A 288,358-nucleotide genomic window follows, 5' to 3' on the forward strand; every position below is an offset into this window, starting at 1 on the left:
GTGATGAAGGCTCATAATATATTATTTGGAAACTTGGGTTCTAGGTTGCAGGAAAATAGATTTAAGTTTTCCGTTCTGTGAAGGCTTCATCTTTTCAAAGGATTAGAATGTAATTTAACAGTTGAATGTAGCAGAGTTAAATTCAGCATTTCTAATAAATCATCAGAGTTTAGCTAAATGGCTAGCTGCCTCCCTGTACCTAGGAAGATTATTGCTGAGGTGTTTGTTGTCTTGAGGTTTACTTCCCAGAGACGTGCCTAGACAGCAGAGGTGCTGTCAACTTAGCAGGCTTTAAAATAGGGCAGAGGCAGAGAAGTTTTGCATTTCTTGAAAGGAAACTTCAGAAGCAGCATTCTGTGGCGAAATCAAAGAGGACGATATCCTATAAGGCTGTTATGTCTTAAGGAACCCATGTTCAGCAGTAACAGTGAGCTAAGTTAGCAAGTTTTTAAAGATCTCTGGGAAAGGCATTGAGTAAATGCACAGAACTTTATCAAAATCTACTTACAGCTCTAGAACTAAACAAGAAACTTTAGCAAAGAGATTGGGTGACTCTCCTTATGAACTACCCAAAGTAGTAGTTGCGTAAAAGGGTTGAATCTATCTGATATTAGTAATGAGTTCATCCCAATAGCTCTTGTGTAGTAGTGCAATAAAGTTTGTTTCTTTTCGTTTAATAAACTGTTAAAAGTACATTGACAGCTGTTTGAGAGTTTCTTCACCTCAGTCAACAGAAACAGAGAAAACTTGATCTATCAAGCCAGATCTCATTGGGATCTGAAAAAGGTCAAAAATTGCTGGAGAAACTCTGGTTGGGCAGCATAAGTGCAGAGAAAGCAGAATTAACACTTTGAGTCTGATGACCTGAAGGGTCACTGGACCCGAAATATTAACTTTTTTTTAAGATTAGATTCCCTACAGTGCGGAAACAGGCCCACACCAACCTTTTGAAGAGTAACCCACTGACTAATGCACCTAGCACTATGGGCACTTTAGCATAGCCAATTCACCTAGCTCGCATCATCTTTGGACTGTGGGAGGAAACCCACACAGACACGGGGAGAACATGTAAACTCCACACAGACAGTCGCCCAAGGCTGGAATTGAACCTAGAACCCTGGTGCTATGAGGCAGCAGTGCTAACCACTAAGCCCCCATTTTCTCTCCACAGGTAATGCTAAACCTGCTGAGTTTCTGTTTTTTTTTGTTTTGGTTAAGATTTCCAGCATCTGCAATTCTTTGCTATATCTCACTCTGGGATCTACCTTGGCCAGTAAGTAATCATAATGTTGGCCTTTAAAAAGTTGGGCTACGATGTTTCTTTCCAGATCTTCTACCTGAGCCAGGGAGAGAGGTCATTATAAAATTAAAATTAAACCTAGCATTGGGTTCTTATTTTAATGAGAGAACCTGCATTTATATGACCCCTTTCGCAGCCTCCGGGTGGCCCAGAGTGCATCACAGCTGAGTGAAAACTTTTGGGAAGTATTGTCGCAAGCGCTGATAATTTATTCACAGCAGACTCCCACAAATGGTAACCTGTACAGTAATGTTGGTCATAGACTTGAGTACTGCCCAGTGTGCACTCTTAACAGTTTCAGCCAAGGGACTAGCGGATTCATTCAGGCTCCAGAAAATTTAGTCAAAGGTACCAGTAGACTGGTTTCTCATTCCTATCTTCATCAGCCCAGACACTGGATTGAGCGACCACATGAGCAGATCAAAGGTCCGTCTCACTAACCTTCCTGCAGTTCTCCAGCCAATTACCAGTGAGGCTGGCCTTTAACATGATCCGGCCTTCCCATCAACAGTGTGTTGCAACGGCTGTCAGATTGGAGTTTATGAGGGAGTAAATCTACCTTATCCTAATGCTAGGCCAATTCTCTCAGGAGTTTAGAAGAATGAGAGGAGATCTATTTGAGGTACGTAAGATGCGAAAGGGGATTGACAAAGTAGGCAATGGAGTGGGTGTTTCCCCATGTGGGACAATCTGGAATGAGAGGTCACAGTTTTAGAATAAGGGCTAGCAAATTTTAAACAGAGAGGAGGAGAAATTGCTTTCTTCAAAAGGCCATGAATGTGTGGAATTCACTACCCCAGATTGTGATACCCCAGATGCTGGGATGTTGAGTAAATTTAACAAGACAATAGACAGATTTTTAATGAGTAATGGGTTGAATGGTACAGCAAGCAGGCAGGAAAATGGGGGAGTTGAGGCTATGATGAGATCAACCATGATTGTGTTAAATGGTGGATCAGTCTCGAGGGGCTGAATTGCCGACTCCTGCTCCTAGTTTTCATGTTCGATATTTTAGATGCATCTATCAAATCAGTTACATCATCTTGCCACTGGAAGTGCAATTTTGCACCATTTTGGTCGCAGGTTGTAACCAATCTGAAAGCTCCTCTGTTCTAATAAGTCGCCCACTGTGAGATGTTGGCTAAGAATGTTTAGCCAAGTGCAAGAACATCTTTTTGTCAAAATCAATGATTTAAATTTACATAATGCCTTCTGTGACCTCAAGATGAAACCTGATGTGCTTTGGTAATGTAGTCACTGCAGTCATCTGGGAAACATGTCAACCAACCAGCACAGCAAGCTCCCGCAAGCAGTAATGTGATAATGACCAGGTCATCTATCTGCAGGTATGAGTTGATGGGAGAAAGATTGGCCAGTTTACAAGACATCCCTTACCCATGGACAAACCCATGGCGTTTAAAATCAAGGAACCAATCTCACTGCGTGCCTCCAAGTGAAAACCAGAGGCTCAATACATTCCTCTGTTGCTGGCACAAACTCAACTAGCGCCATGAAGTCCCCTGTTGGTAAGGAGGTTCTGCTAAAGTATATGCCATAAAATTAACGATAGCAGCCTCCAAACCTAAATCCTGTACCATGCAATAACCCATGTTAAAAAGTGGATTGTGAACGGATTAGGTGAGTTGCTTCCTTGCAGTTAGCAGGAGTAAATGTTACGGTGAAAGAAGAAATTTGCAAAAGAAATACCCTGTATATTGCGATGAAACGCAAACTTGGGTACTCTGCAAGATAGGTTAGCTGCCATCTCCTTCCAGGTATAGAATTGCCTCAGTGCACTGACCACCAGGATTCTGCATTTTGGAGCCTTCAATATAAAATAACTGGAAAATAAATAAGAACAAAGAGTGCTTTAAACTACATTTTTATCTTGCAGACAGTAAGGAGTCATAGAGATGTACAGCATGGAAACAGATCCTTCGGTCCAACCTGTCCATGCCGACCAGATATCCCAACCCAATCTAGTCCCACCTACCAGCACCTGGCCCACATCCCTCCAAACCCTTCCTATTCATATACCCATCCAGATGCCTTTTAAATGTTGCAATTGTACCAGCCTCCACCACTTCCTCTGGTAGCTTATTCCATACACGTACCACCCTCTGTGTGCAAAAGTTGCCCCTTGGGTCTCTTTTATATCTTTCCCCTCTCACCCTAAACCTATGCCCTCTAGTTCTGGACTCCCCAACCCCAGGGAAAAGACTTTGCTTATTTACCCTATCCATGCCCCTCATAATTTTGTAAACCTCTATAAGGTCACCTCTCAGACTCTGACGCTCCAGGGAAACAGCCCCAGCCTGTTCAACCTCTCCCTGTAGCTCAAATCCTCCAACGCTGGCAACATCCTTGTAAGTCTTTTCTGAACCCTTTCAAGTTTCACAACACCTTTCCGATAGGAAGGAGACCAGAATTGCACGCAATAATCCAATAGTGGCCTAACCAATGTCCTGTACAGCCGCAACATGACATCCCAACTCCTGTACTCAATACTCTGACCAATAAAGGAAAGCATACCAAACGCCTTCTTCACTATCCTATCTTCCTGCGACTCTACTTTCAAGGAGCTATGAACCTGCACTCCAAGGTCTCTTTGTTCAGCAACACTTCCTAGGACCTCCCATTAAGTGTATAAGTCCTGCTAAGATTTGCTTTCCTGAAATGCAGCACCTCGCATTTATCTGAATTAAACTCCATCTGCCACTTCTCAGCCCATTGACCCAGATGCAGATGCTGGAAGCAAGAGTTAATAGCAGAGTCATTAGGGACATTTAAGCGACTGTTGGGCATGCACATGGACAGCAGTGAATTGAGGGATGCATAGGTTAGGTTATTTTATTTTAGATTAAGAATAATCCTCAGCACAACATGGTGGGCTGAAGGGCCTGATCTGTGCTGTACTTTTTTACATTCTATGGTCTAGATGTGAAGCTGGAAAAGCACAGCAGGTCAGCGGGTATCTGAGGAGCAGGAAGGTGTCAGCGTTACAGGCCTGGAGACAGCTATCTGACCCACTGTGCTTTTCCAGCTACATTTTTATCTCCTCACCTTTGGTCCTGTGAATGCTTCAATCCCTTTCAAATAACGTTGATGTGGTTTTGATGAGCTGACATGCAGGTGTCGAGACAGATAAGATCAGAGACGTTATGACCAGTGTTTTAGATTAGATTAGATTCCCTACAGTGTGGAAACAGACCCTTCGGCCCAACCAGCCCACACTGACCCTCCGAAGAGTAACCCACCCAGACCCACTACCCTCTGACTAATGCATCGAACCTATGGAGCAATTTAGCATGGCCAATTCATCTAACCTACACATCTTTGGACTGTGGGAGGAAACCGGAGCACCCAGAGGAAACCCACACAAACACGGGGAGAATGTGCAAACTCCACACAGACAGTCACCCGAGGCTGGAATCGAACCTGGGACCCAGGTGCTGTGAGGCAGCAGTGCTAACCACTGAGCCACCGTGTTTTGAAATGCAAGTTTTTGTTAGTTATCTCCCATCGGCAGGTTGCAGTTGTTCTTGAAGTTGAACCAGATGGTTCACAAATTCGGTGTCGTATTTGACCGTGGGATGAGCTTGTGACTACCATGACAGCACCATCTCTAAGATGGCCTGTTTTCACCTCCATAATTTTCTGGGACAGCCCATTGTCACACTTCAGTTCCTCGGTTGTTAGAAGCCTCTTGTCATTTCTTTGTTAACTCTGGAGGTGTCTTGGCTGGGGGGATCGTTGCTTATGTGGGTGATCATAGAAGGTCAGGGTCACCCTTTTCAGACAGAGAGGAGGAGAAACGATTTGCTCTCTAAGTATCAAAAGTCTTGGAACTCTCTTCCTCAAAAATTGGTTGAGGTAGAATCTTTAAGGCAGTGGTCGATAGATTTTGGATAAACAAGTGAGTGAAGGTTCTCACCGGTAGGCAGGAAGTTATCAGGTCAGCTATCTCCTTATTAAATGGTGGATAGGCTTGAGAGACCAAGTGTCGTACACCTGTTTTTTATTTGTATATTCATTTGTAGACACTCCAATGCCAGTCTCCCATGTTCTACACCTCTTGAACCTGGTGCGAGGTGGTACTGTAGTGGTAATGTCACTGGGCTAGTCATCCAGAACCCAGACAAATGTTCTGGGAACATGGGTTCAAATCCTACCATGACAGGCAGTGGAGGTTGACTCCAATAAGGCAAAAGCATGTCAACTTTGTCCTTTGCTGTTTAAAAATAAACTTATCTGCTTCACTAATGTCCTTTCGGAAAGGAAATCTGCCATCCTTACCTGGTCTGGCCTACGTGTGACTCTAGACCCACAGTAATGTGGTTGACTCTTAACTGCCCTCTGTGCAATGAATGCTGACCCAGCCAGCTCTGTCCACATCCATTGAGCAAATGAAGAACAATCTAAAATTCTGATTTCCATATCCTAACTCGCACCAAGTCCTGTGTACCTATCAACCCTGTGTTGCTGAGCTACACTGGCTGCTAAATGTTAAAGTTTTCCAAATCCCTACCCAGCATCAGTAGTCCCGATCTCTGTAATACCCTCTCGCTAGAAAGCCTGTGATATCTATGCAAAATACTCGCACTCATTCGATGCTGGCCTTCTGAACCTCTCAGGTTTTAATTGACCCTACAGGGCCTAAAATCTGAATTCCCTCTCTAACCACTGCGCGCTCTCTCTGATTCTTCTCCCAATTTTAGTGCGCTCCACAACACCTACCTTTTGGACCAAGCTTTAGATCATTTGTCCTCATATCTCCTCATGAGGATCTGTGCCAAATGTTTTGAATGTAGGCACCCAAGCAAGTTTCCTCTTCCAGAATTAAGAATGTAAATATTTACAGAATGTGAGTCAAAGTTTAGATTAGATTCCCTACAGTGTGGAAACAGGCCCTTCGGCCCAACAAGTCCACACCGACCCTCCAAAGAGCAACCCACCCAGACTCATTCCCCTACATTTAACACTACGGGCAATTTAGCATGGCCAATTCACCTAACCTGCACATCTTTGGACTGTGGGAGGAAACCAGAGCACCTGGAAGAAACCCACACAGACAAGGGGAGAATGTGCAAACTGCACACAATCAGTTGCCCGAGGCGGGAATTGAACCCGGGTCCCTGGCGCTGTGAGGCAGCAGTGCTAACTTTTCTAGATACTAATAACTTTGAGGGATATGGAGATGGGCCTGAGAAAATGGCAGATGCTCAGCCACAAAATAGATCTAGAATGGCAGGGTAAGATTGAGGGGCTGAATGGCCTACTCCCATGTTTCTATATGAATAATAGGCAACCATCCTTTGAACTTGTTTCTATGTTACATCTTTAATTCCTTCTCTTGCACAGAATAGCGTTAATGTGTTGGCTCCCTGCAGCGTGGGAAGTTCCAACAGGACGTTCATTGTGAGATAGACACGGTTTGACACCGCGTTGGTGTTGAACTGAAAAAGGGGCAAACAAAACAGCCCAGCAATGAACTCCTCATCCCACTCACAAACACTGCATTGCCTCAATGGAAACTTTACAAATAAAGTTTGGCTAATTTTACTGATTCTGACACAGAACCACAGCTTGCATAGAGGGCACTAGTCATGCATCATGTAGCATATGATGTAGTATAATGTAGTTAATCCCACTCTGTACTTAACACAGTCCAAAATGTGCAGTACTTCTTAGCCAGGAGACCCGATTTCAAGTCTCACCTGCACTAGAGGTGTATAAAGACATATCTGAGCAGGTTGATTAGAAAATGTCTAACATCTCCTTTATCAGGTTCCTTAAGTAACACATCTTTAGAATTTTCATACTTTCATTTCTTTGATAGCCATCCAGCAATTTATCCTGTATGTTTAAATCCCGAGATTGATGCTAAGTCAATCTATCATCATTTCTGGTAAAATATTTCAGATTCTGATAAAACAATGCGTGTAAAGAAAATTGTTCTCATTTTAACTAGGTCATAAGATGGAAATAGAAAATATCTTATTTGGACGACTCATGCTCCCATTTTCAATACCATATGTAAACGTTCAGCAATATTTAAATAAAGGAACAAAATCGGGCCATTCAGCCCATTGAGCCTGATCTGCCATTTGATCATGGTTACTTTGTTTCCTAACCCCAATCTCCTGCCTTCTCCCACTAAACTCTTGATCCTGTTACCAATCAAGAACCTACCTATCTCTGTCTCAAATACACTCAATGACTTGGCTTCCACAGCCCTCTGCGCCAATGCATTCCACAGGTTAACCACCCTCTGACTGAAGAAATTCCTCTTCATCTCTGTTCTAAAGGGTTGTCCCTTGATTCTGAGACTCTGCCCTCGGGTCCTATATATCTCTCCACGTCCACTGTATCCCGGCCTCTCAGTATTCTATAAGTTTCAATGAGATGTCCTGTCATTCTTCTAAACTCCATTGAGTACAGACCCAGAGGTCCTCAACCACTCCTCATTTGACAAGCCCTTCATCCCTGCGATCATTCTTGTAAACCCCTGGACCCCCTCCAGTGCCAGCACATCCTTCCTTAGATATGGCGCCCAAAATTGCTCACAATATTACAAATGTGATCTGACCAGAGCCTTACACAGTCATAGAGCTGTACAACATAGAAATAGACTGTTCAGTACAACTTGTCCATGCCAACCAGATATCCTAATTTAATCTAGTCCCATTTGCCAGCACTTGACCCATACCCCTCTGAACTGTTCCTATTCATATACCTATTCAGATGCTTTTAAATGTTGTAGTTGTACCAGCCTCCACCACTTCCTCTGGCAGCTCATTCCATACACGCTCCACTCTCTGCGTGAAAAAGTTGTCCCCTCTTCCCCCTCTCACCTTAAACCTATGCCCTTTAGTTTGAACACCCCTATTCTGAGGAAAAGATTTTGACTATCCACCTTATCCATGCCCCTCATGATTTTATCAGTCTCTATAAGGTCACCCCTCAGCCTCCAATGCTCCAGGGAAAACAGCCCCAGCCTATTCAGCCTCTCCCTATAGCTCAAATCCTCCAACCCTGGCAATACCCTTGCAAATCTTTTCAGAAACCTTTCAAGTTCACAGGGAGAATAGCAGAGAGACCAGAAATGAATTCAGTATTCCAAAAGTGACCTAACCAATGTCCTGTACAGCTGCAACATGACTTTCAAACTCCTATTGTCAATACTCTGACCAATAAAAGAAAGCATACCAAACACATTCTTCACTATCCTATCTACCTGCGATTCCACTTTCAAGGAACTATGAACCTGCACTTCCAGGTCTCTTTGTTCAGCAACACTCCCTAGAACCTTACTATTAAATGTATAAGTCTTGCCCTGATTTGCCTCACATTTATCTAAATTAAACTTGACCTGCCCACTCCTCAGTGACTCCACTGAAATATCACCACCAATGCCTCCACAATCCCCTTAGCTATCTCCTTCAGAACTGGCCTGGGTGACTTATCCATCTTCAGAGCTGTCAGCTTCCTCAGCACCTTCTCCTTAGGCCACTACACTCCCCTCTGCCCAACTCTCTTGAAGTTATGGTATGCTGCTGGTGTTTTCCACAGTGAAAAATCATGCAAAGTCCCTATTCAGTTCATCCGCCATTTCCTTGTTCCCAATACGACTTCTCCAGCCTCAGTTTCCAGTGGTCCAATGTCCACTCTTGCCTCTCTCTCATCGTTAGATATCTAAAAAATACTCTTGCAATCTTCTTTGTATTACTAGCTAGCTCACTCTGATATTTCACTTCCTCCGCCTCATTGCTTTCATAGTTACCCTTTGCTGGTTTTCCCACTAATATTCAGCACTGTTCATGCATTTTATCTCTCTCTTCCCCTCTCTTTACTCTGAGACTCCATGGCAACCATCGTCCTCTTTCTCAAGGACTGGCGAGAATGATTAAGATAAAAATAAATCGACATGAGAGAGCCACTTCTGGGAACGCAATCAATGTACAAAATGCTGCCACAAAGCTAGTCCTTTATTTCTTGAAAAGCTGTTCCTTGGCTCAAGGAGACTCTGTCCTTGATATTTTTCAGAGGGGATATGGCCGGGCCGGGCTCCGATCAGTCTGGTTTGGTACAGAGATGAAAAGGATTTTGAGAGGCCTTTTGTTTATATGTAAACAGATGAGATTTCAGGCCTAAGTGGTCATGTTTTAGAAGTGACCTGTATAATGAAAGGGGAGTGGTCAGCTCTCTAGCTGAGCAGTTTTAGTTCAGTCTTGAACTGGATGTTCACCAGGGAGCTGCGTGGAAACTCTCTCTCTCTTTTCTCGCCTTCAATATCAACCTCATAAAGTCATAGAGATGTACAGCACGGAAACAGACCCTTCGGTCCAACCCGTCCAAGCCGACCAGATATCCCAACTCTATCTAGTCCCCCCTGCCAGCACCTGGTCCATATCCCTGAACCCTTTCAAGTTTCACAACATCCTTCCAATAGGAAGGAGACCAAAATTGCATGCAATATTCCAAAAGTGGCCTAACCAATGTCCTGTACAGCCGCAACACGACCTCCCAACTCCTGTACTCAATACTTTGACCAATAAAGGAAAGCATGCCAAACGCCGCCTTCACTATCCTATCTTCCTGCGACTCCACTTTCAAGGAGCTATGAACCTGCACTCCAAGGTCTCTTTGTTCAGCAACACTCCCTAGGACCTTACCATTAAGTGTATAAGTCCTGCTAAGATTTGCTTTCCCAAAATGCAGCACCTCGCATTTATCTGAATTAAACTCCATTTGCCACTTCTCAGCCCATTGGCCCATCTGGTCAAGATCCTGTTGTAATCTGAGGGAACCTTTTTCACTGTCCATTACACCTCCAATTTTGGTTCATCTGAAAACTTAGTAACTGTACCTCTGTGCTCACATCCAAATCATTTATATAAATGATAAAAAACAGTGGCCCAGCACTGATCCTTGTGGCACTCCACTGGTCACAGGCCTCCAGTCTGAAAAACAACCCTCCACCACCACACTGACCTCTACCTTTGAGCCTGTTCTGTATCTAAATGGCTGTTTCTCCCTGTGTTCCATGAGATCTAACCTTGCTAATCAGTCTCCCATGGGGAACCTTGTCAAACGCCTTACTGAAGACTATATAGATCACATCTACTGTAAGCATGTGTTCCATTTATACCGGGTTTTAAAGGGAGTTTGCTTATTGGGACTGTTGTGTATATTCGGTACAGTATAGTTAATTCTATTTTGGATAGTCTGAGTTCTGTAGGGTTTCCTTATTCTGTCCTTTGCGTTTCATTGTGTAATTTTGTGAATACATTTTTTTCTGTTTTAAAACATGGAAGTCAACCTAGCTAACTTACTCTGGGTAATTTTCACTGTACACTTACCGAAACAAATTGCAAAGTTATGGTCTGGGCAGCCTGCTTAAGAATGTTTTGAGTGGTCTGGCCTATCCATAACAATGCAAAGGACTATGGGACATGTTCGAAGGTGGAGTTGAGGTTTAAAACAACTAATCATTTTATTGAAAGGTGAAGCAGGCTAGAGGGACTGGCCTAGTCCTGCTCCTATTTCTCACCTTCTTATGTTTCAGAGGGAAGGACATGGGAAACAGTGATGTCTAATTGCCTGATCTGGGCTGAAATAGTCTGTCCCAATGTAAAGGAATTTCCTCATTGTTTTAATTGGCAGGAACATCAAGCCTTCATTTGTGCAGCGCATGAGCTCAAGACTGGCACAAAGATGTTCGGATTTAATAACATGTCGGAGCATGTTCCAGCACAGCCAGAGACTACTTCCAGGTACACAATGTTAACTCACAAAAGTCCTCCTCCCTTACCTTAAACCCAAGTGATCACATCCTTGCACTACTGAAACTTTTCAGTTTGTAGACAATACAGTCACATGTTTAAAACTGGCTGTGTGGCAATATTCTAATGAAAGGAGCTGGTACACAATATAAATCCTCCAGAATAAACCTCTCCAAAGACTTTGGTCCTCATTTAAACTGACACAGTTTTCCCAAATATTAAATAGAATTGAATTGGCTTTATTGTCACATGTACTCAGATGAGTACAGTGAAACGTTTACTAGTCACCACTGACAGTGCCATCTAAGGGACAAAGGGAGAGATTCTTGAGTACAGATTATTCTGGAAAAAAAGAAGAGCAAAGAAATAAAAGGTCGTGCATTACAGATCTTCAAAAGTACAAAATTGTAGTAATTAATTAGAAAATTAAAAAAAGGAACAGTTCAGAATAACAGTCCTTCTGTGATCGAATAACAAAAAAAAGACATTAAAAAAAAAAGAAATTAGACCATTTCACGGTTCTGGGCTTGACAACTCTGGGTGGTATGGTGGCTCAGTGGTTAGCACTGCTGTCTCACAGCACCAGGGGCACAGGTTTGATTCCAGCCACAGGCAACTGGCTGTGTGGAATTTGTACATTCTCCCCGTGTCTGCGTGGATTTCCTCTGGATGCTCTGGTTTCCTCCCACAATCCAAAGATGTGCAGGTTAGGTGAAGTGGCCATGCTAAATTGCCCGTAGTGTTCAGGGATGTGTAGGTTAGGTGCATTAGTCAGGGATAGATATAGAAGTAATGGGATAGGGGAATGGGTCTGGGTGGGTTACTCTCCCGAGTGTTGGCATGGACCTGTTGGGCCGAAGGGCCTGCTTTCATACTGTAGGGATTCCATGACTCTACTCCATTGGAAGTGCCGAAGAGGCGCCACATGGAGTTACAGACAAATACCGTTGCTGAAAGGTGTTCCAGACCACTCACTGGATCCAAAAGCAAAATGCCTGGGTCCTGGAAATCTAATCAAAATACTCAGCAGGTCAGGTAGCATCTGCAGAGAGAGAAACAGAGTTAGTGTTTCATTTCAAGGTGAGCTATCCTTAATTCTTAAACATCAACTCAGTTTCTCTCATAGAGTTGTACAGCACAGAACCAAACCCTTCAGTCCAACTCGTCCATGCTGACCAGATATCCTAAATTAATCTAGTCCTATTTGCCAGCATTTGGCCCATATCCCTCCAAACCCTTCCTATTCATATACCCATCCAGATGCCTTTTAAATGTTGTAACTGTACCAGCCTCCACCACTCCCTCTGGCGGCTCATTCCATACATGCACCACCCTCTGTGTGAAAACTTTGCCCCTCTCACCTTAAACCTATGCCTTCTAGCTTTGGACTCCCCTACCCTAAGGAAAAGACTTTGACTATCTATCCTATCCACGTCCCCCATGATTTTATAAACTTCAATAAGGTCACCCCTCAGCCTCCGACGCACTAGGGAAAACAGCCCCAGCCTATTCAGCCTCTCCCTGGAGCTCAAATCCTCCAACCCTGGGAACATCCTTGTAAATCTTTTCTGAACCCTTTCAAGTTTCACAACATCTTTCCTACAGCAGGGAGACCAAAACTGAATCTTAAATCTCAGTTTCTCCCCACAGATGTAGGTGTACAAATCTTTTCTTGTTTTAATTGCCCAGATGATGTTTGATAAACCAGATTGGCATTGACAAAAAACCTCAGTAAAAATATTACAGTGTTCTTGAAACCTGTTTAAAAAAACAAAATAAAAATTCACTGTGGCTCAGGAAGAAGTTTATTTTCATTTACTCACAGGCTGTGGGTCTCACTGGCTAGACTAGTATGTAGTGCCCATCCCTAATTGCCCAGAGGGTAGGTAAGAGTCAACCATATGGCCGTGGGTCTGGAGTCACAAATCAGCCAGATCAGGTAAAGATGGCTGTTTTCTTCCCTAAAGGACATTAGTGGACCAGATGGGTTTTCCCAAATAATCAACAATCACGTCCAGAAACCCTAGCCACTCTCCCCTACATCAAAGACCTCTTGGAAATGACTACCGGACTACTCAGACCCCTTGGCATCATGGTAACCCACAAACTCACCAACACACTAAAACAGCAGCTAATGAACTTGGAAGACTCTATACAGACAACAAGCAAAACTAATGTCCTTTACAAAATACCGTGCAAGGACTGTAACAAACACTACATTAGACAGACAGGCAGAACATTAGCCACCAGGATACATGAACACCAACTAGCCACAAAACGACATGACCCTCTCTCACGAGTATCTTTACATACAAGTAAGGAAGGACATCACTTCGACTGGGACAACACATCCATCCTAGGACAAGCCAAACAGAGACACACATGAGAATTCCTAGAAGCATGGCATTCCAACCGGAACTCTGTCAACAAATACATCGAGTTAGACTCCATTTACCGCCCCCTGAGAAAAAGAACAGGAAATGACATCACCACAGGAAATGACATCATCAACCCAAAGAAACCCAAACATATAAATAGAAAGCAGGAATTATCAGCAGTGCTTCACCTGGAGGCCCACTGAAGATGTTACCTAGTAGGATGACAAAACAAACCTTCCAACTCAGCGAGCAAACCTACATCCAGAACCTCAACCTGAGCTACAAATCTTCTCAAAGCTCACTAACAATAGCTTCATGGCCATCATTTTATTCTTAATTCCAAATTCACTAAGAGGGTTTGAACCAAGGCCCCCAGAGGGTTTGTTGAGTTTCTGGATCAATGGGCTTGCGATAATACCACTAGGCCATTGCCTCCCCAGCTCAAGGGATTAATAATATCCAAACATATCTCTAAACGTAGAAATCCCAAACCTACTCCAGTCCAAAATTACACATCGAGCAATATCCAATGTAGAAAGAAAAGTTAAGAAAATTTTGTCAGTAGGAAGAGTTAACTGTCTGCTAATCTGAGAAGGTGTGGAGTCCAAGTCTCTGGGTGACATCATGTCATCATTTTGCATATTTTGTTTTAAGAAAATCTTATGATAATTTCAAGATTACTTTTTTCAATTTTTATTGTCTTAAAGAAAACCTCTTTCATTTCTTTTTTCACACTGCCTTCGAGTGTATGGGCAAAATGTTGCTCATTCCAAATTCTATGTTCAAATTGATTGTCTTCCAAAATGTATCTTCTCTGTATGTTTTGGTAACATATAGAACATAGAGTCATAGAGATGTACAGCATGGAAACAGACCCTTCGGTCCAACCGATCCATGCTGGCCAGATATCCCAACCCAATCTAGTCCCATTTGCCAGCACCCGGTCCATATCCCTCCAAACCCTTCCTATTCATATACCCATCCAGATGCCTCTTAAATGTTGCAATTGTACCAGCCTCCACCACTTCCTCTGGCAGCTCATTCCAAACACGTATCACCCTGTGCGTGAAAAGCTTGTCCCTTAGGTCTCTTTTATATCTTTCCCCTCTCACCCTAAACCTATGCCCTCTAGTTCTGGACTCCCCGACCCCAGGGAAAAGACTTTGCCTATTTATCCTATCCATGCACCTCATAATTTTGTGAACATCTATAAGTTCATCCCTCAGTCTCCGACGCTCCAGGGAAAACAACCCCAGCCTGTTCAGCCTCTCCCTATAGCTCAAATCCTCCAACTCTGGCAACATCCTTGCAAATCTTTTCTGAACCCTTTCAAATTTCACAATATCTTTCCGATAGGAAGGAGACCAGAATTGCATGCAATATTCCAACAGTGGCCTAACCAATGCCCTGTACAGCCGCAACATGACCTCCCAACTCCTGTACTCAATACTCTGACCAATACAGGAAAACATACCAAACGCCTTCTTCACTATCTTATCTACCTGCAACTCCACTTTCAAGGAGGTATGAACCTGCACTCCAAGGTCTCTTTGTTCAGCAACACTCCCTAGGACCTTACCATTAAGTCCTGCTAAGATTTGCTTTCTCAAAATGCAGCACCTCGCACTTATCTGAATTAAACTCCATCTGCCACTTCTCAGCCCATTAGCCCATTATTGATTCAAGATTACCTCGTAGTCACGGTGCAGACTGAGACCATTTGACTCATTGTGTCTGCACTGGGATCTCTGAGCATTTTGTGGCAAACGTCTGCCTTTCTCCCATAACCCTGCTCATTGCCTCCTGTTTAGGAAAAAAAATTCAATGGCCTCATGAATGCCTCAATTGATCCTGCCTCCATTACGCTTCCAGGTGGTGCAGTCCATATCCTAACTACTCGCTGAGCGACAGGACATTGGTTAGGCCACTGTTGGAATATTGTGTGCAATTCTGGTCTCCCTCCCATCAGAAGGACATTGTGAAACTTGAAAGGGTTCGGAAAAGATTTACAAGGATGTTGCCAGGGTTGGAGGATTTGAGCTATAGGGAGAGGTTGACCAGGCTGTGGCTGTTTTCCCTGGGGCATCGGAGGCTGAGGGGTGACCTTATAGAGGTTTACAAAATTATGAGGGGCATGGATAGGATAAATAGACAAAGTCTTTTACCTGGGGTGGGAGAGTCCAGAACTAGAGGGCATAGGGTTAAGGTGAGAGGGGAGAGATTTAAAAGAGACCTAAGGGGCAACTTTTTCACACAGAGGGTGATGCAATTATGGAGTGAGCTGCCAGAGGAATTGGTACAATTACAACCTTTAATAGGCATCTGGATGGGTATATGAATAGGAAAGGTTTAGAGGGATATGGACCGGGTGCTGGCAAATGGGACAACATTAGGTTAGGATATCTGGTCGGCATGGATGAGTTGGACCGAAGGGTCTGTTTCCGTGCTATACAGCTTTATGACTCTATGGCTATGATGGGCCAAAGGGCCTCTGCCATGTATGATTCTATGAATTTTTTCTATCATCCTGGGGTTTACATCTTTTGCAACAGCCTTTGAAGATTTCCCCACCTTCGTTCAGAATCTGTTGAGGAGTGGGAATCTGTATGAATGTTGGAAATCTGAAACAGAAACAGGAATTGCTGGAGAAACTCATCAGGTCTGCCAGCATGTGTGGCGAGAGAAGCAGAATTAACATTTCCAGTCCAGTATGTCGAGTGTGTATATTAGAGTTATTCAAAGCATTTCCAATCTTGTTGAAAGCATTCTGAGCAGACCCTCCAATGCATGTCAGCCTGACTTTTCCAGACACTGAGAACCAACTTTTAGCCTCCACATCTTTTATTAATTTTTTTAAAAATGTTAATTAAACACACCCCTTGTCGCATGATTAAGATGTGAAATAACGCACAGTGACTTCCTTGAGTGGGGACAGACTGCAGAGTGCAACAGTGAAATCTGATCTCATCTGTCACTGGGTGTAACGCGCCTGGTCTGGACACTGGGCTCTCTCTCTCTCACTGTCTCTGTCCAAACCGTGTGTTGTTGGGGGATCAGAACAAAGAGTCAAAACAAAACATTTCAGAGGTCAAAGAAGCAAAGGGAAGAGAGAGAGAGAGAAGGAAGGAAATGAAAGGTTTGAAAGTGTCCAGGAACGGGCTGGGTATTCCTGCACAACATCCGCTCTCCAACGGTAAGAGCATCAAGAGGGAGCCGCGGCTCAGGGCGCCTCGCCGGGATGGCAAGGAGGAACACAGCCCCCTGGGCAAGGGACGGAAGAGATACCGACCTCCCGACGTGAGGACCATCTTCCGCGACGTTGAGGAGCCCAGGCTGAGGGAGGAGAGAGGGCAAGACCATCACTTCACCCCCCTGGTGTCTGACAATGTCTGGTGTGACCGCTGCTGCCACTTTGTGTGTGGTCAGTTTCTGAGGTGTACAGGTGAGTGAGTGGTCAGTTTCTGAGGTGTACAGGTGAATGAGTGGTCAGTTTCTGAGGTGTACAGGTGAGTGAGTGGTCAGTTTCTGAGGTGTACAGGTGAGTGAGTGGTCAGTTTGTGATGGGGCTTATCATTGCCAGTGGTTAAGTGAGAACTCAAATATCAATTCCTAATGAACAATTTAGGCTCTATTCAGTTTCTGTTCAGTTAAAGGCAGACAAACAAAACATCAGTTCGCTTTACAACCAAACTTTTGGGGAATCAGAATGAAAACAATCTGGGGATCTCCTCAGTTGGGTGGTTGTTTATTGCTGATCCCTAATTCAGAGAATCACTGAATCCCTATAATGCAGAAAGAGGCCATTTGGCCCATCAAGTGTGCACTAAGCCTCTAAAGAATACCCCACTCACACCTACCCCATTCCCATTACTCCACATGGAGTATTTTTTTACCACGGCTAATTCCCTTAACCTGCACATCCCTGGACACGACATGGCGTGTTTTAGCATGGGCCAATCCACCTAAGTTACATATCCTTTTGGATTTTGGAAGCAAACTGGAGCACCCAGAGGAGACACATGCAGACACGGGGAAAATGTGTCCTTGAGAAGGTGGTGGTGAGCTGCCTTCTTGAACTGCTGCAGTCCCTGTGCTCTGGGTTGACCCACCATCTCCTTCGGTGGGGGGGTTGTGTTTTGGGAATTTTGACCCCGCCGCAGTAAAGAAAACGCAACATATTTTCACGCTCAGGATGTGGAGTGGTTTGGAAGGGAAATTGCAGGTTGTGGTGCTCTTATGTGCCTGCAGCTCTGTTCAAGGAGGCCTGACAAGAGTGTGTCCTTTCCTTGCTGGTTATTAACTCGATAAATGCTGGAGAGTTTTCTGGGACTATTATCACTGGACCCAAGGAATGTTCTGGGGGCCTGAGTTCGAATCCTGCCACGGCAGATGGTGGAATTTGAATTCAATAAACATCTGGAATTAAGAATCTACTGACTACTATAGATCAATTGTTGGAAAAATTAATCAACTTCCTTTTGGGAAGGAAACTGCTATCCTTATCTGGTCTGGTCTACTTGTGACTCCAGACCCACAGCAATGTGGTTGACTCTCAACTGCCCTCTGGGCAATTAGGGATGGGCAATAAATGCTGGCATCGCCCTGTTACAGGATCTCCTAATTCTGTGTTGTGCACTTACTGAAATTTCGATTCACTAATTGGCTTGTAGGTAAGAAATGCCCACCATGCTACCAAACCCAACTCACCATGGGAATTTGGGGTACTGTTAGAATTTTGGGTTTCTGGTACAGTTTTGAGGTTCTCCCTCGAATTTAATTTCTTCGCTCAGTCTATACAGAAGTGACCCTTTGTTCATCTTTGACCGTTTCAGTCATCTGACCTCAAAACAGCAATTGTAGTCTAGTCATGTCGTCTGAAGATTTCAGGGAACATTTTATGGGGCATCACATACTGGGTCATTTTTAGAAAGAAATCATTAAATCAGCACAGAAGGAGGCAATGCAGTCTATTGTGCTGTGACTGACTCCTAGTTGTCTGCAGCCCAGTAAGTTGCTCATGCTCAATCATTGGTCCAACTCCCTTCTTAACATTAATCACCATTTCAGGTAGGATGTTCCAGGTTCTCTCCCCAAAAGAATGATAGAAAAGTCTCTTAATCTTAATCTGCTGTTGGAGCTATCCCAAATGATCTAAAATCTGTTCAACCAGTCACCTGAGGGAATAGCGCTTTCCTATCTATTTTTATCAAGTATTTGTTCTTGGGGTAACAGCATTAGCAAGACAATAGTGTGTAATTATTCAGGGTCATGAAGACATAACCCCAGAGTATAACAAAACAAGAAATATGGGGTGGAAGTCGACCGTTGGATCCATCAAACTCATTTCCTTCAGGACAATTATGGCTGAACTCAAGAGGCGAAACATCTGTCCATCTCAGCTTTAAATATATTCAATGATGGAGCATTTACAATTCTCTGAGATAGATAATTCCAAAAGTTTGCAAACCCTTTGAGTGAAGTAATTTCTTCACATCTGACTGTCAATGTAATACCTTTATTTAGAAAGGGAAGGAGACAACAAACAGGCAACTGTAGGTCACTGAGCTTATCGTCTGTTATTTGGAGTCTATTATAAAGGATGTAACACAGAGCTTTTATAAATACAGTAGCGCCTCGACTTACGAACTTAATCTGTTCTGGGACCCGATCAGTTCGCGAACTGAATCAATTTTCCCATTGTTCGGATATTCAAAGCACACGTAGCAAAGCAGAACAATGACAATGAAACCACAGGCGTTTTGCTTTCATACCTTGAATTTCGTACGTACGTTGAAGCAAAATTTTATGTACAATCCTGTTCGTAAACCGATTTGTTTGTGAATGGGGTCGTTCATATGTCGAGGCACTATATATAATATAGTGAATAGCAGAGTCAGTGCATGAAGGGTGAATCATACCACAAATTTGCTAGAATTCTTTGAAGATGTAACAAACAGGTTAGACAAAGGGGAAGGAGTAGATGTAATATATGTGGGTTTTCAGAAGGTGTTTGATAAGATGCCACACATTAGGCTATTTCCTAAGATAAGACCCCATGGTGTTGGAGTTGGATGTTAATATGGACAGAGGATTAACTAACTAATAGCAGCCAGAAAGTTGGAATAAGGATGGCATTTTCACCATGGCAATCTGTAACTAATGGAGAGCCACAGGGATCAGCACTGGGGCCACAACCATTTACATATATTTCAATGATTTGGATACGATCACTAAGTTAGTAGATGACAGAGCAATAAATGGGAAGGCAAGTCATGAGGGTGACACAAAGAGACTTCAGATGAATATAGACAAATTGAGTGAGTGAGCAAAATCTTGTCACATGAAATGCCATGTCATAAAAAGTGAGGTGCTGCACTTTGGCGGGAAGAATAGAGGAGCTGGATTTTATTGAAATGGAGAAAGACTGCAGAAAACTGCAGAACGGAGAGGTTTGGGAATCTTTTTGCACGTATCTCAAAAAAACTAGCATCTAAACTCGGCGGGTATTAGGGAAGGCAAATGGAATGTTGGTTTTTATTTAAAAGGGAGTTGAGTATAAATGTAGGGAGGTTAGAGTTCTCAAGGGCAACTAGGGATGGATCATAACTGCTTGCCCAGCCAACACTGCCCATGTTATATGAATTAAATTTAAAAGTGTAGGAAGCTGTGTTGGTGGCCCTTGAAGACAGAATCCTTGTATTGCAAGGAAAACTCTTTGAACCTGTGTCTTGTGCCAAATCCCAACTTTTCATCCATTAGAATTCACCTCCATTTATTTTGGTCAGCATCTTTGACAGAAATTAACCTTGTCGTTTGCCTTCTGCTATTTTAACTAGTATTTCTATTAATCAAAGCACACAACTGCCCAATTTACCTGTCTATTGGAATCAAATCAACAGAGAACACTGACTACATTCTTGTACCTAACAAGAACTAATTTTTGCTACAAATAAATCAATTCTACTCACGATTCTATTCAATTCCAATCAATTCTCAACAGTTATGAGCTAACAATGTGTAGCTTTACTGGTTAAAACTCTAATCCACCTTTAACATCCTTACTCAGACACACACACCGTGGGCAGCATGGTGGCACAGTGGTTAGCACTGCTGTCCCACAGTGCCAGAGACCTGGGTTCAATTCCTGCCTTAGGCGACTGACTATGTGGAGTTTGCACATTCTCCCTGTGTCTGTGCGGGTTTCCTCCCACAGTCCAAAGATGTGCAGGCCAGGCAAATTGGCTATGCTAAGTTCCCTGTAGTATTAGGTGACGGGGTAAATGTATGGGTGGGTTGCGCTTCGGCAGGTTGGTGTGGACTTGTTGGGCCGAAGGGCCTGTTTCCACACTGTAAGTAATCTAAATTAAAAGCAAATTTTATTGGTGGGGGGAGAATTTCTGAAGAAGCACAGTTCAGTAGCACCAATCCTTTGGGTTTGCTGATATGATCTTTATGCATCCCAAGAGCTTCTGTTTTTCAATCTCCTTTCGCCAGGAAGCACAGGACAATTGGTATGCTAATTACAAGGTTTCATAGTTACTGGATAAAGCAGCAGATTGCAGCAACTGGTGGGAGAAAATAGCGAGGTTGTTTCGGGTACTTTCTCTGAAGAGACGTGCATCGCACACTTCCAGCGGTTTGAAGGCATCTCCCACTGTATCGTTCACACCCCCTAACTGTTCAACTGCCCAGAAACCAATCAGAGAGTTGTCAGAGTTGATGACCTTTGGCATCGACCAGCAGCAGGTACCTGATTGGTTTGTGCAACAGTGATAGGTGCACAAACCAATCAGGTACCTGTTGCTGGTTGAATTTCACTCTGCACCCCCCGTGCCATGCCACCTTATCTCATCTTCCCCCACTCTTACAAAGCAGCAATGTAAACACGACTTACAATGAGTTCCAGCAACTTGATTTTTAGGAAGTGCAGTAAAAACTCTACTGTCCTTTTTTTTGTAAAGTATTTTTGTCCACAATCCAAAATAAAGAAAAATAAAAGAAATGTGGTCTTTACGCAAGTATCTGCTGCCTTCTGGGTGGTGGGGCTCGCAGGTTTGAAAGATGCTGTTGGAGCACCTTGGGCTAGTTACTGCAGTAGCATCTTGTGGATGGTACGCACTCATGCCACTGTGCATTGCTGGTGGAGGGAGTGAATTGGAGAGGATGGATGTGGTGCCAATCAATTTGGTTGCATTGTCTTGGATGATGTTGACATTCTTGAGTGTTGTTGGAGCTGTACTCATCCAAGCAAGTGGGGAGTATTCCATTGCACTCCTGCCTTGTGGCTTGTGGTTGGTGAATGGGTGAGTTACTCACCGCAGGAATCCCAGCCTCTGACCTGCTCTTGTCAGCCATTGATTCCAGCGAAATGGTCAATGCATAAACCCTCATGAATTCAATTGGAATTTTATTCTGATTGACAAGTCTCAATCTGCACCTCTGCCCTCTGTTACACCATGCCCTGCTCATGTGAACGACTTTGTGAATCTGATTTATTACAAGTTTAATTTCACAATAGCAGAGCATTGTGCTCTATATTTATGCCATACAAACATACCTGCAGTTTCTGGAATGCCATCATTGCAACTGTTGCATTCCTATTCAGTTGTTAAGTATGTCTTCATTGCAAATGGCAAGAATTGGTTGCTGCGCTAATTGATGAGATGCTCCTCCCTCCTGGCTATTTACTCATCTGAAGGCTCAACCTTACTTCCCTTGGGCTAGTGTGTGAACCACAACTTCCTGGCAATGATGAGGCTGACATAGTGCCTACTTTTGGAGCCTGATTGCGTTGTAGGACAATTACCTGTATTCTATTTCAAGGAGTTATCCCTTGGAGGAGTGAATTTGCCCCCATTTGTCTGAAAATAGCCTGGATTCTCTTCAAGGTAATCTATTCTGTATAGATTTAATTCATTTATTTTGTATGCTATTTTATATTTGTTCTCTAGTCAAAAATGTAGAATTGAAAGGGTGCAAATGCAACAGCTGTGTCTGTGCAGAGACAGAGTAGGCCACTTTCTAGACTAGGGTTACATAATCTTTATGTTTAGAGATGCTCTCTGTAAGTAACTGCAATTATACATTCTAGGCCTTGCTAATCCTTTAGCCTCAGTTTTCTAGCCTTATGACCACACACTTCAGAGAGAAAGTCTTGTGTGGGTCGTGCTTGGTATTATTAAATAAAGGATGAGATTTCAAACAGGATGAAGGAGCAAAATGACCTGCCAGTATTTGTGCACAAAATGCTACAATATGTCACAGTGAACCAATAGCTTCTCTTTTTTTAAAAAAAGATTTCAAACTTTCAGTTATTGGCTGAAAGAATGACAGGAAAGTTTCATCACATTTTAACTTTTATTGTGACAAATGATAAACTTTTGACTAATTGCTTTATTGACAAAAACATACATTAAACTACAGGAAATATGCACTTATCTCACTCTGCAGAATTCCAGAGTTTCCTTTTAATAAATAGTTAACAGTTGCTGCCAGCTTCCAATAGCTTTCCATTTCCCTGTTTTACTGAGTAATAACCTTCAGTGACAGTCTCTCAGTTTTTGAATTGTTTCTCAAAGCCATCAGCAACTGTAAAAGCCTGTTTCAATTAATTTTATTTTCCCTGAACCAGGCAAGGGCACATCTCTCCAATTCTGTCAAAGACTGCAAGGTGTGTCCTTCACCTGTAATCCATCTCCCTCCCATCTCTGTGGTAACTTGCAAAGCTACAAAGCCTTTCCCTTGACTGTCCACACAAAACTGCTGTTTGTCTGTCTGTGACATCCATTAAACTGTAAAGAAGCCCATGACCTGATGACCAAAAATGGCCTTTTCTGCTCTAATCCCATTCCAATACGAAAGATCCCAGTGCAAAAGGTGATTAGCTATCCTTGATCCCAATTCACTTTCTCTCAGAAGTTAATGGATAATTTACAGCACAATTTTGGGTGGCACAGTGGTTAGCACTGCTGCCTCACAGTGCCAGAGACCCGGGTTCAATTCCCGCCTCAGACCACTGACTGGGTGTGGAGTTTGCACATTCTCCCCGTGTCTGTGTTGGTTTCCTCCGGGTGCTCTGGTTTCCTCCCACAGTCCAAAAATGTGCAGGTTAGGTGAACTGGCCATGCTAAATTGCCCGTAGTGTTAGGTGAAGGGGTAAATGTAGGGGAATGGGTCTGGATGGGTTGGTCTTCAGAGGGTCGGTGTGGACTTGGTGGGCCGAGGGCATGTTTCCACACTGTAAGTAATCTAATCAAATTGTGTACAATTCATATCTATTGAGACAATAACCATGATCTTATTGAATGCTGGATCAGGCTTTTTCATATTCGGGGAAGAGTCGAGATAGGACTGTGATAGAAAATGAGCAAATGTATCCGACCGGTTTCTCATTCACTCACTTTATCTGCTTGACCATAATCAGTGCCTGTGCACAACATGGGATGTCACATTCCATGGAGCAAATGCTTAAGAGAAGACGAAGCATTGGAATTAAACTGAATTAAAGCATTAAAATCACCAGATATGTAGCAACATCCAAATTTCAAGAGGATTGTTTTATAATTTTGACCACTGTTGTAATAAAAGCTGGGTGGGGGGTTGGTTAGCTCAGTTAGCTGGACAGCTGGTTTGTGGTGCAGAGTGGTGCCAAAAGCATGCGTTTATTTTCTGCACCAGCCATGGTTACCATACTCCTTATCAACCTCTTCCCCTCACCTGAGTACTGGTGACCTTCCAGTTAAAACACCACCAGGTTTCCATTTCTCTGATGTGGGAACAGCCCTCTGGGACTAGGGTGACTTCACTTTTTCATGTAATGTAGGATACGTGCACAAATTCCCTGTCACTCAGAGTTAACATTTCGAGTCCAGTCATCAGTTGTTGTGAAGGGTCACCAGACTTGAAGCGTTAACTTTGTTCACTCTCTACACAGATGCTCCTGATTTGCTCAGTTTCTCCAGCAACTCCTGTTTCTGTATGTTGTGTGTTATTGGTTGAAGGATAAATATAGAGCAGGATAGCAGGAAAAACACCTCGGTTTGTCCTCAAACTAGGGTTGTCTGAGAGATTTTCTCCCTACCTCTGACAGTGCAGCACTCCCTCAGTACCGCACTGAAATGTCAACCTCATGCTATCGCTCAGTTCCATACAGTGGAAGTGGGCCTTGATGGCTGAGTTAATGTTTATTGCCCATGCTTGATTGCCCTGGAAAAGATGGTGGTGAGCTGCCTTCTTGAACCACTGCAGTCCTTGCGGTGTGGATGCACTGATAACACTATTTGAGAGGGAGTCCCAGGATCTTGATCCAACGACTGAGGGAATAGTGACGTGAGTTTGGTAAGTGGTTTGGAGGGGAACGTGCTGACAGTGGTGTTCCCATGCTGTCTGCTGCCCTTATCCTTCTTGATCAAGGCCCTTGACCCAGTGAGCTACTGACTTGAAGTTCGAGTGCACTTCTTGAACAGTTAGAATAAAATTAATAATACAATATTGGCTGATTTGTGAAATTTTTTATGGTCTTTGCTTGCCTTGTAATAAGAAGTGATTTGTGTATATTTTAAAAAAAAGAGAGAACTGCAGATGATAAAAATCAGGAACAAAATCAGAAATTGCTGGAAAAGCTCAGCAGGTCTACCAGCCACTGTATAGGGAGATCAGAGTTAATGGTTTGGGTCCAGTGACCCTTCCTCGGAAATGATTTATACAAATGATCTGTGTCTGACTTCATCTGTGCAACTCAATAATTTTTCTTTCTTAATCTGCTAATGAAGTCAGGATGTGGAGGTGCTGGTGTTGGACTGGGCTGAACAAAGGTAAAAATCTCAACGCCAGGTTATAGTCCAACAGGTTCATTTGGAAGCACTAGCTTTTGGAGCACTGCTCCTTCACCCGGTGGCAGTGGAACAGGATCATAAGACACAGAATTTATCACAAAAGATTACAGTGTCATGCAACTGAAATGATATATTGAACAAACCTAGATTGCTGTTAAGTCTTTTAATCTTTTGGAATGGTTGCAGGTTTTGTTTCATTAATGTATAAATCCTTTTAAGTCACATTCTTGAGATAACTTAAGTTTTATAATAAAAACTTAAAGCAGTTTTACAAATTAAAATGATATCTCAGCTCAGACAATGCATTAAAGATAGGAGGTTAGAGTCTGTCTGTATTTGAACCTTGAGTCAGACTGGGTCTATTTCCAAAGTAGGAATTTATAAAATATGGCTTGCCTGTCTGCAGTTTGTGCGGGATTTCAAAGAATTGTTTAACCTCTGCTCTGCAACGAGGTTTAATAACAAATGAATGGTTGATTTTTTTTTCACTGAGTAGGCCATGGTGTAGAATAAGAATTATTGGGGTGTGTTTTTTCTTATTCTCTCATGGAATGTGGACATCTTTGGCCAAGTCAGCATTAGTTGTTCATGTTCAATTGCTACTGGACTGAGTGGCTTGCAAGGCCATTTCAGGGAACAGTGAAGAGTCAACCACATCTCTGTTGTGATTAAAGTCATTAGATTTAGATGAATTAAAGGTGATCTCATTGAAACATGTCAGAGTCTCGGGAGCTGTGGGGGAGTTTCTCCTCCTGTTGAACTCGGGCACAGTTTCAGAATGAGGCATCTCCCAGTTAAGATGGAGATAAGGAGCAGCTTTTCTTTTTCTCAGAGAGAGTCATTAGATCTCAGAGCAAAGTGGATGCAGGTCATTTTAATATATGAATAACAAGGGAGTCAAAGATTATGGTGACAGCCAGGAGATGGAATTAAAACCAGAAACTGGTCACAAAAGATTTACCAGGATATTGCTGGGGTCGGAGGGTTTGAGTTATAAGGAGAGGCTGAACAAACTGGGACTTTTTGTTTTCCCCAGAATGTTGAGGGGTGACCTTAGAGTTTTATAAAATCACAAGGGACATATATAAGGTGTATTGCAAAGGTCTTTTCCCTAGACTGGAGAGTTCAAACTAGGGGGCATATTTTTAAGGTGAGCAGGGAAAGATTTAAAAGGGATCTGAGGGACACCATTTTCACACACGGGGTGGGGGGGTGGGGGGTGGTTTGTATGCAGAATGAACTTCCAGAGGAAGTACTAGATGCAGGTACAGTTACAACATTTTAGACCCATTTGGACAGGTACATGAATAGGAAAGGTTTAGTGGGATATGGGCCAAATGGAGGCAAATGGAATTATTAAATTTGGGAAGATTGGTCAACATGGATGAGTTGGACTGAAGGTCCAACTTGGACTGATCCAATGCTCTATGACTCAAAATCATGATCTCATTGAGTGGTGAAGTAGACTGGAGACTGGTTAAGTGGCCTACTCTAGCTCCTATAGAAGTCAAGTGGGTTCAATGGCACATAGGCGATTGGCTCAAATAGACCAGGATCCAAGAAGGTGAGAAGGACAATAAATGATGGCATAACTGGAAGATCAAAAAGTGTGGTGACAGGAAATTTGGAACAGACGTGTACTTATACAATAGATTGGTTACCAGTTAATAGCTTTCTTGCTCCAAATCTGAGGGCTGTGTGCTCAGGTCCCACTGAAGAGCCTTGAGTACATAGTACGTTGATACCAGTGAATATTGAGGGTGGGCTGCACAGGTGGAGCTGCCACCTTTTGGACCAGATATTCAATCCAGCTTTCTCTCTATTCTCGGGGATGTGAAAGGTGTTGGGGCATATTTTGAAGAGGACCAGGCTAGCTAGCCCTAGTGTTCTGACCAATATTTATCCCTCAGCTAACAACACTAACAGAAAAGAGAGGAATTGGTCGTCATCACATGACTTTGTTTGTTTGTGGGAATTTGCTGTGCCATAATGCCCACACTGAAACGGCAACTGAACTTCCAAAACCCGTCATTGGCTGTAAAGCCAATGAGTGAAAGGAGGACAAGGAATACATCCAAGTGTTGAAGGTGTAGTGATAATGTCGCTGAGCCAGTTACTCTGGGTTCAAATCTCACCATGGTATTACATAAGCTTGATTAATAAGGTTGGAAAAGCAGTAGCATTCATTTAGAATTATGAAATGGTTTGGCCCACAATGTCTCATTCATCAGTTTTTCCATCTGGGAAGTTAGTCTCTGTAATAGACATTGTAAAACTGATTATTGTAAAAATCCCATCTGGTTCACTGTCCTTCAGGGAAGGAAATCTGCCATCCTTACCTGATCTGGCCTACATGAGACTCCAGACTCTCAGCAATGCAGTTGACTCTTAATTGCCCTCTGAAATGGCCCCACAAACTACTCAGATCACAGGCAGTTAGGGATGGCCAATCAATATTGGCTTCTCCTGTGATAATCATATCCTGTGAAACAATATTTATATATGAACGGGCTTTACTGCATTTTGTTAAATTGTTAAACATGTAATATTATTGGTAGAGGGATTGAGTTTCGGAGTCATGAGGTCATACTGCAACTGTACAAAACTCTGGTGCGGCTGCACTTGGAGTATTGCGTACAGTTCTGGTCACATCACTATAGGAAGGATGTGGAAGCTTTAGGAAGAGTTTTGAGGAGGTTTACTAGGGTGTTGCCTGGAATGGAAGGAAGGTCTTATGATGAAAGGCAGAGGAACTTGAAGCTGTTTTTGTTAGAGAAGGTGGTTGAGAGGTGACTTAATTGAGACATATAAGATAATCAGAGGGTTAGATAGGGTGGACAGAGCCTTTTTCCTTGGATGGTGATGACTAGCATGAGGGGACATAGTTTTAAATTGAGGGGTGATAGAGATAGGTCAGAGGTAGTTTCTTTACTCAGAGTAGTAGGGGCATGGAACACACTGCCTGCAAAAGTAGGTGATTTGCCAACTTTAAGGGCATTTAAATGGTCATTGGATAAACATATGGATGAGAATGGAATAGTGTAGGTTGGATAGGCTTCAGATTGGTTCCACAGATCGGTGCAGCATTGAGGGCAGAAAGGCCTGTACTGCGCTGTAATGTTCTATGTTCTAAAGTGCAAGGTATTGGGGTTAACATATTGAAATGGATAAAAAAAATTGGTAAGCAGTTAGGATCCAGAGAATAGGAATGAATGGGCCTCTTTCTGAGCAGTGGGCAGTGACTGATGGGGAACTGCAGGGATTGGGTACTTGGATTCCAGCTATTCACAATATATATGTTAGTGATTTAGTTGAGGGAACTAAATGTAATATCTCAAGATTTGCAGATGAAACAAAGCTGGGTGGAAGGGTGAGCTATGAGGAGGATGCAGAGATGTTGCAGTGTGATTTGAACAGGCTGAGTGAGTGGGCCAATGTATGGCAGATGCAGTATAATGTGGATGAAAGTGAGATATTTGATAGTAAGAACAGAAAGGCAGATTATTATTTGGCTGTAAATTGAGAGAGGGGATTGCTAAATGAGCCCTGGGTGTCGCCATGCACCAGTTGCTGAAGGTAAGCATGTGGGTGCAGCAGGTAGTAAAGAGGGCAAACTGCATGTTGGCCTGCAAAGCGAGAGGATACAAGAGCAGGAACAAGCCTGTCTTACTGCACTTATACACTGCTTTGGTGTGTCAACACCTGGAGCATTGCATGTAGTTTTGGTCCCATTATCTAAGGAAAGATGTTCATGCTCTAGAGAATGGCAGTAAGGCTCGAGGGGCCAAATGGCCTACTCCTGCTCCTATCTTCTATGTTTTTATGTTAAAAATAAACTTGGCTAATCATACACGTAGTTGTGGTAAGATCTGCCTCTAAAACAAAAGTAAACACTTGAAATGGAATGTATTGTCAAACTGGTATGACCAGTTCAAACTCCATGAGGGCTGTCAAGGGAGAGTAGGATCAGACTCACCGTCAGGTTGAGTATCAAATTGGGCAGTATTGGAGCGGGGGGATCAGGGAGTCTAGTGAGAGACAGGCTCTTAAGGCTAAACCTGGTGGGATTTTAACTCCTATCACTTCAGGCCCAAGTGGGAGCAGGAATTCCAGGCGAATTGAGGTTTATGTGCTGGAATGGAAATGTCAATTCTCCTGCTCCTCAGATGCTGCCTGACCTGCTGTGCTTTTCCAGCACCACACTCTTGACTCTGATCTCCTGGATCTGCAGTCCTCACTTTCTCTACTATAGGCAATTTAGCATGGCCAATTCACCTAACCTGCACATCTTTGGACTGTGGAAGGAAACCGGAGCACCCAGAGGAAACCCACGCAGACACTGGGAGAACGTGCAAACTCTACACACAGTCGTCCGAGGCTGGAATTGAACCCAGATTCCTGGCACTGAGGCAGCAGTGCTAACCACTGAACCACCGTGTCAACAGGAAACAACTGAGATAAGCCTGTGGTTGGGGAGGATTGAAAGCGAGTGAGCTCTGTCTGCCGTGTGAGTTAAAGGTTGGGACCTAATGCTCTAGTTCCCTTTTCTAATCAAGGAAGGATCAATGACAGATCTGTTACACCCTGCAAGTCGTTATTTTTTTTTTACAGCCCAGTATTAGGAATGCTCTTGTGACCGTAGTTGGTTGTGACCCTACCTCTCAGCTAGATACCTGGGCGAAGTTTGACTTGCTCTAGCCCTGTTTAATAACATTGGTTGATTAGAAAATCTCTCCATAGCATGGTATCATTGGGAGATTTGGAACCCTGCCTAATCCACGGATAGCCACAGTATTTTGGGATGGGCAGTCTTGGGAGGATTGCTGAACAAAGGCATAGTTAAAAGCTTGGGAAAATAAAAACAATCAAGTTCATGTGGAGGCCAGTCCTGAATCATAGAACTCTTTTGTCCAATAATGCTATTTTCCTATTTGAATGACCTTTTAAAAAGTTGAACATTAAGCCATTAGTTTGGCCGATGGTTTAATTTTCCCCGTGAGAGCAATTCGCAGTTGCTGTCAGGACGGGCTGCAGTGTTCAGGCCAAGTGGGATTAAAGGAATAAAGGATTTAGGAAGTGGAGAAGTGGGCTATCCCAGCTTTAAAGCCAGTTCCTCCAGTCAGTGAGAATTTCATTAGTCTGTGGAAAATTTGTCAAGAATGTGAAGGATACCATCATTCCCCCGACTGGAGTCAGGAAGAAACCTAAGCAGAGGTGACAGTGAGACCTGCAGCCTTTATACTGTGGTGGCACCGTTGGACTAGTATTACAGGGATTGGCTACTTTTTTTATTTCAAAAATATACTTTATTCATAAAATAATTTGGTCTGTACAATTGGTCATGCCGTACATATGTAAACATGTACATACAGAGATCAAAACTTATCATTTTTTTATACAGGTCTGTACATTTTTTGATCATATGCCCATATAATTAGCTGAGGCGTCAGCAGAGCCCAAATGACTGCATGGGCCCCCTGTTCTTTGTTAGGCAGGCAGACTTTACACAGTGGTCTTTCCCCACCGTGCCTTGGCGGCAGCTGCCCCAAGCTTCAGCGCGTCCCTCAACACGTAGTCCTGGACCATGGAATGTGCCAGTCTGCAACACTCAGTCGGGGTCAACTCCTTCAGCTGGAAGATCAGCAGGTTTCGGACCACCCAGAGAGCGTCCTTCACCGAGTTGATGATCCTCCAGGCACAGTTGATGTTCGTCTCGGTGTGCGTCCCGGAGAACAGACCGTAGAGCACGGAGTCCCGCGTCACAGCGCTGCTCGGGACGAACCTCGACAAACACCACTGCATTCCTCTCCAGACTTCCTCTGCGTAGGCACATTCCAGAAGGAGGTGTGTGACAGTCTCGTCCCCCCCGCAGCCGCTTCGAGGGCAGCGTGCGGTGCGGCTGAGAGTCTGGGCGTGCATAAAGGATCTCACAGGCAGAGCCCTTCTCACCACCAGCCAAGCCATGTCTTGGTGCTTGTTGGAAAGTTCTGGCGATGAGGCATTCTGCCAAATGGCTTTGACAGTCTGCCCAGGGAACCGCTCGATAGGATCCGCCCTCTCCTTTTCCCGAAGGGTCTCAAGGACACTACGTGCTGACCACTTCCTGATGGACTTGTGGTCAAAGGTGTTTTTCTTGATAAACTTCTCCACGAAGGACAGGTGATACGGAACGGTCCAACTACTCGGAGCGTTCCGCGGCAGCGAGGCCAGGCCCATCCTTCGCAACACCGGGGACAGGTAGAACCTCAGTACGTAGTGACACTTGGTGTTTGCGTACCGGGGATCCATGCACAGCTTGATGCAGCCACACACAAAGGTGGCCATCAGGGTGAGGGTGGCATTGGGTGTATTTTTTCCCCCGTTGCCCAGATCTTTATACAGTGAGTCCCTTTGGACCCGGTCCATCTTTGACCTCCATATAAACTGGAAGATGGCCCGGGTGACTGCAGCGGCACAGGTTCTGGGAATAGGCCAGACCTGTGCAACGTATAACAGCAATGACAGTGCCTCACACCTGATGACCAGGTTTTTTCCCGCGATGGAGAGCGACCATAGCTTCCATCTGCCCAGTTTCTGCCTCACTTTGCTGATACGCTCCTCCCAAGACTTGGCGCACGCCCCAGCCCCTCCGAACCAAATACCCAGCACCTTCAGGTGGTCGGTCCTGATGGTGAAGGGGATCGAGGATTGGTCGGCCCAGTTCCCGAAGAGCATGGCCTCGCTCTTGCCTCGGTTTACCTTGGCCCCTGAGGCCCGTTCGAACTGGTCACAAATGCACATGAGTCTGCACACGGACAGCGGATCCGAGCAGAAAACGGCAACATCATCCATGTACAGGGAGGCCTTAACCTGCAGGCCCCCGCTGCCAGGAATAGTCACCCCTCTCAGGCTCGCATCCTTCCTGATGGACTCGGCAAATGACTCTATGCAGCACACAAACAAGGCAGGAGAGAGGGGGCAGCCCTGCCTGACTCCAGATCTGACTGGGAAGCTATGATTCCCACACATTGATTGAGACTGCACTGACAATGTTGGTGTAGAGCAGTCTGATCCAATTGCAGATTCCCTCCCCAAAGCCCATTTTGGAGAGAACATCTCTCATATACGTGTGTGATATCCTGTCAAAGGCTTTCTCCTGGTCCAGGCTGATCAGGCAGGTGTCCAACCCTCTGTCCTGCACGTAGGCGATTGTATCCCTGAGGAGTGCGAGACTCTCAGCGATCTTCCTGCCCGGCACAGCACAGGTTTGGTCAGGGTGAATCACTGACCCTAGAGCAGACCTGACCCGGTTGGCGATTACCTTTGACAGAATTTTGTAATCTGCATTCAACAGTGAGATTGGTCTCCAATTTTTGAGTTCCTCCCTCTCCCCCTTCCGCTTGTAGATGAGGGTGATGATGCCTTTCCTCATGGATTCACTCATGGTACCTGCCCGAAGCATACTGACATACACCTCCAGCAGGTCCTGGCCAATCAAGTCCCACAGAGCAGAATAGAGCTCGACCGGTAAGCCGTCGCTTCCGGGAGTTTTATTCTTTTCGAAGGACTCTAGGGCCTTGGTCAGCTCATCCAGAGATAGCGGCTGGTCCAGCCTCTCCCGTGTTCTGTCGTCTAAGACCTCCGTGATAGAGGACAGGAACGACTGGTAGCCGCGCTGTCGGTCGGCTTCGCGTCATACAGACTGGCATAGAAGGATTTACTGATCCTCATGACATCAGCCTGAGATGACGTTAGCGAGCCATCTTCTTCCTTCAGGCTGCTGAGCACAGAGCTCTCTTTGTGCACCTTCTGGAAGAAGAAACGTGAGCACGTCTCGTCCTGTTCCACCGAGCGGACCCTGGACCGGAAGATTATCTTGGAGGCCTCCGAAGCAAAGAGCGAGGCTTGCTGGCCCTTCACCTCCTTGAGGTCCTCCGTGACATCCACCCCCATCGTCTGCAGCAGGAGCAGGTTCTGCATACTTTCCTGGAGCTGGGACAGTTTTCCCCGTCTCTCTCTCTCTCTCTCTCTCTCGCCTCCTGAACACCTTTTGAGGATGAAGAACCTCTTGATGTTCCCTTTTACTGTTTCCCACCAGTCCGCTGGGGACTCCAAGAGGGGCTTCACGGTTCTCCAACCTGCGTAGTCCCTTTTGAGCTCCTCAATGTTTCCCGGGGTCAACAGCTTGGTGTTCAGCTTCCACGTTCCCTTACCAGCCCGCTGCTCGTCCTGTAGGTGACAGTCGGCCAGCAGGAGGCAGTGGTCGGAGAAGAACACCGGCTTGACGTCGGTGGATCTGACTGAGAGCGTTCGGGACACAAACAGGTAATCTATCCTTGAGCGGATAGACCCGTCTGCCCGTGACCAGGTGTATCTACGCTGCGCTCCGTCTGCAGGGGCGCTGAAGACATCGTGCAGCTTGGCATCTTTTACCGTGTCCATCAGGGCTCTGGACGTGGTGTCCAGTTTACTGTTCCCCCCCCCCGCCAGATCGTCCATCTGCATCAATGATACAGTTGAAGTCTCCGGCCAGAATGACCGGCCTGGACGTAACCAGCAACAGTGGAAGCTGCTGCAGGACGGCCAACCGTTCACTCTTACCCGCTGGGGCGTACACATTAATCAGTCTCAGGGGAGCATTCCTGTACATGATGTCGGCGACGAGGAGGCGCCCGCCCACCACCTCCTTAACCTCGGAGATGGTGAAGTTGCCTCCTCTCAACAGGATACCCAGGCCAGAGGCGCGGCTATCATTGCCCCCCGACCAAACTGACGGCCCATGGGCCCATAAGCTCGACCATCTCCTGTAGCTGCTGAGGTGCGGTATCCCACACTCCTGCAGGAACAGGATGTCGGCTTTAACGTTGGCCAGGAAGGCCAGCGTAGAAACACATCGTGTAGCCGATTTGATGCTACGCACATTGATGCTGGCAACTCTTAGCCCCATTTTAACAGTTTACAAGGTTAACAGTTTCCATTTGCTGCTGGTCTTGCCCCTCTGGGGTAGCTGTGTGCATTCCTGTGGTGACGGCAAACTGCTGGACCATCCCAGGGCTGAGGTAGCTGTCCGGCTCCACGCTGGAGCCATTTCCCCGCTCTGGTGTCTTCGGGTCAGGCCCAGGGTCCGCATAGTTCAGTTCTCCATCTGACAGCGGGGCTGTCACAGGACTGCTGCTCCCAGTTACCTGGAGCTGTGGGCCGGTGGGTACCTCTTGGTTCTCACCGGGTGGCGGGAGGCCTTTACCCATTGCCTCAGAGGGATCGTCTTTTCCTGCTTGGGCGGTGCTGCCCTCCTTTTTCCCCACGGCGCTCTGTCTCTTCCTCTGGTGACGACCCGCCTTGCGCCCGTCCTCACCGTCGGAAGAGCTGCCTGTATCCTCACCCTGTAGGTGTCACTTCCCCCCTCGCTGGGTGGCTTTGGGAGGTTTCCTCTTCCTGCTTTTCACGGTAATCCAATCCTCTGCTTCCTTTAGTCCCTTCTCTTCCATTTCCTCCGTTTGTCTTGCAGGAGCTTGGATCGGCTGCTGCACCTCCCCGCTGTCTGCCGTCTGCTCCGCTACAGCCCGCCCTTCCTTCTGGTTGCCTTGAGACCCCGTTCCCGTGCTGTTTTGTGGTACCTTGCTGGACTTGGGCGGTCCACGGCTCGTGTTGCCACCTCCGGCCATCTGTGCGTAGGTGGCGGCCCCTCGTCTTGGACAGGCCTTGTACATGTGGCCCGCCTCTCCGCACAGATTACAGTTCTTGGCCTCCTTACATTCCTTGGTCGGGTGGCCTTCCTGCTTGCAATTTCGGCAGACGGTCGCCTTGCAATCCGCCGCCATGTGGCCTGACCTCCCGCAGGTTCGGCACACTTTTGGCTGCCCTGCGTATGTCAGGTAACCTCTGCTTCCTCCGATGGCAAAGCTGGAGGGTGGGTGGAGGATGTTCCTACTGGCATCGACCCTCAGGGTTACCCTGACCTGTCATTTGCTGGTCCAGATCCCGAAAGGATCGACCACATCGGTACTCTCTCCCTCGACCTGGACGTATCTCCTCAAGAAGGTCAGGACATCTGCTGCTGGGACGTGGGGGTTGTACATCTGGATTGTTACAACCTGACTCCTCTGCGCAGGAAGCACATACAACGGGACCGCCGACAAGATGGAGAACAGAGGTTCCCCTTCCTTCTCCTTGAAGACCTTCAGGAGCTGCTCGCAATTCTTCACGCTCCTGAAGGTCACGTTGAAATAGCCTGCCGCAGGGAAATCCTGCAGGCAGTACACGTCCGCTGCTTCGAACCCACAGCACTCCAGCAAAATTTTCTTCACAAACACCGTCCGATCGACCTGTGTGTGCTCCTCCACCTTTTTCACAGTCACCCTGACTGTGTTGCGAATGCCCTGGCCAGGGCTGCGAGCGGCTGCTGAGGCCATAGCTCAGAGGTTGGCTGGTACCTGAATTGGCGTTAGGCCGAAGCCAGCATAAAGATCCACCAAGAGCAGGTCAGCACAACCAAACGATCCTCCAACGTCCAATCACGATCCAGCGATGGTCTCCAGCAGCTCTGACGACTCGCAGCACGATCCCTGCGGTTTCTCCCCCGCCAGCACTTGAGCAGAATCTCTTCCTCTGGTCCTCAGGAACTACACATATTCCGAGCCAAAAGGCCGAGAATTGGCTACTGCTTTAGGAAGGTGGGTTCAAATCCCACTGTGGCTGCTGGTGGAATTTGAATTGAATTTATAGAAGCTGCAATCGAAAGCTGGTCTCAGTAATGCTGACTGTGGTAAATATCATCTGTTGTTGTGTCGTCGTAGTCTTTTAGAACATAGTCTTATCAGAGAGAAGCGACTGGTGGTGAGTTAACCTGAGGGCCACCAGACCACAGGTGAGGGAAGATATTGAGAAGGAGAGTCCTTCATTGGTAACCTCAAATCAGTGATGGGTATTGAACCCACACTGTTGACATCGTACTGATCTGTAAACTAACAGTCCAGCCAACTGAGCTAAACCGATTTCCCGTCAATTACTGTAAAACACACTAGGCTCACTAATGTCCTTTTTATGGAAGGAAATCTGCCATCTTCAGTAGCAGCAGTGTGCACTATCTACAAGATGTGCTGCAGACATTCACTAATGGTCCTCAGACAGTACCTTCCAAACCCTCAACCACTTCCATCTAGAAGGACAAGAACAGCAGATACATGGGTAAGGACTTTTAACATTTATTGATGGGATGTGTTGAGAAGAGGTGGGGAGGAATAAGGGTACAGCTGTCTGGGCCAGTATTTACTGCCCATCCCCAGTTGCCACTTGAGAAGGTGGTGATGAGCTGCTTCCTTGAACCATCACCTGCAAGTTGCCCTTCAAACCACTCACCATCCTGACTTGGAAATATATCGGCATTCCTTCAGTGCCACTGGGCCAAAATTCTGGAATTCCCTCCCTAATGACATTGCGGGTCAACCCACAGCAGGGTGGACTGCAAGAAAGCAGCTCATTACCACCTTCTCAAGGGGCAACAAGGGACGGGCAGTAAATGCTGGCCCAGCCAGCTCTCCCCTCATTACCCCCACCTCTTTGCAACACATCCCATGAATTTAAAAAAAACCTTTACCCAGTCTGACCTACATAAGACTTTGAAAACGCAACAGTGCCCTTTGAAATTGTCTCGCAAGCTGTTCATTTCAAGAGCTCTTAGGATTGGGTAACAAATGTTGGCTTTGCTGGTAATATCTGCAGCATGTCAGAGTAAAAAGGTTCCAGTGCTATGGTTTGAGGAAGAATTAGGAAGTTTGTCACAGCTATTATTATCCCTTAGCATTATATAAAGAGACAATGTCAGCATTATTCATTTGTGATTCTTGGTGGTTGATGGTTATCACTAGTTATGAGGCAGTGGGTTATTGTGCCCATAGTTATTGTCCATGTCCCAAAATGTAACTGAGACCTTCATCAATCAGGGGGAGGGACATCAAGTTGAGCTACAGTCTGAACAGTCGTCTATATACAACATAATTTCCCAAGAAACTCTACAAACATCAAGCAGACAAGTGCCAATTTATAAGCTGGATTTGAGTGAGGAATAGGACCACTGGGATTTGTACAGTGTCTTGCTTAATCTTGGGAGACTCTGTGGAAGAGTCTGTGCTTCTAGAACTAGAGCCCTGGGTTTGAATCTCACACCAAGGACTTGGGAGGGTTTTACAAACTGACAATCAACCTGTATGTTACCAACATAGAAAGTATGGCTAACAGTTTATAAAGCCGCTCCGTATAACCCACATTAGGCTGTAAGCATGCAGGATTGTGGTCATTACTGAACTGCTGTTTGTGGATACGTGCTGTGCACAAACTGATTGCTGTGTTCCTGGCATTACAACAGTGTCTACACTCCCAAAAGTATTTAATTGGCTATAATGCATTTTGACAAGTCTGATGATTGTGCAAAGAGCTATATAAGTGCAGATCTAATGGACTACTTTATTTTCCCCCTCCAATTCTATTTTGATTTACTCCCTACCCTTCCCTTCACCTTTTTTCTCTTGTAAGCATTGCTCGCTCTGGGCTTTGCTTGTCACTGGTTCATTGGTGGGATGTTTAAAGAGTTGTTTTCACTTGGTGTTTTTCACTGTATCTTGCATCTGTACACACATGCTCACACTCACAGGCGCTGAGGAATATAAGCGCTGCTGCTGTATGGCAGTAGTATGGGGGAATTTTAAAAAGAAAATACAGGAGATGAGAATCTCCTGTACAAAAATAATATAAATGCAGATCTTTGTTCTTCAAAATTTTATTGAAATCTGGCCCTGAAGTAAAACTGCAAACTCTGTACTCGAGTGAGAATGTTTAACAACTAAATAAATCTGTTACAAAGGCATGTAGGAGCTTTACCTTTAAATCAACAAGTGTACAAAATAAAGGAAGCTACTTTAAACATTTATATAATAATTCGTTATAACTCAATTAAAACACACTCTGGTAAACCTGCATTTCAGTCCCTCCATAACCAGACCACCCTTCCTCAGGTAAGGAGACGAAAGCTGCACACAGTACTCCAGGTGTGGCCTCACCAATGCCCTGTATAACTGCAACAACACATCCCTGCTCCTGTATTCGAACCCCCTCGCTATGAAGTCAAGATTAGAGTGGTGCTGGAAAAGCATAGCCGGTCAGGCAGCATCCCAGGAGCAGGAAAATCGACATCTCGGCCAAAAGCAACTCTTCCAGTACCACTCTAATCTCCAGCATCTGCAGTACCCACTTTCGCTTCTCGCTATGAAGGCCAACATACCATTTGCCACCTTCACCACTTGCTGCACCCGCCCACTTCCTTTCAGTGGTTACTGTCCAAGGAGATTCCACTTTCCCGATCCATCATCATTCAGACAATAACTTCCTTTCCTGTTTTTTGTTACCAATGTGGACAAACTCACATGTATCCACATCATGTCACGTCTGTCTCACGTTTTCCCACTCTTCAACTTGTCCAGTTTGTGAGTGTGTCCAGTTCAGGGTCAGCTGAGGAGGGTTTCACTCCTTCACCCAGGCCATTGAGTTGAACCATGAGGTGGGGGTCTACTGGAGCTGCCACTTCACACATTCATTGCTCTGACGTTATTCTCAGTTGACACAATGACACATTTCAGTGGAATTTGATTACAAGACTCAGCCCTATGTCAAGAACAGGGCTTGGCACATGCCTTTCAACAAAACAATGCCTCCTTTCAAATGCAGGCATGGTGGGTGGGGCCAATCAGACATTCAACACTGATTAGGGTCAGCACCTGCACACATTTAACAAGACTGCTGAACCCCTGAGGACATGCAGCACATGGGCTTTACATCAGCTTGGTTTAAGAAGGACAACTAAAGGGAAGGAAGTCATGACCGAGATTGTCTCGCAGGATTCATAATGGCCCTTGGCACCCCATGGTGTGATGGCTCAGTGGTTAGCACTTCTGCCTCATTGCGCCAATGACCTGGGTTCGAGTCCAGCCTCTGGCAACTATCTGAATGGAGTTTGCACATTCTCCCTATGTCTGCGTGAATTTCCTCTGGGTGCTTCGACTTCCTCCCACACTCTGAAGATGTGCAGTTTAGGTTAGGCTGGCCATACTAAATTGCCCACAATGTGCAGGCTAGGTGGGTGATCAGTCCTGGGAAATGTAGGGTTACAGCTACAGGGTATGGGGTGTGGGTCTGGGTGAGATGCTCTTTGGGGGTGTTAGCGTGGACTCCATAGGCTGAACCCACCCTCCCCATTTGACCCATTGGTGTCATTCCATTTGTCAATTGTACCTCAGCTTAGTTCACATGAAAACTGCATGAAGAGTTCAGGTCAATCAAAACCATTCCCACTTCACTGATTTGTGCTGTCTTTGTGGGATGGTCCATTTGATGGCAAAATTCACTCCAATGGAAGTTCTTTCCAAATCCAACAACAGTATGTGTTAATCGATGACTCTGTAATGGCTTGTCCTTTCTGTTAACAAACCCTAAGCTCTGTTCCTTACCTCTCCTGTGAAATGAATTAATATATTGTGTCAAACATATAGATAGACATCCTTGCATCATTTTAAAAAAAGACATCCTCCCAGTGAGCTTTGAGTGATTGCCCTTGATATCAAAGTTAGGAATCCTACAGCTCCTAACTCACCTCCCTGCAGGGAGTAACTCCCTTCTTGACTCTCCAAAGCCTGTCCTGCCCCCTGCAAAAACGCCATCCCATTCTCCCAATTCCTTCGACTCCGCCGCATCTGCTCCCAGGAGGACCAGTTCCAAAAACGCACATCCCAGTTGGCCTCCTTCTTCAAGGACCGCAATTTCCCCCCCCGATGTGATCGACGATGCCCTCCACCGCATTTCTTCCACTTCCCGATCCTCCGCCCTTGAACCCCGCCCCTCCAACCGCCACCAGGACAGAACCCCATTGGTCCTCACCTACCACCCCACTAACCTCCATGTACAGCGCATCATCCGCCGTCATTTCCGCCACCTCCAAACGGACCCCACCACCAAGGATATATTTCCCTCCCCTCCCCTATCAGCATTCCGTAAAGACCACTCCCTCCGTGACTCCCTCGTCAGATCCACACCCCCCACCAACCCAACCTCCACTCCCGGCACCTTCCCCTGCAACCGCAGGAGGTGCAAGACTTGCGCCCACACCTCCCCTCTCACCTCCCTCCAAGGCCCCAAAGGAAACTTCCATATCCGCCACAGATTCACCTGTACCTCCACACATATCATCTATTGCATCCTCTGTACCCGATGTGGCCTCCTCTATATTGGGGAGACAGGCCGCCTACTTGCGGAGCGTTTCAGAGAACACCTCTGGGACACCCGGACCAACCAACCCAACCACCCTGTAGCTCAACATTTCAATTCCCCCTCCCACTCCACCAAGGATATGCAGGTCTTTGGACTCCTCCATCGTCAGACCACAGCGAAACGACGGTTGGAGGAAGAACGCCTCATCTTCCGGCTAGGAACCCACCAACCACAAGGGATGAACTCGGATTTCACCAGTTTCCTCATTTCCCCTCCCCCCAGCCTGTCTCAGTCAAATCCATCAAATTCAGCACCGCCTCCCTAACCTGCAATCTTCTTCCCGACCTCTCCGCCCCCACCCCAATCTGTCCTATCACCCTCACCTTGACCTTTTTCCACCTATCACATTTCCGACGCCCCTCCCCCAAGTCCCTCCTCCCTATCTTTTATCTTAGCCTGCTGGACAAACTTTCCTCATTCCTGAAGAAGGGCTAATGCCCAAAACGTCGATTCTCCTGTTCCCTAGATGCTGCCTGACCTGCTGCGCTTCTCCAGCAACACATTTCCATCTCATCATCCACAAAGCACAAGTAAGGAGTGTGATGGAATCATTTTTGAATGCTTGAATAATGCAACTCCAACAACACAGAAGAAGCTTGATACCGTCCAGGACAAAGCAAACCACTCAACTGGCACCAGATCCACCATTTTCAACATTCAGGAACAACCCTGTGTACCACCTACAAGATGCACTGCAACAACTCACTCAGGCTCCTTAGACAACATCTTTTAAACCTCATAACCTCTACCCTCTGAAAGACAAGGGCAGCAGATACATGGGAACACCAGTAGTTTCAATACCCCCTGCCACCTCTTATCTCTCCAAACCCCCCCCCCCCCCACACACACACAACTCCCCAAGCCACTCATCATTCCTTCACTGTTAGGTCAAAATCTTGGAATTCACTCTCTAAGGGCATTGTGGGTCAACCCACAGTAGATAGATAGCAGCAGTTCAAGAAGGCAGCTCACCCCCACCATCTGAAGAACAATTAGGGACAGGCAATAAACACAGGCCCAGCCAGCAACACCCACATCCCATGCGAGAATAATTAGAAAAAAGAGGGACATGCTTCTCAAACTGGCCTATTTTAACTGCTGCAATTGACCGTGAGCCATATTTTCCACACGATCATCACTGGAAGGTTATAACACACTTTAACATGTTCTGATGTTATGCACTGCAGGACATAAATACAAGATTCATTCCTGCTAACTGAGGAATGGGAAAGGAGGTGTACATCGTAGAGATGAAAAATGTGTTGCTAGAAAAGCGCAGCAGGTCAGGCAGCATCCAAGGAGCAGGAGAATCGACGTTTCGGGTATAAGCCCTTCTTCAGGCAATGCCCAAAATGTCGCTTTCCCCTGCTCCTTGGATGCTGCCTGACCTGTTGTGCTTTTCCAGCAACACATTTTTCAGCTCTGATCTCCAGCATCTGCAGTCCTCACTTTCTCCTACATCGTAGAGATGTACAGTATGGAAACAGACCCTTCGGTCCATTCTGTCCATGCTGACCAGATATCCCAACCCAATCTAGCCCCACCTGCCAGCACCCGGTCCATATCCCTCCAAACCCTTCCTATTCATATACCCATCCAGATGCCTTTTAAATGTTGCAATTGTACCAGCTTCCACCACTTCCTCTGGCAGCTCATTCCGTACACGTACCACCCTCTGTGTGATAAATTGCCTCTTGGGTCTCTTTTATATCTTTCCCCTCTCACCCTAAACCTATGCCCTCTAGTTCTGGACTCCCCGACCCCAGGGAAAAGACTTTGTCTATTTATTCTATCCATGTCCCTCATGATTTTGTAAACCTCTATAAGGTCACCCCTCAGCCTCCGACACTCCAGGGAAAACAGCCCCAGCCTGTTCAACCTCTCCCTATAGCTCAAATCCTCCAACCCTAGCAACATCCTTGCAAATCTTTTCTGAACCCTTTCAAGTTTCACAACATCTTTCCGATAGGAAGGAGACCAGAACTGCATGCAATATTCCAACAGTGGGCTAACCAATGTCCTGTACAGCTGCAACATGACCTCCCAACTCCTGTACTCAATACTCTGACCAATAAAGGAAAGCATACCAAACGCCTTCTTCACTATCCTATCTACCTGCAACTCCACTTTCAAGGAGCTATGAACCTGCACTCCAAGGTCTCTTTGTTCAGCAACACTCCCTAGGACCTTACCATTAAGTGTATAAGTCCTGCTAAGATTTGCTTTCCCAAAATGCAGCATCTCGCATTTATCTGAATTAAACTCCATCTGTCACTTCTCAGCCCATTGGCCAATTTGATCAAGATCCTGTTGTAATCTGAGGGAACCTTCTTAGCTGTCCACTATACCTCCAATTTTGGTGTCATCAGCAAACTTACTAACTATGCCTCTTAAGCTCACATCCAAATAATTTATATCAATGATTAATAGTAGTGGACCCAACACCAATTCTTGTGGCACTCCACTGGTCACAGTCCTCCTGTCTGAAAAACAACCCTTCACCAGCACCTTCTGTCTTCTATCTTTGACCCAGTTCTGTATCCAAATGGTGAGTTCTCCCTGTATTCCATGAGATCTAACCTTGCTTACAGTCTCCCATGGGAACCCTTGTTGAATGTCTTACTGAAGTCATATAGATCACATCTACTGCTCTGCCCTCATCAATCCTCTTTGTTATTTCTTCAAAAAACTCAATCAAGTCTGTGAGACATGATTTCTCACGCCTAAAGCCATGTTGACTATCCCTAATCAGTCCTTGCCTTTCCAAATACATGTACATCCTGTCCCTCAGGATTCCCTCCAACAACTTGCCCACCACCAACGTCAGGCTCACCGGTCTATAGTACCCTGACTTGTCCTCACCACCTTTCTTAAATGGTTTTGTTTTGCTCGATGCTCTTTACCCTTGTTTGAGGCTAGTGAATCTTGCAGCTGTCCCTGCTAGTCCTGTGCTCTTTGTTGAAGGTCATTGTTTGGAACGATACATGTACCTAGTGTCATTGTGTGAAAGATGGCATCCTTTTGCCCATGACATATACACGAGCTTGATCATTGTGCCAATCAACACCAAGTCATATTAGGAGAAAGTGAGGTCTGCAGATGCTGGAGATCAGAGCTGAAAATGTGTTGCTGGAACAGCGCAGCAGGTCAGGCAGCATCCAAGGAACAGGAGAATCGACGTTTCGGGCATAAGCCCTTCTTCAGGAATGAAGGGCTTATGCCAGAAATGTCGATTCTCCTGTTCCCTGGATGCTGCCTGACCTGCTGCGCTGTTCCAGACCAAGTCATATTAACCATCCATGTCCATTGAGCTCCATGGGAACAGCACAATCATGGCCATTTGGGGCATGATGACTTCAAAGATATAGCAGTAACAGGATGGATTTGTGGATGAACTCTGACCAGAGAAACTGGATAGGAAATCGGCAGTCCATTTTACATCGTGCCAATCCTATATCTCTACTCTAGAAAGTGGGCTGTAAAATAGTCTGGTGATCCTTCTCAGGATGGCAGCCGGTGACTAGTGGTGTTCCACAAGGCTCAGTGTTGGAACCACAACTTTTCACTTTGTACATTAACGATCCTAGTTGAAGGAACTGAGGGCATTGTGACTAAATTTGCAGATGATAAAAAGATAGTGGGGCAGTTAGCATTGAGGAGGTGGGGGGGAGGCTGCAGAAGGATTTCAGTAGGTTAGGAGAGTGGGCAAAGAAGTGGCAGATGGAGTACAATGTGGGAAAATGTGAGGTCATGCACTTTGGTAGGAAGAATAGAGGCATGGACTATTTTCTAAATAGGGAGAAAATTCAGAAGTCTGAAGTGCAAAGAGACGTGGGAGTTCTAGTCCAAGATTCTCTCAAGGTAAACTTGCAGGTTGAGTCAGTAGTTAGGAAGACAAATGTAATGATGGCCATTTAGTTTTAGAGGACTTGAATATAAAAGCAGGGATGTATTTCTGATGCTGTCCAAGGCTGTGGTCAGAACACATCTGGAATATTGTGCACAGTTTTGGACCCCATATCTCAGGAAGGAGTTACTGGCCCTGGAAGGTGATCAGAGGAGGTTCACAAGAATGCTCCCAGGAATGATAAGCTTAACATATGAGGAACGTTTGAGGACTCTGGGTCTAAATTTGATGGAGTTTAGAAGGATGAGGGGGAATCTAATTGAAACATATAGAATACTGAAAGGCCTGGACAGAGTAGATGTTGGGAAATGTTTCCATTGGCAGGAAAGCCGAGGGCACAGCTTTCGAGTAAAGGGAAGACCTTTTAGAATGGATTCAGCCAGAGTGGTGAATCGATGGAAATCATTGCCATGGAAGGCTGAGGAGGCCAGGTCATTGAGTATCTTTAAGATTAAGATAGATAGGTTCATGAGTATCAAGGGTTACGGGAGAAAGTGGGAGAATGGGGTTGAGACACTTATCAGCCATGATTGAATGACAGAGCAGACTCGATGGGCTGAATGGCCTAATTTCTGCTCCTATGTCTTATGCTCTGGTCTTGTATTAGTTGTCATGGTCACCAGGACTTCAGACCCACATAAACATGGATGACTCCTCTGAAATGGCCTGGTAATGCATGTAGTTCAAGGGACAGACAGCGAATGCTGGCTTTGTCAGCAATCCCTTTGTAGCCGAGAAATTTAAAAAACTAATTTGAAAAAAGTTTTTTTTGGCAAAGTACCAATTGTGTTGTATTTCTCAAAGGGTTATTCGCCATGAGACCCAGTGAGTTTTCTCACAGGATCGTACTGAACTAGTGTTATTAACTCCCTGTCCCTTTTCAATGGTGACCCCCTTGCCTGATTTGAGCCTCATTTCCGTGGAAAACCCTGCCACTGCCAGGCCAGCCCGGAATTTATTGACACCCCTCCAGTCTCTACCATCTTTGAAAATCGTATTGCACACCCAGACAAGGCTGTCAGTCTGGAGTTGCATTGAACACTTCCTGACATTAGCTCCAGACATGGCAGACAGAGAATATGTGTGCCCCGCTATGAGGGCACTCACCTGGAGCCCCGCTGGATAGGGTGGTACAGAGGAGGAGCTCTTTCTTCCCCCAGGTACAGCAATGGAAGCCCCACACCAGAGCAAGATCTCAGTGACTGGAGGGATTGACAGCACTGCAGGGAGGTCAATGACCTTCTCCACTCCATGAAGGTTGGGGCTGCATCGTCTCGAACCGATACCTCACAGTCACTCTCTCTGCCACCGTACCTACCTCCCACCAAGGCTCCTGTTTACTGCTCTTGCTTGCAACACTCGCTATCATCCATCCCAGCTCCCTACACCACTAACCGTCCATCCTCTCTGCACTGGCTACTCCTCCCCACCTGCACCAACAGTAACAGCTGCACCACCCACTCCAATCTCCCTGAATACCTGCCTCACTCTCACTCCAAGCTTCCTGGCTTGGTGACTGCACTAAACATTGAGGGGGGACAGCAGTATTATGAGCTTGGCATCTCTGACTGAGGGGACACATAGGTAATGTGAGGCTGTGAGTAGGCTCCGAGTGAGTGAGCGCTGTGACAGTGAGTAAAGAGCCTGGAGATACAGCGTGGTGCGTTCCCTGAGTTGGGTGTGTCACCCTGAGCACACCGTCTCCTTGCTGCAGCGTTACAATGAGAGTTATTGGGGCAGCATTGTCCTGCAGAGGTGTCCTGTAAGTGGATTGGAGTTGGGTGTTCTTAGAAGCTTGGCACATGTTGGATACCAATGTCCCTGGACATGGTGTGGGGATGTGGCTGGTGCCCATGGAGCATGTCCTGAGATGTTGGTGCCCAGTGTCCAAGATCCTTCTGAGCAAACAGCGAGCTGAAGTCACCGGGTACCTGCTCTGAATTTTCAGCGTCGAGAACTCTGGATGAGCTTGTTTAATGCATTTGGTAAGGTAGGGAGCTGACTATTAATGAGGTACTTTAATAGGTCATTTAACAAGCAATAATCCCCCTTCACTGACCACTGAGTGAGAAATTTGCCTCACTGCTTGGCAAGTGCGTAAAGGATGCAGTGAATGGTTTCCAGCGTTGAGATTCTGCCTCACATCTCACCCTTGCCTACATCTTTCAGACCTCAATAAAATTATACCCTGTTGAGGAATCTTTACCTGGTAATGTCATCTGTAGTTTTCTTAGAAATTTCAGCCCTTTGAGGGTTCTTGTGAAACTATGTGCAGGAACAGGTATGTGTACTGAAATGGTGAAGTCAGATGGCTTTTATTGAGCGCCTGCTGAATGAGATGGGTTACATTTGAATGATCTTTTAAAGATTAGAGTGGTGCTGGAAAAGCACAGCAGTTCAGGCAGCATCCGAGGAGCAGTAAAATCGATGTTTCGGGCAAAAGCCCTTCATCAGGAAGGACCATCATCTCTGTAAACATTTACCATTTCCTTTTACAAGAGAACTAACCAGAGGAGGCGACGATAGTGACTGCATGTTGCATTACTGTGCGATTTGCATCATCACCTCTGTCATTAAGCGACGTTTGAATTTTAACTGAAGTTTGTTTTCTTCCCTCCCCCCTCCCCCCTTGCCCCTGGCAGTTTCCTCGGTCAGAAATCCTGCTTTGTTCTTGCTCTTGAGAAATAGTCCACCGCATCTGACCGAAACAAAAATAGACCCAGTCAGATGCACACAGCCAAAGTTTCTGGTGACATTTCCTGCCTCAGTGATTAGTTGGTAAGGTCAGTGCTTGATTTGATTGGATTTATTATTGTCACATGTACCTGGGCCCAGTGAAAAGGCTTGTTTTGTGTGTAGTACGGGCAGATCATACCGTCCAAAGTGCATTAGGGTAATAGAACAGAGTGAGGAATACAATGTTAAAGCTGCATGCAGCGAGATCAATGTTAAATTTAAAAGTTGAGCGATCCGATCAGAATAACAGCAGGGACAAGGCTGTTCTCGAACCTATTTGTACGTGTCAAGGTCTGTTATAATCCCGGTGTTGACTTCTGTTCCACTGGGATTTTATCAGCCCTGGTGGTGCTCAAACACCTTTGGGAGCTTCCCACCAACCATTACCTCAGGGTGGGAGTAAGGTGGGGAATAACAGCTGCAGGCCGTGAGCAACTCATTCCATGAAATGTCCGTTAATGGGCATTTGAAACAACCTGTGCACTTTGCCATTGTCGGAATGGCCCCTGCTTCCTGGGAGGACCGTCGCCTACCTTGAGGTAGCCTCCCTCCTAAGACCATGGGAGTAGAAGTAGGCCATTCAGCCCATCAAATCCACCTCACCTTTCAATGAGATCATGGCTGATCTGATAATCCTCAACTCTACTTTCCTGCCTTTTACCCATAACCCTTGATTCCATTACTGCATAAAAATGTCTATCTCAACTTGAATATAATTAGCAATTCAACAGCCCTCTGCATTAAAGATTTCCATAGGTTCGTTACTTTCTGGCCGAGAGAATGCCTCCTCTTCTCTGCCTTAAATAGGTGACCCCTTAGTCTGAGATTATTTCCTCTGGTCCTAGACTCTCCCACAAGGGGAAACATCTTTGGCACGGGCGCTCTGGTTTCCTCCCACAGTCCAAAGATGTGCAGGTTAGGTGAATTGGCCATGCTAAATTGCCTGTAGCATTAGGTGGATTAGTCAGGGGTAAGTGTAGGGGAATGGGTCTGGGTGGGCTGCACTTCGGAGGGTCGGTGTGGACTTGTTGGGCTGAAGGGCTTGTTTCCACACTGTAGGGAATCTAATCTAATCATTCTGTGATGTACTTATATGCGGTATGATCTATCCAATTATGATTTGGAGATGCCAGTATTAGAGTGTACAAAGTTTAAAAATCGCACAACACCAGATTATAGTCCAACAGGTTTAATTGGAAACACTTTCGGAGCGCTGCTCCTTCATCAGGTGGTTGTGATTTGGTGTTGGAAGCTAGTGTTTCCAATTAAACCTGTTGGACTATAACATGGTGTTGTGTGATTTGTAACTCTATCCGGTTAGCGCACAAAACAATACTTTTCACTGTATCTCAGTACATGTGACAAGAATAAGTCAAATCAAATTCTGTCAAGGGCAAAAGAATCTTTTATTTCAATGAGATCTCCTCTCATTCTTCTAAACTCCAATGGAAGATTTACAAGGATGTTGCCAGGGTTGGAGGGTTTGAGTTATAGGGAGAGACTGACTCGGCTGAGACTGTTTTCCCTGGAGGGTCGGAAACTGAGGGGTGATCTTGTAGAGGTTTACAAAGACATGAGGGGCATGGATAAGGTAAATAGACAAGGTCTTTTCCCTGGAGTGGGGGAGTCCAGAACTAGAGGACATAGGTTTAGGGTGAGAGGGGAAAGATATAAATGGAACCTAAGGGACCACCTTTTCACGCTGAGGGTGGTGCATGTATGGAATGAGCTGCCAGAGGAAGTGGTGAAGGCTAGTACAATTACAGCATTTACAAGGCATCTGGATGAGTAGGAAGGGTTTAGAGAGATATGGGCCAAGTGCTGGTAGGTGGGACTAGATTGGGTTGGGGCATCTGGTTGGCATGGGCGAGTTGCACCGTGCTGTACATTTCTATGACTGAGTACAAGTGCAACCTTCTCAACACGCCTCAGAAGACAATCCCTCCATACCTAGATCAACCTAGTGAACATTCTCTGCAAGGCCTCCAATGCTGTACACCTTCCCAAATAGCAGACTAAAACTGATTACAGTATTCTGTTTGTAATCTGATCGGTTAAGTGAGACCCCTCTATTTTCACCCATTCCTTTTGAAATGAAAGCCAACAGTCAATTTGCCTTCCCTATTAGCTGTTGATCTTCTACAGTAGCTTTTTCTGATTCATTCACATGGACACCCAGGTCCCATTGTTCCATAGCTTCCTGCAGTCTTTCTCCATTTAAATAATTTTCAGCACCTCTATTCTTCCTGTCAAAGTGCACAACCTCCTGCTTTCCCACACTGCATTCTGCCTGGTGTTTGCCTAGTCATGTAACCAGTCTGTATCTGCCTGTTATCTCAGCATGTGCCTTCCCACCTCTTTGTGTGCCAGCTGGAAACTTGGCAATAGTACGGGGTTCGCTTTCTCTGTCCAAGTCATCAACCTCTGTTGTCAGGGGTGACCCGTCCTCTCTGCAGTGGGGGGGGGGAATCAGGAACATGCTGCTTATCTGCGTCTGACCCAGTCCCCACAAGGGCCTGGTAAAATTCCTAAATGTGTACTTTACACAAATCACTAAAGAGCATAGTGACAAGTTATTGCACTGAGTAATATTCATAAATAATTTATTTCTCATCCTAATGGAGATTCTATAACATTCATTTCAAATGGACCAATGTTCTACCAATGTAGGAGCAAATTATTGTAGAGGCTGGAATCTGCACTGAAAACACCAAATACTGGAGTGGGTCAGGCAGCATCCATGGAGAGAGAGCAAGCTAACTCTTCAGCCAGACTCAAAACGTTAACTTGCTCTCTCTCCATGAATGCTGGCTGACCCGCTGTGATCTCCAGCATTTGGTGTTTTTGGGAATGTTCTACCAAACATGGGAGAGGAGTTTTAGATGAATACTTGTACTAAGTAGTACCGGACTCCTGTTTACTGTTAGTCATAGAAATCCCTACAGTTTGGAGACCGGACATTTGGCCCAACAAGTCCACATCGACCCTCTGAAGAGTAACCCACCCATTCCCCTACTCTATTACTCTACATTTGCCCTTAACTAATGCACCAAATCTACACATCCGTGAACACGATGGGCAATTTAGCATGTCCAATTCACTTAAATTGCACATCTTTGGATTGTGGGTGGAAAACCACACAGACACTGGGAAAACGTACAAACTCCCCATAGTCACCCGAGGCTGGAATCGAACCCAAGTCCCTGGTGCTGTGAGGCAGCAGTGCTAACCACTGAGCCACCGTACCACCCCAGTCGTGTAACATTTGCTTATAAGCAAATTTCTGAGGTTAACAGCAGTACTGTTTGTTAGTCTGGAGGAGGTTAGAACATGATGATAATCTGCTGAACTCCAGCCAGTTTGAGTGGATTGCACTAGAATATTGGATATTGTCTCTTCCTGCTATTGGTCATGTTGCTCTCAAACCCATTGTATGCTGTTGCTTTGCGTGATTTTGCATACAGTTTCTTTCCTCCTGTTTGTCAGTAACTTGGAAAAGTACAGCAAATTCTGGTCTCCCTGCTTTCAGAAAGATGTTGTGAAACTTGAAAGGGTTCAGAAAAGATTTACAAGGATGTTGCCAGGGTTGGAGGATTTGAGCTATAGGGAGAGGTTGAACAGGCTGAGGCTGTTTTCCCTGGAGCGTCGGAGGCTGAGGAGTGACCTTATAGAGGTTTATAAAACTGTGAGGGGCATCGATAGGGTAAATAGACAAGGTCTTTTCCCTGGGGTGGGGGAGTCCAGAACTAGAGGGCACATGTTTAGGGTGAGAGGGGAAAGATATAAAAGGGACCTTTTTCACAGAGGGTGGTACGTGTATGTAATGAGCTGCTAGAGGAAATGGTGGAGGCTGGTACAATTACAGCATTTAAAAGGCATCTGGATGGGTATATGAATAGGAAGAGTTTAGAGGAATATGGGCCAGGTGCTGGAAAATGAGACTAGATTAATTTAGGATATCTGGTTGGCACAGACAAATTGGACCGAAGGGTCTGTTTCTGTGCTGTACATCTGTTTCTATTACGAAGGTAGGGTGTGACGAGAGGCCCAGTCGGACTGGGAGCCAGTGTAAGTCAGCAAACATGGGGAAAGGTGTGGAGCAGGTTAATGAGATGTTGAGATGGTGTCCATTGGGAAAAGGGAAGCGGAAGTTTGTGATGAGTTGAGGATTTGGAGGAAATAGAGGCCTCAATGAAACTTTTAGTGCCAGATGGATCTTTATACAAGTCACAGTATCTCTCTCGGAGACATCAGTGTAAAGAGCAGCTCTGTGCTTCCAGTTCCTGTTGTAAAATGGGGCCATCATATTCTCTTCAGAGGGTTTTAATGAGGTAAATGTGAAGCTTTGCAAGGATGAATCCCCTTGTTTCACCGAAGAGGAACATCACTGTTTCCCAGTTACTGTGAGCTAGCCTTCACCTGAGGGCTAGCTCACCTTTGAGGACAAACTCCTTTGATGACAAAACCCACTTTTTCGTTTCATTCCTCATCACATTGACTCAGGGAGAAAGGGAAGTCAGATGGTTGGCATGTTGTCTCTGATTGGCTGAGGCGTTGCCATGGAGAAAGCATTATGGAACTCCCCTAGTTTGAGGATAATTCTAAAAAGGGACTGGCTTGAACATATTCCTTTTGCTTGCAGTGAACATGTCCTTGGATACGTATTTATATTGCTTATAGCAAGGATTACTAAGCCATGTTATAGAACTCAACTGATTGCATTAAGTGGACCGTCAGTGTATCAATTATTCAGTCAGAGCCATCCACTCTCAGAATCCTTTTCCCTGATCATGTAAGTTGTTGTAAGCATTTGAAATTTGGCATTCTTACATGGATCCTCATCAGAAAGGCAGAAAGCTTTGGCAGTATTTCCAAAACATTTCACTCGTATTTGTTACTTAGGTAATTTTGTTGGTAAAATTGAAAAACTCTAATTGCCATTCCAGTCTCCCTGTATAATTATTGATGTTCGGGGAAATAGTTTGGTTATATAAAACCAATAATACTTAAATCTGCACGTCCCTGATCTGTACAGGTACCAGATATTTCGCTCGAATCTCATTCGCTGAATTGTCACTAACTTCCTTCCATGAGCAGTTTCAATTGCTGTGGTAAACAAATACAGCATCAATCACAAAGCCAGGTTAAAGATCAAACAGTACAATTCTATCTGATGTTTGTACCAAATAAGGTATTCTATGAGGGCAGCATGATGGCTCAGTGATTAGCACTGCTGCCTCATAGCACCAGGGACTGGGGTTTGATTCCACTCTCGGGTGACTGTCTGTGGAGTTTGCACGTTCTCCCCGTGTCTGCGTGGGTTTCCTCCGGGTGCTCCGATTTCCTCCCACAGTCCAAAGATGTGCAGGTCAGGTGAATTAGCCGTACTAAATTGCCCATAGTTGTCCAGGGATGTGCAGGCTAGGTGGATTAGCCATGGGATACCATGGGTTACAGATATAGGGAGGGTCTGGATGGGATGCTCTTTGGAGGTACAGACATGACGGGCCGAATGGCCTGCTTCCGCACTGTAGGGATTGCACAATCTTGGAAATGAACTGAGTACTGTTATGATGGCTGAAGAAAACAGTTTATGGGATGTGTGACAATTGTAGAGGCCACCAACAATTTAAAGATATTCAGTAGAGTGAGGAAGAAGGTTAAGAGTTGATCAGGATAAACTCAAGCTTTCCAAATTCTATGCTGCCTTTATCCCAACTCTTAACTCCTGTTCACCCATCAGCCCTATATCTCTGACCCACTATGGCTTCCATATTCTGGATTAGTGGTGCTGGAAGAGCACAGCAGTTCAGGCAGTATCCGAGGAGCAGTAAAATTGATGTTTCGGGCAAAAGCCCTTCATCAGGAATAGAGGCAGAGAGCCTGAAGTGTGGAGAGATAAGCTAGAGGAGGGTGGGGGTGGGGAGAAAGTAGCACATAGTGCAATAGGTGAGTGGGGGAGGGGGAAGGGTGGAGTGGATAGGTGGAAAAGAAGATAGGCAGGTAGGACAAGTCATGGGGACAGTGCTGAGCTGGAAGTTTGGATCTAGGGTGAGGTGGGGGAAGGGGAAATGAGGAAACTGTTGAAGTCCACATTGATGCCCTGGGGTTGAAGTGTTCCGAGGCGGAAGATGAGGCGTTCTTCCTCCAGGCGTCTGGTGGTGAGGGAGCAGCGGTGAAGGAGGCCCAGGACCTCCATGTCCTTGGCAGAGTAGGAGGGGTGAGTTGAAATGTTGGGCCACAGGGCAGTGTGGTTGATTGGTGCGGGTGTCCTGGATATGTTCCCTAAAGTGCTCTGCTAGGAGGCGTCCAGTCTCCCCAATGTAGAGGAGACTACATCGGGAACAACGGACACAATAAATGATATTGGTGGATGTGCAGGTAAAACTTTGGATGTGGAAGGCTCCTTTAGTGCCTTGGATGGAGGTGAGGGAGGAGGTGTGGGCGCAGGTTTTGCAGTTCCTGCGGTGGCAGGGGAGGGTGCCAGGATGGGAGGGTGGGTTGTAAGGGGGGCGTGGACCTGACCAGGTAGTCACGGAGGGAGCGGTCTTTGCGGAAGGCGGAAAGGAGTGGGGAGGGGAAATATATCCTTGGTGGTGGGGTCCGTTTGGAGGTGGCGGAAATGTCGGCGGATGATTTGGTTTATGCGAAGGTTGGTAGGGTGGAAGGTGAGCACCAGGGGCATTCTGTCCTTGTTACGGTTGGAGGGGTGGGGTCTGAGGGCGGAGGTGCGCCTATAGCTTCCATTCTGGTAATATCTCAGTTTGAATTGTGACATCCTTGTTTTCTGTAATAATACCATAAATCATAGGATTAGAATTAGGCCATTCAGTCCATCAAGTCTGCTCCACCTTTCAATGAGATCATGGCTGATAGACTCATAGAGATGTACAGCACGGAAACAGACCCTTCGGTCCAACCTGGCCATGCCGACCAGATATCCCAACCCTACCTAGTCCCACCCGCCAGCATCCGGCCCACATCCCTCCAAACGCCCTCCATTCACACACCCATCCAAATGTTGCAATCGCACCAGCCTCCACCACACCCCCTGGCAGCTCATTCCACACACGTACCACCCTCCGTGTGAAAACATTGCCCCCTAGATCTCCTTCATATCTTTCCCCTCTCACCCTAAACCTATGCCCTCTAGTTCGGGACTCCCCGACCCCAGGGAATAGACCCCGTCCACCCATCCCATCCATGCCCCTCATAATTTTGTAAACCTCTATAAGGTCACCCCCCAGACCCCGATGCTCCAGGGAAAACAGCCCCAGCCCGTCCAACCTCCACCCACAGTCCAGTCATTGAGTCATACAGCATGGAAACAGACTCTTTGATCCATCTAATCCACACTGACCATAATCCTAAACTAGTCCCACTGCCTGAACTGGCCCTATATCTCTCCTTCTTCTCCTTTTATCTAAGTGTTTTAAACATTGTAGCTCTACCCACATCCATCATAACAAGGAATTTCCTTCCACAACACAAACCACTCTCTTATAACCCTCAATTCCACTTTTCTGCCTTTTATTCCCTTACTAATTATACTATGTCTATCTCCGTCTTGAATATACTTAATGACCCAGGACATTGTTAAACTTGAGAGGGTTCAAAAAGGATTTGCAAGGATGTTGCTAAGATTGGAGGGTTTGAGCTACAGTGGGGCTGAATAGAGTTATTTTCTCTGGAGCATCAGAGAGTGAGGGGTGACCTTATAGAGGTTTGTAACATCATGAAGGGCATGGGATAGGGTGAATAGGCAAGGTCTACTTCCTAGGGTGGGGTAGTTCAAAACTAGAGGGCATAGGTTTAGGGTGAGAGGGAAAAGATTTAAAAGGGACCTAAGAGGCAACTTTTTCACAGAGGGTGGTGCATGTGTGGAATGAGCTGCCAGAGGAAGTGGTGGAGGCTGATACAATTACAGCATTTAAAAGGCATCTGGATGGGTATATGAATAGGAAGGGTTCAGAGGGATATGGGCCAAGTGCTGGCAGATGGGACTAGGTCAGATTGGGATGTCTGGTTGACATGGACGAGTTGGACCAAAGGGTCTGTTTCTGCGCTGTATGACTCCTTGGAGGTTTCAATAAGGTCACCCTCTCATCCTTCCACCAGCCTACTCTGTGGCCTCATACCTGTTCATTGTGTAACCACCTCCAGGCCGACATCCCTCAGTGATCTCTGCACTCCTATAATTCTCACCTCTTATGGCCCTCCTGGTTTGTATCACCCCAAGCCTCCTGCTGTCAATTTTTGGGGTTTCAAGCTCCGCTGCAGGGTCCTGGATTCATTACTACGCAGTCAGACTAGCTCCATGCTCAGGGGTACCAAGTTCATAAGACCATAAGATCAAAAGAAGTAGGAACAGGTAGGCCATTTGGCACCTTGAGTCTACTCCACCATTCTATACGATCATGGCTGATCTGATATTCCTCACATCCACTTTCCTGCCCTGTCCCCGTAACCCTTGATTCCCCGACTGATCAAGAATCGATCTATCTCAGCCTTAATTGTACACAAAAACTCTGCCCCCACAGCTCTCTGTGGCAAGGAGTTCCAAAGACACTCAACCCTCTGGAAAAAGAAATTCTTCCTTATCTCAGTCTTAAATTGGTGCTCCTTAGTTCTGAGACTGTGCCCTCTGGTCCTAGAGTCTTTCATGAGGTGGCAATATCCTCTCAGCATTTACCCTGTCAAGCCTCTTCATAAGATTCCTTTGTTTCAATGAGATCACCTCCAAACTCCAGTGAGTAGAGTCCCAACCTTTGCTGATTAGACAATCCCTCCCATTACTGGCGAGCATTCTAGTGAACCTTCTCTGACCTGTCTCCAATGAAATTATATTGTCCCTTCAATAAGGGGACCAAAAATGCTCACTGTCCTCCAGATGTGTTCTCACCAGCACCTTGTACAGTTACAGTCCCCACTCTTAGACTCCATCCTCCATGAAGTACTGGCCAACAACCCATGCACTTTCCTGATTCCCTGCTAGCTCTCTGTGGTTTCTGCACAAAAACCTCCAAGTCCCTTTGTGTTGCAGCTTTCTGCAGTTTTTCTGCATTTAAATAATACCTGTCCTTTTGTTCTTCTTTCCAACTTCACCTTTTCCAAATTTATACTCCATTTGCTAATTTTTTTTTCCCTACTTACTTAATCTATCACTGTTTCTCTGTGAACTGTACCCCTCCTCCTTGGATGTTGCCTGACCGGCTGTGCTTTTCCAGCACCACACTTTGTATCCCCCTCTCAACCTGCCTTTCCACCGACTTTTGTGTCGTCTGTAAATTCACTTCCTTCCTCCAAGTCATTCAAATATATTGTGAGTAATTGCAATCTCAGTGCTGATCCCTGTGGAACCGCACGGTTGCAGATCAACAACCTGACAAAGAGCCCATTATTTCCACTTGCTGATTCCTGCCAATTTTCAATCCTTGCCAATGTACTACTACCAACACCATGGGCTCTAATCTTAAGACTTAATCTTTTTTGAGCTACCTGGTCAAACTCCTCTAAGTCCAAATTAGCACATCTTCTGGTTCCCCTCTGTCTACTCTGGTTGAGACTTCTTTGTAAGTAATCTAATTTATCAGAGTTTTTCAGTGTGGCCCATCAAGTCCACACCGACCTTCTGAAGAGCAACCCACCCAGACCCATTCCCCTACATTCACCCCTTCACCTAACACTACAGACAATTTAGCATGGCCAGTTCACCTAACCTGCACGTTTTTGGATTGTGGGAGGAAACCCACGCAAACACTGGGAGAATGGGCAAACTCCACACAGACAGATGCCCGAAGTGGGAATTGAATCCGGGTCTCTGGCGCTGTGAGGCAGCAGTGCAAGCCACTGTGCCACCGTGCCATCCTAAATTAGTCGGACATGATTTCCTTTTAACTGCATGTGCTGGAAATCGGAAACAAGAACTAGCAGAGTTCAAATTCTGATTTCTCTCCACAGAACTGCTGAGTTTTTCCAGCAATTTTGATTAGATTATGATTTTGCCAAGTGTGCGTCTATAACATCCTTAGTAATTGCTTCCAGCATTTTTCCAACAGTAGATGTTTGGCCAGTCGGTCTATAGTAGTCCACTTTTTGCCTCTCTCCCTTTTTGCATAATGGCGTCGTATTATTGATTTTCAATTCCACTGGGACCCACCCAGAATCTAACAGTTTTAGGAAAATTACGATCAATGAATCCATTTGCTATTTCATTTCGGATCCTGGTATGGAACCCATCAAAGCCAGGGGATTTACATGCCTTTACGCTGACTAGTTTGTCTAATACTACTTGCCTAATGATAGAGATGGTACTTAGTTTCTCCCCTGTATTCTTTAGTATTAATGGGATACCTGTCCTATCCTCTCAGGGATGTGGAAGATCCCACAATACTACTCAGAGAAGGGAAGGGCAGCATTCCCTGGATCCCTGGTCAATATATATCCCTCAAAGAGCATCACTATTAGCTGGTACTGATTTCATTGCTGTTCATGCAAGTTTACATGGATATAGTGATCACTCTTCAAAAGTACCACATTGGTTGCAGTGTCAGAGGTCACAAAAGGCACTATATAAATGTAGGTCTTGCTTTTCTTCAAATATCTCTGTAGAGATGACAGTCAACAGACAGCTCAGGAGAGTTAAAAGGCTATTTCCCCTTTTTTTTAGTGTTGCTCAAAGGAGCTTTCCATGTGCAATTTGGCGATTGGGATTCCCTCCCTTAGAACTGTGACCACACAACAATGATTTTTATTTATATAGCCACCTTTGTTGTAGTAACATTTTTTTCAAGGCGCTTCATAGAGTCATGGAGATTTACATCATGGAAACAGACCCTTCGGTCCAACCCGTCCATGCCGACCAGATATCCCAACCCAACCTAGTCTCACCTGCCAGCACCCGGCCCATATCCCTCCAAACCCTTTCTATTCATATACCCATCCAGGTGCCTTATAAATGTTGTAATTGTACCAGCCTCCATCAGCTCTGGCAGCTCATTCTATACACATACCTCTTTTATATCTTTCCCCTCTCACCCTAGACCTATGCCCTCTAGTTCTGGACTCCCCTACCCCAGGGGAAAGACCTTGTCTACTTATCCTATCCATGCCCCTCATGATTTTATAAACCTCTATAAGGTCACCCCCTCAGCCTCCGACGCTCCAGAGAAAACATCCCCATCCTATTCAGACTCTCCCTATAGCTCAAATTCTCCAACCCTGGCAACATCCTTGTAAATCTTTTCTGAACCCTTTCAAATTTCACAGCATCTTTCCGTTAGGAAGGAGACCAGAATTGCATGTAATATTCCAACAGTGGCCTAACTAATGTCCTGTACAGCCGCAACATGACCTCCCAACTCCTGTACTCAATACTCTGACCAATAAAGAAAAGCATACCAAACGCTGCCTTCACTATCCTATCTACCTGCGACTCTACACAGCAGCATTGTGAGTATTTGACACCACGGCACATCAGGAGCTATTAGGCCAGAGGGGAGGCTTTAAGGATTTTATTGTGCAAAGGGTAAAGGTGGGGTAGGGGGAGAGACAGAAAGGTTTGGTGGGGAGTGGGGGAGACTTTTGAGATGGGGCCTTGCAGCTAAAGGTGGAGAGATGAAAGTTGTTGATACTCTAGAAGACAGAATTGAAGTGAAGAATAATCATATTGGAAAGAATGGGATGGTGTCTCGGGTACAGAGCTGTTGGCTGGGACCAAAGACAATGCTTTTGAAACTTGACCAATAATTTCAAAATCCTTCAAAAATATATTATATCTTTCCAGCAAAGTGCTCTTAAATAGAAGCTACCTTGTTGATTTGTGTTGTGTGTATGTGATTAATTTCATAAACGAGATGAGATGCCTTTACTTGCAATTAGAGGATGTGGAAATCTCATTATAAAGGACACAAGGGGGCGCCACTTGTCTGTTCATGGGGAAATCTCATTGCAAAACCATGAGAGGGTTTGTCTGGAAGTATCATTTTACATGTGGAGTGAGGGACCATTCTGAAGCAGTTTTCTTGAATGTGTCTCTCTGCACAGATGCTGCCAGACCTACTGAATTTCTCTAGTGTTCTGTGTTTTAGTTGACAAGGGGGAATCTGTTGCGAACACAATTCCCAGTGGCTTGTGCTCACAATTTATTTGTGGTTTTGTAAAGTCAGCCTCTAATTCCGCAGTTGCCTGACTGTAATAACACAAGGAGAAAGTGAGGACTGCAGCTTCTGGAGAGACAGAGCCGAAAGGTGTGGTGCTGGAAAAGTACAGCAGGTCAGGCAGCATCTGAGGAGGAGGAGGGTCAATGGTTTGGTGGACAAATGTGATATTCCTGATGGAGAGCTTATGCCCAAAATGCCAACTTTCCTGCTCCTCGGATGCAGTGCTTTTCCAGCACCACACTTTTCATCTCTTTTACAACATAGTACAGCACAGGAACAGGCCTTTCGGCCCACCAAGCCTACACTGATTCTCAGTCCTTACTTAGACCTGCTCTTATTCTCCATGTGCAATTTCTATCACTGATCACCTCCTGCGATCAAAATATGTCTTAAATGTTGCTAATGTGCCTGCTTCCACCACTTCCACTGGCAGTGCATTCCAGGCTCCTACCACCCACTGTGTGAAAACCTTTCCCTGCACACCTCCCCTAAACCTTTCTCTCTCACCCTGAACCCTGTGTCCCCTTGGAGTTGACTATTCCAACCTGACTATCCACTCTATCTATGCCTCTATCAGGTCACACTCCCCTCACCCCCCTCAGCTTTCGCCTTTCAAGTGAAAGGCGACACGGTGAAAGGCGGCACAGTGGTTAGCACTGCTGCCTCACAGCGCCAGAGACCCTGGTTCAATTCCCGCCTCAGGCGACTGACTGTGGAGTTTGCACATTCTCCCCGTGTCTGCGTGGGTTTCCTCCGGGTGCTCTGGTTTCCTCCCACAGTCACAAAGATGTGCAGGGTCAGGTGAATTGGCCATGCTAAATTGCCCGTAGTGTTAGGTAAGGGGCAAATGTAGGGGTATGGGTGGGTTTTGCTTCGGCGGGTCGGTGTGGACTTGTTGGGCCGAAGGGCCTGTTTCCACACTGTAATCTAATCTAATCTAATCTAATCTAATCTAATCTAATCCGAGTTTATCCAATCTCTCCTCATAAGTAAAACCCTCCAGACCAGACAGCATCCTGGTAAACCTTTCCTGCACCCTCTCCAAAGCATCCACTTCCTTCTGGTAGTGTGGTGACCAGAACTGCACACTAACTTCCAAATGTGGCTTAATGAACATTTTGTACATAACTTGACAACTTTTATATTCACTGCCCCAGCCAAGGAAGGAAAGTGTGCTGTATGCCTTCTTGACCACCTTAGCTACCCTGAAAAGGAGTTAAAGAAGTTTGAAAAGGAATTTTAATAAAACATCTTGTGCAAGACAATTAATGACAGGAGCATAGAGTCATAGAGATGTACAGCATGGAAACAGACCCTTCGGTCCAACCCATCCATGCCGACCAGATATCCTAACCCAATCTAGTCCCACCTGCCAGCACCCAGCCCATATCCCTCCAAACCCTTCCTATTCATATACCCATCCAAATGCCTCTTAAATGTTGCAATTGTACCAGCTTCCACCACATCCTCTGGCAGCTCATTCCATACATGTATCACCCTCTGTGTGAAAAAGTTGCCCCTTAGATTTCTCTTATATCTTTCCCCTCTCACCTGAAACCTACACCCTCTAGTTCTGGACTCCCTGACCGCAGGGAATAAACTTTGTCTATTTACCCTATCCATGCCCCTCATAATTTTGTAAACCTCTATAAGGTCACCCCTCAGCCTCCAGGGAAAACAGTCCTAGCTTATTCAACCTCTCCCTATAGCTCAAATCCTCCAACCCTGGCAACATCCTTGTAAATCTTTTCTGAACCGTTTCAAGTTTCACACCAGCTTTCCCATAGGATGGAGACCAGAACGGCATGCAATATTCCAACATTGGCCTAACCAATGTCCTGTACAGCTGCAACATGACCTCCCAACTCCTGTATTCAGTGCTCTGATCAATAAAGGAAAGCGTACCAAATGCCGCCTTCACTATCCTATGTACCTGTGACTCCACTTTCACGGAGCTATGAACCTGCACTCCAAGGTCTCTTTGTTCAGCAACACTCCCTAGGACCTTACCATTAAGTGTATAAGTCCTGCTAAGATTTGCTTTCACAAAATGCAGCACCTCGCATTTATCTGAATTAAACTCCATCTGCCACTTCTCAGCCCATTGGCCCATCTGATTAAAATCCTGTTGTAATCTGAGAATAACCTTCCTCGCTGTCCACTACGCGTCCAATTTTGGTGTCATCTGCAAACTTAGTAACTATATCTCTTATGCTCGCATCCAAATCATTTATATAAATGATGAAAAGTAGTGGACCCAGCACCGATCCTCGTGACACTCCATTGGTCACAGGCCTCCAGTCTTGTTTTTATGGGATATTCATGCACAGGATAAGGGCATCACTGGCTGGGCCAGCATTTATTGCCCATTCCCAAAGGGCAGTTAACAGTCAACCATATTTGCTGTAGGTCTGGAGTCATGTATAGGCCAGACCAGGTAAGGATAGCCGTTTCCTTCCCTATTATTGAACCAGGTAGGTTTTTCCTGACAATCAACAGTGGATTCATGGTCATCATTAGATTCTTAATCCCAAAATTTTAATTGAATTCAAATTCAACCATCTGCCATGGTGGGGTTTGAACTCACGTCTCCAGAACATTACCTGGAGCTCCGGATTAATAGTCTAGCGATGATACCACTAGCAGAAAGTGAGGATGGCAGATGCTGGAGATTCAGAATCGAAATGTGGCACTGGGAAAGCTCAGCAGGTCGGGCAGCATCCGAGGAGCAGGAGAATCTACATTTCGGGCATAAGCCCTTCATCAGGAATGTGAAGGGGGATGAGAAATAGCAGGTCAGGGGTGGGAACTTGGGCAGCTGAGAAGGTAGAGGTTAATAGGTGGGGGGTAATAGTGTCAGGCTGGCGGGGCCGTCACCTTCCTTGTTGTTCCCATGCTCTGGAATGCATGATGTGAAAAGGTGGTGGGAGCAGATTTCCAGACAATGGGGACTCTGCTGGGAGTGGGCAGGGACCCCACAGCCTTCCTGTCCAAAGCCCCCTGACCCCTTTGAGCTCAGGTAAAACATTCATGACATCTTGGCAGGTTGAGTGGAGAACCGGGCAATATTGGAGGCATTTCAGCTAAATGTGGAGGTGAATTTGAGATACAGATACTGGGTAAAGTTTCAATCTCTCACCCCACTGGCACATCCCAGGGAGAAACCTGGATTAGGACAGGGTCAGTCTTGGTCAAGGAGGCTTGAACTTCCTCTCCCGGGCAGGTTCAGAAAATCTGGGAGACAGTGCCCTGCATGTTACACGTTTCATAGTGGGTGATGCATCGGGCAGCTAGATGTGGGCAATGCTGGAGGAATGGCCCACACTTGTGTTTGAAAAAAAATTAGCCCCCCTGGTCCTCACACCCATGCCCCAACCTGGCTCCTCAAACCTTCCAGGCCAGCGCATCTCCCCCACTTCCTCTTACTCTTATCATTCCAGTTGACGTTACTGCTGGACAGGTCAGACTGAAAGCTGGACTGATACCTTATTTTTATTTTAAATTGAACATGGTGATCTTTCACTAAAACATAAGATGGTTTTAACAATAAATTAGAAATAGTAGGAAGTCACTCAGGAGATTCTAAACAGGCTGCAGCAGTTCGAGGAGCTGGCTCTCTGCTACATCCTCCAGGGCAGCTCAGCTACCATGATCCCCTCCTCCACCCCCAATTCCTGCTGAAGGACATATAATTATTAAAGCCAGGTCGCAATAATATTGCTGTATCTGGGATCTTGCTGGGTTCACCCACAGTTTGAGCAGCAGCGGCTACACTTGAGAGGTACTGAACCTCATTACTGTACCAAACTGGTTTCTGATTGGGCCTGTTTTCACGACAGTTGAGGAGAAAGTGAGGGCTGGAGAGTCAGAGTCAGAAAGCGTGGTGCTGGAAAAGCGCAGGCAGCATCCGAGGAGCAGGAGCGTTGACGTTTCGGGCAGGAGCCCTTCTCTACAATTTAGAAAGTTAAGGGGTGATCTAATCAAAGTCTTCAAGATATTAACAGGAAAAGTCAGGATAGATAAAAATAAACCATTAATGTATATGTAATTAGTGATCATTAGGCCATGGGATCTCAGTAGCCCACTGACACTAACTGCTAAGGTGGCCAATTTGAGGAGTTGGCCCATTCAAACACACTCTGGTTTTGGGAGGACTCTCTGCATAAGAGGGCGTTCAGGTAAGAGGAGAAACTCAATCTAGTAATAGAAAATAGGGGCACGAGTAGGCCATTTGGCCCCCTTTAAGCCTACTCCACCATTCAATGGCTGATCATCCTCCTCGATCGCTGTTCCTGCATTCTCCCCCATACCCTCTGATCCGTTAGAAGTGAATCTAACTCCTTCTTGAAAACATTCATTGTTTTGGCCGCAACTCCTTTCTGTGGCATAGATTCCAAAGCCTCACCACTCTCTGGGTGAAGAAATTTCTCCTCAACTTCAATCATAAATAGCTCACCCCGTACCATTGGACTGTGATCCCTGCTTCTGGACTCCATATGAACATCTTTCCTGCATTTAGCTTGTTAGAATCTTGTAGGTTTCTTTGAGATTCCCCCCCCCACAATTCTTCTCAACTCCAGTGAACATTGTCCTAATCAATCGAGTCTTTTTGTACATCAGTTTTGCCATCCTAGAAATCAGTATGGGAAACCTTTAATGCCCTCCCTCTTTAGCAAGACCATCCTTCCTCAGATGAAGTGATTAAATACTCCAGGTAAGGGCTCTCCAAGGCCCTGTACAATCGCAGCGAGATGTTCCTGCTCCTGTATCTGAATGTTCTTGCTGTGAAGGCCAACAAACCTTTTGCCTGCTCCATCGTCTGCTGCACCTGCAATGCTTACTTTCAGTGACCAGTGCACAATGACACCCAGGTCTCGTTGTACCTCCTCTCCAGCCCCCCCCCCCCCCCCTTCCCCAAATCCAACACAACTCAGATAATTTGCTATCACGATTTTTGCTCCCCAAGTGGATAACCTCCCATTAAGGCAGCATCTGCCATGCATTTAGCCACTCTCTCTCAGCTCGTGCAGATCACACTGAAGCACCTCTGCATCCTCCTCCCAGCTCACCCACTGCCCAGCTCTGTGTGTCATCTAGTCATACCCCACTACCTTCACAACTGGGGAAAATGCCAGGGAGCAGACTCGATGGGCTGAATGGTCTATCTCTGTACTTGAGGGGTTTCTATATTTCTGCTTTTTGAAATGTGGCTACTTTGTAAAGCAGGAAAGAGAGCAGCCCATTTGAGCCCAGCAAGCTCCCATAAAGACCAGTGGGTTAAGAAGCTAATCAACTAATTGATATAAATTGGAGGATGAACATTTGACCAGGGACCAATGGGAAACTCTTCTGTTTATCATTCAAACTGTGCCATGGCATGTTTGATGTCCACTTGATTTGACAGGAAGGCCCACTGTTGTCTGAAAAGTGACATTCCTGACCATGCAGCAGAGATTATGTGCTCAAGACTCGAACCCTCCATTCTTGCTACCCAAAGGTAATTTTACATGCACTGTCTCCAATGTATGTGCATCCAGCAGCGAGCTACCATGTCAGTGGTAGCTTCCTTTTGGTTGAGACGGTAAGACTCAGCCCTACATTTCAGTTCAGACAGAAGCACAAATCACCCAGAACTTTGTCAGGCTGAATGTCCGTGTGCAATGATCGAAAATGATGCACCAGGGCTGAACTCCAGAATAAGACCCATCCAGAAATGACCTTCCCCGGAAAGGCAAAGTGCAACTAATTCCCGAGTGCTTGTAACCGCAACTTTGAAAAGCTTTAAGACTGATAAAAGCTTTACTTGAGCCTTTCAGTGGTTACCTAGCAACCATTTATCATATAATTTGAGCACTAATGTAGGCCTGCCATGAACTGATTACTTATTTAGCCTCTTCCTCTCATTTTCAAATTAGTTAATTTTCCACAGAAGCATCTGGATGTTGTCCAAGAAAGTAAAGTACAGATAATGTGATTCAGGCCTATTTTATCGCATGTCTTTGGAAAGCCTGACTGGGGGCAGTTCTGACTCGGTGAGATTCCCAGCTCTGTTCTCCGGTCCAGGGGCATGTCTGCAGGCCCACATCTACACAAAATGCTTCCAACAGGTGGCATAATGGCTCAGCGATTAGCACTGCTGCCTCACAACACCAGAGATCTGGGTTCAATTCCAGCTTTGGGTGACTGTGTGGAGCTTGCACAATCTCCCCGTGTCTCTGTGGGTTTCCACTGGGTGTTCTAGTTTCCTCCCACAGTCCAAAGATATACAGGTTAGATGGATTGGCTATGCTAATGTGACCATATTGTGCTGGCTATGTGAGTTCAATGCAGGGTTACAAGGGTAGAGGGTGGAATAGTCTTTGAAGGGTCGGTGTGGACTCAATGGGCCGAATATTTCACAGTGTAGGGATTCTATGATTCAACAGCAAATACCTGTTGGCAAAGGGATTTTCAGGATAAATTATGCTCTCCTCCCATTTATCCTATTTCCCAAAGCCCACCTACTACAGCAACTTGCTTCCCATTTGAGAAAATGTTCCAAGGTGCTTTACGGGAATGTTATCAAACAAATCATGGTAGCAAGACACAAAAAGAGATGTTAGTTCAGATGACCAAAAACCTGGAAACAGCGTAGATTTTAAAGAGCACCTGAAAGGGGAAGAGAGGCAGAGAATCAGAGGTGTGAAGAGAGATTTGCAGAGTTCAGGGTCTGGATAGAGCATAGAACATTACAGCACAGTACAGGCTCTTCGGCCCTCAATGTGGCGCCGACCTGTGCAACCAATCTGAAGCCCATCTATCCTACACTATTCCATTTTCATCCATGTGTCTATCTAATGACCATTTAAATGCCCTTTAAAGTTGACAAGTCCACTACTGTTGCAGAGCATTTCCATGCCTCTACTACTCTGAATAATGGAGAGCTGAAGGCCTAGCCATGGGAGGTGAAATGTTTGAAGTTATGGCCTCCTTTTGAGCTGTGGTCATTCTGTTCTTTTCTATGACTCACTTTGTCAATTTAATCCTTGATTAGATCACTCCTCTGTCGTCTAAACTCAACAGAAGGTGAGACAGGCTTTTGCAATCTGTTTGCATCATTAATGCGAAGACTAAGTTGGTGAAGTTGTTCATGGAGTTATGCTGTGACAAGGAAGACAGATACATTTCTCATTGCTGTGTACAGAATTTAATATTTGGGTGCTGATAGGAATCATAGAATCCTTGCAGTGTGGAAGCTGGCCATTCAGCCCGTCAAGTCCATGCTGACCCTCTAAAGACTGTAAGTAATGTTTCTGCTCATATTTTGTTCACCACCTACGTTTTTGTGGGTGTTACGTTTTGTTCAATCAAGGAATAGCTGTGAACTCCCAACAAAGTCGCATCTCCAACTTGCCAGCTGAGTATCAACTTTAGAACAATACCTACAACTTGAAAGAAAAACAAAACAGTACAATGACAAACACATATTACAAGCATTCCTCTTCGGTCTTGTAACATTGGAAAACTATGACATCACAATGGCAACAACTAAATTCTAAATTTAGTTCTGGTGGTTAGGCCCTAGGCCTCAGGCTTTCTAAAGTCAGTGCTTGAACTCTGTACCATTTCTTGCTTTTCAGGTTTTGCTTGATATTCATCAAGTAAAATCCAATTTAAAAATCTGCAGTTTGATTTATTTAGGGCAAGAGAAGCAAGTTTTGAAAGCTAGCTTCATCTTGAAGTTGATTTAAATTTAGTATTTTTGTGAAGTGAATGTTTAAGGTGGTGGATATGGTGCCTATCAAGTGGGTTGCTTTGTCCTGGATGGTGTCAAGCTTCTTGTGTTGTTGGAGCTGCACCCATCCAGGCAAGTGGGGAGTGTTCCACATGCTCCTGACTTGTGCCTAATACAGTTTGTTTCCCTTTCAAGTTGTAGGCATCATTCTATAATCGATACTTAGCGGGCAAGTTGGAGATGTGACTTTGTTTGACAGTAGACAGACATTGAGGACTCAGGACTCGCCGCAGAATTCCCAGATTCTGAACCACACCTGTAGCCGAATTACTTATGTGGTTGGTCCAGTTCAGTTTCTGGTTGGAAGCAATCCCCAAGATGATGATGAGAGGTACTCGGTGGTGATAATGTGGCTAAATATGAAGAGGCGCTGCTTAGTTTCTGTTGTTGGAGTTGGTCATTGCCTAACACTTGTGTGATGTGAATATAACTTGTCCATTATCAGCCCAATTCTGAATGTCATTCAGATCTTCAACAGCGAACAAAGTGCCTTATGAAGGGTAGTCACCATTGTACAGCTGGTTCTGTATAACGTGATCGTTCCATCCCCGTGTAATCTCGTGTTGTAAGAAAATTGTGCAATAGCTGCACCATTTAAACTAGTGGGGCAGGAATCGCACTATAGCCAGGTCAGGTAAGGAAAGTTTGTGTTCTACAAATAATTGCCTAAATTCTTCAATCGGGTTAAAACCAATTCATGTTGAAGAAAGGTTCGTTATAGCAGAACCGACTGTAATTGTGAGGGTCAATTTATACACAGAAGGCTCCTCCACATAAGTGTGTTAAAGACCAGATCATTAATTTTAATGAGGTTGGTTGAGAGAGAGATGTCAAAATACTGGAGAAGCCCCCTTTCAAACAGTATAAAAGGATCTGTTATCTCCAACTGAGAGGGTAGAGAGAGCCACGGGTCTCTGGAGTGGCAGGACAATTGGTCTCTTGATTTCAATTGGGCGGCATGGTAGCTCAGTGGTTAGCACTGCTGTCTCACAGCACCAGGGACCTGGGTTCAATTCCAGCCTTGGGTGACTGTCTGTCTGTGTGGAGTTTGCACATTTTCTTCGTGTCTGTATGGGTTTGCTTCGGTTTCCTCCCACAGTCCAAAGGCCAGGTGAATTGGCCATGCTAAATTTCCTACTGTGTTAGGCACATTAGTCAAGGGTAAATATAGGGCAGGGGAATGGGTCTGGGTGGGTTAATCTTCGGAGGGTTGGTGTGGACTTTTTGGGCCGAAGGGCCTGTTTCCATAATGTAGGGAATCTAATCTAATAAATGTGTTTGTCATTGTTCCAAGTCTACCAAATATGGAGCACTGTTCCACCCCCACTGGCTGTGAAATCGCACTGAGCCAAGTGAGCTTGCTTCAGAAAGATCTCATCCTTTTGCAGTGAATCAATGTTACAGCAGTTTCACTGAAATATCGCATTGATTTCCTCAGTCAAGATGAGATGAGCTGCAGTGCACCAGATAATGAAATAAGGAAGTAATTCATATCCTGGCTGTCATTGTGGGTTTGTCATGGTTCTGACCACACTGTCCATTCTGGCGTCTGTCCTTTAAGATAGACTGTGACGGAGGGGGGGGGGGGAACAGGCTGTAAGCAGCTTGGCAGAGTCTGACCAGCAGAGGCTCTAGAATCTCATCCTGTTACAGTCTTGACATACTTTTCGTGGGATTTCTATAAATCCATGCTAGATTACAAGCAATTTACATTTTAAAAACCTCACCATTCTGAAAGGAAACCTAGATGCCATGTTGGATAGTTGGAAGCTCCCAGCTTGTTTGCAATGCAGGGTTTATGCAGGATTATGTCCAAGGATATACACTTCTACCACGTTATAGTAGAGCTGCAGAGATAGGATCATGTGATGGCACTTCAAACAGCAGCAACTTGTCTTCAGATAGCACTGTAAACATAATTAAACGTCACAAGGTGCCTCACAGGAGTAATATCGAACAAAAAAATGGTGCCAAGCCACATGCTTGGGGGGGTGGTGACCAAAAGCTTTTGATATATTTTACAGATATCTTCAAGGAAGGAAGTCAAGAACAGTATCCAATGGCAGCCCAACTTGAGTTATTTTGATATAGACTTGTCAGCTATCTTAACTAGGGCGTTTGTTAACCAGGATAGTTAGGTTTGTTGAGCCCTGGGCCATGGAGGGGGGACTCCTGAGTTAATACGGGTACATATACAACGCTCCCATTCTTTTGTTTGGGAGCTTTGCTTATTTTTTTGTTTTCTTTTGCTTTTTTTTTGATCTATTAGTCACTTATTTATTGGTGTTGTTTTACACAATGTTAGGGTTTGTTTTGTATTATAGGGTAGGTTAGTAGTTAGTAGACGTTAGTTGTATTGTAATTTGTGGGTTTTTTTCTCTTTATTATACTGGTATTTGTTATTGGTTGTATTTTTAATAACTTTATTGTTTTAAAAAAAAAATTCACTCGTAAATATACAAAACAAAGGGAATCCAGAGATTAGGGTCTAGGCAACTGAATTCATGGCTGTCAGAGGTGGAATGATTGACGTCAGGATTGCATAAGCGGTCAGAATTGGAGGAACATATCTCAGAAGATGGTGGGACTGGAGCAGCTTACAGTATAAGGAAGGACAAAGGATTGGAAAAGAAATTTTCAACTTTTAAAATCCAGCTGTTGCTTGACTGTGCATCGCTGAAGGTCAGTGAAGACAGAGTGAGAGGGGAATGAGACACAATGTGAGGTAGGATGCTGAGGACACCAGACTTTCAGACCCTCCCAGGGAGAGTAGATTCACAGAAGCTGACAATCATACAGCCCTTCAGCCCATTGCATTCGTACTGCCTTCATGGGAGGCCAGACGGAAATGTATTTTCATACATGGTTCTAAAGGTAATACAGATGTGAAGGAAGGTTTCAGCTGCAGGTGAGCTGAGACGGGAGTGACATTTGATAATGTTACAGACGAGGAAACGGGTGGTCTTAGTGATGGTGCAAAAATGAATTTAGAAATGGCATATTAAATATTTAGTTGCAATGTTTAAATGCATCAGCATCATTCCAGCTTTCTTCACAGGGATTAGGTTTCCTTGGGAACCTCAACATCCAATAAATAAAAAATATCTCAATAATGGAATAATAATCCAGAGCTAATGCTTTGAAAAACTTTTAAGTGAATTGAATTTGATCTAATTTTGATTGCTGTATCTCCAGGAGCATCACGGTGTACTGTCCCAGTGTATAGAACAAAGTCTGCTCCAGAAATTGAGTGTTTAGCAGTTTCAGAATGGGATAGTACATTGACCTCCTGGTATTTGGTCAGGCAAATTCAGTTCAGATAAAAAGCACTTACTCCTTATTCAGTCATGAAATATAGGCATCAGTGGCAAGGCCAGTATGTATTATCCAGGAACTATGGTAGAATGCCTTGCTAACCTATTTCAGAGTCAGCTGCCCTGCTCTGGGTCTGTAGTCACATGTAGACCAGACCAGGTAAGGATGGTAGATTTCCTTCCCTAAAGTGAAACAAGATGAGTTTTTACAACAAGCAATGATAGTTTCGTAGCCACTGTGTAGCTGGCATGGTGGCTCAGTGATTAGCACTGTGGCCTCACAGCACTATGGACCTGGGTTCAATTCTACCTTAACTGTGTGGTGTTTGCATGTTGTTCTTGTGCCTGTGTGGTAATCTCTCGGAGTGCTCTGGTCTCCTCCCATTGTCCAACAATGTGTGTGTTAGGTGGATTGGCCATGCTAAATTGCCTGAGGTGTCCAGGGACATGTAGGTTAGGTGGATTGGCAATGGGAAATATAGGGTCAGTGTTTGGGTGGCATGCTCTTTGGAGGGCTGGTGTGGTCTTGATGGGCTGAATGGTCTATTTCTAGTTGTAGGGACTCCATCATCAGTGAGATTGGTTGGTCTCCCAAGTCTGGGTTTATTGATCAAATTTAAATGCTGCCAAAAGCTATGGTGGGATTTGAATCTGTGTTCCCAGGGCAATCAGCATCTGCATGTTTAGTCCAACATATTGCATGGTCTAACCTGTTGCTGCCATTTTAATTCTTTATTTTCACTGCACTGCCTCAACTCTCTGGCAGAGCTCTCTTTTCGCATAAAGAGAGGAATTGCAATTATCAGTCTACATTCCTCAATAACTAACTCCAGGGGATACAAACTAATGGGGAAAGAAACAAAAACAGTAATTGCTGGCAAAGCTCCAGTAATTTCCATTTTTATTTCTGATTTCCAGCATCTTTCTGTTTTTAATTTAGTAATGGAGGAAAGTGTAGCTGAAGTGGAAAATCAGTCGTGATCATACAGAATGGTGGAGCAGGTTTGAGGGGCTGAGTGGCCTACATCTGCCTCCCATTTCCTATTTTCCAGTTACATTTTGGTTTAAATTGGGATAATAATGGACTACAACCAGAGACAGTTAATGCCATTGGTACTTTCTCCTCTTCTTAACAACCACCACTACTGCTGTAACTACCTGGTTAGTAGGGGGTCAGCTCTGGCAATGTGTCTCTAATGATATTCACATCCATAGGGGATCTGGGACAGACCTGCCGGGGAATCTTTTCGCATTTGCAGAAAGGGCCTGGGTCCGGGTAGGATACCCTTCAGAGGCTCAGTGCAGATGTGACGGGCCGAATGGCGACTTTCTGCGCTATCGGAATTCTATGGTTCTACCATTCTAACTCAGGGGGCACCAACTTAAGGTGAATGAGAGGGATATCAAAAGCAACAGTGTGTGGAGAAACCTTTCTTTTTTTTATGCAGGATCTGGAATGCTCTGTCTGAGCAGGAGATGGAGGCAGGCGCAATCGTAATTTCATAAATTCATATACTCGATGGAGTTTAGAAGGATGAGGGGGGAAATCTAATTGAAACATACAGAATACCGAATGGACAGAGTAGATGTTGGGAAGATCTCTCCATTGGTAGGAGAGACTAGGACACAAGGGCACAGCCTTAGAGGAAAGGGAAGGCCTTTCTAGAACAGAGATAAGGGGAAACTTCAGCCAGAGAGTGGGAAATCTATGGAATTCATTGCCACAGGCTGTGGAGGCCAGGGCGTTGAGTGCAATTAAGACTGAAATGGGTTCTTGAGTATCAAGGGTTACAGGGAGAAAGTGGGAGAATGAGGTTGAGAAACTTGTCAGCCATGATTGAATGGCAGAGCAGACTTGATGGGCTGAATGGCCTAATTTCTGCTCCCATGTCTTCTGGTCTAAATTTTAAAAGCGAATTGCCTGAAGATGTAAAGAAATGAGGCAAAAATAGAGGGTATGAAAATGGGGCTAGCTGAGGAGTCTGGCAGAGAGCTGGTACAGACGTAACAGGCTGAATGATCTCCATCTGTACGAGTAACCTTATCCAATGGTAAGCAGAAGGAGAGAAGTCCAGTCAATTTTAGGACCTGTGAAGCATTAACAGCATGGAGCCTTGTCAGAGCGGGGCCTTCATTAATGATTAATATTGCTGGTGATTCAATGGCGATAATCTCTTTATTGCAGATCTTAAACATGAGGCATCACTTACAGGAAAGAGTGCTTCTTGCAGGAAACAGGATCATAAAGAATCCAATCCGCTGAAGCTCATGAATTACTGACTGTTGGTCAACAGAAGAATATTTATATGATTGGCTGTTGATGATCTCACAAGATAGTGGGATGTGACGGATATGAGCTACCTGCTCTTTTTGATGGAATGGTTTGGCACCTTTTGTGCAGGGTAGTGTCCTTGGCTCAGAGCGAGGAGCTTTGAGTTCAAGTCCCACTCTCTGGTTTGATGGCCAAGGGGATGTGTGTGGCCAACTGGTTTAGGATTAACCTGTCAATCCTTTGGACACAAGCCTCTGGCAGAGGGTAAGAGTGGGAAGATTGCCTGACTTGGCATCCCTGATTAGTCTGGTGCTGGAAAAGCACAACAAGCCAGGCAGCATCCCAGGAGCAGGAAAATCGACTTTTCGGGCAGGAGGCCTTCATCATTCCTGATGAAGGGCTCCTGCCCGAAAAGTCGATTTTCCTGCTCCTCGGATGCTGCCTGGCCTGCTGTGCTTTTCCAGCACCACTCTAATCTTGACTCTGATCTCCAGCATCTGTAGTCCTCACTTTCGCCTTGGCATCCCTGATGGCTAGGGGTCAAGTGCTGGATAGTTAAGAGGTGGTTTTCCACTGGTGCAGTCTCAATAGGCCAAAGGGCCTTTGACAGTGACTCTATGTAGACAGGCACCCTCCTGGCTTCATCAGGCAATCCATTCAGGAATATCTAGCCATGGACATATGGTTCTCCATATCGTTCCTCACTCGTCCTGTCTCCTTCCTTTTCTACTCCCCTCTCTCTATCAAGCAACAACAGCATGCATTTATATAGCTCTTTTAATATGCTAAAATAAAACAAAGCATTTCCCAGGAAGGTTATCGAGTGCAAGTTGACCCTGAGTCACATCAGAGGGTTAAAAAGGAAGATCGAGGAGAAATGTTTCCACCCAGAGGGTGGTGGGGGTCTGGAACTCATTGGCTGAAAGGGTGGTAGAGACAGAGACCCTCCGAGATCGTTCCAAAAAAAAACACTTGACATTGATATCCTCCAAGAATACAGACAGGAAGGCAGGATTAGGCTGTATTGCTCTTTATTAGCTGGAATGGACCTGATGGGCTGAGTATTCACCTGCTGTTCATAAATCTTACTGTGTTTCTTCCATTTCCTTTGCCCTGCACCATCCCTATTTAGATTAGATTACACACAGTGTGGAAACAGGCCCTTCGGCCCAACAAATCCATCACCGATCCGCTGAAGCGCAACCCATACCCCTACACTTACCCCTTCACCTCACACTATGGGCAATTTAGCATGGCCAATTTACCTAACCCACACATCTTTTGGACTGTGGGAGGAAACCAAAGCACCCGGAGGAAACCCACGCAGACACGGGGGTGAATGTGCAAACTCCACACAGTCAATCGCCTGAGGCGGGAATTGAACCCAGTCTCCAGCGCTGTGAGGCAGCAGTGCTAACCACTGTGCCGCCCACATTTCCCACCTCCGTCTGCTCGCTTTCACATCACTTCTCTCTGTCCACTTTCGCCTTTTTCTCTCGGGTCTTTCATCTCCTATATGGTAACTTCTGTAGCCAATCACCGGCCTCCAGCATCTTAAGTGGCTATATGGGCTTCCATTCCTCACCAAACCCTATAATAATAATGTCCTGTTCCTTTCTCCTTCATCTACTTACCTCACTTCTCTTTAGATCCCACAATATTCACTTCAACCATTCCCTGTGGTGGTGAGTTCCACATTCTAACCTCTGTCTCTCTGGGTAGAGACATTTCTCCTGTATTCCCATTGGGTTTACTGGTGACTGCCTTGTATTCATAGTTTTGGTCTCCCTCAAACCCAACCTTTGTCACAGTCTTAGTGTTTATTCTGTTTATTCAGTCTTTACGGATTGGGGATGTGAAGGAGCCAGTGTTGGACTGGGGTGGATAATGTTAAAAATCGCACACCACCAAGTTATAGTCTAATAGAATTATTTGTTGGCCAATGCTTCTAAATTGAAGGCTAATACTTCCAAATAGACCTGTTGGACTATAACCTGGTGTGTGATTTTTGACCTTATTGGTCAGTGCATTGAGTTGGGAAGTCATGTACAGGACATGGAGGCTGGTACAATTATAGCATTTAATAAGCATCTGGATGGGTATATGAACAAGAAGGGATATGGGCCAAATGCTGGTATTTGGGGCTAAATTTATATAGGATATCTGGTCGGCATGGACAAGTTGGACTGAAGGATCTGTTTCCATGCTGTACATCTTTATGCCTCGTGATGCTGGGGACCCAGGTTTGATTCCAGCCTCAGGTCCTGGGGAATATTGCTGAACAAAGGGACCTTAGAGTGCAGGTTCATTGCTCCATGAAAGTGGAGTCGCAGGTAGATAGGATGGTGAAGAAGGCGTTTGGTATGCTTTCCGTTAATAGTCAGAGCATTAATTACAGGAGTTGGGAGGTCATGTTGCAGCTGTACAGGACATTGATTAAGCCACTTTTGCAATTTTATGTGCAATTCTGGTCTCCTTCCTATCGGAAGGATTTTGTGAAACTTGAAAGGGTTCAGAAAAGATTTACGTTGCCAGGGGTGGAGGATTTGAGATATGCAGAGACGTTGAATATGCTGGGGCTGTTTTCCCTGTAGTGTCCGAGGCTGAGGGGTGACCTAATGGAGGTTTATAAAATCATGAGGGGTATGGATAGGATAAATAGACAAAGTCTTTTCCCTGGGGTGGGAGAGTCCAGAACGGGAGGGTATGGAATGAGCTGCCAGAGGAAGTGGTGGAGGCTGGTACAATTACAACTTTTAAAAGGGATCTGGATGGGTATATGAATAGGAAGGCTTTCGAGGTATATGGGCCAAGTGCTGGCAAATGGGACTAAATTTATACAGGATACCTGGTCAGCATGGACGAGTTGGACCAAAGAGTATGTTTCTGTGTTGTACATCTCTATGTCTCTATGACTCTAGCTATGTATCTAACTACAATCATAAACATCTTTTATCAGGTCACCCCTTGACCTTCGCTTTTCAAGAGAAAACAGCTCTTGTTTGGTCTACCTTTCTTTATAGCTGTAAATTCTCATTTCGGGTTTCAGGGCTCACAGTATAAGAACACGGAATAAACCATTTAGGACTGAGATGAGGAGAAATTACTGAATGGTGGAGCAGGCTAGAAGGACCAGATGGCCTATTTTCCTTGTTTCTATATTTCTATCATCCTTGCTCATGTCTTTGCCACCTCTGTGTAGTTTGTATGTTTAAAAACCCACTAGAGCTGTTCATAGTGTTCCAAGTGTGGTCCAGCCATACATCCTCATAGAATCCCTACAGTGTGGAAACAGGCCCTTCGGCCCAGCAAGTCCACATTGACCCTCTGAAGAGTGTCCCACCCAGAACAATTCCCCTATATTTATTCATGACTAATACACCTAATCCACCCACTCCTGAACAATTCACCTAACCCGCACATCTTTGGCAAGAATGTGCAAACTCCACATGACATTCACCTGTGACAGGAATCGAACCCAGATCCCTGGTGTTGTGAGGCAGCAGTGCTAACCACTGTGCCATCCCAAAAGTTTGTGGCGGAGTTAGTGAGAGGATTGCATTGGGCATATGGAGGCTGAGCGACCTAATGTAGGTCAGGATGGTTGTGGGGGACGCATGGAGCCTGAAATGAGCTGCTCCCTGGGTGAAGGAGACGGCAAGGAATGTGAAGGGGTTAGACATTCAGAGACAAGGGCACAGAGACCTTGAGACATTCAGAAGCTCTGAATAATTAAATGGTTGGTTTCTCCAGCAAAGCCGTCCTTTTGAAAGCACTGCATGCATCTAATGAGCGGACTAATGGGACATTGGATAATCGATTGTTTCTGAAGCAAGTGTGTAGCTTGTGTTTGCTTTGATACGTGTTGTGCTCTTTGATTCACACCTCACCTCCAGCGTGTAATAATGGGACTCCCTCAGCAGGGCTATTTTTGAACATTTAAAATAGCATCCCATTTGAAATTCAAATGCTACACTAACCGATTTAGACGGCCAAACCTATCAACGGACAGCCGTTCACTGTTCCTGGCTGGGAGGCAGGCAAATGAAGCAAGTAAAGAGGTTGGGTAACAAGGAGATGGGGTTTGGCCAGTGATCAGTCACAGACGTACACTATCCTGTGACAAGTTTGTTCGATGCAGAGTCTGCTGACATCAGAGTGACTTGCTTCACTGGGAAGCAGCTGTTTTCCTGGAATATCGTGATGGGAATAGCTATATGCAAACTGTCGGGTAAAATCAAGTTTCAGGTAACAAGGAGAAAATCTTCAGGTAGGGGTAGGTGCCTTTTCTCTTCTAATATGCTGTCTGATAACAGCAACATGTAAAAGTCTTTTCTGCTGCATCATTGATACCTGAAGCTTTAACTGTGCGGTGGTATAGTGATTGTGGATTTCCCTCTATTCCGAACTTCTGCTGATGTGAATCACTCTCAGATGCTCTGCTGTTAACCCTAGAAAGAGCAAACTTGTGGCTATAAAACTGCCGGCCTTATAAAACTACTCACTGCATCTAACCGATGGTAAAATCAACAAGTGCAATTGCAGCTCTTTAGTTCAGAGCAAGATCAGAAGCTAAGCCCTGTTTTAGTCACCTACGATTCAACATCCAGTACCCTGTTTGTCTGCCTCTCAGACTCCACCCAGCGTTCATTCCAGTTGATTCAAAACAAAGCTGTTGTAACCTGTGCAGACACTTAATTAGACTTGTATGTGTTTTTAGTTCAGTAGACTGTAAGTACAGATTTTATCCTTTTAAGAGGCAATGCTACACATCCCACTTGGACTTAGTCTGTCATTCTGTTCCCAGTTTATGGCATTATTGGAAGGTTTTGTGTTTCTTATCTTACCTTTTATTTGAGCTATCGGTTTTGGTGTAGTGGCTACACCAGGTCAGTAAAGCTGGGGTATAACACCCTGCAGTGGGGAGCTGCAGGACATAATTTAATTTGGTGACCCAGTCTAGTACTGACAGTGTGCTGCATTGCCAGAGGTACCTGGGCCCGGTCTGCCTTCACCAGGAGATGAAAAGGGCTGTTTGGCCCCCATTCGTAGGAGAATGGGGGAGTGTCAGTATCTCTTGAGCCAATGTCAATGATGTGCAGGTGCCGGTGCTGGACCAGGGTCGACAAGGTCAGAAGTCACACGACACTAGGTTATAGTCCATCAGGTTTATTTGAAATCATAAGATTTCAGAGCGCTGCTCCTTCATAAGAACGTCACCTGTTGGACTGTAACCTGGTGTTGTGCGACTTCTGACGATGTCGATGAAATAGATTAACTGGTGAGTTTTGAGAAGATTTGTAGCTCCGGTTGAGGTTCTGGATATAGATTTGCTCGCTGAGCTGGAAGGTTCATTTCCAGATGTTTCGTCACCCTCCTAAGTAACATCTTCAGTGGGCCTCCAGGTGAAGCACTATACATGATTCCTGCTTTCTATTTATATGCTTGGGTTTCTTTGGGTTGGTGATGTCATTTCCTGTTCTTTTTCTCAGGGGGTGGTAGATGGAGTCTAACTCCATGTGTTTGCTGATAGAGTTCCGGTTGGAATGCCATGCTTCGAGGAATTCTTGTGCGTGTCTCTGTTTGGCTTGTCCTAAGATGGATGTGTTGTCCCAGTCAAAGTGGTGCCCTTCCATATCGGTATGTTAAGGATACTCGTGAGAGGGTCATGTCATTTTGAGGCTAATTGGTGTTCATGCATCCTGATGGCTAGCTTTCTGCTTGTTTGTCCAATGTAGTGTTTGTTACAGTTCTTGCATGGTATTTTGTAAATGACATTAATTTTGCGTGTTGTCTGCATAGGGTCATAGAGATGTACAGCATGGAAACAGGGTCTTTCAAGTTCATTGGCTGCTGTTTTAGTGTGTTGGTGAGTTTGTGGGCTATGATGATGCCGAGGGGTCTGAGTAGTCTGGCAGTCATTTCCAAGATGTCTTTGATGTAGGGGAGAGTGGCTAGGGTTTCTGGACGTGTTTTGTCTGCTTGTTTGGGTTTGTTGCTGAGAATCGGCGGACTGTGTTCATTGGGTACCCATTCTTTTTGAATACACGGTATAGGTGATTTTCCTCTAAACCTTTCCTATCCATGTACCTGTTCAAATATCTTTTTAATAGTGTTAGTGTACCAAACTCCACCACTTGCCCTGACAGCTCATTCCATAAATGCACCAAAGTTACCTCTCAGGTCCATTGTAAATCTTTCTCTTCTCACCTTAAACCTATGCCCTCTAGCTTTGGACTTCCTACCCTGGGGAAAACGGCTTGACTATTCATCTTATCTATGCGTCTCGTGATATTATAAACCTCTATAAGGACAAACCAAGGCAGGATTTACACAGTTAATGGTGGGGCCCAGGGGACTGTTTCCAAACAAAGGGACCTTGGGGTGCAGGCACATAGTTCTTTGAAGGAGGAGTCACAGGAAAGGCAGGATAGTGAAGAAGGCGTTTGGTACGTTTGCCATTATTAGTCAGTGCATTAAGTACAGGAGTTGGGAGGTCATGTTGTGGCTGTACAGGACATTGGTTAGGCCACTTTTGGAATACAGCGTTCAATTCTGGTCTCCCTGCTATTGGAAGGATGTTGTTAAACTTGAAAGGGTTCAGAAGAGAATTTTCAAGGATGTTGCCAGGGTTGGAGGGTTTGAGCTCTCGGGAGAGGCTGAATAGGCTGGGGCTTTTTTTCCCTGGAGCATTGGAGGTTGAGGGGTGACCTTAGAGGTTTATGAAATCATGAAGGGCATGGATAGGATAAATAGACAAAATCTTTACCCAGAGTAGGGGAGTCCAAAAATAGAGGGCATAGGTTTAAGGTGAGAGGGGAAAGATATAAAAAGGATCTAAGGGGCAAATCTTTCTCACAGTGGGTGATATGTGTATGGAATGAGCTGCCAGAGGAAGTGGTGGAGGCTGGTACAATTACAGCATTTCAAAGGCATCTGGATGGGTCAACGAATATGAAGGGTTTACAGGGTTATGGGCCAAATGGGACTAGATTAATTTGAGGTATCTGGTTGGCGTGGACAGGTTGGACCGAAGGGTCTGTTTCCATGCTGTACATCTCTCTGATTCTATGCCTCTAACAAATTCCTGAAGACAAGAATTCCACAAACTCCAGTCTGTCTGAGAAGAAAAAGGCCTCATCTCTGTTTTAAAAGGGACACTTTTTAATAAGCTGTGTCCCCAATTCCCAGCCTTCCCCAACAAAATCGATGAGATGATATCCTCCTCAGAATCTTGTATGTTTCAATAGGATCACCTCTCATTTATCTAAACTCCAATGAGGAAAGGCACTACTTTGTGCTTTGTACTTTGCTATTCGTTGCTCTCGATGTGGTCTCTACATCAGGGAGACTGGATGCCAACTTGCAGATTGCTTCAGAGAGCGTCTCTGGGACACGCATTAAACAAACCCACCCCGTGGCTGAATACTTTAACCCCCTCCCACTCCACCAAAGACATGCAAGTCCTGGGCCTCCTCCATCGCCAAACCTTTACCATCCAGAAGAATGCCTCATCTTCCAACTTGATGCCCTGGGGTTGCAGGGTCCCAATGTAGATTTCACCAGTTTCCCCATTTCCAAGCCCCTACCTTATCCCAGTCCCAAGCCTCCAACTCTGCACTGCCCTCATGACCTGTCCATCACCTTTCCCACCTATCTGTTCCACCCTCCTCTCCGACCTATCACCTTTTCACCCACCTTCATCTACCTATAGCATTCCCAGTTACCTTCCACGCCCCCCCCAGCCCCACCCCCCTCCCACTTATCTCTCAGGCGCCCAGCCCACAAGCCTCATTCCTGATGGGCTTATGCCCAAAACATTGATTCTCCTGCTCTTCAGATGCTGCCTGACTTGCTGTGCTTTTCCAGCATCACATTCTCCACTCTGATCTCCAGCATCTGCAGTCCTCGCTTTCTCCTCCTTGACCATCTTCTATGCCTCAGTTAGGTCTCCTTTCAACCATCTAACCTCCACGGAGGCCCAAACTGCTCAATCTCTCTTCATAAGGCAATCCTTTCATCTCTGGATTTAATGTAGTGAGCCTCTGAGTGTCTACACTAATGCAGTCCTTTTTACTAACGGAGAACGATCACTCTGTTATTGCTTTGTTGTGGTCAGCATGGTGAACAAAAATGAGAGCAACTCCTTTTTCTCATTGGCTGTTACAGGACATGGGAAAGGGATAGGGAACATTTTGGGTTTGTAACAATGTCATCGCTGTGCTACCAGATCTCCTCAAAAACTTTGGCTTTTCTCTGTCCCACCAAACCCTTTCACCACCACTGGCCCTGTTTTTGACAGGCTGGAGGTGTTCAACAGTACACTGACATGACAGTCTCTGATGTTAGAGAATGAGCTGGTGACTAGCTCCGTGGATGTCTAATTCAGGATGCAGGAGACTGTACTTGCACGATGTAGTGAGAGTTGACGATGTAAGGGACTAGCAATGGAGGGTGTTGCACGGAGCTGTTCCCTGTCATCCTAAATTGTGGACTCCAAGCCCAACTGTTTGATTTGCAGTGCTTGAGTCCCTGGACCATGTGTATATTGGTTCTGGGTAGTTGCACCTCCTGTTTGATTATTTAATGTGCTGTGTTTTTGGTTGCACTTCAGCCCAATGCTCCTGGTGTGGGGGATGGAGGGGTAGATTAGATTAGATTAGATTGCTTACAGTGTGGAAACAGGCCCTTCGGCCCAACAAGTCCACACCGCCCCGCCAAAGCGCAACCCACCCATACCCCTACATTTACCCCTTACCTAACACTAAGGGCAATTTAGCATGGCCAATTCACCTGACTGTGGGAGGAAACCGGAGCACCCGGAGGAAACCCACACAGACACGGAGAACATGCAAACTACACACAGTCAGTCGCCTGAGTCGGAAATTGAACCCGGGTCTCTGGCGCTGTGAGGCAGCAGTGCTAACCACTGTGCCACTGTGCCACCGTGCCGCCCTGGGTAGCCAGCTCTGAAACTGGCCAAGTTTGCTATTAACAGCTCCACACAGTGGGCCCTGGAGTGGGTCATTGTTCCTGACTGCCTTCCTCTCTTCAGTGGCTACATTCATTCCTGAGCGTCTATGTAGAGGGAGTGCCAACACCCATGATGCCTTCAGAGAGCGGTGGGCACCACGGGGGTCTGGAGTGCATTATTTCTCCCCTTCACCCTATTTTAATTTAGTTCCCTCTTTCCCTAACTCAGTATTTATTGTTCTTCCTGGTGAGTAATGTTTGGTAATGTTCTTTTTAATTAGTAACACGGTGATTATGTGATTATAGGAAAAAAAAAGTGAGCAATGGTCAAACGTCGCTGAGGTTGGCAGGATTGGAAATAGAGAAGGCAGTGGCACTGGGTGCATGAAAATTCTGCCCCCAGGAGACTCTAGGGAATGAAGGTTAATTTTGAGGGCGTTGCTTTTCATGTCCACAGCCAGGGAAAGTAATCACTGCGGCATTTAAGAAACACTGTGGTCGAACTCTTCCGTTTGTCTGTCATCGGCGATGCAGATGACTAGACAGCTTGACAGAGAGTCAAGAATCAGCCATTGGAAATGAAGAGCTTGGCTGCTTCCCAGTGAAAGGTGAAGCCCCTCACAGCAGGACATGTCAAGTGACCAATGGTGGGAGGACCAGGATGGACTGGTCAGAGGCAGGAATCCATGTGGTAAAACCTTTCACCTTACATCTGCCAGAGAGTTGACAACTCCAGGCCTCAGTGAGGTACTTTGACAGCATACCTTTTAAATACGTACATTTATTTTGATGGCCGCAGTTTACATTTTTGTGCAATCCTGGGCTACATTTCCTGTTTCCAAGGTGGACAACCTAAACATACAAAAATCTTAGGGAACTTGACAAGATGGATGCAGAGAGGTTGTTTCCCCATGAGAGGGGTTAGGACCAAAGGGACATCATCTCAGACTATGGGCCGTCACACATTTCAGATGGAAATGAGGAGGAAATCCTTCTCTCAGAGGGTAGTGAATCTGTGGAATATTTTACCACAGAGGCCTGTGGGTCACTAAGTATATTTAAGGCCAAGATAAATCCTTCCTCAGTAAGGGGATAGTGGGTTATGCAGAAAAGGCAGGAAAGTGGAATAAAGGGTTATCAAATCAGCCATGATCGCACTGAATGGTGGAGCAGACTCAATGGGCCTACGTGTTCCTGCATTTTAAAGTCTTAAGGTGATAACAACTGTGAGCTACCCATGCTGCATTTGGTCACACTCCAGCCAAAAGGTCAAAGGTACAAGTGTCCAATTGTAGTGACTCCAACGCACAATCCATGCTTCAGCCCTGTACTGCTGGGGCTGCGGTTTCTCAAATGACAAATTGAATCAAGGACCTCATTATCTCCTTCAGATGAGAGTAAAAGATCCCTCGGCATTCTTAAACAAAGAAGAGTACAGATGTCCTGATTAATATTTATCTCAAGTCAGCATCACTAGCATGTAGAATCGTCAAATTGTTCTCTGTAAGTGTGATTCGGTAAGACCCAATCCCTGTAGCTTTATATTGATTTGCTCAGATAATTGTCTCATTTCTGTTCAAAAGCCACAATAGAATTTCCACTATCGCACTCCGAAGCAGTGCAATCCAGATCCCAACCCTCGAATGTGTGAAAAAAGGTCTCCCTTACCTCACATCTACTTCTTCTGCCAATGATTTTAAATGGGTGACCCCTTGGTTCTCAACCCTGCCACCAATGGGTACGACAACTCCTCATATACTCTGTCCAGACCCCCCCCCCCCCCCCATGATCCTGAGTTCCTCTCTCAAATCTTCTCTTTTCCCAGGGAAAAAGCTCCAGCTTTGTTCATTTATTGTTTATAAAATTATGAGGGGCATGGATAGGGTAAATAGACCAGGTCTTTTCCCTGGGGTGGAGGGAGTCCAGAACTAGAGGGCATAGGTTTAGGCTGAGAGGGGAAAGATGTAAAAGGGATCTAAGGGGCATCTTTTACATGCAGAGGGTGGTGCATGTCTGGAATGGGCTGTCCGAGGAAGTGGTGGAGGCTGGTACAATTACACCATTTAGATTATGAATAGGAAGTGTTTAGAGGGATATGGGTCAAGTGCTGCCAAATGGGACTAGATTAATTTAGGATATCTGCTCAGCATGGACGAGTTGGACCGAAGGGTCTGTTTCTCTGCTGTACATCTGTGACTCTATTTGTTTTTAAATAAATGGCCATCGTTATCAGTCAGTACCCCACCTTGAGATCAGTTTGATACTACCATTTAGTCAATGTAATGAGAATTGGTTGGATGCTTTCTGAGAGAAGTTAAAGAAATGAGGGTCCAATCTTCACTTGAGCCCAATATAAACCCATGGCAATGGAGTAGGACTATCCCTGAGACTGCGGTGTCTGGGAATCTTGCGTGATGTGGGGGGTGGTACTTCTAAATGGGGGGTAGGGGCTGAGAGGGAATGATCTGCTCCGGGAAAGGCAACTGAGTTTGAGCAAGATGAAAGCTGTGTTGAATATCTGCTTGGAGATTAATGCTAAAGCATATAGTTACCATTGACTTGCCAGGCCACTGTCTTATTAGAGAGAAGTGATTTAACCTGAAGGCCGCCGGACCTCGGGTGTGGGAAGAGGTTGAGAAAGAGAGTCTTTCATGGTAACCTCAAACCAGTGATGGGAATTGAACCCACACTGTTGGTATCACACTGCCCTGTAAACCAGCAATCCAGCCAACTGAACTAAACTGACTCCCATGGCTACTTTGTATTGGGATGTCAGTCACCATCATGTTTTGAAAACCTGATCCTAATGATGGTGGCCAAACACTTTTTTGACTTGCAATGTAATAACTGAGTTTAAAGCCCAGCATTGTGGGCTGGATTATATATTACTCAGTTGGGTTATCGCATCAAATTATTGCCAATAGTTGCTGAGTGAAGCCTTGCAGCAGACTGATACCAGCTATTCTCATCTGTTTTCTCCAGACTGCAGGTATACCTGTCACACGCACTGCCGAGAGTTGGTCCAGCTTGGCTGTCAACAGAATGGTCAATCAATAGACCCTACCTCCTGTTCCGCCAACATGGTACATCAACTCACAAAAAGCGAAGAGGTACGTTTTTCATTCATCTGATTACAGCCAAGATCAATATGTAAGGTTTTGGTACGTTGTAAAAGTATTTGAGGATCTCGCTTGTGTAATGGCCACAATTTGCCATAGACAATAACATCCATCCTGCATTCAGTTCTGATGCTCTACCAAACCATGCTTTCCTGCATCTGTTTTTTTTTGTTGGCCGTTATTCCCTCTTTCATCCCATCCCCGATCTTCATTTTCCTTACCGTGATCAGGAAGCCCCTAAACCTTCTCATTTCCAACTTCCCCATTCTGTCCACGCTGTAATCCCATGACCCCAACTACCTCCAGGTGACAGTGCTCCCTGTTCCCCAGGTTTCTAATTTTCAGATTCTCTGCCTTGTTTGCGAATGTTGCTGGAGCCTCACAGCTCTCTGTGTCACCTTCTCCCATTTTATATCCCTGCATGCTCCCTCAACCCCCTCACCCTGTGCTGTCCTCACCCCTTACACTTTCTGCTCCCCCATCATCAATCACTGTTTCATCACCTACCTATCTTCCTGTTATTGTTGTCGAACGATTTCTCAAAACTCTGCTCTTTGAGTATTCTCTTGATTTCTGGTGAAGCTCCTGGTTTTCTGAGTCTGTCACCCAACCTTTTGCATCCACATCAAAATACCATGTGATGTCAGCTTACGTATGAAGCGTGTGTTTTTGAGGAGGAATCCGTGGCAGCCATTGCGGTGCAAGGATTGGCTTCAAGTTGTACGACCTCACAACAGGGAGAATTAAAAATAGAGACCAGAGTCGCATTATAAGCGCTGCGGTGCTCATTGTATTGGAAAGGTCGTGCTGGTGTCTATCCAGTCAAGTTAGCTGGCCAGGTGTTCAATAACCAACAGGAAGATTCCCTCTCTCAAAGGTTGCAATCAAGCTACCTGTTGTTAGCTGGCAATAGTGTTCTTGAAGAGAATATTTTAAAATACTAGTTTGTCTTCTCTATATGTGTCAGAGTAACGCTGTTAACTTGCTTGGCAAATCCTAATGCATCTGAGCTTTTATAGAATGAAAGTTTTTGCACAGAAATGCTTACTGAGGTGAGTTTTTCATCTTAGTACATAGATGGTAACTTGATAAAGTGTATTGCCCATCTGTTATTAGATTCCACCAGAGCAGGAGAGAGGAGACAAGGAAGAACTGTTCCCATGAGTTAAAGGAAAAATGAAAGTGAGGGCATAAATTTAAATGATGTGCAAATGAAGCGAGACTAATGTGAGAAAAACATTCACTCTGCAAGTAGTTAGGGTCTGGAAAGCATGTGGTGGAGGGAGATTCCATTGAAGCATTCAAGAGGGCATTGGATGGTTATTTGGATAGAAACAGTGTACAGGGATAAGGGGAAAAGGCAGGAGGTTAGCACTAGGTCATGGAACTGGAGCAGGCATGATGGGCTAATGGTCTCCTTCCGCCCTATTCTAAAAATTCAATGATTCTGTGGAAGTTAGTGACCCCTTATTTTGAAATAATGACCCGTAGTTCCAGATTCTCCCACAAGAGGAAACATCTTTAATATGTTAAGCCTGTTAAGACTCCTCAGGATCTTATGTAACAATCTCAATTTATAGTTTATTTCTTCTGTGAACGTAGATAACATGTTGTACTCCATTTGCCAGATCTATGTCCACTCACATTACTTCTGTGTCCGTTGGTGGTCTCCTCTTCACAAGTTGCTTTTCTGTTTATCTTTGCTTCCCAAGCAAATTTACCAACCAACCTCCGGTCTCTTTATCAGATAAATTGTGAAAGTTGAGGCTGCAGTACCTCTCCCTGTGGCACACCACTCATTACATCTTGCTAACCAGAAAAAGACACACATACACCGACGCTCTGCTTCCTGTAGCTAGCCAAATTTCCTAAATCTGCCATATTGTTATCCTGCTGTATCGAGAGATTTTATTTACTGCAATAAACCTGGGAGCAGCACCGTCATAGAATCCATGCAGGACATTCAGCTCAGCAAGTCCATACCCACCCGCTAAAGAGCATTCCACTAAACCTGTAACCTTTCTTTCCCCATGGCCAATCCACCTAGCCTGCACATCCTGAGACACTGTGGGCAATTTAGCATGACCAAACTTTGCACAAGCTTGGACTGTGAACCAAGTCCCACCGACCCTCCGAAGAGCAACCCACCCAGACCCATTCCCATTTCTCTGCCGAATGCACCAAACCTACACATCCCTGAACACTGTAGGCAAATTTAGCATGGCCAATTCACCCTAACCTGCAAACCTTTGGACTGTGGGAGGAAACTAGAACATTTGGAGGAAATCTACACAGACACGGGGAGAATGTCCAAACTCCACCCAAACAGTCGTCGGAGGGTGGAATTGAACCCAGGTCCCTGGTGCTGTGAGGCAGCAGTGCTAACCACAGAGCCACCCTTATTGCTTTCTGCAAATCTGAAACAGTCCATACAGTTCTCATTTATCTGTAGCACAAATTCCTTTCTCAACGAGCTCCAATAGATTTCTTATGATTTCCCCACATGCCACATGAACTGGAACCCACTTCTATTGAACCAGACCTTGAGTAAGGCATTCACTTCTCTAATCCCATTTGCTGTACAGTAATTTGGACTTGGCTTTGGTAATTGTCCAGAAATTCAGAAGATTTACAAGGATGTTGCCAGGGTTGCAAGATTTGAGGTTGATTTGAGGAGAGGTTGAATAGGCTGGGGCTGTTTTCCTTGGAGCATCAGAGGCTGAGGGGTGACCTTATAGAGGTTTATAAAATCATGAGGGGCATGGATAGGGTAAATATTCAAGGGACTAGATTGGGTTGGGATATCTGGTCGGCACGGATGAGTTGGAGCAAGGGTCTGTTTCCGTGCTGTACATCTCTATGACACTATAAGTTCTCCTTCTTGATTTGATCCTCATACTAACGATACAGAATCTCTTTCCTTGTTCTGCCCAGGGTAACTACATGGGAAAATAACATTTGGTTCCTTCCTGTCTCACTGTCCATTCCTCTCCAGCCCTGAGCAGGTATCCAGTACTCTGGCACCAACCTCGATCTCAATAACCCAGAGCCAAAACTTCTCGAGTTGTAAACACTGCCTGCAGGCATGTTGTCCTGGATTACATTGGCATCTAGGAGCTCCCACATGTTTCCACATGACAAATCACTTTTTCCCTGGAGCGTTGGAGGCTGAGGGGTGGCCTTATAGAGGTTCATGAAATCATGAGGGGCATAGATAGGATAAATAGACAAGGTCTTCTCCCAGGATGGGGGGGGGGGAATCCAAAACTAGAGGGTTTAAGGTGAGAGGGGAAAGATTTAAAAGGGACCTCGGGGTTAACTTTTTCACACCGGATGGTGCAGAGGTATGGAATGAGCTGCTAGAGGAGGTGGTGGAGGCTGGAACAATTACCACATCCAAAAGGCATTTGGTTGGGTACACGAATAGGAAGGATTTAGAGGGATATGAACTATGTCTCTAAATGCTGCCAAATGGGGTAGATCAGATTGGGATGCTTAGTCGGCATGGGCGAGTTTGACCAAACAGCCTGTTTCTATGCTGTATGACTCTCTAACGATTTTGTTTTTCTTCTTTTATGATGTTTTATCAACAGTACCAGAGTTTCTGTACTATTTTAAACCTTAGGAATAGAATAAAGCTTTGCCCACCAGAAACCTATCAAACAGGAGAGGATGTACAAGCCTGAAAACGTAAATAAGTGCATTCTTTCTCCACTCTATCGAATTCACCAACTGTTAGCACTCTGTCCATAGTTTCACTCAGTGATTAAAAACTTGAAGATTGTTAATCATGTATGTTTATCCAAATTCTAGCATTTTAATATTTAACAAACTTTGCTTGTCCAAGTAAACTTTGCTTAAAAGATAATATTCACTACCTGCTCGTTTGTTACACTTTATAACTATCTAACATTTGAATAACTATCATGATTGAAAACCTGGTTTAGATAAGAGTGACATGGAAAATACCCACCAGTCAATCATTTGCCTGCTCCCCTCTGGTGTTACAGCTTGATTATTCTACCTGTCCGTGTGCTGTGCTGTGGGAGATATTAAAGGAGTCGATGACTTAGTGGTGTCATTGCTAGACTATTAGTCCAGAGATTCAACCAATGTTCTGGTGACGTTTGTTCGAATCCCACTGTAGCAGTTGGTGGAATTGGAATTGAATGAAAAATATCTGAAATTACAAACCTACTGATGACGGTGAAACTGTTGTTGATTAAAAATCATCTGGTTCACTAATGTCCTTCAAGGAAGGAAATCTGCCATCCTCACTTTTTTTGGCCTACGTTTGACTCCAGACCCACAGCAGTGTGGTTGGCTCTTAACTGCCCTGTGAAATGTGTTTAGCAAGTCACTCCGTTGTATCAATCACTCTGAAATCTGATGGCATTGTAGGTCAACCAACAACACATAGACTGCAGTGGTTCAAGGAGACATCTACTCCACCTTGTTGAAGGCAACTAGAGACGGGCAATAAATGCTGGCCAGTCAGTGACACCCATGTCCCACGCATGAATTTTAGGGAAAGGACATATAAATGGTCAGCATCACAATGATTGTTCCTCTCTGTTTAACCTCTGCTCTCCCAATATGCTCGGTTGCTGTCTCACTGTCTCTGGCTCCTGTTTGCTGCTAAACTCCTCTCAGCTTGCTGCTGTCCTCTGCAGGACAGCTGACCAGAAGACTCCTCTTCTCTTGCCACCTGTTATCAGGCGTATTGGAAGAATTACAAATGTGTGGCCAACAAGTCCTGAAATGGGTCTTGAACCCCCAGGCTTCTGGCCAAGGAGTAGGCCCACAACTGCTAAGTCACAAGATACTGGGTCCTATCACCACAGAACCCTTCAATAGCGAATGGTTGAGAAGGTGGATGAAAGGTTAGAGTTCTCGTCAACCTCAGTTATACACACTTGCCTGATCATGGTAACTGTACAATATCCCGCTGAGACAATGTGGGGCCTGAGATACCATTGGCCTTCCACTCTGAAAGACACTGTGCTCCAGCTGTCTTTTGGATATGGGATAATGCAACTTGTTTGATCTTAAGTTGAAACAGGACATTGTTTAGGCCACTGTTGGAATATTGTGTGCAATTCTGGTCTCCTTCCTATCAGAATGATGTTGTGAAACTTGAAAGGGTTCAGAAAAGATTTACAAGGATGTTGCCAGGATTGGAGGATCTGAGCTACAGGGAGAGGCTGAACAGGCTGGGGCTGTTTTCCCTGGAGCGTCGGAGGCTGAGGGGTGACCTTATAGAGGTTTATAAAATCATGAGGGGCATGGATAGGATAAATAGACAAAGTCCAGAACCAGAGGGCATAGGTTTAGGGTGAGAGGGGAAAGATATAAAAGAGACCTAAGGGGCAACTTTTTCATGCAGAGGGTGGTGTGTATAGAATGAGCTGCCAGAGGAAGTGGTGGAGGCTGGTACAATTGCAACATTTAAAAGGCATCTGGATGGGTAAATGAATAAGAAGGGTTTGGAGGGATATGGGCCGGGTGCTGGCTGGTGGGACTAGATTGGGTGAGGATATCTGGTCAGCATGGACGATTTGGACTGAAGGGTTTGTTTCCATACTGTACGTCTCTATGACTCTGACTCCATGTTACTCCGATCAATATAGATATTCACTGGTAAGGCCACATCGGCAACATACATGCAATTTTAACCTCTCTGCCTTCAATAAAGTTACTAAAAGCTAATGAAAATTCCAGGACTTGGGACTCCAAAGTAAAATCAAGTTATACACCTCATCATGCTTCCATCGGAGAAAAATAGATTGAAGAGAGAAAGGCTGTCATGAGCACAATAAATATCATTGAGTTTGGAATAAGATTGTTCGCAACCCTTTTTCAAATTACAAGTGTTTTGATTTTAACATAGTCAGCAGAGCAGCCTCATATCTCAAACATGATGAAAGGTTAGTTATTTACTTATTGTTGGAAATTATTTAAGCAAAAGGCATTAATGTTATTAGCTAAATACAGACACCGAGATTAAGTAAGTAAGGGGAAAAGTTACATTCAAAGATTAAATGAGACCAATCTCTATTTACACAGCAGGCCTGGCTTAATTGGAGATCCTGTTTCTGAGCAAAGACTTGAATTCCGATTCTGTCCTCTGTGGACGGACTGAAGGATACAGTCCTTTCTTCTGTTTTTGTGCAATTTTTGTCACAATAGTGAGCTGGAAATCCAGTTCCATTACTCTGCAAGTCGTCACAAATGAGAAAGTATCATAGAATCCTATTGAGTCCACACCAATCTTCCGAAGGGCATGCCTGGGTGGGATGATCTATCAACATAACCCTGCATTTCCCATGGCTAATCCACCTAGCCTGCATACAATGGGCAACTTAGCATGGCCAATGCACCTGACCTGCACATCTTTGGACTGAGAGGAAACCAGAGCACCCAGAGGAAACCAACACAGACATGGGGAAAACGTGCAAACTCCACACAGATTGTCACCCACGACTGGAATTGAACCCAGGTCCATGGTGTTTGGAGAGCAGTGCTAACCATTGAATCACTGATTAAATCGCTGGGATGGTTATGTCTGACTGTGACCACTGTCTATGACAAAAGGAAGTCATACCAGGTTTCATCAGTGAACAGGAAAATGAAAATGTATTTGTTATAACAAGTGTTTCCTCTAACATGGGACAAACACAGATCATTAGTTAGTAATATGTAAATTTAAACTATACCCCCCTTTAAGCCCAAACACCCACAGAAAGTAGAGATGAAACAAAGTCTTTTGAAGAATATAGTGGGTGGGAAGGCACAAAGTCTGATCACATTCTAATCTAAAAGGGAAAGTGATACAACTGCTTCACCGTTTTCTGTTTTGGCTTTTGTTGATGACTTCATTGATTCTCAGTTTGGTAACTGGTCAGTTGGACCTAGGTCTTGATTTAAATTATATTTGTCGAATCTTTGATTGTTGTACAGTTCTGGAATGCTTCAACCTGTGTGTGGAGCTAGTGAGTTAAGTCAAAGAGTCATAGAATCATACAGCATGGAGCAGGCCCTTATTCATCTCAGACAAGTACAGAAATAGTTCAAAATTCGAACAGTTAATTTACATGACTTCAAACTCCTAAGAACTTTCCACAACTTCCAGCATAAATATAATCTTTCTCAGTCTTCCAGAATTTGCTTGCGGTTACAGGAATCTGACTCAGTCACAAGGGTGTGAGTTATAGGGAGAGGTTGGACAAGCTAGAATGTTTTTCTTTAGAGCATCGAAGATTGAGCGGGGATCTTACAGAAGTGTGTAAGACCATGAGAGGCCTGGATAGGGTGAATGCACCCAGCCGTCCAAAATGGCCGTCCATTCTAACCCCATTTCCCTGCACTTGGCCCATACCTTTCCTATCCATGTATTTGTCCAAATACTTTTTAAATGTCATTAATGTACCTGCTCTGGATTAGTGGTGCTGGAAGAGCACAGCAGTTCAGGCAGCATCTGAGGAGCAGTAAAATCGCGTTTCGGGCAAAAGCCCTTCATCAGGAATAAAAGGACGCATTAATGTACCTGCATCAACCACTTCCACACGCAGCTCATTCCATATGCGTACACCCTCTGTCTAAAAAGGTTGCCCCTCAGGGTCCCTTCTATTCTTTCCCCTCTAACCTTAAACTGATGCCCTCTAGTCCTCGATTGCCCAACCCTCAGAAAAAGGCTGAGTGCATTCACCCTATCCAGGCCTCTCATGGTCTTACACACTTCTGTAAGATCCCCGCTCAATCTTCGATGCTCTAAAGAAAAACATTCTAGCTTGTCCAACCTCTCCCTATAACTCACACCCTTGTGACTGAGTCAGATTCCTGTAACCGCGAGCAAATTCTGGAAGACTGAGAAAGATTATATTTATGCTGGAAGTTGTGGAAAGTTCTTAGGAGTTTGAAGTCATGTAAATTAACTGTTCGAATTTCAAACTATTTCTGTACTTGTCTGAGATGAATAAGATATCTAGCAAGTCAATGTACCACCTAGTTTGATGCATTTTCCAAAAGGCAATATTCAGTGTCAGCACAGACCCTGGTCAGATCCTGGAGTGGGACTTCTTGCCAGTCACTTATGAAACTTTAGATTGTGAATGTAGAACAAAGGGGCTATTTATGAACAAGCCTCAATGATGTTTAGAAATTAAGCTTTTCACCCAATGACCACTGGAAATGTCATACGCACTTAGCAAAAAACAATTTGTTGATTAACTGCTTACTTGAACAGATACCTCTCTGCAATGGAAGGTTTCAGCAATTTACTGTGCACACTGTGATAATTGTGCTGTCTGAAGCATACGGCTGAATTTCCCCAGGCCTGGAATAATGTGGGCAATGCCGAGGCTATTGGGGAAAATACGGCAAGAATCGAAAAATTAGATTCTCGATGTCAAGATAGAAAAGTCTGATTTTATAAATAGGGTTTGAACAACTGTATGAGAATCTCGCTAGTGATCAGAAGAACATAAGAACGTAAACATAAGAACGCAAGAACTAGGAGCAGGAGGTGGCCATCTGGCCCTTCGAGCCTGCTTCGCCATTCAATAAGATCATGGACTCAGATCCACCTACCCGCCTGCTCACCATAACCCTTCATTACTGTTCAAAAATCTGTCCTTTGTCTGAAAAACATTCAACGAGGTAGCCTCAGCTGCTTCACTGGGCGGGGAATTCCACAGATTCACAACCCTTTAGGTGAAGTTCCTCCTCAGCTCCGACTGAAACCTGCTCCCTTTTATTTTGAGGCTATGACCTCTAGTTCTAGTTCTAGTGCAAACAACCTCCTTGTTTCTATCCTAACTATTCCCTTCATAGTTAAGATTCCTCTGCTTGTTATTCTAAATTCTAATGAGTGCCGTCTAGTCTACTCAATCTCTCCTCACAAGGCAAGCTTCCCAGTTCTGGAATCAACTGAGTGAACCTCCTCTGTACTGCTTCCAATGCCAGTACATCCCTTCTCAAATAAGTGAGCACTGAGAGTATGAACCTTGTATTAATACTTCATTTTGGCTCCTTTCTATGCAGCTTGCTAATCTCCCCGGTATTGGAGAGAAACTACAGGACTCTAACTCCAAGAAGGTCAGAATAGGTTCCTGGCACTGCAGCTGCCTGGCATCTTCTCCAGATATCAGTGGTGGCCTGCAAACCCCGAACATCAAAGGCCATGTTCCGTCGCTGGGCCATGTTCCATCACTGGAAATGTGCTGCAACAGCCTACATCCTCTGTTCATGGAGGTTGTCATCAAATTCACCTCCTTATAAACCAGTGTTAGGACTAAGCAAGCCTGCATTGTAGGTGAGAGTGGGAAAGTTCAAAGGAGATGTGAGGGACTGGGATTTTTACGCAGGGATTGATAGGAGTCTGGAACGCGCTGCCAGGGGTGGTGATGGAGGCAGGTAGGATAGGGGCCTTTAAGAAGGTTTGGATATGAATATACAGAAATGAAGGGATATGGACCGAGTGCAGGAAGAAGGGATTAGTTTAATTTGGCATCATGCTCAGCACAACATCATGGGCTGAAGGGCCTGTTCCTGTGCTGTACTGTTTTGTGTTTAATGTGATGTGGAGGAATCGGTGTTGGACTGGGGTGTATAAAGTTAAAAATCACATTGCACCAGGTTATAGTCTAACAGGTTTATTTGGAAGTTCAGGTACACAATCCTCTATCTGAATTCCGAAATCCCAAAAGCCCTGAAATCCAAAGCTTTTCTCATGAAGGTTTTTTCTGTATAACAAGATTGTTTTGCATGTGAACAGGTGACCCAACTCCACACCCACTCGACCCACATCACTCAGATGTGACCTGGTGGCATGGCCCAGCACTAGCAGGGGTCAGTTGTGTCTCAGCACTCCTACTATTCACATGTAACTCTGCTGTTCAGAAAGAGTTTTTTATTTCACTGTGAAAATGTCGTTTATTCTGAAATCTGAAAAATTCCGAAATCCGAAAAACAACTGGCCCCAAGGATTTCGGATAAAAGATTGTGCACCAGTACTAACTTTTGGAGCACTCCAATCTCCGGCCCTGGCAACGCACAGCCCTCTGCTCCAACCCCAACCTCACTATCAAAGCCGCAGACAAGGGGGGTGCAGTGGTAGTTTGGCACACCAACCTCTGTACAGCTGAAGCCAGGTGCCAACACATGATCACCTCCTCCTACTGCCCTCTCAACCACTACCTCACCTCCCATCACCAAACCATCATCTCCTAGACCATCCACAACCTCATCACCTCTGGGGATCTCCCATCTCATTGTCCGTGAACCCTGCACCACCCAACTCTACCTCCTACTGAAGATTCACAAACCCGACTTCCCCGATCGATCAATTGTCTCAGCCTGTTCCTGACCCACCGAACTCATTTCTCCCTACCTCGACACCACCCTGTCCCCCTTAGTCCAGGAACTCAACAGCTTCCTCATTTCCCCTGCCCCACATTATCCCAGTCCCAAGCCTCCAACTTAGCACTGCCCTCCTGATCTGTCCATCACCATTCCCATCTGTTCACTCCACCCTCCTCTCCGACCTATCAATTGCTCCCCCACCTTCATCTACCTAATCACATTCTCAGCTCCGTTTCCCCCACCCCCCCCAGCGCAGAATTTAAATTCAATAAAAATCTGGAATGAAGACTCTAGTGATGACCATGAATCCATTGTCAATTGACCCACAGAACCATAGCAATATGGTTGACTCTTAACAGCCCCAGTTAGGGCTGAGCAATAAGTGCAGGCCAGCGATGATCTTGTCCCATAAATAAATAAAAGAAATATGGGTGGCACATGGCTCAGTGGTTAGCACTGAAACGTCACAGTACCAAGGTCCCAGGTTTAATTCCAGCCTTGGGCGACTGTCTGTGTGGAGTTTGCACATTCCCCCTGTGTCTGTGTGGGTTTCCTCCCACAGTCCAAAGATGTGCAGGTCAGGTGAATTGGCCATGCCAAATTGCCCATAGTGTTAGGCATAGTCAGAGGGAAGTGGGACTGGGTGGGTTACTCTTCAGAGGGTCGGTGTGGACTTGTTGGGCCGAAGAGCCTGTTTCCACACTGTAGGGAATCTAATCAAAACTTGTGAGCTAGGAGACATTTCATTTCTGGTTTTCTTAATTTGGTTTTTGTGTGTTTGTTTTTTGGTATCTCTTTTTTTTTCTTTTGCTGGGCTGTAATTGAATGCACAAAAGAAAGAAATTCAAAGAAAACTTGTGGGATTTCTAACTTTGTCATTCAAACCTTGTTCAGCCAATTCCCCATCTTCATCTTGGCATCGAGAATCTCACTTCTGCTGATCTCACTCTATTTTGCTTTCCCAACTGACCCATGCCATCCAGAGGCTGGGGAAACCCTGCCCTGTGTGTTGCTGCAATGCAACTGAGTGTAATTGTGCAAGCATGGGCACTGTCTCAATGGTTAAACCATTGGCGAGAGTCCTTCATGTAATTAACAAACCCGTCAATGTGTTGATTAACTAGATCATTGGAAAGAGTTATTTTTATCTATCCAGAGGGGACGTAAATACAAGATGATTATTCCATTGACCTTCGCTCTGTATTGTGATGATGTGGAGGAGCCGGTATTGGACTGGGGTGGACAAAGTTAAAAATTACACATCACCAGGTTATAGTCCAACAGGAAGCACTAGCTTTCATAGTGCTGCTCCTTCATCAGGTAGCTATGGAGCAGGACTATAAGATACAAAAATTTTTAGCAAAAGATTACAATGTCATGCAACTGAAATGATATATTGAACAAGCTAGATTGCTGTTATGTTTTTCATCTTTTAGAGTGGCTGCAAGTTTTGGTTCATTAATATATAAATCCCAGAACTTCTTTTCAGTTACATTCTCGAGATAACTTAAGATTTTATATATAAAAAAAGTGACATCTCAGCTCAGACAATGCATTAAAGGTGTGAGGTCAGAGTCTGTCTGTATCCCAATCTTGAGTCAGACTGATTTTATTTCCAACGTAGGAATTTATAAAATGTCACATGGACTGACTGCCTACAGATTGTGTACTTTTTGAACAAAATAGAACATACCTGCACATACAATTCTGCGAATGCAAATTCACCCCATGCACGTGTGTGTGTGTGCGCGCACACGAGAGAGTGTGTGTGTGTGTGCATGGGAGTGCGTGAGAGTTGTGTTTGCGTGTGTGCGTGAATGTGATGGAGTATAAGCCTGTAAGAGGGTGAGAGTTTGGGGAGTGTTTGTGTGTGTCTGAGAGAGTGTGTGTTGCTATAAATTCTGTGTCTTATGGTCCTGCTCCACAACCACCTGATGAAGGAGCAGCGCTTTGAAAGCTAGTGCTTCCAAATAAACCTGTTTGGGAGTAAAACCTGGTGCTATGTGATTTTTAACTCTGTGAGCTAAAACCCAGCAAATAACCTTGGTAAGCTGAAGATAATTGCATAAAGAACCAGGAGGTGGCAGCACTATCTGAAGTTTTAACAGATCTTACCTCCAGTAGGGAGCTCAGAAATGCTACATAACTCTTTAATTCTTTTCGCTTCTAATCATTCTGTTCAGATAAAGATGAAGAAAATGATTATATTTTAGTATTAATTTTAGTTTCAGTCACTGCAAGGTCACATTCATAATTCCATGTACTTTGAAGATTTGAGACCTGTACAGTATTGGGCTGAAATTTGACAATTTCTGACATGTGGAATTAGCAGACCCACCTTGTTATCATAGTCTTTTTCAGTGGAGTGATGTTTAGGGCTAGATTATCTTTCACGGTGGTGGTCATTGTTGGAGATGCTGCAACCAATTTCCACACAGCAAGCTCCCACCCACCCCCGCCCCCCAAAAGCTGCAAAACCTCAATCAGATGTGTTTCCTCAAAAAATGTTTCTTAATGTGGTCCCATTTTAGTTCTTGAAAAATTAACGTGACTCACATGTCAACAATATTGCAGCTCCGTGACATTCCGTATATAATTGTGAAAGTGTGTGCTGTCAGATAAATATCAAAACCTGTCTTTCTAAAGTAACAGCAGCCTTTAAGTTATTGAACTGGTGCCAGTTTAACCTGAGGGTTACCATATCACAGTTGAGGGCAGTGGTTGAAGAGGGAGGGTCCTTCATGGTACCCTGGTGTAGGAATCGCAGCCACCCTATTGGTGTCCCTGCATTGCAAATCCAGCCATTCAAGCTAAGCTCGTGGTAACAATGGGATGTGGGAGGAGAGATTCGACCAGTATTCACAGGACATTAGAGTCGAGAGTGTGGTGCTGGAAAAGCACAGCAGGTCAGGCAGCATCCGAGGAGCAGGAGAATCGATGTTTCGGGCAAAAGCCCTTCATCAGGAATGAGGCTGGGAGCCTTGGGGATGGAGAGATAAATGGGAGAAAGGTGGAGCTGAGGGGAAGGTAACTGCGCAATAGGTGGATGGAGGTGGAGGTAATGGTGATGGGTCGGAGAGGTGGGAAGGGAGATTGACCGGTGGCACAGGTCATGAGGACAGTGCTGAGCTGGGAGGTTGGAACTGGGGTAAGGTGAGGGAGGGAAATTGAGGAAACGGGTGAAGTCCACATTGATGCCCTGGGGTTAGAGAGGCCTGAGGCGGAAAATGAGGCGTTCTTCCTCCAGGCATCGGTTGGTGAAGGAGCGGCGATGGAGGAGGCCCAGGACCTGCATGTCCTCGGCAGAGTGCGGGAGGGGGAACCTTCAGTGGAGGTTAACCGAATGAGGGAAGATCTCATTGAAACGTGTGATGCTCAGACAGGGCTGGCATGGGCTGGCATAGACTGGATGCAGGGATGGTGGCTTCCTTGGCTCAGTGGAACAAAGCGCCACAGTCTCAGGATACAACAGCCGCCCATTTCACACTGAGATGAGGAGAACTGTCTTCACTGGGAGGGTGGGGAACAACAGAAGGCCGTGGAGGCCAGGCCACTGAATCTGTTCAATAATTAAGTCAATTTCTGGAGGTTAAAGGCAACAAGGGGTGTGGGGGTTAGAGCCAAGAGTATGACGGTGAGATTGAGAATGAGTCGTGATCATGTTGAATAGTGGAGACCCCTCAAGTGGGTGGAATAGCCTGTCCCTGTCCCTATTTTCCATATTTTTGTGTTACTCCCCAGGTCCATCACTTCATCCGAGCAACTCCAACATGTCGACCAATTGGCCAGGGGACACAGGGCCCAGGGAAGGATTCTGGGATGGTTAATGTTTGAGTCCACAAGGCTGGAGGGATTGGGTCAGACAGGCTGCAGCTCGGCAACGATGGCATCACCCATGGGATGCAGGCCTGGGGTCAGGCTTCAAGCCTCAGAAAAACAAACACTTGCACTTGACTGCAGATCTGTCCAGAAAATAAAACCTGGAATTTCCCAGAAATCTCTTGCAATACTGTTTGCTCTTTCAGGACCTCTAACTAGAGGAGCCCTTTTTGGTAAAATAGAAACAAAATACTGTGGGTGCTGGAATTCTGAAATCAAAAGCAGCGAATGCTGGCGAAACTCGGCAGATCTGGCAATATCCACTGGGAGAGAAACAAGACTGGACGTCCAGAAAGGCTTTTATTCAATTTGACTCAAAATATTAGTTGTTTGGCACTGTAAAACATGATTATCACTAATAAAAGACATGTTTTGTCAAAAAACTCATCAGGACAATTTTCAAGGAAGCCAATTCAAGAGGAAAACTTATAATAATTTTTCATTTTTCTGTTTTTTTATGTATTACCCCCCCCCACACTCCCGCCTAACTGCGGTAATGCTTATTTTTTCCCCCAGCACCCATGTTGTGTGTGTGCAGACACAAGGTGCATGAATCTTTATTCAGTTTCCACCATCAGGAAGAAAAAGAAAACACCCAAGTGGCCAGTAAAACTAATATTAATTTTTTTTCTTTCTTTTTTTTTATATTTAACCCCCACACTACTGCCTAAGTGCGGTAGTGCTTATTTTTTCCCCAGCACCCATGGTGTGTGTGTGCAGGTGTGAGACACAGTGAAAGACACAAAGTGCACCAATCTTTATTCAATTTCCACCACCAGGAAGATAGGAAAACACCCGGGTGGCCAGTGACAAACACTGCCCTTCACATCAAAGGGGAGTGCTGTGTGATCAAAACAGTGAAGGGGAGGGTAGGGACTAAATCAAAATGGAGTTGGAGGGAGAAATAATGCACTCCACTCTCTGCGGCGCCCACCTCTCCCTGAACAACTCCAGGGTGTTGGTGGACACCGCGTGCTCCAAGGACACCCGGGCCCTAACGTAACCGCGGAAGAGGGGCAGGCAGTCGGCCCTAACGACTCCCTCCACAGCCCGCTGCCTCGACCTGTTGATGGCCAGTTTGGCCAGGCCCAGGAGCAGACCCACGAGGAGGTCTTCAGACCTGCCCTCCTTCCTCCGTACCGGGTGAAAACTAATATTAATATTGTAAGGGAGAAGAGTGCTGATTGGCTGCTCTGCTTCATTGAGGGATTGCTATGGAGAATGCACCCGTTGACAATTAAGTGTCAGGCATTTTAAACCAGACAGGTTACCTCTGATTGGTCAAGGCATTGCCCAGTGAATGATTCTCACCTATTCTGTTTATTATAGAATCCCTTCAGTGTGGAAACAGGTCATTTGGCCAGACAAGTCCATGCTAACTCTCCAAAGAGTAACCACCCAGACCCATTCCCCTACACTATTACTTTTACATTTTCCCTGACTAATGCACCTAATCTACACATCCCTGAACACTATGGGCAATTTAGCATGGCCAATTCACCTAACCTGTACATCTTTGGACTGTGGGAGGAAACCAGAGCACCTGGAGAAAACCCACACAGACACAGGGCGAATGTGCAAACTCCACACAGACAGTCACCAGAATTGAACCTGGGTCCCCAGCACTGTGAGGCAGCAGTTAAAAATGGGTGTGTGTGTGAGCGTGTGTGTAAAGAACAGGATCCTGTGCATTAATGTGAGACTGCTTGGCTGGTGGTGAGAAGGGCTCTGCCTGTGAAATCCTTTATGCACCCCCGGGCTCTCTGCCGCACCGCACGCTGCCCTCGAAGCGGCTGCGGGGGGGGGGGAACGAGACTGTCACACACCTCCTTCTGGAATGTGCCTACGCAGAGGAAGTCTGGAGAGGAATGCAGTGGTGTTTGTCGAGGTTCGTCCCGAGCAGCTCCGTGACGCGGGACTCCGTGCTCTACGGCCTGTTCCCCGGGACGCACACCGAGACGAACATCAACTGCGCCTGGAGGCTCATCAACTCGGTGAAGGACGCTCTCTGGGTGGTCCGAAACCTGCTGATCTTCCAGCTGAAGGAGTTGACCCCGACTGAATGTTGCAGACTGGCACATTCCAAGGTCCAGGAGTACGTACTGAGGGACGTGCTGAAGCTTGGGGCAGCAGCCGCCAAGGCGCGGTGGGGAAAGACCACCGTGTAACATCTGCCTGCCTAAGAAGAACAGAGGGCCCGCACAGTCATTTGGGCTCTGCTGGCGCCTCAGCTCAATGTAATCGCACCAACCTGTGAATAGGAATGATTACTCTGTTTCGATACACAAAGAAATGGAATGGTTTCATATGTATGGCATGTCCAGTTGTATAGATCAAAGTATTTATGAATAAAGTATATTTTTGAAATAAAAAAAATTAATGTGAGACTGCCAGTGCACCACACTGCAGGTCTGACTGACGATCCTAATTGGTTATTGGTGTAGTTCCTCACACACTCAGGATTATCCAGCAAGTGCTGTTCAATTGCTGAATCCAAGTGAATGCTGGTCACTGTGTTGCGGGTTTTGTAAGAGTGGACTGGTTGGGTATGGTCAGGACCGTGCTTGTTGTGAACAGCTGAAAGGTACGTGCTCTTTGAATGCGATCTGTTAGTCCTTGGGAAGGCCTTTTCCTGGCATCACTCTGGTACGGAGACTCATCGATCACACTTTCATTTGTGTGAAAAGCAGAATATCTTTTTGCCTTGACAGTTAGTGGTGAACATCACTCATGTTGCCACTGCACAGCAGCAGCGTGAAACAGCAAACTTCAATTAGATACCTCGTCCTTCCAGACCAATTGGAGGTAGACTGAGTACTTTTCAGACTGAGAATGGCTGCCTTTGGGCCTTCTATGAGTTTGTGAGATACACAATGAGAAATGATTGAACCAGAGTAACAATTATCCCACAAGCTTTGATGTGCCCTCTTTCAGCATCGAGTTTGTAGGTGATTAAAAGGCTTAAGCAATATTTATGAGATTCTCAGCAAGGTCAACCTTATAGGGTGGACATGTCAGAATCCCAATGTGCACATGGTGGCCCCTCAGGTTAACCACCAGCAGTCATCTCTCTCGCTCTGTCTCTCATACAGCAGGGAAACAGAGCCTTCGGTCCAACCCGTCCATGCTGAACAGATATCCCAACCCAATCTAGTCTCACCTGCGAGTACCCGGCCCATATCCCTCCAAACTCTTCCTCGTCTTATACCCATCCAAATGCCTTTTAAATGTTGCAATTATACTAGCCTCCGCCACTTCCTCTGGCAGCTCATTCCATGCACATACCACCCTCTGTGTGAAAAATTTGCCCCTTAGGTCTCTTTTATATCTTTCCCCTCTCACCCTAAACCTATGCCCTCTAGTTCTGGACTCCCCGACCCCAGGGAAAATACTTTGTCTATTTACCCTATACATGCCCCTCATAATTTTGTAAACCTCTATAAGGTCACCCCTCAACCTCCGACGCTCCAGGGAAAACAGCCCCAGCCTGTTCAGCCTCTCCCTATAGCTCAAATCCTCCAACCATGGCAACATCCTTGTAAATCTTTTCTGAACCCTTTCAAGTTTCGCAACATCTTTCCGATAGGAAGGAGACCAGAATTGCACGCAATATTCCAACAATTTGGTCGGACTATGGCAACTTTTCCTTTAGCCTTGGGGTAGACAGTGATAGAGAGTCCCGGCTGATCTCACGACTAGAACTTTGAGAAAATTTGACTTTTCCATTTCAAAAGCAAATTTAAAGCAGGGAGGAGCCCACTAAGACATTTAAGAAAGCTCTTATGACCAGTTACAGATTCAAAGTACACCAATTGTAACACAAACAGAGTGGAAATGTGTGAGGGATGGGAAGTTGGGTGACATTCCATCAAAAACATGGATCCCATGGAACTCAACAGGGATATTCGCAAGAGCTGGGTCTAGCAGAAGATTCTATGGCAGCAGCATCTATTTGGACATATGTGGTGTTTTTGAAGCTAAACTCAACCAGACCAGACATGGCCATAAGAGTTTAATGTCTGATTTGAGAGAGAGCACCGCTGGAAGTGCTGAACTGGGAGTGTCGGCCTAGATTTTATACATGAGATTAGATTAGATTAGATTATTTACAGTGTGGAAACAGGCCCTTCGGCCCAACAAGTCCACACCGACCCATCGAAGCGCAACCCACCCATACCCCTACATTTACCCCTTACCTAACACTACGGACAATTTAGCATGGCCAATTCACCTGACCTGCACATCTTTGGACTGTGGGAGGAAACCGGAGCACCCGGGGGAAACCCACGCAGACACGGGGAGAACGTGCAAACTCCACACAGTAAGTCGCCTGAGGCGGGAATTGAACCCGGGTCTCTGGCGCTGTGAGGCAGCAGTGCTAACCACTGTGCCACCGTGCCTCTGGAGTGGGCTTGAACCCACAAAAATCTGACTAGGAGCCACCAGTGGACACCCAGGGTGGGATGTTCTTAATGAGGACTGTCAATGGTTGTCTGGTCAAGAAAGAAGAGTCAAGTTAACTGGGTTTATCGGGTTTAATTTATTCACTTGGCCAGCTCCCTTGTTCAGAGTGCTTTATTCTGAATCCCTAATACAGACTGCAGACATCGTTCCAACTCGTTCTGCCAAGCTTAGTGGTCTTGTTGCAATAGTCAGAAGTAAGCTAACAGTTAGCATTCTTGATCGAATTACATTGATATTTTTTCACGGATTATCTATTTGTAATTATTTCTGAACTCCACTGGCCGGCCTACTTGGATTAATTGTATACCTGCCGAGCAGATATTCCAGATGGGCGGTGGAGGAATATTTGGTGTTAAGAGGATTGCTCTCTTCCAAATATGCATAATCCCAGCACAAAGAGATGGCCTTGTTCAGTCTCATCTGCTCATTCAGGCTGTTTTGTTTTAACTTGTTCTGTAATCACATAAGAACATACCAATTAAATTGCAGGCCATTCATCCCTTCAAGCCTGCTCCATCACATCATGACCAATCATATTATGGTCTCAACTCCTTATTCTTGCCTACCCCCCCATCCTCAATAATTTGGAATACTGAGTGCAATTTTGGCTACCCTGCTATAGGAAGGATGTCATTAAACTGGAAAGGGTGCAAAAAAGGATTTACAAGGGTGTTACCGAGACTGGGGTGTTTGAGCTGTAGGGAGAGGCTGGATCGGCTAGGGAGTATTTTCCCCGGAGTGTCGGAGGCTGAGGGGTGACCTTATATAGATGTTTATAAAATCACGAGGGTCATGGTTAGGATAACTAGACAAGGTCCTCTCCCCAGGGTAGGTGAGTCCAAAACTAAAGGACACAGGTTTAGGGTGAGATGGGAAAGATTTAAATGGGGCCTAAGGGGCAACTTTTTCACACAGAGGGTGGTACATGTATGGAATGAGCTGCCAGAGGATGTGGTGGAAAGGAATACAATTACAACAATAAAAGGCACCAGGACAGATACATGAAAAGGAAGGGTTTTGAGAGATATGGGCCAAATGCTGGCAAATGGGACTAGTTCAGTTTCGGAAACTTGGTCAGCTTGGATGAGTTGGGCCGAAGGGCCTGTTTCCATGCTGTATGACTCTATAACCATTGAGTCCAGAGTGTGGTGCTGGAAAAGCACAGTAGCATCCGAGGAGCAGGAAAATTGACGTTTCGGGCAAAAGCCCTTCATCAGGAATTCCTGAGGGGAAGGAACCCGGTTTGTCCTACTCCTCCAACTCAAAATCCTGAGGCACCCGATTTACTGCATACTCTTCCGGCCTCCTCCGTGGCCCACTGCTCAAACGTCCCCACTTAAACTAGCCATTTTTATCCAGCTGCCTCTCCACTCCTAGGTTTTTCTCAGAATTCCCGCAGCTTGCAGTTTAACTCAAAGACTTTCCTTTGAAACGCCATCAAATGTCTTGTAGAAGTTGCATTGTGGCATCGATTGCCACTTCCCCCAGACAGGACCCAGCGGCATGATCAGCAACTCCCGCATCCTCAGAATGAACACTAAAGAAAAACGTCCACATTTTATCCTTCTTTCCTTGTATTCTCGGTATGGGATTGTACTTCATGCCTCTGTTTGTGAACCCAATTATTGTCCAAATAACAGAAACAGCTTTTGACTTTACTCAATGACTGACCGTGGACATTCCTGGCCGGGCTGCACCTACTGTCCTTTCAGAAGCTGGTGGTGGGGCCTTGAGCCATTGCAATCCCTGTGCTGTACGTTGACCCACAAGGCCCTTAGGGATGGAATTCCAGAGTTCTGACCCAGCCACGTTGAAGGAATGGCGACTTATTTCCAAATCAGGATGGGGAGTGGCCTGGAGGGGAACTTGCAGGTTGTGGTGTCCCCACATTGTTCTCTGTCCTTGGTCTCCTAGATGTTGGAGGTCATGTGTTTAGAGGAGAGTTCAAAGACCACAGTGGGTGCTTTATATTTGGTGAATGTTCCACAAACATTATGTTTAGTCCTTGTTGATCTTTTCCTTTAATCTAAATAGAATTAGTGGGACAATGGCTGTATTGTTACTGTTATATCACCAGTTTGGAAAATGGGCATGGCAGTATGCTATTTGCAGTCTCATTGACTCGATATTAAAGCAAATACCTACTAAATCTCCCCCTTATCACCCCTCTGCATCCGAACCATCCAACCCTGGGGACTGATTGGTTTAAAATCCTTGCAGCTTGTAAGAGTTTTCACTTTTCTCGATTATCAAAGTCCTGAACTTTGATCTATTTCTGTTTTCTTTTGTAATGTCCTTGCATTTTCCAGATAATGCTTGAAGATTAATTTTATGAATTTATGAGTTGGTGGTGAGATGACAACATTATCTTATTTTAAACCGTGTTTCCTAGTTCTAGTCTCACCTATAAGGGACAACATGCTCTCAGCAGTCTGCGTCAAGTCCCCTCAATAAGATCACTTCTTGTTCTCTGAATCATGGAGGATATTTACCATTTTACACTTCTCCCTGGCAACACTCTTTTGTAACCTTGGTTGTCTGATTGATCCTGAATTTCCCACCCGGATGTAGCTGCTGTATCACTGAAACTATGTCCACCTCTGTAATGTTACCTTTCTCTGTCTCTGCCTCAGCTGCTTTGCTTCTGAAACTCTTATCCATGTTTTTGTTACCTCCGTATACTCATCCTAAACTCTCCTAGCCGACACTAAAACCAATTCACCCATCACACCCAGTGCTCACTGATCATTGATGCACATTCTGATAATGCCACAACTTTGAAATTTGCGCATTTGTTTTCCAAATCCCTCCCTGTGGCCTCATTTCCACCCTCTCTCTGTATTCTCTTGCAACTCCAGCATCCTCTGAAATGCTTGTGATGGTTTAACTCTAACCCCTTGCACATCACCAGGATTTACCAGGATGTTGCCTGGAATGGAGAATAGGTTGTACGAGGATAGGTTTAGAGTGCTAGGCCTTTTCTCATTGGAACAGCGAAGGATGAGGGGTGACTTGATAGAGGTTTATAAGATGATCAAGGGAATAGATAGAGTAGACAGAGACTTTTTCCCCGGGTACAACAGAGTGTTACAATGGGACATAAATTTAAGGGGAAAGGTGGAAGATAAAGGGGGATGTCAGGGGTAGGTGTTTTACCCAGAGAGTGGTGGGGACATGGAATGCGCTGCCTGTGGGAGTGGCAGAGTCAGAATCATTGGTGACCTTTAAGAGGTGGAAATGTGTTGCTGGAAAAGCGCAGCAGGTCAGGCAGCATCCAGGGAACAGGAGAATCGACGTTTCGGGCATAAGCCCTTCTTCAGGCAATTGGATAGGTACATGGATAGGTGCTTAAGCTAGGACAAATGTTCGGCACAACGTGGGCCGAATGGCCTGTTCTGTGCTGTATTGTTCTATGTTCTATCACCAGTTTTAATGCTTCAAGTATGAGCAGCTGGGCTGTCAGCTGGCAGGACATTCTGAGTTCTGGAATTCCTTCTGCAAGTATCTCAACCTCACTCTCAACCTTTAAGACATTCCTTGAGATTTTGTTGCTGAAATACCTGTGGAGAGCCTTTAATCATGTCAAAGTCACTGTATCAAAGCAATCATTGTCTGCGGTCTATTCAATTGGCTGGGCACCTGGTTTGTGACACAGAGTAACACCGACAGCATGGGTTCAATTCCTGCACTGGCTGAAGTTACCAGGAAGGTCTCATCTTCATAAAGCCTTCATAACAAGAGGAATTGAGTATAGAAGCAAAGAGGTTCTTCTGCAGCTGTACAGGGCCCTGGTGAGATCGTACCTGGAATATTGTGTGCAGATTTGGTCTCCAAATTTGAGGAAAGACATTCTGGCTATTGAGGAAGTGCAGCGTAGGTTCACGAGGTCAATTCCTGGAATACTGGGATTATCTTATGCTGAAAGATTGGAGCGACTGGGCTTGTACATGCTTGAGTTTAGAAGGCTGAGAGGAGATCTGATTGAGACGTATAAGATTATTAAAGGATTGGACACTCTGGAGGCAGGAAGCATGTTTCTGCTGATGGCTGAGTCTCGAACCAGAGGAGACAGTTTAAAAATAAGGGGTAGGCCACTTAGAACAGAGTTGAGGAGAAACCTCTTCACCCAGAGAGTGGTGGGTGTATGGAATGCTCTGCCCCAGAAGGCTGTGGAGGCCAAGTCTCTGGATACTTTCAAGAAAGAGTTGGATAGAGCTCTTAAGGATAGTAGAATCAAGGGTTATGGGGATAAGGCAGGAACAGGATAATGATTGAGGATGATCAGCCATGATCATAATGAATGGTGGTGCTGACTCGAAGGGCAGAATGGCCTACTCCTGCACCTATTGTCTATTATCTTCTCAACCTCTCCCTGTACCTGAGGTGTGGTGACCCACAGGTTAACTCACCACCAATCGTCTCTCTCTAAGGACAGAGCAGTCCGCTGGGACTATGGCAACTCTCATCATCGGCGGTCCCTCCCAGACCAGGAGGACTCTGTCCCACTCCCAGGATGAGTCTGCAGACAGATGGGGCTACCACAGGCTCTGCTACACGTGGATCACGAGAAGGAGTGGGTGGAGCGTTCGCGTGACAGCACGCTCCTTTCCCTGTTCCCGCTTGGCTTCCACCTTTTCCCAACGGCAAGTCTCGAGGTTCTCGACGCCTTCCCAGTTGCTCCTCCTCCACTTTGTACAGTCTTGGGCCAGCGACTCCCAGGTGTTGGTGGTGTCTTTACCTTGTCCCTGTTAATTCAAGACTTGAGGAGGAAATAAAGAGAGTTGAATTCTCCAGGAATTTCAATGAAGCTGCTTGTTTAAAATTGCACAGAAGAAATTGTCTCCCAGAACTATTTTTAAATTGGACGGGCCATTTAAATAAAACAATTGATTGAAGAAGAAACTAATAATGTAAAGTCATAATATCAACCATAATAAACCAACACAGTGCCATTTCTGGCCTTTAGGGGCACTTTTATTACTTGGCTGAGTTTCTTTCATTTCACAGCTTTCTTCATATATTGGCCTCAGTAAGAAACATTTCTTGTGAACTTCATTAAATATAGAAAAGTGTGTGTTACGTTGTAGCTGTACAAGGTGCTGGTGAGGCCTGTGTGCAGTTTTAGTCTCCTTACTCAAGAAAGACTGTCCTGGCACTGGAGGGGGTGCTGAGGAGGTTCACTTGGTTGATTCCGGAGTGGAGGGGGTTGGCTTTTGAGGAGAGGCTGGGAGTACACTCACTGGAATTTAGAATCTTATGGAAAGGTATAAAATTATGAAGGGAATAGATGCAGAAAAAGCAGGGAGGTTGTTTCCATTGGCAGGAGAAACCAAAACAAGAGGACGAGGCCTCAGAATAAGGGGGAGCAGATTTTGGACTGAGCTGAGGGGAAACTTCTTCACCCAGAAGGTTGTGAACCTGTGGAATTCCCCGCCCAGTTTAGGAGTTGAGGCTACCTCATTGAATGTTTTTAAAGCCAAGCTAGATAGATTTTTGAACAGTAAAGGAATTCAGGGTTATGGTGAGAGGGCGGGTAAGTGGGGCTGAGGCCAGGGAAAGATCAGCCATGTTTGGCATGGACAGGTTGGACCGAAGGGTCTGTTTTCATGCTGTACATCTCTATGACTCGAGGGGCCAGATGACTTACTCCTGCTCTTATGTTCTTATAACAGTTCAAATTCGACATTCATGAAGTGCAATTTCTTCCTCCACCTCACAGAAAGTGCCCCACCACACTGACAATTGCACATTTTATTTACAATAGGGATTAACACGTCATGTCACCATTCTAATGCACACAGCACAAGAAGGCAACTCACCATCACCTTGTCCAGAGCAACTAGGGTCGGGCAATAAATGCCGGCCCAGCCAGCGATGCCCATGTCCCATGAATGAATTTAAAAAAGGACTTAATTCCCAGCCCCTCTGTGTATTACAGCAGGACAGCCTTAGGTAGTGAGCTTCCCTTGTTTGACTTTGCTCCAAGCTTTAGTGCATTCATCAGCTTATTGCCCTGGACCACAGAATGTGTCAATCTGCAACACGCGATCAAGGATCGCAATCTGCACTTGGAGACCAACAGATTTCTCTGTAAAACAAAGGGCGCTTTTGGTTCTTTTATTTCCAAAAAAAAATTAATCATGAAATTTGCAAAAGTACATTCATAAAGATGTCAACTTAAAAGTGTAATGGAAGGCAGTGTCTATTGATAGCCCCAAGTGGTTGAGGTGGTGTGTGGAAAGTCCTGAGTGTGCACACTTGGAGAGACATCACACCATTTAAAACCACAGAGGTGCCCAAATAAACACAATCAACATGAGTGGATGGGACAGACTGGCACACGCATTTTGCACGTGACTGAGTGTGTTTTGGGAGAGACAGCAGTCATTTTCATAACAAAATTCAACTTGTCTGCACACATTGTCTTCCACTCTTGCGAATCTCAATACAATGCTCATACTGTTTCCCAATTTACTTGCCACGTTCGGCATACAGCCTGAGGGCAAAACAATTCAAATCAAAAATTGTAGTGAGTGATTTAGGAATAAACCTTATGGCACATGTTCCACTCTGAGATGCTTCAGTAGATGGGTTCAGTTATCTCAGTTGGCTGAGTGGCTGGGGTTAAACCACCACCATGTCACACAGTCATAGTGTGTGCCTGGGAAGAGCCAGTCCATAGCTCCTGTGTCACAGAGCTGCTCAGAATGAACCTCGAGCCACTGCGTGTCTCTGTATTCAGCAAAGGCACATTCCACAAAGAGCGGGACACTGCAGTACCTCGAGGGCAAAGTGTGGGGCAGGGAAGGGGTGAGACTCTGAGTGTGGAGTAAGAATCTGACTGGAAAGATCTTTCTCACCATATCTTGACACCTAGAGTCATAGAATCATAGAGATGTACAGCATGGAAACAGACCCTTCGGTCCAACCCGTCCATGCCAACCAGATATCCCAACCCAATCTAGTCCCACCTGCCAGCACCTGGCCCATATCCCTCCAAACCCTTCCTATTCATATATCCATCCAAATGCCTCTTAAATGTTGCAATTGTATCAGCCTCTGCCACCTGTTTGAAAATGCAAAACCAGTGTTGTACAGAACAAGACAAAGCAACCTGCTTCCTCTCCCTGGGGGTGGAGGACGGAGGCAAGGCTAAGAACCAGAAATGTTTCTTTGAAGTCAGTATGATCTCAAGCTTCCTGTGGGCTGGACACATCAGATCATTGTTCAGGTCGGAGTTCCTTACCTCATTAACATGTTGAACTCTAAACTGACCCAGAGCTTGACTGGGCACGGAGTGATCGAACCCTGGGGTTTTCCGATTGTATTGATTCAGAAATGCATAGTCACACCCTTCACAAAGCAGCAGAGCCTAATGCCTGGTTACCTTTGCTCTTTGTTGAGCGAGTGTCGAGATGGTCCAAATTGAATTGAATTGTATCTGTCACATTTGCAGCTACTTGTATGAATTGAATAATCATACATCCCGGCTGTCAGTAATAATTAAAGGGAGATTCTATTCAGACAAACCACACTTTAGAGGAACATCTGTAATCATTTCATTTTGATTGTGAAATTAAAGAGGAACTTCCATGTCCATGACCTCAGGATGCTTTAAGCCGACAGTAAAGATAAAATTGAATTGAATTGAATTGAATTTATTGTCACGTGTACCGAGGCACAGTGAAAAGCTTTGTCTTGTGAGCAATACAGGCAGATCACAGAGTTAAGGAGCATAGATAATAGGTAAACAGCGGCAAAAACAAAAACACAGGTTCATGTGAATATTAAGAGTTTGTGAGTCCATTCAGTATTCTAGCAACAGTTGGGTAGAAACTGTTTCAAAACCGGCTGGTGCGTGTGTTCAGGCTTCTGTACCTTCTCCCCGATGGTAGAGGTTGTTGAAAATCTTTGCCAGGGTGGGATGGATCTTTGAGAATCGGAGTCAGCGTATTGTTACCAGGTGATAGGGCTGCTGTCCCATTATAGAGAGAAAGACAGGTACTGGGTTAACCTGAAAGTCATCACACCTCTGGTGAAGGACATGGTTGAGGTGAATACTTGATTACAACCTCAGCTGGTGCTGAACCTTTATTGCTGGTATTACTCCATATTACAAAACAACTATCCAGCCAATTGAGCTAACCATCAAGAACATAAGAGCTAGGAGCAGGAGTTAACATTTCAAGCCGGCTTTGACTGTTCTTCAGAACAGTCTTCACCTCCGAAGAAGAGTCATATGGAGACAGTAAGGTGTGCAGATGCTGCAGGTCAGAATCATTAGACATGGAGCTGGGAAATCGCAGCAGGTCAGACAGCATCCAAGGAGCAGGCAAGTCAAACTTTTGGGCCAAAACCTTTCATCCTGGTCCTCGGATGCTGCCTGACCTGCTGTATTTTTCCAAGACATAACGAACCCTAAGTCTTTTCCTACCCACATATGCTGCCTGACCTGACACGTTTCTCCTGCACTCTCTGTTCTGAGGAAGGATCACCCAACGTTGTCAGAATATTATGGAAATGGTGAAAGATTGCAGTGTGCTGTTGTGCAGAGGGATTTCGGAGTGCACTAAGTAATCAGGAAGGCAAACGGAATATTGGCTTTCATCGTGAGAGGGATTGAATTTAAGAGCAGGGAGGTTCTGTTGCAATTGTACAAGGTGTTGGTGAGGCCGCATGTGGAGTATTGTGTGCAGTTCTGGTCTCCTTACTCGAGGAAGGATACACTGGCTTTGGAGGTGGTGCAGAGGAGGGTCACCAGATTGACTCCAGAGATGAGGGGATTACCCTATGAGGAGAGGTTGGGTCGCCTGGTACTGTACTCGCTAGAATTTAGAAGGAGAGGGGATTTTATGGAAACATTTAAAATTATAGAAGGGATAAGATAAGATAGAGGCAGGCAAGTTGTTTCCGCTGATGGGTGAGACTAGGACTAGAGGACATGGCCTCAAGATTAGGGGGAGTAGATTTGGGACAGAGTTGAGGAGGAACTGCTTTTCCCCGGGAGTAGTGAATCTATGGAATTCTCTGCCAAAGGAAGCAGTAGAGGCAGCTTCATTCAATATATTCAGGACACAGTTGGTTGGGTTTGTGCATGGTCGAGGAACTAAGGGCTATGGGGATAATACAGGTAGGAGGAGCTGAGATAATGGATAGATCAGCCATGATGTTAATGAATGGCAGAGCAGGTACGATGGGCCAAATGGCCTACTCCTGCTTCTATTGCTATGAAACTACGAAACCCAAGACGTTAACTCTGATTTCTCTCCACGGATACTGCTGGACCTGCTGAGCTTTTCCAGCAATTTCTATGTTTTCTTTTCTTCCTGTGATTGTTTCAGATTTCTAATGTCTGCAGTATTCTGCATTCTTAAAGAAATGTCAGCCTCACTTTCCAAGTAAAGAGACATTGCTGTTTGGACTCACCCCCTAAACATTCTAAAAGACAATTTATGTGTTTCTGAAAACGTCTGGGTTGGTTTTGGACGTCCCCATAAAACCTGTGGATCAGGAGTTCTGCAGTGGTTGCTAAATTGCAGACAGTTTTCGCTTTGAGATTCCTCTGTCTCCGATTCTGACAGAAGGTTTTGATGTGTTGCGATTAAGTGGGATGGAGGGATTTGAGAGGGAGGAATGCATGAAGCAGCTGTGCCCTGCTATCCTCCAGACTAAAGCTCAGCAGCAGTGTGGATTAAAAACTGCCGTGGAGTGTAGCTAGGAGGAGGCCAGCTTTGAACGAATGCCTGCTGCAGAGTAAATAAGGAGGTGGCTGTTTTTCCTTTGCTGAGTTTGACCTTGAGCGTTGCTGTGAATGGTTTATAATCAACTCCTGACTGATGTGTAAACAATGCTTCACAGCACGTACTTTAATCTTTCCTTGTGATTACATGACGGGCAGGGGAGCCGGGATAAATAAGTGCTTTCGAGCTATATGGTACAAGCCTGTGCTGATTGAGGACTGTATTTTATGGACTATCGGTGCACAGGTGTGGAGGCTGTTGCTCTGTGTAGACTTGGCGGGAAGCAGTTGCACTTTGAGATTTTACAGAAGGTCACTGGTATTTTGTAAAGCCGTTAGTAAAGTTTGCCTGGCATCAGTGCCAACCGCAATTTGCTGCCTACAATCTCCTGACTGCAACAACAGCAGCATGTATTTACCTGGCACTCTTTATGTCTCTCACGTGAGTGCTTTCAAACATCCTGATAAAATGCAAACATGTATCCGTTGCTCCCGATGTGGACTCCTCTCTATTGGGGAGACTGGACGCCTCCTAGCAGCGCGCTTTAGGGAACATCTCCGGGACACCCGCCCCAATCAACCACACCGCCCCGTGGCCCAACATTTCAACTCCCCCTCCCACTCTGCCAAGGACATGGAGGTCCTGGGCCTCCTCCACCGCCGCTCCCTCACCACCCAAAGCCTGGAGGAAGAACGCCTCATCTTCCGCCTCGGAACACTTCAACCCCATGGCACCAATGTGGACTTCAACAGTTTCCTCATTTCCCCTCCCCCCACCTTACCCCAGTTCCAACCTTCCAGCCCAGCACTGTCCTCATGACCTGTCCCACCTGCCAATCTTCCTTCCCACCTATCCACTCCACCCTCCTCTCTGACCTATCACCTTCATCCCACCAAATGCAAACATCTCCAATCCTTCTCACTCCCAATCAGCCCACAGGATGCCAACCCTCCTGGGAAAGACTTTTAAGATATTAGTGTGAGGGAAAAAAAAACCTGTTTTTCAGAAAATCAAGGATCTTCAAATCGAATGGTGAAGGGTCTGTTGGCTTTCTGATTGGTCGTGGGAAGGCAGGCACCATGGCAACGACTGTGTCACCAACCAATGGTGGCAGTGAGGTATGTGATAAGATCATAAGGCGTAGAACAGAAGCAGGCCATTCAGCCCATCAGGTCAGTTCCACCATTCAATAAGATCATGTCTGATCTGATAATCCTCAATTTGACTTTCCTGTCTTTTCGTCACAACTCTTGATGATTAAAAGTCTGTTTAACTCAATCTTGAATAAGCTTAACTACTCAGCATACACAACTCACTCAAATTCACTACCCTCTCAGAAAAGAATTTTTTCCTCATCTCTGTCTCAAATTTGCAACCTCTGACACTGAGATCCCAGACTGACCCAAATCCTTCCTCCAGGAGTACATCAAGTCAGGGTTGGCAGTCCAAGCTTCATTTCAGGGTCAATTTGGACTCGCGTCCCTGATTTACCCTCCGCCCAAATCTGGCATCAACGAAAATGTGGACCTCACAGCCCAGAGCAGGCAGCAAGACAGGACTTTCCTTGGCCCAGTCACTCTGGACTAAAACACACCGTGAATTGGACCTGGAGATCAGGGGAGCCTGTCTTAATGAGGGTTTTACAATCAGAGTTCTTACACTTCAATGCAAAGCACAAAAAAAAGCTTATACTGTATTGTTAATGGTACCATCACACTGCAAGCTTACCACAGGCATGAAGAGGGGATGTGGGAACCATTAGCATCTATTACCCAACCCTAGTTGTCCTGAGAAGGTGACAGTGAGTCTCCTTCTGGAACCACTGGCTGTCCAGTGGAACTGAGGGGTCAGTAAGGGCCAGCCATGTTGGTGTGGGAGCCCTCATTCCTGATGAAGTGCTTTTGCCCAAAATGTTGATTCTCCTGCTCCTCGGATACAGCCTGATCTGCTGTGCTTTTCCAGCACTAATCTTGACTCTAATATCCAGCATCTCCAGTACCAACTTCCACCATGTTGGTGTGGGACTGCAGCCACATATGAGGAAGGCGGGTTTTGATTGAAAAGACCACCAGCCCTTCCCCGAAGCACACAAATGAACCCGTCTTGTTTCTGATGACAATCACACAGCCTCATGCTCATCCATCAACGAAAATCTGAAATTAAAAGGTGGTCTTAGTAATTAATGGTGACTATGAAACTATCCTCTGGTTTGAAATCTATCTGATTCACCATATGCTTTAGCAGAAGGAGCCTGGTCTGGCCTAAATACGATTCCGGATTGACAACAATATGGTTGATTCTTAACTGCCCTCCAATAATGGCCCTAGCAAAGCACTCCATTCAAGGGAATTTAGAAACGGATTAGATTAGATGTATTTATTGCCACCTGTATTACAAATACAGTGAAAAATGTTGCTTAGTGTCAGCATTGTCTGGCGCCATCTTGAAATACAGAAAATAAAGCAAGAATGTAAAGCCAAAAACAAAAGCAAGTAAGTTTATCTTCAGATTTCCTTCTTGTTACGGCCCACAACAATATTGCCTCCGTGGGCTCCTCTGACTTCCCATCAGCCTATGGCTAACCACCACCACCATGCATCTTGCGCTAGGCCCACCAACACTGACACTGTTGACTTGGCCAACTCGCTGCTGCCACCATGTGTTCAGCGCCAAGCACCTATCCCCACTGGCACCGCCTCCCTCCGCCAAGCCCCACTGACGCCATCTTGGAAAGCAGGCCGTACCAGTGACCCCCACATTCCTGTGAGGGAATAAAGCAATGTTGGACCTATTTTCTCTGGTACAGAGGTGGTTAACAGGAATCTAACAATGGTTCATTGAACAATGAAAGACTTTCTGAGAGTGTTCCTGTTGTTTGGCACATCAGCTGTGTGAGGGAACCGGTTTCTATTCATTCCTGAGAGAACCGAACAGGAAGTTGGAGGAGCTTTATTTTGAAGGTTTCTGGAATATGAAGGCAGAAGTGGCCGTTGAGGCCGAGATTAACGTCATTTAAAGGGAACCAGATAATAAGCGTAGCCAATCCCCTCCCCCATGCCCACCTCACCACTGGAGGAACTTGGAATATCCAGTTGATGCCAGCTTGCAAACTATGTCTACATTTTTAGAATGATCAAATAAACAGGGATTAGTGCCTGAGGGGGCACATGCAATTCCCTAAATTTGGTACATTGAAAACAGTTGTGATTTCTGCCCTCAACAAAAATAAAAATCCAAAACTTTGCAGATGCTGGAAATCTGAAACAGAAACAGAAATTGATGCAGAAACTCAGCAGGTCTGGCAGACTCTGTGGAGAGAGAAAACAGAGTTGGTGTTAAAGGTCAAGTCACTCTTCTTCAGGACTGAACTGAAGAGGACTCACTGGACCTGAAACTCTGTCTCTCTCTTCATGGATGGTTCCAGACCTGCTGAGTTTCCCCAGCAATGTTTATGGTTGATCTCGGAATTAAGACCAGACGACCACAAGAAATATGAACATGAGGAGGCCATTCAGCCCCTCAAGCTGCTTTGCAATTCAATAGTATCGTGGCTGATCAGACCTTCCTCACGTCCATTTTCCTGCCCTTTCCCATGATTCCCCAACTGATCAAGAATCTATCTCAGCCTTAAACTCACACATGGACTCTGCCCCCAAAAGCTCCCTTTGGCAAGGAGTTCCAAATACTCATAACCCTCTGCGAGAAGAAATTCCTCCTCCTCTCAGTCTTCAGTTGGTGCCCCTTTATTCTGAGACTATGCCCTCTGGTCCTGCACAATCCCCATGAGGGGTCAACACCCTCTCAGCATTGACCCTGTCAAGCCCCTTAAGAATCTGATATGTTTCATTGAGATCACCTCTCACTCTTCTGAACTCCAGTGAGCGATGTGCTCACCTTTATATCTGATGTGTATTGATCAAACATGTAGTCTTGTTGATGACATGGTCCAGTCTCTCCAGGTTAAGAGATTGATCTCAAAAAACAGGAAGTGCTGGAAAAACTCAGCAGGTCCAGGAGCTGCTATCGAGAGAGAAACCGAGTTAATGTCTCAAGACCAGTGAATCTTCTTCAGAACAACGAAAGGTTTGTTTGTCTTGAATTAGAATGTCACAAAACCCTTTCAAAGCTGCTTTTGATACTGGGCGAAAGTGAGGATTGCAGATGCTGGAGATTAGAGTCAAAAGTGTGGTGCTGGAAAAACAAAACAGGTCAGGCAGCATCCAAGGAGCAGGAGAATCAACGTTTCGGGCAAAAGCCTTTCATCAGGAATATCCAGTTTCCTGATGAAGGATGTTTGCCCGAAATGTCGATTTTCTGACTCCTCGGATGCTGCCTGACCTGTTTTTGATATTGGTCTTTTGCAGGCATTTGCAACAATGTTTGAGGTTGCTGTAAGTATCTACAGATACACAAGAGGTAAAGTCTGCAAAAAAAAAAGCTGACTCATGGAAATGTAAATATATATTTCTGTAACTTGGGTTGGTTTATCTTAATTGCAGCGTCTGTGAATCCATTTAGTGGAGCAGTTATTTTTTTGATTATAGTTTCCATTCTCTGCTTTCTCCCCGCGTGAATGGAAAATTATAGAATACTTTTCAAGTGCGAGACATATTTAACCAAGTGAATTGAAGTCCCGGTGAAAGCATCACATCTTAAACATGAACGAGATGTGACTGACACTGTCAGCCAATGCTTAGGATCAATTTAAGTGCCCTGATCGGGCAGAGATCACTAGGTGACAAACATGTGGGGTTTGACTGCAAGCTCATCGAGTCACATAGCACAGACAAGGCCCTTTAGTCCATCTGCACTGTCCTAGCCCCAAGCCTCGTTCACGTGTTCCTTTTAAAAGCTTGTGGTGATTCCTGCCCCTACCGAACACACTTCCTCCATGCCATGTATTCCAGATTCCGTCCACCCTCCGGATGAAAGAGGTTTCCCTCAAATCCCCTCTAAATTTCCTTTCCCTTTCCTTAAAAGTATGCCCCTTCGTTACTGACCCTTCAATTATGAGGGACAGCTGCTTCCTATCCCCTTCCTCTCCATGCCCTTCATAATCATAACAAAACTGAACTATTTACCCGAGTTAGTCCTGTACGCAATAACAAGAAGTTGCAATCATGTAGCACCTTTAATGGAGCAAGAAAGATCCCAGTGAGTTCACAGGAGGGATACTATCAGGCATTATTTGGTACCGAGCCACAAAAGGGGCTGTTAGATCAGGTGACCAAAGGATTTGTCACAGGTTTGATTATTAAAGAGTGTTGTAAAAGGACTGAGACAAAGAGGAAGTGTACACTCGAGTTTGGCAGTTAGACAGCTATGGCCCCTGTGTGTCTATTCCCCTATCCGAGCTGAACAAGGACACCATTGTACCACAGTCTCTTGTCTTGGGACTATGCTGGGCAGTCCTTTCCTGCCAGGCTTGTGTTAATATTGACTACCCTTCCAAAGCAGTTGGTCAGCTGTAGCGTACCGAGAAGACAAAACTGTTCCTTGATAAGAGCAAGGGTTGATTCAAACAGGAATTTTAACTTTTTATTAAACTTGGAAGCATTCCTCCTCTGAATTGGAAAGTGAGACCTTCAAAGCCCAATCCATTGTGCAACCCATGCTGCTTGCTGATGCAGTCCTGTCCCTGGACTGTTGGAGGTGCTGTTTTTCAGATATAACATTAAACTGAGACCCCCCCTCAGCAGCAGGATGTAAAAGATCACATGGCACATTTTCAAAGCGAGCAAAGCAGTTTTCTCCGGTGTTCTGGTCAATGACCATTAGGCATAGGAGCAGAAATAGGCCATTCAGCCCATCTAGCGCTGCCATTCAATGAATTCATGGTTGGTTTGACAATCTCCAGCTCCACTTTCCTGCCTTTTCGCCTTAACCCTTGACTCCCTTACAGATTAAAAATCTGTCAGTCTTAGCCTTGAATATACTTAATGACTCATCCTCAACAGCTCTCTGCGGCAAAGAATTCCACAGATTCACTAATCCCTGAGAGAAGAAATTCCTCCTTATCTGTGTCTTAAGTGTGTGACTCCTTACTCTGTGATGACGCTCTCTGGTCCTTGACTTTCCCACACGGGGAAACAACCTTTCCTCTAACTCAATCTACCCTGTCAAGTCCCCGAAGAACCTTATATGATTCAATAAAGTCACCTCTCATTCTCCTAAACTCTGATGAGTACAGGCTGAACCTATTCAACCTCTCCTTATAAACAGTTGCTTCACACCTGGCCTCAGCCTTTTGAACCTTCTCTGGACTGCCTCCAGTGCCAGTATATCTTTTCAGAGGTAAGGGGACAAACACTGTGCATCGTATTCCAGTTGTGGTCTGACTAATGCCCTGGATAATTTTAACAAAAGCTCCCAAATTTGTTTCTGCCATTCCCTTTGAATAATGGCCAACGATTACCCACTGAACTTGGATGCTAGCTTTTTGTGATTCATGGGTGAGGACGCTCAAATCTTTCTGTCAGAAGTCACATGACAACAGGTTATAGTCCAACAGGTTGATATGAAATCACAAGCTTTTGGAGCGCTGATCCTTCACCTGGTGAAAGAGGAACTTCTGACTTTGTCCACCCCAGACCAACACCGTCATCTCCACATCAAATCTTTCTGTGTCATAGCTTTCTGGAGTCTTTCTCAATTTAAATAATAGTCAGTCCCTCAATTCTTCTTGTGCAGAACGTCACAGTTTCCACACATCAGGCTCCATCTGTCAGGGTTTTGCCACTCGCTGAACCTGTTCATATTCCCTTCTTTGAGTCATCCTTGCCAGTAGTTTTCCACACGCAATATTGTGTGCTATAAATGCTTAAACAGATAATCTGATCGTTTATTGTATTACTAAGGGATATGACATGTGTTCACGTTAGCTGGCGCTTTTTCCTGTGTTGCAACACTTTGCAAGTCATTCATTGGAGCTTAATGTTGCGTGCTTGATAGAAATACAAACCCTCTTTTTAAAAGATACCTAACATTTTGATCAACAATATTTCTCTGAACTTTGTCAATAAGACAGAGAAGAAAAGGAGATTGACTTTTGTTTTCAAATTTCCAAGGGGACTAATTTTCCAATTTCAGTCCTTTCCTGCACTATATTCCAATGCTTCACCTGCACTATAGGGATTCTGTCTGTTTGGTTGATAGGTTATGTGGCATTCCTCAATATCACCCCAACAGGATTGCAAACGATTCACTTTCACCAATCAGGTTTTACATATGGTGAACTCAAATGGTGCTGGCATCATTTCCACCTTTCCCAGTTTGCTGCAATCTCTCTGTGCTCAGTCATCATAGAATCCCTACAGGGTGGAAGCAGGTCATTCAACCCTCAAAAGAGCAACCTACACAGCATATGGCTAACCCACCCAGCACACCCCTGGACACTATGGGCAATTTCACATGGCCAATCTACCTCTCACCTTTACCCCCACCACCATTCACTTATTGCACTCTCAGCATGGATTTCACCAGTTTCCTCATTTCCCCTCCCCCCCCAGTTCCAACCTTCCAGCTCAGACCGTCCTCATGACCTGTCCTATCTATCCATATTCCTTCCCACCTATCTGCTCCACCCACCTCTCAGACCTATCATCTTTACCCCCACATCTCAGCCACCTTCCCCCCACCCCCACCCATTTATCTCTCCATCCCTGAGGCTCCCAGCCTCACTTCTCCGGTTTTTGCCTGAAACATCGATTCTCCTGCTCCTCGGATGACCAAGCTCCAAGCCCGACCTGCTTCGTTTTTTCAGCACCACACACTCGACTCTAATCTCCAGCATCTGCAGTCCTCACTTTTGCCCAATCCACCTAATCTGCACATCTTTGGATCGTGGGAGGAAGCCTATGCAGACACAGGGAGAATACTCAAACTCCATACAGAAGCTATCCAAGGCTGGGATCGAACCTGGGTCCCTGGCTCTGTGAGCCACTCTGCCACACATGATTCAGTTGTGTGGAGTGCCAAAGACTGAGAGCCCTCTGAGAACGTAGCTTCTTGGCATGGGTGCGTGGGGATGGGGTACATCGGACTGCCACTCATAGACACTTAGCATGAGATCCAAATGCTGTGATGGATGCTTCAGTGGTCTAAAACTTTGGAAAATTAGTGCGAGGGGATGTATTGTCTGGGAGTGGGGTGGAGGTTCAAGTGAGGTTTTCTGGAGGGAGTTAAAAGGTTATTTGAAAAGGAAGACTGTGCTAAGTTATGGGGCGAATGCTAGTTGGTGAATTGCTCATCCGGACAGCTAGCACGGCCACAATGGACTGAATGGCCTCCTTGTGTACTGTAACAGTTCTGTATTTCTATGTCTGACTTCGCAGAGGCAGAAATGTTCCAAAGAAGTCATATAAAAACCTTTCTTGACAATGACAGGAACAACTTGATTTTATATAGCACCTTTAATTTGGCAGAATATCCCAGGGCCCTGTGTAGGTGCAGCAATCACACAAAATGGGACATCGAGCCACACTTCGGTACAGATGACAAAAAGGTGGAGTCAAAAAGATAGATTTTAAAGCGCGCGTTAAAGGATGAAAGGGTGTGTGCAGTACTCCAGAGCTGAGGCCCAGCTACATGAAGGCCTGGCCCCTCCCCCACTGGCAGAGAGTGATTGAAATAGGGGAATATCAGATAACAACATTGAGGAACGTAGAGATTCCTGAGGGTCTTAGGATCGGAGCAGATGACAGGCAGAGGAAGTAGTGAGACCATAGAGGATTGTCACTGGAATGACAAACAACCTGTATCACAGAGTTAAGGAATGTTCACCAAGTAAAAAGGTTGATCCCATTTTGAGGCAACAAGTAGATTTTGAAAAGCTGCAAATGGTGTTGCCCCTTCAGCCCAACTATGTCCTGCTTCACCACTCTCCTCAATCTCACTCTTACCATAACTCACAACCTCTTTCTCCCCACCTTCAAAAACTTCCGAAAAATCTATTCCTTCTAGCAATCCTTCAATCTTCTTCAGCCATCGCTCTGGTCCATTCACCCGTCCTTATCCTCCCCATTCTAGTACATTCCAAAACATCCTGTTGTGTTGTAATTAAAATGGATGGATGAAGGGTTGACCAGAGGAAGACAGTAACATAGTAGTAATGTGACTGCACTGGCAATCCAAAAACCGAGGCTAATACTCTGGGGCAAAAGTGAGGACTGCAGATGCTGGAGATTAGAGTCGGGAGTGTGGTGCTGGAAAAGCACAGCAGGTCAGGCAGCATCCGAGGAGCAGGAGAGTCGATGTTTCGGGCAAAAGCCCTCATTCCTGATGTGAAGGGCTTTTGCCCAAAACGTCCATTTTCCTGCTCCTCAGATGTTGCCTGACCTGCTGTGCTTTTCCAGCACCACACTCTTGACTCTAATACTCTGGGACATTGATTCAAATCCCGCTAAAGCAGCTGGTGGAATTTAAACTCAGTCATCAGGTCCGGAATTGTAAAGTTAATTTCAGTTGTAGTGACAATGAAACTGTCATTAAATTTGGCAAAAATCCCACCTGTCTCGCTAATGTCCTTTAAGGAATGAAATCTGCCATCCTTACCTACTGGCCTCATGTGACGCAGCACACTAGATGACTCTTAACTGCCCTCTGAAATGGCTGGGCAAGCCCCTCTGTCCAGGGGCAATTCGGGACAGGCAACAAATGGTGGATCTGCCTGTGATGGCCTTGAAAAAATGAAGAGCATGTCAGTTACCCCCTTTCTTATGTGGTGGTCGGTTGGGAGAAGCTTCATCGTGATTGTGCCTGTTTAGTTTCAAGGGGAATGGAGTTTAGAGAGACCCTTGAAGGTGGTGCTTTTCATAAGAACATAACATAAGAACTAGGAGCAGGAGTAGGCCATGTGGGCCCTCCAGCCTGCTCCACAATTCAGTAAGATCATGGCTGATCTTTCCCTGGCCTCAGCTCCACTTACCCACCCACTCACCATCATCCTTAATTCCTTTTGTGTTCAAAAACATATCTTAGCTTTAAAAGCATTAAATGAGGAAGCCTCAGTCACTTCACTCGGCAGGGAATTCCATACATTCACAACCCTCTGGGGGAAGAAGTTCCTTCTCAATTCAGTGCTAAATCGCTCTCCCTTATTCTGAGGCTATGCCCTCTTGCCCTAGTTTCGCTCACCAGTGGAAACATCCTCTCTACTTCTATCTTATCTATTCCCTCCATAATTTTAGATGTTTCTGTAAGATCGCCTCCTCATTCTTCTTAATTCTAATGAATATAATCCCAGTCTATTCAGTCTCTCCTCATAAACCAACCCCCTTAAATCCAGAACTAACCTAGTGAACCTCCTCTTCACCCCCTCTGGTGCCAGTCCATCCTTTCTCAAGTAAGGAGACCAAAACTGCACGCAGTGCTTCAGGTGTGGCCTCACCAGCACCCTGTACAGCTGCAACATAACCTACCTGCTTTTAAACTCAATCCCTTTAGCAATGAAGGACAAAATTCCATTTGCCTTTTTAATTACCTGTTGCACCTGCAAACGAACCTTCACTGATTCACGCACAAGGACACCCAGGTCCCTCTGCACAGCAGCACGCTGCAACTGTTTACCATTCAAATAATAGTCCTTTTTACTGTTATTCCTACCAAATCAATGACTTCACATTTCATGTTGTACTCCATCTGCCAGGGCCTTTGCCCATTCACTTAAACTATCAATGTCCCTTTTGAAAGTGTGGTGCTGGAAAAGCACAGCAGGTCAGGCAGCATCTGAGGAGCAGGAGAATCGATGAAGATCTAGACCCCTCAAGAGGGGCCTCTTGGTTTGAGATCGGTCAAAAGAATCAACGGAATACGATCTGTACAAAAGCAAGGGTCATTAGTTTATTGAATTAAGGCACCTTGACGCAATTCTGCCCAGCAACACAGAGTTAAAGCTTCTGTGTTCCGTGGTGAAGTTGCGCAATTGCATTTGAACCTTACACATTATTTATGTTTTTTTAAGAGATAGTATAGCCTTAATTATAGGAAAAGACCAATCACCTGCTGTGCTTTTCCAGCACCATACTCTCAACTCTGATCTCTAGTATCTGCAGTCCTCACTTTCTCCATTCAATGTCCCTCTGCAAGGTTTCACAGTCCTCTGCACACTTTGAACTACTACTCATCTTAGAGTCATCCACAAACTTTGACACACTACCAAGGTCCCCAACTCCTAATCATCCATGTAAATTGTGAATAATCACGGTCCCAACACTCTGCCTCTGTGTGTCTAATGCTCTTGTCCTTCCAGATGGAAATGTTCATGGGTTTTGGAAATGCTGTTTAAGAAACCCAACCATCCCATGTAATATAGGTCATTAAAAAAAATCCAAATAACTGCTGGAAATCAGAAAGAAATTCAGAAAGTGCGGGAGAAACTCAACAGGTCTGTCAGCATCAATGGAGAGAAAGCAAAGTTAACATTTCAGGTCCAGTGACCCTTCTTCAGTGACCTGAAATGTTAACTCTGCTTTCTTTCCACAGATGCTGCCAGACTGGTTGAGTTTTTCCAGCAATTTCAGACTTCACATTTATGAGGAGGCAGTGGCCTAGTGGTATTAACACTGGACTGTTAATCCAGATAATACTCCAGGATCCCACTGTGGCAGATGGTAGAATTTGAATTCAATATAAAATAAAATCTGAAATTAAGAATCTAATGATGACCATGAAACCATTGTTGATTGTTGGGGAAAAACCCATCTGGTTCACTAATGTCCTTTAGCGAAGGAAACTGCCATCTTTACCTGGTCTGGCCTAATGTGACTCCAGACCCACAGTAATATGGTTGACTCTTAATTGCCCTTGGTTGGGTATATGAATAGGAAGGGTTTAGAGGGAAATGGGCCAAGTGCTGGCAAATGGGACTAGATTAGGTTAGGAATACTGGTCGGCGTGGATGAGTTGGACCGCAGGGTCTATTTCCATGCTGTATGACTCAATGACTGTAAATGCTGCCTAGCCAGTGATGCCATTTCCTGTGAATGAATAAAAAAAATGTATGTAAACATGTTGTAATAATGCATTAAACTTCATCTTGTTTCCACAACAAGACTCTTCCAGTAGACCAGAGAGTTGGCTATCCCAATCCACACTTGATCACTTCAGTCTTGAAGGATCCCACACAGAACACAGAGATTAGCCTCATCTCTGCTTATGAAGTCATGTGACAATTCTTTCTCCTGGAGGTGTCATTCTCCATCTATTTGTTGCACATGACTAACAAGGTGAAACGTTTCAACAAAACGCACGCCTTGCATTGTGTTCTGTGTGAGAGGAACCGAGCCCTGTCTACACAGCTCTTCCTCATTGGGAAGATTGCCAAGATATCTTGCAGTGCAGTGGACAGGTGGTTGTGGCTGTGGCTGCAATAGATAAACCTTGACTTGTTTCATCCAGCGAGCTCAGCATGCCTTCAGTGTCTGCAGGTGGCAATGGTCATGCTATCAGTTAAAACATTGGCAGGACCTCTGCGCCCCTTGCGAGCACCAACACCCTGAACAATCTGGGCTGGAGAGCTGCCCTGTCCCACTGGTGAGAGGAATGTCTGCAGTACTTGGCCAAAAGCTTTATGCATGTGACAATGGCTAAATCCTCTCTTGTTCCTGCTCCTGCCCATTGAAACCAGTTATTCCTCTGAAGCCAGGAAGAAAAGAAGGGAGTTAGCCATTGTAAATTTAGGACTGGAATCTAAAGTGTAAGTGAAGCCTAATCACTTCTATCCAAATTCAGAGTCAAAGCCTAATGATTTACGTCCATTGAGTATCACGCTAGCTTTAAGTAACAGTGCAACTAAAATGTTAACAGACAGATAAATTGTAAGCCAAGCTATCAGAGTATTCACTTGAGTGAGTGAGAACCAAAATGCAAGAGGGGGTGGCACAGTGCTTGTGTGCGATTCCTCCCACAGTCCAAAGATGTGCAGGTTAGGTGAACTGGCCATGATAAATTGTCCCATAGTGTCCAGGAATGTGCAGATTAGGTGGATTAGCCATGGGAAATGCAGGGGTAGGATAGGTGGGGTGAGATGGGATACTTTTCTGAGGATTGGTATGGACTCAATGGGCCAAATGGCCTCCTTTCATACTGTGGTGATTCTGTTCTCTAAAGAGCTCCAGCCCTGTGATAACAGTATAAAAGTGCACTCAGAGTTATAGTAGGGAGCCATTTGACCCATCATGTTGGTTCTAGGCCTCTGGAACAGAAAGCCAATCATAGAAACACTGAATTGTTACAGTGTAGAAGGAGGCCATTCAGCCCTTCATGCCTGCCCCAGTTCTATTACCTAATGCCAATCAGTTCCAACTGCCCCATTTGTAAAAACCCATCTGGTTCACTAATGCTCCTGTTGGGAAGGAAATCTGCCATCCTTACCTGGCCCACATGTGACACCAGGCCAATGATATTGCTGAGTCTTAACTGCCCTGTAAACTGGTTCTAGCAAGTCATCAACTCAAGGGTGGTTAAGAATGGGCAACAAAAACTGGCCTCGCAAGTGATGCCCAAGTCCAGTGAAAGTATATATTGTACAGGTGGTTTTCCTATAGCATGTGTTTCTACAACATAACTTGGCTACAACACGATTGCTGAATTTGGCCTGATATTTGTAGAATATGAACATCCCTGACCTGTATTGATTATAACAGGATTCCCGTCCCATTAGTTTACATGGTGCTGGAATTGCAGGATTTTCTCATAAAGCAAGATTGCGCAGGAACCGAACTATGGCGTTATAAGAAAACTATTTTTATTTACAAGTCGGTTTTGAATCTTTGTTGAGTTGGCTGACCTAGAACAAAGGTGTGGACACTCTAATTGGGTGCTTCTAGCCTTCCCTTCACACTAACACTCTTGCCTTTGAGTAAGAAGACAGAATTCGGCCATATTTCCAGACTTGGACTCAGACGCACGAATTTCTTTGCAGTAATGAAGAACTGCCGCATTGTCAGAGGTGCTCCTCTAAGCAAGATGTAAATGTAAGCCTCATCTTCCATGTTCTGGTGTTTCAGAGGAGGGGAGGCTGTCTATCACATGAGGAACTACACAATGTCATTAGAGGACTTCAAGGATCTGTTTGGCGCTTGGAGATTTTTTGCCAATGCGTTGACCAACTTTGATCACTCAGTTATCACCATTTAAAACAATTTGTGTGGCCTCTGTTCATCAATATGTTTCAGGCCAGACTGTGCTTATCATTGTCTACGCACCCCAGCAACCTCACTCCAAACTTCTCTGGTGGTGAAAGATTTTGAGATGTCCCTTGAAATAAAAGGCTAAAAATCACACAACACCAGGTTATAGTCCAACAGGTTTAATTGGAAGCACACTAGCTTTCGGAGCGACGCTCCTTCATCAGGTGATAGTGGAGGGCTTGATCGTAACACAGAATTTATAGCAAAAATTTAGTGTGATGTAACTGAAATTGAAAAATTGATTGTCTGTTAAGCCTTTCATCTGTTAGAATACAGTGATAGTTTCACTTCTTTCACTGTAATCACTGTATTCCAGCAGATGAAAGGCTTAACAGACAATCAATTTTTCAATTTCAGTTACATCACACTGTAAATTTTTGCTATAAATTCTGTGTTACGATCGAGCCCTCCACTATCACCTGATGAAGGAGCATCGCTCCGAAAGCTAGTGTGCTTCCAATTAAACCTGTTGGACTATAACCTGGTGTTGTGTGTTTTTTAACTTTGTACACCCCAGTCCAACCCCAGCATCTCCGAATCAGAAATAAAAGGCAATCTATTGATGGAAGTTCATCATTGCATCCTCCCTTCATCCTGCGGTCAGGCTAGAGTAATGATCAGAAAGAATCATTCACTGCAGAAGGAATCTTCTTCTTGTCCCATAGCCCAGCAAGTTTTGGCCCTTTTTGGAATTTGCCCAATTCTTTTTCTAAAAACTACACTTGAATCTGCTTCCCCCGCCTTATCAGGCAACGCATTCCAGAGCATAACAACCCGTTGCTTCGAAGAAAAATTGTCCCTGTGTTTCCTCTGGTTCTTTTGTCAATTATATTAGGCAGGGTTCTCATTCTTGATCGCTATCTGATGAGACGTGATGGAAAGTATGTACGTCTGTCGGTTAAAGACATGATTGGGCTTGCCTGTGATAGGGTTCCTATCAGCCACAATTCAGCCAAGAAGAACAACCAGTTGGGTGTGGGACAGCAATTGGTGTCTACACCCAGCCAACTGTGCCGCGGGATGTGTCTCAGTATCAAGAGAAATGGGAGTGGCAAGACATTTGGGAGAAGGAATCACCATGAGTTGACTCAAAGCAGACTGGCATCTGCTAAGCAGTTACTTGAGGCCTCCTTCAGTCCTGCGAAGTCAGCCATGATTATAGTTGATGGAGCCTCAACTACGTAGATAGTTCTCAAATTTCAAATTTTAAATTTAATGTTGGTCTCGCTTTTTGTGCACCTTCTCTGCAGCGGTAACATTGTATTCCTCACTCTGTTCTACCACCCTTATCAACAATGCCCATGATATATAGCATAGGTTTTAACTACAATAAAATAAACTCTTGGCCCATGTAGTGTTTATTCCCAGGTGAAATGATCATGTTGTATCTTTCCACGATCTGTTACTATATTCCTTGCCAACCTCCAGTCTGGCTTGTTGGCAGGTTCAATGGTATTTTCTGTGGTAAACTGGTTAAATTATTTATTAGCCAGTCACCATGTATTTTGTATTCACTTCCAATTGGAGTGTCACTTAGAGGGAATCCTACTCTTGCAACATGTGGGCCCTTTGTTTCTATAGTTTTGGCAAGTCAGTCCACATTTACCACCTTACTATCGCGTGATTCTCCAAGATCTGATTTCACAACGTTTCAAACTCTGTCTGCCTTCGTTTTCTGTAATTTTGAGTATTGATAAAAAAAAAGACATGCTTTGAAGCTTTCAGTCTTCCACCAATCGGGACAGATGCAAAATGCCAATTTTGAAAGCAGGGCAACATATACAGCATGAGTAGGGGTTGGTAAACCACCCTGATTGGCCATGGAGAAACAACAGGTATTTAATTGACCTTGACCCTTTGCTTCATTCAGAAACTATGTTTCTAAAGGTAGAAAGGCCTGGACATATTGTTTTCAAGTTTAATTCCTAGCACTCTTGTGGTTGTTCAGCAAGTGCTGTCCAGTTACTGAATTATAGCTAACGCTGGACATTATGCTCAGGGTTTTGCAAGGAAAGCCAGATTGACTACAGTCAGTACTCTGCCTGTTATGAACATGATGTGGAGGTGCTGGTGTTGGACTGGGGTGGACAAAGTTAAGTGATTAAAGACTTATCAGCAATCTAGGTTTGTTCAATACTTCGCATCAGTTAGAGTCATAGAGTCATAGAGGTGTACAGCATGGAAACAGACCCTTCGGTCCAACCCGTCCATGCCGACCAGATATCCCAACCCAATCTAGTCCCACCTGCCAGCACCTGGCCCATATCCCTCCAAATCCTTCCTATTCATATACCCATCCAAATGCATCTTGAATGTTGCAATTGTACCAGCTTCCATCACATCCTCTGGCAGCTCATTCCATACACGTACCACCCTCTGCGAGAAAACGTTGCTCCTTAGGTCTCTTTTATATCTTTCCCCTCTCACCCTAAACCTATGCCTTCTAGATTCTGGACTCCCCAACCCCAGGGAAAAGACTTTGTCTATTTATCCTATCCATGCCCCTCATAATTTTGTAAACCTCTATAAGGTCACCCCTCAGCCTCCGACGCTCCAGGGAAAACAGCCCGAGCCTGTCCAGCCTCTCCCTATAGCTAAGATCCTCCAACCCTGGCAACATCCTTGTAAATCTTTTCTGAACCCTTTCAAGTTTCACAACATCGTTCCGATACGAAGGAGACCAGAATTGCACGCAATATTCCAACAGTGGTCTAACCAATGTCCTGTACAGCCGCAACATGATCTCCCAACTCCTGTTCTCAATACTCTGACCAATAAAGGAAAGCATACCAAACGCCTTCTTCACTATCCTATCTACCTGTGACTCCACTTTCAAGGAGCTATGAAGCTGCACTCCAAGGTCTCTTTGTTAAGCAACATTCCCTAGGACATTACCATTAAGTGTATAAATCCTGCTAGGATTTGCTTTCCCAAAATGCAGCACCTCACTGGCCCATCTGGTCCAGGTCCTGTTGTAATCTGAGGTAACCCTCTTCACTGTCCACTACACCTCCAATTTTGGTGTCATCTGCAAACTTAATAACTCTGATGCTCGCATCCAAATCATTTATGTAAATGACAAAAAGTAGAGGACCCAGTACCGATCCTTGTGGCACTCCACTGGTCACACGCCTCCAGTCTGAAAAACAACCCTCCACCACCACCCTTTGTCTTCTACCTTTGAGCCAGTTCTGTATCCAAATGGCTAGTTCTCCCTGTATTCCATGAGATCTAACCTTGCTAATCAGTCTCCCATGGGGAACCTTGTCGAACACCTTACTGAAGTCCATATGGATCACATCTACTGCTCTGCCCTCATCAATCCTCTTTGTTACTTCTTCAAAAAACTCAACCAAGTTTGTGAGACATGATTTCCCACACACAAAGCCATGTTGACTATCCCTAATCTGTCCTTGCCTTTCCAAAAACATGTACATCCTGTCCCTCAGGATTCCATCCAACAACTTGCCCACCACCGAGATCAGGCTCACTGGTCTATAGTTCCCTGGCTTGTCTTTACCGCCCTTCTTAAACAGTGGCACCACATTTGCCAACCTCCAGTCTTCCGGCACTTCACCTGTGACTATCGATGATACAAATATCTCAGCAAGAGGCCCAGCAATCACTTCTCTAGCTTCCCATAGAGTTCTTGGGTACACCCGATCAGGTCCTGGGGATTTATCCACTTTTATGCGTTTCAAGACATCCAGCACTTCATGTTCTATAATATGGACATTTTGCAAGATGTCACCATCTATTTCCCTACAGTCTATATCTTCCATATCCTTTTCCACAGTAAATACTGATGCAAAATATTCATTTGGTATCTCCCCCATTTTCAGTGGCTCCACACAAAGGCTGCCTTGCTGATCTTTGAGGGGCCATATTCTCTCCCTAGTTACCCTTCTGTCCTTAATATATTTGTAAAAACCCTTTGGATTCTCCTTAATTCTATTTGCCAAAGCTATCTCATATCCCCGTTTTGCCCTCCTGATTTCCCTCTTAAGTATACTCCTACATCCTTTATACTCTTCTAAGGATTCACTCGATCTATCCTGTCTATACCTTAAATATGCTTCCTTCTTTTTCTTAACCAAACCCTCAATTTCTTTAGTCATCCAGCATTCCCTATACCTACCAGCCTTCCCTTTCACCCTGACAGGAATATACTTTCTCTGGATTCTTGTTATCTCATTTCTGAGGGCTTCCCATTTTCCAGCCATCCCTTTACCTGAGAACATCTGTCCCCAATCAGCTTTCGAAAGTTCTTCCCTAATACTGTCAAAATTGGCCTTTCTTCAATTTAGAACTTCAACTTTTAGATCTGGTCTATCCTTTTCCATCACTATTTTAAAACGAATGGAATTATGGTCGCTGGCCCCCAAAGTGCTCCCCCACTGACACCTCAGTCACCTGCCCTGCCTTATTTCCCAAGAGTAGGTCAAGTTTTGCACCTTCTCTAGTAGGTACATCCACATACTGAATCAGAAAATTGTCTTGTACGCACTTAAGAAATTCCACTCCATCTAAACCTTTAACACTATGGCAGTCCCAGTCGATGTTTGGAAACTTAAAATCCCCTACCATAACTACCCTATTATTCTTACAGATAGCTGAGATCTCCTTACAAGTTTGTTTCTCAATTTCCCTCTGACTATTAGGGGGTCTATAATACAATCTCAATAATGTGATCATCCCTTTCTTATTTCTCAGTTCCACCCAAATAACATCCCTGGATATATTTCCAGGAATATCCTCCCTCAGCACAGCTGTATTGCTATCCCTTATCAAAAATGCCACTCCCTCTCCTCTCTTGCCTCCCTTTCTATCCTTCCTGTACCATTTGTATCCTGGAACATTAAGCCACCAGTCCTGCCCATCCCTGAGCCATGTTTCTGTAATTGCTATGATATCCGAGTCCCATGTTCCTAACCATGCCCTGAGTTCATCTGCTTTCCCTGTTAGGCCCCTTGCATTGAAATAAATGCAGTTTAATTTATTAGTCCTACCTTGTCCCTGCCTGCCCTGACTGTTTGACTCACTTCTGTTCTCAGCTGTACCCGTCTCAGATCGATCTCTTTCCTCACTATCTCCCTGGGTCTCACCCCCACCTTACTAGTTTAAATCCTTCCAAGCAGTTCTAGCAAATCTCCCTGCCAGTATATTAGTCCCCTTCCAATTTAGGTGCAATCCGTCCTTCTTGTATTAGGTCACTTCTACCCCAAAATAGATTCCAATGATCCAAAAATGTGAATCCTTCTCCCATACATCAGCTCCTCAGCCATGCATTCATCTGCTCTAACCTCCTATTCCTGCCCTCACTAGCTCGTAGCACCGGGAGTAATCCAGATATTACTACCCTTGAGGAGCTCCTTTTTAAATTTCTGCCTAACTCTCTGTAATCTCCCTCCAGAGTCTCAACCTTTTCCCTTCCAATGTTGTTGGTTCTAATGTGGACAATGACCTCTTGCTGGCCCCTCTCCCCCGTGAGAACATTCTGCACCCTCTCTGAGACATCCTTGATCCTGCTCCAGGGAAACAACACACTGTTCTGCTTTTTCTCTGCTGGCCACAGAAACGTCTGTCTGTATCGCTGACTACAGAATCCCCTAACACAATTGATCTCTTGGAAGCCGACGTACCCCTCATTGCATTAGAGCCAGTCTCAATACCAGAAACTTGGCTGTTCGTGCTACGTTCCCCTGAGAATCCATCACCCCCTATATTTTCCAAAACAGCATGCCTGTTTGAAATGGGTATATCCACAAAAGACTCCTGCCCCAGATGCTGACCTCTCTCACCCTTCCTGGAGTTAACCCATCTATATGACTATATCTGAGACTTCCCCCCCTTCCTATAACTGCCAACCATCACATACTGTTGCTGTTGCAAATTCCTCATCGCTTCTATCTGTCTCTCCAACTGATCCACTCGGCCTGATAAGATTCGCATCCAACAGCATTTATGGCAGATATAACCCTTAAATTCTCGTTAAACTCCCACATCTGACAAGAAGTACATATCACTGCAAAGACCATTTTTGCTCCTTCACAATCTACAGACCCAGAAAATAACACCGTCTTATTCCTCTACAAACACTGCCCCAGGTTAAATTAATAGCTATGGCTTATATTTTAAGTTTAATCAAGAGACTTATCTCCAAAAACATATAATCAAGAAAGAATCCACTATACTCACTACTGCAGCCTTTCTCTTGGACAGACTTAAAACAACAATTAACTTATCTGATTTTGTGCTGTGAACTTCGCCCATCAGTTCCTCCAAGATTAGTTGTGAATTTCAGTGTTTGTTAATTTTCCCAGATGCACTCCGATGTCCTGCGATACACGAATTCAAACAGCAAAGGCAGTAACTGTGCAGGTTCTCTCTCTCTCTCTCTCTCTCTCTCTCTCTCTCCAGTATGACACTTTGTATTTTTACTATAAATTCTGTACCCTATGACCCTACCCCACCCGACGAAGGAGCAGCGCTCTGAAAGCTTGTATTTCCAATAAATCTGTTGGACTATAATCTGGTGTTGTTTTGTGAACAGCTCAATGGGCGTGTTGCTGGATCTAATCCATCAGTTAATGGGACATACTGCCTACATACCTGATATCACAGCAGCACTGGCATTCATACACCACTTTGCTGGCTTTTGTGAGAGTCAACAAATATATTCTGGTTTGGCAGTAGGAAGTAATTGTGTTCCAAGTTAATTGTAGCCGTCTGAAACAGTTAGCTTCATGTATTGCTCAGCATCTTTTAAATACCCAACTCTTTATTTCTTTAATTGGAATGAATTTGGTTGCTACTCCATCCAGATGGCAATGTGTAAATCTGGGATTACTGAGCAGGTTGCAGTCCGTGGACAAGGACAAGGACAAGACAGAACAAGTCTAAAATAATTGGGCTTTGTTTGTATAAAGTTGCTGTAGCGATTGTAACGAGGTCAGCCAAGTGGACCTCATTCCTGATGAAGGGCTTTTGTCCGAAACGTCGATTTTCCTGCTCCTGAGATGCTGCGTAGCCTGCTGTGCTTTTCCAGCACCACTCTAATCTTGACTTGTAGAATATGAGTTCCCTGATTGGGGCTGTTAACCTGGTCCAGTTAGGGAGCCCTGGCTGACAGAGATAAACAGGAACGTTAAGAGGTTCTGTTCACTCTGAGAACTGGCTCTGAGGGAGCTGGATCAGTATCAAATACAATGTACGTGTAAATAAAGATGACTTGGTGACAGGATATGAGCCTGAGTGAAGTTAATTCAGACACCTCACTCAGTGCATTTTCATCATCCATTTCACAAAGGACAGCATTCAAGCATTAAAACTGAACTGTTACAATTTCATCCTGTGAATGGATTGAGGAGATGGTGAGCCAGGAAACCTGTGCTTGTTCCTGGCAGCAGCTGATGAGGAATTTGCTCTCGATTCATATTTCAGGCCCTATGTGCCCTGGAATGTGTGTTTGTAACCCCTCTACCGTCCCCCCGCCTCCCCCACCCCCCATACCTCATAAAAGACCCCTGAGTTGGTTGAGGACATAGAGAGAAGGTTTCAGCCTGAACTGAAGAGTAGTGACCACTATGGTCAATGGAAGGAGCAAGATGATGAGTGTTTTTTTAACTATGCATTCTTAGAACATAGAACATAGAAAAATACAGCGCAGTATAGGCCCTTTGGCCCTCGATGTTGCGCCGATCCAAGCCCACCTACCCTACACTAGCCCACTATCCTCTATATGCCTATCCAATGCCCGTTTAAATTCCCATAAAGAGGGAGAGTCCACCACTACTACTGGCAGGGCATTCCATGAACTCATGACTCGCTGAGTAAAACATCTACCCCTAACATCTGTCCTATACCTACTACCCCTTAATTTAAAGCTATGCCCCCTTGTAATAGCTGACTCCATACGTGGAAATGATGCCTGGGCTTGTGGGTTACTAGGAGAAAGTGAGGATTGCAGATGCTGGAAATTAGAGTCGAGAGTGTGGTGCTGGAAAAACACAGCAGGTCAGGCAGCATCCAAGGGGCTGGAGAATCGACGTTTCGGGCAAAAGCCCTTCATCAGGAATGAGGCTTGTGGGCCAAGGGGGTGGAGAGAGGATGCTAGATTAGCCTCACTAAAACTACTCCACCATTTCCCCCAACTCATGGCTCCATAGCTAGGCACAGATATGTGGCTAGACCTGCACTGACATTACTGTCCTTGTGTTTCTGGGTCTTTGTTTGTCAGAAGGTGAGAAATATTGCCCACAGCTTGTCCCAGCCACCTCCAATCAGAGGACTTCGCCAGCACCATCCAAAGCCAGGCTGTCCACCAGCTCTCAGGACAAGGTGCACAGGGAGACCATCACCTCCCAGGTCCCCCTCCAAGACACATGTAATTTTGACTTGGACACGGGGGCTATGGTGACAGACCCGGGAGGCGAAGAGTGGATCTGGTCAGATAACTCCTCCTAAGAGTAAATGACAAGATGGGCTGAATGGCTTCCCTCTGATCCTTCCATGTTTCTGACTCTGCACGGGACCAAAAGCCTGGACCTTTCTGCCCAACAAAACTGTATTAGCACCTTCACCATACCGAGTGCAGCAATTCAAAAACAGAGCATTCCAATACCATCTTCTTAAGGAGAATGGGAAAGGCTCAACAATCCCAAAAAATGAATAAAGGAAAGAAATTCATGGAAGTTTTATGAAGTTCCATCAATACTTCTGCAGTAAGGCTAGCATCATTGCTGTTTCTGGACACGAATAAACTCTAAATAGTTCTGGCATTGTCAGTGCTGCAGCTCCTTTCCAAAGGTCTTGCTGCACTAAGATATCTTCAATGCTATTGAGATAAATCCAGCTCAGATCTAAATCCTGCCAGGCAGTTTTTATGTCAGATGCATTCCATGAAACCATAGGACATAAGACATAGGAGCAGAAATTAGGCCATTCGGCCTATCCAGTCTGCTCCACCATTCAATCATGGCTGATGGGTTTTTCAACCGCATTTTCCCACTTTCTCCCCATAACCTTTGATCCCCTTGACAATCAAGAGCTTATCTCTCTCTGTTTTAAATATACTCAATGACCTAGCCTCCACAGGCTTCTGTGGCAATGAATTCCACAGATTCATCACTCTCTGGCTGAAGATGTTTCTCCATACCTCAGTTCTAAAGGATCTTTCTTTTACTCTAAATCTAGATCAGAGTGGTGCTGGAAAAGCACAGCAGGTCAGGCAGCATCCGAGGAGCAGGAAAATCGACGTTTTGGGCAAAAACCCTTCATCGAGGCATTTGGATGGGTAAATGAATAGGAAGGGTTTGGAGGGATATGGACCGGGTGCTGGCAGGTAGGACTAGACTGGGTTGGGATATCTGGTTGGCATGGACGGGTTGGACCGAAGGGTCTGTTTCTGTGCTGTACGTCTCTATGACTCTATGACTCTATCAGGGAAGATGATCAGCCTTTACTCTGAGGCTGTGCCCTCGAATCCTTATGTCTCTTGCCAATGGAAACATCTTTCCAACATCCACTCTGTCCAGGCCATTCAGTATTTTGTAAGTTTCTATCAGATCCTCCCTCATCCTTTGAAACTCATATTGTGTTCAGGTGATGGGCACAGATGGGGGACTGGGTTAGCCGATGATCAAACAATGAATTATTTGCAAGGCTTGCACCAGCAAAGTAACAATTTGAACCTAATGATTTGTTAGTCAAATAACCTAAACATCACTTTGAACAGTGGACAGTGTGAGTTGAACAAGCAATTGCAACTCAAGAGGGGTCAGAAGTTCTTTGCAAATATGGGAACAATTATTATTCATAACCCCAGCCTCCAGCTAGACACATTTTATCTCAATCTCAGGCCAAAGACATTCTCATAAAAGCTTAATGTTCATAGTTCAGCCAAATGTGCTTTTTTAAATTAACCTATCCAGCCACGTAGTTTGTTTCTCAAGAATGACGCACTCAGTAACAAAGGAGGCCAACTCTGTTGAGTTCTGTTTGTCTGTCAATCTATGTCTCTCTCTCTCAATCTCTCTCTCTCTCAAGGGTGGCATGTACCTCCATGCTGGTTGAACAGAGTTTAACCCTGTTCCAATAACCCTTCCCCTCAACTCTGTTGAGAATCGATGGGAGTACAGCAAGGGTGACCTAGCTGTCAGACAGACATTCCAATCTTCAGCAAAAACTCGTGAGATTGCAGACTTGGCTCCTGGACAAAGGTGTGGCTGAAATTGTTGAGGTTTAAGACAGCTTCCCAATTGTTTTTCCCAATGCAATCCCATTTTAATGCCGCAGATCATGAGCGGAACAATCCCAGAGATTTGAGGGAGAGAAAAGACTTGAGTTGTTGAGAAGGGGAGTAGTGTTTGTAGGGTACCACAGGTAAGGATTGGGGAGATGAGACATTCAGTGAAGATTCACCAGATTAATTCCAGAGATGAGGGGTTTGGCTAATGAGGAGAGATTGAGCAGTTTAGGCCCCATAATCGTTAGAGTTTAGAAGGAGACCTAATGGAGGTATTTAAGATGCTAAAGGGAGATGTTTCCTCATGTGGAATCTAGAAAGAGAAGTCATAGTGTTAAGATAAGGGATGGTGGATTTGAGACAGAGATAAGGAGGAATAACTTCTCTCAAAAGGTTGTGAATCTGTGGAATTCACCACCCCAGAGTATAATGGATGTCGGGACACAGAATAACTTTAAGGAGAAGATAGGTTTTTCATGAGCAATGAGTTAAAGGATTGCAGGGTGCAGGCAGGAAAGTGGAGTTGAGGCTGAGATGAGGTCACCCCATGACTGTATTAAATAGTGGAGCAGGCTTGAGAGGCTAAATAGCCTACTCCTGCTCCTCGTTCTTATATTCTTGCAGCTGTTGAGTGGTGAGAGAGAGAGGCATTAGATCTTGATGTGGAGGGTGCAAAGGGGTAAGGCAATGTGAGTTGAGTGTGGTGTGAGGTGATAAAAGGGAGTGCTTTCTGCAATGAATTCAGGGAGAACAGTGGCTCAGTTATTAGCATCGCTGCCTCACGGTGTCAGGGACCCTGGGTTTAATTCTAGCCTTGGGTGGCTGTCTCTGCAATGTTTGCACATTCTCCTCATGTCTCCTGTTTCGTCCCAAAGATGTGAGGGTCCAGTGAGATGCCCTTCAGAGGATTGGTGCAACTCAATGGGATGAATGGCCTGTTTCTATACTATAAGGATTCTATACAAATAATTGCCTGCCTTTTTCTGCAGCAGCAACCAGGCCCCATGGTATCTTCCCTTAGGGATACCACACCCACCAACAACAAAATAATCAAGTATATATTTAAGGGGTAGAAGTTACAAGTGACACAACACCAGGTTATAGTCCAACAGGTTCATTTGGAAGCACAAGTTTTTGGAGCGCTGCTCCTTCATCAGGTTGTGGAGGAGAAGATCGTAAGATATAGAATTTATAGCAATGGTTTACAGCATGATGTAACTGAAATTATATATTGAAAAAGACCTGAATTGTTTGTTCAATATATAATTTCAGTTACATCACACTGTGTCTTACGATCTTATACTCCACAACCTCCTGACGAAGGAGCAGCGCTCCGAAAGCTAGTGCTTCCAAATAAAGCTGTTGGACTATAACCTGGTGTTGTGTGCTTTGTAACTTTGTATACCCCAGTCTAACACCGGCACCTCCAAATTGTATTTAAGCGGCGGGGGGGGGGGGGGGGGGGGGGGGCCTCTGAGCTGGCTGCTACAAAATCTTAGCTGGGAATACAACCCAGAGTTTGGAAAGTTTATACCTAGTCTTTTTTATTGTGATAGATCTTTTAAATGCTAAATAGGAGGGTATGCAAGTTGGAACTGGAGGGTAGAGAAATGCTCAGGTGTTGTTTTGGTACCCTTTTCAGATGAAAGGTGTAAAATCACATCCTTTTATTTATTTGGGATATTGGCCTAAAGGGCAAAAAAAGGTCTGCTTTATAACCAAGGAGTTGCTACACTTTTAAATCACGTTCCTGGGATTCATTATGAGCTTGCAGCCAGGGAAGACGTTTGATACCTAACAGCACTGTATTAGGTACCGAGGCTATGTAGCCAGAGACAGGCGGCTGATTGATTTTTCAAGCAGGACCAGTTGTCTGGGCGAGGAGGTATCGGCATGACAACATCTCTCTAATAACTCCTGGGCAGGTGGACAGCTTCTGCAGGAGACAACATCTCGCTCTCTCTCTGTTTGCAGTGAAGTTACAAAGAATTGAAAGATAACTAATCTCTCCCGCTATAAACTGTTGACTCTAACCAGAAACTAAAAAGACTAAATAATAAATGCATCAACTATTTCACCAAAGAGCTGAAAGGACTTGAATGTGAAGGATTTACATCAGGAGGACTTGGAAGAAGCAAAAGGGACACCTCATTTTACCCTGAGGACTGGTGCTATTAAACTGTGTTTCCCCAGTATCATTATTCCTCCATATAACATGTTTCTTTAAATTAGATTCCCTACACTGTGGAAGTAGGCCCTTCAGCCCAACAAGTCCACACCGACGCTCCGAAGAGTAACCCACCCAGACCAATTTCCCTCTGACTAATGCACCTAACACTATGGGCAATTTAGCATGGCCAATTCACCTGACCTGCATATCTTTGGACTATGGAAGGAAACCGGAGCACCCAGAGTAAGCCCATGCAGGGGATGTACAAACTCCACACAGACAGCTGCCTGAGGCTGGAATTGAACCTGGGACCCTGGTGCTATGAGGCAGCTGTGCTAACCACTGAGCCACCGTGCCACCCTAAATGTATGTTTATCTCTTGCTCGGTGTCTGTCTGTATGTGTGTGTTGGAGGTAGAAAGAGGATAGAGCTTAGCTAACAGAGTTAGAAGTTAATAATGCATATTTTGTTTCCTATGATTAGAATTGATTTCTTTGTAATAAATAGTAATTTCTTGTTAAGAAACGTTGTCAGTATTTTCTGTACACCAGAGTCCATCAGGCGGGTAAATGAGTGGACATTGACTGATTTGATTGAGTCTTTAACTTCTGTGATGACCCTGGGAGTGTTGGGGCTGGAGTATTGGTGCACTTCCCATAGCTTTAAATTAAGGGGTGTTAGATATCGGGCAGATGTCAGAGGTAGTTTTTTTACTCAGAGAGTAGTAAGGATGTGGAACACCCTGCCTTCAACAGTAATAGACTCGCCATTTTTAAGAGCATTTAAATGGTCATTGGATAAACATATGGATCATAATGGAATAGTATAGGTTAAGTGGGCTTCAGATTGGTTTTATAGGTTGGTGCAACATCAAGGGCCAAAGGGCCTAAACTGCACTGAAGGGCTTTTGCCGAAACGTCGATTCTCCTGCTCTTTGGATGCTGCCTGACCTGCTGTGCTTTTCCAGTGCCACACTCTCGACTCAGAAATGTGGATGACTCTTAACTGCCCTCTGACACGGAAAGCCACAATCAGCGATGGGCAACAAACATTGGACCAGGGATACCCACTTTCCACAAAAGGAGAAAGAAAAACGAAATGGGAAAGGTGGACGAGGAAGAGATCAGCAGATCCACAGAATGGACTGTGGAAGAGAGAAGTTCAAGCGAGGTGGAAGAATTAGTGAAGCGTAAAGCAGTGGAGAGGGTCAGGAAAGATAATGAGCCAGTTAACAGAAAACATAGTACAGTGCAGCACAGGAACAGCCCCTTCAATCCATCATGTCGCCCACCATGATCCCTGTCTGTTCATGTGTCAGTCTGAATGCCACTTACATGTTGCTATTGCATCTGCTTCTACTACCTCTCCTGACAGAGCGTTCCAGGCACCTACCACCCTCTGTGTCAAAAACCTCCCTCGCACATCTCCTTTAAACTTTCCCCCCTCACCTCAAACTTACGCTCCCTAGTATTTGACATTTATACCCTGGGAAAAAGACTCCAACTATCCTCCCTAAGCATACCTCTCATAATTTTTTGTACTCTTATCAGGTCGCCCCCTCAGCCTCCAATGGTTCTAGTCATAGAGTCATAGAGATGTACAACACGGAAACAGACCCTTCGGTCCAACCCGTCCATGCTGACCAGATATCCCAAACCAATCTAGTCCCAACTGCCAGCACCTGGCCCGTATCCCTCCAAACCCTTCCTATTCAAATACCCATCCAGATGCCTTCTAAATGTTGCAATTCTACCAGCCTCCCCCACTTCCTCTGGCAGCTCATTCCATGCACGTACCACCCTCTGGGTGAAGAAAATTGCCCCTTAGGTCTCTTTTATATCTTTCCCCTCTTGCCCTAAACCTACGCCCTCTAGTTCTGGACTCCCCCACCCCATCTGTCTATTTACCCTATCCATGCCCCTCATGATTTTGTAAACCTCTATAAGGTCACCCCTCAGCCTCCAGGGAAAACAGCCCAAACCTATTCAACCTCTCCCTATAGCTCAAAACCTCCTGGCAAAATTCTTGTAAATCTTTTCTGAACCCTTTCAAGTTTCACAACATCTTTCCGATAGGAAGGAGATCAGAATTGCACACAATATTCCAGCAGTGGCCTAACCAATGTCCTGTACAGCCGCAACATGACCTCCCAACCCCTGTACTCAATACTCTGACCAATAAAGGAAAGCATACCAAACACCTTCTTCACTATCCTATCTACCTGCGACTCCACTTTCAAGGAGCTATGAACCTGCACTCCAAGGTCTCTTTGTTCAGCAACACTCCCTAGGACCTTACCATTAGTGAAAACAATCCAAGTTTGTTCACTCTCTCCTTTTAGTTAATATATTCTAATTCAGGCATTATGCTGGTAAAACCTCTTTTGCACCTTCTGCAAAACCTGCACATCCTTCCTATGGTGTGGGAAGCAGAACTGCACACGAAACTCCAAATGTGGCCTAACTAAAATGATAAAGAAGAAAGGCTTGCATTTGTATAGCACTTGCCACAGCCTCAGGATGTCCACAATGGCTTTACAAAAATACAAATTGTAATGACAAACAAACATTGTATTTGTATAACAGTTTCATGACCCTTGTATGAAGTAGCAACTGCTGTAACCCAGTAGCTTCAATTTGTACACAGCATGATCCCACAAACAGTAATGTGATAACGACCCAGATATTGTACTCAGTTTCTGTAATATTTAGAACTCCCCTTCAACATGGTGCCATGGGATTTTCCATATCTACCCTGAGAGGTGAGGACTGTGGTTTAGTGTCTCATGCGATTACATCATTCCTCATGGTTCCACAGTGCCCCGTGCTGCTGGGGGAGTTTCACTCTAGGGTGGTTTTGCTCGAGTACTGAAGTATGACTGAGTCACATCTGACAGTATAGGAAATGGGAGTAACAGCAATGCGCACCGCAAGATCATACTGCACAGCAACAACAACAACTTGCATTTGTGTAGCATCTTGACAATAGGAAAATGTCCACAGCATTTACAGGAGCATCACCAAATGCGAATTTAACGTCAGGCAGGAAGAAAATCTTAGGGCAGGTGATCAAACACTTTGCCCAAAGGGATCATTTTAAATAGTGAAAATAAGGGTAGGTCATTCGGCCCTTCAAACCTGTTCTGCCATTCAATATATCCAACTCAGTTCCTGTTCCTGCTTTCTCCCCCATACCCTCTGATCCTCATGAGCTGGCTCAAACTCCTTCTTGAAAATATTCTCTAGTTTTGACCTCAACTGCTTCCTGAGCAGGGAATTCCACAGGTTCATCATTCCCTGGGTGAAAACAATTCTCTGAGGAGAAAGTGAGGTCTGCAGATGCTGGAGATCAAAGTTGAAACTTTATTGCTGGAACAGCACAGCAGGTCAGGCAGCATCCAGGGAACAGGAGATTCGACGTTTCGGGCACAGGCCCTTCTTCAGGAATTCCTGAAGAAGGGCCTGTGCCCGAAACGTCGAATCTCCTGTTCCCTGGATGCTGCCTGACCTGCTGTGCTGTTCCAGCAATAAAGAGAAAACAATTCTCTTCATCTCAGTCGTAAAGAAGGAGAGATGGAGAGGAACGCAGAGGGTGTTTTGTTTTACTTATTCATGGGATTGGCTGGGCCAGCATTTACTGCCTGTTGCACTTGGGAAGGTGGTGGTGAGCTGCCTTCTTAAACCACTGCAGTCCATGTGGTGCAGGTAAACCCTTAAGAGGACCCTGAGCTGCTGCATCACTGCCTGGTTTGGGAATTGCACTGTCTCGGATTGTAAGACGCTATACTGGATAGTGAGGACAGCTGAGAGGATCATCGGGGTCTCCCTTCCCTCCATTACACCTCACACTGCATCTGAAAGGCAAAGAGCGTTGTGGAAGACCTCACACGCCCCTCACTCAAACTCCTCTCCCTCCTGCCATCTGGCAGAAACTATTGGAGCATTCGGTCTCTTACGGCCAGACTGTGCAACAGTTTCTTCCCCCAAGGCTCCTTAGCACAGTATGATTGGACACTTTCCCATCTGAAATTCTTTGCACAACTTAGAATTGCTGCTAGAAAAATGTCTGTTATGTATCATCCTTCTATTACACTGTAACTTGTGTGTTTTGCACTTCTTATGCACATTATGCCGTATACGATTGTATAATATGTGCTGTCCATGTAGCACTCTCAGTCCTGGAGGAACGCTGTCTCGGTTTTACTGTATCAGTTGTATATGGTAGAAATGACAAATAAAATCTACTCTACAATGCCATTAGGGAGGGACTTCCAGGGTTTTGACTCAGCAACAGTGAAAGATATAATTCCAAGGCAGGATGGTGAATGGCTTGGAGGGGAACTTGCAGGTGGTGGTTTCCATGTATCTGTTGCCCTTGTCCTTCTAGACGGAAGTGGTCATGGGTTTGGAAGGTGATGTCTGAGGATCTTTGGTGAATTCCTACAGTGCATCTTGTAGATAGTACATACGGCTGTTTCTGAACATCGGTGGTGGAGGGAGTGGATGCTTGTGGATGTGGTACCAAAAGGTGGGCTGCTTTGACCTGGCTGGCTTCCTTAATATTGTCAGAGCTACACTCATCCAGGCAAGTGGAGAGTACTCCGTCACACTCCTGACTTGTGCACTATGGACGGTGGACAGGCTTTGGGAAGTCAGGCGGTGAGTTACTCACCACAGTATTCTTAGCCTCTATCCTGCTCTTGTAGCCAAAATATTCTTGGGTGGCACAGTGGCTCGGTGTTTAGCACTGCAGTCTCACAGCGCCCAGGTCCCGGGTTTGATCCCACTCTCAGGTGACTGTCTGGGTGGAGTTTACACACTCTCCCTGTGTTTGTGTGGGTTTCCTCCCACAGTCCAAAGATGTGCAGGTTAGGTGAATTGGCCATGCTAAACTGCCCATAGTGTTCAGGGATGTGTAGGGTAGGGGAATAGGTCTCGTTGGGCCGAAGGGCCTGTTTCCATACTGTAGGGATTCTATGAATAGTCCAGTTCAGCTTACAGGGAGAAAGTGAGGACTACAGATGCTGGACACCAGAGTTGAAAAATGTGATGCTGGAAAAACACAGCAGGCCAGGCAGCATCCGAGGAGCAGGAGAATTGACGTTTCAGGCATAAGCCCTTCTTCAGAAATCGCTTCAGTTCAGTTTACAGTCAATCCTAATCCCAGGATATGACAATACAGGATAGAGTGATGGTACAGCCCTTGAATGTGAAGGGGCGATGGTTAGATTTTATTTTGCTGGAAACAGCTATAGTGATGTGGTGTGAATGTTACTGCTGGTTCACGAAAAAGAATTCAGAGCTTAGGGCCTTGGTAACAGAAACACTGCTGGTCATTGGTGGAAAAGTTATTATCGAGCGCATGCAAAGAGCTGGTCCCAGAGAGTTTGGAAATTCAGACATGGCGTAACTGAGAATCCATGTGGATGAGTGAGTGCAGAACGGTGCCGGTCTCTCAGGAAAGGTTCAAGATATGATTGTAGTTTGAATGGGGTCGAAGAGTCCGATGATAGTAATTGTGAAGGTTGCAGAGTGGTCTGGTCTGACCGAGCCCAGGATGGCAGGGAGGGGCTGTCAGGGTGGAAAGAGGGTGAGGGTCGGATTCTGGGGAGGGCCAGTGAGGGACTGAGGGATTCTGGAGAAGGCAACTATATGTGTGTGGGGATGAGGGTTCTGGTGAGGGAGTGGCTTAGGGGATTTTGGGGAGGGGAATGGCAGGGTTCCAGGGATTGGAATGGGCATCTGGTGTGTGCAAAAGTGGGGAACGGGGAGGGGTTGGGTAAGGATCTGTGGAGGCCTCCAGGGAGAGGTGTTGCTGAGCTTCCTGGAGAGGCTAATACCTCGGTCGGGGGGAGGGAAGAGACCTGCAACGGAAGGAGGGAGTGTGGGGTAAGATCCGGGGAGATGTGGGGGGGGTGGGAATTTCAGTTTCTGGGGATGAAACAGGAAGGGGTTTGGTGGCTATTCAGATAAGACCTGAAGCCAGAATGATTCAGATGGGTGATAGAACGGTGGAATCACTGGAGGGATATCAGCAAGATTTGGGAGGCATCACGGCTCAGTGGTTAGCACTGCTGCCTCACTGCACCAGGGACCCGGGTTTGAATATTGCCTCAGGCGACTGCCTGTGTGGAGTTTGCACATTCTCCCCGTGTCTGCGTGGGTTTCCTCCGGGTGCTCTGGTTTCCTCCCACAATCCAAAGATGTGCAGGTTATGTGAGTTGGCCATGCTAAATTGCCCACAGTGATGGAAATGTGTTGCTGGAAAAGCGCAGCAGGTCAGGCAGCATCTAGGGAACAGTAGAATCGACGTTTCGGGCATTAGCCCTTCTTCAGGAATGAGGAAACTTTCCTCATTCCTGAAGAAGGGCTAATGCCCGAAACGTCGATTCTACTGTTCCCTAGATGCTGCCTGACCTGCTGCGCTTTTCCAGCAACACATTTCCATCTCTGATCTCCAGCATCTGCAGACCTCACTTTCTCCTCATAAATTGCCCACAGTGTTAGGCGCATTAATCAGGGGTAAATACAAGGTAGGGGAATGGGTCTGGGTGGGTTACTCTTCAGAGGGTTGGTGGGGACTTGTTGGGCCGAAGGGCCCGTTTCCATACTGTAGGGAATCCAATCTAAAAAAAACAAAGGGGAGGGGGTCGGTGAGCTGCTCTGGGGAGATCCGGGGGAAGGGAGAAGGGATCTGGCAAACTCTCCCTTATCAGACTCCCACACCCATCCACTGAAAACAAACCAATCACTTGTTTTTCTCAATGTGTCTGTGTGTAGTCAGTTTCAGTGAGACCCGGGGGAGTTTGCATTGAGAACATCAGGGGCCTTGAAGATGACCATGAATTGTGAGTTCAAACGGTCACGAAAGGGTGTCCTTGCTGGACGAGCATCAACCTTGTCAGATTTGTACATCCTACAACCACTTTGCCGAGAAACCCATAAAACCAAAACAAAATTAAGTCGCACCGAGTGGAGAGACTGAAACTCGTTCTTTATTTCTCCGTGGTGATTAAGTATCATTGTGATTCAGTCAATTTTGCACAATCTCCACCCCTATCTTTTTTTGCCTTACAATGGACACAAACATTACAGGTCCTTCTCACACCCTATTGTCAACTGATTCATTCCGGGTTTGGGTGGCTTTATTTTTTTCACAGCCGGTGCTGGATTTACAGGAAATCTAATTTGCAGTGGAGTTGCAGAAACTGACGGAGGGTTGGTCAGTAATGACTTCACCCCTCACAGTTGTGGGTGTGAGCTGCCGAGTTACAACGTCTGATTTGCCAACAAATCATTTATTGTACAGCACCAGTCAGCCCCAGCGTTCAGAAAATAGTTAACTCGCTGCTCAGGCAGTTTCTCTCTCTCTCGTACGAAGTGAGACTTTTTTTTTGCCTTAAGAGTTCAGAGTCGAAAAGTCTGGGGAGAAATATTGGAGAGAGAGAGAGAGGAGGGACTTAATGTACAATGTCAACACCTAAAATCGGCCAGACGCCAATTCCTCCTGGATTGGGGAGAGTTGACAGCACGGCACGGATCTGAATCCCTTTCTTAGAACGAAGAGGGGAAACTGCACGAGGAACTGCCTTGGATTTAGCCCTGAATATTGTAAATTTCTGCTGCTGCTTGTGTGTGTGTGTGAGAGAGAGAGGGAGAGAGAGCTGGTAGAAGGAACCTATTGCAGATGACGTGGACTAGCACTATGAGCAGCGGGTACAGCAGTTGGGAAGAGGACTCTGAAGAATATTTCTTCACTGCAAGAACTTCCTTCTTCAAGAAGCCTCAAGTTAAACCCAAACCTGATCAAGTAAGTGCAGTGTTTCTTTGGAAACTATATACTGGAAGGCAAACTTGGCAGAAAGGATGGAGGTTTGCAGATGAGGTGTAACAATTGGTAAAGGGGTGAAATACACACTTTCTTTAAAACAATTGCTAATGACACAGCAACACTGTGTTGGGAGTATACAGCGTTTGAACAGTGCCCCTCCTCGATGACTAGATTTGGTGCCTTTTCTGGCATCTGGCTGTGCACTGGAAATATTTTATTATCTGACATAACTGGTGGTCATTGTTTGTGGCATTCTGTTCTCCCAAGTGCAGTAAAGTTGCTGATGGGGTTGTCCACACACAGATCTATTGCTGTGGTGAACGTAATGTGGAGGTGCCAGTGTTGGACTGCTGTCAGAAGTCACACGCCACCAGATTATAATCCAATAGGTTTGTTCGAAATCACAGACTCTCGAACTGCTGCCCCGTCATCAAGCATCCGAGGAGCAGGAGGGTGTACGTTTTGGTATTAAGCCCTTTACTAGAATCTGGAGTCCTCACATCAGATCTGATCGTCAAGGTATTTTGTTAAGGCATAAATAAAATTGAAAAACTGAAAATGGGTGTTGAAATCAGAAGCAAAAACAGAAATTGCTGGAAAACACTCAGCAGGTCTGGCAGCACCTGTGGAGAGAAATCAGAGTTAATGTTTCAGGTTGGGAGAGGGGACTCTGTTCCTCTTCCATTGGCATGGGCCGAATGGTCACTTTCTGTGATGTTATGACTCTTTTACTCTTCCTTTGGAGAGGAATCTTTGAACCCTACCATGTGGAAGTAGGCCATTCAGCCCATTGAGTCCACACCCACCCTCTGAAGAGCATCCCACAAAGAGTCCCACCCCTACCCTATATTTCCCTTGGTTAATCCACTCATCCCTGGACACTATACACCACTTAGCATGACCAATCCATCTAACCTGGACTGTGGGAGAAAACCCACACAGACACAGGAAGAACGTGCAAACTCCACACAGATGGTCACCCCCAAGGCTAGAATTAAACCAGGTCCCTAGTGCTGTGAGACAACAGAGCTAACCACTGAGCCACTCCCAAGAGTTTGGTTCATGTTAGAATGTAGTTCTGTAGGCACCGCTAGCCCATCCAACCCATTGCTGAGGCTCCAACATGCAGCAGGTGGCTGAACTGGGATGGGAAGCATTCAGTCCTCAAACCTGCTCCACCATTCATTTAGATAACAGTCTCAAAGTACAGTGCATTCGGAGGAAGAGGCTGGAATCGAACTCCGGTCCCTGACGCTGTGAGGTAGCAGTGCTAACCACTGAGCTGCTCAGTGAGAGGGTAGATGTCACATTATCACAGGAGGGTTGACCTTGTATTTTGTCTTGTCGCACATTTTATTGATCTTTATGATACAAATTAGAAACAAATATAAATTGAATCATTCATTGTATCACTGCTTTAGTCAAGGCCAATGGTAAAGGACATAAAGGCTATTGAACTTCTGGATTTTTGATGTAATGTGACTCCAACTAAACTGCAGGTTACATTGTCCCTCACGCGACTCAAGATTTTTGCTGCTGCTTGTCTGTAATTGGCTATCCTTTGGAAAAGATATTGTCACAGTGTACTGTCTACAGTTTAAGGCGTGCTAATCTTTCAGGGTCTCCATGACAAAGGGCGTCCTGCAATCAGAAAACAAAGGCAGAGTGGATGTTGCACCATATTAGGTCTCTCTGAGATAACACACTGGGGCCAAGTACTGTACTGGGGGGCAGATTTAGTGCACAGAGCAGAAAGAATGATCTGTGGTTGAGTTAGGAATGTTCCTTAAGGAAATTGGAACTTTTCTAATACTTTATATCCAAGTAATATATTCTTGAGAATATGAAGATGGGCCCTCTTGTTAATATCCAGTAAGGATAGTGCCTGCAGGCACAGCACTGACATTGACCTGCGTCAAACTATTGCTATAGAGATAATCAAATCAGAAGTGGGACTCCAGATTTTTCATATTGTGATTGCTGATTCAATTTAACCCTCTGTTACGCAACATCGTGATTTTTTTTACATCTTGTTGTTAGTTTTATAAATCCCTCTTTATCAGTGGAAACTCCAGCAGTTTCCACACCCATTCCAGGTACCAAGTCCTGGTCATTGGGTCAAAGGGTCAGTTAGACTCAAAACGTCAGCTCTTTTCTCTCCTTACAGATGCTGCCAGATCTGCTGAGATTTTCCAGCATTTTCTCATTTGCTTTCAGATACCAGCATCTGCAGTAATTTGCTTTTATCCCCTACATTTAACCCCTGAGTAATGTACCCAACCTACACATCCCTGAACACTATAGGCAATTTAGCACAGCCAATTCTCCTGACCTGCACAGGATCGCGGGAGGAAACTGGAGCACCCGGAGGAAACTCGCACAGACATGGGGAGAATGTGCAAACTCCACACAGACAGTCGCCCGAGGCTGGGATCGAACCTGGGCCCGGTGCTGTGAGGCAGCAGTGCAAACCACTGAGCCATTATATCACCTGTTTGTGCCTTCAGTCACCTTCACCCTAACCTCTAGAATTCCTTTCTGAAATCTCTCCACATTTGTACCTACATTGAGACATTTCTTACCTCTGCTACTAATGTCACTGTTTGGCATTTTGTTTGATTGTGTTCCTTTTTGGATATTTTGCCATATCAAAGGCACTGTATAAATACAAGCTAAAGAAGAATATTGCTGGAAATGCTCAGTGGAGTTTGGACATTCTCCCAATGTCTGTGTGGGTACCCTTCGGGTGCTCTGGTTTCCTCCCACAGTCCAAAGATGTGCAGATATGGGTGAATTGGCCATGCTAAATTGCCCAGAGTGTTTAGGGATGTGTAGGTTAGGTGCATTAGTCTGGGGTAAACGTAGAATAATAGGGAATGGATTTGGGTGGAAGATTCTTCAGAGGGTCAGTGTGGACTTGTTGTGTGGACATTTTCAGCTCAGGGAAGATGTGTTGTGCCTGACTGTGTCACTGATACAGTAAACCAGAGACCCAGGCTAAAGTGGGGAGGACATGGGAGATGGGAGGTGACGGTGGTGGTGTATGGGTGGGGGAGGGGGGAAAGACGGTCACGGTGCAATGGATTTAAATTTCACCGCAGGAGCAGATGGAATTTCGATTCAGTTCACCTGGAATTCAAGGATGACTTTTAACAATGGTGACCATGAAACAATGAGAAAGTGAGGACTGCAGATGCTGGAGGTTAGAGTTGAGAGTGTGGCGCTGGAAGAGCACAGCAGGTCAGGCAGCATCAGGAAGGGCTTTTGGCCGAAACGCCGACTCTCCTGCTCCTCGGATGCTGCCTGACCTGCTGTGCTTTTCCAGCACCACACTCTCGATCGTGAACCTATCGTCAATTGTTATAGTGCTTTAGGGAAGGAAATCTGCCATTTTATCTAGACTACATGGCACTCCAGATCCACAGCAATGTATTTGACTCTGAACTTCTCTCTGAAATGGTTTAGCGAGCCACTCCTTTGTGGCATTTAGAGATGGGCAACAAATGTTGGTTGCGCCAGTGGCGCCAACATTTCATGAAGGAATGAGGAAAACAAGAATGCTGGGAGACCCAGCCTGGCCTACACATGACTCCAAACACGCAACAGTGTGTTGACACTTCACTAACTTTGTTTTTTACTTTTCTGCCTTTATATTCTGTGTTTTGTTTATTTTTCTGTGTTTTAAGATGGTGCCAGAAAGTGGCCTCACTATCCAACACTTTTCATTATCACGCATATTTTGTTACAAAATACAATAAATAAATCAAATCAAAAGGATGGATCAGTGGTTGGCACTGCTGCCTCACAGCGTGAGGGACCCGGGTTCGATTCCAGCCTCGGGCGACTGTCTGTGTGGAGTTTGCACATTCTCCCCATGTCTGCATGGGTTTCCTCTAGGTGCTCCTTTTAGCTTAGGTGAATTGGCCATGGGAAACAGCCCATAGTGTTCAAGGATGTGTAGGTTAGGTACATTAGTCCGGGGAAATGTCAAGTCATAGGGCAGGGAAATGAGTCTGGGTGGGATACTCTTCAGAGGGTCGGTGTGAACTTGTTGGGCCGAATGGCCTGTTTTCACACTGTAGGCATTCTCTGATTCTAAAAGTCTGAGCAAGCCCTTGTGGTAGTCAGTGCTAGCCTTGCCACTGACACCCACATACCATTAAAAGAGTAAAAAACAGAAAGGGAAGGGCTGGAGTAGGGTGGAGCCCAGAAGTGATTAACAGACAAAAGGTTTCATGATGCAAAAGCTAAAGAGAGTGGTAATGGTACAATAAAGGAAGAAAGAAGTACAAATGAGGTGTCAATGGCTCTATAGCAGCCATCTGAATCCAACACAAAGGGTTAAAAGAAAGAAAGAAACCAACAAAAATGCACCAACAAAAAACACACTTTGGACAAGCCCAAACCAGAGGTTATGGTGGAAAGGTGTTAATTTAACATTGAGTCCAAAAGACTGGAGGGTTCTGCTCAAACAATGTTGCTGTTGCTTGAAGTTAAAAATCATACAGCACCAGGTTAGATTCCCTACAGTGTGGAAACAGGCCCTTCGGCCCAACAAGTCAATACTGACCCTCCATAGAGTAACCCACCCAGTCCCATTTCCATCTGGCTAATGCATCTAACACTATGGGCAATTTAGCATGGCCAATTCACCTAACCTGCACATCTTTGGACTGTGGGAGGAAACCAGAGCACCCCCACGCAGAACATGCAAACTCCACCCAAGGTTGGAATGGAACCTGGGATCCTGGTGCTGTGAGGCAGCAGTGATAACCACTGAGCCACCCTGCCACACTATCTTTTGGTGCTTCCGATTAAACCTGTTGGACTATAACCTGGTGTTGTGTGATTTTTAACTTTGTACACGCCAGTCCAACACTGGCATCTCCAAATCATGGCTGTTGCTTGAGCATGCATTAGGCTCTCTCTATTGGAGCACTGCATCAAGGTAAGTTTAAATGGGAGCAAGTTGTTCTTGAAGTTTGATTTGAAGGGGAAGTGGGGGGGGGCTTCCACTGTCAGAAACCCCTGTTAACACTGAAGGTGAGTCATATTAAAGAATAAAGGTTGGCTAAGTGCACATGAACTGCAGTCAGGATCAGCAGCACTTTACTCTCGGAGTCATAGAGACCTACAGCACAGAAAAATGGTCAAACACAACCAGCGAATGATTTGAATCCCATTTCCCAGCATGTGGCACATAGCCTCACATGGCTTGGCATCGCAAATGCTTATGCCTCTCGGATAAAAACATACTCACTTCTCACTTTCCTTGAACACTGCTTGGGGGGGGTTAATGATTGTCCTCATGAGAATGATTTCATATCCTTATTGTTCCTGCGTTTTGATGCTATGGTTGTTTGTTTGATTTTGTTTTCTCTCTGCAGTGTAGAAATTTCCATACATTAAGCCCGAATTTCCTCATCGAGGGATGGGCAATGAATACTGCTTTGGGCTGCATCCCAAAAACAAATTAACTTCAACAGCATTACATTCCACGGTGATGAGATATGGAGTTGTATTGTTCCTTTTAGGAATGCATTGGTGGCTCAGTGGTTAGCATTGCTGCCTCACAGTGCCAGTGACCCAGGTTCAATTCCAGCCTCGGGTGACTGTCTGTGTGGAGTTTGCACGTTCTCCCTGTGTCTGCGTGGGTTTCCTCCCATAGTCCAAAGATGTGTAGATTGGCTGTGCTAAATGGCCCCCGTGGTGTCCAGGGATTAGCCTTGGGAAATGCCTTCCTGATGAAAGGCTTTTGCTCGAAGCGTCGATTTTCCTGCTCCTCGGATGCTGCCTGACCTGCTGTGCTTTTCCAGCAACACTCTGATCTAAACTCTGGGGGTTTCCAGCATCTGCAGTCCTCACGTTTGCCTAAATGCAGGGATAGGGTGGGTCTAGTTGGGATGCTTTTCAGAGGATTGCATGGACTTGATGGGTTGAATGGCCTACTTCCACAATGACTAGCACCCATTGGCTCATCTTACCCAATGCAAGGAACCAGCTGAGAAAACTTTGGACATAATGGTTTGGTCTGTGAATTAGCATGGGAATTCGGGAGGGGAAGGGGAACTTCATTTGAAAACTGATTTTAATCAGGGGTCCTGCTAATTCCAGGTGTCATGTTCATCCTACAACAGATAGCTAAACAGCAGCTTTTACCTGTGTGTGACTCCTCTGAAGTTCCTTTTAGAAGCTGTGTCTTGCAACTCAGATATAAATCACTCAGTTCCGCTGTGGCTTCCTCTTTAATTAGACATTTTTCTGTGTTTTCGGTGGAAAGGCTGAACTGTTGTCTGAGCTTTTTGAAGTCACGCATGCATCCAGATGGTGAACAGTGCCCATAATTACAGGGAAGATGAGGCTCCAGTGGAAATGAGTTAGCACAGAGCTGAGCAATTAGCTTCACTGGAAGACCACTTACTAGGAATGATCCTCAGCCTTGCGTTGTGGTTCCAAGTGGGAGAAAAGGCATTTCCTGTCATGGCAGAGAAATCAGACATTGAGTGACAGGCATTTGCTGCTCACTCCCTAGTTAAAGTCATCAGGATGGTCTTCACATTTATTATCCCCATTTGCACTTAGCTTTGCTTCGTTATCACTAGACTGAAATGTTCCTGCTCTCTGTTCTTTGAAGATACGTTGCAAACCATTGTTTCACCTGCCTTACTGATCCTTCCTTCTACACAGTGTCAGTTTATGTCTTTGTGTGTATGCTAGTTTATACCTGTGTATGTGAGAGTTTGGGTGACCAGGTGTGAGTTTGTGTGTACGAGTGTGAGTTGCTATATGTGTATGCGTTTGTGTGTGAGTGTGAGTTTGTATGTGCCAGTGTGAGTTTGTGTGTATGAGTGTGAGTTGCTATATGTGTGTGCGTTTGTGAGTTTGTGTGTGTGCCAGTGTGAGTTTGTGTGTGCTAGTGAGTTTCAGTGTGTGCTAGTGTGAGTTGCTATGTGTGTGCGTTTGTGCCAGTGTGAGTTTGTGTGTGCTAGTGTGATTTTGTGTGTGCTGGTGTGAGTTTCAGTGTGTGTGAGAGTTTGTGTGCAAAATGTACATTTGTGAGAGTTTGGCTGCATGTGTGTACATTTGTATGTGCGCAAGTGTGAGTTTGTGTGTGCAAGTGTGAGTTTGTGTGTGTGAGTGTGAGTCTCTCCATATGAGAGTTAGTGTGCATTTGTGTGAAAATTTGTCTGTGTGTTTGTGTGTGATTGAGTTTCTGTATGCATGTGCTTGTGTGCATGTACGTGTGAGAGTTTGTGTATGAATTTGTGTGTGAGTGTGAGTTTTTGTCCGAGCGTGTGAGTTTATGTTTGTGTGTGTGTGTGTGTATTTGTATCTGAGATTGTGAATATGTGTCTGAGAGTATGGAAATATTTAGCTATATTAAAGGCATTCCCAAAAATCCACTTTAGATCACAAAGTGGAGGAAAGTTTGAGCTGAATTGCAAGCAAGGCCTCAGTCTACCTTCTCATCCAAAAGGATGAAGGAGGAAAGGAGTAGAAAGTGCTGGAGAAACTCAGCAAGTCGGACAGCATCAGTAGAGAGTTGACATTTTGAATCTACTCTGACTCTTCAGAATCGATGTACCTTCAAAACCTTGGAAAATAAGATGCTGGCGAGTTTAGTGGTGCCATGACGATGGCCTTTGTGAGTGAAGCCTGAGAAAAGGGGTGATGATGACAAACTACTGTGCACACCCCCTCTCTCTGTTCCCTATGGCCACACTGAGTCCCAGGTCATGTTCCACTGTGCTGTATTTCCAGCTATCCCTTGCTTTATGATTAGATTAGAATAGATTCCCTACAGTGTGGAAACAGGCCCTTCGGCCCAACCAGTCCACACCGACTCTCCGAAGAGTAACCCACCCAGACCCATTTCACTCTAACCAATGCACCTAACACGATGGGCAATTTAGCATGACCAATTCACCTCGCCTGCACATCTTTGGACTATGGGAGGAAACCGGAGCACCCAGAGGAAACCCACGCAGATACAGGGAGAATGTGCAAACTCCACACAGACAGTCGTCCGAGGCCGGATCTCTGCTTTCAACCTCTCTACTCTTAGTCTTTGGGCTTATTCTGTCGTTTCATTTCTTGTTGCCCTGTTCTAGTACTCGACAAATCTTGAAGTCCAGGTGGGAAAATCCCACTCTCTGCGCTGAGTAGGAGGTGGGAGGGGGAGAAAAACTTGTTACGTAAATCTCACACCTCACAGTCTCAAAATTGTTCACAAGCACTCAATTGCTGTTTTGGCAAATCTTTTTCATCCCACTCGAACCTAACCGCTCATTGACACTGCTGGCCACCGAATACTCCTTTCTTATTGCATGGAAGCACCAATGAATGACAGGGCCATGGGCAGGGGAATCCTGAGAATGCAATGGGAAATTCTAGCCTACAAGTGAAACCCCCAACACTTTCTGTCTCAACCAAGTACTTTCAAGATGAGACTGGGATTAGCCCAGGGTAAGTCTACCAGCTGAAAAGTTCAGTTTTGAAAATGAGCAATTAAATGAAGGCAACAACAATATATTTCTCAACACCACAGTGGGGGGGGGAGTCTGAAAGGGTGGTTCAGTTAGAAACTCTCGTAACGTTTGGATATCCACCTGCGTTGCCATAGCCTAAAGGGCTATGAGCCACAGACTGGAAAAGAGGGATTAGTATAGTCAGATCTCTGTCATACATGATGGGCTGATTGGCCTCATTCTGTGCTGTAAAAGTCTGAGGTGGGGAGATGTGATGCTGGAGGTCCAAATTTCTAATGTGCACTATTTTTTTGTTTCATTGAAATTGGAAGCAGTATTGCTGCTGGAATACGTGCCAGCATTTATTACCCATCTTCCCCAGGTAATCTAACGTTTTCAGTTAGGCCTGGATTCAAGTTCCACCTGCTACAGAGATGTAGAATTTGAATTAACTTTATTGTCACACGTACTCACATGAGTGCAGTGTAAAGTTTACAAGTCACCGTTTATGGTGCCATCTTCGCCACGAAGCTACAGATTCTTAGGGGAAAAACATTAGAAAAATAAAGAAATACAAAGTCCAGCAATAAATTAGAAAATAGGATTGGGTGACACGGTGGCACAGTGGTTAGCACTGCTGCCTCACAGCACCAGAGATCCGGTTTAATTCCCGCCTCAGGCGACTGACTGTGTGGAGTTTGCACATTATGCCCGTGTCTGCGTGGGTTTCCTCCGGGTGCTCCGGTTTCCTCCCACAGTCCAAAAAAAAAATTTGCAGGCTAGGTGAATTGGCCATGCTAAATTGCCCGTAGTGTTAGGTGAAGGGGTAAATGTAGGAGAATGGGTCTGGGTGGGTTGCACTTCGGCGGGTCGGTGTGGCCTTGTTGAGCCGAAGGGCCTGTTTCCACACTGTAAGTAATCTAATCTAATCTAAAAAATATACAGTATATAATATATATAAACATCTCTGAACAGATTGGTCAGAAAATATCTGAATCACTGCAAGACTGTTAGCGAGGAAGTTGTAGAATTTAGACCCAGTGATGTGAATGGGCAATGATACATTTCCAAGTCAGTTCGGCAATTGACTTTATAGCGAGTCTGTATAATTGACGCTGTTTTCTATGATGTTGGGATTTAAGCCAGTGATTTGAAATTTGAAAGTCTGTTGTTGCCCCTTTATCAGCGGAGTGGCCATTTTATCTTCTGGACTTTCAGAGCAGGTGAAATTTCCTCAGCTGACTGTTTTGGAAGGTTTGGCTGAGTTTGTGCTCATTGGTTATTCAGAAGAATAAGAGACATCTAAAAACAACATATGATTTTGGGAAGGTGAGGAGGGAGGGAGGTCCACAGGATGGAGGTTAAACAACAACATTTCAGTTCCCGGTGTAAACCCAGAACCAAGGGCACGGTTTCAGAATAAGGGCTCTCCCATTGAACGTGGCAGGCCAGGAGGAAATAAGATCATAAGATGTAGGAAGAGAATTAAGCCATTTGGCCCATCATGGCTGACATGTTTCTCAACTCTGTTCTCTTGCCTTCTCCCTGTAACTCTTGATTCCCTGACCAATCCAGAACCTAGCTATCTCTGTCTTAAATACACTCAAAGACTTGACCCCCACAGCCTCCTGAGGCAATGAGGTGCACAGATTCATCACCTTCCATCTGAAGAAATTCCTCCTCATTTCAGTTTGTCTCTTCACCTTCAGGCTGTGCCTCCCCCACTCACTTATTGTACTCTGCTACTTTCTCCCCACCCCCACCCTCCTCTAGCTTATCTCTCCACCCTTCAGGCTCTCTGCCTTTATTCCTGATGAAGGGCTTTTGCCAGAAACGTCGATTTTACTGCTCCTCGGATGCTGCCTGAACTGCTGTGCGCTTCCAGTACCACTAATCCAGAATCCCCCCTGATCTCTCCTACGAATGGAAACCTCTTCTCCATGTCTACTGTATCCAGGTCTCTCAGTATTCTGTAAGTTTCCATCAGATCACCCCTCCATCTAAACTCCATCGAGTACAGGCCCAGAATCCTCAACCGCTCCTCATATGATCAGCCCTTCATCCCCGGGATCTTTCTTGTAAACCTCCTCTGGACCCCCTCCGAGTTCATCTTCCTTAGATGTGGGGCCCAAAACTGCTGTTAGTCTTCCAAATGCAATCTGACCAGAGTCTTACATAGCCTCAGCAGTACATCTCTGCATTTGTATTCTGGTCCGCTTTTAGGAAGGCTAATGGAATGTTGGCCTTTATTCCAAAAGGATTTGAGTGCAGAAGTAGTGAAGTCTTGATTGAATTGCATAGGAGCTTGGAGGTTTGGGTCTCAGGAATGTTATTATTGCCATAGAGGGGTTGCAATGAAGGTTTACCAGACTTGTTCCCAAGGTGACGGGACTGTCCGATGAAGAGAGGCTGGACAAACTGGATGTGTGTTGTTTGGAGTTTCACAGATTTATGCAGGAAGTGATCTCATTGAAAATACTTCAAGGAGTAAATAGGGCAGAGGTAGATAAGATGGTTCTCCTGTTTGGGGGGGGGGTCAAAAAACCAGGAGCGCTGTTTAAAAATAAGGGTGTGTCATTTAGGTCTGAGATGAGGAGAAATTATTTTATTGAAAGGGTGATGAACCTTTAGAATTCTCTATCACAGAGGGCTATGGAGGCTCTGTCAGGTATTGGTAGAAATTGATAGATTCCTGAGTACCATTGAGACACGGCGTTATGGGGATGGAGCAAGTAAAAGGCATTGGAATGTGTTTGATTAATCATGTTTAGAATGAGTGGCAGAGCAGGATGGATGGGCTGAATGGCCTACTCCTGTTCCTAAATTAGTCATTAGTGTTGTTATTCTCTTCTTCAGAAAGCAATATTGAGTATTTTGGCTGTAACAGATTTCTGAGCTACATGGAAGATGAGGGTTATGGTGGGCAGACTGGAGAGTGGGGTTGAGACCACAATCAGATCATTGGTTGAGTTAATTGGTGGACGAGGAAGGCTTATGAGGCTGAACAGCATAATCCTGCTGCTGTTGAAGCAGTCACAGGGGAGCTCCTGCCTCTGGGCTGTTCTGGTATGGGTGGGAGTTGGGGGTGGGTTGGTGTTTAGGTAGGGAGGAAGCGAGTCTGGTTTTCATTTAGCACTGCCACACACTGAAGAAGCCTCAGGGTAGCCTTTTTATTGAACACAAGGGAAAAGAAAACTCCTATTGAACTGCGTGTGAGGCGCGAGCTAAAAATAGCCTGTGTCCAATGAGCCTGTTACCAATGGCGCTAGTCACCTTGTATTGATTTTCACATTGGCATACACTCCATGGCAACGGTAAATCCTGGAGACGCCAGCAACGTAGTTGCTTCATCTTTCTTTTGTTTGTTGCTTGTGATGATTGATAGCAGGGTGTGTGATTACTCTACTCTACAGGAGAATGAGGTTGCCAAGCAATTGAACACGTTAGTACAATTGGTGGCGTTGGGGTTTCATTCCATCGCTTTATGAATGGCAGCAGCAAATCCTGTTGGAACTGGCTCCATTCCTGGTTAGCCCCGTCACAGACTCTGGCCAAAGTCCTACCTGCCGCCTCAATGCTGTTCATTCCTGATGCCTGTGGATTGAGCAGTTGACTTCAGAGGGATTAATGTTTCACACAGAGCATGTTACAGTCTGGAATGTGCTGCCTGAAGGTGCAGAAATCGATTCAGTAATAACTTGCAAGAGAGATTTTAACCAGAGACTAGAGAAGGCAGAATGGGGCTAATGTAATCATACATTCATATCAGCTGGCAATGCCATGATCCACTCCCCCTCGCTCTTCTTCTACTTCCATTGGCATTTCCTGCCCATGCCTCATTGCCCAGAAGGCAGTTAAGAGTCCGACCACATTGCTGTGGGTCTGGAGTCACATATTTGCCAGAGCAAGTATGGACAGCAATTTCCTTATTTAAAGAACATTGATGAAGCATTTGGGTTTTTATAACAATCAGGAACAGCTTGACCATAAGATGGTCACTTATTGAATTCCACTTGTCATGGTGGGATTTGAACCCAGGCTCTCCGAGTTTGCTAGTTTTGTGGGAACACCACTAGGACATCACCAAACCAAGCAGCATTGATGTAACTCCTTCTTCCCATGCCTCTTCTATCCCCTCCGCTATCTCATTTACATATCCTGTAGCCATGAATGTTGAGCTGCCAGTTTTGTCTATCTTTTAGCCAAATCTCAGTCATAGCTGTGGTCCCACACTCCCTATCTATGTTCTCAGCTCATATATCTCATTCCTCAAGCTTGCATTAAAACATATTCCATTTAGTCTCATTAACATTACTTTCCTGTTGAGCCGATGTTTCCTCTGCCTTCCAGACTCATGCATTGGTGTTTTAGCTCCTAATTCCATCTCAAGCTTCTCTCCTGTTTCAACTATTTGCCAGGATTCCATTCCCCTGCCAATCCAATTTAAATCCATCTCAACAGCACCAGCAAGTCTCCCCACGAGAATGTTAGTCTCATTCCTGTTTAGACGTAACCCATCCAACTTGTACTGTTCCCGACTCCCCCAGAAACGGTCCGAATGCCTCCGAAATGTAAAGCCCTCCCTCCTGCACCATCCCTCCAGCCACACGCTCATCCTCTGTAACATTCTGTTGCTATTCTCAATGGCACCAATGGAACCTTGTGAGAAAGACGCATTGAATTTGCAATGTGCTGTTGTGGTCATGGACACTTTGCCAATCTGTCTGCAAGAGGATCTAGTTTGAATGGAAAAAAACTCTGTAATGCATTCTGATGGTACCTGTTGCATTATTTACCTGTGACTAACCGCAGTGTGCAACTGCCTTGTGCTTTTGTCACTTGGCGAAATGCAAACTTGCAGTGAGATCTGAAGGGAAGACTAAACTTTTCGAGAGAAGGAGTTTTCCAGTGTTGCTTCCTCCCCCAGGCTCTGGGGGCTTGCTTTCCCGCACCTACACAAAACCAGAGTCTTGCTGGGCCCTGTCGTTTCACGTTGTTACAGTTTTATCGACAGTTTCATCAAATCTGTTTATGCTTAAAGAACATTTTGGCAGCCAGTGAGCAACACAACTGTTGGGAATGTTCTAAAGACTACACTTGCCTCAAGGGAATAGTTTCTAGTCTTATGTCATATCAGCTTTTCAAACTGGCCCTTCAGCCCAAAGAATCTATGCTAGTATTTTTGCTGCATGTGAGCTTTCTCCCATCCCCTTTTCCATCTATCCCCATCAGAATACACTTCTCTTTCTCTTTTCCCTTCTCTCCTGGTGTTGATCCTCCTCCCTCTTAAATACATCCTCACCGGTCTCCATGGCGATTTGCATGAATTGTGAGTAGACTGTACAAATTCCTCTCTCCACCCCCCCCCACCCCCCCACAACACACTCTGCCTGTACCTCAATCCCTCCCTTTGTCACCCACGAATTCCACTGATGCTGTTGTCTGAAGGCAGTTGTAAAACCCGGGAGAAAACTTGAAAAAGTCTTGAGCAAAATGTAAGGGCGATGATAAATGGGAGGCCAAACTTGGTGAAAGTTAACCAATGACAGATGTTTGGCATTGCCAACTTTACTAACAAGGATTTCAATGGCTGGGCAGTGAGCACCATTAGCCAGGGTCAGTTTTCATCTGTCTGAATATGATTGGCTCTTTCCGCATTGCAATTGGCTCCATCTTGAGAAGGTGAGGTGTTGAAAGTGCTTACCTGATACAGATAATGGACCTCCTTCTTAAGATTGAAATCAGGTTCTTCTGAGCTGTAAGGAAGCTGAGTACCATTTTAGCCCAGAACTGATTAGGGCCTGTGCATGGATCTTCTGGGGCTTACAAAAATAGCACTGTTTTAAGCAAAAGGTTTTGAGGTGCTTTGAGGAAAGATTTTTTTTTAACCAGAGGGTGGTGAGTATCTGGAACTCATTCCTCAGAGGGTCATCAAGGCCTGAGTTCCAGCAACACTGTTGAAGTATTTAGATGAGGGCTTGAAACACCATGGAATACAGGCTACAGACACAATGCTGGTGAGTGGGATAAGGATGACATAGACGTGATGGGCTGAGGGGCCTCTTTCCATACTGAAAAAACCATGTGACTCAGCCACTGCCATCCTGGTAGCCTGTCCCACCCTCCACCATCGTGACCCCTCACCCTGTCCATGGTGGTTAGCCCAGTTTGAGCATTACACTGTTGTTGTGCCTGTCAAACCTCACTGAGGGCCTGGGTCTTAATGTGGGGATCCTTCCTGCTGACCGTGAGCCAAGATTGGCTTCAGTGAACCCGCTCTGCCTTGTGAGAACCCTCCAATGTTGGCTCTTGCTGTTTCGCTGGATGTTTGCTGTGGGAACTAGCAGAGTGCAAGAAGCAGAACCATATCCAGTAAAAAGCGGTGAATCCCTCCCTCAGCGATTCCTCCTGAAAGCAGAGGCTTTTTAAAGAAAGATATATTGGTGTCAAGGGAGCGAGAACAAAGTGCGCCACTCCCCTGCATTCCCATCTCGGTCAAGACTTTGGCCGTATCAATAGACCAGCTGCAAGACAAATGGATCCCATCTATTTGTACTCACTGTGAGGCACTCATAGTGGACTGTGTGCATGTATATATATAGTGTCTGTGTATGTAGTGTGTATGCCTGTGTGCCTGAGCCTGTGTCTGTCTGTGCCTGTGTCTGTCTGTGTGTATTTCTGTGTCTCTGTGTCTGTGTCTGTGCCTGTGTCAGTGTGCGTGCCTGTGCCTGTGTCTGTGTGTGTGTCTGTAATTTGTTTTGGGGTCTCGGACGATGGTGATTGAGAGCGTGGTGGGCGTGGGCTTGAGGATTTCACGGAGATGTCCCTTTCATCAGGGACGGTGGGTGGGCCTCTCGAAGATGGAGTGTCTTTCACCCTGCGAGGCACAGCAGCCTGGAGGGTAAGTAACAAAGGGAATTTCAACATGCAAGAGCCCCTCCAATGTTTATCACACTTTTTAAATGTTAGGATTCAGCCTCCAGCAGAAGACCATGGGATGGAATGGGGTCTACAGCCCCCAGGTAGATGAGCTAAGTCCTTGCTTCTTATTGCAAGCGGTCTTCAGTTCATGATACAAAGTGGAGAAGGACGCTCTCACTAAAAGTCTGCAGAAGAGAGGTTCAGTCTTCATTCACAGCACAGTTTTATCTCCGAGTACTTAATAGCTATTTACATTATATTTGAAATACCCAGATACTTGATAGTTTCTCATAAGTAGCCACTATTGTTAATTGTATTGACCATAGCATGAGAACAACAATTCAGAAAACTTGTAAAATGCACCATCACTCCTCCTAGTCCTTTGTGTCCTGATTTGCTTATCTGTTTTTTTATTCCTTGTGTGACATGGGTGTTGATGGTTGGGGCTGCATTTATCACCCATCCCTCGTTGGAGAAGGTGGTGGTGAGCTGCCTTCATGAACCGCTGCAGTCCATGTGCTGTAGGTTGACCACAGTGTCGTTGGGGAGGGAGTTCCAGGTTTTTGACCCAGTGACAGTGAAGGAATGACAATATATTTCCAAGTCAGGATGGTGAGTGGCTCGGAGGGGAACTTCCAGGGGGTGGTGTTTGCCCGCATCTACTGCCCTTGACCGAGATGGAAGTGGTCAAGGGTTCGGAATGTGCTGTTTAAGGATCTTTGGTGATTTTTTGCAAAGCATCTTGAAGATAGTACATACTGCTGCTCCTGACCGTTGGTGATGGAGGGAATGGATGCTTGTGGGTGTAGTGCCAATCAAGTGGATTGCTTTGTGCTGGGTGGAGTCAAGCTGCTTGAGTGTTGTTGAAGCTGCACCCATCCAGGCAAGTGAAGAGTATTCCATCACACTCCTGAGTGGACAGGCCCTGAGAATGAGGAGGTGCCACAGTGCTCCTAGCCTCTGACTTGCAGTTGTACCCACAGTATTTATGTCACGAATCCAGTGTGTTTCTGGTCAATGATAATCTCCAGGATGCGGGGACAGTAAAACCATTGAATGTCAAGGAGTGGTGGTAATAGACAATGGACAATAGACAATAGGTGCAGGAGTAGGCCATTCTGCCCTTCGAGCCTGCACCACCATTCAATATGATCATGGCTGATCATCCTTAATCCTGCCTTATCTCCATAACCCTTGATTCCACAAGGGTTCCACAAGAGTGGTGGTAAGATTGTCTCCAACTGGAGATGGTCACAGTCTGGCATTTGTATGCTAACAGTGTCACTCATGATGTTTATTTTAATTGCAAAAATATACTTTATTCGTAAAAAAAAAAGATACATACAAAGTCACGAAAGGAATTCAGTTCTGTACAGTAACATACAAAGAAAATAAACAAATATTGGAGTTTGACTATTCAACAAACAAACGCAAGGCATTTTTTAATTATATAAGACTAAATTTACATATATTTGAGGCTTAATAACTGAACGGAACCCCATTTAACTTCGGCAAAAAGACCTTAGACAGTGGCAGCTGCCCCAAGCTTTAGTGCGTTACTCATGATGTTTGTTAACCCTTTGAAATACTAACTGTTGGAGACCACCTCTTGACCTGCTGGGAGTGCGAGCTGTTGCTGCACATTTGCCTCCAGGGGATGTGTTTTAGGACATACAAATGCACCGGAATGTTGCACTGCAGGTAGGAACTTTATTTATAAGCACTTCGAAAATGTCTTTGCAGTCACAAAACATCTGCTTGATGTACCTAGCTGCTGGTTTCAGTGTCCACCCAAGGCATCTCTAATCACAGTTAGCTGAGCAGGGGTGGCATGGTGGCTCAGTGGTTAGCATTGCTGCCTTACAGCGCCAGAGACCTGGGTTTGATTCCAGCCTCGTGCGACTGTCTGTGTGGGGTTTACACGTTCTCCCTGTGTCTCTGTGGGTTTCCTCAGGGTGCTCTGGTTTCCTCCCACAGTCCAAAGATGTGCAGGTCAGATGAATTGGCCATGCTAATTTGCCCATAGTGTTAGGTGCATTAGTCAGGGGTAAATATAGGGTCAGGGAATGGGTCTAGGTGGGCTACTCTTTGGAGGATCAGTGTGGACTCATTGGGCTGAAGGGCCTGTTTCCATACTGTAGGGAATCTAATCTTAATAGACACCCACAATCATAAACTGAGCCATTTCAGATATTCTTACATCAACCTATTAGATTAGATTAGATTAGATTAGATTTAGATTAGATTACTTACAGTGTGGAAACAGGCCCTTCGGCCCAACAAGTCCACACCGACCCGCCGAAGCGTATAGCACCCAGACCCATACTCCTACATTTACCTCCTATCTGCGATGTTATTACACACCTCTGGAGCAGGTAGGACTGTGAATCTGGGTCTCCTGGTTCAGAAGTAGGGACACTACCACCACACTACAAGAGCCACCACCAGCCCCTATTGAACATGCCACTGACTTGGCAAATCCTAATGGACTTAATTAGTCCCTGTCTCATTATTTGTCCATTGTTTGAGAGCATGTAGACCTTCATTCCCCGGAGAATGGAATGAATGTGGGGAAAACTGTTTATTCTCAAACCTCACCCACCACGGACCCCGGCCCCAGTGAAGACTCTGAATCTAGACCCACGTCTGCAGCACTTTGGTTACCACTGGCTGTGGGGTCAGCACATTGAGCCAAATGTACAGCTGTGCTCCATAGCTGTCGCTGTCTCTCTCTCTCTTTCTCTCTCTCTCTCTCTCTCTCTCTCTTTCTCTCTCTCACTCACTCACTCACTCACTCACTCACTCACTCACTCACTCACATAGACAAATCCCAGTCCAACAACTTATGTTCGTAGCCTCTTCAGACGTGATGTTAAACGAGGCCAAGTCTTCATCCTCAGGCAGGTGTAGAAAATCCTGCAGCCCTGTGTTGATGGGGGTTTCTCTCAACAGTTGCTCCCCAATAAGCATCACCTAAAGAAAAAAATAAATCGACAATCATTTATGGGAGCTTGCTGTGCATAACCTGACTGCTGTCTTTAATGACGACTAAACAGAAGTCCTTCAGTGGCTGTGAAGGTCTTTTCCAGGAATGGAGGTCATGGTGGGTGCTATACAAATGCAAGCCCTTCTTCCTTTGCCGAAGCAGTAATAAATCTGTCACTAGGAACAGCGGCCACCGAAGGCATTTGTTTATGCACGACGTTGGAGCAGAGTAACTCGATCTGCTCCCAACTGTCTGAAAGCAGACATTCAAGTGGAGTTGCACCCAAGATATTGAGAAATGTATTGGCAGTGTGCCAGCAAAGGCAATTAAATCTCGAGTCCAGCTGCATCAGCAGAGTGGTTTAAACCTAGATCTGCTTTTCAGAGCCCGGGCACAGTTGTCGAGTAAGAACCCTGGCTTTATTGGCCACCCTTAACCCCTGGGGTAGCACCCCCTCTGAAATGAAAGACATTTGGACACGTACATGAATAGGAAAGGTTTAGAGGGATATGGGTTGAGATGTGTTGCTGGTAAAGCACAACAGGTCAGGCAGCATCTGAGGAGCAGGAAAGGCAACCTTGGAAGAGGCTTCGCAGTAAGGTTAAAGTCAACTAGGAGACAGTGAGGTCGGCAGATGCTGGGGATCAGAGTTGGAGTGTGTTGCTGGAAAAGCACAGCTGGTCAGGCAGTTTCCTGCTCCTCGGATGCTGCCTGGTCTGCTGTGCTTTTCCAGCAACACACTGTCAACTCTGATCTCCAGCATCTGCTGACCTCACTGTCTTCTTAGAGGGATATGGGCCAAACGCAGGCAAATGGGACATGTTCAGTTTTGGTCTGCACAGATGAGTTGGACCGAAAGGTCTGTTTCCGTGCGGCATGACTCTATGGGTCAGAGGGTTTGTGTCCACTCTGCAGGCTTGAGCACTAACACTGTGACTGACCTTCCCACACACTGGAGAGGGAGTGCTGCACTGTCAGAGGTACCATCGCTCAGAAGAGAAACTGCGGTCCCCCTCTTGTTTGAGGGAATGTTTGAAGGTTGAGCAGCATCATCCAAGGAAGGGCAGAAGTGGGAAGTGCAAAATATTGGGGGATATTGGAAATCTTCAAAAAATATCAGCAGACAATCCAGAGAAACTCAGCAGGTCTGGCAACACCTGCACAGTTAGAGAGAGAGTTAACATTTTGAGGGCGATGGACTCCACAGCAGAGTCCGATCAGGTTCGAAATGTTAACTCTGTTCCTGTCTCCATAGATGATTCTGGACTCAATGAATTCCCCACAATGCTTTCTGTTTCTATTTCACAACATTTGAAAGGGTGCAGAAAGGATTGACAAGGATGTTGCTGCTGTGGTTGTAAGGTTTGAGCTATGGACAGAGGCTGAATAGTCTGGGGCTTTTTTCCCTGGAGCGTTGGATGCTGAAGGCTGACCTTTATAGAGGTTTATAAAATCGTGAGGGGCTAGATAGAGTAAATAGACAAGGTCTTTTTCCCAGGGTAGGGGAGTCCAAAACTTGAGGACATAGTTTTAAAGTGGGAGGAGAAAGATTTAAAAGGGACCTGAGGGGTAACTTTTTCACGCAGAGAGTGGTGCGTGTATGGAATGAGCTGCAAGAGGAAGTGATGGAGGTAGGTACAATTAAAGTATTGAAAAGGCATATGGATGAATAGGAAGGGTTTAGAGGGATATGGGCCAAATGCTGGCAAATGGGACGGCATTAATTTGTAATATCTGGGTGGCATGGGCAAGTTAGACCAAAGGGTCTGTTTCCATGCTCTATGGGTCCCCATAACAATTAAAATTAAGATTTGGAGATGCCAGTGTTGGATTGGGGTGTACAAAGTTAAAAATCACACAACACCAGGTTATAGTCCAACAGGTTTAACTGGAAGCACTAGCATTCGGAGCGCTGCTCCATCACAACCACCTGATGAAGAAGCAGTGCTCTGAAAACTAGTGCTTCCAAATTAACCTGGTGGACTATTACCTGGTGTTGTGTGATTTTTAAAATTAAAGTTACAACAGTGGGTTTTGAACCTGTGACCAGGACATTAGCCTCGAGCCTGGGGATATTTCTATCACACCAGTACCTTCCCCAAAGTGTTATTGCTTCTCAAACAAAATTAAGCATTTTCTTCAAAATTCAGCAATGTTTCAGTCTGTATTTGTGTTGCTGGTTTTGGATCAGTACCTTTGAAGCACAGATATTCCTTCTGCATTTCACAGGCTCCTGTGTTGCTACTTTAGAATGTACGGACCAGAAATAGTCAAAGGAACAGCAAATCCGGAGTGTTTGCTCCAAGGCTGGGGATTCTTGAGTTTCTCTTCATTTGAAGTTTTAGAGGAAACAAGGTGTTTCCTGTGAAACATAACAAGAAACTGCTAAATGATGACATTTGAGATTTGTCCTTTTGGGAGTGGGGTGTGGGTGGGTGATTGAGGTGGTTCTAAAATAAATGTATTACACCATGCAGAGGTTTTCTGAGCCTGGCTCTCTGCTGTTTATTAGCTTTTTTCATAAATTGATGTGTATTCAAAATTATGTTTTTGACATGGTAGTAATGTGGATTTCAAATATTCAGCACAACTAGAACCAAATGAAAACATTAGAAGCTGAACTGAACTTGCCACATCAATAAAGTTCCCATCAGAGAAGGTCAGAGGCTGAGAATTCAGTGGTGAGTAACTCACCTCCTGACTCCCCTAAACCTGCCCATCATCTACAAGGCATAAGTCAGGAGTGTATTAGAATCCTCCCCACTTGTCTGTGTGACTGCAGCTTCAAAACACACCATTCAGGGCAAAACATCCCAACATGAAAGAGTGCAGATTGACAGCAGGGTATACCATATACTCTACATAATGAGCTGCTGCAAAAGCACGTTGGCTCCGTGCACTGCACTGCTGTCTCACAGTGCTAGGAACCTGGGTTTAATTCCACTCTTGAGTCACTGTCTCTGTGGTGTTTTCACATTCTGCTTTTCGTCTGTTTGGATTTCCTCCCACAGGTCAAAGGTGTACTGACTAAGTAGATTGGCCAAGGGATTCCTGATGAACAGCTTTTGCCCGAAATGTCGATTTTCCTGCTCCTCGGATGCTGCCTGACTGGCTGTGCTTTTCCAGCACCACTCTAATCTTGACTCTTATCTCCAGCAACTGCAGTCCTCACTTTCACCAAGGGAAACACTGTATAGTGGTAGGGTGAGGTGTGGGTCTGAGTACTGTTCAGAGGAGTTTGTGTGGATGTAATGGGCTGAATGGCCTGCCTCCACACTGTAAGGAGTCTATGATTCCAACTTTGATGGAGAGACAGTGGGAGTGTCATTGGGCCAGAGGCCAAGCTAATGTCCCCACCGGAACAGATGGTGAAACTTGAATTTTATTTTCTAAAAAAAGGAGTTTAAATTTTAAAAAGAACAGCTTGAAACCATTGTCACTTCTTGGTTAAAAACCCATCTGGTTCATTAATCTCCATCAGGGACAGAAATCTGGTCTGGTCTGTGTGTGACTGCAGACCAGGAGAAAGTGAGGACTGCAGATGCTGGAGTCACAGAGTCGAGAGTGTGGTGCTGGAAAAGCACAGCCGGGTCAGGCAGCAGCCGAGGGGCAGGAGAATCAGTGTTACAGCATAAGCCCATCCTAATGAAGGACTTTTGCCTGAAGCGTCGATTCTCCTGCTCCTCGGATGCTGCCTGACCTGCTGTGCTTTTCCAGCACCACACTCTTGACTCAGTGACTCCAGAACCTCAGTAATGTTGTTCACTCCTTGCTACTGTCTGGTTAATTAGGGATGGATAGTAAATGCTGATCAAACCAGCAATGCCCACATCCCATGAACAAATAAAAACAAAAAGTCTTACCTGCCCTGGGTGTGAGTCACAACGTGTTGGAACATGCCCACATCCTCTGAACGAAATAAACAAAAACTTACAAAAGCTCCTTTGACTGTGCCTTTCAAATCTGTGACCTCTGTAGTCTTGAAAGACAAGAGCAGCAGATACAAGGGAATACCATCACCTGCAGCTCCCCCTCCCAATTCCCAATCCATTCTGACTCAGAACTACATCACTGTTCCTTCACTGCTGCTGGGAAAGAAAACAGAGACTATTAGGTAATTTCTTCTGGCAATGCTTTTAACAGAGTGCCACATCCAGAGGTCTTGTCTTACAGATGAGATGGTACCAGCTGAGAGGTGGGAGGCCGGGTGGTCCAGTGGTTAGCACTGCTGCCTCATAGCGCCAGGGATCTGGGTTCGATTCCACGCTTGGGCGACTGTGTGAAGCAGATGCTTTGGTTTCTTTCCAAAGTCATGCAGGTTAGGTGGATTGGCTGTGGAAGTGCAGGGTTTTGGGGGTAGGGTAGGATGTCCTTTAGAGGATTAGTGGGGGCCTGATGGGCTGAATGGCCCCTGCCTGCAATGTAGGGATTCTATGAGACACGCAACCATTGCTAAAATCAGCTGGATGTGTTCAAGTTGGCTACTTTGTTGTTTATGGAATATTGCCGGGCTCAAGTTGGTGGTATTTATCAAAATGGCCTTTCAAAGGAATTGGTTGTAACTCTATATGGAAATCCCAGCCTGCTTACCTGGAATAAAATCCACCTGTCCTTTTGGAAACAGGAAGGAGTATTAAAACCTGTGATGTCATCTGTGATGACCTTCTATACTGTTCAGCTCCCTGTGCAGCCTCGCCCCTGTATCTCTCTGTAATGTTCTCCTGCTCTGTACACTCACTATGCTCCTCTACAGCTAAGCTGTTATGTATCCCTGACTTCCCACTCCCCCACCACTGGCCAGCCATCCAATCCCAATGTTTTGGGAGCTTTAAAAGCCAATTCTTTGATGACGTTTTTGGTCACCTGTCCTAAAAATTTCCGAATGTGGATCTGTGCCCAAGGCGTTTGTCCTGTGAAGTATTTGTATGGGCGTATCTCCAGGGGAAATGTCTGAGAGGATTGTGTGTTTTTACAGACTTCACATGTATGTTAGGAGATGTCTGAGGTACCTCAGTTTACACAGTGTGTGTTTACAGATGGTGGTTCGGGTGCAATATCTATAATCTCACTTCAAATGTATGGAACATCACTTGATAAATGTTGCGTAGAAGCTTATCTTTTATCTTCATTTGGGGCTGTTGGAGAGGACTAGGTCTTGTTGCTAAGCAACACCGGAATCTTTATTTACTGTCCTCCATCATACTCCCCACTACGCAGATCATAATCTTTCAGGCTTTGCTGCTCTTGCTCAATATTACATGAATGACTGCTTCTGATAGTAATCGTTTACTCGATCGAAGCAGTTCTTGCCACAGACAAAGGTGGCTCTAGGTGACATTAATGCTTCAGGTGGAGTTTGGCCTTGTGTGAGGGAACTCTTAGCAACCTCTTCTACAACAACTGGCATTTATGTCGCTCCTTCAAGTTGTTTCACAGGAACAGAATTGGACACTGAGCGAGAAGTCAGGTGAAGGTGAAAACGTTAGGTTTTATGGCAGCCCTGAGGGTTTGGAGATAGGAAATTTCAGGTCTTGGAGCCTAGACCTCTGAAGGCAATGCTGCAAAAACAGCCCATCACTACTCCTGGCAACTTTGGGAACTGAACCTGGTGGGAAAAGGCCTGTGTGAGTCCATGGGATATTAGGACTGGTAATGCAAAGCCAGGTTTTAGACACTAAAATAAAACAAAGAACTGAGGATGCTGGAGATCAGAGAGAAACAAAACAGATGAAGGGTCATACAGTCATAAAGATGTACAGCAAGGAAACAGACCCTTCAGTCCAACTCGTCCATGCTGACCAGATATCCTAAATTAATCTAATCCCAGCATTTGGCCCATATCCATTTACATACCCATCTTAACGCCTTTAAATGTTGTAATTGTACCAGCCTCCACCACTTCCTCTGGCAGCTCATTCCATACACTGTGTGAACAGGTTGCCCCTTAGGTCCCTCTTTAATCTTTCCCCTCTCACCCTAAACCTATGCTCTCTGGTTCTGGACTCCCCCACCCCAGGAAAAAGACCCTATGTACCCTATCCATGCCCCTCATGATTTTATAAACCTCTGTTAACTCTGTTTCTCTCTACACAGATGCTGCCAGAACTGCTGGGTTTCTCCAGCAATTTATGGTTTGTTTGTCTTATCTAGGTTTTAAGGACTTGGGGTTTCCCACTCTCGTTGAGGGGCTTTTAAACTCGAGCAGCAGAAAAGATGAAACAGAGTGGACTGGGAGAGGAGGGAAAGATGAAGGGAGACGGGGGAGCAGTGGGGAAAGTGGAGAGATGGGGAGAGAGACGAGGAGAATGGGGAGGAGGAGAGATGGGGTGAGTGGAGAGACAGAGACAGGGAGCGTGGGGAGACAGGGAGCGGGGAGACACGGGGAGGGGGAGAGACGCGGGGAGGGGGAGAGACGCGGGGAGGGGGAGAGACGTGGGGAGGGGAGAGACAGGGAGAGACGGGGAGAGGGAAGAGATGAGGAGAGACGGGGGGAGATGGGAAGATGAGAGAGAAGGGACGAGAGAGATGGGGCGAGGGGAGAAACGGGGAGAGAGGAGAGATAGGGAAAGATGAAGAGAGATGGGGAGGCAGAGAAATAGGGAGAGAGGAGACAAGGAGAGTGGAGAGATGGCGAGAGACAGAGAGAGGGGAGAGATGAGGAGAGACTGGGATGACAATGCCATTGGAGGAATTTTAAAACTTGGATGAGTAGTTTAAAACTGGGCTGTTGCTGGTCTGTAGCTGTGTTCAAAACTGGAACAATGGGTCCAGACTTCAGTCCCAGAAAACACATGAACCCAAACGGTCCTTCAACATTTACAGTCCTTACTGGATTGCCTTCAAATCAGTAATCTAATTTGGAGGTTTGGTGTTAGTTATCTAATCTCTCTCTCATGATGATGTGAGCAGAGAATGTCAAGTTAATTAGTTGAATTACTACTCACAAGTCAGACAGAAATGGAAAATGCTGTGTGTGTGTGTGTGTGTGTTAATTGCCCTCGCTTGGGTGCTAATACTCAGCATGTGAGAAACCGTACTCCAAGACTCCAGACATTGTTCACTCCCACAACAGTGAGAAGGGTTGGGCTGGGAGTGGGAAAATTAACTTTAAAAACTATAATCCCAGTTTCTCAGTGCTGTCCAGTCCAGCTGAGTGCATAAATGCCGAGGGACGTAAAACAAAGAATATAGGGGAATACATCAGCATGTTACTGCACTTGTGTCGAGAGAGAAAAACAAAGTCAACATTTCGGGTCTGTGACCTTTCATTAGAACTGGGAAAAGTTAGAAATGCACGAGGATTTGTCCCAAGTGAAGTTTGGGACAAAGCCAAAAGGAAGTTTTGTCTTCCTTTTGTGACCTTCACTGTGACCAGTGAAGGATAGAAGAGTTAGACTTTCAGGGCCAAAGGTTTGGGCTGGTGGCACCATCATAATGTTGGGGATTCATGTCCCAGTCAGAGACTGGGATACGTGTGCGCTGACACCTACCAAGAGATGTCAGTCGGGTGAGATGTTATACTGAAGCCTTGTCCAACTCCTCAGGTGAACATAAGAGATCTCCTCCTTGGAGCAGGGAAATTCTCCAAGAGTCCTGGTCAATATCTACCCTTCAAGCAACACCACAAAAACAGTGCTGCTTTTGGGGGCTTGTTCTGTGCAATATGCTGCTCTTCCTACATTCCAAGCTTTTTTAATTTCAAACATATACTTTATTCATTAAAAAAAGTCTTTGCATGTATACCGAGTCACCGATGCATTTGAGTTTTGTACCGTAGCATATCAAGGAAACGCACAAACATTGGAGTTTGACTGTATTCAAACAAACCAAAGGCATCTCTGACTTGTACAAAACAAAAGCAACTAAACTTCAAAATCACTTCATTGGCTGGAATGTACTTTGGGATTTCCTGTAGATTACATTATATTAGATTCCCTACAGTGCGGAAACAGGCCCTTCGGCCCAACAAGTCCACACCGACCCTCTGAAGAGCAACCAACCCAGACCCATTAGTTGTGAAAGGCACTACATAAATGCAAACCCTTCTCCTTAATTTGATGGTGACCGATATTTTGGGTGTGAGCGAACTGTGCATGTAAATCCATTTAGAATGGATCGGTTGTTTTGCACAGATTGTTCACACAGAATTGTCTGCGGATTCTGTTGAAAGTCTGTCATTAGTGCAAACCTTTGCCTGAGCTGTCAAGTAGGTCTGTATTAGTTTTAACTCCTGCCTATGATGTGAGGATTGAGTGCACTGATATACAGCACAAGGAGGAGTTTGATCTTGTATGGTCCTGATGACCCATCCTGGTGATATCGAGATAAAGCTGCAGTAACCTGACTACGCTCAGTGCAGCTGCAGTTTCCTGCTTTGATATTTGCGTTCTCCCACTCACAGTTTTGACCTTGATCAGGCAGAAACTGAACCATGTGAGAGATTGCTTAACTCGTGCAAATAAACCCGCAGCTTTGTTGCTCACTGTTCATTTTTGTCAAGTAAATTAGCTTTTTCTGCACAGCATGGTCTGACAAAACTCACCTTCCCCATCCTCCCCGCAAGCTAAATTTTCATTTAAATTTTCTACATTTCCCTTTGCAATTTCATTTTCATTACAATGCCCTTTTAAGGGCGAATTCCCTTCTTAGTTATAACTATTTGTTTTCCTTTGGTTTCTCAGAGAATGTAGAGAGAGAGAGACAGTTTGATTGCTGCGGTACTTGTTGAGAGGCTGTCAAATGTCAAATTCGATGATTTGAGACAAAAAAAGCTTAGATGCTGGATCCAAAGTAGACAGGCAGGAGGCTGGAAGAACACAGCAGGCCAGGCAGCATCAGGAGGTGGAGAAGTCGACATTTCAGGTGTAACCCTTCTTCAGGACTGGGGGCAGGTGTGGGGGAGCTGCAGATAAAGCAGGAGGTGAGGGTAGGGTGTTGAAGTGGGGATAGGTGAAGACAGGCAGAGGGTACGACCTGGTTGGTCAATGGGAGGAAAGACTTACGACCTAGTTGGTCAGTAAGATGATTTGGCTTTTCATTGTTCACTGGTCAATCAAACTACTACATAAAAGAGAGAGATGGCTTAGTGTGGAAAAAGAGGTGGGCAGTTCAGAAGACCCCGTCATGCCTTTGGTCCTGAGGCTAGCCATGAGCAGATCAACCATCATCTTATAGACTGACTCAATGGGCTGAATGGCCTACCTTTGCAGCTCCTGGCAGGTCCAGGCAGCAGGTGGTTGACAGAGTCATTTGAGCCAATCCTCTCACTCGTATCCCCTCTCCCCACTATGGTTGCGTCCATCCTGGGGGATGTCCTTGGAGAGGGAGCATGCAGTGTACTTGGCACTTTCTGTGACTATGGGCACCACAGGGGCTGCATCCACCTGTTATTACTTTTAGATTGAAGTGGAGGCGTTTGTGTTAATGTGCCCCCTTTCATGAGGATGGGCTTTTGTTGATCTGTTTTCTCGTTTAATTGACTTCTTGGTATACTCCTGAAGGGTTAATGAAAGGAGGAGGAAGGCCGTATGTGAGAGTCCCGCCCCTGGCCATTCCTACATGTAGCAATCCTGTCCAGTAAGAGCTGAACTCCATTCCCAGGATCCTCGGCTGCCTGTCATCTCTGTAGCCCTGAAAAGTCTGTGCTACACCTTTTAGATGGAGTGTGTTAGCTTACAGCTCCCGTTTTGTTATTTTAGGAGCTAGTTCTCAGTTTTTGACCAAACTTCAGTCCATCCCTCCTGTTCTTTGTTCACCCAGGGCAGAGTGGCATGGGGCACGAGTGTGAACAGGACCCAACAATGCACGGTGTCTCAGTGGTTAGCACTGCTGCCTCACAGCGCCAGAGACCCGGGTTCAATTCCCGCCTTAGGCAACTGACTGTGTGGAGTTTGCACATTCTCCCCGTGTCTGCGTGCGTTTCCTCCGGGTGCTCCGGTTTCCTCCCACAGTCCAAAAATGTTCAGGTTAGGTGAATTGGCTGTGCTAAATTGCCCGTAGTGTTAGGTGAAGGGGTAACTGTTGGGGAATGGGTCTGGGAAGTTGCTCTTCGAAGGGTCGGTATGGACTTGTTGGGCCAAAGGGCCTGTTTTTACACTGTAAGTAATCCAATCTAATCTCCTCCACGGGTTCCAAATCTCCCACAGCAAACTGAGCATTGGCATTGAGCCATTGTCTTTGGACTAGTCACGGTGGGGACATGGGTTTGAATCCCACCATGGCAGGTAGTGAAACTGGAATTCAATAAAATTTGGAATTAGAATCATAGGCTGTTTATAGCTCGGAACCAGGTCCTTCAGCCCATTATATCCTGCCTACAGTTGTCATTTAAGCAAGTATCTATTCTAATCCCATTTTGCCAGAGCTAGGCCCAGAGCTTTATATGTTAATCTAAATATTTCTTAAATGTTTTAACGTTTCCTGCTTCTACCACCCTTTTCAGGTATTGAGCTCCAGATAACTATGGCCAAAGGGCCATTACTGTGCTGTACTGTCTATGTTTTAGCTACCGCATGCTGGGTGAAAAAAAATTCCTCAAGTCCTCTATAAACCTCCTACTTCTTTCCTGATAACTGTGCCCCCTGGTTTTTGACTCCTTTTCTAAAACATTCTCCTTATCTACCCGATACCTGTCAGCATGGTGTACACCTCAATCAGGTCCCTCCTCCGCCTTCTCAACCCTCATGAAAACAACCCCAGCCCATCGAGTCTCTCTTCAACCTGTCTCCAACCTTGGTAATCTTGTCCCTGATCCAGGAGGCACTTTACAAGTGAGGATCTGGACAAAGTTAATTTGTTACCATCGGAATCTGGAACCCATGGCATTATGAGTAGCCAAGGCGCAGCACTCAAAATGAAAACCAAGCCTCTGTATCCAATACCCTTACATACTCAAGGCGTGATTTTAACCCTGAGATAGGTTTGGGACATTGAGCTGAGTGAAAGACACAGAAACAAGGCCTATGCTAACATCTTACCTTCTGCTGACTGACCCCTCATGGGTTTCAGACAGGAAGAGGCCTTGTGGCTGGGCCGATAAGGGCTTTCGAATCATAGAATCCCTACAGTGTGGAAACAGGCCCTTCGGCCCAACAAGTCCACACTGACCCTTCAATGAGTAGTCCACCCAGACCAATTCCCCGATTCTATTAACCTATTTTTCCCCCCTGACTAATGCACCTAACCTACATATCCCTGAACACTATGAGCAATTTAGCATGGCCAATTCACCCTAACCTACACATCTTTGGATTATGGGAGGAAACCAGAGCACCCGCACAGACACAGGGAGAATGTGCAAACTCCACACAGACAGTCGCCCGAGGCTGGAATCGAACCTGGGTCCCTGGCACTGTGAGGCAGTAATGCTAACTACTGAGTCACCGTGCTACCCTGGAGGGACCCCACATTCAGAAGGCCAGGCTAGGGGAAGGAGTCTATGCACTCCTCATCAAGAGCAGATTAGCCTTCTGTTCCCTCCCAGCACCAACGGTAGGAAGGTAGACCCACCTCTTCCACTGTCCACTGACACCAGCCCAGTGGGAAACCCACTGAGGTGCCAGCTCCAGTTAGAATTGCAGCCTTTAAAGTCCTGCCCACTTTAGGCAGGTCTCCTTGCAGATCTCTTAGAGATTGCTGATCGTATCAGTCTATGGTGTCATGTGCAGGATCTTGCTATTCAATAACTCAGCAGCACTCTGTGTTTAGATAGCCCCTAATGTATCCAGGGACATAGATGCTAGGAGGAGAAATATGCCACTCAGCCCCTTGAGCCTGATCTATGCCATTCACCAAGACCATGGATGATCTGATTCCTCTACGTTCCTGTTTATGGCCAATAGCCTTTCACCTGTTTCACAGGAACATGTCAAAACCTGAGCCACGGGGGATGATTTTGGGAGAAGTGACCAAATACTTGGTAGGTTTTAATCCCATTTTAAAGGATGTGAAAGGGGCAGCGAGGCAGAGAGATTTAGTGGGGTGGGGGAGTTCTGGAGCTTATTGCCCTGGACGTTGAAGGCAATACTGCCAACTCTGGAGCTGTTAAAGTTGGAGATGCTCAAGAGATCGGAGTTGGAAGAGCACAGATATCTCAGAGGATTTAGGGTTTGGAGGAGGTTACAGAGATCAGATTTAGGATGTCTCATTCAGGGTGAAGCTTAAATGTGAGTGTGTTACTGTTTAGGGTAACTGTTCAGCCTTGCATAAATCAGTCCTGTTCTGCAAAAGGGACCCAGACTGATGTAAAATCTCTGAGACCAGACTCAGCAATTCCAGTGGGGATAGATAACGTTTGTTTGGCTTAAAACTCGAGACTTTTCAAGGTTACACTGGTACAGTGTGTCGGTGACGATTGAAGTGTCCTTGTTTACATTCTCTGATCAGCTACGTCTGGGTGCTGAAGAGATCAGTCACTGGCTATCTTGCTCAATGTAAGATTAAAGCTGGAAATGTACGAGAAACGTCCAGCGGGCATCAGTCAGAAACTTCGGTGTTTCAGAGGGAAGACCGTTTTGGGTGTTTGAAGTGTGTGAGGATGGGTGAAGTGAATTGAGCTTATGTGCAAACAGGAGTAGTCCATTCGGCCTTTCAGCTGCTGTGCTGTTCAATAAGACAATGGCTGATCTGTTTGCAATGTTTAATTCCACCCTCCCACCAATTAACCTTTCCCTCTCTTGTTTAACCTCTGCCTCCAAAATATCCCAGGTCTCTGCTTCCATTGCAAAAAGAGAATTTCAAAGACACCCCCCACCCCCCACCCCCAACATTCCGAGAGTGAAAATTTTACCCCCTTAAATGGGTGACTCCCCAACTTTCAAACAGTTGGCCCCCCCCAGTCTAGATGCACCCCTAAGAGAAACCAGCCTTCTCACATCCACCCTATCCAGACTCTTCAGTATCTTGTATAATTGAACCGTTAAATGATTCTCTTCCAGCCTCTCTTGTCTTTGTTTCCGTCTCCAATTTCTGGAGAGACTGTTTCATCCCTGAAACCCATATTCTTCTGATGGTTGAATTGGATTACTTGCTGCGGTAGTGAGATCAGACATCTTAAACTGTTCATGATTATAAAGTGCCTGGTAAGTGAGAGTTTTGTAAGAGAGATGGTTGCATCCAATAACCTCCAGCCTCATTACGTTACAAGCCGTGGGAGTTTTGGGAGGCACTGATGAGGCTTGTGGCCCATCCCTAATGGCCCTTGAATTGAATGGCATGCCGGTCCTTTGCACAGGGCAGTTCAGAGTCAGCCATCTTGCTGTGGGTCACATGGAGGGCACACCAGGAGAGGATGGCAGATTTCCTTCTCTGAAGAACATCACTGAACCAGTTGGGTTTTTGCAACAATAAGTAACAGTTTCATGCTCCCCATTACCGAAGCTAACTTTTTATTCCATCTTTTTAAAATTGAATTTAAATTTTGCCCCCAGAATATTCACCAAAGTCTCAAAGTTTCCGAAAAGTGGCTTCTCAAATGGACAAGGTGGTGAAGAAGGCGTTTGAATGCTTGCCTTCATCAGTCAGGGCATAGTGTATAAAAAACTGGTATGTCATGTTACAGCTGTACATAACTTTACTGAGGCCGGATTTGGAATATTGTGTACAGTTCTGGTCACCACATGACCAGAATGATGTGGAGGCTTTGGAAGAGGGTATATACATGGTTTACCAGGATGTTGCCTGGTTTGGAGGGTATTAACTATGAGGAGAGTTTGGATAAACTGGGTTTGTTTTCTCTTGAATATTGGAGACTGAGGGACAACCTGATAGAGGTTCACAAAATTGAGAGGCCTGTACAGAAAGGATCGTTGGAGTCTTGTTCCCTGGGTAGAAATGTCAATTGCTGTACTAGGGGACATAGGTTTAAGGTAAAAGGGGGGAAGTTTGAAGGTGATGTGAGAGGCAGGTTGTTTTACACTGAGCAGGTGGATACAATAACAATGTTTAAGAGGAATCTTGACAGATACATGAATAGGCAGGGAATAGAGGAATATGGATGCTTAAGGTTTTCTGTTTAAAAAGGCATCATGTGTCAGCACAGTCTTGGTGGGTCGAAGGGTCTGTTCCTTTGCTGTACTGTTCTTTGTCTCAGGATTACTAATACAACAGCAGTATAACCATGTCACCAACTCCCACCTTTGTTGACCATTTGTCTCCTCAAATCTTGGAGGCTGCAAACAGAACTTATTAGATGTGAATGTGTACTGTAGCGTGATCGAGAGAGAAGGGGAACACCCTTCCCCACCTCAACGCCTTCCTCCAGTTTCTCTGCCATTCTGGGTGACGTTATGTTCAGGAGCTGGTTGTCAATGCTCTTTGGAACATTGTCATCAAATGTCAGTGAGTCACTTTTCATGATTTTTATCAGGCTGTGGAAATATAGCATGGGTTAAGTCTACCTGAGTGGTGAAGCAATATAGGCAAAAGAAGAGAGTGGGTGGAAAAGAGAATTTCTATCTCAATGTCTTTGGAAAACAGTGACAATGTAAGTAGGATCTGGCGTAAGCCACTCAGCCCTTCAAGCCTGCTATACCATTCAGCAAGATCCGAACTTGGCTCTGTCATCTTGGACTATCCATATGTCCCTTAATTTGCTTCAGTATCAAAAGGTGATTGAAAGTGTCTTGAATACACTCAAAAACTGTGCCTCCAAAGCACCAGGCCACACCTACATCAGACTCCTACTTACTGACTTCAGCTCCATCTTCAACACCATAATTCTGACAAAACTCATCTCCAAACTCCAAGACAGTGGACTTTGCTCCCCCTCTGTAACTGGATCCTCAACTTCCTGACCCACAGACCACAATCAGTAAGGATAGACTACAACACCTCCTCCACCATAATCCTCAACACCAGTGCCCAGCAAGGCTGCGTACTCAGCCCCTGACTATAATCCTTATACACTCACGACCGTGTGGCCAAATTCAGCTCTAACTCCCATTTAACAAGTCTGTTGATGATACCAGTGTAGTGAGTCAGATCTTAAACAACAACGAGACCGAGTACAGGAAAGAGATAGGCAGCTTATTGGTATGATGTAAACACAACAATCCCTCCCTCAATGTCAGCAAAATGAAAGAGCTGGTCATCCACTTCAGGAAGTGGAGTAGAGGACACGGCCCTGTCTGTATCAATGGGGCTGAGGTGGAGATGGTCAACAGCTTCACATTCCTGGGAATGATGATCACCAATAATCTGTCCTAGTCCATCAACATCAACGGTTCAGTCAAGATAGCACTCCAACACCTCTACTTCCTCAGAAATCTAAGGAAATTCAGCATGTCCATAATGGCTCGGGCTAAATTTTATAGATGCATAGAAAGCAGCCCCCCCTGCCTCACAGCTTGATATGGCAACTGCTCTGCCCAAGACTAGAAGAAATTACAGAGAGTTGTGAACGCAGCCCAGACCATCACATAAACCAGCCTTCCCGCCATTGACTCTGTTTATACTTCCCTCTGCCTCAGGAAATCAGCCAACATAATCAAAAACCCTTCCACCCTGGTTACACTCTCTTCTGTCAGGCAGAGGATATAAAAGTTTGAAAACACGTACCAACAGATTCAAGAACAGATTCTTTCCCGTTGTTCTCAAACTTATAAACGGACCTCTCATATGTTAGAGTTGGTCTTGCTCTGCACCTTCTCTGTAGCTGAAACATGATATTCTGCACTCTGTTCTTTACCCCTGATGTGCTTATGTAAGGTATGATTGTCTGGATAGCATATAATACAATGTCTTTCACGATATCTCAGTACATGTGACAATAATAAATCCAATCAATTCTGTGGAGTGTAGAATTCCAAAGCCAGTTGAATCCTGAGTGACTGACCACATCTTCAGAATCTGCAGCCCCTGTTGTAGATTCTCTTTCCAGTTCTGATATCGTCCCATCACCTAGACACGTGGCAGCTGGAACATTTTGCTTTGAGGACTACTCATTCCCGTAAACTCCAGGGAGTGTAATCGCATTGTAGAGCAATCTCGGCCTGCTGTGAACAAATGCAGTGAACCACCACTGAACTTCCTCTGTGTGTCCTTCCCTGGGTTAGATGACTAAAACGACAATTCAGGAATGTGGCCTCACTCACAACGACAGCCGGTAAAAATACAAAGGTGCATGCAGCACCGTAACGGGAGACTGTGGAAATCCTTGTACAGCTTGAGTCTTGGAAAATCACTCGGTTAACGTGTTAGAAACATTTTTGAGAGTTGCAATTCCTGGGTAGTTTCTTTAGTTTGGCAGGAATCCAGTTTACAAGAATAGAATGATGGGATATGTTTGATAATGATGGTTTGTTCCTGTTTTGCTGAGACATCATTTGAATCGCTGAACACTGCCGATTATACTCTGGTGTGATCACAGATAAAAGGTCTCCAAACACAATGGAGATCAAAAAGTTTCGAGATGTTCAAGATAGCAATGGATATGGGAACAGTGCAGGAGAGACCTGTTACCAGGCCCGCTGTCAAGGCAAGGCCACCAGCATTCTCAAAGATCCATCCCACCCTGGCAATGTTTTTCTACAATCTATACCATCGGGGAGAAGGTACAGAAGCCTGACCACACGCACCAGCCGGTTTTGAAACAGTTTCTACGCTACTGTTGTTAGAATACTGAATGGACTCTCAAACACTTAACATTTGCTTTTGCCGCTGCTTACCTATTAGAGTCATAGAGTCATAGAGATGTACAGCACGGAAACAGACCCTTCGGTCCAACCCGTCCATGCCAACCAGATATCCCAACCCAATCTATTCCCACCTGCCAGCACCCGGCCCATATCCCTCCAAACCCTTCCTATTCATATACCCATCCAAATGCCTCTTAAATGTTGCAATTGTACCAGCCTCCACCACTTCCTCTGGCAGTTTGTTCCATACGCGTACCACCCTCTGTGTGAAAACTTTGCCCGTTAGGTCTCTTTTATATCTTTCCCCTCTCACCCTAAACCCATGCCCTCTAGTCTGGACTCCCCGGCCCCAGGGAAAAGACTTTACCTATTTACCCTATCCATGCCCCTCATGATTTTGTAAACCTCTATAAGGTCAGCCCTCAACCTCCGACACTCCAGGGAAAACAGCCCCATCCTGTTCAGCCTCTCCCTATAGCTCAAATCCTCCAACCATGGCAACATCCTTGTAAATCTTTTCTGAACCCTTTCAAATTATTTACTTATCTATGCTACTTAACTCTGTGATCTGCCTGTATTGCTCACAAGACAAAGCTTTTCACTGTGCCTTGGTACACGTGACAATAAATTCAATTCAATTCAATTCAGAGTGGTGTTGAGGGAGAAGGTCTCGTTGGATGGTAGAGGAGGCTCCATGGGCTGAATGGTCTACACCACCTATGTTTGCAGCTTGTCATTTCTTATCTGTATCTTACACAGAGCAGCTGTGACAATTTCTAAGCCTCGAAACGGAGGGAAAAAGTTTTGGGAAGTACTGCCATTACTGGAGGAACGCATTTATTGGTCTCTGCAGTATCTAATTGGAGAAAATGTCTAATTGGAGGTGGTGAAGGGATTGGACACTTTGTTTGGGGTAATTTTGTTGAGTGATGACATATTTGTTGAGAAATAGCACGGGAACCAGGATAAATCCTCAGAGAGTTTGCACATTCTCCCCGTGTCTGCGTGGGTTTCCTCCGGGTGCTCCGGTTTCCTCCCACAGTCCAAAGATGTGCAGGTCAGGTGAATTGGCCATGCTAAATTGCCAGTAGTGTTAGGTAAGGGGTAAATGTCGGGGTATGGGTGGGTTTCGCTTCGGTGGGTCGGTGTGGACTTGTTGGGCCGAAGGGCCTGTTTCCACACTGTAAGTAATCTAATCTAATCTAATCTAAAATCCAAAGGTACTGCCGCAGGGCTAGGAAGAGTAACCTCTGCAGATGAGTTTCTGGTTATGACTGGATGGATAGGAATGGAGCTCAACGAGACCACAGTCACCCAGTTGGGCAGGGGAGGAGAGGCATTGGGGTAGAATTGGTTGTTGAGCTGTGACAAGGTTAATAAAATAAGGAGGGTCAGTTTAGCACAGCCACTGTCTCATTGTGTGACCTTGATGAGTGTGGTTTTAATGGCAGAGGATGTGACGGTGTAGTGGTGTTGTCAGAAACTCGTAATCTCGAGGCCCAGACTACAGCCCTGGGGATGTGGATTCAATTCCCCACCATGCCAGCTGTTGGGGCTTGAATTCAGAAAGTTAATAAGTTCTGCGTCTGTTTTTTTTTTGAAAAGATTAGAAGTGAGTCTGGATGATAGTGCAGTGAAATTATCATTGATCGTTATCTGACTCATTGCTGTTCTTGACAGAAGGAAATGTGCCATTGTTGTGTGATCTGGCTCACACATAGATCTGGATCCATCACACTGTGAGTGGCTCATAACTGCCCTCTGACCTTTGGCCACCATTATTTCAAAAGTAATTAAGAATGGCTTGCAAATGCTGGTCCAACCATCTACACTCATATCCCATGAAAGATTGAAAAACCTAGTAGATTATGTCAAGTTTTAGAAATGAAGGTCCCTTTGAGGGTCAACCAGAAAATATTTTTGGATCAGCCTGCTCAGAGATGTCATTACACTTCTCTGGAGTGGGTAGGACACCTGGGCCTCCCAGCTCAGAGTGAGGGAACCTATCACTGCACCACAAGAGGGTACTGTGCAGGACTCTCCCTCTCAATCTTTCCCCTTGCATGAGAATCTGAGGTTAAACCACAGTTGTCTGTCTGTCTCTCTCTAATGAGAGAACAGCCCTCTGGTCCTGTAGGAGTGTGGTAATGTCACCTTTTCATCATTGAGCCAGGAGGCATGTATTGAAATCTCTCTTGCCCCAGAGGTGTATTGTAACATCTTTGAAGAGATTGCTTAGAAAATACCTGGGAGCGAGACAAGGAAATGGTCCAGACGAGAAAGAGAAAAACTGTAGATTTATAATAAAACCCTTGTACGTCTCTGAAAGCTGACAGATTCAACGTATGGATATTCATCTGCTAAACAATGACTACCATCTAAACATATAAAATAGTGGGAAATATAGATGTGGATTTGGAAAGACAACCATCCCTTTGATGTCTTTCGAGAGTGAAAGGGATATTGAGAGGTTGGGACAGGAGTTTGAAAGGAATGAGGCGTTAAGGGGGTAGTGATGTAATCATATTAAAAGCCACATGATACATATCTGTATATCAGGATCACCGTTCCAAACTATAGGCTTTTGTTCTACCCTTTTCCCAAAAGACTTGCAAATATTAAGGCAATGAATTGAGAAGTTGTTCAATTGTAGGCCAACCTGAATGATCACTGATGCTTTTTGTGTGTTTCTGAAAAAAACGTGGCAGCTTAAACCATGGGCCTACTTTGACTGAAGGGCCTGGGATTCCCTAGGGCCTAACTTGTACAATGATTGCAGATATTGTTCGAATAAGTGTTGAGGCATGGGGAAGTTTACATGAATTTCCTAAGACTTTTGTCAAAGCAGAGCAATTGTGTAGCATTCCCAATGGCACAGAATAATATTTCTAAGAAACTAATACAGGATCTGTTGAGGGAACTTCTCTCTCTCTCTCTCTCTCTCTCTCTCTCATTTCCATTTTTCCTTAGCATGATACCACAGAACTACAGCTGTGTGTGTGTGTGTTTTCCAACTAGAAATCCTTTCCAGTTGCTCTTCAATGTCTTGATTTTCCACAGTTCCTTAGAAATGTAGAAATTTGGAGCCATCTGGCTCTTTAATCCTCACTGCCCAGAGCAAGAACAGCGGTCTGAGTTGGATTATCAGCTATGGTCACATTGAATGGTAGAGTACGCTTGAAGGGCCGAATTGCCTACTCCTGTTCCTATTTTCCATCTTTGTATGTTCCACCTGGTTTGTGAATGAGTGTTAGATCAAGCAGGGTGGCATGGATTCGATCCCAGCCTCAGGCGACTGTGTGGGTTTGCACATTCTCTTCACCCCCACTCCCCCCACCCCATGTCTCTGTAAGTTTCCACCGGGTGCTCCGGTTTCTTCCCACGATCCAAAGATGTGCAGGTTAGGTGAATTGGCCATGCTAAATTGCCCGTAGTGTTCAGGGATGCCTAGGTTATGTGCATTAGTCAGGGAAAACGTAAAGTAATAGGGTAGGGGAATGGGTCTGGGTGGGATACTCTTCGGAGGGTTGGTGTGGACCTGTTGGGCTGAAGGGCCTGTTTCCACACTATAGGGGTTCTAGGTTCCCGGGATATGTCCTATGGTGGGCACTCCAGCTGCTTGGAATCATAAAAAAGAGTTAGTTGTAGGACACTGGGTTCCCCTTACCTTGGGGGTGCAGTCTGGCAAGGGTCCAGGGTTCGAAGCCTCACAAATATCTTCCATATCCCCCTGAACAGAGCTCGTGGTAATCTTCTGCTTCCCCCTCATTGCCTGTGATGCTGCTATCTTGTAAAATGGGACATGATTGATTCAGTATTTTCTCCTGAGGTGTGAGTGTCACTGGCTAGGCCAGCATTCCTAATTGGCAAAACATGTTACGGTGCAGAAGGAGACCATTTGGCCCATCGTTCCTGTGCTGGGTCTATGCCTCAATGCCAATCCCCTGCCTTTTACCTCATACCCCTGCCTATCTACCTGAAGAACCATCTGATGCCCTCTTGAGTGCCTCCATTGAACCTGCATCCACCACATTTCCAGGCAGTACATTCCATAACCTGATTACTGAAATCTTTCTTTCCTCAAATCACCCTTGCTTGATTTGCACGTCACTCTAATTACTCTGGAGAATGTGGTGGTGAGCTGCCTTCTTGAATCACTGCAATCCATTTGGTGTAGCTGCATTCACAGTGCTGTTAGGCAGCGAGTGCCAGCATTTGGACCCGATAACAGTGAAGGAACGGCGATACTTTTCCATGTTGTGATGGTGAGTGACTTTTAGGGAAACGTGTGGGTGGTGATTGCCTGTTGACGACCGTGCTGGAAGGAGCCTTGTTGGGTTGGCCTTCTCATCTGAAACGTTAATGAAAATAGCATTTTCATACGAAGAGTTAATCTGCTTTAACACCACTGGCTATTGAAGGCTAAGTTAATACAAGATTGGAGGAAAATATTGAAGGGGCTGAGGACAGGGCTGTGAAGTTTGAGTTGTCTGGACAAACCCAGTGTGGTGTAACCACCGAGTGAGTTAGATTGACTCCCTGGTGAAATGTCTTTGATTGTAAATGCAAGAAATATTTGTCACACAATTTGCTTTTTGATTTTAAACTGCTGAATTGTTGCATGTGACCTCCTGTTTCTACCTCGGCAGTGACATTGCATTTTTTTTGTTTGAAAGTCTACACTGCCTTATTTATGCTGCTTGTAGAGCTCCTCATGACTGTGGATCCACATGCTGCTGACTGTCTCCCATGTGATCAGCTTCTCTGTTCTCACTGGTCACGACATATCTTGGTCAAATGGGCTGGGACTGGCTCGCTCAAGGTGAAGGGTCAGAGGTTGAGAGGGGAATACCCTCTTCACCCCAGAGAAGGGAGTGGTGGGAGTCTGAAATACAGACTGTGGGAGGGCACTAGAGTCACAGAGATGTACAGCACAGAAACAGAGCCTTGGGTCCAACCCGTCCATGCCGACCAGATATCCCAACCCAATCTAGTCCCACCTGCCAGCACCCGGCCCATATCCCTCCAAACCCTTCCTATTCATAAACCCATCCAAATACCTTTTAAATGTTGCAATTGTACCAGCCTCCACCACTTCCTCTGGCAGCTCATTCCATACATACACCACCCTCTGTGTTAAAAAGTTGCCCGTTAGATCCCTTTCAAGTCTTTCCCCTTTCACCCTAAACCTGTGCCGTCTAGTTCTGGACCCCCCTACAAAGGAGGGGGAACCTAACAACCTTTAAAAGGTATGTGGGTCAGCACTTGAAATGTCATAATGTTCAAGGCTATGGGCCAAATGGGATTAGTGTAAGCTTAGACACATCGAAAATAGGTGCAGGAGGAGGCCATTCGGCCCTTCGAGCCTGCTCCACCATGCAATCTGATCATGGCTAGTCATGCAATCTCAGTATCCCATTCCCACCCTCTCCCCATACCCCTTGATCCCTTTAGCCACAAGGGCCATGTCCAGCTCCCTCTTGAATGTATCGAATGAACTCGGCCCAACAGCTTCTCTGTGGGAGAGAATTCCACAGGCTCACAACTCTCTGAGTGAAGAGATTCTTCGCCAACTCACTCCTGAATGGCTTTGCCCTTATTCTTAGACCTGGGATTCCAGTTCTGAATTTCCCTGACATCGGAAACATTTTTCCCACATCCAGCCTGTCCAGACCCATCAGGATTTTATATGTTTCTGTGGGATTCCCTCCCTCATTCTTCTAAATCCCAGCGAGTCCAAGCGCACTCGATCCTGTCTTTCCTCATATGTCTGTCCTGCCATCCTGGGAATCAGTGGATGGACTCCCTCAATCGCAAGAATATCCTTGCCCAGATGGGTCAGCATGGACTTCAAGGGCTGAAGAGCCTCTTCTGTGCTATAAGCCTCTACCAAGTAGCTAATCTCAACCATGCTAGGGGGTTTGGGGAAAGGGCAAGGAGTTCAGGTTGATGAAAGCAGCCATTGCCATCTGTTCTATGCAAAGGTTCACACACGTCAGTAGTGGGCGTGATGAATTACCCGGTTGAACAACGTGCCGGGGCTCAGTGTTGTGACCTCTGTGCTTGCAAGAGGTACAAGGGCACCCGGAGAAATAAAAGGGAAGTAACTCCCAGAGAAAAACCAAATGAGTTCTGAGGAACGGTCACTGGGTCTGAAACGTTAACTCTGCTTCCTTTCCACAGATGCTGCTGCGTTTTTCCAGAAATTCCTGTTTTTGTTTAAAATCAACTGAGGGGATGATTTTTCTCTTGGTGATTTTAGCTAGAATTACCACAAAGGAGGAACTCTCAGTTCTGCATTGAGCAGCTCTGGGGTCAGTCTAACGGTTGTTGGTGCTGGACGTGCTGGCTGATCAGTCCCAATTCCTGTTTTGTGGTGGGTCACACTCACATGGTGTTGCTGCGTGATATACCATTCCCATTTCCTTACCCTCTCCTGTGTCCAGGAAGGGAACAAGCTGCCAATATTAATTGCAGATGCAGCCCCCAACTCAGCCTGATTGTCAATCCAACTATTACCTCCCGCAATTCCTGTTTGCAAGGTAGCAATGGGATAGAATACAGTGTGGAAAGAGGCCATTCAGCCCATTGAGTCTGCACAAACTCGACCCCTGCGTTTCCCATGGCTAACCCACCTAGCCTGCACAATTTAAGTATGTCCAATCCACCTGACTTGCGCACCTTTAGACTGTGGGAGGAAACCCACACAGACACGGGGAGAATGTGCAAACTCCACACAGACAACTGCCTGAGGGTGGAATCGAACCTGGGTTCCTGGCACTGTGAGGCAGCAAGTGCTAACCACTGAGCCACTGACCATTGCTCCAGCCCAGTAACTGTAGCCTGAGCTATCAGTCTGTAATTCAAGGGCAGACTCATGTTAGATACCACACGGGTTGGATGATGTTCACCAGCCAGCAAAATAAGGTTTCATCCTCAGGGATTCAGCTTCCTGGGAATCCCACACAGTGAAATCTCATTTTTTCCTGGATGTTCTCCAGGAGTAATTGAAGTAGTTATTTTTCTCTCTTTTGCATCAATTTTCTTTTCTCTCTGACAGACAACTACTCCCTAGTGTCTTTCACATAACCTTGGTTTTGCCCAATTTGAGTCAAGTGGCCGGATTGAATTTAAATGAAAACTCTGCAGTTAACTGTCCGCTGATGCATTCTGAATGGCAACGCCTCGACCAATCAGTGAGCACTTGCCAACCAATCAGCATGCTTTCCTCACGCGGTATAAATTGTTGTTCCCATTGAGATTTGGTAGTCTTGCAATTCTGTCCTGATGAGTGCAAGACAATTTCCCCTTATTCTTTCCACCAATACACAATACTGTACCATCAGACACCTATTTGTTTTACGGGATGTCAGCAATTGTGGCCCATTCTTAATTGTCCTCAAACTAAAAGATCAAAAAGTTGGGGGTTGAAATAATTCCTTCTTCAATTCTGCCCTCTGATTCTAGACTCTCCCATAAGGTGAAAGAATTTGTTCACATCTACCACAACAGGGAGAAACTCAGCAAGTCTGGCAGCATCTGTGGAGAGAGAGAAAGCAGAGTTAACATTTCAGGTCCAGTGACCCTTCTTCAGAACAGCATCTCTGCACCTCACCTGTCAATCTCCTCTGAATCTTATATGTTTTCATTCTACTGAATTTCAGTGAGCGCAAGACCAACTTACTCAAACTTGCTTCATGAGAAAATCCTTCCCTACGTGGGATCGACCTTTCTCATTGGCTTTTAACTTGCGTGGGAGGGAGATTGCAACAGCTGAATATCTTTGTGGAAACAGATGGCAAACCAGTTCAATGGGTTTCGAAGGAATCTAGGAGTTAAGCAATTGAGAGGTCTATTATGGCTCACAGGAAGAAAGGTTAGTTGGAAAATGGTCACCACACCTTTTCCTCATGCTGATTGCTGTGAGCTTTGTATCTCACGTGAAATATTAGAGGACAAGCAAGCAGTTTCTTAACTTCCTAACTCTGTCTCATGTTACACAACAGTGCAGGCTGGAAAATACCTGATCAATCGGTTACTGTCACAGATTGTGTGTTTTGGATGTTTCCTCCTCTTTGCAAACTCAAATCCAATACCTTTAAGGCCGAGTGATTTGTGTTTTTAAAAACAACAATGAGAGGCAGTCGCTTCACATCACTAGGATCCTGTGTGTGTTTAAATTCATGGGACTCGTTTTGCTTTCAAGTGAGCACAGTTATCAAAAAACCAAATTCTATTCAAAACACTTACCAGCCAATAAAATGTTTTTGACGGGTGATCACAATCATAAAAAAACACAGGAGTCAATTTGCACACAGCAAGATCCCACAAACTGCAATGTGACAATGCATAGATGACTACTTTTAAAGTGATGTTGGTAAACATTGGTCAGGACACTGAGGTAAGTTTTCTACTCCTTTTTAAAAGTCCTGTTGTACCATCCTTTTATCCTTTACATCAGCACTGACATGGTTGAGCCTCCATGGAATATCTGGGCCAAAAGATGGCATCTCTGATAATGCAGGAGAAAATGAGGACTGCAGATGCTGGAGATCAGAGTCAAGAGTGTGGTGCTGGAATGGCACAGCAGGTCAGGCAGCATCTGAGGAGCAGGAGAATCGATGTTTCGGACATAAGCCCACACAAAATGTTGATTCCCCTGCTCCTCAGATGCTGCCTGACCTGCTGTGCTTTTCCAGCATCTGTGATAATGCAGCATTCTTTGTTTTTATTTGCAGATTTGTGTTTACAGATACATTCCATTTTGTTCAAAAAGTACACAATCTGTAGGCAGTCAGTCCATGTGACATTTTATAAATTCCTTCTTTGGAAATAGAGCCAGTCCGACTCAAGACTGGGATACAGACAGACTCTAACCTCACACCTTTAATGCATTGTCTGAGCTGAGATGTCACCTCTTTTTCATAAAACCTTAAGTTATCTCGGGGATATGACTTAAAAGTTTTGGGATTTACATATTAATGAATTGAAACCTGCATCCCCATTCTCAGTCATTAAAGACTAAGCAGCATCAGTTATATGATACTCGATCTTTTATTACAAAATTCTGTGTCCTATGATCCTGCCCCCACTAGCTACCTGACAAAGGAGCAGCGCTTCGAAAGCTACTGCTTCCAACTAAACCTGTTGGACTATAATCTGGTGTTGTGTGATTTTTAACTTTAGTTTTATCCATTCTTGAGATGTAGGCATCGCTGGCTGGACCAGCATTTATTGTCCATCTCTTATTGTCCCTGAAAAAGTGATGGTGAGCAGTCTGCTAATGTTTAAAAACATTTCACATCCTTATAAGACCTGAAGAGCAGAAGTAGGCCATTCAGCCCATCAAATTTGCCCCGCCACTCAATGGGATCATGGCTCATCTGATAATCTTCAACTCCACTTTCCTGCCTTCTGTTTAAATTTCTTCATTCCTTGCTATACCTTTCACTTCTTCCAGCCCTACAATCCTCAGATCTCTACTCCAGTCCTGACCTCTTCCACATCCCTGATTTTCAGCGTACCACCACTGGCAACTGTGTGGTTCGATCTAATTCTCTCCTGAAGTATTCTCCCAGTTTGTCTGCTTTCCCTGCTTTTGTTATAAGTTGTATCTTTATGAAATTTGCCCCTCCCACTATGCTTTTGAGTTATCTACCCTAATGTCTCTCCTTATGTAGGTAACTCTCCTTATGTATGTACCTCTCTATGTTCTTATGTCTGATAGTGCTCTTGTGAAGAGCTATCATTATAATTTTGTTTATTATTCATTTGTGGGACTTGGGTGTCATTGGCTGGCCAGCATTGATAGTCCATCCCTATTTGCCCTTGAGAAGATGGTGGTGAGCTGCCTCCTTGAATCGCTGCATACACTTGCTGTGGGTTGACCCACAATGCTGGTAGGGAGGGAATTCCAGGATTTTGACCCAATGACTGTGAAGGAACGGCAGTATATTTCCACGTCAGGGTGGTGAGTGGCTTGGAGGGGAGCTTGCAGGTGGTGGTGTTCCCAAGTTCCTGCTGCCCTTGTTCTTCTAGTGGTCGTGGGTTTGCAAGGTTCTGTCTGAGGATCTTTGGTGAATTTCTGCAGTGTATCTTGTAGATATTGCTGCTACTGAGTGTCGGTGGTGGAGGGATTGAATGTTTGTAGATGTGGTGCTAATCAAGCGGGTTGCTTTGTCCTGGATGGTGTCAATCCTCTTGAGTGTTGTTGGAGCTGCACCCATCCAGGCAAGTGGGGAGTATTCCATCACACTCCTGACTTGTGCCTTGTCAATGGTGGATAGACTTTAGGGTGTCAGGAGGTGAGTTACTCAGCACTGTATCCCTAGTCTCTGACTTGCTCTTGTAGCCACTGTGTTTATGTGGTGAGTCCAGTTGGGTTTCTAGTCAATGGTAACTCCACAAATGTTGACAGTGGGGGATTCATGATAGTGATACTGTTGAATGTCAAGGGGCGGTGGTGAGAGTTTATTATTGGTGATGGTCATTGTCTGGCATATGTGCGACGTGAATATTACTCGCCACTTGTCGGCCCAAGCCTGGATATTGTCCAGATCTTGTTGCATTTGAGCATAGACTGCTTCAGTATCTGAGGAGATGCGAATGGTGCTGAACACTGTGCAGTCATTGGCGAATATCCCCACTTCTGACCTAATGACAGAGGGAAGGTCATTGATGAAGCAGCTGAAGGCCAAGGACACTATGCTGAGGGACTGCTGCAGAGATGTCCTGGAGCTTTGATGACTGACCTTCCACAACCACAACCATCTTCCTTTGTGCCAGCTATGACTCTAACCAGCGGAGTGTTTGCCCCGATACCCATTGATTCCGGTTTTGCCAGGGCTCCTTGATGCCATTATCAGTCAAATACATCTTTGATGTCAGGGGCAGTCACTCTCGCCTTGCCTCTGGAATTGAGCTCTTCGGTCCATGTTTGACCCAAGGCTGTAAGGAGATCAGGAACTGAGTGACCCTGGCGAAACCCAAACTGGGTGTCACTGAACTCATTTGAAGATGGTGTATAAATGCTAGCCTTAAACTGTGGGATCTCTTCATGAACATTGCACCATAGCAGACTCTATGATCGATTGACATAGTTGTTGTAGTATTCTAAGGCCCTTTCAAAACTGGTATGAACCCATGAACCGCCCCTCACCATGTGAACAGTGAAAAGAAAATCCTTTAAATTAATGCAAACAATTTACTTTATTGAGTCGTTTGCCTCTCTGGTTATTTTCACAAATGTAAATAAATGGACTTGTTAGAATACATAGCTTTGAAACATATATGTCTATATATATATATATATAAATAATGTATCTGTGGTATGTCAAGTCTTCTTGTTGGAACCAGCCAAGATGTCTGTCCAAAATAAGCTGCGATTTAAATAGAACTTGTTTAGAATCTTGGCTGTGGCTGCCAGGGACAAGTTGACCATAAATGGTGTTCAAGAAGATGCAGTCAATGGTGTTAATACCATGATGCAATCAATCATACTTTTAAATGAATATTATCAAAGTTCCCTGACTTTCGGGCTAGCTGTTTTATTAAGAGAAAGGAATCTGTCTTCACATAAAAACTAATACTGATGTAGGTGCTGCTGGACTGATTCCATTGTGCGTTTTCCTTGACGCATTTTGCATTTCTTTAATGCTGTTCTGTTTTTTGCACTATTTTGAGTCTGTGCAGCATTTTACATTTTGTCTTAGACTGGACTCTAAATGGCTTATGTCAGTGGACTGGTGCAGAAATTGAACAAATTGGTACTGGGATCTTGCCAGTGCCTGGAATCTGAGCTAAAGAAACATTGATCTGGATGACAGCCCAAAGTGTTGAGTTGGTATGATCTGCACTCTTGCACTCTAGTTCTGATCTAAAACCAGCCTTCAAAGAGGCTGGTGCTATTTTCCCTGGAGCGTCAGAGGCTGAGAGGTGACCTTATAGAGTTTTGCAAAATGATGAGGGGCATGGATAGAATAAATAGACAATGTCTTTTCCCTAGGGTGGGGGAGTCCAGAACGAGAGGGCATAGGTTTAGGGTGAAAGGGGAAAGATATAAAAAAGACCTAAGGGGCAACTTTTTCACACAAGAGGGTGGTATGTGTATGGAATAAGCTGCCAGAGGAAGTGGTGGAGGCTGGTACAATTGCAACATTTAAAAGGCATCTGGATGGGTATATGAATAGAAAGGGTTTGGAGGGATATGGGCCGGGTGCTGGCAGGTGGGACTAGATTGGGTTGGGATATCTGGTTGGCATGGACGAGTTGGACTGAAGGGTCTGTTTCCATGCTGTACATCTCTATGACTTTAAGTGTCAAGTATACAAGATCGAAAAGATAGCTTCCCTCAGGTGAAGGGAGAGTAACGTGCTATCGTACTATCATATAAAATGTGCAGTTTCCTCCAGTCTCCAGCCTGTTTTACAGTCCGATACATTGTGACAGGTAGAAGACAATTAACTTGCTGAAAACCACACTTTGGTTTGCCTGAGACTTGCTGGTCCACACCAAAGTGTTGTAGACTGGCACTGTTCATAGAGTCATAGAGTCATCCAACACGGAAACAGACCCTTCTGTCCAACCAGTCCATGCCGAACAGAATCCCAAACTAATCTAGTCCCACCTGCCTGCTCCTGGCCCACTTCCCTCCAAACCTTTCCTATTCATGTACTTATCCAAATGCCTTTTAAATGTTGTGATTTTACCCACATCCACCACTTTCTCTGGAAGTTCATTCTACACATGAACCACTCTGTGTAAAAAAAAAAGTCCCATATCTTTTTTAAATCTTTCAACCTCTCACCTTAAAATCATGCCCTTTCGTCTTGAATTCTCCCACCCTAGGGGAAAGACATCTGCCATTCACCTTATCTATACCCCTCATTATTTTATAAACCTCTATAAGGTCACCTCTCAAACCTCCTACACTCTAGTGAAAAAAGCCCCAGCCTATCCGGCCTCTCTCTGTACCTCAAACCCTCCATTCCTGGCAACATTCTGGTAAATTTCACCTGAACCCTCTATCCCTTAATAATATCCTTCCTCTAACTGAGTGACCAGAATTGGATACAGTACTCCAGAAGAGACTGCACTGATGTCTTGTATAATGCCAACATCATGTCACAAATCTTGTACTCAAAGGTCTGAGCAAGAATGCTAAATGCCATCTTAATACTCTGCATATGTGATACAAACTTCAAAGAATTAAAAATCACACAACACCAGGTTATAGTCCAACAGGTTTATTTGGAAGCACCGGCTTTCAGAGCGCTGCTCCTTCATCAGGTGGTTGTGGAGAATAAGTTATTCTCCACAACCACCTGATGAAGGAGCAGCACTCCGAAAGCTAGTGCTTCCAAATAAACCTATTGGACTATAACCTGGTGTTGTGTGATTTTTAACTTTGTACACCCCAGTCCAACACTGTTGTCTCCAAATCATGACTTTCAAAGAATTATGTATTTGAAAAGAACCTGGGACGTAGGTGTCAGTGACTGGGCCAGTGTTTATTACCCATCTTTAGTTTGCCCTTGAGAAGGTGGTGGTGCGGTTCTTGAGGTGTAGGCACATTCACAGCCCTGTTGGAGATGGAGTTCCAGGATTTTGACCCCATGACAGTGAAGGAACAAGGATATATTGCCAAGTCAGGAAAGTGTGAGGCGATGGTGAAACTTGCAGATGCATCTACTGCCTTTGGGCTTTTATTTGGTAGAGGTGTTGGGTTTGGGAAGAGTCTAAAGAGTCTTGGTGAGTTGTTTTAATATATCTTGGAGATGGTGGACACTGCTACCATTTTGCATCAGGGTTGATGGGTTTGAATGTCAAAGATGTAGTGCCAAACAAGTGGGCTGCTTTGTCTCTAATGGAGTCGAGCTTCTTGTAGGAACTGCACTAATCCAGGAAAGTCAGGAGTACTCCATCACACTCCTGATTTAAGGCTTTTAGGTGGGGGAACAGGCTTTGGGGAGAGAAAGAGTGACAGGAGTGCTCGCCTCGACCTGCTCTTGAAGCCACTGTATTCAAATGGCTGGATTATATTCTGGGACTGAGGGCTAGATTACATTCCATACAGTGTGGAAACAGGCCCTTAGTCCCAACAAGTCACTCCGATCCTCTGAAGAGTAACCCATCCAGACACATTCCCCTCTGACTAATGCACCTAGCACTATGGCCAATTGAGCATGGCTAATTCACCTAACCTGTGAGAGAAAGTGAGGGCTGCAGATGCTGGAGATCAGAGCTGAAAATGTGTTGCTAGGAAAGCGCAGCAGGTCAGGCAGCATCCAAGGAACAGGAGAATCGACGTTTCGGGCATAAGCCCTTCTTCAGGAAGCCCTTCTTCGGGCTTATGCCCGAAACGTTGATTCTCCTGTTCCTTGGATGCTGCCTGACCTTCTGCGCTTTTCCAGCAACATATTTTCAGCTCTAATTCACCTAACCTGCACACCTTTGGACCGTGGGAGGAAACCGGAGGAAACCCACACTGCCACAGGGAGAAGGTGCAAACTCCACACAGACAGTTGCCCAAAGCTGGAATCAAAGCTGGGTCCCTGGCACTGTGAGGCAGCAGTGCTAACCACTGAGCCACCGTGCCTACTATGTGCTGAGGGGAAGTAACGTTTGAGGCAACCATCAGAAAGGCTCAGTGGGGAAAGAACGCTATCTATCAGTTATTCTATTGATGAGGCTGTACACTAGCTAAAACCTCTGGAGCTTTCTGTTGAATCATGCAAATGTTCACAGGAAATAGACTGAGTTAGCAACAAAATTCATAGAAACTGATTTGGTTCGCACCTTCTATAAAAGTCAGCTTTGAATCACCGTGCAATGTACACATAAATTTTCTGAACTAAACATCTTCTGGAAACAGCGTTGTGATGGGAAGACCATGCACCTTCTGTTGCATGTCATTAATGATGACATTATCCCTTGAGCTATATCATTCCTTTCCGAACAAGTTCCACAGCAACTGTGTCAAATATAAAAAAAATGTATAGAGCAGTGAAGCAATGCTGTCTGATGCCAAGAATGATGGGCCATCTGGCAGTGTGTTTAAAGCAGTAATTTAATCCCCTCTGACTTCACCCGAAACATTGGATTAAATTGCGGGTTGGAGTGAGTTTTATTTTCCTAAGTAACTCTGAACTGTGGCCTCACTTGCACTGTACCTGCTACATATTGTTAGTTATTATCGAAGAATGTCTCCAGGTTTTGGGTGATATCGGGAGATCTTGAAGAGATAGAAAACCAGATAAAGCTGGTATTTTGACTTTGCCACAGTGAAGAGACAGGCTCGGTTGATTTCTGGATGTTACTGAGGGTTAGTGTCTGACAGTGGCTGTATGAAATGTAAGAACAATGTACTGTCAGACTTCCCCGGACAAGAAAGGAGCTTGATGATAAATTGAAAGTTTGGATTTTTTTGTTTAGTGCTGAGATGTTTATGTATGTTTGGAGCAGGTAGGCCTCGAACCCAAACCTTCTAGCCTAGAAGGTAGGGACACTACCACCCTGCCACAAGCATCCTTCCTGAAGTATGTACAGATGGTACTCGCCCTGCCTCCAATTGATAGTTTGGACATGGGATGGGAATGGGAGCTGGGTGGCTTGCCAAGTCACCAGTCAGCATCGGGGGGAACTGGCAACAGTGGGATAATCTCAGGGCTTTGAAGATGCCCAGAGTGATAGCGTTGTAAAGGCTCATTCATCGTGGGTCTAGCTTCCTTACCCAGACACCATGAGGGGCCTTCATCAGTGTGAGAGCTTAAAGATTCCAGTGCTGTCCAATCTCAACACTCCAAAGGGGAGCACCACTTAAAACCACCACGGCTAAATTAACCAATTGGTAGGAATGGATTAGGAAATGATATCCCTATAGTGCAGATAGAGACCATTTGGCTCCTCAGGTTTTCACCAGCCCTCCGAGCTGCATTCCATCTGGACATCACCACTCTATACCCATAATTCCACATGGGGCTTTCAGCCCATGGCCAATTCACCACCACCTCTTTGGATTGTGGGAGGAAACTGATAAGGACACAGACAGAATGTGCAAACTCTACACAGACAGTCACCCAAGGCTGGAATTAAACCCGGATCCCTGGTTGTGTGAGACAGCAGCACTAACCATTGAGCCAGTCCAGTCTAACTCCTTACATCAGTCTAAGCTTGTAGTGTAATTTATGCCAGTCACAGAGTCATAGAGATATACAGCACGGAAACAAACCCTTCAGTCTAACTCATCTATGCTGGCCAGGTATCCTAAATTAATTTGGCCCCATTTGCCAGAGTTTGGCCCATATCCCCCTAAACACGGTTGGTGTGTTGCCTCCTGGGTGCCAGGGTCCGTGATGTCTCTGATTGTGTTTTTGGGATCCTTCGGGGGAGGGAGAGCAGCCCCAAGTCGTGGTCCACATTGGCACCAACGACATAGGTCAGAAGAGAGATGGGGACTTGAGGCAGAAATTCAGGGAGCTAGGATGGAAGCTTAGAGCTAGGACAAACAGAGTTGTTTTCTCTGGTTTCCTGCCCGTGCCACATGCTAGTGAGGTGAGGAATAGGGAGAGAAAGGAGTTGAATACGTGGCTACAGGGATGGTGCAGGAGGGAGGGTTTTGGGTTTTTGGATAATTGGAGCTCTTTCTGGAGTAGGTGGGACCTCTACAAGCAGGATGGTCTTCATCTAAACCAGAGGGGTACCAATATCCTGGGTGGGAAATTCGCTAAAGCTATTAAGGTGGATTTAAACTAATACAGCAGGGGGATGGGAACCAAAATTGTAGGACAGGTACAGAAGAGGATGAGAGTAGGGAGTTCCAAAATCAAGTATCTGACACTGGCAAGCGAGAACCTGGTTTGAAGTGTGTGTACTTCAATACGAGGAGCATCCGAAATAAAGTGGGTGAGCTGGCACCGTGGGTTGGTACCTGGGACTTCAATGTTGTGGCCATTATGGAGACATGGATAGAGCAGGGACAGGAATGGCTATTGCAGGTTCCAGGATTCAGATGTTTCAGTAAGAACAGAGAAGATGGTAAAAGAGGGGGAGGTGTGGCATTGTTGATCAGGGACAATATTACAGTTGTAGAAAGGATGTTTGGGGACTCGTTAACTGAGGTAGTATGGGCTGAGGTTAGAAACAGGAAAGGAGAAGTCACCATGCTGGGAGTTTCCTATAGGCTTCCGAATAGTCCCAGAGATGTAGAGGAAAGGCTAGCAAAGATGATTCTCGATAGGAGTGAGAGAGGCAGGGTAGTTGTCATGGAGGACTTCAACTATCCAAATATTGACTGGGATCACTACAGTACGAGTACTATAGATGGGTCAGTTTTTGTCCAGTGTGTGCAGGAGGGCTTCCTGACACAGTATGCAGACAGGCCTACAAGGGGCGAAGCCACTTTAAATTTACTACTGGGTAACGAGCCTGGCCAGGTGTTAGATTTGGAAGTAGGTGAGCACTTTGGAGACAGCGATCACAATTCTCTCAGGTTTACTTTAGTGATGGAAAGGGATAGGTGTACTCCACCGAGCAAGAGTTACAGCTGGGGGAAGGGAAATTACGATGCAATTAGGAAAGATTTAGGAAGCGTAGAATGAGGAAGGAAACTGCAGGGGATGAGCATATTAAAAATGTGGAGCTTATTCAAGGAAATGCTCCTGTGTGTCCTAGGTAAGTATGTACCTGTCAGGCAGGGAAGAACATATAGAACGCGTGAGCCATGGTTTACTAAGGAAGTGGAATCCTTGGTCAAGAAGAAAAAGAAGGCTTATGTTAGGACAAAACGTGAAAACTCAGTTAGGGCGCTTGAGGGTTAGAAGGAAGTCAGGAAAGACCTAAAAAGAGAGCTCAGAAGAGCCAGGAGGAGACATGAGAAGTTGTTGGCGGATAGGATCAGGGTTAACCCTAAGACTTTCCATAGGTAAGTCAGGAATAAAAGAATGACGAGAGTTAAATTAGGGCCAATCAAGGATAATAGTGAAAAGTTGTGTGTCGAGTCAGAGGAGATAGGGGAAGCACTAAATAAATATTTTTCAACAGTGTTCACTATAGAAAATGAAAATGTTGGCGAGGAAGATACAGAGATACTTGCATCTAGACTAGAAGAGATTGAGGTTCACAAGGAAGCGGTATTAGAAATACTGCAGAGTGCGAACATAGACAAGTCCCCTGGGCTGGATGGGATCTATCCTAGGATCCTCTGGGAAGCAAGGGAAGAGATTGCCGAGCCTTTGGCATTGATCTTCAAATCATCATTGTCTACAGGAATAGTGCCTGAGGACTGGAGGAAAGCAAATTTGGTTCCCTTGTTCAAAAAGGGTAGTAGAGACAACCCTGGTAATTACAGACCAGTGAGTCTCACTTCAGTTGTTGGTAGAGTCTTGGAAAAGGTTATAAGAGATGGGATTTATAACCATCTGGAAAAGAATAATCTGATCAGGGACAGTCAGCACGGTTTTGTGAAGGGTAGGTCGTGCCTTACGAATCTTATTGAGTTTTTTGACAAAGTGACCAAACAGGTCGATGAGAGTAAACTGGTTGATGTGGTATATATGGATTTCAGCAAGGCGTTCGATAAGGTTCCCCACAGTAGGCTATTTTATACAAAATGCGGAGGAATGGGATTGTGGGAGACATTGCAGTTTGGATCAGTATTTGGCTTGCTGAAAGAAAACAGAGAGTTGTAGTTGATGGAACATGTTCATCTTGGTGTCCAGTTACTAGCGGCGTACCGCAAGGGTCATCTTGGGTCCACTGCTGTTCATCATTTTTATAAATGACCTGGATGAGGGCTTAGAAGGGTGGGTTAGTAAATTTGCGGACGACACTAAGGTCGGTGGAGTTGTGGATAGTGATGAAGGATGTAGGTTGCAGAGAGACATAGGTAAGCTGCAGAGCTGGGCTGAGAGGTGGCAAATGGAGTTTATTGTGGACAAGTGTGAGGTGATACACTTTGGACGGAGTAATGGGAATGCAAAGTACTGGGCTAATGGTAAGATTCTTGGGAGTGCAGATGAGCAGAGAGATCTCGGTATCCATGTACACAGATCCCTGAAAGTTGCCACCCAGATTGACAGGGTTGTAAGAAGGCAGACAGTGTTTTGGCCTTTATTAATAGAGGGATTGAGTTCTGGAACCAGGAGGTTATGCTGCAGCTGTACAAAGCTCTGGTACGGCCACACTTGGAGTATTGTGTACAGTTCTGGTCACTGCATTATAAGAAGGATGTGGAAGCTTTGGAAAGGGTGCAGAGGAGATTTACTGGGATGTTGCCTGGTATGGAGGGAAGGTCTTACGAGGAAAGGCTGAGGGACTTGCTGTTCTCGTTAGAGAGAAGAAGGTTGAGAGGTGACTTAATAGAGACATATAAGATAATCAGAAGGTTAGATAGGGTGGACAGGGAGAGCCTTTTTCCAAGTATGGGGATGGCAAACACGAGGGGACACAAGTTTAAAGTGAGGGAAATAGGTATAAGACAGATGTCAGAGGTAGTTTCTTTACTCAGAGAGTAGTAAGGGTATGGAATGCTTTGTTTGCAATGGTAGTAGATTAGCCAAGTTTAAGTGCATTTAAGTCGTCATTGGACAAGCATATGGACGTACATGGAATAGTGTAGGTGGGATGGGCTTCAGATTGGTATGACAGGTCGGCACAACATCGAGGGCTGAAGGGCCTGTACTGTGCTGTAATGTTCTATGTAAACCTTTCCTATTTGTGTACCTATCCAGATGCCTTTTAAATATTATAATGGCAGCAGCCTCCACCACCCCCTCCTCTCTTCCATACACGCACCACTCTCTGTGTGGAAAACGTTGACCCTCGGGTCCCTTTTAAATCTTCCCCTCCCCTCCCCTCCTCACCTGAAAGCTCTGCCCTCTAGTTTGGACTCTGTTACCCTGGGGAAAAGACCTTGACTGTTCACCCTAATCATGTCCCTCACCCAGCTGTGTTAACATTGGTAACCGAATTGAGCGTCTGTTGAAACGTAGCTTAGTTGATGGCACGAGTTGCTGGGAATCTATCTCCTCCACCCCCATCCCATCCCCCACCCCGAATGTCCTGTCTAATCCTGATACACCACAAGTCTCACCAGACTTTCATGGAACGTTTCATGCAAATACCTGCGTTATATTTGCTTATTTTATTTCTGATTCCCAACCGCTCTCTTGGTACTCAAAGTTGTCCCTTTCAGATCGAGGTCACGTTTAGCAGCAGGAGAAGCGAACGTACCTCGGCCCATTAAAGGAATAAAATTACAAAAGTGAATTCTCATTTGAAGGCTCAGCAGTCTGCCTTGTGCCTTTGTCCTCCCACCACAGCCATTCCATGTGCTGCAAACATTTGCTGGTTCTGAGCCAGTACACCAATGATGGCTGCAAGGGGCAGCAGTTTATTGAATGATCGTCTGGAATTTTGTGCAAGGGAAGAACAAGTCTGGGAGCTGGTGAAAAGAGCCATTGTCAGGATTGGAGGGGAAAGGGCATGTCGGTCATGCTCATCTCCCAGTAAGTCAGCCATTAACCTATTTGTCTCTGATGCACGGAAAGTCAGAATCGTATCTATTACTGGGAGTATCCATTGCCCTGTTGTATCTATCTTTAACCAGCCCTCTTTAACGACTGGCAATGATATAAACTCACGTGTGCCTGACTCTCATCTCACATGTACCCGACTTAGCACTTAATCAGAAGCACAGCCAGCCAGCTGCAATGTAACACTGGACTCCTTTCAAAGAGAAGGCATGTTACTGATCGTCCAGACGTGACTCGAGTTAGTATTTGTGTAGGAGCTAAAATGCGATCTCAATAATGTTACTTCAGGCTACTTCTAAAAATGTTTGCCATCTCAATGATTACCACAGGCAGAAAGCTGAACTGAAATATACAGTAAGAAATCACGCTGGGGTTATGTTGGTTAGCTAAGCTGGTTTGCTGGTTAGAGTAAACCCAACAGTGAGAGTTCAGTTCCTATGAAGGGCTTATGCCCGGAACGTTGATTCTCATGCTCCTCAGACGCTGCCTGACCTGCTGTGCTTTTCCAGCACCGCACTCTTGACTGGGTTCAGTTCCTGCCCAGCGGAGGTTACCATGAACGACTCTCCCCAATCTCTCCCCCTCGTCTGAGGCATGGTGACCCTCAGGTTAAACCACCACCAGCCGTCTCTCCCTCCAGTGGGAGAGTGAACTTGTGGTCTGGTAGGACGATGGTCACCATAACTTCTAGAGTGGGTTTTACTCTGTATCTAACCCCATGCTGTCCATGTCCTGAGTGTATTTGATGGGGACAGTGTAGAGGCAGTTTTTACTCTGTATAGAATCCCCTGCTGTCCCTCTCCTAGGAGTGTATGATGGGGACAGTGTTGAGGGAGCATTACTGTTTTGGGGGGGGGAGGGAACTGTACAGAGGCAGTTTTACTCTGTATTTTTAACCCTGTGCTGTCCATGTCCTGAGGGTGTTTGATGGGGACAGTGTAGGGGGAGCTTTATTCTGTGTCTAATCCCTTGCTGTCCCTCTCCTGGCTGTGTTTGATGGGAATAATGTAGAGGAAAATTTATTCTGTATCTAATCCCATTCCAGGCATCATTTGATGAGGACAGTTTAGAGGGAGCTTTATTCTGTATCTAACCCTGTGCTGTCCCTATCCTGGGAGTGTTTAATGGAGACAATGTGGAGGGAACTTTATTCTGTATCTAATCCTGTTCCTGAGAGTGTTTGATGAGGACAGTTTAGAGGGAGCTTTATTCTGTATCTAACCCTGTGCTGTGCCTATCCTCGGAGTGATTGTTGGGGACAGTATAGAGGAGGCTTTACTCTTTTGATGGGGAAAGTGTAGAGGAAGCTTTACTCAGTATTTATCCCCATGCTGTCCCTCTCTGAGGACCGTATAATGGGATAATGTAGAGGAGGTTAAAGAAAAACAAATGAAATCACCCCAATATTTAAAATTAACCAGAATTTAAAACATATGGCAAATAACTAATGTTGAAAATCGGACACCATTTTCAATTAAAGGTAAAATGACTGTAGTCCTGCTCTTGCATTACAGAGATACGACAGGGGGTGGGTAGTGAGGTTAACTTGAGTGTCACGGTGCCTCAGACATTACCACTATGTGACCATCTCTGGCTCAATATCCCCAACCTAGCAAGGAAGCTGCTGGATTGTTATAAAAACCTGCTGTTTTCACTAAAGCCTCTCAGGGAGGGGAATCTGCCTTCTCCTACCTCACCTGGAACGTGAGGGGTGAAGGGCTCACGCTCGCAACATCGACTCTCCTGCTCCTCGGATGCTGCTTGACCAGCTGCACTTTTCCAGCAACACACTGTTTGACTCTGCAACATGAGGGAGTCCAGGGAGTGTGGCCTTAGCTCACCCTGAGGTGGGTGACCAAAACGTGACCTTTCCTGAGTGTTCAGCTGGAATTGTCTGCTCTGTCTGCCCTTGAAGCCATTGTTTAAAACCTTTTCTTATTGTCACAGGATGTGGAAAAGGAAAGGGAGCCACAGAAAGTGCTTACAAAAGAAGAGATCCGACAGAAGATTGAATCCTATAACTCAAATGCAACAGACAAGTTAAAAATGACTCTGGTGAGTGAAAACCTAATTTTAATGTGATCTTGATTCTTACCTGGTCTATTTGCTACAAATATTGGCAAACACAGTGGAAGTCCATGATAATGTGGGTCAATACAATGTATTGCAAGTTCATTGATGCCACTGAGATGTTGTGACTCCCAAAAGAATGATTTAAATCTTCATTTTGCGAGTTAGAGTTGGAGAAAACAGGAGTTTTCTTATTAACGTGGTCCAGCTATAACATGGCCGTTACTCTTTAGTGGAGCAAATGCTGGAATCTGTACTGAAATCAGAAAATGCTGGAGATCACAGCAGGTCAGGTAGCATCTATGGAGAGAGCAAGCAAAGGGTGGCACGGTGGCTCAGTGGTTAGCACTGCTGCCTCACAGCACCAGGGTCCCAGGTTCGATTCCAGCCTCGGGTGACTATCTGTGTGGGTTTGCACATTCTGCCCTGTGTCTGCGTTGGTTTCCTCCCACAGTCCAAAGGTGTGCAGGTGAGGTGAATTGGCCATGCTAAATTGTCCATAGTGTTAGGTGCATTAGTCAGGGGGAAATGGATCTGGGTGGGTTACTCTTCAGAGGGCTGGTTGGACCAAAGGGCCTGTTTCCACATTGTAGGGAACCTAATCTAATGTTTTGCACTCAGATGGAATTAGTAGCTGAGTGCAACAACAACTTGCATTTATATAGGGCCCGAGACACACTGAAGTGAAACGTCCCGAGGTGCTTTGTCAGAATATAATCAATGAAAAGTGGAGTTGGAGAGGTGAGCAAGAGCTTGTTTAAAGAGGTAGGTTTTATGGAGCACCCGAAAATGGGAAGGAGAGATTTACTGAAGGAATGTCACAGCATTAAGGCCCAGACACCTGTAGATGGGGTGGCAGGGTGGCTCAATGGTTAGCACTGCTGCATTACAGCACCAGGGATCTGGATTCAATTCCAGCCTCGGGTGAATGTCTGTGTGGAGTTTGCACATTCTCCCCGTGTCTGCGAGGGTTTCCTCCCACAATCCAAAGATGTGCAGGTTAGGGTGAATTGGCCATGCTAAACTGCCCACAGTGTTCAGGGATGTGTAGGTTAGGTGCATTAGTCAGGGGGTAAATGTAGAGTAGGGGAATGGTTCTGGGTGAGTTACTCTTCAGAGGGTCAGTGTGGACTTGTCAGGCTGAAGGGCCTGTTTTCACACTGTAGTGATTCTATGTGGATGCCTGACACTCCATCAGCAGCCCAGTTACCTAAGTGTTGAACATCTCCCTGTTGGTAGACAATGCCCTGCTCTCGGTACCTCTTCTCAAAGCTGGTCTTCTCGTTTCACAATGACTGAGGACAAATCCACATCCCCAGTTGAAAAAAAAATGGAACTGGGTCATGTTTACCTATTTTTCCTTTTTAAATCGGTCCAGATTTTGAGGTCAGCAGTGAAGTCTCGCTGCCCCATTCAATACATCATCAGCTGCTTGGAAGGTTTCATGGCTGTTGAGCAGAAAGCTCCTCTGGTCTCTGATCCAATATGGCGTCATCTAGTGGCCATCTGTGGCATATGGGAGCAGACAGGCAATCATGACTTTTAACTCTGTTAAAAATCACACAACACCAGGTTATAGTCCAACAGGTTTAATTGGAAGCACACTAGCTTTCGGAGCGACGCTCCTTCATCAGGTGATAGTGGAGGGCTCAATCGTAACACAGAATTTATAGCAAAAATTTACAGTGTGATGTAACTGAAATTATACATTGAAAAATTGATTGTCTGTTAAACCTTTCATCTGTTAGAATACAGTGATAGTTTCACTTCTTTCATGTGTAAATCACAAAACCTTTTTTTAAAAAAGTTGCATTCTCGGGTTCGATGTTAACAATGGTGATAGCTAGACAATATGTTGAAGGTGTTGGCCCCCTGTGTTCTGTCTATGACCTGATGTTTATATTGATTCTAATCTAAAAAGTGAGGTGACAGAGTTTTACATCAATTCATGCAGTTTTTGAGCTCAGAGTTCTACATGAATGTATGCAGTTTTTGAGCAAAGTACAATGTAACTGCAAGTACAAATTCACCCCACAAAATATATGTGTGCACGTGGGTCTTTGTCTGTCTGTGTGTGTGTGTGTCTGTCTGGGTGTGTGTGTGTGTGTGTGTGTGTGTGTGTGTGTGTGTGTGTGTGTGTGTGTGTGTGTGTGTGTGTGTGTGTGTGTGTGTGTGTGTGTGTGTGTGTGTGTGTGTGTAGTGAGAGCAGAGTGTCGTGAGAGCAGAGTGTCTTAAGTCTGTGAGGGGGTGCATGTGTGAGTGTGGGAGTGTGTGTGTCTATAAGTGTGTGTGTGGGTGTCTGTGTGTACCTGTGTCCGCATGTATGTGAGAGTGTGTGTGTGTAGGAATATCTGTGTGTGTGTGTGTGTGTAGTGCAATGGTGATTACCTGTAATGTGACATGAACCCAAGGTCCCAGTTGAGGCCCTCCCTATGGATACCGAACTTAGCTATCAGCCTCTGCTCGGCCACCTTTCTCTGCTGCCTGTCCCGAAGTCCACCTTGGAGGATGGTCACCCGAAGGTCCAAGGCTGAATGTCCTGGACCACTGAAGTGTTCCCTAACTGGGAGGGAACCCTCCTGTCTGTTGATTGTTGTGCGGTGCCCATTCATTCGTTGTCGTAGCCTTTGCTCGGTTTCCCCAATGTACCATGCCTCCAGACATCCTTGCCTGCAACGTATAAGATAGACAACGTTGGCTGAGTCACATGAGTACCTGCCATGTACAAGGTGGGAGGTGTTCCCACGCGTAATAGTGGTATCTATGTCCACAATCTGACACGTCTTGCAGCGTCCACCGTGACAGGGCTGTATGGAGTTGTCCTGAGGGCCGGGCAGTTTGCTACGAACAATGATCTGTTTGAGGTTTGGCGGTTGTTTAAAGGCAAGTAGTGGGGGTGTGGGGAAGGTCTTGGTGAGGTGTTCATCCTCATTGATAATGTGTTGCAGGTCACGAAGAACATGGCGTAGTTTTTCAGCTCCTGGGAAATACTGAACAACGAAGGGTACCCTGTGTGAGGGATCCACACTGAGACACTCAAGAGTCTAAATCAGGAAGTACAAAGCAAGAGCTGCAAGAAATTAGATTTTGATCAGAGTCACAGAGGTTACTACTTGGGCTACATGGGTTCAATCAACTAGGAGAAAGTGAGGGCTGCAGATGCTGCAGATCAGAATTGAAGAGTGTGGTGCTGGGAAAGCACAGCAGACCATGCAGCATCCGAGGAGCAGGAGAGTCGATGTTTCGGGCATAAGCCCTTCCTGATGGAGAGCTCCTGCTCCTCGGATGCTGCCTGGCCGGCTGTGCTTTTCCAGCACCACACTCTTTGACGTACATGGGTTCAAATCATACCATGACAAAATGGAATTTAAATTTAATTGATATCCTCAATTGTCATGAAAGCTCATCTTGTTTATTAGTGTCCTTAAGGAAAGGAAATCTGCCTTTCTTACCTGGTCTGGCTTACATGTGACTCCAAACCAACAGCAATGCACTTAACTCCAAACTGCAAGGCACTCAGTTCCAAGATAACTGGGGTTCATTAGCAATGATTACATCACATGAGTAAATAATGGGAGACAGAAAGATAGAAGCACAAAGGCAAAAATTAAACTCTCCAATTCTGAAATAACGAGATTTAACCTTTGCTGCACCTACCCTGTCAAATTCCCTGAGAATGTTATTGGTTTTAGTCAGATCACTGCCCAAACTCCAGTGAGACAAGGTGATGGAAGCATCTGGATTGGGATTGTAGGATGGGAGGGAGTTGTGACCGGAATTGCATATTTGGGATTTGGAGATGGGAAGTATGAGTGTTAGAAATGTAGGGTCAACCTGAACTTCTCCAGATTTGACTGAGAGCAGTTAATGCCCCATTGGACTCTGTACTGAAGAGCCTGCCTTCTGTCCAGCTCAGTTTTGAGTTAGCCCTCTCCCCAGCCCACCTCCTTGCCCTCCCTCTCTCCCTCACCTTTGGCGGTCTGCATTGACCTTAATGGGCTTTGCATGTAAAAGAATCAATTGGGAAACACAGGGGATTTACTGGTGGCTGTTAATAAATGAAAAAAAAAAGTATGGTTGATTTGGTGGTGAGGAAAAGAAAGTAGTAATCGAAAAGAAGAAACCCTCCGAGCCTTTCATGAGAGGTCGGCACCATTGAGGGCTGGATTGCATTATGTCTTCCCTTCAACTCCATTTTAGCTCAGTTCCCTCAGTCTCTTCTTACCCTCTCCCTTTTGTCAGACTGTCCGCAGTGCGTCTTGATCCAGTGAGCGGGTGGTGGTTTAAGGTACAGATATAGATTACTTACACTGTGGAAACAGGCCCTTCGGCCCAACAAGTCCACACCGACCCTCTGAAGTGAAACCCAACCTTATTACTGTACATTTACCCTTGACTCATGCACGTAACCTACACACCCCTGCACACTATGGGCAATTTAACACGGCCAATTCATCAAACCTGCCATCTTTGGAATGTGGGAGGAAACCAGATAATAAATAGAAAAGGACTCGTCCATCGGGGACCTGGGATGGAGAGAGGTGCATGTAACTTTCTTGAAGAAGATAGATTTTATTGAAGGTGGATTACAGCCTCCTCAGGCCAACTGTCTGTTTTGTGGCACCGTCGAGTACGTTGGTTGTGGGTAGTTGCATCGTCAGTTTGGGGTTCTGTTTTGCTGGCATCCCAACTCCACGCTCCTCAGCATGGAAACACAGGCAAGACAGCGGGCTACTCCTGGGCTTGAATACCCAGGCAGGACGGAGGGCTTCTCCTGGGATTGGATACTCAGGCAGGAAAGAGGGCTTCTCCTGGGATTGGATACTCAGGCAGGACAGAGGGCTACTCCTGGGATTGGATACCCAGGCAGGACGGAGGGCTTCTCCTGGGATTGGATACTCAGGCAGGACAGAGGGCTATTCCTGGGCTTGGATACCCAGGCAGGACAGAGGGCTACTCCTGGGATTGGATACTCAGGCAAGACAGAGGGCTACTCCTGGGATTGGATACCCAGGCAGGACTGAGGGCTACTTCTGGGCTTTGATACTCAGGCAGGACAGAGGGCTACTCCTAGGCTTGGATACTCAGGCAGGACAGAGGGCTACTTCTGGGCTTGGATACTCAGGCAAGACAGAGGGCTACTCCTGGGCTTGGATAGCCAGGCAGGACAGAGGGCTACTCCAGAGCTTGGATACTCAGGCACGACAGAGGGCTACTCCTGAGCTTGGATAACCAGGCAGGACAGAGGGCTACTTCTGGGCTTGGATACTCAGGCACGACAGAGGGCTACTTCTGGGCTTGGATACTCAGGCACGACAGAGGGCTACTCCTGGGCTTGGATACTCAGGCAGGACAGAGGGCTACTCCAGGGCTTGGATACTCAGGCACGACAGAGGGCTACTCCTGGGCTTGGTAACCCAGGCAAGACAGAGGGCTACTCCTGGGATTGGATACTCAGGCAAGACAGAGGGCTACTCCTGGGCTTGGATACTTAGGCATGACAGAGGGCTACTCCTGGGCTTGGCTGTAGTAACTAGCAATCAGGCAGTGGGCTGTGGAGGTGATAGTAACTCCTGACTGCCTGTCTGTCTTCTGCTGCTACGTCAGTGCATGGGTGTCCTGGGAGAGGAAGCACACAGTGTCCACACCATCCTCAAACCTTTCGAGAGAGAGAGAGCTGGTCACCACGGGCGCTGCTGTGCATTATTTCCCCCGTTTTGATTTTGCTCCCTGCTTTGCCCCTGGTGGGCAGTGTTTGTTCGTTGGTGGTGTGGTAAGTCGTTGGTGGCTTTGTGTAAAAGAAAGAGTCAAAAGGTGTGGTGCTGGAAAAGCACAGCCGAGGAGCAGGAGAGTCGACATTTTGATCATTAGCTCTTCATCAGGAATGGGGCTGGTGGCCTATGGGGGGGGGCTTAGAGATAAATGGGAGGGGGGTGGGGCTGGGGAGAAGGTAGCTGGAATGCAATAGGTAGATGACATGGGGGGTGATGGTGATAAGTCAGAAAGGAGGGTGGAGTGGCTAGGTGGGAAGGAAGATGGAAAGGTAGGACTCTGATCTCCAACATCTGCAGTCCTCACTTTCTCCCAGTAAATTCAAAAGAGCTAGGTTCATCCCCACTGAGGAGTTGACAGGGGAAGGGGTTCAGAGGAGGAAGGCAGAAGGCTGCGCTAAACTCTAGATTTACCAAAAATAAAAATCCTTACACACTGCTGGAAGTCTTGAACGAAAACAGAAACCCAGCGGGTCTGGCAGCATCTGTGGGAGGAAAGCAGAATTAACTCGCAAGATTAACTCTGCTTTCTCTCCACAGATGCTGCTAGACCTGCTGAGTTTCTCCAGCAATTTCTGTGTTTGTTTCAGATCACCAGCACCCAGACTTCTTTTGAAGATCTTTCATGTACCATATGGACCTCGGGCTGTTAAAGGAGGTGTCACGAGTGGAACACTGTGTATAACAAGTTTAGAAAGTGTGGGGAGATGATAAAAACATGCGTTACCGGAATGTGGTGGTGGGGTGACGGCAGAAAGCAGGCATTGTTGAAACCTTTCAGCAAAATACTTAAAACACTGACAGCATTGAACTGCTGCTCCCACGCAGAATGGTTGCAAAATGCAAATGTGGGAGCTCCCTCCAGTGAACACTGAAGGTATCCCACAGTTACATGGCAAAGTGTATCCATTGTGCAATTAAACTGGGCTGGAAATGCATGAAAATTGGTCTTCTATCATTCACAGTTAAAATGTGACCAGTTATTTATGTATTTGGCTTTAACAGCACTTCTTGATTTTAATCTTTGTTCTGGTTTGGATGGTTGGAAATTCCTTACACTGTTACTTTCCAACAGTGACCTCTGATGTTTAACAAGTGAAATATTTTCAGCTCTGACCCATCAACACACACACACACACACACACACACACACACACACACTCACTCACACTCTCTCTCTCTCACACACACACTCTCTCACACTCTCACACATACACACTCTCTCACACACACACACACTCTCTCATACATGCTCTGTCTCACACTCTCTCACACACACTCTCACACACTTTCTCACACATATTCTGTCTCTCACACACACACACACACACAGTGCATGCCAAAGTTGGAGTCGACTTGAAGATCGCAACATCTTTTTGGTTAGATTCATCAGCAAACTCTGTTCAAGGACAGAGAAGCCTTATTTTGTCTTTGGTTAGGCATTAGTTTTCAGCTGGGAATTAATAATGCAATACATTGGACTTTGCTTCAGTCAGCTACTGACAGGCTAATGATGGAATAACCAATCACTGAGCAATCGGAAAGTGAAGGAGACAATGTTTAAATAACATGTTCAAAACAGAATGTGCTCTTCTCAGGTTTACCTGTTGGTTATAGTTCTGGCTTTTGTTGAAGTGATGCACAGTATAGAATCCAACTTATTTTTTGCTGAAGTTGTTTTTATCCTTTGCACGTTCCTCTTTATTTTCCAAAATAATTTAATGAATGGAAGAGCATTAACGTCTCTGCTGCAGAAAGCGATTGAGGACAAAACTGTTGGATGTTTTCAAGAGGGACTGAGATGTAGCTGTTGAGCCTGCTCTGCTGTTTAATACCATCATGGCTGGGTTCCGTTTGGCCTCCGTACTACTTTCCTGCCCACTCTTCATGACCCTTCAACCCATGACTAATTAAAAGCTTGTGTACTGCCTCCTTACATTTATTCTGTGTTCTAGCCTCCACTGCACTCTGGGGTAGTGAATTCCTCAGATTCATAGAATCCCTACAGTGTGGAGACAGGCCATTCGGCCCAACAAGTCCACACCAACTCTCTGAAGAGCATCTCACCCTACCGCTGTAACTCTGCATTTCCCAGGGCTAAATCAGCTAACCTGGACACTAAGGGCAATTTAGCTTGACCAATTTACCTAATCTGCATATCTTTGGACTGTGTGTGTGTGGGGGGGACTGGACACCCGAAGGAAACCCACGCAGGCATGGGGAGAATGTGCAAACTCCACCCAGACAGTTGCCCAAGGCTGGAATTGAAACTGGGTTCCTGGCGCTGTGAGGCAGCAGTGCTAACCACTGAGCCACTGTGCCCCTATCAATTCATGACCCTTTGAGAGAAGTAATTTCTCTTCATCTCTGTTTCAAACCTGCTACCTGTTATAGAACATAAAACATAGAGCAATACAGCGCAGAACAGGCCCTTCGGCCCTCAATATTGCGCCAACCTGTGAACTATTCTCAGCTCATCCCCCTACACTATCCCAACATCATCCATGTGCTTATCTAAGGATTGTTTAAATCTTCCTAATATGGCAGGCAGGGCACTCTGTGAGAAAAGAACCTGCCTCTGACATCTGTGTTAAATCTATCACAAGCTGATGTCACCATCCTAAGAAAAAGACTTTCACTGTCGACCCTATCTAATTGTATGTCTCTATCAAATCCCCTCTTAGCCTTCTTCTTACCAATGAGAACAGACCCAAGTCTCTTAGCCTTTCCTCATAAGACCGTCTCTCCAGACCAGGCAACATCCTGGTAAATCTCCTCTGCACCTTTTCCAATGCTTCCTGTAATGGGGCAGCCAGAACTCAATATTTTCCATCAACCACTACTCGCTGCCTTCTTTCAGAAAGTCAGTTTCTAATCCAAACTGCTAAATCACCCTCAATCCCATGCCTCTGCATTTTCTCCATCAGCCTACCATGTGGCACCTTATCAAAGGCTTTACTGAAGTCCATGTATACCACATCAACTGCCCTACCCTCATCTACATGCTTAGTCACCTTCTCAAAAATCTCAATGAGGTTTGTGAGACACGACCTGCCCTTGATGAAACCATGTTGACTATCTGAAATCAAATTGTTGCTTGCTAGATGGATTATAAATCTTATCTCTTATAATCCTTTCCAAAACCTTTCCTACAACAGAAGTAAGGCTCACTGGTCTATAATTACCTGGGTCATCTCTACTGCCCTTCATGAACAAGGGCACAACGTTTGCAATCCTCCAGTCCTCTGGTACCAAACCTGTAGACAATGAAGACTTAAAGATCAAAGCCAAAGGCTCTGGTATCTCCTCCCTAGCATCCCAGAGAATCCTCGAATAGGTCCCATCCGGCCCAGGGGACTTGTCTACTTTCACTCCTTCTACAATTGATAGCATCTCTTCCTTACTAACCTCGATCCTTTCTAGTCTAATATCTCGTATCTCATTCTTCTCCTTTCCACCCCAGTTCAACACCGGCACCTCTACATCGTAAATTGATTCAGGATATCTGGTCGGCATGAATGAGATGGACCAAAGGATCTGTTTCCATGCTGTAAATCTCTATGACTGTATGAAGCTAATTCTCTTGCGTGGAGGATGCTGTCTATAACAGGTGCATTGCAATGCCATGCCTGGATGAGTGTTGGAAGGTTATTCAGTTAGAGAGGTGGGGGTTACTGCTACCCTGTCAGATTTACGGTCTCTTGCACTCTGCCGCAGATTATTGACATTGAGTCTGATACTCTACACCCCGTTTCTCATTCTGATTTGCTTGAAAACCAGGAGCTCTCCATGTACAATGGCTTGTGAAATTGTAACTTTCTGGGGGAAGGCCCATCCTGGTGCTGAGTTCCCCCTTTTTGGGAGAAGAAAAGACACAAAAACTCAAGATTTCCAAGGATGTTGCCAGGGTTGGAGGGTTTGAGCTATAAGGAGAGGCTGAATAGGCTGGGGCTGTTTTTCCCTAGAGTGTCGGAGGCTGAGGGGTGACCTTTATTGAGGTTTACAAAATTATGAGGGGCATGGTTAGGGTAAATAGACAAGGGATTTGTCTCAAAGTAGGGGACTCCAAAACTAGAGGGCATAGGTTTAAGGTGAGAGGGGAAAGGCTTAAAAAAGGACCTAAGGGGCAACTTTTTCACACGGAGGGTAGTGTCTGTATGGAATGAACTGCCAGAGGAAGTGGTGGAGGCTGGTACAATTATAACATTAAACAGGCATCTGGATGGGTATAACAATAGGAAGGGTTTAGGGGGATATGGACCAAGTGCTGGCAAATAGGACTAGATTAGGCAGCATGGTGATGCAGTGGTTAGCACTGCTGCCTCACAGCGCCAGAGACCTGGGTTCAATTCCAGCCTCAGGCGACTGTGTGGAGTTTGCACATTCTCCCCATGTCTGCGTGGGTTTCCTCCGGCTGCTCCGGTTTCCTCCCACAGTCCAAAGATTTGCAGGTTAGGTGAATTGGCCATGCTAAATTGCCCATAGTGTTAGGTGCAGGGGTAAATGTAGGGGAATCGGTCTGGGTGGGGGCGGGTTGGTGTGGACTTGTTGGACCGAAGGGCCTGTTTCCACACTGTAAGTAATCTAATGTAATTAGGTTAGGATATCAGGTCGGCATGGACATGTTTGACCAAAGGGTCTGTTTCTGTGCGGTGGCTCTCTGACTGTAGTAGTTTTGTATGTGACGACAGAGCTGTGAGGCTGTAGCCCTGAGGGCAGACTCAACGGGCTGTGACTCTGCGGAAAATAATCGGCTCAGCAGGTGACCCAGCTAAGTTCTTATGACTCAGGATTGGGGTGGGGGGGGGGGGGGGGGGGGAATTCCTCCCGTGGAGAAAATTCTAAACCTAAAGGTGACAAATGTAACACGAGATGAGGAGGAGCTGGTGATGGACTGGGATGGACAAAGGTAAAAATCACACAACACCAGGTTATAGTCCAACAGGTTTATTTGGAAGCACTGGCTTTCAGAGTGCTGCTTCTTCATCAGGTATCTGTAACACAGTCACTAATAAATCCAATAAGGGACTCGGGAGAAATTCTTCACCTGGTCAGAGTCATACAGCACTGAAACAGATCTTTTGGTCCAACCAGTCCATGTCGAACATCATTCCAAACTAAGTGGTTCCACCTGCCTGCTCCCGGCCCATATCCCCCCAACCCTTTCCTATTCATGTAATTTCCAAATAGCTATTGAATGTTGTCATTGTACCACATCCAACACCACCTCAGGAAGTTCATTCCACATTCAACCCACCCCCTTGCCTCTCATGTCTTTTTTAAATCTCCCTCCTCTCACCTTAAAAATGTGTCCCTCCTGTCTGAAATCCCCCATCCTAGGGAAAAGACAACTACCACTAACTCTATTCTATACCTCATTATATTATAAGCTTCTATAAGGTCATGTCGCAACCTCTAGTGAGAAAGGTCTCAGCCTATCCGGCCTTTCTAGAGTGTGCTCTGAATGTGGAACTTGCTGCTGTGTAGAATAGACAGGGTGAAGGACATAAGGAACATAGACGGGGCAGTCCAGTTAAGTAAACTGATCATTGTCACTCATTAGAGTTTAACCTGAGGGTCACCACAACTCAGACAAGAGCCAGGACTGTGTCAGCCAGTGCAGGAATTGAAGCCATGCTGTTGATGTCACTTCATATTGCAAACTGAGCCCCAGGCCAGCCATGTATGAGAGTGTGGAAAGGAAGAGATGGTGTCCAGATGAACTGAGCTGAGAAAGAGGCTGGTGTGCAGTACAAACCATTAAACCCACCTGGCCTGTTCCTGTGTTGTATCATTATATCATTCCATATAGGAGTAGGGATGCCTTGCTGCAGTTTTACAGGGCCTTGGTGAGGCCACACCTTGAGTATTGTGTGCAGTTTTAGTCTCTTAATTGAGGAAGGATATTCTTGCGATTGAGGGAGTCCAGTGAAGGTTCACCAGACTGGTTCCCGGGATGGCAGGACAGACGTATGAGGAAAGACTGGATCGATTGGGCTTGGACTCGCTGGAATTTAGCTGAGGGAGGATTCCGTAGAAACATATGAAATCCTGATGGGTCTGGGCAGGCTGGATTTGGGAAGAATGGTCCCGATGTTGGGGAAGTCCAGAACAAGGGGTCACAGTCGAAGAATAAGGGGTAAAGCTTTCAGGACTGTGATGAGGAAGAATTTCTTCACTCAGAGAATTCTCTCCCACAGGAAGCTGTTGGAGCCAGATCATTAGATACATTCAGAACGGAGCTGGACATGGCCCTTGAGGTTAAAGGGACCAAGGGTCACAGCGAGAAAGCGGGAGTGGGAGACTGAGATTGCATTATCATATTAAATGATGGCACAGGCTCGAAGGGTCGAATGACCTCCTCCTGCACCTATTTTCTATGTTTCTATCACCAGAAATCACAAAACTGATAATTCTGCAGAAGCATCATCGGACTGGAAACATTAACTCTGTTTTCTCTCTCCACAGATGCTGCCAGACCTGCTGAGTTTCTTTAACAGTTTGTATTTTTGTTCCTGATCTTTGTTTTACGCTCCTCACAGCGCTCTGAGGGATCCTTACCCCTCTCTCCTACCGAAACCGCGGAGTCACGTTCCATTTTCCAACTTCCGTATTCTTCCCCTCCCTAGAACCCAGACAACGTGTACACTGGCTTTATTAAAGTTGAGATGGACCTGCGCAGGCCTATCACCGTACGCTCCATGGTGACGCAAGGAGGCCGCTTGTACAACAACAACAACGAGACTGCCTTCTACATGCCCAAGGGCACCACCAACATCCTGCACATCAGCAGCACCCACACTGTGAAGGAAGTCATCGAGGCTTTGCTGAAGAAGTTCATGGTTGCTGATAACCCTGCAAAGTTTGCACTCTTTCACCAGTCCCGCAAGGACGGCCAAGGTAAACGTGCACCAGGTGGAACACCTCACTAACCTCCTTCCCAAAGGCGGCAAAGGAAGCAGCAACGTACGGTGCATTTGCGTAGCGCCTTTCGCCACCTTCTTTGGGCGCATCATCCACCATTGTAATTCACTACGGCACACTCCCCCCAGTTAGCAGCGGGATAATGACCAGGGTAGCTCATCGTAAAACCAGGAAGTGTTGGAGATTCTCCATTTATTGTTCATTTACTTACCCTCAATTTGTTATTATTATTTATTATTCTCAATTTATTGGTGGGTTACCAAGCATTTCTCTGTCCCAGATGCTGCCTGATCCGATCAAGTTTCTCCAGCATGTTGCAGCTTTGACCAGCATCTTTAGTATTATCGGGTAAACTGGTTTCTACGTCTCGGTTGAGGATTAAATATGGTGCGGGACCACTCCCAGTCTCTCCTTCAAGCCCGGCTTGTTGTGGGATCTCTACTGTCACCTGAGGGAGTTGGCAGATCTCCAGAAATCACACCACAGAGACAACAGCCCCGACATTGTGGCACTCCCTCAGTAACGCTCTGGGATTTATTCCTTCGAGCCGATTGCTGTACGGAATGTTCAGTCCCATTGTTTCTCCTCCTCCATCTCCTGCACAAAACATAATTGTCAGGAAGGAAATAAACATAATTCTAGCTCAACTTGATTAGACCAAATTGGCTGAATTACTCATTTTGTACACACTAACTGATTTATCTAAAGGAATGCTAGATTCTTGCTTTTGTAACTTTTATTTATTTTAGCCTCAAATATGATGCAGTATTGTAAGTTTTTTTTATAAAAGCCTACAGGTAGTACATTTGATGAATAAAAGATCTACTCAGGGCCAAGTTACGTAATCTTTCTTCTTCTTGAATACCGGGCATAGTGACATTTTGTCCGAAGCAGTGCTGTTATTATTCTCTTTAAGGAAAATATGCTCCCTCTGGGCTATGACCAGGACAGGCCTGTTTCATAAGTTGTTCCCTTTGAAATCGTTTTCTTAAAGCTGGATTAACACTGTCTTCATGGCCTTCCTCGTCTCTTTGTCCCAACCTCCATCAGCTTGGCCTCTTACCCGTGTACAAACACATTTACCCCAGTCTAAAGGTGTTCCTTCAAACTCCCCAGGAACTCAAATGTAGCTTTTGTGGTGTGATTGATATTATCTCCACACACTCCCTTCCACAGACCACTACCTACACACACACACACATACACACACACGCACCAAATGCATGCATACACATGAACACGCATATGCACAAATACACACACCGCACATGCATGCACATGTGTGCTCAACAGGCAGACACACATGCAGAACAACAAGCGCAAACAGACACAGAAGAGATAGACATATACATAACAGACAGGAACACACATGCACAGGACAGGCAGACACGTATGCAGAACAGGTGGGGATACACACGCAGAACAAATACATACATACACACACTAACAGCACAGACAGACATGCACATACTCTCCCTCCCTCAGACATGCGCACACACACACACGCACACAAACACAAAACACGTGCGCGCACTCACCCAAACACAAAACAGACACACACACACAACAGATAAACAGATGCATGCACCCACTGAACCATTGGTCTTGGTAATGTCTGGCTTCGGTAAATGTTCAATCCACATAGCTGAAAGCAAAAGACTGTGTATGCTGCAAATCTGACACACGCACCAAGAATACTGGAGAAACTCGGTAGGTCTGGCAACATCTGTGGAGAGAGAAGCAGAGTTAACATTTTGAGTCTGGTATGCTTCAGAATATATGAAGGAAGAGTCATACCAAACTCAGAACGCGAATTATATTTCTCTCCACAGATGCTGCCAGACCTGCTGAAGATGTTTCTGCACCCCCACCCCACCCCGCTCCCTGCCTAGGTCCAGGTCCCTTCATGTGAGGGGGCAATCCCACCCACATCAAATTCCATTCCCCTACCAGCCTGCGCTCAGTGACCTCCTTGGTTTCGATCTATATAAGAATCGAGGGACTTCTTTCTCCGCTCAATGAGTTCCTACATTGCCTTGCCCTACATTGCCTTGAGTCACTGGATGACACATTCTTTACCCTTCCCCCTGCTCACCGATCCTAATGCTGGAATTGCTCCAGATATACCATTGGAGGTTTGCAGTCCTCCCAAGGATTCCAGAACCCAGGAAGATTACTGCCATGCTGCTGTGACATTTACTGCAGGGACTTGGGTTTGATCCCAGCCTCCGGTCGCTGTCTGTGTGGAATTTGTACATTCTCCCCGTGTCTGCGTGGGCTTCCTCCCAAAGATATGTAGGTTCAATTAACCATGGGAGATACAGGGATAGGATGGGATGCTCTTTGAAGGGTTAGCGCGGGACTTGATGGGCCAAATGCCCTGATTCTGTACGGCACAGATTCTATGGGTCCTTACTGTGGTCTCATTGCAAGAAGCACCATTCTTTTCATTCACACAGGAACAGGAGTAGGCCATTCGCTCCATCAAGCCTACCTCCCCATTCAATGTGATCATGGCTGATGGAACACTTCAATGCCATTGACCCAGCCCATCCCTGTGTGTTGTCGGCAATCAGAAATTTATCCATTTCTACCTCGAACGTACCCAACTAGTGAGCTTCCGTGTTGGGGAATTCCCAAGGTTCATAACCCTCAGAGTAAAATAAATTCTGATTTTATACTTAAGAGGCATTCTCTTCATTTTTAAAGTTGCGTCCCCAGCAACAGACTCCCCAGACAGGGGGCAAATCTTCCCTGCACATGCCTGGCCAATCTCTGTTGTTCTGAGTGGGAATGGAAGTGGGTGAGGTGGCTCCTGTCAGTGGGCCATCCGGGGATGGTGGTGGTTAGTGGTTAGTCGTGTGGTTCGGGTGCTTTCGCCCTCCCGTAAGGTCTACGGGTGAAAGAGTTTGAAAGCCATGGGTTTACAACACCATTTGCTCATCTGACCATCTCATCTTGTTTGGGTCTTTGTGTTTGCAGTCCACACAAGCAAACTGCTGAACGGCGAACATCCTCTTTACCTCCGTCTGCTCGGGGGACCCGGCGCTGAGGCTTTGAGTTTTGTTCTCCGTGAGCACGAGACTGGGGAAGTGCTGGTAAGTGATCCATTCACTGTCTCTTGGGGTCGCTGTTCCTTTCTGCACCTTCTATGTTCTTTATCTATCTACCTGAACACTCCAGTGAAATCCGATACTTTGCTTTGGGAGGCATGGTGGCTCAGTGGTTAGCACTGTGCCTCACAGTGCCACGGAGCCTGGGTTCGATTCCACCCTCGGGCGACTGTGTGTGGAGTTTGCACATTCTCCCAGTGTCTGCGTGGGTTTGCTCCAGTTTCTTCCCACAGTCCAAAGATGTGCAGGTCAGGTGGATTGGCCATGCTAAATTGTCTGCAGTGTCCAGGGATGTGTGGGGAAGCTAAATTAGCCATGGGAAAGGTGAAGCTCCTGGTATATTCAGAGGGTCGGTGCAGACACGATGGGCTCTTTCTGCACTGTAGAGATTCTCTGATTCTAATCAGAAGAGGTGAAGGGAAATTTGCTTGAAGTATAATCCTTCAGTAAAACTGGGCCATTCCCCAAATCAGAACCAGCCTGTCTAGTTCATACGCAGAGAGATTCAAGCATGAAAGAGATAGATGCATGTTTAGATTTTAAAGGCATCAAGAATGTGGCATTGAGATAGAGGATCCACCATGTATGGCGGTGTGGGCTTGATGGGCCAAATGGCCTACTCCTGCTCCTAGTCTCCCTGTTTCTATGGATGGCCTGGCCTGTCCTGTCTCTATTCTCATTACTTTCGGGAAGTAGTTATCATCGGTGCCGCCCAAGATTTGTTTGGGTTTTGGGAGTGCGTAGCTCCTACACATTAACATAAGGGGGAGGTGATGGTCTAGTGGGATTATCACTAGCCCCTGTTAATCCAGAGAACCAGGTAATGCTCTGGGGATCTGGGTTCAAATCCAGCCTATGCCAGACGGTGGAATGTGAATTAAGTAAATATCTGAACTGAAGAGTCTAATGGTGACTATGAATCCATTGTCGATTGACAGGGAAAAATTCATCTGGTTCACTAATGTCCTTTCGGGAGGGAAACGGCCATCCTTACCTGGTCTGACCTATATGTGACTCCAGACACACAGCAATGTGTTTGATTCTCAACTGCCCTCTGGCCAATTAGGGATGGCCAATAAATGCTGGCCTTGCCAATGACATCCTCATCCTGTGAATGAATAAAGGGGAGAAAAGCCACCTCAGTTTGGGTGACCTCTGTACATCAGGAATACTAATCAATTCGGTTCTCCCCGTGCTTTAATTGAGTTTTTAAGTTCTGTTTTCATAGAACCCCTACAGTGTGGAAACAGGCCCTTCGGTTCTACATTGTCCACATTGACCGTCCGAAGAGTAACCCATCCAGACCCATTCCCCCACCCCATTGCTCTACATGTACCCAATCCACACAGCTCTGAACACCATGGGGCAATTCAGCACAGGCAGTCCACCTGGACTGTGGGGGGGAAACCGGACTACCTGGAGGAAACCCACGCAGACACGGGGAGAGTGTGCAAACTCCACACAGACAGTTGTCTGAGGCATGAATCGAACTCGGGACCCTGGCGCTGTCAGGCAGCAGTGCTAACCACTGAGCCACCGTGCTGTTATTTTGCCTTGGCTTCTTTGGACAGATGTTGACCTTTTGCCTTTAACCTTGTTCCTTGCTCTTCAGTGGGAAGAGTTCAGTCTCCCGGAGCTGCAGAACTTCCTGCGGATATTGGCCAAGGAGGAAGAAGATCAGTTCCGGCACTTGAAGAGGCGCTATGGAGAGTACAGAGCCAAGCTCGAGGAAGCCCTGAGAGCAACTGGAAAACCGGGTTAACCCAGCCGAGGGCAGTAGCCTGGGAGGCACACTCAGAACTACCAGGGCATGCTTCAAACCTGCACGTATGACCAACAGGAGTGGCCTTCAAATCTGAAGACAAGAGCTTTGCACAGAAACCTAAAACCATTGGTTCCATTGACAGAGAACCAGGCTGCCTCTGCTTTATGTACCTCTGCTTACACAAACAACGTGTTTACTGGACAATCAGATTATTTATAAATTGGCCGATGGCCTGTAGTCTCCAGAAGAAAGGTTGTAACGGTTAGAAGCCCTAGTGTGGCATTTTGCGTACAAAGCATTTACAGTGCTGCTTTTAACGTGTGGCTGTACAACGGGCAAAATCTTTCTAACGTCCCCGGCAGTGGTTTCAATACCCTGCCCCTGTGAGTGATGAAGAGGTACCAGGTGACAGCGTTCAGCCTGAAAACTGTCCAAAGTCCCTTTCAAACCACTCGCCAAGACGTGGAATAGAAATTCTTTGAAGTTTGAAATTTTACATCTGGGCCATTGGTCCAAGACGGGAATTGGTACTTAGTGGGACAGCGTGGATTGAAAGAACAGGAATAATCAAAAAAAACATTTTGAGTGACAAGGGACCAATGATGTAGCATGTCGGATATGAGTGAAAGGATGTCGTGATGGAGAAGTGGTGCTATGGAAGTGGATTGAAGGATGTTCAGGATGTGCTAATGAGGAGGGATGGAAATGGATTTATTACAAAATCAGATACCGGAACCTGAGAGGAAACAAGATTGGGTTTGAAGAAAGTAATGAGATTTTAGTGACATGGCAGCTTGATCTTAGAGTGCTATATTCTTGTATAAAGCTGAACAAGTATTTGTTTTGGTAATCCTGGGTGCATTGGTCACACCAGGCCAAGGCCTGCATGGTGCCAACCACACCCACCCTTAGTGCATGAATTAATACTGACATTGTCGCACACTTACAACAGCAGTAACAACTCCAGGGCTGTTTGTAGCATTGCACTTCTGTGACCTGCTCCCATTGAGAGTTATGAACGCCCTCTTCAGGGATACACTACCAAGTGAGGGGCAGGCAAATGCCCAGGTCAAACCTGTGCTGACGTTTAGTGAATAACTGAGCAGTTTGCATTTACATAGCACCTTCCGAACGGCCTCAGGTGCTTTGCAGCAGCATTCTCAGACCAAACGTTTGTCACTGAGCCAGAGGAGAAGGCGATAAAAGACAGCTGACCAAATTCTTGGTCAAAGAGGCAGGCTTAAGGAAGAGAGCGCGAGCGAGTGTTGGGGAAGGGGAGAGGGAATATTTGGGGGCCAAGCTGGCTGAATTGAAGGGCACAGAGTAAAGGCCAGAATTGGAGGAACACAGAGTACGTGGAGTAAGGGAGATTTCAGCGATATGTACAACATTGGCCAGATCTGAAAGTAGTTGGCTGAAAATGAGGAATTTAGTCATTTCCATCTTCCTGTCATTATGTGTGTGGATGTTTTGAAGTACAAAAGCTCCCAGAATAATGTGCCATTTGGCTGACCTCGGGAGTTATCGTTTGTCTGCAGTAGGCCCTTGGAGATAAGGCTCAGTGTTTTGGCCATGACTACAAGGAGGATAGTGGAACTGTCACATGGTTACTTTACTGAAAGGCTGAGTTGCTAATCTGTCACCCATTGTGTTCCAGCACCGAGTTACACCTGTATACAGAGGCACCTTGATTAGCCAGCATTCGATTATCCGAATGTCGGATTATCTGGCAAGATTCGGCTAAACTATGTTACCCGGCATTCGACTAACTGAACAAAATACTCCCTTCCCGTGTCCTTCGGACAATTGATGTTCAGCAGGGAGTTCTCGAGAACCACGCACAAGAAAAGAGAGCTTAATTCACAGGCAATAGGTCTGAAGAGTGCACGTTTAATGTTGTTTATCTGAGTGCAGGTGGTAGGAATATTGACTGTCAGATTGAAGTAGATCACCTTGTTCATTTTATTCTCTATCATTCTGTTAACCACAAGATAGACGGATAATGGGGTTATTTGCTCGTCACTGCAGACAGTTCAATCACCCAACCCCAGGAAACCCTTAGGCAGAGAGGTAGTAAACCTGCCTCTGAGCCAGGAGGTCCAGGTTCGAGTCCCCCCTGCTCCAGAGCTGTGTCGATTAAAATAATGTTCAAAATAATCAAGAATTTGGTGTTGAAGAGCTTTAAAATCAGTTATCCTTCTCTACTTGTAACCCTCAGATTGCTTCCATACTAGACAAAACCAAAGAAATTTGTGTCAATTGAAATGATACTAATCCTTTCAACATCTCCCAGCGAGCGCATTCCATTGATTAATCGCTCACTCATTGAAATATTACTGCTGCAGGTTTGGGAGTTAAACTCTCTCGGTGTGGCAAATATCATGTCTGTGTTTTGTGAGTGACTTTTACGATTCTCCTCAGATTCCCTGCCTCTGAACAAGATAATGATCATCAGTGCACTAATCCCAGCAGGAAATGTGACCCTCAGCTTTGCAAACACAACTAGAGTTTTGTTTTATAAGTGAATGTTTCTGTGAACTTTTCCCAATATTTGCATTGGGTTCAACTTGAATGCCATCTGACGACCCACAGTACACTTGGAGTAATTCTGATTGGGTGAAGGTTGTTAGAAACACCAAGATTGAGAAAATGAAATGCTGGAGGAAGATACATAACGTGGGTGTGAACAGTTTGCTCACTAGTTCTTTCACCTTTTCTATTATCCGTAAAGCAGTCATCCTTTGAGTGAGGCTGTGTTGTACTTGTGAGTGACATTTTGTGAGCTAAGAGCCTCCAGCGATCTCACATCTCCAATTAAACCAAAGATCCAGGTGAAATATTCTTAAATTTCTCCCTATGGGGTAAATATTTGTAACTACAGCTCTCTAGTCAGTCATACAGTGTTCCCAGCCAAGGGGAGGGCAAGTGTGCAATATTGGTTGACAGTGTTTTTGTTGAAATGACTGAATGGTGAATTTACCAGTTCTAATAGGGGACAGCCTCTCAAATCTGCTCTGCCATTCCCTTAGATCATTGCTGTGTTTGAGTAGCCCTCTTGGGTCTTGAACCTTTCACAATCTCGCCTCAGTATCTCCCAAACTGTTTGTGCCTTCAGGTATACCTGCTGCACGCTGTTTAAGAGGGGCAGAACATTACAGCAATCTTTAAACATGACTCGGTTGGTGACTGTGTGTGTGTGTGCAAGAGACAGTGACAGGGTTCAATCATCTGGAAGAGTGCCTTAAGTAATCGAGATACCCTTTAATTACACGGTTCCCCTCCCCCCAACACCCCCACCTTCCATAAATCTTCAGATGGAGTTACATTGTGTTTACAGAGCACTTCAGGCTATTAAGTCTACGCTGGAATTAAACTCCACATGGTCTGCGTTCACCTTTCTTCATTAATGTGTCCTCCTGTCTCTTTCCCCTTTTCTGCTTTAACTGAGCCCTTTGTTAACTGCATTTTTGCTACACATCTCAATGATACTGAACGACTACAAGGTCATGGTTTTGCCACATTGGATGAACCAGTTTCTCTTGAATCCTTTTAAATTGTAGAGCTGCACTTTGTGCATCCCCCGACATTATCTCTACATTTACTCGATCAAAGACTTTCACAAATTTAACAGATTGCTTTTTAGGACGTCCCTTACTGGCACTCATCCAGTTCAGGATTTTCTGATCGTCAAAACCTCTTGGTGCTGGTGTTAGCTGTAGAATTGGTTTTGCCCCTTCTTCAGTGCCTGGATATTCCTTTTTCCAATATGGATTCCAAGTCATGCAGTGAGCTGTCGGGAGTTTTGACTGAATTTTTCCAGCTGTTGAAGATCATGTTCAGGCAGTGGAGTGTAATAGGCTGCAGTGATTTTAAACTGCTCACCCAGAAAATGACTCGACAAAAATGTGGCCTGTTGTTGCACTTGGTTAAAGTTTGTAAATAACAAATTCAATGTTTGTTGAAGCAGGAAACTAATGAGTTCTTTCACCCAGGGTTTGAGAGTTAAACTCCCTTGGTGTGGCAAATATCATATCTGTGTTTTGTGAGTGACTTTTACGATTTCACTACAGCTGACTTCGAGAGTACGTTCCCTGTGCTGGGATTCTGTTAAGAGCCAATACAACCATAAGTACGCCATTGGCCATAATGTGCTTTGGGAGATCCTAGAGGGAGGGTGCTGTGGCAGGTGCCATGTAAATGCAAATTCTTTCTGTTTGTATCAAGTGTGTGACAGTGCATGATGTATTTCGCCTTTGGGAATGTTGATTGGTGAATGGCGAGAGGGCATGGCTCAGCTCAGAGTGTGTATTTTAATGTGTAATTACTGTATGTATCTTTTTCAGTGAATTGCATTGCATCACGAGTTAGGGGCAGCATGATGGCTCAGTGGTTAGCACTGCTGCCTCACAGCACCAGGGACCCGGGTTCGACTCCAGCCTCGGGCGACTGTCTGTGTGGAGTTTGCACATTCTCCCCGTGTCTGCGTGGGTTTCCTCCGGGTGCTCTAGTTTCCTCCCACGGTCCAAAGATGTGCAGGTCAGGTGAATTGGCCATGCTAAATTGCCCGTAGTGGTAGATGCATTAGTCAGAGGGAAAATGGGTCTGGGTGGGTTACTCTTCAGAGGGTTGGTGTGGACTGGTTGGGCCGAAGGGCCTGTATCCACACTGTATGGAATTTAATCTAATCTAATCTGGGGATGTGAGGGGTGTCTGATTGCCCTTAATTGCAGTGTGTGAGATTTGACAGAGTGGAAGAAGGATGAATTTGGAGACTTGTCCAAATGGCTGTTCTGCCGTAATGCGACAGTTGTGTTCCCCATGACCTTGTGCAAGGGAAAACTGCTATAGAAAATCACGCCATAGAAGATCGCTATCAGAGAATCGCCATACCCGTCCAGTGGAAAGTTTGCGTTAATCTGAACAACATCCACAATTCATCAATTGTGTTATAGCCAATTGACGCTGACGAAACGTGTGTTACGGCAGACTGACCTGTCATTGAATAACTGCTTCGTGCATCCATTTAGAAAACCCGAGGTGAGGGCTGAAGGTTTGCCCACTGGGTTTATCCTACTTGGGGCTGGGGTGGGGTGCCTACATTGGGCTGGAAGTGGAACCGCAGGGCGTTCATCAAACCTTGTACAACTACTGACTCTGGAGTGACCAGGAGGCTGGTGACTATTGCTCAGTGAGTCTAATTTTTGCAGTAGCTGATACCAAAGTCGAAACTAGGGCACTTTAGCACATCAGGGATTTAGCTTGCATAATCTTGGTAAACCAAATTGAAACTTGACATTTTAATTCAGCGGTCTGCTTTCATTGTTTACCACCACATGGTATTCTGCAAAAAGAAGAGGAGAAACGTTTATATACCAGAGTTCCACTTCTGAGTCGAAATGATGTTTATTTTAAGTTTTATTGTCAAACTAGACACTGTACAAAAGTCTTATTTTTTAAACAGGACCTCTATACTCTTGCTGTGAACTGAATGATTAATTGAGCAAGACACCAGAGTTGGTTTTGTGTTCTTTTACTGTGAATGCTTCTTTTTAACCCTTACTTGAACGAGTTGCAAACCACTGTATTAACAAGAAATATTCAGCAACTGCTGGACTTGCCCAAATGGGAGTTGGGCAATAAGTTCTGTGTGTGTGCTGTTAAACGGGGTTGGGGGTGGGGTTAATGTGATAAATTTGGGATTTGGCGACGGTATTTAATTGTAAAGTTGCTCCTCCCAGTGTGATCAGACACTGGTCGCTGTGCTGCTGGTGCTGTCGATGAAATAGCCAAGCCGCACCACATCATGAAAAACAGAATGCAAATTGTTGAAATCCGTAAGGGTTCAAAAACGAACGTGAACTTTTAATCATGGATATGCATGTGGAGAAGCACAAACGCTAGACAATGTATAGGACTGAAAGTTTTTGTTATTGTATTTATACTGATGCGAGTGCAGATTTATTTTTTTAGGGAGGTTTTTTTCTGTTTCCTTTTAAAATATTGAGTGTTAAACATGGCCTTTGTAAACTGTCATTGCGTATTTTAATAAAGATGCGATTAGCACAATTACCCATCTGAGTTTACAATTGTATATCTTCTCATTGGTTAACCATTTAGCTGGCTCTGTTGTCAGGTTTATAATCACCTCCTATCTATAGTGGTCTTGGACAAGCCAAAGAAAGAGCAGACATTGCTGGAGGAACTCAGCAGGTCGGGCAGAATCCGTGAAGAGTCAAAGAGTGTGGGGCTGGAAAAGCACAGCAGGTCAGGCAGCATCTGAGGGGCAGGAGAGTCGATGTTTCGAGCATAAGCCCTTCATGAAGCTCAAAACATCACCTCTTCAGCTCCTTGGATGCTGCCTGACTGGCTGTGTTTTTCCATCTCCAGCATCTGCAGTCCTCACTTTCTCCTAGAATCCATGAAGAGAAAAGCAGAGTTGGCTTTGAGTCCAGTGACCCATCTTCAGTGTCTGGACTGAAACACATCTATTTCCAGCCAGAGATGTTTAGAATGTTGCACTACTTATGAATGGATCCTTCATTGTTATGTCTGACCTGTGGACTCCCTCTGCTGGTACATGGGTGTATGACAGGCCCAACAACCTGTGAAGAGTGAGCGGTTCCCTTTGCTAAATTGTGCTGACAGAGGATGAATTTCCAGTCAGATTCCTAGTATGGCTGACTTATGTCTGAACATTGCAGCCTCCTCACTGGAAGGCCTGAAGAAAAGCAATTTGGAAGAGCATTAATTCTGGTTCTCTCCATTGATGCAGCCATAATGGTAAGGTCCTGGGGAGTTTGCTGAACAGAGACCTTGGAGTGCAGGTTCACAGTTCCTTGAAAGTAGAGTCATAGAGATGTCCAGCACAGAAACAGATCCTTCGGTCCAACACGTCCATGCCAACCAGATATCCCAACCCAATCTCGTTCCACCTGCCAGCACCCGGACCGTATCCCTCCAAATCCTTCCTATTCACTTCCTCTGGCAGCTCATTCCATACATGTACCACCCTCTGCGTGAAAAGTTGCCCCTTAGGCCTCTTTTATATCTTTCCCCTCTCACCCTAAACCTATGCCCTCTAGTTCTGGACTCCCCAACCCCAGGGAAAAGATTTTGTCTATTTACCCTATCCATGCCCCTCATGATTTTATAAACCTCTTTAAGGTCACCCCTCAGCCTCCAAAGCTCCAGGGAAAACAGCCCCAGCCTGTTCAGCCTCTCCCTATAGCTCAAATCCTCCAACCCTGGCAACATCCTTGTAAATCTTTTCTGAACCCTTTCAAGTTTCACAACATCTTTCCGATAGGAAAGAGACCAGAATTGCCTGCAATATCCATCTGATTGGGTTAGGATAGGGCAACACGGTGGCTCAGTCGTTAGCACTGCTACCTCACAGCACCAGGGGCCTGCGTTTGATTCCAGCCTCGGGCAACTGTCTGTGTGGAGTTTGCACATTCTCCCCAGGTCTGAATGGGTCCCCTCCGGGTGCTCTGGTTTCCTCCCACAATCCAAAGATATGCAGGTTAGGGTGGATTAGCCATGCTAAATTGCCCATAGTGGTCAGGGATATGTAGGTTTGGGGCATTAGGCAGGGGAAATGTAGAGTAATAGGGTAGGGGAATGGGTCTGGGTGGGATACTCTTTGGAGGGTTGGTGTAACTTGTTCAACCAAAATGGCCTGTTTCCACACTGTAAGGATTCTCTATGATATCTGGATGAGTTGGACCGAAGAGCCTGTACATCTCTATAACCTGCTGAGTCTCTGCAGCAATCTCAGAGTTGTTCTGATTTGGAAACAGGCTACTCAGCCTCCACCAGTGTCAGTGTCCAGTCTTTACCCCCTATCCCTACATACTCTCTCTGTCCAAATAACCATCCCCTCGAACACCTCCAGGCAGTGAATTCCATCCCATAACTACTAACGGTGTTGAGAGAAAAATAATGCTTTTTCTCACATCAGCCTTGCTTCTCCTGTTCATTCTCTGTGTTTGTTTCAAATCAACGGTGTTTTGAATTTATCCCTTGCCGTGGGTGCCTGATCATGCACAGCCAGTGGGCATTTGAGTCTGAGTTGGGGAAGGGGGAGCGTAACTGCACTTTGGTTCCAGTTACACAAAGGTCAATTGAAATAGTTCAATGTTCATTCATCTTTCACTGGGAGCCAGTTGGATGGAGTAACGCCAGGATGATGGATCACAGGCCGAGTGCTCAGTCGTATCATTTCATCAACTGGGATCAAGAGCAGATCATTTGGTCCTTTGAGCCTGCCCTGCCCAATCACAGTCAAACAATCATAGAATCCCCTACAGTGTGGAAACAGGCCATTCAGCCCAACATTTCCACACCAACCCTCTGAAGACCAACCCATCCAGACCCATTCCTCCTACCCTATTATCCTACATTTACCCCTGGTTAATACGCCTAACCTATACATCCCTGAACACTACGGGCAATTTAGCGTGGCCAATTCATCTGACCTGTACATCTTTGGATAGTGGGAGGAAACCGGAGCACCCGGAGAAAACCCACGCAGACACGGGGAGAATGTGCAAACTCCACACAGACAGTTGCCTGAGGTGGGAATTGAACCCGGGTCCTTGGTGCTGTGAGGCAGCAGTGCTAACCACTGAGCCACTGTGCCACCCACCCACTGAACCACCATGCACCACGCACCACTCCCACACCCCCCAACTCGCTGCCCACTGCTGTTGTTTTTCAACCCAGGGAAGACTAAGCTGGCCTGGACACTTAATCTTATTCAGTTTTACCCTTCCAGGAGATTTTGTTGCCTGTGGACTTTGAGCTAAGATTTGGGCTGTAAAACATGACCCTGAGCTTCTGGTCACCTGCCACATCAACACTCCACCCTGTTCCCTAGCTAATATCTCTGTCTCGGGCTTGCTACAGTGCTCCAGTGAAGCTCAGCACAAGGTCGAAAGAACAGCACCTCATCTTCTGCTTGAGGATCCCTGCAACCTTCTGACTCAACACCGAGTTCAATAATTTCCGGGCCTCAGCACCTTCTGCCATGTCCTTACCCCAACTCCCACACATCAGGCCCTGTCATCACATAGGAGACAGTGAGGTCTGCTGATGCTGGAGATCAGGATAGAGAGTGTGTTGCTGGAAAAGCGCAGCAGGTCGGCCAGCATCCGAGGGGCAGGAGAATTGACATTTTGAGGAAAAGCCCTTCATCAGGAATGAGGCTTTTGCCCGAAATGTGAATTTTCCTGCTCCTCGGATGCTGCCTGACCGGCTGTGCTCTTCCAGCACCACACTCTCATCCCTGTCATCATATAGGCTGCTACCCCATACCACCCCATTGTCAGTTACTAATAGTCCCCTCTAGTAACTCTTCATTCTCCCAGGCTGACCTCTACCCATTCCATTGCCTGTCCTACTGTTGTTCTCTCTCTCTCTCTTTCCAGTCCCATCCCCAAATGTCCTTTATTTCTCCACCCCCCCACCCCATAAATGCCAATCTTGTCCCAGCAAAAATCAGCTCCAAAGAAAGATCACTGGAACCAAAACATTAACTCTGTTTCTCTCTCCACAGATGCTACCAGACTTGCTGAGTTTCTCCAGCAATTTCTGTTTTCATTTCAGATTTCCAGCACCTGCAGTTCTTTGGCTTTTTTTGGGTGGGGGGGTGTTGACTTCACCAGTTTCCTCAATTCCCCTCCCCCTACCTTACCCCAGCTCCAACCTTCCAGCCCAGCACCATCCTCATGACTTGTCCCACCTGCCAATCTCCCTTCCCACCTATCCACTCCACCCTCCTCTCTGACCTATCACCTCCATCCCCAACCCCATCCACCTATTGTACTCTTTGCTACCTTCTCCCCAGCCCCACCCCCTCCCATTTATCTCTCCACCCCTGAGGCTCCCTGCCTCTATTCCTGATGAAGGGCTTTTGCCCGAAACATTGATGTTTCCTGCTCCTCGGATGCTGCCTGACCTGCTGCGCTTTTCCAGCACCACTCTGATCTAAACTCTGGTTTCCAGCATCTGCAGTCCTCACTTTTGTCTGGTGTTTATGACTATTGGTGACACTTTGGTGGCATTATGGCTGAGACTAGCTTCCAGTTCAATTTTTAAAAAAAATTGAATGGCACCCACTACCAGGGTGTGAGTCAAACCAACATTCCCAAAGTCTCTGGATTACCAGACCAGCGACATTACCACTGCATGACTGCCATTTACTTTTAACAATGATGGATGTGAAGCTAAATGATGAGATATTGGGAACTGTGACCAAAGCCTTCGCTGAAGAGGTGGGGTTCAGGAGGTTCCTAAATGAGGAGGGAGTGTTGGAGTGAGGTTGCGGGTAGTATCCAGGCCTTGGAGTCGAGCTGACCAAAGGCACGGTTGCTCTAGAGTGGCGAACACAAGAAGCAAATTGACCGAGTTGTCCTTGGCTGGGAAGCTACATCGGAGAAAGCATTGGGCAAGTGTGTTAATGGGATTGGGAGGCATTGTCTGAGGGATTTGAGGGATACATCGTTTCACCATGGCAACACCGCAGCCAGAATCAACCAATCAGCACCCTGCACATGTCGGCAATGCCGTCACTAGGTGGGGAACAACGCTCGTGTGGTAAAGTTAGAATGTTGCTTTTAAACACAAATCCAGTGTCAAAGCATCAAAATACCCCATCCTATATTTAATGTTTCTATAGCTTCCACTGTTGAAGAGAACCAGTGAATGATACAGTGAACCAGTGAATGAAGTTCTTTGTGAAGGTGACCAAACAGGTAGATGAGAGTAAACCGGTTGATGTGATGCATATGGATTTCAGCAAGGCGTTTGATAAGATTCCCCACAGTAGGCTATTGTACAAAATGCGGAGGAATGGGATTGTGGGAGATATAGCAGTATGGATCAGTAATTGGCTTGCTGAAAGAAGACAGAGGGTGGTGGTTGATGGGAAATGTTCATCCTGGAGTTACTACTCATGTACTGCAAGGGTCAGTGTTGGGTCCACTGCTGTTTGTCATTTTTATAAACGACCTGGATGAGGGCGTAGAAGGGTGGGTTAGTAAATTTGCAGACGACACTAAGGTCGGTGGAGTTGTGGATAGTGATGAAGAATGTTGTAGGTTACAGAGAGACATAGATAAGCTGCAGAGCTGGGCTGAGAGGTGGCAAATGGAGTTTAATGCAGACAAGTGTGAGGTGATTCACTTTGGTCAGAGTAACCGAAATGCAAAGTACGGGCTAATGGTAAGATTCAAAGTTTGGGTGAAGATTTGTAGCTCGGGTGCTCGTTGTTGTGGTTCTGTTCGCCGAGCTGGGAATTTTTGTTGCAAACGTTTCGTCCCCTGTCTAGGTGACATCCTCAGTGCTTGGGAGCCTCCTGTGAAGCGCTTCTGTGGTGTTTCCTCCGGCATTTATAGTGGCCTGTCCCTGTCGCTTCCGGTTGTCAGTTTCAGCTGTCCGCTGTCGTGGCCGGTATATTGGGTCCAGGTCGAAATGTTTGTTGATGGAGTTTGTGGATGAGTGCCATGCTTCTAGGAATTCCCTGGCTGTTCTTTGTTTGGCTTGCCCTATAATGGTAGTGTTGTCCCAGTCGACTGGGACAGCTGAAACTGACAACCGGAAGCGGCAGGGACAGGCCACTATAAATGCCGGAGGAAATACCACAGAAGCGCTTCACAAGAGGCTCCCAAGCACTGAGGATGTCACCTAGACAGGGGACGAAACGTTTGCAACAAAAATTTTCAGCTCGGCGAACAGAACCACAACAATGGTAAGATTCTTGGTAGTTTAGATGAGCAGAGAGATCTCGGTGTCCAGGTACACAGATCCTTCAAAGTTGCCACCCAGGTTGACAGGATTGTTAAGAAGGCATGCAGTGTTTTAGCTTTTATCAATAAAGGGATCGAGTTCCGGAACCATGAGGTTATGCTACAGCTGTATAAAACTCTGGTGCGGCCACACTTGGAGTATTGTGTACAGTTCTGGTCACCGCATTATAAGATGGATGCGGAAGCTTTTGAAAGGGTTTGGAGGAGATTTACCAGGATGTTGCCTGGTATGGAGGGAAGGTCTTACGAGGAAAGGCTGAGGGACTTGAGGCTGTTTTCGTTAGAGAGAAGGTTGAGAGGTGACTTAATAGAGACATACAAGATAATCAGAGGGTTAGATATGGTGGACAGGGAGAGCCTTTTTCCAAGTATGGTGACGGCGAGCACGAGGGGACACAACTTTAAATTGAGGGGTGATAGATATAGGACAGATGTCAGAGGTAGTTTCTTTACTCAGAGTGTAGTAAGGGTATGGAATGGTTTGCCTGCAACGGTAGTAGATTTGCCAACTTTAAGTACATTTAAGTCGTCATTGGACAAGCATATGGACAGACATGGAATAGTGTAGGTTAGATGGGCTTCAGATTGGTATGACAGGTCGGTGCAACATCGAGGGCCGAAGGGCCTGTACTGTGCTGTAATGGTCTATGTTCTATGTTTATACCATGGTGGCTATTTACTTAGAATCAGATCCTCCACCAAGTACAAAGATGCTGGTGGAACTGTAGCCCCTTTGAATTTCAGAACAAAATAATTTTTACAGTCGAACATGTATCCTGTAAGACCATAAGACATAGGAGCACAAGTTAGGCCATTCAGCCCATTGAGTCTGCTCTGCTATTCAATCATAGCCAATAAATTTCTCAACCTCATTCCCCGCCTTCTCCCCATAACCCTTGATCTCCCTGACAATCAAGAACCTATCTGTCTCAGTCTTAAACGTACTCAATGAGCTGGCCTCCACACTCTGTGGTAGTGAATTAACCAACTCTTTACAGAATGCAAAATGATATATCGACAGTTTTTCATTTAAAATGTCTGTCAAAATGCTTCCTCTTGCTCTGGTTGTGATTGCCGATAGATTAGGCTCTCAGTTTGTAATATTGACTCCCTATCTCTTGTTTTGGGAACACACACTCTGTTTATCTTGTCATATAAATTGCTGTGATTGCTTGGAATTTGCTTTTCTTGCATTGGTCCTGGATATTGCAAAGCTAGAAGCTTCACTGCAATTTTCTTGACGTTTATTTATGGATAGGACATGGGTGTCACTGAATGGGTCAGCCATTTTGAACTGAATGGCTTGCTGGGTCATTTTATTGGATCGTTAAATATGAACCATATTTTTTCTTTTTGAAGACGAACGAAGAACCCATTTAAACTAGTTGCTATGTCACGACATATATCAAATATTCTGGAGTGTTATTACACACCTTTAATCTAGGCCTCCTGCCTCAGAGGTAAGGACGGTATCACTTCACCTTAAACTGTGGGATGAGACACACATAGTCTAGACCTGGTAAGGATATAAATTTAGTAAACCACTTGGGACTTTGTTTTAGAAAAACAAATTTTATATGGATTAGGCTAGCTTTTCATTCCACGTTTTTACAGATTTCGATATTTACCAGTGGGATTTGAATTCATGGCTCTTGAGCAAGAGCTTGAACTTTTGGATTTCTCGCCTAACAGCATTACTAGTGCCTCTATACCAACACACCAGCAACGCAACCAGGGTTCCGATCAAAATGCCAATTTGTGCAGGAAAAATGGTGTTGATACTGGATCTTAAATTGATCCTTGCTAAAAAAATTATCTTTGCTCAGGTCATAGCTTGTGGTGTGAAATTTCAGGACACAGTTCAATATTTATTTTTAAATTTCATTTTCACATTTCTGTTTCTTTGAATATATAACTACCCATATAATTCCCTGCCTGTTGATGACATGTCTCTCAGCAGAAACACCCGCAGCCTGCTGTTAATTATTGAGCCACCAGAGGGCATATGGTCACCGGGAGTTTGCAGAATGCAGTAATAGAGTTAAAAAATCACACAACACCGGGTTAGAGTCCAACAGGTTTATTTGGAAGCACTAGCTTTTGGAGCGCTGCTCCTTCATCAGGTGGTTGTGTTGTTTGATTTTTAACTTTGTGCACCCCAGTCCAACACCAGCACCTCCACATCATGCCTACAGTAATAGATGTCAAGAGACTCTTACATTTACCTTTTAGAGATTATTTGCCTGACTGAAAAGAGAAGAGTTTAACTTCTTAGGTTCTGATTCATTCTTCCTCTGAGAAAACAGGTGCCAATGTAAGCTGTGCGTTAAGAATAAGAGACATAAAGATACTGGGGGGATGTATACATTTGTGGGGGAATCTCAAATGAAGAGGCACGTTTTAGTAACAAAGGGCCCCTCCATTTCAGATGAAGACGAGGAATTTGCCTCTCGGAGTTATTAATCTTTGGAGAGGGCAGTAGACGCTGGGTCGTTGAGATTTTTGATTGATAAAGAAATTGAACGTTGTGGTTGATGGGTGGGTGGGGGTGAGGAGTGGGGGGGTGGTGGGGGTGGGGGGGAGGGGGCGCGGATGGATGAGGTGTGAATGATGGTATTCAGGCCACAGTCAGATTAGCCATTATTGTACTGAGGAGTGGAGAAGAAACTGTGAACACAAGCACCTGCTACCCTCAGTGATTAGGTCCAAGGAAGATGTATTAATATCTCTTCTCTAGTTTAAGACCATAAGGGATAGAAAGAGATATACGCCATTCAGAAGGATCATGACAGATCCAACATTCCCCACATCCACATTCCTATGTTTTCCCCCATAACCCTGATTCCCCGACTGAACAGGAATCTATCCATCTCAGCCTTAAACATACAAAAGGGCTCTGCCCCCACAACTCTCTGTGACAAGGGGTTCCAAAGATTCTTAATCCTCTGATTGAACAGATTCCTCAGTCTCACATAGGATCATACACAATCAGAGAATCCCTACATTGTGGAAGCAGGCCATTCGGCCCATTGTATCTACACAGCCCCCTCCGATCAGCATCCCACCCAGACCCACCCTGTCTCTGTAACGCTGCATTTCCCCTGGCTAACCCACCAAGCCAGCACATCCCTGCACATTATGGACAATTTATGGATTAGTGGTGCTGGAAAAGCACAGCAGTTCAGGCAGCATCTGAGGAGCACTAAAATTGATGTTTCGGGCAAAAGTCCTTCATCAGGAATAGAGGCAGAGAGCCTGAAGGGTGGAGAGATTCCATTATGGTCAATTTAACATGGCCCTAGCCTGTGCATCTTTGGACAGTGGGAGGAAGCCAGAGCATGAATTTCAGTCTTAAACTGATGCCTCTTTATTCTGAGACAATGTCGTTTGGGCCTAGACTGATACAGAATATCAGTTTTCATGATCTGTCATTTCCCTGTTCTTTCTGATCAGTGTACAGTCATATCCCCAAGGGCCCCACACTGTTTTTTGAATGAATCTTGAAAGGGTTCAGGAAAGATTTACAAGGATGTTGCCAGGGTTGGAGGGTTTGAGCTACAGGGAGAGGCTGAATAGACTTGGGCTGTTTTCTCTGGAGCATCGGAGGTTGAGGGGTGACCTCATCGAGGTTTATAAAATCATGAGGGGCATGGATAAGGTAAATAGACAAGGTCTTTTCCCTGGGATGGGGAGTCCAGAATTAGAGGGCATGGTTTAGGGTGAGAGGGGAAAGATATAAAAGGGACCTAAGGGGCAACGTTTTCACGCAGAGGGTGGTACGTGTATGGAATGAGCTGTCAGAGGAAGTGGTGGAGGCTGGTACAATTGCAACATTTAAGAGGCATTTGGATGGGTACATGAATATTAAGGGTTTGGAGGGATATGGGCCAGGTGCTGGCAGGTGGGACTAGATTGGGTTGGGATATCTGGTCGGCATGGACGGGTTGGACCGAAGGGTCTGTGTCCATGCTGTACATCTCTATGACTCTATAAGTAAAACTTGCTGATGATACAAAATCCAGAAGCATTGAAAAATGCGAAGACAGAGAGCAGAATTTCAAATAAGATAGAGACAAGTTGGTGGAGTGGGCAGATAGGTGGCAGATGAAGTTTAATGCAGAGAAGGGTAAGGTGATGCATTTGGGTAGGAAGAACATGGACAGAAATGATCAAGTAAAGAGGACAATTCTAAAAGGGGGTGTAGGAGCAGGGACACAACAGATTCTTCCAAGTGGTGGGACAAGTGGAGATAACAATTAATAAAGCATGTAGCGTTCTGAGCTCCATTCATAGGGGCTTGAGGTGAATGAACGAGGAGGTGATGTTGAACCTGTACTAGATATCTGTTAGAGCTCAGCTGGAGGTACCCCATTGGACGGTGGTGAGCACACTGGAGAAAATGCAGATTTACATCAATGGCTCCAGGAAATGAAGAGTTATACAGAGAGACTGGAGAGAGGAAGACAGAGAGGAGATTTGATACAGGTTTTTAAAATCGAGGCTGGTAGAGTAGAGAGAAAGAGGGAGAAACTGTTCCCTTTGTAAAAGAATTAAGAACTAAAGGGTATAGATTTTAAAGTGATATGCAAAACAAGCAAATATAATGTGAGAGAAATTTCATTTTCAATGTAAATCATTTACACTCGGGTTGCAGTGGCTGGAGTATTCAAGAGAGCATTGGATAACCATTTAAACTGAATAAAATTCAAAGGTGTAGGGAAAAGGCATGAGGCTCATCTGGAGAATCAGTGCAGACTTGATGGGCCAAATGGCCTCTTCTTGTGTTATAATAATTCAATGATTTTAGAATTATAGTGATGTACAGCAAAGAAACACACCCTATGGTCCACCCCGTCCATGCCGACCAGATATCCCAACCCAATCTAGTCCCACCTGCCAGCACCCGGCCCATATCCCTCCAAACCCTTCCTATTCATATACCCATCCAAATGTCTCTTAAATGTTGCAATTGTACCAGCCTCCACCACTTCCTCTGGCAGCTCATTCCATACACGTACCACCCTCTGTGTGAAAACGTTGCTCCTCAGGTCTCCTTTATATCTATCTTTCCCCTCTCACCCTAAACCTATGCCCTCTAGTTCTGGACTCCCCGACGCCAGGGAAAAGACTTTGTCTATTTACCCTATCCATGCCCCTCATAATTTTGTAAACCTCTATAAGATCACCCCTCAGCCTCCGACGCACCAGGGAAAACAGCCCCAGCCTGTTCAGCCTCTCCCTGTAGCTCAAATTCTCCAACCCTGGCAACATCCTTGTAAATCTTTTCTGAACCCTTTCAAGTTTCACAACATCTTTCCGATAGGAAGGAGACCAGAATTGCACGCAATATTCCAACAGTGGCCTAAACAATGCCCTGTACAGCCGCAACATGACCTCCCCACTCCTGTACTCAATACTCTGACCAATAAAGGAAAGCATACCAAACCCTTCTTCACTATCCTATCTACCTGTGACTCCACTTTCAAGGAGCTATGAACCTACACTCCAAGGTCTCTTTGTTCAGCAACACCCCCTTGGACCTTACCATTAAGTGTATAAGTCCTGCTAAGATTTGCTTTCCCAAAATGCAGCACCTCGCATTTATCTGAATTAAACTCCATCTGCCACTTCTCAGCCCATTGGCCCATCTGGTCCAGATCCTGTTGTAATTTGAGGTTACCCTCTTCGCTGTCCACTACACCTCCAATTTTGGTGTCATCTGCAAACTTACTAATTGTGCCTCTTATGCTTGCATCCAAATCATTTATGTAAATAATAAAAAGTAGAGGGCCCAGCACCGATCCTTGTGGCACTCCACTGGTCACAGACCTCTAGCCTGAAAAACAACCCTCCACCACCTTCTGTCTTCTACCTTTGAGCCAGTTCTGTATCCAAATCGCTAGTTCTCCCTGTATTCCATGGGATCTAACCTTGCTAACCAGTCTTCCATAGGGAACCTTGTCGAACGCCTTACTGAAATCATATAGATCATGTCTACTGCTCTGTCCTCATCAATCCTCTTTGTTACTTCTTCAAAAAACTCAATCAAGTTTGTGAGACATGATTTCCCATGCACAAAGCCATGTTGACTATCCCTAGTCAGTCCTTGCCTTTCCAAATTCATGTACATCCTGTCCCTCAGGATTCCCTCCGACAACTTGTCCACCACTGAGGTCAGGCTCACTGGTCTATAGTTCCCTGGCTTGTCCTTACTGCCCTTCTTAAACAATGGCACCACGTTAGCCAATCTCCAGTCTTCCGGTACCTCACCTGTGACTATCGATGATACAAATATCTCAGCAAGAGGCCCAGCAATCACTTCTCTAGCTTCCCACAGAGTTCTCGGGTACCCCATATCAGGTCCTGGGGATTTATCTACTTTTATGCCTTTCAAAACATCCAGCACTTCCTCTTCTGTAATCTGGACATTTTGCAAGATGTCACCATCTATTTCCCTACAGTCAATATCTTCCATATTTTTTTCCACAGTAAATACTGATGCAAAATACTCATTTAGTATCTCTCCCATTTTCTGTGGCTCCACACAAAGGCTGCCTTGCTGATCTTTGAGGGACCCTATACTCTCCCTAGTTACCCTTTTGTCCTTAATGTATTTGTAAAAATCCTTTGGATTCTCCTTAATTCTATTTGCCAAAGCTATCTCATGTCCCCTTTATACCCTCCTGGTTTCCCTCTTAAGTATACTCCTACTTCCTTTATACTCTTCTAAGGATTCACTCGTTCTATCCTGTCTATACCTTACATATGTTTCCTTCCTTTTCTTAACCAAACCCTCAATTTCTTTAGTCATCCAGCATTCCCCACACCTACCAGCCTTTCCTTTCACCCTGACAGGAATATACTTTCTCTGAATTCTCGTTATCTCATTTCTGAGGGCTTCCCATTTTCCAGCCGTCCCTTTACCTGAGAACATCTGCCCCCAGTCAGCTTTTGAAAGTTCTTGCCTAATTCTGTCAAAATTAGCCTTTCTCCAATTTAGAACTTCAACTTTTAGCTCTGGTCTATCCTTTTCCATCACTATTTTAAAATGAATAGAATTATGGTCGCTGGCCCCCAAAGTGCTCCCCCACTGACACCTCAGTCACCTATCCTAACTTATTTCCCAAGAGTAGGTCAAGCTTTGCACCTTCTCTAGTAGGTACATCCACATACTGAATCAGAAAATTTTCTTGTACACACTTAACAAATTCCTCTCCATCTAAACCCTTAACACTATAGCAGTCCCAGTCTATGTTTGGGAAGTTAAAATCCCCTACCATAACCACCCTATTATTCTTACAGATAGCTGAGATCTCCTTACAAGTTTGTTTGAGCTGAAAAATGTCTTGCTGGAAAAGCGCAGCAGGTCAGGCAGCATCCAAGAAGCAGGAGAATCAACGTTTCGGGCATAAGCCCTTTTTCAGGAATGAGGAAAGTGTGTCCAGCAGGCTAAGATAAAAGGTACGGAGGAGGGATTTGGGGGAGGGGCATTGGAAATGCGATAGGTGGAAGGAGGTTAAGGTGAGGGTGATAGGCCAGAGAGGGGGTGGGGGTGGAGAGGTCGGGAAGAAGATTGCAGGTTAGGAAGGCGGTGCTGAGTCCGAGGGTTGGGACTGAGATAAGGTGGGGGGAGGGGAAATGAGGAAACTGGAGAAATCTGCATTCATCTCGTCTGGTTGGAGGGTTCCTAGGTGGAAGATGAGATGCTCTTCCTCCAACTGTCGTGTTGCTATGGTCTGGCAATGGAGGAGGCCAAGGACCTGCATGTCCTTGGTGGAGTGGGAGGGGGAGTTAAATTGTTCAGCCATGGGGCGGTTGGGTTGGTTGGTCCGGGTGTCCCAGAGGTGTTCTCTGAAACATTCCGCAAGTAGCCGGCCTGTCTCCCCAATGTAGAGGAGGCCACATCGGGTGCAGCGGATGCAATAGATGATGTGTGTGGAGGTGCAGGTGAATTTGTGGCAGATATGGAAGGATCCCTTGGGGCCTTGGAGGGAAGTGAGGGGGGAGGTGTGGGCACAAGTTTTGCATTTCTTGTGGTTGCAGGGGAAGGTGCCGGGAGTGGAGGTTGGGTTGGTGGGGGGTGTGGATCTGACGAGGGAGTCGCGGAGGGAGTGGTCTTTCCGGAACGCTGATAGGGGAGGGGAGGGAAATATATCCCTGGTGGTGGGGTCTGTTTGGAGGTGGCGGAAATGACGAAGGATGATACGGTGTATATGGAGGTTGGTGGGGTGGAAGGTGAGGACCAGTGGGGTTCTGTCCTGGTGGCGATTGGAGGGGCGGGGTTCACGGGTGGAGGAGCGGGAAGTGGAGGAGATGCGGTGGAGGGCATCGTCGATTACGTCAGGGGGGAAATTGGGGTCCTTGAAGAAGGAGGCCATCTGGGTTGTTCGGTATTGGAACTGGTCCTCCAGGGAGCAGATGCGGCGGAGACGAAGGAATTGGGAGTATGGGATGGCGTTTTTACAGGGGGCAGGGTGGGAGGAGGTGTAGTCTAGGTAGCTGTGTTAGTCGGTCAGTTTATAGTAAATGTCCGTGATGAGTCGGTCACCCGAGATAGAAATGGAGAGGTCTAGGAAGGGGAGGGAGGAGTCTGAGACGGTCCAGGTAAATTTGAGGTTGGGGTGAAAGGTGTTAGTAAAGTGGATGAACTGTTCAACCTCCTCGTGGGAGCATGAGTGCCGATACAGTCATCGATGTAGCGGAGGAAAAGGTGGGGGGTGGGGCCAGTGTAGCTGCGGAAGATGGACTGTTATAGTAAATGTCCGTGTTGAGTTACAAGTTTGTTTCTCAATTTCCCTCTGACTATTAGGGGGTCTATAATACAATCCCAATAAGGTGATCATCCCTTTCTTATTTCTCAGTTCCACCCAAATAACTTCCCTGGATGTATTTCCGGGAATATCCTCCCTCAGCACAGCTGTAATGCTATCCCTTATCAAAAACGCCAGTTCCCCCGCCCCCCTCTCCTGCCTCCCTTTCTATCCTTCCTGTAGCATTTGTTTGTGAGGTTTATCATGGAATTATCAGTTCCAGGTAGACCCATTTGGTATGTAAATTTATATTTTACATGACAGAAGGTTTGCACAATATTATGGTCTGGAATGTACTGCCTGAAAGGGCAATGGAAGCAGATTGAACACTAACTTTCAAAAAGGAGTTTGCATATGTATTTAAAAATGGATAATTTTCAGGTTACACCACCAGGGGGCGGTGGGTGTCTGTATCTCACTCTCTGATAGTGCTTCAGCCAAAAACTCTCATCGCATTGAAAGCAGCATTTAGATATTCCCTTGTGTTGGGATAGTCTCCAAGATAGGAGCTGGCAGGGGTGAAGGATTTGAGCTATAGGGAGAGGCTGACCAGGTTGGGGCTGTTTTCCCTGGAGCGTCGGAGGCTGAGGGGTGATCTTATAGAGGTTTACAAAATCATGAGGGGCATGGATAGGATAAATAGGCAAAGCCTTTTCCCTGGGGTCGGGGAGTCCAGAACTAGAGGGCATAGGTTTAGGGTGAGGGGGGAAAGATATAAAAGAGACCGAAGGGGCAACTTTTTCACACAGAGGGTGGTACGTGTATGGAATAAGCTGCCAGAGGAAGTGGTGGAGGCTAGTACAATGACAACATTTAAAAGGCATCTGGATGGGTATATGAATAGGAAGGGTTTGGAGGGATATGGCCGGGTGCTGGCAGGTGGGACTAGATTGGGTTGGGATATCTGGTCGGCATGGACACTTTGGACCGAAGGGTCTGTTTCCATGCTGTACATCTCTATGACTCTATGACTCTATTAGTCTCGTCAGATCTTTGCGGGACAGTATGCACATGATGGGCCAAATGTCTGCACTCCGTGCTGTAACCAGCTTTGAGTATGGGGCAAGAGTTAGGGATTGGGACTAATTGTTTTCTCTCTCAGAGTCAGTACAAGAATAATGAGCTGATGGTTTTTCTAAATTATGATTCGACAAGGTCGCCCTGTTCAAATAGTAAGAACATTAGGTAGCCATGAGTCCTCCAGATCAGAAAATTATGGTTTCAGGTCTTTCAGTGGGATGGATATCCCCGTCTGAGGGAGTGCTGCAGTGCCTGGAGGTGAATTGAACCATGAAACCATTTGAACTACCCTCTAAGGTATGGAATAAGATGTTCTCCTGATCAGAGTCGAGAGTATGGTGCTGGAAAAGCGCAGCAGGTCAGACAGCGTCTGAGGAACAGGAGAGTCGACGTTTCAGGCAAAAGCTCTTCATCGGGAATTCCAGCACCACATGTCTGACCTGCTGTGCTTTTCCAGCACCACGCTCTCGACTCGAATCTCTAGCATCTGCAGCCCTCACTTTTGCCAATGTTCTCCGGATTCTCACACTCTGCAAAGCTTTGTGGCTCCGTGCCTGTATTTGGAGAAATAGGAGTTTCCCATTTTCTTGCCAGTTTCACCAGGATGATGTCAGTGGTCACTGCAGTAGCCAGTGCCTTCATTGGCAGGAGGGCAGGATCAAGGTTAACAGCTGATGCTGGACACCTCTGCAGAAAGCAGTCATGGATCTTCTCCTCAATGTACGGGGATATTAAGACATGTCAGAAAAAGCCTGGTCAGAGAGTTAAGGAGCACCTTGAAGGGAGGATGGAGAGGTAGAAATGGCAATGTTGAGTGAGGGAATTGCAGACTGAAGGCTGTTTTCCACTATTGATGAAACATCAAAGAATGCAACATGCAAACGGCTTGAAGCACAGGACAACATCCACCTTGTAGAGTGAGTTCCCACCTGATGAAGGTGCAGTGCTCTGAAAGCTAGTGCTTCCAATTAAACCTGTTGGACTATAACCTGGTGTTGTGTGATTTTTAACTTTGTACAGCCCAGTCCAACACCAGCACCTCCACATCCTGACCTTGTCGAGTGGCAGAGCTGAGGCAGTGAGCGTATAAGCCATTGTGTGGTAACAGCTGTGTCAACAACACTTACACGGAGCGTTGGTAACCAGCTTTCAAACTGGGTGGTGATCCTTTCTGCAGCCCCAGGTTTCTGAAGTAGTCCTTCTCTGACTTCACTCCACACTCAAAAATACAGAAAAATAAAAAGCTATGATCTCTAACACAGGAGCTTGTAGCAGGAATGGTCCAACGGCCCATTGCATTGGCTCCAGTCACTCATTTTGATCCACTTTCCCACTCGCTCCCCTGACACACTGAAACATCGTCTGTCTCACCATTAATTATAATCGACCATGGGCTATGATGATGGAGAGTATAGTATCCAGAGATAGTATCCAGATAGTTTATCATATCACAGCTTTATCATGAGGGCATTGAGAAAGACAATATTTCATTGTCACTAACACTCAACACTGGAGCCCCCCAGGGATGAGTACTCAGCCCCCTACTGTACTCACTGTATACCCATGACTGCATCACCAAATACCAGGCTAATGCCATTTACACGTTCACTGATGACACCACCAGAGTTGGTTGAATCTCAGATGGCGATGAATCAGACTTCAGACGGAAGGTGGAAGCCTGGAAAAGTAGTACACTGAGAACAACCTAGCTCTCAATGCCAGCAAAACCAAGGAGCTCATTACTGACTTTTGACGGGATGTTACTCATGCCCCCCGACACATTAACAGCACAGAGGTGGAACGAGTGGAGAGTGTCAAGCTCTGGGAGTGGTCATCTACAACAAGCTTTCTTGGACTCTTCATGTGGATGAAGAAAGTGAGGACTGCAGATGCTGGCGATCAGAGCTGAAAATGTGTTGCTGGAAAAGCGCAGCAGGTCAGGCAGCATCCAAGGAGCAGGAGAATCAATGTTTCGGGCATGAGCCTGAAGAAGGGCTCATGCCCGAAACGTCAATTCTCCTGCTCCTTGGATGCTGCCTGACCTGCTGCGCTTTTCCAGCAACACATTTTCAGCTCTTCATGTGGACGCACTGGTTACAAAATCCCAACAATGTCTCTTCTTCCTCAGGCAGCTGAGGAAATTTGGCATGACGGCGAATACCCTTGCCAATGTTTATAGGTGCACCATCGAGAGCATTCTGTCTGGATGTATCACTCCCTGGTATGGCAACTGTACCATTCAAGATCGGAGACGGTTACAGAGAGTGGTGAACTCGGCCTAGACAATCACAAAGGCTAACCTCCCATCTATAGAATACATCTACCAGGCCCGCTGTCAAGGAAAGGCCACCAGTATTCTCAAAGATCCATTCCTGGCAATGTTTTTTTACAAACTCTACCATCGGGGAGAAGGTACAGAAGCCTGAACACATGCACTGGTTGGTTTCGAAACAGTTTCTATCCTACTGTTGTTAGAATACTGAATGGACTCACAAACTCTTAACATTTGCCTGTACCTGTGTTTTTGTTTTTGCTGCTGTTTACCTATTACTTACTTATCTATGCTACATAACTTTGTGCTCTGCCTGTATTGCTCACAAAACAAAGCTTTTCACTGTGCCTCGGTACACGTGACAATAAACTCAATTCAGTTCAAATTAAATGTCAATGTTATCTTTTAGCACAGGCTTGGAACCCCTCTCTGTAACTGCATGAAAGCTGCAATGTTTCTGAAAACTGGGCATTTTTCTCTCAACCTACAGATAAAGGGAATAATTGCAAACTTTTAGTAATACTTTTTTTGTGTTTGTCTGGGGCCTAAATAACTCAACACCCTCGAAATCATCGTAACCACGGAGCAGTGATTTTGGTGCACTCATTCTGATGCCTGGACGTTAGATACAGGGGTTAAACATGAGGAGTTCTCCCCCCCCCCCCCCCGCCAAGGCTACCAATAATCAACAAAAGTATCCAGGAGGGAGTGCTGACCTCAGACGGGACATCCTCAGGCCGGTTCAGAAATTTGGAAATACTCACCCTCATTATTTGCCTGCTCTCACCTGTTCCAGCAAGTAACCCAAAACCTGGGTTGGATCTTGTGGGGAGCCGGATTTACACCTACAAGAATCATAGAATCCCTACAGTGTGAGAACAGGCCCTTCAGCCCAACAAGTCCACACCAACCCTCCGCAGAGTACCCCACCCAGACCCATTCCCCTCCCCAATATTTACCCCTGACTAAAGCATCTATCCTACACATCCCTGAACACTACGGTCAATTTAGCATGGCCAATCCACCTAACCTGCACATCTTTGGAGTGTGGGAGGAAACCAGAGCACCCCCACGCAGACACGGGGAGAATGTGCAAACTCCACACAGACAGTCACCCGAGGTGGAATCGAACCCAGGTCCCTGGCACTGTGAGGCAGCAGTGCTAACCACTGAGCCACCGTGCCACCCACAAAATTGGTGGTGAATTATATTAATGGCATAGTGCATACTGCTTGCACGATATTGCATTGCACTTTTTAAACTGATCAATGGAAGTAGGAGTTAGGGGGTTAAAGGAAAAACAGTTTGCTGTAAATGCCTATCATTTTGAACCTTGCCCCATCTCTCCCGTTGTAATAAAGACTCACCCTTACACAGCTCAAGCTCTGAATGTTCCAAAGTGACAGCTAATGAGCGCTTGAGAAATGTACTCACTTTTGCAGCAAAAATGCAGAAGCCAAGTTGTGCAGAGCAAAATCCCACAAATCAGTGTGTAATAATTGCTATTGTTGTAGCTGATGGTACTACTGGACAAATCAGATTCCAGGCTGAGACCATTCCTTTAATTGTTGCAGTTGGTTACTGTTACTAATTGAAATATATGAGGAGAAAGTGAGGTCTGCAGATGCTGGAGATCAGAGCTGAAAATGTGTTGCTGGAAAAGCGCAGCAGGTCAGGCAGCATCCAGGGAACAGGAGAATCAACGTTTCGGACATAAGCCCTTCTTCAGGAAGGCCTGCTTGGCCTGCTGCGCTTTTCCAGCAACACATTTTCAGCTCTAATTGAAATATAGCCACACGAGGCTGCAGACGTTCTTTAACAACAGGACACAAGCCTATTACACAAAAGAAAAGACTAAATAAAGCATTTTATATACAATGACAGAAGCAAACAACAAACCAAAGGGTCATCCTATTTCCCAACACGACTCTTTTACAGATACTCAGTTACCACCTCCTAGTTCTCTAATGTTTTTATTAACCCGAATCTTCCTTTGGACTGTGGCCTGAGTCTGCAGGAACAAACCTTGCACAGGGCTGATGGCCGAAACATTTTCAGTTCGAATAACTTGGAGACTTTTCTACAATACCTCCCAGCTCGGAAACTCCAGGGACTAAAGACCACTTTGGCTCAGGGTGACTGATTCCTGTGAACGGAACTGAAAGACTTTATCCTCCTGTTGGGAGAAAACGTTTCTTCCTTCCAAACTGAACTCCTGACTCTCCTGAGCTGAAGGCAGAAGCTAATGTCCTCCAGTATGTTTGTAACCTCAACATTTCATCCGTTAACACGACATGCCTGACACTTAAAGTTATTTACCCTTTTGGAAATGATGGTTTAAGGTCAATGTTCTAAATTAATTTCTGACCCTTTTAAAAAGAAATCCTGCACAGTTTGACTGAACTCTATCTGCCTTTATTTTAAAATCACATGTGCAAACAATATGTAATACATCACTATTACATAAGGATGAAAGAACCTGTTTAATTGATGAATAAATCGATGTGGACTTGATGGGCCAAATGGCCTACTTTCACACTGTAGGAATTTTACGACCTCTACATAAGGGTCACTAAATAAAAACGCAGAGGAAGAAGTCAAATCAACTGATGCATTTCCTGGTGATGTTTAATTGATGAAGGAAAAAGCAGAGGTGGTAATAGGAAAGCAAACACTAACACTTATACATTTACCTACTTCCGTACTGTCACAAAGCTGGTTTCGTTTTTCTAAAAGCTGTTCCTTTTCTTAAGGATACTATGTCCTTGGTTTGTTTCAGAGGGGTCATAAACAGCTCTTGGTGCCTGGTTTGGTGCAGAGCTTATACAGGTCACTTCTACAACATGGCCACTTGGGCCTGAAGTCTCACCTGTTTACATAGTTTTGGTTATGTGTAAACAGATGAGACTTCAGGCCAAAGTAGTCATGTTTTAGAAGTGACCTGTATAATGAAAGGGGAGTGGTCAGCTCTCTAGCTGAGCGGTTTAGTTCAGACCAGAACTAGTTGGGAGTCCAACAGTGGGCTGTGTGGAACCAAACTCTCTCTCTCTGCCCTTCTAACTTGTAAGCCTCTGTTTCAGTCATTTATACTGGTTTCTAATTGGGACTGTTGTGTGTATTTAGAACAGCATCATTAAGTCAGTTTGGATAGACTGAGTTCTGTAGGGATTGTTTATTCTGTTTCATTGTGTAAGTTTGTGAATAAATGTTTTGTCTGTTTTTAAACTGGTAGTCAACCTCGCTAACTTAATTCGGATAATTTTCACTGTACACTTACTGAAACAAATTGCAAAGTTATGTCTGGGCTTCCTGCTTATTAGTGGTCAGGCCCAGTCCATAACAATACCTAATGAAGGTGATGAGTCTGAGATTCTACCACCATTCCTAAGCCTCAATGAATTTGGGTTCTCAGCAGAGTATTGGAGTTGGATCGCATTTTTAACTGATCGTTCGTGGGACTGAAAACATTATGAATGAACATGAATTAACCTCAAGAGGCTGGTGATAATGTTTGTTGAGTTTTAAACTGATACCTGTTCCTCACGATGAGAGGGATCAGCTTAAAGAACAATCCAGAAAGAAGCAGAGGGAGCTGTGTTAAAGAGCGATACATTGTAATGGTCCGCAGGGATATGGGAGGGGAAAAGGCAGGAGATTAGCATCGGATAATGGAGCTGAGCAAGAGAACAGAGATGGAGCACGATTGGCTGATTGACTTCCTCCAGCACCACAGTAAAGGAGCCTATAACATTGGGTGGCTCAGTGGTTAGCACTGCTACCTCACAGCGCCAGAGACCCGGGTTCAATTCCTGCCTCAGGCAACTGTCTGTGTGGAGTTTCCACATTCTCCCCGTGTCTGCGTGGGTTTCCTCTGGGTGCTCTGGTTTCCTCCCACAGTCCAAAGATATGCAGGTCAGGTGAATTGGCCATGCTAAATTGCCTGTAGTGTGAGTTGGCTAGGTGAGTTGAACACTCATAGCGTTCAGGGATGTGTAGGTGTAGTCAGGGGTAAATGTAGGGAGATGGGTTTGGGTGGGATACTCTTCAGAGGGACAGTGTGGACTTGTTGGGCTGAAGGGCCTGTTTCCACACTGTAGGGGTTCCATGATTCTATAAACTATGCTTAGCAGTGTCTGTACCATTCCTTGCTGATATTTAATTGTAGAAACCAAAATCAGGAAGCAAGAGTAACATATTTAAGAAAAAAACCGAACCAGATCATGATAATGTGTGCCTAAACAGTGTGGCCATGCCCTTCTTAACATCCTCTCTTGATTGTGACGTTATGTTTTCTCTAAAATGTTTCATGCTCTGACTTAAGGGGAACTTGCCACAGATAGATTCCCTACAGTGTGGAAACAGGCCCTTCGGCCCAACAAGTCCACACCGACCCTCCGAAGAGCACCCCACCCAGACCCATTCCCCTACACTTAACACTACGGGCAATTTAGCATGGCCAATTCACCTAACCTGCACATCTTTGGATTGTGGGAGGAAACCAGAGCACCCGGAGGAAACCCACGCAGACATGGGGAGAATGTGCAAACGCCACACAGACAGTCACCCGAGGCTGGAATCAAACGCATATCGATCCATGATCCACACATCGATCCCCGATGCACACACCGATCCTGGATCCACACATCGATCCCGGATCCACACACCGATCCTGGATCCACACATCGATCCCCGATCCACTCCCTGATCCCTGCTTCACACACTGATCCTCGATCCACACACGGATCCCGGTTCCACACATCGATCCCCGATTGTGGGTCCACACACCGATCCCCGATCCACTGACCAATCCCCAACCCACACACACCGATCCCCGATCCACTGACCAATCCCCAACCCACACACCGATCCCCGATCCACTCACCAATCCCCAACCCACACACCAATCCCCAACCCACACACCGATCCCCGACCCACACACACCGATCCCCGATCCACACATTGATCCCCGATCCACTCACCAATCCCCGATCCACTGACCAATCCCCAACCCACACACTGATCCCCGATCCACACCGATCCCCGATCCACATATCGATCCCCGATCCACGCACTGATCCCCGATCCACTCACCAATCTTCCGCCACCTCCAAACAGACCCCAGCACCAAGGATATATTTCCCTCCCCTCCCCTATCAGCTTTCCGTAGAGACCACTCCCTCCGCGACTCCCTTGTCAGATCCACACCCCCCACCGACCCAACCACCACTCCCGGCACCTTCCCTTGCAACCGCAGGAGGTGCAACACTTGCGCCCACACCTCCCCCCTCACTTCTCTCCAAGGCCCCAAGGGAAACTTCCATATCCGCCACAGATTCACCTGCACCTCCACCCACATCATCTACTGCATCCGCTGCAGCCGGTGTGGCCTCCTCTATATTGGGGAGACAGGCCGCCTACTTGCGGAGCGATTCAGAGAGCACCTCTGGGCCACCCGGACGAACCAACCCAACCAACCTGTGGCACAGCATTTCAACTCCCCCTCCCACTCCACCGAGGATATGCAGGTCATTGGACTCATCCACCGCCAAACCACAACAACCCGACGGTCGGAGGAGGAGCGTCTTATCTTCCGACTGGGAACCCTCCAACCGCAGGGGATGAACTTGGACTTCACCAGTTTCTTCATCCCCCCTCCCCCCACCTTGTCTCAGCCGGATCCCTCCAGCCCGGCACCGCCTTCCTGACCTGCAGTCTTCTTCTTGACCTCTCCGCCTCCATCCTACTCCGACCTATCACCCTCACCTTGACCTCTTTCCACCTATCACATTTCCAACTCCCCTCCTCCAAGTCCCTCCTCCCTACCTTTTATCTTCTCCTGCTGAACACTCTCTGCTCATTCCTGAAGAAGGGCCTGTGCCCGAAACGTCGAATCTCCTGTTCCCTGGATGCTGCCTGACCTGCTGTGCTGTTCCAGCAATAAAGTTTCAACTTTGATCTCCAGCATCTGCAGACCTCACTTTCTCCAATCCCCAACCCACACACTGATCCCCGATCCATACACCGATCCCCAACCCACACACCAATCCCCAACCCACACACCAATCCCCAACCCACACACCGATCCCCAACCCACACACCAATCCCCAACCCACACACCGATCCCTGATCCATACACCGATCCCCAACCCACACACCAATCCCCAACCCACACACCGATCCCCAACCCACACACCAATCCCCAACCCACACACCAATCCCCAACCCACACACCAATCCCCAACCCACACACCGATCCCCAACCCACACACCGATCCCCGATCCACACATCGATCCCCGATCCACTCACCAATCCCCAACCCACACACCGATCCCCGATCCACACACCGATCCCCGATCCACTCACCGATCCCGGATCCACGCTTTGATCCCGGATCCACACACTGTTCCCCGATCCACATATCGATCCCCGATCCACGCACTGATCCCCGATCCACTCACCGATCCCGGATCCACATATCGATCCTCGATCCACACACCGATCCTGGATCCACATATCAATCCTCGATCCACACACCAATCCCCGATCCACTCACCAATCCCCAATCTACCCACCGAACCTGGATCCACAAACCGATCCCCAATCCACACACCGATCCCCGATCCACTCACCGATCCTGGATTCACACATCGATCCCCAATCCACACACCGATTCCCAATCTATCCACCGAACCTGGATCTACACACCGATCCACGATCCACACACCGATCCTGGATCCACACATCGATCCGAGATCCACTCACCCATCCCGGATTCACACATCGATTCCCGATCCATACACCGATCCCCGATCCACACATCAATCCCTGATCCACGCACACTGATCCCCAATCCACACACCAATCCCCGATCCTCGATCCACACACCAGTCCCTGGTCCACCCACTGATCCACGATCCACACACCGACCCCCGATCCACACACCAATCCGTGATCCACACACACTGATCCCCAGTCCACACACCGATCCCCGATCCTCGATCCACACACCAGTCCCCGGTCCACCCACTGATCCACGATCCACACACCGACTCCCGATCAACACACCAATCCCGGATCCACACACACTGATCCCCAATCCACACATCGTTCCCCGATCCACATACCAATTCTGGATCGACACATCGATCCATGATCCACACACCCATCCCGGATCCACACATCGATCCCCGATCCACCCACCAATCCCATTTCCACACACACTGATCCTCAATCCACACACCGATCCCTGATCCACACAACGATCCCGGATCCACACACTGATCCCTGATCCACACACCGATTCCCAATCCACATACCGATCCCTGATCCACACATCGATCCCAATCCACTCACCGATCCCCGCTTCACACACTGATCCCGGATCCACTCACTGATCCCCGATCCACTCACTGATCCCCGATCCACATATCGATCCCCGATCCACGCACCGATCCCCGATCCACTCACCGATTCCGGATCCACGCACCGATCCCGGATCCACATATCAATCCCCGATCCACGCACCGATCCCCAATCCACACACCGATCCTGGATCCACACATCAATCCTCGAACCACACATCGATCCCCGATCCACACACCGATCCCCGATCCACGAACCACACATCGATCCCCGATCCACATACCCTTCCTGGATCCAGACACCGGTCCACGATCCACACACCGATCCCGGATCCATACACTGATCCCCGATCCACACACCGATCACTGATCCACACATCGATCTCCGATCCACTCCCTGATCCCCGATTCACACACCGATCCCGGATGCACTCACTGATCCCCGATCCACACATCGATCCCTGATCCACACACCGAACTCCGATCCACACATTGACCCTCGATCCACACACCGAGTCCTGATCCACTCACCGATCCTGGATCCACACATCAATCCCCGATCCACTCACCGATCCCCGATCCACACATTGATCCCCGACCCACACACCGATCCCCGATCCACACAACGATCCTGGATCCACACACCGATCCACGATCCACACACCGATCCCCAATCTGCCCACCAACACACCGATCCCCAATCCACTCACCGACCCCCGATCCACCCACCAATCCCAGATCCACACACACCGATCACCGATCCACTCACCGAGCCCCGATCCACCCACTGATCCACGATCCACACACCGACCCCCGATCCACCCACGGATCCACGATCCACACATCGATCCCTGATCCATACACCGATTCCCGATCCACACATCAATCTCTGATCCACACACACTGATCCCCAATCCACACACCGATCCCCGATCCTCGATCCACACACCAGTCCCCGGTCCACCCACTGATCCATGATCCACACACCGACCCCCAATCGACACACCAATCCCAGATCCATACACACTGATCCCCAATCCACACATCGTTCCCCGATCCACACACCAATCCTGAATCCACACATCGATCCATGATCCACACACCCATCCCGGATCCACACATCGATCCCGGATCCACACAGCGATCCCCGATCCACACATCGATCCCCGATCCACCCACCAATCCCGGATCCACACACTGATCCTCAATCCACACATCGATCCCCGAGCCACACATCAATCCCCGATCCACACACCGATCCTGCATCCACACAACGACCCCCGACCCACACATCGATCCCCGATCCACTCACCAATCGTGGATCAACTCACCAATCCTGGATCCACACATCGATCCCTGATCCACACACCGATTCCCAATCTATCCACCGAACCTGGATCTACACACCGATCCACGATCCACACACCGATCCTGGATCCACACATCGATCCGAGATCCACTCACCCATCCCGGATTCACACATCGATTCCCGATCCATACACCGATCCCCGATCCACACATCAATCCCTGATCCACGCACACTGATCCCCAATCCACACACCAATCCCCGATCCTCGATCCACACACCAGTCCCTGGTCCACCCACTGATCCACGATCCACACACCGACCCCCGATCCACACACCAATCCGTGATCCACACACACTGATCCCCAGTCCACACACCGATCCCCGATCCTCGATCCACACACCAGTCCCCGGTCCACCCACTGATCCACGATCCACACACCGACTCCCGATCAACACACCAATCCCGGATCCACACACACTGATCCCCAATCCACACATCGTTCCCCGATCCACATACCAATTCTGGATCGACACATCGATCCATGATCCACACACCCATCCCGGATCCACACATCGATCCCCGATCCACCCACCAATCCCATTTCCACACACACTGATCCTCAATCCACACACCGATCCCTGATCCACACAACGATCCCGGATCCACACACTGATCCCTGATCCACACACCGATTCCCAATCCACATACCGATCCCTGATCCACACATCGATCCCAATCCACTCACCGATCCCCGCTTCACACACTGATCCCGGATCCACTCACTGATCCCCGATCCACTCACTGATCCCCGATCCACATATCGATCCCCGATCCACGCACCGATCCCCGATCCACTCACCGATTCCGGATCCACGCACCGATCCCGGATCCACATATCAATCCCCGATCCACGCACCGATCCCCAATCCACACACCGATCCTGGATCCACACATCAATCCTCGAACCACACATCGATCCCCGATCCACACACCGATCCCCGATCCACGAACCACACATCGATCCCCGATCCACATACCCTTCCTGGATCCAGACACCGGTCCACGATCCACACACCGATCCCGGATCCATACACTGATCCCCGATCCACACACCGATCACTGATCCACACATCGATCTCCGATCCACTCCCTGATCCCCGATTCACACACCGATCCCGGATGCACTCACTGATCCCCGATCCACACATCGATCCCTGATCCACACACCGAACTCCGATCCACACATTGACCCTCGATCCACACACCGAGTCCTGATCCACTCACCGATCCTGGATCCACACATCAATCCCCGATCCACTCACCGATCCCCGATCCACACATTGATCCCCGACCCACACACCGATCCCCGATCCACACAACGATCCTGGATCCACACACCGATCCACGATCCACACACCGATCCCCAATCTGCCCACCAACACACCGATCCCCAATCCACTCACCGACCCCCGATCCACCCACCAATCCCAGATCCACACACACCGATCACCGATCCACTCACCGAGCCCCGATCCACCCACTGATCCACGATCCACACACCGACCCCCGATCCACCCACGGATCCACGATCCACACATCGATCCCTGATCCATACACCGATTCCCGATCCACACATCAATCTCTGATCCACACACACTGATCCCCAATCCACACACCGATCCCCGATCCTCGATCCACACACCAGTCCCCGGTCCACCCACTGATCCATGATCCACACACCGACCCCCAATCGACACACCAATCCCAGATCCATACACACTGATCCCCAATCCACACATCGTTCCCCGATCCACACACCAATCCTGAATCCACACATCGATCCATGATCCACACACCCATCCCGGATCCACACATCGATCCCGGATCCACACAGCGATCCCCGATCCACACATCGATCCCCGATCCACCCACCAATCCCGGATCCACACACTGATCCTCAATCCACACATCGATCCCCGAGCCACACATCAATCCCCGATCCACACACCGATCCTGCATCCACACAACGACCCCCGACCCACACATCGATCCCCGATCCACTCACCAATCGTGGATCAACTCACCAATCCTGGATCCACACATCGATCCCTGATCCACACACCGATTCCCAATCTATCCACCGAACCTGGATCTACACACCGATCCACGATCCACACACCGATCCTGGATCCACACATCGATCCGAGATCCACTCACCCATCCCGGATTCACACATCGATTCCCGATCCATACACCGATCCCCGATCCACACATCAATCCCTGATCCACGCACACTGATCCCCAATCCACACACCAATCCCCGATCCTCGATCCACACACCAGTCCCTGGTCCACCCACTGATCCACGATCCACACACCGACCCCCGATCCACACACCAATCCGTGATCCACACACACTGATCCCCAGTCCACACACCGATCCCCGATCCTCGATCCACACACCAGTCCCCGGTCCACCCACTGATCCACGATCCACACACCGACTCCCGATCAACACACCAATCCCGGATCCACACACACTGATCCCCAATCCACACATCGTTCCCCGATCCACATACCAATTCTGGATCGACACATCGATCCATGATCCACACACCCATCCCGGATCCACACATCGATCCCCGATCCACCCACCAATCCCATTTCCACACACACTGATCCTCAATCCACACACCGATCCCTGATCCACACAACGATCCCGGATCCACACACTGATCCCTGATCCACACACCGATTCCCAATCCACATACCGATCCCTGATCCACACATCGATCCCAATCCACTCACCGATCCCCGCTTCACACACTGATCCCGGATCCACTCACTGATCCCCGATCCACTCACTGATCCCCGATCCACATATCGATCCCCGATCCACGCACCGATCCCCGATCCACTCACCGATTCCGGATCCACGCACCGATCCCGGATCCACATATCAATCCCCGATCCACGCACCGATCCCCAATCCACACACCGATCCTGGATCCACACATCAATCCTCGAACCACACATCGATCCCCGATCCACACACCGATCCCCGATCCACGAACCACACATCGATCCCCGATCCACATACCCTTCCTGGATCCAGACACCGGTCCACGATCCACACACCGATCCCGGATCCATACACTGATCCCCGATCCACACACCGATCACTGATCCACACATCGATCTCCGATCCACTCCCTGATCCCCGATTCACACACCGATCCCGGATGCACTCACTGATCCCCGATCCACACATCGATCCCTGATCCACACACCGAACTCCGATCCACACATTGACCCTCGATCCACACACCGAGTCCTGATCCACTCACCGATCCTGGATCCACACATCAATCCCCGATCCACTCACCGATCCCCGATCCACACATTGATCCCCGACCCACACACCGATCCCCGATCCACACAACGATCCTGGATCCACACACCGATCCACGATCCACACACCGATCCCCAATCTGCCCACCAACACACCGATCCCCAATCCACTCACCGACCCCCGATCCACCCACCAATCCCAGATCCACACACACCGATCACCGATCCACTCACCGAGCCCCGATCCACCCACTGATCCACGATCCACACACCGACCCCCGATCCACCCACGGATCCACGATCCACACATCGATCCCTGATCCATACACCGATTCCCGATCCACACATCAATCTCTGATCCACACACACTGATCCCCAATCCACACACCGATCCCCGATCCTCGATCCACACACCAGTCCCCGGTCCACCCACTGATCCATGATCCACACACCGACCCCCAATCGACACACCAATCCCAGATCCATACACACTGATCCCCAATCCACACATCGTTCCCCGATCCACACACCAATCCTGAATCCACACATCGATCCATGATCCACACACCCATCCCGGATCCACACATCGATCCCGGATCCACACAGCGATCCCCGATCCACACATCGATCCCCGATCCACCCACCAATCCCGGATCCACACACTGATCCTCAATCCACACATCGATCCCCGAGCCACACATCAATCCCCGATCCACACACCGATCCTGCATCCACACAACGACCCCCGACCCACACATCGATCCCCGATCCACTCACCAATCGTGGATCAACTCACCAATCCTGGATCCACACATCGATCCCTGATCCACACACCGATCCCGGATACACTCACTGCTCCTGGATCCACACGTCGATCCCCGATCCACACATCAATCCCGGATCCACAATCCGATCCCCGTCCACTCATCGATCCCCAATCCACACACCGATCCCGGATGCACTCACTGATCAATGATCCACACATCGATCCCCGATCCACACACTGATCCCCGATCCACCCACTGACCCCCGATCCACCCATCAATCCCAGATCCACACACACCGATCACCGATCCACTCACCGACCCCCGATCCACCCACCGACCCCCGATCCACCCACTGATCCACGATCCACACATCGATCCCCGATCCACACACCGATCCTGGATCCACACATCGATCTGTGATCCATACACCGATCCCCGATCCACACACCAATCCCTGATCCACACACACTGATCCCCAATCCACACACCGATCCCCAATCCACACACCGATCCTCGATCCTCGATCCACACACCAGTCCCCGATCCACCCACTGATCCACGATCCACACACCGACCCCCGATCGACACACCAATCCGTGATCCACACACACTGATCCCCAATCCACACACCGATCCCCGATCCTCGATCCACACACCAGTCCCCGATCCACCCACTGATCCACGATCCACACACCGACCCCCGATCGACACACCAATCCCGGATCCACACACACTGATCCCCAATCCACACATCGTTCCCCGATCCACACACCAATCCTGGATCCACACATCGATCCATGATCCACACAGTCATCCCGGATCCACACATCGATCCCAGATCCACACAGCAATCCCCGATCCACACATCGATCCCCGATCCACCCACCAATCCCATTTCCACACACACTGATCCTCAATCCACACACCGATCCTGCATCCACACAACGATGCCTGACCCACACATCGATCCCCGATACACACACCGATCCCTGATCCACACATCGATCCCGGATCCACACACTGATCCCTGATCCACACACTGATCCCCAATCCACATACCGATCCCTGATCCACACATCGATCCCCGATCCACACACCGATCCCCGATCCACACATCGATCCTAGATCCACACACCGATCCCTGATCCACACATCGATCCCCGATCCACCCACCAATCCCATTTCCACACACACTGATCCTCAATCCACACACCGATCCTCGATCCTCGATCCACACACCAGTCCCCGATCCACCCACTGATCCACGATCCACACACCGACCCCCGATCGACACACCAATCCGTGATCCACACACACTGATCCCCAATCCACACACCGATCCCCGATCCTCGATCCACACACCAGTCCCCGATCCACCCACTGATCCACGATCCACACACCGACCCCCGATCGACACACCAATCCCGGATCCACACACACTGATCCCCAATCCACACATCGTTCCCCGATCCACACACCAATCCTAGATCCACACATCGATCCATGATCCACACAGTCATCCCGGATCCACACATCGATCCCAGATCCACACAGCAATCCCCGATCCACACATCGATCCCCGATCCACCCACCAATCCCATTTCCACACACACTGATCCTCAATCCACACACCGATCCTGCATCCACACAACGATGCCTGACCCACACATCGATCCCCGATACACACACCGATCCCTGATCCACACATCGATCCCGGATCCACACACTGATCCCTGATCCACACACCGATCCCCAATCCACATACCGATCCCTGATCCACACATCGATCCCCGATCCACACATCGATCCTGGATCCACACACCGATCCCTGATCCACACATCGATCCCCGATCCACCCACCAATCCCATTTCCACACACACTGATCCTCAATCCACACACCGATCCCTGATCCACACAACGATCCCGGATCCACACACTGATCCCTGATCCACACACTGATTCCCAATCCACATACCGATCCCCGATCCACACATCGATCCCCGATCCACACACCGATCCCCGATCCACACATCGATCCTGGATCCACACACCGATCCCTGATCCACACATCGATCCCCGATCCACACATCGATCCCCGATCCACTCACTGATCCCCGATCCACACATCGATCCCCAATCCACACACCGATCCCTGATCCACAGATCGATCCCCGATCCACACACCGATCCCCGATCCACAGATCGATCCCCGATCCACACACCGATCCCCGATCCACACACCGATCCCCGATCCACACACCGATCCCCGATCCCCACATCGATCCACGATCCACACACCGATCCCCGATCCCTACATTGATCCCTGATCCACACACTGATCCCCGATCCACACACCGATCCCCGATCCACAGAGCGATCCCCGATCCACACACCGATCCTGGATCCACACACCGATCCCAGATCCACACACCGATCCTGGATCCACACATCGATCCCTGAAACACACTCCGCTCCCGGATCCACTCACCGATTCCTGATCCACTCACCAATCCTGGATCCACACATCGATCCCCGACCTACACATACTGATCCCTGATCCACACACTGACCCTCGATCCACACACCGATCCTGGATCTACACATCGATCCATGATCCACACACCCATCCCGGATCCACGCATCGATCCCGGATCCACACAGCGATCCCCGATCCACACATCAATCCCCGATCCACCCACCAATTCCGGATCCACACACACTGATCCTCAATCCACACATCGAATTCCGATCCACACACCGATTCTGCATCCACACAACGATCCCCGACCCACACATCGATCCCCGATCCACACACCGATCCCTGATCCACACATCGATCCCCGATCCACTCACCAATCCCCGATCCACGCACACTGATCCCTGATCCACACACTGACCCTCGATCCACACACTGATCCTGGATCCACTCACTGATCCCCGATCCACACATCGATCCCCGATCCACACACCAATCCCCGATCCACACACACTGATCCCTGATCCACACACTGACCCTCGATCCACACACTGATCCTGGATCCACATACTGATCCCCATTCCACACATCGATCCCCGATCCACTCACCGATCCTGGATCCACACATCGATCCATGATCCACACACCCATCCCGGATCCACACATCGATCCCGGATCCACACAGCGATCCCCGATCCACACATCGATCCCCGATCCACCCACCAATCCCGGATCCACACACCCATCCACGATCCACACACCAATCCTGGATCCACACATCGATCCCCGATCCACACACCGATCCTGGATCCACACACTGATCCCCGATCCACACATCAATCCTGGATCCACACACCGATCCTCGATCCACACACTAATCCTGGATCCACACACCGATCCCGGATCCACACACCGATCCACGATCCACACACCAATCCAGGATCCACACACCGATCCACGATCCACACACCGATCTGCAATCCACACACCAATCCTGGATCCACACACCGATCCACGATCCACACACCAGTCCTGGATCCACACACCGATCCTCGATCCACACACTAATCCTGGATCCACACACCGATCCCGGATCCACACACCGATCCACGATCCACACACCAATCCTGGATCCACACACCGATCCACGATCCACACACCGATCCGCGATCCACACACCGATCCCCGATCCACACACCAATCCTGGATCCACACACCGATCCCCGATCCACACACCAATCCACCATCCACACACCAATCCTGGATCCACACACCAATCCCGATCCACACACCGATCCCCGATGCACACACCCATCCTGGATCCACTGAAATTAAAATTTTATTGTAAAAGATGATAGACTTAACAAACTATCAAGGTGTTTTCTGTAAATAATTTCAGTTACATCACACAGTAAACATTTGGTGTAAATTCTGTGTCTTACAATCTTATTCTCCACAACCACCTGATGAAGGAGCTGCGCTCTGAAAGCTTGCTCTTCCAAATAAACCTGTTGGACTATAACCTGGTGCTGTGTGATTTTTACCTTTGTCCACCCCAGTCCAACACCGGCACCTCCACATCGCATGTGGGGAAACTTTACCTTTAAATCTCTCCTAATTATTTCTAGACAAGGCCTTACTTGAGGCTTTGCCTCGGTTCCATGAAACAAAAACTGAAGATTTGAAACTAAAACAGAAATTGCTGGAGAAACTCAGCAGGTCTAACAGCATTTTTGCAGAGGGAAAGCAAAGTTAATGTTTCAAGTCCAGTGACCCTTCATCAGAAGTTCATCCAGCGACCTCTGCTTTTGCTACTGAATCTCAGTTGCTATGTAATCTTCATTTTTAAAAATGTACATGCGCTTAAGGTGAGAGGGGAAAGATTTAAAAGGGGCAACTTTTTCACGCAGAGGGTGGTGCGTGTACAGAATGAGCTGCCAGAGGAAGTGGTGGAGGCTGGTACAATTACAGCATTTAAAAAACATTTGAACAGGTACATGGATAGAAAGAGTTTAGAGGGATATAGGCCAAACGCAGGCAAATGGGACTGGTTGGCATTGACGAGTTGGCCACTCGACTCTATATATTTTATTCATTCATGGGATGTGGGCATCGCTGGCTAGGCCAGCATTTATTACCCATCCCCTAATTACCCAGAGGGCAGTTAGAAATCAACAGTATTTGGAATCACATGTAGGCCGGACCAATTCAGGACAGCAGTTTCCTTCCCTGAAGGACATAGTGAACCAGATGGGGTTATCTAACTATCGCCAATGGATCCATGGTCATCATTAGACTCTTCGTTCCAGATTTTAAAAATTGAATTCCAATTCTCACCATCTGTCATGGCAGGATTCAAACCTGCATCCCCAGAATGTCATCTGCTGGACAGCACGGTGGCTCAGTGGTTAGCACTGCTCCCTCACAGTGCCGGGGACCCGGGTTTGATTCCAGCCTCGGGTGACTGCCTGTATGGAGCTTGCACATTTCCCCTCATGTCTGCGTGAGTTTGCTCTGGTTTCCTCCCACAGTCCAAAGGTGTGCAGATTAGGGTGGATTGGCTGTGATAAATTGCCCATAGTGTCAGGGGATACATTAGTCAGGTTAGATACATTAGTCAGGGGTAAATGTAGAATGATGGGATAGGGGCCTGGGTGGGACACTCTTCGGAGAGTTGGTTTGGACTTGTTGGGCCGAAGGGCCTGTTTCCACACTGTAGGGATTCTATGAAATTATTTGCGTCTCTGGATTAACAGGCCAGAAATAATGTCATTGGGCCATTGCCTCCCTCTCAACTATACTCATATTAAACCTGTGAAAAACACTGCAAAGAAGGACTAACCTTGCCATGTTTTGCTGGCTTGAGGAAACACCATACAAATGCAAGTAATTGTTGTTTTCCACACACAACCACCAACACCCCTGCCCCCGTTTATTCTTTCATGGGATGTGGGCATCGCTGGGAAGTATTTATTGCCCACCCATCCCTAAATGCCCTTGAATGGGGCTCACTTGACCTTGTCAGAGGGCAGTAAGGAGACAACCACATTGTTGTGGACCTGGAGTTACATGTAGGACACAGCAGGTAAGGATAGGGAATGCCCTTTCTGAAGGACACCAGTGACTTTTTTTTAATGACGATAGAGTCATAGAGAGGTACAGCAGGGAAACTGACCCTTCGGTCCAACCCATCCATGCCGATCAGATATCCTATCCTAATCTAGTCCCACCTGACAGCACTTGGCCCATATCCTTTCAGGTTTGTATTTTTCTTAACTGAATTTAAACTCCAGAAGCTGCCTGATGGTATTTGATTCCACGTTTCCAGAGCAATACCTCTGCATACTGAGTCCAGTGACATTACCAGAGCACCACTGACCCCTGTTGTACGGAGTGTATTGATGGCATTAACTCTGGTTTGATGGATGTACCACTCAGCACTGAGGTTGTCATTTTAGTTTCCAAAATGTACTTTATTCATAAAAGTATCTTTATATACACGCATACTAAAGCAGTTCTGTTCTGTATGGTAACATATGAAGAACAAAAACAAATATTAGGGTTCGACTGTATCCAGACTACAGACCCAAGGCATTTCTTACTTGTACAAGACTTTATTATTTACATATATTTGAGACACTGAGCGGGTCCAATAGCTGAACAGACTCCCCCCCCAATTATACTTTGGCAGAAAGACCTCAGATGGTGGTCTTTCCCCACTGTGTCTGCAGCAGCTGCCCCAAGCTTTAGTATGTTTAGGGTGTAGGTTTGCACACTGAGCTGTAGGTTTGATATCCAGACATTTCATTACCTGGCTAGGTAACATCATTAGTACGTCCCTCAGCACATAGTTCTGGACCTTAGAGCGTCTGCATCACTCGGTCAGGGTCAACTCTTTACTCTGGAAGACCAGCAAGTTTTGGGTAGACCAAAGAGCGTCTTTCTGGATTAGTGGAGCTGGAAGTGCACAGCAGTTCAGGCAGCATCCAAGGAGCTTCGAAATCGACGTTTCGGGCAAAAGCCCTTCATCAGGATTTCGATTTCGAAGCTCCTTGGATGCTGCCTGAACTGCTGTGCTCTTCCAGCACCACTAATCCAGAATCTGGTTTCCAGCATCTGCCGTCATTGTTTTTACCCCAAAGAGCGTCTTTCGTTGAGTTGATGGTCCTTCAGGCGCAGTCGATATTTATCTCTGAAGTTGTATGTTCAAGTCCGAGCCCAGGACAAGACAGAACCAGCTGCTGGAGGGTTGCATTGATGGATATGCTCTGGTTTCCTCCCACAGTCCAGAGGTGTGCAGGCGAGGTGGATTAGCCAGGGGAAATGCAGGGTTACAGGGATAGAGGTGTGCCTCTGGGTGGGATGGTCTTCAGAGGGTCAGTGTGGACTCAATGGGCCGAATAGCCTGCCTTCTACCTTGCCGGGATTCTATGATTATGCAGCCAGGGGCAAATCTCTGGCCACTTCATTGTAACAAAACTCCAAGTTAATCTATTTTCCAGCCTTTGTATTTGAAATCTGATCAGTGTAGAGATCAGATTACATTTACAAATTAGAAATTACAGTATAGTCAAAGGGTCATCAGTCTGAAACATTAACTGTTGATCTTGTCCACCAACCAGCTAAGTGTGACATTATCACAGTTAATCATTGAGTTTTAGAATTAGAAGATAAATAAACGCTCCCTTACGTGGACAATAAACTTTTTGATTCAACAGATTGCACAGGGAACACCTCACCTCACAGTGGGAAGCATTGGAATTTTACAGAGATGCTTTGATCCAGACTGAGAGTTGTGTAATAAAAGCTGGTCTAGCCAGTCACTCCCACATCCTGCGCACAAAATTAACAACAAGGTGTATACCATCGAATGGGAAGTTAAAGCAATTCAGCATGTCCATTAGGACCCTCACCAGCTTTTACAGGTGCATCATTGAGAGCATACTGCCTGGGTGTATAACAGCCTGGTTGGTAACAAACTACAGAAGGTGGGTGTGCACAGCCCAGACCATCATGGAAACCAACCTCCCATCCATGGACTCCACTTACACTTCCCATTGCTGCGGAAAGGCTACCAACATCATCAAAGGCCCCTCCCACCCCAGTAATGCACCTCTTCCGTCAGGCAGAAGATACAGAAACCTGAACACACTCACCACCCGGTTCAGGAACATCTTCTTCCCCGACGTTATCAGACTGATGAATGGACTCTCTAACTTCAAACAACGTTGATCTTGTTAATGTTGATCTCGCTTTGCACACCTCCTGTGCAGTGTAACCTGAATGCCTCACTCCATCTAAGCAACCTCTGATCTGTATGTCCTTGCTTACTATGATCTGCCTGTACTGCTCACAAAACAAAGCTTTGCACTGTATTTCAGCACACATGACAATGAATCAAATCAAATCAAATCAAGACCCCCACCCCACCCAGATTCCAATTGCCATCTAAGGTGAGTGTAAAAGATTCAATGAAACTCTCACTAGTTTCCACACATACAGACAAAAAAGGACACTACTTTGACAGGAACAACACACAGATCCTAGGACAGGTGAAACAAAGACACGCACGAGAATTCTTAGAGGCACGGCATTCTAACCAGAACTCCATCAATAAACACATTGACTTAATCCTATCTACCTTCTCTTGAAAAAAAAGAACAGGAAATGACATCACCCACCTTAAGAAATGAAGACCTATAAACAGAGAGGTGGGACATACCACCAACGCTTCACCAGGCTCTCTCACTGATGATGTTACCTAGTATGGTGACGAAACGTCTGAAAACAAACCTTCCAGCTCAGCAAGCTAACTTACATACTTATTCAATGAAAATATTCAAAGGAGATTTCCTGATCAGCCTCAGTCAATTGACCATCCATCTCAATGCTATTTGCAACTACAAATCATTGGCCGATTGGCATCAATTGTCCGTATTATCTGAGAAGGAAGAAGGTGCAGAGTTACTGCGAGGAGGCAGGGCCTGGCACAAAGCGAAGTGTAACTTCAGAGGGCTAACACTGACACAGTGAGAGATGATAGATAAATGCAGGGCTTTCTCTTCCATTGCTTTGTCCCCCCTCACCTTTTATATCCTTCACAGAACAGCCTGTTGAGTACATCCTCTTGTTGTGGTCAGCTCTGAATTTGCACAGCTGCTTCACTTTTCTGTAATACATTTCATAAGGATTCAGCTCTGGCATATTTTCATCAATCTGCTCAAACATGTTATAGGCAGGTGGGAGTTGAACTCATGCCTGGTGAGCTTCCAACCTAGTTTACTGCATCAGGTGCTCCCGATGTGGTCTCCCAGGGAGACCGAATGTAAACTTAGTGAACGGTTTGCCGAGCATCTCAGCCGAGCCCACAGGGGCTAGCTGGACCTCCCCGTCACCGCCCATTTCAATTCCCCCAACCAGTCCCTTTCTAACATGACCATCCTTGGCCTCCTCCATTGCCACAATGAATCAGACCGCAAATTGGTGGAACAGCACCTCACCTTCCCCCTGGACAGCCTACAGTCTGGAGGACTCAACATTGAGTTCTCCAATTTCAAATAAACTTCCTCCCCATCCCCCAACACCTTTCCCAGCAACCCTCCTCCCTCCATACTCCCTGCCACCAATTGGATTCCTTCCTCCCACTGACCAACCAGGTCGTACCCTCTGCCTGTCTTCACCTATCCCCACCTCACCACCCTGCCCCCACCATCCCCTTTATCTGAAGCTCCCCCCACACCCACCCCAGTCCTGAAGAAGGGTTACACCTGAAACATCGACTTCCCCACCCCCTGATGGTGTCTGGCTTGCTGTGGTCCTCCAGCTTCCTGTCCGTCTACTTTGGATTCCAGCATCTGCAGTTTTTTCTTGTCTCTGAACAGGGACATCCAGAGCAGGATTGTTGATTGGAATGCCACTGAGGTGGGAAAGTGGAGCAGAAATGACCCAAGGCGCAGTTCTGTGACTGGCCAGTGGTGTCGCTATGAGACTAAGGCAGCGGTAGATAATTTCAGGTTAAACTACAGGGAAGGAGAAAACTTCAGAATGAAGGAGATGTGCAAGTCGCAAGGTACAATGTGTTGCTCTGTACCACACCAGCTACCCTGACGTCAATCAGCTGAGAAAGAATAAATTGACTGCCCTTAATAGGAGAGCCCCAAGTGCTTTATAGCCAACGCAGGGCAGCATGGCGGCTCAGTGGTTAGCATTGCTGCCTCACAGCGCCAGGGACTCATGTTCGATTCCAGCCTTGAGTCACTGTCTGTGTGGAGTTTGCATGTCCTCCCTGTGTCTGTGTGGGTTTCCTCCCACAGTCCATCAGGTGTGCAGGCCAGGTGAATTGGCCATGCTAAAATTGCCCATAGTGAGAGGTGCATTAGTCAGAGGGAAATGGGTTCCACTTTGGAGGGTCAGTGTGGACTTGTTGGACCAAATGGCCTGTTGCTATACTGTAGGGAATGTAATATTTAAAAAAAATACTCAGTTTTTGTGACTTGTGTGGTCACAGAGTTGGGACCCAAAGCACTAGGAGTTCTGGGTTCCAATCTCACCAGCTCCAGAGGTGTTGAATAAATTCTCTGATGCGGTTGGTTCAGGAAAGCTCTTTACAGTCAACAAAGTACGTCATTTATTTATAATATAGCAGCCAACTTGCACACTGCAAACACCCACAAACAGCAAAGAGGTAAATAGTTTCAATGCTGTCAGTTAGTTGAGAGACAAAACCTGGACAGAGCATTAGAGAACTCCCCTGCTTTTAGAAATACTGGGGTTTATGGGGCCTGGTCACCAATATACACAACCACGTAGATCAGCAAGATCTCCAGGTTCCAGCCATCTGCCCAGTGTGTCGATCACACGGGGTTAATAATAGGGCTGAGAAACTCCCCTCGGTACAGAATCTATGTTCTTCCTAATTGCCCAGCAGTGTCCCTGTGAGAAGTGCATGTGGTGAGACATTTGCATGACCTCAGAGTCATCCCTTATGAAACAGCCATCCTGCCTCACTAGGCAAATAATTCCCTGAAAAGCCACTTAAGCTCAGATGCCAAATGGTCTCAATCATCATTCATAATCCTACTACATCTCAGTTCCACCAGGCGGTGGGGTGGTCTGAGCCACTTCACTGCTACGGAAAGACATTTTGGCCAAAAGTAACATGAACATCGGGGCTACTTTGTCCTTTGGCTTTCCGTTCATTGTATTTTCCTCATGTAGTGGAGCAGCAATGAGCAAGGCAGGTACCCAGAGAAAACATAAGACTCACTGTAAGCAATCAGGAGATGGGCAGCCATATTCACCAGCTTGCTGGTTAGCAGATCTCCTGTGAGTAGGTAAGGGAGCAAGTGTCCTTAAATGCTAACTCTGTACGGTCGGTTCTGCTATAACGCATGTATCTTCAATGCAAATTGGCTTTAATGCAATTGAAGAATTTAGACTGTTATTTGTAGAAGGCGAACTTTCCTTAAGCTGTATTGGCGATAACGCGATTCCAGCCCCATTAATTTAAATGGCGTGGCAATTGTGCGATTTTCTTATAACGTGAGTTCGCATGAGAACGGAACTATTGCGTTATATCAGAACCGACTGTTATTTGCAATATTCAGGTAAGTGGTGAATTCGGTATTGATAATAAAATGCACAATGTACTGGAACATCTTTAAAACGCCAGTCTGTAAATCATTTGTTCTTTATTTATTAAACCTTTCAGTGTCTGTGGAAAGACATACGAAGATATCAAAGATTATCTTGTTGGGTCTTTTAATCTGACTATGTGTACAAAATTCGGGTTGTCAGAATGCTGGTGTTGACAAGCTGTCCAATTGCTGACCTTACAATTAACATTCTCAATCTTTTTGCCATCATGTGTGAAAATCCCCGAAAGGCTTTATGTATTCCCAATGCAATTCCAGAGTCTCAACTTTGACCTTTTGGCTCTGCTGTCAGCCTACTGTCAAGGTATTTTCATGAGCTTGTGAATTTCCATGTGGCATTTCAAATAGGCTACTGTCCTGCTGCACCCCATTCTCCCAACCAGAGTTGCAGTGTTAGAACATCAGGAAATGTTAAAACTTGCAAGAGTCATCTTTCTGCTTGGCTATGAGCTCTTAAATAGTAGCACAGGACAAATTCATTTACTTGGGCTCTGCTGAAGGGTGACAGAGCCAAGGATTAACAGAAGAAGAATAAAGAGATTGACAGTAAAGGAAGCAGGGAGACAATATTTAAGACAGAAACAGAAATTGCTGGAAAACCTCTGCAGGTCTGGCAGCATCTGTGGAGAGAAGTCGGAGATAACATTTCGAGTCAGAAAAGTTCTGCAGAAGGGTGACTGGACTCGAAATGTTAACAATATTTGTTGAATGGCTTTATGCATTTACATGTGAAGTTTCTGTGAGTTATTTTCTTAAAATTGCATGTGTAAGAGAATTCATTCATCATGTTCAAGATCGTTCTAAATATGATGGGAAGGTCATCTTTAAATAACGTAACCAAATTTGCAACCATGTTAGCAATTCTAATTGTTTAATGTGGTGTAGTTAGAAAAAAAAAATCAAACTCCAATTTAAAAGAAAAATGTTTTTTACTCACTGTAACAATATTTCTTCTGTGGAAAACTTAAATCGCGTTGCTCTTTTAAACCATTCCTGTCTGAACACAATCCTATGGGTAAGTTGGGACAATACAGAGCATGGCGTGAATTTTAATTTCGCTGCACTTGGGAAAATTACCCTCTGGGTTCAAAGGTCATGGAGACAAGGTGGAGAATAGACACACTTTGGTCTTGCCTCCTTTCTGTAACATGGAGATGCCGAGGAGCAGAACAGTCCTTAAAGGAAGTTGAATGGTACTGTTCCTGCCTCACAGCCAGTCGATCTATATTTACGTCTCATTCCATGTCTCAATGGCTATAGAGGTAGTGTTTGTGGTAAGTATAGTAGATTGGTAATTAATCTGCTAATCCTTCCAACACTACAGTATCGAACCAAGCCCTTCGCCCCAACAAGTCCACACCGATCCACCAAAAAGCCACCCGCCCACATTTAACCTGACTAATCCACCTAACCAACATATCCCTGAACACTATGGACAATTTAGCATGGCCAAGTCACCAAACCTACACATCTTTGGATTGTGGGAGGAAACCGGAGCACCTGGAGGAAACCCACGCAGACACGGGGAGAATGTACAAACTCCACACAGTCACCAGAGGCTGCAATCGAACTCAGGTACCTGGCGCTGTGAGGCAGCAGTGCCACCACACTCTCCCACTATTCCACAAGGGGAAAATTTCAATGAAGATACTAAGTAAGGAGCTAACCTAACTGCTTTGCAGGGGAACATTTCAACTACAAAGGAAAAGTAGAGTTGTAAACCTGTTGTTTTACAGCTCATGGTTGCAACTGGACAATGCGCAACTCTTTCAATGCTGACTCTCTTCTTACTTCCCTTGCTAAGTAGACAACTGACCGACTCTCAGACTTTAACCTTAACCACTCTTGTCTCACTCACGTGAAGGAGTTGGGGACTGGCTCTAAGAGGATAGCCACCACCACCCCGCTCCCCAACTCAGTATCCTGTCGCAGCAAAGTGCCTGAAATCAGGAAATCCATCGAGTCTGCTGTTGTTGCAAGTTCACCTCCCACTAGAGCAATGTCACTTCCAAAGCAGATCAAACACAGTTTGGCAAAGTATTGAGATGTAAACACCGGTGACCTTTCAATGTCACAACCACAGCTTGAAGGACAAGCATTGAACATATAAAAGTGGCTGCTGCCTTTGCTCTGGCATTCAGGCGGGAAAGGTTGAAGAATTTATCATCATTGTGACAACTTTCTACCCCTACCCGGAGGTGGTCTGTTACTGACACTGCAGTGAGGAGGGTTAGGAAGAGCAGCGTTACAGTCTCATAGCCCTGATTGATTCCAGCTTCCATTAGCAAAGGCTGAGTGATAGAGCTACCACGTCCTACTGGGGTTAGTACGTGTTGGAGACAGGTAATAGTGATAGAGCTACCACGTCCTACTGGGGTTAGTACGTGTTGGAGACAGGTAATAGTGATAGAGCTACCACATCCTACTGCGGTTAGTATGTGTTGGAGACAGGTAATAGTGATAGAGCTACCACATCCTATTGCGGTTAGTGCGTGTTGGAGACAGGTAATAGTGATAGAGCTACCACATCCTATTGCGGTTAGTACATGTTGGAGACAGGTAATAGTGATAGAGCTACCACATCCTACTGGGGTTAGTACGTGTTGGAGACAGGTAATAGTGATAGAGCTACCACATCCTACTGGGGTTAGTGCGTGTTGGAGACAGGTAATAGTGATAGAGCTACCACATCCTACTGGGGTTAGTGCGTGTTGGAGACAGGTAATAGTGATAGAGCTACCACGTCCTACTGCGGTTAGTGCGTGTTGGAGACAGGTAATAGTGATAGAGCTATCACATCCTACTGGGGTTAGTGCGTGTTGGAGACAGGTAATAGTGATAGAGCTACCACATCCTATTGCGGTTAGTACATGTTGGAGACAGGTAATAGTGATAGAGCTACCACGTCCTACTGCGGTTAGTGCGTGTTGGAGACAGGTAATAGTGATAGAGCTACCACATCCTACTGGTGTTAGTACGTGTTGGAGACAGGTAATAGTGATAGAGCTATCACATCCTACTGGGGTTAGTACGTGTTGGAGACAGGTAATAGTGATAGAGCTATCACATCCTACTGGGGTTAGTGCGTGTTGGAGACAGGTAATAGTGATAGAGCTATCACATCCTACTGGGGTTAGTACGTGTTGGAGACAGGTAATAGTGATAGAGCTATCACATCCTACTGGGGTTAGTGCGTGTTGGAGACAGGTAATAGTGATAGAGCTATCACATCCTACTGGGGTTAGTGCGTGTTGGAGACAGGTAATAGTGATAGAGCTATCACATCCTACTGGGGTTAGTACGTGTTGGAGACAGGTAATAGTGATAGAGCTATCACATCCTACTGGGGATAGTGCATGTTGGAGACAGGTAGTAGTGATAAAGCTATCACATCCTACTGGGGTTAGTACGTGTTGGAGACAGGTAATAGTGATAGAGCTACCACGTCCTACTGTGGTTAGTGCGTGTTGGAGACAGGTAATAGTGATAGAGCTACCACATCCTACTGGGGTTAGTGCATGTTGGAGACAGGTAATAGTGATAGAGCTACCACGTCCTACTGCGGTTAGTGCGTGTTGGAGACAGGTAATAGTGATAGAGCTACCACATCCTACTGGGGTTAGTGCGTGTTGGAGACAGGTAATAGTGATAGAGCTATCACATCCTACTGGGGTTAGTACGTGTTGGAGACAGGTAATAGTGATAGAGCTATCACATCCTACTGGGGTTAGTGCGTGTTGGAGACAGGTAATAGTGATAGAGCTATCACATCCTACTGGGGTTAGTACGTGTTGGAGACAGGTAATAGTGATAGAGCTACCACGTCCTACTGGGGTTAGTGCGTGTTGGAGACAGGTAATAGTGATAGAGCTACCACGTCCTACTGGGGTTAGTGCGTGTTGGAGACAGGTAATAGTGATAGAGCTACCACGTCCTACTGCGGTTAGTGCGTGTTGGAGACAGGTAATAGTGATAGAGCTACCACATCCTACTGGGGTTAGTACGTGTTGGAGGCAGGTAATAGTGATAGAGCTACCACGTCCTACTGGGGTTAGTGCGTGTTGGAGGCAGGTAATAGTGATAGAGCTACCACGTCCTACTGGGGTTAGTGCGTGTTGGAGACAGGTAATAGTGATAGAGCTATCACATCCTACTGGGGTTAGTGCGTGTTGGAGACAGGTAATAGTGATAGAGCTACCACATCCTACTGGGGTTAGTGCATGTTGGAGACAGGTAATAGTGATAGAGCTACCACATCCTACTGGGGTTAGTGCGTGTTGGAGACAGGTAATAGTGATAGAGCTACCACGTCCTACTGGGGTTAGTACGTGTTGGAGACAGGTAATAGTGATAGAGCTACCACATCCTACTGGGGTTAGTACGTGTTGGAGACAGGTAATAGTGATAGAGCTACCATGTCCTACTGGGGTTAGTGTGTGTTGGAGACAGGTAATAGTGATAGAGCTATCACATCCTACTGGGGTTAGTGCGTGTTGGAGACAGGTAATAGTGATAGAGCTACCACATCCTACTGGGGTTAGTGCGTGTTGGAGACAGGTAGTAGTGATAGAGCTACCACATCCTACTGGGGTTAGTACGTGTTGGAGACAGGTAATAGTGATAGAGCTACCACGTCCTACTGGGGTTAGTGCGTGTTGGAGACAGGTAATAGTGATAGAGCTACCACGTCCTACTGGGGTTAGTGCATGTTGGAGACAGGTAATAGTGATAGAGCTACCACATCCTACTGGGGTTAGTGCGTGTTGGAGACAGGTAATAGTGATAGAGCTACCACATCCTACTGGGGTTAGTGCGTGTTGGAGACAGGTAATAGTGATAGAGCTACCACGTCCTACTGGGGTTAGTGCGTGTTGGAGACAGGTAATAGTGATAGAGCTACCACATCCTACTGGGGTTAGTACGTGTTGGAGACAGGTAATAGTGATAGAGCTACCACATCCTACTGGGGTTAGTACGTGTTGGAGACAGGTAATAGTGATAGAGCTACCACGTCCTACTGGGGTTAGTGCGTGTTGGAGACAGGTAATAGTGATAGAGCTACCACATCCTACTGGGGTTAGTGCGTGTTGGAGGCAGGTAATAGTGATAGAGCTACCACATCCTACTGGGGTTAGTACATGTTGGAGACAGGTAATAGTGATAGAGCTACCACATCCTACTGGGGTTAGTACGTGTTGGAGACAGGTAATAGTGATAGAGCTACCACATCCTACTGGGGTTAGTGCGTGTTGGAGACAGGTAATAGTGATAGAGCTACCACATCCTACTGGGGTTAGTACGTGTTGGAGACAGGTAATAGTGATAGAGCTACCACATCCTACTGGGGTTAGTGCGTGTTGGAGACAGGTAATAGTGATAGAGCTACCACATCCTACTGGGGTTAGTGCGTGTTGGAGACAGGTAATAGTGATAGAGCTACCACATCCTACTGGGGTTAGTGCGTGTTGGAGACAGGTAATAGTGATAGAGCTACCACATCCTACTGGGGTTAGTGCGTGTTGGAGACAGGTAATAGTGATAGAGCTACCACATCCTACTGGGGTTAGTGCGTGTTGGAGACAGGTAATAGTGATAGAGCTACCACATCTTAATGGGGTTACTGCGTGTTGGAGACAGGTAATAGTGATAGAGCTACCACGTCCTACTGGGGTTAGTGCGTGTTGGAGACAGGTTATAGTGATAGAGCTATCACATCCTACTGGGGTTAGTGCATGTTGGAGACAGGTAATAGTGATAGAGCTACCACATCCTACTGGGGTTAGTACGTGTTTGAGACAGGTAATAGTGATAGAGCTACCACATCCTACTGGGGTTAGTACGTGTTGGAGACAGGTAATAGTGATAGAGCTACCACATCCTACTGGGGTTAGTGCGTGTTGGAGACAGGTTATAGTGATAGAGCTACCACATCCTACTGGGGTTAGTGCGTGTTGGAGACAGGTAATAGTGATAGAGCTACCACATCCTACTGGGGTTAGTGCGTGTTGGAGACAGGTAATAGTGATAGAGGTACCACATCCTACTGGGGTTACTGCGTGTTGGAGACAGGTAATAGTGATAGAGCTACCACATCCTACTGGGGTTACTGCGTGTTGGAGACAGGTAATCATTGTGAACTTTGCTGAGAATCCATTTCAACAGAAAACCTTTTAAAGGGTCACTGATTCAGAGAGTTGATGACTTTCGAAGGATCATAGGTCCTGAATACATAAAAAGTGAGACCATTTGGCCCCTCAAACCTGTCCCACCATTCAATAAGTTCATGGCTGATCTGCCCAAAGCCTCTATTCTTCTTTCATGTCAGCTCCTCATAGCCCTCACCTCCCTTACAGCCCTCACCGCCCTTTCAAAATTCTCTCTCCTCTTTAAATACTTTCAGTGATCTAGTCATCAGAATCCTCTGGGCTAGAGAATTCCAGACATTCACTACCCTCTGGGTGAAGACCTTCCTTTTCACTTCAGTTCGAAATGAGTGTCCCTCATTCTGTAACGAAGGCCCCTAGGTCGCGACTCCCTCACTAGTGAAAATATCTTCTCAACAACTCCACTATCAGCTTCTCCCCCACCCCACGCCCACCTCCGAATCTTGTATGCTTCAATACCAGTCGCTCTGGTAGGCCGTGTGCTTTGTTAACACGAATTGCGGATGCTGTTTGGATAGCTCAAACCTTTTACTGAACGAGTGTAGTGATTTTCTATTTGTGATTTTCTCTCATGGTTTTCTTTACCGCAGGTTTGCAGAGGAATGTAACTATCGTGTTATAGCAGAATGACCCGTAAGATCACCCCTCATTTTTCTATACTCAAATGAATCAGGGCCGAACCTGTTTCGCCATTCCCAATAAATCAACCTCTCATCTCAGGGAGCAGCCTTGAGAATCTCTTTTGAACAGCATCCAAAATCATGGTCAGAGAGAGGTTCTGCTCTCTGCACTTTCCCTGAAGTTGATGTGCTGTGTAGATCACTCTGATTGTCTCTTTGCAAAGGATGAAAACCACAGAGAGGCTCTGACATGGCCTTCTCTACAATTCCCAAGAGGCAATTATCCAATCTGGCTAGGACTTTGTCAGCCATTATGGGCAACGCTCTCTTCAATTATCTCTGTAATTGCTGCACTTTGATTTGACTCCTTCCTTGACGATTATGATCATCATGGCTGTGTGAGGATCACTTGGTATTTCTTTCTCCCACCAGAGTTTGACAAACAAGGCAATATAACTGGGAGGTCAGCGCATCACCCGTGAATTCAGTTCTTCCACAGGAATGTTGACAGGATCAAAAGATTTATTTAGTTTGCTCTGATGAGCAGCACTTGGTTCAGCACTGGATCTTCATCCTGTCCATTTGTGGTATACAGTGGGTGGTTCTCCAGCAGGTACCAATCCACCGGAGAGCACCGACTGATGAGATTTTACTGAGTTCTCATTCCAATCGCTATTAATACAGTTGGTGTTGATGTGGAGGATCTAGAATTGAAACTTTATTGGGTTTTGTTCTTGAGGAATGTTAACCAGGACGAGATATTTCACAAGGTTCTTTGAGTTGATTGACCTTATAAATAAAGGCACCAAGTACTCAAGGAAATACAATTTGGGAAGCCATCACAGACGAGGCCTGGGTTGGAGTGTTACGTTCAGTTTTTGGGCTCCATATTTTCGGACCAACAGCAAGATCTCAGCAAGAGTGAAGAGATGATTTGTTGCAATGGTATCAGAGTTGAGAAACCAGAGAAACCAAGGAATGCTTTTCTTAGAGCAAGCAAAGTTAAGGGAAGATTTGACCGAAGTGTTCCAGGTTATGATGGTTTTGAATAGAGTGGATAAGTAGAAACTGTTTCCACTGTCAGATGGTCACTATCACAGATTTAAAACAATTGGCAAAAGGAGCAGAACAGAACGGGGAAGAAATTTTAATGACCCCAATTGTCGAATCCCTACAGCGTGCAAAAAGGCCATTTGGCGCATCAGGTCCACACCAACCTTTCAAAGAGCATCCCTCCCAGACCCAACCCCTTACCCTATAACCCTGCATTTCTCATGGCCAATCCGCCTAACCTACAAACCATTCGGGCTCTGTAGGAGGAAACTGGAACACCCAGAGGGGCCACACACAGACATGGGGAGAACATGCAAACTCCACACAGACAGTTACCTGAAGCTGGAATCGAACCCAGGTCCCTGACACTGTGAGGCAGCAGTGCTAACCACTGAGCCACCGTGAATGAACCAAGGCCCAACCTATTCAGCCATTTTCAATAAAACACTTCACCCCAGGAATCAGCCTTGGCAATCTTGTTTTTTCCAATCCTAATTTACAGCGCCAGGGATCTGGGTTCGATTCCAGCTTCGGGCAACTGTCTGTGTGGAGTTTGCACATTCTCCCCGTGTCTGCGTGGGTTTCCTCCGGGTGCTCTGGTTTCCTCTCACAATCCAAAGATGTGCCAGTTAGGTGAATCGGCCATATTAAATTGCCCACTGTGTTCAGGCATGTGTAGGTTAGGTGCATTAGTCAGGGGAAATGTAAAGTAATAGGGTGGGGGAATGGGTCTGGGTGGGTTACTCTTTGGAGGGTCGGTGTGGACTTGTTGGGCCGAATGGCCTATATCCACACTGTAGGGATTCTATGATCTTTTATGCACTGCTTGAAACGGCACTGGAAGCAGATTCACTAGAAATGGATCTTTATGTGTTCTGACTGCGATTAGTTACAACTTAAATTATTCCCTTGAATTCAAGGTAAAAAGGGGTAGGGGAAAAGGGGTAGGGGAAGAAGCTTGCTCGGAGACTGGCCCATGTGATCTGGTTGCCATGGGGACAGTTGCCAAAACCAAAACCAAAATCTAACAGAAGTGAGGCAGAAGCTTCAACATATGAGCAGAAAGGAGAAGGCCAGTGATGTTGTCACTCCCAGACCCAAACTGTTCCAGGCAGGTCAGACTGAGAGATTTGGTGGAGAAGGGCTACAGAAGATGCTGCTGTGCCTGACAAAGGAGGGTGAGCTGGCAAGGACAAAACCCATGTTTAAGGAAATGAGGAATAGGAAGACTTCCAGACCACGGAATCGCCAGAGGTCACTTTGCAATAGGAAGGCCATTTGATTACGCTCTAATGATTGACAAGACAGACCCAGGTGAAGCAAGGGAAGAGTTTCTGTCAGAGCTGGGAGGAGCTTAGCACTTTAACCGCAAGACTACAATTCTGCGGAGAGCGCAGGATAATGCATACACACAGCCTTGGGGTTATGGTCCTTTTAAGATGTTAATAAGGAATACCTTTTCTGTCATTTGGTGTTTTAGTTGATGACTAAGTATTGTTGAATCATGCATGATTTTGGTGCAAGACTATTATTACAGTAAATATCTTAAACATGTGATCCTTTGAGTTGGTGACTGGGAAATTCATATCTCGTTTCGAAAAGTCTGAGCAAGGACTTGACTCTACTTGAGAAAGGAAATAACTTGTATGGCAATGTGCTGACAGAAGTGATGTTAGAGGGCTCTTATAAACAGCTGACACAGGTCTCAATGGGCTAAGTGATCTCCTTCTGTGCCCTATGATTCCAGGCGGTTTATTGACTGGGCTGTTTTCTCTGTGTTATACTGCAGAGTCAGGGCTGGAGCACAGCATCTGATGCCTTCTATTTTAAAATGAGAACAATGAAAATATCGGTGAGTGCAATCTGTTAGCTCGATGGCTTCCTATTGTTTAACGTGGGTGTCAGATCTGTTCTGTGTTGCTGCTTTGTGTCGTTCTGCTGCAAGTTAATGTTGCTAAGGATCATCAAAGCCCACTCACTGCCCATCTGTCAGGAACACAGAGCCACTTACAGATTGCCAGCTGTAACTCCACTGCTGTTACTAGCACTTAATAAATAATCATCATTGCAATATTAAAAGGTTTCATTTTCATTGCCCTGCTGCAGTGACTACAATTTAAAAGCATTTCACTCGCTCCAGTGAGTCTTGGGGACCTCCCAAGGTGCTACACAAATGCAACTATGCCCATTTATTCATTACTTTCCTTCTGTCTGCTCCAGATGAATAAATCAGGGAAAAGGACTGTTAAAACTTAGTCCTGAGCTCTTTACTGGGTACATACAGTGTAAAATAGGACCAACACATCAGCAGAACTAAAAATAACATCAACAAAACACAAAAATAACATGAACAAAACACACATGTTACTGGCTAGCATTTCTTACCCACACCAAAATGTCCTGGGGAAGGTGATGGCGAGCTACAGTTTTTGGAGTGTTGGAGGGACACATACCATGTTGTGAGAGAGGGAATTCCACGATTTGGACCCAGTGACAATGAAGGACCTCAGGATAACACATAGGCTATTCCAACAATCCTGATGCCCTGGTATTTGATGCTCAAGGGTTTGATGCACTGTGCCCAGACACTGCCCTTGGTCCTAAATCCACTGACCCCTACCCCAGAGCCAGTAATCATTGAAATCATCAAAAATGTTCACTTGCCCACTTCCATGTCATTATTTGAAACCCCTGAACAATTTCCATCTTATTCAATGATCTATAGCTGGAGTTTTAACAGTGACGTGATTAAGCTGTTGAACGACAGGACTAAACTTGAAAGAATAATTTTATATTGGTGGGGTGCTGTTAAACAATTAATTAGCAGACTTTAAAATAAAATACATTTTGAGTGTTTTAAAAAGCAGCTTTATTGGAATGTTTTAGCTTATGCCTTTAGTTCATGTAACATCCCCATCTTTACATGTGCTCGATGCAAACATTTACATCAGTGATTTTAGTTTACTGCCCTTTGCTTCCTGTTTGGCTGTTTCGGAGAACCCTTCAGAGCATTTAGCTGCTTGGTTTTGTCACTGACCACAAGCTGTGGGCCATTATTCTGATACAGTCTGATAGTTGGTGGAAAGTGACAATCGTTTGTAGGCCAGTATGATGTGGCAGTGTGGCACAATGATTATTGGAGAAACCAGGGACAATTTTGTAACCTCTAAAGATGACGCATCAAAAACACTTTGGAAGAGACTCTTGCAGACATGTGAGTGAGCAGTTTGTTATAGAACATTTGTCTTTATTGCAAGTGGGAGATGAAAAAGCGAACTCTTACTACAACTGTATGAGGTATTGGTGAGACCTCACCAGGAGGAGTGTTTATTTTTGTTCCCCTTACTAAAGGAGGGATAACTGGCATTGGACTGCCATCAAATTGGTGAAAGACACTTTTGATTTGCCCGAAACCTGTTGGTTTTCCAGAGCAAGGAATTGACTCTGACCAAGTGTTGCAGACTGGCACTTTCCAAGGTCCAGGACTATGTGCTGAAGCTTGGGGCAGCTGCCGACAATTCGCAGTTGGGAAAGACCATAGAATCCCTACAGTGTGGAAACAGGCCCTTCGGCCCAACAAGTCCACATTGACCCTCCAAAGATTAACCTACCCACTCCCATTCCCCTGAATGATGCATCTAACCTTCAGGCTCTCTGCCTGTATTCCTGATGAAGGGCTTTTGCCCGAAATGTTGATTTTCCAGCTCCTTGGATGCTGCCTGAACTGCTGTGCATTTCCAGCACCATTCTAATCCAGACTCTAGTTTCCAGCATCTCCAGTCATTGTTTTTACCACCCTGATGCATCTAACCTACACATCCCTGAACACTATGTAGCCAATTCACCTAACCTGCACATCTTTGGATTGTGGAGGAAACCGGAGCAAACTCACGCAGACATGGGGAGAATGTGCAAACTCCGCACGGACAGCCGCCTGAGGCTGGAATCGAACCGAGGTCCCTGGGGCAGTGAGGCAGCAGTGCTAACCACTACCTAAAGTCTTTTTGCCAAAGTTAAATGAGGGTCTGTTCAGTTATTGGACTCTCACGGTGCCTCAGATGCATGTAAATACAATTTTTACAAGTAAGAGATGCCCTTGTTTTGTTTGTTGGGGATAGAGTCAAACTCCAATGTTAGTTTATTTCTTCATATGCTACTGTACACGACTGAACATGCATTAGATACTACATAAATGATGATGTGAGCATAAGAGATATAGTTAGTAAATTTGCAGATGACACCAAAATTGGAGGTGTAGTGGACAGCGAAAAAGGTTACCTCAGATTACAACAGGATCTGGACCAGATGGACAATGGGCTGAGAAGTGGCAGATGGAGTTTAATTCAGATAAATTGAGGTGCTGCATTTTGGGAAAGCAAATCTTAGCAGGACTTATACACTTAATGGTAAGGTCCTGGGGAGTGTTGCTGAACAAAGAGACCTTGGAGTGCAGGTTCATAGCTCCTTGAAAGTAGAGTCACAGGTAGATAGGATAGTGAGGAAGGCGTTTGGTATGCTTTCCTTTATTGGTCAGAGTATTGAATACAGGGATTGGGAGGTCATGTTGCAGCTGTACAGGACATTGGTTAGACCACTGTTGGAATATTGCATGCAGTTCTGGTCTCCTTCCTTTTGGAAGGATCTTGTGTAACATAAAAGGGTTCAGAAAAGATTTACAAGGATTGTAAATCCTTGATTTGGAGGAAATCCAGAGTTGAGGATTTGAGCTATAGGGAGAGGTTGAATAGGTTAGGGCTGTTTTCCCTGGAATGTTGGAGGCTGAGGGGTGACCTTCTAGAGGTTTATAAAATCATGAGGGGCATGGATAAGGTAAATAGACAAAGTCTTTTCCATGGAGTGGGGGTGTCCAGATCTAGAGGGCATATATGTAGGGTGAGAGGGGAAAGCTATAAAAGAGGCCAAAGGGGCAGCTTTTTCATGCAGATGTGTGCATAGAACGAGCTGCCGGACAAAGTGATGGAGGCTGGTACAATTGCAACATTTAAAAGGCATCTGGATGGGTATATGATTAGATTACGTACAGTGTGGAAACAGGCCCTTCGGCCCAACCTGCCGAAGTGCAACCGACCCAGACCCATTCTCCTACATTTACCCCTTCATCTAACACTACGGGCAATTTAGCATGGCCAATTCACCTAACCTGCACATTTTTGGATTGTGGGAGGAAACCAGAGCACCCGGAGGAAACCCACGCAGACACTGGGAGAATGAATAGGAAGAGTTTGGAGGGATATAGGCCGGGTGCTGACAAATGGCACTAGATTGGGTTGGGATATCTGTTCGGCATGGATAGGTTGAACTGAAGGGTCTGTTTCTGTTTATGAATAAAGTATATATTTGAAATAAACAAAAGTCACAGGATGTCTACCATGTTGATTCGTAAACTCAAGGGTTGTCTCTGAGGAAGGGTTGAGCAAGGTAGACATATACACTTCGGAGTTTAGAAGGATAATGGCTGATCTTACTTAAAAGTGTGAGATTTTAATGGGTGATACCAAGAGGGTGTTTTCCCTTGTGGGAAAATCCAGGACTAGGGGACCCAATTTAACAGTAAGTGGATCTCAGAGTTTAGATCGGGGTGGTGCTGGAAAAACACAGCAGGTCAGGCAGCATCCGAGGAGCAGGAAAATCAAAGCCCTTCATCAGGAGGGCTAGTAAGTGGATCTCCCTTTAAGACAGAAATGAGGAGGAATTTGTTCTCTCAGAATATCATTCTCCATTTCAGAGAGCATTGGAGCCTGAGATATTGAATATATTCAAGACCAAATAAGACTGATTCGCATATACGGGGGTTATGGGGCAGGCAGGTAAACTGATCCAAGGCCATAACAAAATGTGCCATGATTTTAATGAGTCACACCAGGGCTGAATGGCCTGGTCCTAGTTGTGGAGATACTCTGAGTGATTTGGCGCTTTCACAAACTCTACATGGAATTGCTTTTTCTGTTTTCCAGCTGCAGCAGCAGCTCGAAGGGCAGGAGCTTGGACCAGGGGCCTGCTGGGAGCGGTGAGTCACTGATTTGAGTTTTTATATTTGAAATCAGAGAGAAGAGGCTTCTGGGAAAGGAAGGACTTTTTTTTACGTTCAGCTATATAAGTCAGTGTTATCTAAACCCAAGACCCTACCTTTGTAGGGCCTCCCGCCCAACCACCTCCTCTAACCTTGAAGACCAGGGACACATCAGATAAGCTTTCTGATAAGGGGACTAGCAGAGATGGCAGTGCAGGGAGAGCAATGTTCCTCCTGCATGATGTTTGAGGTGAGGGATGCCATTAGTGTCTCATCCAAGTACATCTGCAGGAAGTGCACCCAACTCTCGCTCTTCCAAGACCGTGTTAGGGAACTGGAGCGGGAGCTGGATGAACTTTGGATCATTCGGGAGGCAAAAACTGTGATAGATAAGAGTTATAGGGAAGTAGTTACTCCTAGGCACGAAGAAAGCTGGGTGACTGTTCGAAGGGGGAAAAAACAGTCAGTGGAGGGTCAGATAGAAGGTTTGTTGGGAACAAACGAGAGTCACGGTTGGTGTATTGCCTCCCAGGTGCCATGGTCCATGATGTCTTGGATCGTGTCTTTGGGTCCTGAAGGGAAAGGTCACCAGCCTCAAGTCGGTGTCCATGTAGGTACCAAAGACATAGGTAGAAAGAGGAATAGGGATGTAAGGCAGGATTTCAGGGAGCTAGGGTGCAAGCTGAGAGCTAGAACAAACAGAGTTGTTATTTCTGGTTTGTTACCCGTGCCATGTGATAGCGAGGCAAGGAATAGGGAGAGATATCAGCTGAACATGTGGCTGCAGGGATGGTGCAGGAGGGAGGGTTTCAGGTTCTTGGATAATTGGGCACATTCTGGGGAAGGTGGGACTTGTACAAACAGGACGGTCTTCACTTGAACCAGAGGGGTACTAATATCCTGGGTGGGACAGTTGCTGGTGCTATTCAGGTGAGTTTAAACTAGCTCAGCAGGGGGATGGGAACCGGAGGTGTAGTTGCAGTGCACAGGAGGATGAGAGTAGGAAGGACAGGGACAGGGTTTCAGGGTCACAGGAATGTGCTGGCAGACTGCAAATTGGTTTGAAGTGTGTCTACTTCAACGCCAGAAGTATCCGAAATAAGGTAGGTGAGCTTGCAGCATGGATAGGTACCTGGGACTTTGATGTTGTGGCCATTTCAGAGACATGGATAGAGCAGGGTGAGGAATGGATGTTGCAGGTTCCAGGGTTCCAGCATGTGGATGAGGGTAGGGCAGTTGACGTGGAGTACATGGACTTCAGTAAAGCCTTTGATAAGGTGCCACATGGTAGGCTGATGGAGAAAATGCAGAGGCATGGAATTGAGGGTGATTTAGCAGTTTGGATTAGAAACTGGCTTTCTGAAAGAAGGCAGCGAGTGGTGGTTGATGGAAAATATTCAGTCTGGAGTCCGGTTACTAGTGGTGTGCCACAAGGATCTGTTTTGGGACCACTGCTGTTTGTCATTTTTATAAATGACTTAGATGCAGGCATAGGTGGATGGATTAGTAAATTTGCAGATGACACTAAAATCGGTGGTGTAGTGGACAGTGTGTACATAGATCTCTGAGAGTTGCCAGCCAGGTGGATAGTGCTGTTAAGAAGGCATACAGTGTGTTAGGTTTTATTGGTAGAGGGATTGAGTTCCGAAGCCACAATATCATGCTGTAACTATACAAAACACTGGTGCGGCCATATTTGGAATATTGTGTACAGTTCTGGTCACCATATTTCGGGAAGGATGTTGAAGCATTGGAAAAGATGCAAAGGAGATTTACCAGAATGTTGCCTAGTCTGGAGGGAAGGTCTTATGAGGAAAGGCTGAGAGACTTGGGTCTGTACTCATTGGTAAGAAAAAGGCTAAGGGGGGATTTGATAGAGACATACAAAATGATCGGAGGATTAGATAGGGTGGACAGTGAAAGTCTTTTTCCTAGGATGATGACATCAGCTTGTATGAGGGGGCATAACTACAAATTGAGGGGTGATAGATTTAAGACAGATGTCAGAGGCAGGTTCTTTGCTCAGAGAGTGGTAAGGGCGTGGAATGCCCTACCTACCAATGTAGTTAACTCAACCACATTAGGGAGATTTAAACAATCTTTGGATAAGCATATGGATGATGATGGGATAGTGTAGGGGACGAGCTGAGAATAGTTCACAGGTCGGCACAACATCGAGGGCCGAAGGGCCTGTTCTGTGCTGTATTGTTCTATGTTCTATGTTCTAATTAAGACAGATACTGCATGAGGACTACAGCAGTTCCAGAGATTCCTTAACTGCACCGTCGCTGCCCTCCCTCTATGACAAGAACATTCTTCCTCAGGTAAGGAGACCAAAACAGCACACAGTACTCCAACTGTGGTCTCACCAAGGCCCCTGTACAATTACAGTAAGACATCCCTGTTCCTGGACTCAAATCGTCAGTTAACTTGCTCTGACTGGTTTATTTTAATTGTATTTCAGGAGGATCCGAAGGGACTAATCTCTGTGCCATTCCACTCTGAATATGTTGTTGCTGCACATCTTCCATTTCCCCATCCTCATCAACTGCATTGATACACAATGACATTCCATCTTAACATCTGGAAGTGGCAGAGTTCACCAGTAGGAGGCTCTCTACGTGGGAGTCCTCCCTTTAAGGCTCAGGCATTTGGTTTGCAGCATGATCCTTGCAGCAGCCCTTGGCAGTTTATGGCAGCTTGCGGACCAAGAGTTGCCTGTATTTTCTTGGGAATTTTATGTTCCATAGAGTCATTGAGATGTACAGCACGGGAAACAGACCCTTCGGTCCAACTCATCCATGCCGACCGGATATCCTAAATCAATCTTGTCCCATTTTCCAGCACTTGGCCCATGTCCTTCCAAACCCTTCCTACTCATATACCCATCCAGATGCCTTTTAAATGTTGCAATCATACCAGCCTCCACTACTTCCTTTGACAGTTCATTCCATACACGTACCACCCTCTGTGTGGAAAGGTTGCCTCTCAGGTCCTTTTTAAACCTTTCCCCTCTCACATTAAACATATGCCCTCTATTTTTGGACTCCCCATACCTTGGGACGAAACCCTTGTCTATTTACCCTATCCATGCCCCTCATAATTTTATAAAGCTCTATAAGGTCACGCCTTAGCCTCCGATATTCCAGGGAAAATAGCTCCAGCCTATTCAAGCTCTCCCTATAGCTCAAATCCTCCAACCCTGGCAACATCCTTGTAAATCTTTTCTGAAACATTTCAAGTTTCACAACATCTTTCAGATAGGAAGGAGACCAGAACTGCGTGCAATATTCCAACAGTGACCTAACCAATGATTTGCTTTCCCAAAATGCAGCACCTTGCATTTATCTAAATTAAACTCCATCTGCCACTTCTCAGCCCATTGGTCTATCTGATCAAGGTCCCATTGTAATCTGAGGCAACCTTCTTCGCTGTCCACTACCCCTCCAATTTTGGTGTAATCTGCAAACTTATTAACTATACCTCCTATGCTCACATCCAAATCATTTATATAAATGATGAAAAGTAGTGGACCCAGCACCGATCCTTGTGGCACTCCACTGGTCACAGGCTTCCAGTCTGAAAAGCAACCCTCCACCACCACCCTCTGTCTCCTACCTTCAAGCTAATTTTGCATCCAAATATCCAGTTCTCCCTGTATTCCAGGAAATCTAACCTTGTTAACCATTCTCCCATGGGGAATCTTGTCGAACACCTTACTGAAGTCCATATCGATCATGTCCACCCCTC

The 288,358-nt window shown here is 46.0% G+C and overlaps 1 protein-coding gene and 1 long non-coding RNA gene across 4 annotated transcripts in view; both read left to right on the forward strand.

The window, feature by feature from the left end:
• Positions 1-16,453: 16,453 nt before the first annotated feature.
• rassf3 (Ras association domain family member 3) lies at positions 16,454-228,981 on the forward strand. Of its 3 annotated transcripts, none has more exons than XM_087997032.1 (6): positions 16,454-16,905; positions 84,711-84,838; positions 205,215-205,322; positions 217,738-218,008; positions 221,015-221,130; positions 222,758-228,981. In XM_087997032.1, exons 1-6 carry the CDS (start codon positions 16,593-16,595, stop codon positions 222,905-222,907), a joined length of 1,086 nt encoding a protein of 361 aa, XP_087853158.1. In that variant the 5' UTR covers positions 16,454-16,592; the 3' UTR covers positions 222,908-228,981. The 3 variants fall into 3 exon arrangements, with proteins under 3 accessions (XP_087853158.1, XP_087853159.1, XP_043565885.2); XM_087997033.1 differs by lacking the exon at positions 16,454-16,905 and adding an exon at positions 76,944-77,025; XM_043709950.2 differs by lacking the exons at positions 16,454-16,905; positions 84,711-84,838 and adding an exon at positions 147,248-147,706.
• A 55,570-nt stretch (positions 228,982-284,551) lies between these two features.
• The window catches only part of LOC148146722 (uncharacterized), a 4,572-nt gene continuing 765 nt past the window's right edge, over positions 284,552-288,358 (forward strand). The window contains exons 1-3 of the long non-coding RNA XR_015760513.1: positions 284,552-284,605; positions 286,846-286,932; positions 287,073-288,358. The exon at positions 287,073-288,358 is cut by the window's right edge and continues 765 nt beyond it. This is a non-coding gene — a long non-coding RNA (uncharacterized LOC148146722). The remainder of the gene's footprint in view (positions 284,606-286,845; positions 286,933-287,072) is intronic.

The sequence above is a fragment of the Chiloscyllium plagiosum genome, unplaced genomic scaffold (genome assembly GCF_037043375.1).
Source record: "Chiloscyllium plagiosum isolate Xiang-an unplaced genomic scaffold, Cpla_swu_hap1 HiC_scaffold_19, whole genome shotgun sequence".
Classification (NCBI taxonomy): domain Eukaryota; kingdom Metazoa; phylum Chordata; class Chondrichthyes; order Orectolobiformes; family Hemiscylliidae; genus Chiloscyllium; species Chiloscyllium plagiosum.

What these genes read in the sequence shown, in the direction of transcription:
- rassf3 (XM_087997032.1), top strand. Translation starts at nt 16,593, where the DNA reads ATGAAAGGTTTGAAAGTGTCCAGGAACGGGCTGGGTATTCCTGCACAA. An exon ending in TCAGTTTCTGAGGTGTACAG is followed by an intron (nt 16,906 to 84,710) that starts GTGAGTGAGTGG and finishes TGTTTTCTCCAG; the next exon opens with ACTGCAGGTATACCTGTCAC. An exon ending in AACTCACAAAAAGCGAAGAG is followed by an intron (nt 84,839 to 205,214) that starts GTACGTTTTTCA and finishes TTATTGTCACAG; the next exon opens with GATGTGGAAAAGGAAAGGGA.